The sequence below is a fragment of the Mauremys reevesii genome, linkage group 6 (assembly GCF_016161935.1).
Source record: "Mauremys reevesii isolate NIE-2019 linkage group 6, ASM1616193v1, whole genome shotgun sequence".
Classification (NCBI taxonomy): domain Eukaryota; kingdom Metazoa; phylum Chordata; order Testudines; family Geoemydidae; genus Mauremys; species Mauremys reevesii.
The window spans coordinates 15,757,448-16,033,392 of NC_052628.1; the positions used below are offsets into that span (position 1 = coordinate 15,757,448).

At 44.3% G+C, this 275,945-nt stretch overlaps 3 protein-coding genes and 2 long non-coding RNA genes across 15 annotated transcripts; 3 read left to right on the plus strand and 2 right to left on the minus strand.

Moving 5' to 3' along the window:
- The first annotated feature begins 20,881 nt into the window (after positions 1-20,881).
- Positions 20,882-166,392, plus strand: MAPK4 (mitogen-activated protein kinase 4). Of its 7 annotated transcripts, XM_039545833.1 has the most exons (7): positions 20,906-20,997; positions 21,686-21,718; positions 96,756-98,265; positions 132,185-132,329; positions 152,074-152,235; positions 156,620-156,821; positions 162,460-166,392. In XM_039545833.1, the coding sequence occupies exons 3-7, from the start codon at positions 97,720-97,722 to the stop codon at positions 163,145-163,147; spliced, it is 1,743 nt and encodes a 580-aa protein (XP_039401767.1). In that variant the 5' UTR covers positions 20,906-20,997; positions 21,686-21,718; positions 96,756-97,719; the 3' UTR covers positions 163,148-166,392. The 7 variants fall into 7 exon arrangements, with proteins under 7 accessions (XP_039401773.1, XP_039401769.1, XP_039401774.1 ...); XM_039545839.1 differs by lacking the exon at positions 96,756-98,265 and having other exon boundaries at positions 20,882-20,997; XM_039545835.1 differs by lacking the exon at positions 21,686-21,718 and having other exon boundaries at positions 20,905-20,997.
- On the minus strand, positions 68,536-75,879 carry LOC120408665. The gene is made up of 3 exons (XR_005600853.1): positions 75,763-75,879; positions 73,114-73,265; positions 68,536-68,642 (listed from the first exon to the last, which is right to left on the minus strand). It is a non-coding gene; the product is annotated as an uncharacterized LOC120408665 (long non-coding RNA).
- Positions 166,393-197,268: 30,876 nt separating the features above from the next.
- Positions 197,269-235,960, plus strand: ME2 (malic enzyme 2). Of its 3 annotated transcripts, none has more exons than XM_039543657.1 (16): positions 197,269-197,549; positions 206,821-206,942; positions 216,133-216,266; positions 218,009-218,158; positions 218,951-219,026; positions 219,928-220,089; positions 221,423-221,526; positions 222,721-222,830; positions 222,943-223,040; positions 224,411-224,524; positions 224,618-224,732; positions 226,051-226,193; positions 230,739-230,841; positions 231,686-231,756; positions 233,158-233,256; positions 235,416-235,960. In XM_039543657.1, the coding sequence occupies exons 2-16, from the start codon at positions 206,835-206,837 to the stop codon at positions 235,578-235,580; spliced, it is 1,752 nt and encodes a 583-aa protein (XP_039399591.1). In that variant the 5' UTR covers positions 197,269-197,549; positions 206,821-206,834; the 3' UTR covers positions 235,581-235,960. The 3 variants fall into 3 exon arrangements, with proteins under 3 accessions (XP_039399591.1, XP_039399592.1, XP_039399593.1); XM_039543658.1 differs by lacking the exon at positions 197,269-197,549 and adding an exon at positions 198,392-198,404; XM_039543659.1 differs by lacking the exon at positions 197,269-197,549 and adding an exon at positions 198,518-198,551.
- A 4,201-nt stretch (positions 235,961-240,161) lies between these two features.
- Positions 240,162-247,841, minus strand: LOC120407727. Its single transcript, XR_005600212.1, has 3 exons — positions 247,667-247,841; positions 247,106-247,352; positions 240,162-242,019 (listed from the first exon to the last, which is right to left on the minus strand). It is a non-coding gene; the product is annotated as an uncharacterized LOC120407727 (long non-coding RNA).
- On the plus strand, positions 247,671-260,480 carry ELAC1 (elaC ribonuclease Z 1). 3 transcript variants are annotated; one of them, XM_039543660.1, is made up of 4 exons: positions 247,671-247,814; positions 252,161-252,382; positions 257,065-257,532; positions 259,185-260,480. In XM_039543660.1, exons 2-4 carry the CDS (start codon positions 252,226-252,228, stop codon positions 259,652-259,654), a joined length of 1,095 nt encoding a protein of 364 aa, XP_039399594.1. In that variant the 5' UTR covers positions 247,671-247,814; positions 252,161-252,225; the 3' UTR covers positions 259,655-260,480. The 3 variants fall into 3 exon arrangements, with proteins under 3 accessions (XP_039399594.1, XP_039399595.1, XP_039399596.1); XM_039543661.1 differs by lacking the exon at positions 247,671-247,814 and adding an exon at positions 247,915-248,092; XM_039543662.1 differs by lacking the exon at positions 247,671-247,814 and adding an exon at positions 247,915-248,092 and having other exon boundaries at positions 252,257-252,382.
- The last annotated feature ends 15,465 nt before the right edge of the window (positions 260,481-275,945 follow it).

A 275,945-nucleotide genomic window follows, 5' to 3' on the forward strand; every position in this document is an offset into this window, starting at 1 on the left:
GGGAGCCCCGAACCCTTTCAATAGCCACCAGAGCCCTGCTGCCACTACCCCAGGGTCTGGCAGCGGGACTCTGACATCAATTTAAAGGGCCCTGGGCTCCAGCCCTTTAAATTGCTGCCTCAAGAAGCCGGTCCACCATGGTATGGCGCACCAGCTCTTGCTGGCAGGGGTGGCAGGTTTGTAGAAATTTTGGTGGTGCCCAGAACCTGCCCCTGCCCAAACTCTGCCCCCCCCAACTCCACCCCCCACTTGCCCAAGGCTCTGGGAGGAGGTCTGGGGTGCAGGCCCTGGGCTGGGGCAGGGGACTGGGGTGAAGGCGGGGTGCAGGCTCTGGGAGGGGTTTGGGGATGGGAGGGGGTGCGGAGGGAGAGGGTGCAGGGGTGAGGCTGGGGATGAGGAGTTTGGGGTGTGGCTGGGGACTCAGGGCTGAAGCAGAGGGTTAGGGTGCATGGGGATGAGGCTCTGGCTAGGGCTGGAGATAAGGGGTTTGGGGTGTGGGAGGGGCTCAGGGCTAGAACAGAGGGTTGGGGTGTGGGGGGATGAGGGCTCTGGCTGGGGGTGTGGGCTCTGGGGTGGGGCAGGGCTGGGGATGAGTTTGGGGTGCAGGCAAGCTGCCCTGGGACTGATGCCAGAGAGTGATCAGGGTTTAACTGATTGCCATATTTGGGGTCGGGAAGGAATTTTCCTCCAGGGCAGATTGGCAGAGGCCCTGGAGGTTTTTTGCCTTCCTCTGCAGCATGGGGCACGGGTCATTTGCTGGAGGATTCTCTGCAGCTTGAGGTCTTCAAACTGCAATTTGGGGACTTCAATAACTCAGACATAGGCTAGGGGTTTGTTATAGAAGTGGATGGGTGAGATTCTGTGGCCTGCGTTGTGCAGGAGGTCAGACTAGATGATCATAATGGTCCCTTCTGACCTTAAAGTCTATGAGTCTATGAGACTCCCCCCTCCCCCAGCCCTCTCCCTGCCAGCAGCAGCAGCGACCTCTGGGATAGGGACCCCCTTCTTCCCCCTGGCAGCACACTCACCCCCCCCCACTGTCACTGCACGTACTCCTAGGGCCCCTCTCAGGTCCAGGAATACCCCTCGCCTCCCCCATGGTGGGTGCCATGCCAGGGGGAGGGGCTGCCAGCACATGTGTGCCTCCTCCCCTGCTGCTGCCCCTCACTGTAGCCTCACTGGGGGTGGGGAGTGGGGCTGCCCCTTGCCCAGCATGGGGCAAGAGTGGTGACTTTGGGCAGAAGGTGCAGCTGTACTGGTGGAGGGTCCCACCGGAAAATGAAAAGGTCTGAGGGGGAAGGGCAGCCTGCCCTGGCAGTAGTGGCGGGGCGGGGGGTCTAGGACCCTGCAATGGCAGTTAATGCAGGCAGGCAGCGTGGAGCTTCAGGGGAGAGACACGGAAGGGAGGTGCAAGGGGGCAGCAAAGGGGGGCCAGCCCACACTCAGGGGAGGTGCGTGGGGGGGCAGGGGGGAGATCCAGCACCAAACATTTGTGAAACTGAGCCCCCGGACCCTCAATGTTGCTGGAGCCAGGAGGAGGAGGAGGAGTCAGAGAGGGAGAGAATGCTCCATTTTCTTGCCAGTACGCTACTGCACCTGTTCTTACCGGTCCTCCGTACTGGCCCGTACCGGCTTACTTTCCCTCTGTTCCCAGCCCTATATAAGCCTAAGGGGCGCTCCAGGAAGTGTCCAGTTAACAGTGCAGACTTCCTATAGCTGCAATGACTGCCTCTTGCCTAGGGTGACCAGACAGCAAATGTGAAAAATCGGGACGGAGGATGGGGGGTAATAGGAGCCTATATAAGGAAAAGATCCAAAAATCGGGACTGTCCCTATAAAATCGAGACATCTGGTCACCCTACTCTAGCCCTGACTTGATTTGGACTTTGCCTCCTGAAACCTGACTCAGACTCTGGCCCTTGGTATTGCCCTTAGCCTGGAACCTGACTACGCACTCCTCTGCTACTCCCAGCGTCAGGTTTGCCCCTGCTCTGACCCTTGGTCCAGACTGCCCGGGTTGGGATCCTGACACTCAAAGCCATCCAAGGGAGGATTCCTCCAGGTGGGCACTACGGAGGGTAGCCATAAGGCTGCCTTCTGAGGACCCTGTAAACCTTGACATGTGCTAAGGGCAGGGCTTAGGGTGGAAGGGGAGTGTCAGGCAGGGCTGTAGCTTGATGGAGATTCCAGGCAGCTCTGTGGCCTGTATGGCAACCCAGAGAGGCTCCCATAACTTAGATTGGACCCGCTGTCTAAGTTACACCGGGGTCCTCTCTAGCTCTTAGAGCGGCCCAGGACCAGGGGAGCACAAAGGTGGCTTAAAGCCACCATAGCCCCTTCATGGCCTGGTCTGGAAGTTCTGTACTTCGTTCACGAGTAACATGAAAGGATGCTCTGCTTCTATAACCCAACTGCCTCTTTGTTAAGAGAACTATTTACAGAGATGCTGCAACTGCAGCTGGCATTGTAACCGCGTGCACACAGACTTCCTGGTGCTTCCTCCAAACTCTTCTATCCTGCCACCTTTGCTGCTCCCTCTACATTGCAATGGTACATGAAGCTGCACCTCTGGGAAGCACAGGACAGCATCTCAGCCTGTGGTGTGTGTCCACTTGCTCCGTGCATAGGGGGTCACTGACCAATAGCCATGGTGGAGTGGCTGCACGGTTGTTCCAAGCCCCCTCCATGTGGGCTGGGGAAGAAGGATTATTAGGCCTTCTGTGCAAAGCTCACATGCTCAGGCTTTGTTTAGGGACTGAGTATGTGCCGCTTTATTTGCAATGGTAGCATACAGAAAAATAAATTGGCTGCTGACACCAATTTCATTGCATTTAGTCATCCCCGTGAGCTTGATTTCCAGGTGCCACCTCTATTTAGAGCCTCAATTATTCTTTGAAACAATTGCACCTAGTTGTCCGCTATCACATTATCTAGTCCTGGATTTACTATAGCTCCTAGATATCTCAGACCCTTCTTTATCCATTTAATGTTCCATTCTTTAAAGAGCACTGAGGGATATAGCATAGATGGTGGTAATAGATTTTAATATCTTAACACTTTTCACCTGGCATCATTTAAATTCAGAAGAGACATGGCATGCTTTGGATCTGTAGGTAAGAACAGGAAATTGTTTCCATATAGTTATATTTGGTCTTGCTCACCTATTCTTCTTCCGATGTCCTCCCTTACAGAATTGTAGTGCTATAGGGGACAGAAGTTATACTACAATTGGGATGGATAAATGTGCTAAATGCACTCTGGCAACTTTGTACAGCTCTAATTACACTAATACCAGCATGTGAGTAAAGCTAGAAAGATTCTGAGAGTGAATCACATCATACAGGGGGACTGAATTCACTCAACTCTGAAACACAGCTGTGCTTGCTCTTTTCCCCCCAGCACCCCAAACTACAAAAGAAATAGACACGGTCCCTGCTCCAAGCAGTTTACATTGTAAATTTTAGACGTGATACTATGAATGTAGTAGGAAGCGGCTAGGCTGGGAAGAACAAGGGTTAGAGCAATGTGATCCTGTGGTGGTTTAAACAATTGTGTTGTCTGTGTGAAACAATCATGACAAGCATGTGCCTAAACTGAACAAAGACACAATTTGCACATCATGATGATGATGTAGCATCAGAGCAGTTTCTTCCATTCATGCTCAAAACCTTTGAAAAGTAACTATTCACTTGGTAAACTAACAGGGCTGGAGAGGAGTAGAAAGTAGGGAGGGATAGCCCAGTGGTTTGAGCAGTGGCCTGTTAAACCCAGGGTTGTAAGATCAATCCTTGAGGGACAGTACTTGGTCCTGCTGTGAAGGCAGGGGACTCAACTCAATAACTTTTCAAGATCCCTTCCAGCTCTATGAGATAGGTATATCCCCATGTTACCTGATAAGATCACATCCTTTGAAAGACTTCTCTTTAGTAGATGCGAGTTGCTGTTGATTATTTAGGGCCAAGAACGTGCTCAGCTCTGTAAAAGACACGAAATACCAATCTCCGGCCAGATTAGCTTGCAATCTAAAACACAAATACATAGGCTGGGCTGGGAATCCTCCTACCTGTGTGAGTCTTTTCTTGGTAACGCCAGTGCAAACTGAAAGCAACTCCAGTGACATCAGAGGTTTAATTCCAGTGTGAATGCAATTAGATTGAGGCCTTGAGTGGTGAGTTATATCATTATTTATGTCACTGCTGAATTTGATCCAGAGAATGGCCTGGGAGTTACACCCTCTTACATTTGGCTGGAGTTTGGCCTATATTATCTACAATAAACCTTAATTAATCAAACAAGAATTAAATGGATACTGTCTATTCTGTGCTATATACAGGGCCGGCTCCAGGCCCCAGCACACCAAGCGTGTGCTTGGGGCGGCATGCCGCAGGGGGCGCTCTGCCGGTCGCCGGGAGGGCGGCAGGCGGCTCCGGTGGACCTCCCGCAGGCATACCTGCGGATGCTCCACCGGAGCCACGGGACCAGCGGACCCTCCGCAGGCACGTCTGTAGGCGGTTCACCGGAGCCGCGGGACTGGCGACCACCAGAGCGCCCCCTGCGGCGTGCCGCCGTGCTTGGGGCGGCGAAATTGCTAGAGCCGCCCCTGGCTATATACCATCGCACAGAACCTGGCACGTTCCTGTGCTTAGCTGCATCCCATTCAAAATCCATCTCTTAGTCTAGGGCACCCCAGTAACAGATGCTAAACATTTCAAGTTTTTCTACAGTTGTCTTGCTGAACTTTCATTCTTTGCAGAAAATATTGCATCTAATATTGCTTTGTCTCACGTTTCACTTCCCTTAGGTGAAAGTCTTTAATAAATGAGTCTCCTAGGCAGTGCACTTTTCAATAATAAAAAAGCATATGCTTTATTAAACAGCATGATTTTGTTCCCCAGGCCAAACCAATGTGTGCTGTGCTGTGTCTAGAAATATAAACGAACCTTAACAGTGGCACATTTAGTTCGAATAGGAAGCATGGACTTGGGGAATAGTCCTGGATTAAGAGCAATCAGTTTTATTGGTTTAAAAAAAGTATTTCTTTTCCTTGAATAAAGATTAGGAACTCCAGGTGATCTTTAAATATTGAATGCTATTTCTTTCTTTCCAAGCCTTGATTTAGATAACCAGTTATTTGGCAAATTAAAAGCGAATGTCAGACTTGTTTTAAGTAGAATAGTTAAGGCCAGTACAGTAGAGTGATCTCTGTGCAACTCTCTGTATAGTAGGATGTCAGCAGGGTATGAGCCTACTGGGTGGTTAGAGAACAGGCTCTCCAGTTCTATGTGCTTGATTGCACCATGCCCCTTTACTCAGGTTTTGTGAGCCATTCATGTGTGCAAACATCACCCTTGCAAAGCTGATCAAGAATTACTAAAATATCAAGAAGCTAGCCTATGGCCTCAGTCTAGTTACCCTGTGGGGCTGGCACTGCTCCCCATTGAAGGCAATGGAAATATTGTCACTTATGTCTATGGAACAGGAGCAAGACCGTGGTGGCAAAGCTTAATTCTCAAAATCCTGAGACTGGCCAGCAGCCTAACCCTGGTCTCAAACACGCATCCACGGAAGGCAGTATTTTCTCCTGGGACAGCTAGTCCATTTGAACGTAACTTCCATTAAATGTCAAGGAGGGGGCGGAATTGTGAAGGGTAGTGAAAGGGGTATATCTAGGAGTGACAGATGAAACTAACAAGGAAAACTGCAGGTATTATCAGGGCAATTGTCCTGATGGTTCCATCCATTGGGCACTAGAATAGTCTCCAAAGGGAAGCTCCATAGTTTGGAACAGCCAAACCCAGACTTTATGACACACTCTGAAACATACGTTAGGGACCCAACCTTCACTGGCAGGAGAATGGAACCCTAGATCAAGGGTTCTCAGCCTTCTGTGGGCTACAGCTTAATGAATGGTTGTACGGGCCACTTCTCCTTCCACTTTTGATCACATGGACCAAATCCTTTCCACCCCCATTTTGATCACATAATACCCCTGTGGCAGCTGTAGTGGTTATGTCTATGGAAAAGCCATGCTGGGAAGGTAAGTAGGTATTGTTAGCTGTCTGCAATGGGACAAGTGTTGTATCCTTTCTGTAAAAAGTTAATTGCACTGCATCCTTTTGCTCGTCTCCTTTAATCTCTCTCCCTCCCAACTCTTGTTTCCCTCTCCCTTTTTCTGTCCCATGGTTCTCTTCTCTCCCTCTGCACATATTCCTTTGTCGCTTGAACCCCTTCTGGCCCTGTATGTGTACTTTACCATTAGAGTCTCTTCTCCACTTAACTGCTGGCCATTCTACGTAACCAACTAGTCGTCTTCTCTATCTCCTGCTCAGGCAGGGTTCTGTCCATGCTTTGTTCACCCCAAGATCAAGGCCTAAGTTTTATCAGGTGAGGTTTTCACAAGTGACTAGTGAGTTTGTGCCTACCTTGAGACTCCTTAAGTTTTTAGGGTGGTTAGTGTTTTCAGGGGGTTTCACTTCCTGAAAATTGGGCCTCTTCTTATGCGCAGAAAACTGAAGCCCCCCTATCACTAGTCACTCCTATAAAAACGTGCATATGGATCCTTTTCCTTGGACAGGAGAAGATTCAAATTCATATCTGGCATGTGTTGTTCTTGACCAACCCTCGCAAAACTCCAAGGCCAAAAGTTGCAGATTGATCATAATATTTTTGATGCTGATTCCTGTCATTTTTTTCTGAGCAAAATGTATTGTGCTGCTTTTTTATGAATACATATTTACTTAATTTCCAGAGTCTGTAATCTACGTCTGTGGCAAATCAATGTTTCAGGAGTCTGTGATTAAACTGGAGGGAACTGCCACTACTTCCATCTCAAAGTCTAACACAAAGCTAAAGTTGACCAGAGGGGCGGGATTAACCTCTCACATCTTGGTGATAGTCTTGGATATTCTCAGAGATTCTCTTTCTCACAAAGGTCCTGAGTCCCCAAAGCACTTCAGTACATGTTAAAACCCCATGTTTAAGTGCTTTACTGAATGGGGCCTAAAAAATCATGCAGACAGCTGAAGGGGAAGCTAAATCAAATTATTGCAAGAAATCCAGGGGTTTTAGATTTGTTACAGACTATGTAGCAGAGGCCTTTTCCATCTCTGATTTATAGGATTCTATGATCCATTGAGGAGTCGTAATGGAAAAGTGCACAATGGAGTATATTTACAATGTGAAAGAATAATTAAAGGGAGCTACTTTTTCCAACAGTCTAAGTGAAAGAAGCATCATTGTTCAATAGTTATTGATCCCTCTCCACCAATTGTACGGCTTTTTTAGAGGTTAAACAGAATCGGTCTAGTCTTCTGCATGGAAAGCAGTGAGGGGAAAAAAGGGAAATGGTCCAATAAATTGAAACCCATGGTGAATTACACAGAGGAAATGAAGGAATTTAAACTACTTTTTGAGGTACAGTAATGCATGAGGAACTACTCTTGTGTTTCACTGGGCTGAGACTAAAAATATTGTCCCCAGCTTGTTCATCTAAGAGCAGGAAGTTATTAAAATGGTGCTTAAGCCCCCGCACATAATCACTTTGCAGGCAGGTGTAAAAATAATCGGAGGTAATATCGTGTAATGGGAGCATTAAAAATGATGAATTAAAAAACCTAAGACAATATTTTGTACACACCGAGTCACAGTGGGTACAGGCAGGGACTTCTGGGAATCCCAGTCAAATCTGTAGAATGTTCTGACTTTCCCTGCCCTGTGCTGATGGGCTGCTTACTCCAACCGTCCCCCTCCCTCCTGAGTCTCTTCACCTCAGGTTCATTCCACACTTATTATATTATTATAATTGGAGATATACCTATCTCCTAGAACTGGAAGGGACCCCAAAAGGTCATTGAGTCCAGCCCCCTGCCTTCACTAGCAGGACCAAGTACTGATTTTCACCCAAGATCCCTATGTGGTCCTCTCAAGGACTGAACTCACAATCCTGGGTTTGGCAGGCCAATGATCAAACCATTGAGTTATCCCTCCCACACTGAGGACTTGCCTCATCCCCATCCCTCTCACCTCCTTTCCCTCCCCTTTCTTTCCATTTAACTGATCCCTTCCTAAGTAACCCCACAAACTACATGCCATTTGCTGCCATCATATTGTTCACTCTGCTGGTACGTTATAGCCCTTCCCCCTGTCTGTTCTGTCTATTCAGACAATATTGTCTCATTGTTTCCTTGTAATGCCCCATCTATCTGTATCTATCTGTTGTCTCTCATAGTTAGCGCTGGGTCTACATTACGGGGGGCCGTCAATCTAAGTTATGCAACTTCAGCTACGTGAATAACATAGCTGAAGTCGACGTACTTACAACTACTTACCGCAAAGTCTTCACTGCAGTGTGTGGACGGGAGACGCTCTCCCGTCAATTCCTCTTGCGTTTCTCGTTAAGGTGGAGTACCGGAGTTGACGCTGGAGTGATCAGTGGTCGGTTTATAGTGTCTATACTAGACAAGATAAATGGACCCTGATCGATCACTGCCTGTCAATCCGGCAGGTAGAGTAGACAAGCCCTTAGATTGCAAGCTCATGGGGGCAGGGACTGTCTTTTTGTTCTGTATTTGTATAGCCCCTAGCACAATGGGGTCCCGGTGCATGACTGGAACTCCTAGGTGCTATGGTAACACAAATAATAAATAATAATGGCTTAAGTAGTGCTGTGACCATAGAAAGTAAAAATATTTTTGGCCCAGGACCCTCTCAGGCTGCTGAGCCTACAGCAGATTACCTAGTCTATTGGTGACAAGGTTAACAAACGGAGAAAATTGCAGGTGTATGTAAGACTCTGTCCAAAGGAGCAGAGTAGAATAAAAAATGGAATTAATATAAAATATTTGATCAAAACTGTTTTCCAACCTGGATCTTGTCCCTTGATTACTGTTTCACTGAACATGAGGACACTAGGCTCATGGTGAAGATATCCCTGCCTTATCTGTAGCTGGTATGGAGAGCTTTTGCTTACCCTGGACAAAAGTTAATCCTTAGTATAATTCTGTTGACATCAGTGGAGTTACATGAAGGATAAATGTGACCCCATATTGCTAGTTCTGCATAATCTTCCCATCAGGAATATATTTTTCAAGGTGGATATTAAAACACAAATGAAGATTCGAGATGAGACTGGGAAATAGGCTGTCCTATGTTTCAAGAGTGAGTCTGCCCCTCTCTGGTCAAGACTGAAAGTTGTAACCGTGGGGCTTAGTGTCTTACCTATGTGGAATGGCTTGGTGGTCTCAGGCCACTACAATTATCACCAGTTGCACTCTTCGCTGAAATGCCAAGGATTGAACAGGCACTGAAAATAAATTTACGCGTTTGGCCCTATAGGTTGTACTTCTATCTTGACCAAGGTTGAAACATGTTAGCAGACTGGCTTGAGGAAGTCTGCTTTGCCGTTGTAGCTGCTTTGTTTCTGGGTGGTTAGAGGACTTTGGGCATTTAGCATATCTTTCACAAGTCAAGAAATGTTTACGCTTGTCCCTATTTTTGTATCGATTCCTTCTATAAAACCTTTTGATTAAAAAAATAAGTACAATGAATTTTCTCCTTAGAATAACCTTGATTTAGATTCAGAATTCAGAATTTGTTTAACTCTTAAAACAAGCTATTTGATGAAAAATGAGTCTGAATTATTTTTATTGGTTTGTTAAGAATTGGAGCTTGGTTTTTTTTAAATCTGAAAGATCTTCAAGGGCATCTCTCTGGATAGAGATGGAGAAAGGCAAAGTCGCAGAGAAACAAACAAGCCACTTTGGCAATGGAGGGTGGGAAAGGCGGTTGGGTGGCTGATTTGCACTAACTTGGGCCCCATTTACACTGGCAAGTTTGTGTGCAGTAAAGCAGCTTTGAGCGCTGTAACTCTGGAAGTTTACACACTACCAAGCCACTTAGTGCGCAGAAACTGCGCAGGTGCACCGCTCTAAAAAACCACCTCAGCGAGAGGCATAGAGCTTTCTGCGCCGGTGCTACAGCACTGCAGTGCCAGTGTAGACACCGTGGTGATTACAGCGCTGCGATTGGCCTCCGTGAGGTGTCCCACAATGCCTGTTCTCGCCTCTCTGGCCATTGGTTTGAACTCTACTGCCCTGCCCTCAGGTGACCAACCGTCAGCCCCACCCTGTACATTCCTTTGCAAATTTGAAAGTCCCCTTTCTGTTTGCTCGGTGATCCATGCAGTGGTCTCAGCACATCTTTCCAGTTGGCCATGCCTTCTCCACGCACCAGGCAATCCCCTGCTTGGAGCAATGCCGAGCTGCTGGACCTCATTGGTATTTGGGGAGAGGAGGCAAGGCAGTGCAGTCACAGCTGCACTCCAGCTGTCGGAATTATGGTACCTATGGACAGATTTCTAGATGCATGATAGAAAAGAGCCATGACCGGGACACATTGCAGTGCAGGGTCAAAGTGAAGGAGCTGCGGATCGCCTACCACAAGCCGCAGGAGGCAAACCGCCGTTCCAGTGCTGCACCCATGAGCTGATAGTTTTACAAAGAGCTGGACACGATACTTGGTTGTGACCTCCACCTCCACTGTGAAGGCCCCTGTGGTTACACGTGCCAGTTGAGAGTGGACCGAGCCAGGAGGAGGCAATCTTGGATGAAGAGAGAGGGGGACCCAGAGGCAGAGGATGGCAGGCTCTTTTCTACCCCAGAGGAGCTTAGCCAGTCACAGCAGTCAGATCTTGGTGAAGCACAAACAGGAGAGGAGGCCCCTGGTAAGTGGATCTGATTTTGGTAACTGCTGAAGCGAGTTGTTGGGGGCAGGAGGGTTGCAGAAAGCAGGCTTGTCTCCCAACTCATGCCTAGTTTGAGCGGCAGAACAGGCTGTTGATACAGTCCCTCACTTCACGGGAATCTCCCTGAGATCTCCAGGAAACTCTCGTGGAGATACTGGGCAATCCGCTGCCGCAGGTTCCTCAGCAGAGCTGCTTTGTTTCTTGCCCCATTAACGGTAACTTTCCCATGCCACTGTGCCATCACGGCAGGGGGGAGGGTGGACACCATTGCTGCACACAGGCTAGCCACATAGGGGCCAGGACGGAAGCTGCAGGCATGGAGAAGACCCTCTCTTGATTCCCTGCTCACCCTCAGCAGCAAGATATCTTCCATAATGATCACCTCCTGTGGAAAGTGTGGGGACAGGAATGATTATCAGGCCCACCTTACAGTGCTGGCTCTCCCCAAGTGCCCAAGAGCCACATGCCCAGTGTACAGCAAGGTCCAGGAACAGTGATTTACCTGCCCCTGCAGCTACTCACCATTTCGGGGGGGTCTTGTGGCTTATGTGTGCTTGCTTGGGGTCAGCCAGTTAGTGATAGGGGTGTGAGTACTGGCTGAGTTTTAAAGCAGTGAAACAGTGTTGTCTGTGTTGCAAACAATACTTCTTCTGTAAAGTGTTGCATTTAAACTTCACGGAGATGACCTTGGGAGCACAGCCTCCCTCTTTGTTATCGGCAGCAGAACGGTTGCGAAGAATTAGGAAGCGGCCAAGAACTAAGGAGGACTTTATGCATGAGGTTATGATGCACTCTGCTGCCTAGAAACAGGAACTGAAGGAGTGGCGGAACAGCGAGAAGAGGGAATGAAAGGAGAATGCGGCACACCAGAAACTAGCCATGGAGCGACTCTTAACAGTTATGGAGTGCCAGGCAGACACGCTCCAGGTGATACTAGCTCTTCAAACCAAGCAGCTCTGCGCCCGCCCTCCCCTGCAGCCACTGTTGCAAAACTCGTTGCCATGTGCCTCCCTCGCCCCGCCAACACACTGTTATCAACCTCCTGGTTCCACTCTCACCCGCAGCATTCCACTCCTCCCTCCTCACAGTCCAGCAGTGTGGACTCCCAATACCCACTGCACTCAACACCCATCCATCTGCAGTTTGGCCCTGCTGGAGTACGGCAGGTGCTGCATCATACTTCAAAGGAGAAGGCTGGGTATGATCCCTGGACATACACAAATCTGTAGCCGTCCCAGGACCCCTCTTCCTCTTGAGACCTTCCATTCCCCCATCCTCCTCCCTGATGATGGGGGCAGAATTGTGTTTGTTTGAAAGCAGTCTTTATTCTATTAAGTGAAAGCAAAAAGAGCCCTGCAAAGCAACATACAATTATGTTAAGGCCCCTTCTTGCATTATGTGCACCAATCACCTCCTAGCATTACAAGCACTGCATTCCCAAGCACAGCAACAAATATTACTGGCTTTCAGCTTCAAATTGCTGCCTCAAAGCATCCCTGATCCTTACGGCCCTGCGCTGTGCCACTCTAATAGCCCTGGTCTCCAGCTTTTCAAACTCAGCCTCCAGGCGTTAAGCCTCTTCAGTCCAGCCCTGAGTGAAGCTTTCACCCTTCTCTTCACAAATATTATCAAGCGTACAGCATGCGGCTATGAGCATAGGAGCTATGAACATACAGGCATCGCCAGCGAGCTTTAAAACAGCCAAATGCACACTCCACAGTGATTCTGAACTTGCTCAGCCTGTTGTTGAACTGCTCCTTGCTGCTGTCAAGTTGCCCCATGTCTGGCTTCATGAGCCACGGCATTAAGGGGTAGGCAGGGTCTCCCAGGATCACAATGGACATTTTGACTTCCCCTACGGTGATCTTATGGTCCAGGAAGAAAGTCCCTGCTTACAGCTTCTTGCATAGTCCAGTGTTCCGAGAGATGTGTGTGTCATGCACCTTTTCGGACTAGCCTGTGTTAATGTCTGTGAAATGCCCACCATGATCCACAAGCGCCTGGAGAACCATTGAGAAATACCCCTTGCGATTAATGTACTAGGTGGCTAGGTGGTCTGGTGCCAGAATTGGAATGTGTATGCCATCTACCTCCCCTCTGCAGTTAGGGAAGCCCATTTGTGCAAAGCCATCCACAATCTCACGCACGTTGCCCAGAGTCGGAGCAGGATGCAATTAATGGCCCTGCACACGTCCATCAACATGACTCCAGTGGTCGACTTTCTCACTCCGAACTGGTTAGTGACCGATCGGTAGCAGTCTGGAGTAGCCAGCTTCCACAGTGCCATCACCACATGCTTCTCTAGCGACAGGACAGCTCTCATTCTTATGTGCTTGCACTGCAGGGCTGGGACGAGCTCATCACACAGTCCCATGAATGTGGCTTTCCTCATGCGAAAGTTCTGCAGCCACCGCTCATCATCCCAGATGTGCATGACGATGTGATCCCACCACTCAGTGCTTGTTTCCCGAGCCCAAAAGCAGCGATCCACTGTGGTTAGCACCTCCGTGAATGCAACAAGCATTCTCATGTCATAGCTACTGTGCTTGACAAGATCAACGTCACACTTCTCTTGCCTTTGTAGTTTAAGGAATAACTCCATTGCCACTCGTGACGTGTTGGTCAGTACGAGCAGCATTCTGGTCAACAGCTCGGGATCCATTCCTGCAGCCAGAAAGAGGCAGGGCAGGGCACGCAGTACACAAACTGTTGAAAGATGGCGCCAAATGCGGATGAAAGCACAAGAAGTGCTGGAATGCGAAGCAATACTTCACGGGGCATTGGGACAGGACCCAGGATGCCCCGTGATCCCTTCCGCCTTTCCACAAGTCTTAGCAGCAAAAGAGAAAGAGGTGCTCTGTGGGATAGCTGTCCAGAGTGCACTGCTCCGAATAGCGCCGCAAGTGTGAACACGCTATTGCGCAGGCAGCTGTCAGTGTGAACACACAACAGCGGTTTTCCTTCTGCGCTCTCTGAGCGGTGCTGTAACTTTGCAAGTGTGGACGTGCCCTCATTAACTTCTGAGATCACAGTTTAGGGCCCACCTGAGCCATCAATTGATAGGTGAGTTGGTTATCTTGATTCGGTCAAGAACTGCTTATTTACAAACTGCTGTAGGGAAATGAAGCAGTGAATCTATTCCTGCACAATGCTGATTGCTCTCAGCTCCCCTGGAGCTGAAGGAGATGCTCACAGGAACCAAGCTATTATTACCAGTTACCACTCAGGAGGTGCTGCGTAAGGGCAGATATTTATTGCCACACAGAAGGCTTAGAGAGCGGTCCCATGGGTTCTCACAGTAGCAAGTGCTACACATGACAGTGTTTGCAGGCTTGAGTCCTGATGTTATCAAAATAAAGAGGCTTCCTTTTGAACAGCATGGTTAAATGGCAGTAACTCAAAACAACTGTAATTAGTTCACTAATCATTAAACAAGCAGATGTAATTAATGAATATACAGTATTTACAGTACAGTCTGCTGATGAATCTCAAACTGACAGCTGAGACTGCTGCATATCCAGACTTTGGCACCTGCAGCAATTAGTGGTATCATTACACATACACATACTGCTTCTATATACTTCATGTGGCAAGCTGAGAACCCCAGTGGGACCTACAGCAAATACTGCAGGGAAGAGGACCTCACTGGGGATCTGCAGCCTACAGAGTGTCACAGGCTGGAAGCAGAATACCGCTGGAGCATATTTCAATAACAAGATAGGGAGAGGAGAGGTGATGGCACCATAAGTGACTTAATTAAATACTATCTAGCCTGAATTGATAATGGCTGATTTGTGCTGCATATTAATGTCGGAGGAATTGTGCCTCTTTTAAACCAGAGAAAATCGAAGCTCTTGAAAGGTGCTTGACTGTTTACATAGGATTTGTGGTGACTGGTGAGAAAGGAGCCAGGCTACTTGATCAAAGCACCGACATTAACATCATTTCCTGAAGCATATGCCAATAATGGAGGCTCTAACAAACCATTTTTCCCCATCCTGCCACAAACGTGTCTCGTCATCTACTCGTCATTTTTCCAGGGAGCTGAAAGCAGCAGAGAATAGGTAAGTCAAAGACAAAAGGACTTGCCATAGCCTTGTCTCAACGCCCACAAATGAACCCTTTAAAGAAATAAGCACTGAAACCGAGGCTACAGATGTGGAACAATTACAGAAAGAGAGACTGTTTCTTCTGTGTGTCCTTCAGTTTTGTTCCCACTTCTCTGCCAGTGCCAAGGTTTATTGGCTTTTATTTGGGTCCTAAATTTGTTTTGTTGGCTCTAACAGTTGTGCCTACAGTATTTTATTCAGAGGATGAAACTTCACCCTTGTGCCAAGGGACAACACAAGTTTCAGTGGGACTTAAGTGTACAGAGCTGGTCCTTGGTGCAGGAACAAATTTCATCCCAATTGCATAATGTCAGTGCTACTGCTACACCTACTACAAATTATATGTAGTGGACCATATTCTGTCTTCAGTTACACCCATATGACTTCAGTGATGTGGCACAAGTGTGCTATGCACACGCATTTTCCATTGACTATGTCAGGTAGCATTTGGCCCATTGTGTGTGTAGGAGTAATTATAGTACCTTCTTTATGCAGAAGGATTCCAGAGTACTTTACCTGCCATTGTAACTGTGGCGTATTGCAAACAATATTGAACTTGTAAGCTGCCACTTAAAATGCTCAGAGGTTTTTCCGGTGCCTATTTGCAGGCTGGGGGCTCTGTATGTGAACTGGGCCTAGCAGCAGCCAGTCTGCAGCCAACCTGCCTAAAGTAAGATGGGTGAGTTGTGCCTCTCTGTTTCAGGGAGGAGTCTGCTTTGTTTTTCTCTGTTTTGAGGTTTGTGCACATTATCATTCTGCATTACAAATGTACCCTTCTGCCAGGTGTTATTGGCAGCAGAAAGGGGTGGGTTCTATTTTCTAGGGGTTTCCTTAAAGTCTACATCAGGGGTCGGCAACCTTTCAGAAGTGGTGTGCCGAGTCTTCATTTATTCACTCTAATTTAAGGTTTCATGTGCCAGTAATACATTTTAACGTTTTCAGAAGGTCTCTTTCTATAAGACTATAATATATAACTAAACTATTGTTGTATGTAAAGTAAATAATGCTTTTAAAATGTTTAAGAAGCTTCATTTAAAATTAAATTAAAATGCAGAGCCCTCCGGACTGGTGGCCAGGACCCGGGCAATGAGAGTGCCACTGAAAAATCAGTTTGCGTGCTGCCTTCAGCACCCGCCATAGGTTGCCTACCCCAGTCTACATTAACACCAGCTCAAGCCCCCACCCAGAAACCTGGGAAACTGTACCTACTAGCCTGGGTGCCCCTGATGGGCAAAACATCCCCACTTGCAAGCATGGAGGCCAGTGCTTAAAACAGAGAGAACTTGACTAAGGGGGGGAAACTGCGTGGGGGAAGACAACAGAATAAATGTAAATAAATATATGGAGATATACCTATCTCAGAGAACTAGAAGGGACCCTGAAAGGTCATTGAGTCCACCCCCTGCCTTCACTAGCAGGACTAAGTACTGATTTTGCTCCAGATCCCTAAGTGGCCCCTCAAGGATTGAGCTCACAATGCTGGGTTTAGGAGGCCAATGCTCAAACTACTGAGCTATCCCTCCCCTCAAGAAAACCAGAAATTAATAAAGCAACAAATTCTGTGAGGTCAGACTCCTGCCCCCTGGATTCCTTAAACATCATTCCAACCTCAGGCCTTCTGGTAACTGTCTGCTGGTGCATGCTAGCTAGTTCCACCTCACCAACTCAGTGCTGCTTGGGGGACTCCACGCTCTGACCCACCTGAGGTGGGTTTAGCTTTAACTGGTCGGTAGGCAGGCCCACACCACAGTCCCTATGGCTTTCTTTGTGGCATCTGCTCAAGCTGTCCTAGCTCTGCTCCAGCTATCGCTGTTCTGTGCTGTCACCTCAAAACTGCCACCACCACTCTGCACTGTCCATTGCCTCAAATCTGCCACCTGTGCTATCTATTTTCCCCAAACCACCCTTAGCTCTGCCCATCTACTCTTCTGTGGCAATCTCAGTGCTTTATAGATGAATCAGGACTATCCTTCAGGGGCCTCATTGCCAGACAGCCAGTCAGACTGGACAATAAAACGCTTTTACTCTCTCTGCTCTGTCCAGGCTCCCTTGCCCAACTGTGCCTGATCACAGTCTCTGCCAAGTTCTAGGCACATTTGATGTCAATGTCTTGTCCGTGTATTTTCCAACAAGGTCAAAAGCACTTTATTTCCCCCAAACTCAAATTAACTGTATTGTAACCAAAATGTCCCCAAACTGTCTCCTAACTGGAAATGCAAATGAAGCCTGGCTCATTCAGTCCATTCCCCTTGCTCTCCAACAGACACCAGCAGAGAGCTTCCTCCCCACTGGAGCCCCTGCTCATCTGCACTTCTTAAGAAACTCTGGGCTGTTCTTCTCCTATTTCACCAACAGATGAGAATAAAGAGCTCTTTACTCTCTAAGGCTTTGGGCCACAGGGCTTACATAAGAAATAACAGTGTCAGAGGAAACTAAAGAACTCTTTTGAACTTCTCTGTGTGTCTGCTGTGAACATAACAGTTACAAGTCTCCTGTCTTTTCTCTCTACTGAAATGCAGCCAAGGTTGGGGGTGACTCATCAGCTGGTTTACAGACCCCCACAAACACTACATGACCGGCAAGGAGCAAAGACTTCCCTTCCACATTAAGGACACTTGGAAAAAAATCCAAACTAGATTGCTGGAAGTGAGGCACCTAAATGGAAGTGTCCTGATTTTCAGAGATGATAACTTGTGGCACTCACGTTTGAAATTCTAAGCCACTATTTCAACTGTGAACTCCTGCTAGGTTCCAGAGACTTGTCTTCTGCGTAAATGTAACATATTGTTAACCACTTGGGGACAAAAAGTCCCCAAGCAGATCCCCATGGGCAAATTCCTCAGCTAGTGTGGAGTCATAGGAAGGTTTTGACTACAGGGACCTAACAGCAGGATGGGGGTTTAAGTGCTTGGTAGGTGGAGGGGGAAATGGATTCTTTCCTAGACTTCCCTATTCCACACATGTACCAACCACATGCTACTCATAAAATGTTAGTCCTCACTCAGTATTTTTAGCTTGTGACCCAATGTTTAATTCATCAAATGTCCTATTTATCTGCAGATTAAAAATTACATGACTATAATCCATACTTCATAAAAACTAAAAATAAAACAAACTGAACCACATTAAGAGGATCTCAGGAAATATCTCCCCTGCCTGAGGCTGATCCCCTGAGTTCTCTGTGCATGGACTTCCCATTGAGGCGAAGGGAGAGTTTCATGTGAAGTGTTTGCAGGATTTGAGCCGTAGTAACTACAAACTAATAAATTGCAGCCAGTTTATACTCCGTGGCTGAAACTGTGCTGCAGTTCTGAGATTTTTATCATGAGCCTTGCAATATTTATTTTTTTTAAAGGCCCAGATGCTGGAATCAAGAGGTTGCATCAGAAAGTCAGCTTTCATTTAACCAAACAAATGTCACCTTCAGAGAAAAGCTTGAACATGACCCATGAGCACCCTAAAGGAACAAAACTCCGGGGCAAATAAAGATCCTCAAATGTATTTATTGATTTTTTTAAATCTCATGATTTTTCTGGGGCCTAGTTCATGGTGTTTCAACATTTGGGGTTGGCAATAGTGTGTATGTGAGAGAGAGAAGATCCCAGTCCCCTGACCACACGCAGAAGGGGTAGAGAAAAGCTGGTCTTAGTGCTGCTACCTGATCATCTAAAAGCGGCTGGATTTCTAATTAGATCATCAATCTGTGCAAGCAAGGGCACATGCCCTCAGTCAAAGGGGCTGATATAGACTTTGCCATGTCCTTTGGTCGTTTCCTCTGACCTTGAGTATTGTCACCACCTCACTCTTGAGCTTTAACCACCATAATTTAACCACCTCCATGTGCTAAGGATGGTTCAATAGGGCACTAGTCTAGGAAATGGGAGGTGTGGATTCAAGTCCCTGCTCTACTGTAGCCTTCCTGTATGACCTTGGGCAAGTCATTTAACCTCTCTGTGCTTCAGCTCCCAGCTCTGAAAGGGGGTAATAGCACTTCTCTTCCTCATAGAGGTGGTATGAAGATAAATACATAAAATATTGTGAAATGCTTTGAGACTTACTGATGGAAAAAGTACTATATAAGCCTAGGTATTATCTCATAACCCTGCTGAGACATCATCAACTACAGTTCCTGGACTGGAAATGTGGGGATATGAAGATGGGTATCATCAGCATAGCAGAGGTGTTCAACTGCAATCTCCTTACTGATCTTCCTCCCAGCTCATACCTTGTGCACAGCATTGCCAAGCCCAGCCATTCAAGAAACCATGAGATTACCTTAAGAATAATGAGATTTTTAAAAATAATAAATGTGAGGTCTTTTTTTGTTTTTCTCCTGGTTTCTGAGCCTTTATGGCTCATAATTCAAGCTTTACTCCATAACCACAAGGCCTAGAAACTTACTCTAAAACAAAAGTTATGTTCTCATAATCATATGATTCCAGGAGCTGGGGCTTTAAGGGAAGCACCAACCATTGTGAGACTAGTACTAAAGTCAGGAGATGTAGTGATACTGGGGATGTGTTGAACAGAAGGAATATTGGAACTGGATCCTGCTGTGCCTACATAAGGGAGCTTGCTTGGGTTGCTTCTCCGAGAGAGAACAAAGCTACCAGAGGGCAACTGCTTTGTCTTACCCCACCTCCCACATCATCTGCCAGTGAGTCGGCATCACCTTGTGATCCCTGGACTCAAAGGTGGCTGATAGATCTAATAAATTAAGCCTGGGTCTTTATCCATCACCAGGAGAGGATCCTGGACCAGTGCAGCAATGGCTGTCTCTGTTACATAACCAGGTTAGACTCCAGATCGACAGGTGACGGAGATGCGTGGCACTATAAGAACATGACAGTTTTCTTGCCGCAACCTTTCCTATGATCTGAACCAGCACTGGCCCTTCTCACCCTGCCCCTCCCCTTGAAGCTAATCCATGCCCGTGTTTCATTGCTATATTGTAGCTGGCCTCTGAGCAAAGCAGAGAAACATCTTTATACATGGCCATTGTTCCACCACTCCCATGTGCCTGTTCATCGTGAAGGGCTGGCCAGGGTCAGATTCAATAAAAGGAGAAGGGGAAAGTACACTACCAGGGGCTGAGACAGCTACTGATCAGCTAGGGCCAGGGAACAGAGAGAGAGTTTAGGGACTGGGATGTGGGAATTCCTTACTTCCCCAGTCCCACCCCAAAAGGGGAGGAGGATCTTGTGGTTAAAGGACAGGACTGGGAGTCAGGACAGCTGGGACCTTCCTAACTATGCCAGAGACTTCCTGTGAGACTCTGGCAAATCACCTACTCTCTCTGCTTCGTTCCCCCTAATCTAACATAAAATCTCTCCAGCTGGCTAGTGGGATCTATATACTAATAGCATCAAAGCACCTTACACCTCCAACATGGGACTGAGGCTACCTCCCTGTGTCCACTCATGGCCAAGTGTCTCAAGGCCCTTGACTGGAAGACTCGGTAGAGAGCAAAACCAGCTCCTGCCACCGGGTCCCTTTGGCCATTCACACTGGTGGAATCAACACCCAATCTGGCTGAGTTGTTTGTTACCCGGGCTGCGAGTTTTTGGGCTTTTCTTCTTCCCTGCAACCGCTGGACAGGGTGACCAGATGTCCCGATTTTATAGGGCCAGTCCCGATTTTGGGGTCTTTTTCTTGTATAGGCTCCTATTACCCCCCATCCCCTGTCCTGATTTTTCACGTTTGCTGTCTGGTCACCCTACCGCTGGCTGGGTTATTTCCCCGGGGGCGGGGGCTGGCTGGTGCCAGGGAAGTCCCAGGAGCTGGTGTAAATGGGAGCGGAACCCGGCCCCTCCCATCCCGAGGCGGTGGGGGGCTCTGGTGGCCGCCCTGGGAAGACAGAGCCGCGCGGCCCGGCGAGGCGAAGGCTCCGCTTGCAGGGCGCCCTGCAGCGCGCGGCGCGGCTCGCGGGGGGGGATAGGGGGCAGCGCGAGCGCAGGTGGCCGCCCCGTGACGGACAGGCCTGCCCTGACGTCAGGCGGTGGGCGGGGCCCCGGGAGGCGTTCTCCCGGGGCAGATGTGCCGGGCTGCCGGGGCTCGGGTTTGGGCTCGCGCTGCGGACGGAGCCAGGCGAGCCCCGTCCGAGGAGGCGCGCTCCCTGCTGGGCTCGCTGCGGGTCTCGCCCCACGGGTAAGTGCCTGTGCCCGGGATGCGCTTCCCCAGCCCAGGTAGCGGGCGGGCTCGGGCTGGGGGGCTGCCCCCACCCGCCTGCCCGCGGGAATGAGCGAGGCGAACCCAGGCAGCCCCTCCAGCCGCGGGAGGGGGGAATCCGCAGGAGCTCGCGCTGTTCCCCAGCACCTGAGGCTCGCTCGCTCGCTCGCTCGCTCGCCTGCTCCTGGAGCCCTTTGGTTCTTGTCCTCGTCGGGTTCGCTGCGAGGTGGGCAGCGGGGGTGGGTCCCCCCGGGACAGGCGTGGAGATGGGGAGAGAGCTAAGCAGGGATGGTGACCCGGGTTTCCCCCCAATACAGCGCTGTAGTCCCTTCCCGGCCCCAATGCAACGGTGGGGTTAGGGGGCTGCTGTATTTATCCCCTGTGCTGCACTGGAGATGGGCTGCTGTCCTGTACTAGGTCTGGCTGTGCGGACAGTGGTCTCCATGGAGAGGTGGACAATAGTCTCCCATTCCCCAGGGAGAAAGGAGTCGCTGCCCACTCCTTAGCCTATGGGGTGCAGTGCAGGAGAGGCTGGACGGGGATGGATGGGGGGAAGTGTGTGATGGGGGCATGGCCTGGCACGTTAGGGGAGAAGGGCACCATCATTTTCACGAGCTCTGTTTGTTCCATGGAAATCCTAAATCTGTTTCTCCTGTCTCTGCTCTAGTTACAAATGCTGCTGCTAACGGAAGGCAGACAGGTAAATGAGGCACCTGTACAATGTTCTGTGGTGGCTAAGGGAGGTGATAAGTGGTGTCTTTAAGCATGTTATCTTGTGAGAGGCATTGTCTTGAGGATGGTTTTTAAAAGGCTTGGCGAGGGATGAGGATGATGAGTCTATTGGCACCACATCCCTGTATTATAACATTTCTTATATTCTGCTTCCAATACTTCTGTGGGCTGTCATCACTTTAAGAGCTCGATTCCTCTCTTCTGTACCTCAGTTAACTCCACTGAAATCAGTGGAGTTACTCCTGACTTTCACTGCTGTAAGTGTGTAGAGAATCAGGCTTTATGTGTTTCCTCGCATACACCAAAGAGCATGAATACTCCTGTTTGCTTCATCGGCAAATGTCTAAATGGTATTTGCATGAATGAACTGTGACTTTGTGAGTGTAGCATCACCTCAGACACTTCATTTGCAGGCAGTTTAATACTTCTCTGGCTGTGTGGGAAAGGCACATTTTAGAGAAACAGATGCTGAACTATGATGTGGTGTAAGTGATCCACCAGCTCGTAGCTGTACACGGTTACTAATACGGCTCTTAATTGCCCCAGTGAAGGAATCAAACTGTCAGTCTTCTGCACCTGAAAGCTGTTGGGTGTCAAGTATTTTCTGTACTCCTGGGAACAGCCTTGCACCGATGGGATGGACTAGATGACCTACTATGATTTATCTATCGCTAATAAAGTCCAGTAGTGGTTCTGGGCTGTGGAGCAAAACATGATTATACCTGTGGCATAATTTTGGCCAATTTGGGTGCTTAAAATTAGATCTCGAAATAAATTGTGTGATTTGTTTTTTATGGGGAGTTACAGGTCCTGACAGTCAGATAAGTGACCTAACTGTAGTGTTGTTTGATAATACTAGGCTTAGTCTTTTACACCTCCTCCTCTTTGCCGTGTCTCTGGATGTGTAAAACTAATCATCGGATCCTCTTAAATAAATCCTCATCAGTGACTTACAACATGCAGCTGATTTCTGCTGCTGCCCTTCATGAAAGAGCCTGGCTGCTTATTAATTATTAGCAGCACTTCACGCTTTCAAAGCAATGTATGAATATCCGTTAGATAACAAGACCCAATGACAGGTCAGTATGACAAACCTCGTTTATGAGGCAGGGACGCTGTGGCTTTGGGGAGACGACGAAGCTTGTTCGAGGCTACATGGCAAGTCGTTGGCAGGGTTGGTCCTGTTTTCCGAGGAGCAGGAGATGGTGGAGACAGTGCCCCTGCCTGTGGGGATGCAGTGTCAGCAGCCAGCATGCAAGTGGAGGTCCCAGGGGGAAGGGGTTGGAGAGCAAGCCCACCCCTTTGCAGTGCCTGTTACCGGCCTGGTGTGGAGGGAAGGCCCTGGGGGGGAGGGATTGGAGAGTGAGGCCACCCCCTCCCAGAGCCTGTTACGGCCCTACCCCTCCCACTTCACACCCTGCCCCACCTGAGCCCCAGATACTGGGCTGGTGGTACCAGGCAGTAGGATCTGGGCAGCAGCAGCAGAGTGGAGGAAGCAGCTGGAGCCAGCAAGCAGAGTCAGCAGGCATGCCCTGGTAGGCATCGTGGCCCACCATGGGGAGGGAGGGGATGCAGGAGGCTGGGTATAACCCCCATAACCCACATGTTGGTTATAAGGGAAAAGAATAAGAATGCAGAAATGCAAGATACCTATAGGTCCAGGCATATAAGAACTAGTTTAAGTGTTTAGCATAAGAGTAAGCCCCCGCAGCCTTACTAGAAGTAAGCCGCTCTTTAGCATTAGCATAAGTAAGTAAACTAGCAGTGACCTTAAATCACAAGATGACAGACTTTGTTTTGCTTGTTTTGCCATATTAGAGAATGCTGAAACTAAGCATAAAACTACTGACAGGTAACCGCAAGAAGGTAGTTTGTACCAGTTTTAGGGTAATGTACCAGTTTTAGGGTACTGCTACAGACTAGGGACCAAATGGCTAGGCAGCAGTTCTGCAGAAAAGGACCTAGGGGTTACAGTGGACGAGAAGCTGGATATGAGTCGACAGTGTGCCCCTGTTGCCAAGAAGGCTAACGGCATTTTGGGCTGTATAAATGGGGACATTGCCAGCAGATCGAGGGATGTGATCATTCCCCTCTATTTGGCATTGGTGAGGCCTCATCTGAAGTACCGTGTCCAGTTTTGGGCCCCTCACTACAATGAGGAGGTGGAAAAATTGGAAAGAGTCCAGCAGAGGGCAACAAAAATAAGTCATGTACTCCAGCCCCGTAATCATGAGGAGAGGCTGAGGGAACTGGGATTGTTTAGTCTGCAGAAGAGAAGAATGAGGGGGGATTTGATAGCTGCTTTCAACTACCTGAAGGGGGGTTCCAAAGAGGATGGTTCTAGACTGTTCGCAGTGGTGGCAGATGACAGAACAAGGAGTAATGGTCTGAAGTTGCAGTGTGGGAGGTTTAGGTTGGATATTAGGAAAAACTTTTTCACTGGGAGGGTGGTGAAGTACTGGAATGGGTTACCTAGGGAGGTGGTGGAATCTTCTTCCTCAGACCAGGGTTTCTCAAACAGGGGTCATCGCTTGTGTAGGAAAAGCTCCTGGCGGGCTGGGCCGATGTGTTTACTTGCCCTGTCTGCAGGTCTGGCCAATCGCTGCTCGCACTGGCCGCGGATCGCTGCTCTGGGCCAATGGGAGCTGCTGGAAGCGGCGGCCAGGCTCCCATTGGCCCAGAGCAGCAATCTGCGGGAAGTGGGAGCCGCAATCGGCCGGACCTGCGGACAGGGCAGGTAAACACACCGGCCTGCCCCGCCAGGGGCTTTCCCTACACAAGTGACGACCACTGTTTGAGAAACCCTGCCTTAGAGGTTTTTACGGTCAGGCTTGACAAAGCCCTGGCTGGGATGATTTAGTTGGGAATTGGTCCTGCTTTGAGCAGGGGGTTGGACTAGATGACGACCTGAGGTCCCTTCCAACCCTGATATTCTATGATTCTATGATATGATTCTATTTTGTGGGTAAATATCAGCAGATGCCTAACCGCAGGTAGCTATGGTAACTAACTTTTATGTATATGCTAATGAGTTTGAACTAATTAATATACTAATCTAAAGGATAAGGGCACCGAAATATTATGAGGGTGAGGAAGTTAAAATATGGTGAAGAAAGGAGGAGCCACTCATGAATTTTCATGATGGTCTATAAAGGATCTGTCTCAACCCTTCTAGTCCTTCCCAAGGATAGAGTGAGCATACACATGTAATAGTGCTGGATATAACTACAGGATTGTATTACTTTGCCTTACTTGTTTGGATTGTTTATTTATAGGACTAATCATAATAATAATACAAATTCTGCAACTTCAAATGTTTTTTCCTGAGTGTGAGTGTTATGGTCACTACTGTGTACATTGGGGCTCCACCTGAACAGTAATTTTGATAATACTGGGCCCAATCTTGGGACAAAAACCTACCACATTTTGGAGTGTTAATTGGGAATTTTAAATATTTTAAATGGCCAACGTAATCGATACCTAATCAATAGATCAGGCAACATGGGAGAGTGGGAGCAAGAGAGTTTGGGGGAAGCAGAGCAGGATGTTTCCAGAGGATGTTGTGAAGGCCAAGACCATAACAGGATTCAGAAAAGAACTAGCTAAATTCATGGAGGATAGGTCCATCAATGGCTATTAGCCAGGATGGGAAGGGATGGTGTCCCTAGCCTCTGTTTGCCAGAAGCTGGGAATGGGTGACAGGGGATGGATCACTTGATGATTACCTGTTCTGTTCATTCCCTCTGGGGCACCTGGCATTGGCCACTGTTGGAAGACAGGATACTGGGCTTTGGTCTGACCCAGTATGTCTGTTCTTATGAGGATTGTTGACAAGTTAGAGAGAGCCTGGTGAACATGGCCTGCCTGTTCTGTTTGTAATAAACCCAGGTAAATTTTGTCTGGTTTCAGGTTTTGGAAAGTTTCGTTACGAGCCTATGTCCCTCTGCACCTAAACACCTGCAGACACGATTCACTGCAATAATATAGAGTCCTAAGCCAGAAGGGCCCATTGTGAGCATGCCTGATCTCCTATATAACACAGGCCATAGAACTTCCCCAAAATATTTCCTAGCGCAGATCTTTTAGAAAAACATCCAATCTTGATTAAACCATTGCCAGTGATGGAGAATCCACCACAACCCTTGGTAAACTGTTCCAATGGTTAATTATTCTCACCATTAAAAATTTGCATCTTATTTCCAATCTGCATTTGTCTAGCTTCAACTTCCAGTCACTGGACTGTGTTCTAGCTTTCTCTGTTTGATCGAAGAGCCCATTATTAGATATTTGTTCCTCTTGTAGATACTTATAGACTGTAATCAAATCACCCCTTAACCTTCTCTTTCTCATTAGGCTTGGAAGGATTCTAAATTGTTAGTCATTGGTAAGCGTCAATTTCACCTGACACGCAGCAGTTGACCAAAAAAAAACAAACAAACCCCCTCATGGATAGTAGTAAGTAAGCACAGCCTCCCCCTTATCTAGTGCCTGCAGGAATTTGGTATCCTGGCCCCTCAGCTGTGCAAGGAGCCCCCTGCAGCCCAGCTGCCATGACCCCACTCACTCACTCATCAGCCAGGCCTACAGGTGTCCATCTGCTGCTCTGAGGCCAGAGCTGTTCAGCAGCAGTGTGGCCTCCCGCGCAGCCAGGGACTCATCCTCCTTGTTGTCCTAGCAGGCACCTTCCTTGCCAGGATAGGAGCACTTAGCGGGACTGGAACAGTGGCAATCATGTAACAAAGGGCAACAGTGGCTGCCAAACAGTATTGGAGCTGCAGATCCGATTGATGAACACAACAGTGCTCTGGGATTGAAGTTCAGAAAGAGTATGAATGCAGTTACATTTGTGGTGTGGCCTCAGTTGCGCTAGTACAGTAGGGGAGGCCAAGTTTGTTGTTTTATGTTAGTAATGGGTCTCAAGAGGAAAACCCTAGAGGGGTATTCCAGTGAATAGCCTGAACTCCAATTTAAAACAGTGAATAAGTCTGGAAAGGGAGACAAGGACATTTTGTGCTGCAAAGTTGGTAAAACAGAAATCTAAAGGTAAATAGTATTGCTGATCATCTGAACAGTAAATCTCATTTGACAAGAAAAGAGTCAAGCGAAGATAACTCGGGCTTTGATAGAAGCCTGTTTAGGAAGAATGAGAGAAGGAAGAAGCTGCAGATTTTCCACACGATCTGGTACGCGTGTTGTGCTTTGAGCCAATTCCGATGAATACTGTCCATGGGGTTGAAGGTTTTTATTAGCTCTGCTTCACAAGTATGCACCAACAATGTGCACTTCCCAGAACATCATTAGCTGGAAGAAAAATACCCGCCTGAAGTTTTTGCTCACCACCAAGCTACAATAAAGGATCTTTTGAATGGTCGGAAATTCTCTTTAGTAATTGATTAAACCCCAGAGTTTTCCGGACGGCCAGCAATTAACATCCTTGCAGTGTTCTACAGTGACAAAAATAAATCAATGAATACTATTCTATTGCAGGGGTCGTGTCAATTTGGTTTCAAGTTGTGTTGTGAGAATACAGCCAAAGGTGGGAATACTGTATGTCAATCAACAGTGACTCCACAATAAACATGCCATGCTTAGTAAAGGACTTGAAAGAAGTGTATCCACATCCGCTGCACATTCCATGCATTGCTTATCTTTTGTGTATAGCCATTGATCATGCATTCTACAACATGAACAAATTTGTGGTACATTTTCTAGCGATATTTAAACATGCCAACAGGCAAAGGCTCTTTTAAAGTTATCTTTGAAAGTCTGCGTGAGCAACAATGTGAGCGTGTGCTCTCTCATGTTGTGCTGTCGTGTTAGTTTTCCTGGCTTAAGGCAACAAAATTAATTCATGTGCATTGGGACAGTCTGATGGACTTTCTTATTAAAGAAGAGGTAGCATAGCATTCATCTCAAAGAAGGCAATGAAACTATATCAGGTGGTCAAGGATGATGGAAATCAGCAAGAATTGTATTGCAAGTTACCTTTTCTTTGTGTATTTTTTGGGGAAAATCTACAGTGTTCATTTGCAAATGGAAACAAATACACCCTTCATACATTGCCTTGATATGCTGCTTACCTGTGACTTACAAGTTCATGCTGATGTACATTAATGCCTAAAAGAGTGGAACTCAGGTCAGTGGGTTCCAAAAGGCAATTCCTTTAATCTGCAATGCATGCTTTCTCATCAGAATTTCAAAGCAAACTGAAGGCATCCATAACTGGAATATACCAGACAGACTCTGTGGAGCTGGATCTCTTTTTGCCAACTGTCCAGTGTTTGATCCATTTGACACCTGTCAGATTTCTCACAATTTTAGCGACTATGAAAATATTCTGCATATTTTCCCTTGCAAGGCAGAAGAGTTCAAGCACAATTTTGATTTGTACATAGAGTATGAAGTGCCTTGTGATGGCAGCCTAACTGGAGAAGTTGTAACTCAGTCATTGCCTGTCATATCCAGTGTGGTATTACATGCACTTGCAGTGCCAGTAACTTCAGTGCCTATCATTCAGTTTGTTCGGAAAAGTTCAAGACAAGTATCGCAAAGACCAACTTTGGCAGCTCAACATTTTTTACTACAAAAAGGATATAAGCTTAAATTTGGAGAGTTGCATGGGCAGTGGGTATAATAGACCAGGGGAGGCTGAGCCTCCCCTGGCACTGTTGTGGCCATTGGACCCCTCATTGCAGGGTTTTGGGGGGAAGTTTTTTATTTATTATGCCCCATGCAGATTCCGGAGTGGCTAATGAGGCGGTATGTGCTACCACCTCCTCAGCTGCCCCGGAATCTGCATGAGGCATAATAAATAAAAAACTTCTCCCCAAAAACTCTGGCTGAGGGGGGTCTTGGTGCGCCTCCGGCCGAGGGGGGTGTGGGCAGAAGGGACGGAGCTGGGACTAGCCTCCCCGAAAGGGGGCTCCACCTGCCGCCCATGGAGAGCTTTTGAAATCTGAAATCATCTGCTGGTTCTAGAAAATAATTACTAATTCCAGTACATGTAATAAAAAGCCTGAGATATTTTATTTATTTATTAGTTCTGATCTCCTAGCTGTGGGAACTGAAGATGTTATGCGCAAAATTATGTGATTTAGGCATGTTACGAATAACACTTTTTACCTTTTTGAATCTCAGTATCTACTGTCATTAAATAATTGTCTGACACCTGCCCCTTAATTTCCTGCAGTTGTGAAAATTCTAATTGATAAAAATACAAGAAGCTTAAAACTAAGGCTGTCAAGTAATCGCAGTAAACTCATTGCAATTAACTAAAAAATTAATCTCACTGTTAAACAGTAGAATACCAATTGAAATGTATTAAATATTTTTGGATGTTTTTCTGCATTTTCAAATATATTGATTTCTATTACAACAGAGAATACAAAGTGTACACTGCTCACTTTATATTATTATTTTTTATTACAACTATTTTCACTGTAAAACGATAAACAAAAGAAACAGTATTTTTCAATTCACCTCATACAGTCTCTTTATCACAAAAGTGTAACTTACAAATGTAGAATTTTTTTTGTTACATAACTGCACTCAAAAACAAAACAATATAAAACTTTAGAGCTTACAAGTCCATTCAGTCCTACTTATTGTTCAGCCAATCGCTGATACTGCTATATGCTTCCTATTAACATCACCTGAAAGTGAGAACAGGCATTTTCATGGCACTTTTGTAGCCAGCGTTGCAAGGTACTTACATGCCAGATATGCTAAACATTTGTATGTCCCTTCAAGCTTCAGCCACTATTCCAAAGGCCATGCTTCCATGCTGATGATGCTCATTAAAAAAATGTGTTAATTAAATTTGTGACTGAACTCCTTGGGGGGAGAATTGTATGTCTTCTGTTCTGTTTTACCCACCTTCTGTCATATATTTCATGTTACAGCAGTCTTGGATGATGACCCAGCACATGTTTGTTTTAAGAACACTTTCACTACAGATTTGACAAAAAAAAAAAAGAAGGTACCAATGTGAGATTTCTAAAGATAGCTATAGCACTCGACCCAAGATTTAAGAATCTCAAGTGCCATCCAAAATCTGAGAGGGATGAGGTGTGGAGCATGCTTTCAGAAGTCTTAAAAAAGCAACAGTCAGATGCAGAAACTACAGAACCCAAACCTCTGAAAAATAAAATCAACCTTCTGCTGGTGGCATCTGACTCAGATGATGAAAATGAACATGTGTTGGTCCGCTCTGCTTTGGATCGTTATCGAGCAGAACCTGTCATCAACATGGACGCTTGTCTTCCGGAATGGTGGTTGAAGCATGAAGGGACATGTGCAAAAGATTCATATCTGGCACATAATATCTTGTGATGCCAGCTACAACAGTGCCATGTGAATGCCTGTTCTCACTTTCAGGTCACACTGTAAACAAGAAGCGGGTGGCATTATCTCCTGCAAATGTAAGCAAACTTGTTTGTCTGAGCAATTGGCTGAAGTAGGACTGAGTGGACTTGTAGGCTCTAAAGTTTTACATTGTTTTATTTTTGAATGCAGTTTTTTGTACATAATTCTACATCTGTAAGTTCAACTTTCATGATAGAGATCGCACTCCAGTACTTGTATTAGGTGAATTGAAAAATACTATTTATTTTGTTTTTTACAGTGCAAATATTTGTAATAAAAAATAAATATAAAGTGATCACTATACACTTTGTGTTCTGTGTTGTAATTGAAATCAATATATTTGAAAATGTAGAAAACATCCAAAAATAAACAGTAAAAGAATACCATTTATTTAAATGAGTGATTAATTTTTTAATCGCTTGACAGTCTTACTTAAAACCCATAATGTTGTGTAATTGAGGACATTTAAAATAAAGAAAAATGCCTACAATAAAATTTGATCTGATCTGAAATTATGAAGGAAAAAAAGAAAAATCTAATTCTACCAAGCATAACACAGAACTTAGTGTGCCTGTGTCTAGATAACCTCTGTCCATTTGTCATTAGAGAGACAAGGTGGATGAGGTAATCTCTCTTATTGGACCAACTTCTGAGAGAAGGTAAAAGATGTTACCTCACCTGCCTTGTCTCCTGAATCCTGGGACCCACATTGTTACAACTGCAAACAACAGTGGAAGATCTCCGTTCGTTGTCTGTTCCTGTTTTGGTGGCAGATTGTTCAGTACCATGATACTATCCCTGCCATCTTTCTCTTTTCTCCCGGGGCTATATACAGTTTCCCCCATTGCTTTTTGGTTCAATCTCTTTTATCAGCTCTGATCATTCTGAAAAAATGTCATTCCTGCACTCTCTGATTTTGAGTACAAGCAGAAACTGTCTGAGGAGGTGGGGGAACCATTTCTAATGATAAAATTCTAATGAGCCATGGAGTCATAAGCATCACACACCTTTCACACGGAAAATTGGGCTGTTGATTTTTTTTTTTTTTTTTTTTTTTTTGCTTTCTGCCCTCCCACCATATAGCAGCAAACAACATATTGTTTCAGGGCCAATCCATTGACCCTGTAAGCATGTCTCTCTAATCTATCTGAAAAAAACGTTCCTCACTATTGGTAAAGAATTTATCCTCAAAACACCACTGTGAGACATGGAGGTAGCATCATCTTCATTTTGCGGGCATGGAACTGAGCCACAGAATGAATTGTCCAGGGGAGTTTATGGACAAATTGGGAACTGAACTCAGCTCTCCAGAGTCCCATTTTAGAGCCTTAATCACAAGACAATCTTCCTTCTAGGATGCTAGCTAATGGGAGTTCCTATGGAATGTCATGTTTTAATCATGCCACATTTATATTCTAATGACATGCATATGATCCCTCAAAGATGCAGATGGAAATTACGACATGAGCAATGATCCCACCCTGATTCTGCTAGCCCCCAGTGCCGAAGTGATAGGTACACCTGACTATGGACGTTATAGGTAGAGGCTGAGGTCAGAGGACGTGCACAAAATCTACAGATGAAAATGAAATAAGCTTCTCTGTATATGGGACTGTGACGTTCAAGGCTGGGTATTGTTCAGGGCTTTTTTCATTAAGGCAGTCACTGCTTCATTGCACTGCCATATGAAGTGGCAGCATATGGGACAATGTGACATCAATCACTCTCCAGCTGTTCTTTGGATTCCTCACTCCCTCAGCATCTAATCTTTTGCCAATTTCTCATTTATTTTAAAGATTTGCTTGGGGGACATGGTACATTTCCAAGGATGCTGTGAAGCTGCATGTTTACCAGACAAAAGAGAACACGTTTTTGTCAGGCTGTTTTTGGAAGGGTTCTTCCAAATTGCTCCTCCTTCCCTATTCATTTCCAATTCGGAATTGGAGCTCCCCATTTTAAAAAATTTAAAAATCCAGATTTCCAGCTAAAACTGACAAAATCCACTGTTCCAGGCATAGGCACCGACTCCGTGGGTGCTCCGGGGCTGAAGTACCTTTGGGAGGAAAAATATGGGGGGCCACTGGTCAGCTGTTTGGCTGGTGGGATGCACTCAGGGGAGGGCAGAGAGGAGCCTTGTGGGAGGGAGCTGAGAGAAGCGAGCGAAGGGCGGGTGTGGGGGCTGGAGGAGGGGACACAGCAGGGGTGGGAAGAGGCAGAGCAAGGGCGGGGCCTCGGGGGAAGGGGTGGGAGGAGGCAGAGCAAGGGCAGGGCCTTGGGGAAGGGGCAGAGTGGAGATGTGGCCTCGGGGTGGGACGCCCACCTGGAAAAATAAAAGTCAGTGCCTATAGTTCCAGGTGAAGGTCACTAATGTTATAGGGATGAGCTGACCCAGTAACTTTCATCCCACAGATCTTTTCAATACTATCTCCAGAGAAATCAGAGATAAATCCTATTAGGTCATCTAGAAGAATTGTTCCCTACAGTCTGTATTCTACAGTGCTTTGTCCAGCGTAGCTTTTAAGGAATCAAACGATGGGGTTTCCACTTCTTTCCCAGGAAAACGGCTGCAAAGACTACTAAGAATTGTTTTCTGATATTGACCCTTTGCCATATTCCTTCAAATTGCTCCTGGTTATGTCCATTGGTACCAGCTAAAATTATTCCTCTTCCCCTGCTGCCTTCTTGGTGCTTTTGCCCTTCAGAATGTCCTATATCTATTGCTTAATCCATGGTATTTTTATAGTTTGGATGGCTGACCTAGTATCCGGGCAGAGCACTATGTCTTCACAGGTACTGCTGAGCCAAGATGGGCTAGATCTAGTATTGGTTCATGCTGGTTGCTGGTGCTGTAAGGCCATGTGTAGCCAGGGCCTTGAGATGGAAAAGCCACCAGTGAGGGTTTGTGGAGGTGCCCACATAGTTAGGAAAGGAGGGATGGGCAGTGATTGGAAAGGGCACGGATCCAGTGCATTCCCTCAACGGACAGAGCTCTTATGGTGTTCCAGATGCAAACTAAAGCGTCCACTCTGTCAAAAAGCCTGAGTGAGATCAGATGTATCAACTCTACTTGCCTTACCCTTGGGTAACTCCCTAGCCACACACAGTGGCACCATTGTCCTGGTCCTTTCCTAAGGGATTACAATCTAGATTACAATTGGGTCCTGTAGGAGTACATGAGTTTCAGGTTTGGACTCCAATATAATTGTCTATGGTGTGTGGTTTATTTATTTATGTATTTATTCTTGCTCTCTTTCAACCCTAGGGGTTTGTCCAGAGCAGTTTCTCTGTTTTATTTCATGTTGTCTTACCCAGGTATTTTGCTATCTTCACCCTTCCAGGAATGCTGCTAAACTCATCTGTGGGGGTTTTGTTGTTTGTTTGTCTTTTTGGTGGGGGGTGGGGGGGGGGGGAAGAGGTGACTGTACTGGCAGTGGGTTTGTAGGCCTAAGGAAGGCACAGCTGGAGACTTGAGCTTTGATTATCTTGTGGGCAGTTTAGTAACTGCAGAATGGTGTAGGTGGGTACCTGAAAGTCTGAATTACTTTTACTGGAGACTATAATTTTTGTCACTGTGTGGGTATTTTTTAAAAAATATGAGTGGGCTTGGAAGGATTAGATTTTTTTATTGGTAAATGTCAGTTGAAATCAATTTCACAATACACACACAAACAGATGGCAACATATTTCCATTGATAAGAATTGAAATTTACAGCTAGGCAAAGTAAGAAAAATGCTGCTTGATAACTTATTAGAATTTGATTTAAGGCTACTTACTTCGTATATTTTGGATGTGATGTTAACAATTTGTATCTTAATGGTTTTAGGACTTTAACTTTTTGAATCTCAACGACCACTCATTAAATAAATTGTTTGATTTCCCTCACCCCTATAAAATTGAATGAAAATGTAAATAATTTAAAAAATGCTTAAAGCCCATAAGTTTGCTCAACTGTGAACATTTAAATAGATAAGAACATAAGAAAGGCCGTACTGGGTCAGACCAAAGGTCCATCTAGCCCAGTATCTGTCTACCGACAGTGGCCAATGCCAGGTGCCCCTGAGGGAGTGAACCTAACAGGCAATGATCAAGTGATCTCTCTCCTGCCATCCATCTCCATTCTCTGACGAACAGAGGCTAGGGACACCATTCTTACCCATCCTGGCTAATAGCCATTTATGGACTTAGCCACCATGAATTTATCCAGTCCCCTTTTAAACATTGTTATAGTCCTAGCCTTCACAACCTCCTCAGGTAAGGAGTTCCACAAGTTGACTGTGCGCTGCGTGAAGAAGAACTTCCTTTTATTTGTTTTAAACCTGCTGCCTATTAATTTCATTTGGTGACCCCTAGTTCTTGTATCAGAACTTTTAAAAAAATTAGAACTTTAAAAGAAAAAACCATTGATATTCTTTGAAACTATTAAAAAAAAAAAAACTTGAATTTTGCCAAGCCTAGATATGAGGTGCCTACAGCTTGGGATTGGTGCCAGAGAAGCCACGATAAACAAACATTCTCTGTCATTGTATCTCTCTGGTTTTGTAAATAGCTTTGACATATAAGGCCAAGTCCATGTAGAACCAAATCGAGTTCAGTTTGCCTCACTCCATGACCCCTCTTCTTGTTCCTGTTCTGTCTGTCAGTTTTTCTCTCTCAGACAGTATTCTCAATGCCATGAAACAGTGTCATCCAGCTCAGTCTGGTACAAAGGGTGATATTTTAAAAAATTCATACACCACCATATTGTGGGTTGCTATTACCTTTTTATTGTGATATTTCCTGTAACTAGAATGGGAAATATTACCAATAGCTCTGTAAGTCAACTGCTACTACATGAGGCATATGCAGCTACGTGATTGCATGGGAGGTATTATGATTCTGTTTCTTATGTACTGTACCTTTCCATATGATTCTTTCTGTCTCCTGAGGGAGTTGAGAAGGCTGTTTTATAGAGGGAGGTCTCTCTTTCTCTCGGAAACAGTTATATTAGTTCTCGGTTTTATTTATTTTGTTTTTAGTCATAAATCATTCTGACTTGAGAGTATGTTTTTTGCTCCGTTTAATGCTGCATGTGGCAAATGCCCAGATTTTACTGGCATCCACTGAAGTGAATATGATGTAAGCACATGATGTAGTTTAAGTCAGCACATAGGCACCTACCAGTGTATTATCTATCTTAGATTTAAGTTAGACAGATGTAGCTTGAATAAATAGACATGTTAAAAATCACAGTTTTTCTGTCTGTCTATCTAGGTACTATATGGCCCTCCTCCCCAGAGTATCTGGGTGACTGACCCTTTAGCTGTCTGGATCTTCCCATAGTGAATGTTTTGGCAATATCATATTATGTCTTTCACTTACCTTTTGTGGGCCTTTGTTTGCTCCTGTCTATCCAGCACTACCTACACTCTTCAGGTATGTCTCCCACTGCAGTTAAAAACCCACAGCTGGCCTGCTGTCTGACTCGTGCTTGTGGAGCTTGGGCTAAGGGGCTGTTTCATTGCAGTGTAGACATTTGAGTTTAGAAGGAGCCCAGGCTCTGCGAAGTGGGAGGGTCCCAGAGCTCAGGCTGCAGCCCGAACTGGAACATCTACACTGCAGTTAAACAGCCCCTTAGCCTGAGCCCCGTGAGCCCAAGTCAGCTGGCACGGGCCAGCCATGGGTGTCTAATTGCAGCGTAGACACACCTTTCAAGTCTTCACACCAGGTATTATGCTCCCATTGCCACTGGCATTTGACTACACTCGTAACAGTGGCTCAGATCCTGAAAGATATTTAGGTTCCTAATTCCCATCTTGAGTTAGGTGCCTAAATACCTTTCAGGATCTGGGCCGATGTCCTTGAAGTCAGTAACCCTAGAGCTGGATAAACCAGTTCTAACCCCTCCCATCCCCCCCAGCCTTCTCTTAATTGGAGCCACAGTCCATTTGTAGAACCAAACCTTTTTTTGAGGCTCCGAAACGCTTGGGTATCTCTCTCATATAGCCATTTAGTTATTCATAGGTCTGTGCTATTCAGAGTTCCAGCAGGATAAGTAGCCAGATATACCAGGCGTCTCATGAGAAAGCCTTTTCTTATGAGGTCTCCAGCTTGTTTTGGAGACAACCGATATGGATATGTCTGAGAAGGATCCAGACTCAAATTCTCAACTCTTTGTGGTTTACTCATCACGACTAACAATGACCTAGTCCTACATGGCATTGAGAGCCTTCTAAGAGATGCTGAACACGCTCCACTCCTGTTATCCTCAGGGGGAACTCAGCCTCTTGAAGATTGGGCCCGATGTTCTTGTTTCTGAAAACAGCCTTTTGTGACATTTCATCCCTGTATGTCCTTCCCTTGTCCTGATATTCAGCCTGGCTGTGAGTGAGACCTTAGATGGAGACTGAACACCCAGTCAGACAGGAAACTGAGTAATGAGCATATCAACCAACTTCAAACTGTTCAGTTCCCTTGGGGTATTGAAGTGCCCCTGACTGTGAGGCAGAGATCTCGTCCCACAATGCATTCCTAATCAAAAATGTCTTTATGCAGAGGAACCTTTATGCTTAAGGAGAATATTTAAATCATTACACCATACAAGCCACTTTACCTTATTTAATGTATAAAAATAAATCACATATTGAACCAGAGAGGTATACTGTAAGAACATAAGAACGGCCGTACCGGGTCAGACCAAAGGTCCATCTAGCCCAGTATCTGTCTACTGACAGTGGCCAGTGCCAGGTGCCCCAGAGGGAGTGAACCTAACAGGCAATGATCAAGTGATCTCTCTCCTGCCATCCATCTCCATCCTCTGACAAACAGAGGCTAGGGACACCATTCTTACCCATCCTAGCTAATAGCCATTTATGGACTTAGCCACCATGAATTTATCCAGTTCCCTTTTAAACATTGTAGAATGGTATAAATCCTGTGCAAATGGCCAGAGACTCTGTGTTAAAAATACAACTGTGATCTCATTTTATCATTTAAAAAAAATATTTAAAGCAAACAAAGAAAAGGAATTGTGACCTTGTTAAAGCAAGGAGCTAGGATTTCGGAGTTAGGATTATGGTTCTGTGGGCAATTTACATAAGGCAAAACTGCCAAACTTGGGTGCCCCAGATGAGGAACTGAAATCCATATTTAGACACCTAAATAAAATTGCCCTGACTTTCAGAGGGGCTGAAACACCTTCCATTAACATTTGCAATTCAGAGTACTTCTGTTTAGGCATCTACAGTGTACCAACTTTGGCCTTATCCTCCGTTTGTCTTAATCTGTTTTTGAAATGAGCATGCTATTTTCCTACTGCACAGGGCTGTTGTGAGGATCAGTTAATGTTTGTAAAGTGTTTTGAGATCTCTGGAGGGAAGGTGTTATAGATAAACAACTCACTGTGTGTATTTGCCTGATTAAGAGTATGTTTCTGTCTTGGGGTGAAATTCACCCCATGCAAAGGGCCATGCTCCATTTAAGTCCTCTAAGTGTAGGGTTAAGTGGAATTTAAGTAGGCAGGGGCGGCTCTAGGCACCAGCAAATCAAGCTGTTGCCTGGGGCGGCCAAATCTAGGGGGCGGCAGGCTGGGTCGGTGGACCTGCCGCAGTCATGCCTGCGGGAGGTCCACCGGAGCCGCGGACGACCGGACCTGCCGCAGGCATGACTGCGGAGGGGGTTCGTCCCGCGGCTCGGCTGGACCTCCCGCAGGCATGACTGCGGCAGCTCAAGTGGAGCCGCCGGACCCGCGAACCGTCCGCAGCCGTGCCCGCGGGAGGTTCGCTGTTCCCGCGGCTCCGGTGGAGCTCCCGCAGTCATGCCTGCGGCAGGTCCGCTCGTCCCGGGGCTCCGGTGGACCTGCCGCGGGAGCTCAACCGGAGCCGCGGGAAGAGGGGACCCGCCGCGGGACCGAGGAAGGGCGGCGCAGCACACCGCGCTGCCTGGGGCAGCGTCATTTCTAGAGCCGCCCCTGTAAGTAGGGCATTGACCTGCATGAGGCTTGAGCAGAGAAATAAATCAGGGTTCTCAGCTGATGGGTTGGGAGCCAAAATTGGGTTGCTCAGATGTTTCAAAGGGTCGTGTGGCTCCTGTGGTTCCTGTCCCACAGGACTGGCTGGGCTTGCCTCCCTGCTCCAGACACTGCAAACTCTGAGGTCCCAGCACCACTCAGGTTTAGCACTGCCGTTATGATGACAGGAGCCAGGTAAGTCGAATTTGAGTGAGTGGCATGGCAACCCCATGAGCCAGGTCACAACTCCACTCACACAAATTTGGTCCAGTCAGGTGGGTGGGGCCAAACCTGAGGGGCACTGCAACCCCAGAGGTTGAAATGCCTGGAGCCAAGCTCAGCCAGCCCCACAGTACAAGAGCTGCAGGAGCCACCACTCTTGGATGAGTGCCAGGCAGGACCCAATCCTTCAGGGGGTAGGATCTGACCGAAACCACCCCCAGACTATTTAGTGGGTCGTGACAGGCCATAAACATTTACAAATGGTTCCTAAGCCCCAAAAGGTTGAGAACCACTGGAATAAATTACCCTTTTGAAGAGGCTCAACTTGGCTTTGACATTTACTCCACTTGCACTAGGACATTGCAGACCACCTGGGAATGGCCAGACTAGGAACTAGATTATTTTGGGTGCTTGTTTGTACAGCTAGTATAGGAAGGGGAGAACCCCAGTAATTGTTCTCACTGAATGTGGGACCAGTCCTATAATGCTGGATTTTACATCATGCTGAAAGTAGTACTGAAACATTAGACACTCTATAGCCCCTCCAGAAATATAAAATTTTTGTAATTGCCATTGGTTTTTCTGCTGAAAGATTTATCAGCTGGTTTATTAGTTTCTTTATTGATGATTCATTATTTATTATCATTGTAGTATTTATTTGCCTCTCATGGTTTGCAGACACGGCAAATATTGCTACTTTGTATATTAGATTGTAATTTAATATTATAAAGTAGAGTGAAACCCCATGGTTATGGCCTAAGAGCATATAGCTGATATTGTTGCAATTAACAGTACCACTGCTGGGGAAAATCGGATGCTTTTTTAAAATTATTATTATTTCTGTTCATGTAAGCATGGGATCTTTCTTTCTGTCTATTATATCTTCACACATCACAGCTTCAAAACTCATCAAGTGAATTCTCTAGACACGTAGAATGCAAACTGACATAGTCTAAAAGTATGCCATTGTAGCCCTCAACTGTGCTGACTATGTTAACGAGGCCAATTCTCCAATACACCCTACTATAAAGAACTCAAAAGACCCCATTGCTCCACAACACACCTTTCAAGATCCCTGGAGCCTACACAGAGAAGTTCCACCCCTTGGGGGGAACATACTGGTTCAGCCTGCCCTTGCTGAGGGTCCTTCATTCTGATCCAAATACTGTAATCAGATTGTAAACAAGAGGTCAGACCCTGCTGGAAGGGTTTGAAAACCTGAAATCTCCCAGATTCCCCAGGTGAAAGATGGCTGACTTCTGGTAAGCCTAGCACACATGTAGACTTTGTTTTCTGGTGTGTTTTCTCTGACATGCTTTTGTCCTACAATAAATGTACAGTGCTCTGTGAAAGCTGTTGGGTCATTGATAGATACTGTCAGAGCTCTTTGAGCAAGAGAGTAAAACTTCAGGGTTTAGACTAAGGTCAGACCTGCAGGGATGAACACAGTGAAGTACAGGGGAACTGTGAGCATAAATCCCTGGTTTGGAGGGAAAGGGACGTGGGCCCTAGCCCCATCAGTGGTGATGGCTGAGAAAATGCAGATTAAGTGTATAAAGTTGATACAATAGTCGCAAAGAGATGCATGTGTCCGTAATATCTGCCTCAGTGCCATTCAGATGATGGCTTAGGCTATTAGGAAGAATTTCCTAATAGTTACATTCATCAGGCAGTAAAATAGTTTCCTAATACAGATGTTCGAAGCCTATCACTCAAGGCATTTAGGCCTGAGAATATATTGCATAATGATGTAATTATTTGTATAGCCTCAGCGGTGGGGTAGGTGCCTTATAGACAGGTAAGAAGTCACAGGGTGAAATCCTGTCTCCATTGAAGTCCATGGCAAAACTTCTATTGGCTCTCGTGGAGCCAAGATTTCACCCAAGATCTCCAAGGAAGCTTCAAGCAACATACCATAGAGGACAATCCTCCACTGGTCCCCTGGGGGATGGATTAGATGGTTAAATTATTTTTTCCCACCTCTAACATGTATTAATTTTAAAATGCTGTTATCTTCGGAAAGGGGAAGGTGTATTCATAACCCCCCAACTGCTCGTGAGCCTCCAGCAGTTCTTGTCATTTAGAATATCCATGTGCTTCATCTTTCGTCTTCCATATCAAAAGGGGGTGGGAAACCAAAGCACAAGTCAGATCATGCTTGCAAGCCCTGTGAAAATCCAGGTCATTGCTCCAGCTTAAGCTCTACTGATTCAAGGAGGAGTATATTAGTTCTGCTCATTGGTGCTGTTTCGGGAAGATCTTACGAGCTGCAGGAAAGGCGGGTTCATTGCGAGGTGAGACAACGGAAGCGGAGTTCCAGTAATAGCTTTTAACAATTAATCTCTGCTTCAGGAGTCTTTCTGGAATTGGCAAGTGCAAAGTGCCAGGCTTAGCACAGTCTGTGTCACAGTAAGACTGTGGGTAGAGGGAATTAGGAGTGCAAGATTCATACACTGCTCTTTCATTTGGTCAGTTATTCTGGTTTGCTGCTCCGAAGATGCCAGAGAAAAAATGTTCTGCTGTTCCCATGAAATTCACAATCAAGCTGCTCGTGGTGGAAATTCCTGCTGCTGCTTGTCTGAACACATCAGTTATGGGCTCCACCACTAAATCAGCTCTTTCACTGCCTGAAGAGAAATATCATGCTCCAGCTTTTGGGACTAGCACTAGGCTCTTCTTCCTATGGTGCAAGTGAATTTAATGTTGGTGAGAGGCGCTGGCTCAACAAAAAGACACAGCATGGGTAGCAGCAGCATACGCTATCTGTATCCTAGCCAGTTGCCTGACTTGCAGCAAATGCTTCTAGGTGTGATTTGGCAGTTCAGTCTCTCCGTGTCTGGTCAGGCCCAGGCATCTCTCTAATGCAACTGCCAACTGGGGCCAATTAGTGACAACTGGGGTGGTGTTCTTGTGTGATGTATCCATGGGGAACTAGTCTTAGACCACCGAGCCCACCTCGCATGGGCCAGTCGACAGCCATCCCCGGGTAAGGACTTTCACTTATCGCTGAGCTGGACTGGACTGGAGCCAGTGGTCTGCAGATGAAAGGCCATGTAGTCCATTAACTCACCCCTTGAGCCATCCAGGCCAGTGGAAGATGGAAAGTTTGAAATGTTGGATAGTATGTTCCAAGTAAAGGCTTCAATAAAACCCTTCCATGCTGCAAGAAGGCAAGAGCTAAAATGCCAATGCAAAACTCAGCCCAGTCTAAAATGAGAATGTATTCCTAGGGGGACATTAAGGATGGAGGTCAGAATCTCCACTTCCACCCAGGGACTGGGAGTACTGCTTTCTCATTGTCCAAGCCAAACTCCTCTGGACCTGCCTCAAGTGAGGCTGCATCCCAATATACAAGTGAGAGCAATGGGCAGGGAGGAAGTGATCCGTGACAGGCCTATCCCCCTTCCTGGAGGCAGTGAAGCGCAGTTCTCTGTCTTACACAGACTAGCGCTCAAGGGCCGTATGGTCCCATGTAGAATAAAATGCATGACCCTGTCACAGATGTCTGTGCAAGTGCTGAAAGTGGCCCTAACTGCCCTTCAGGGAGTTTCTGTGACAGATATTGCAGCCACATGCAGTATCTGTGAGAACCATGTTGTATTACAATTTATGTATTATCTCTGTATCGTTGTGGGTTTGGGATTGAGTTCAGCTCCATCGGGGAGGGTTACAGGTCCTCCAGGAACTAAAAATTGTGTCTGTGTCTGTCCGTCTCGCTGGGACCAGTCCATAAACAGCTCCAGAAAAGTACCACCTTTGCGATAGCTTGTGTATACTGGTTCAAACAGGTACGTGACTTCTGGCATAAACAGACTGAGTTTAATCTGACACTTTTTTTGATTCAATAAACAGACACGATCTTTTTCCTGGGGGCACCCCACCCTGCTGAACTATTGGAACCTACCAGGTCCCCCATAGGTCTGAGGGGCGGCTTCTGGTATGTTTAGACTCTGTTATTGTTTTCTGTGTGGGCCTTTGTCCTTAAATGAAGGTGCTCTGCTTCTGAAGAGCTGTTTGGGTCACTTGTAGCTGCTGAGACACATTGGCCATAGCCCTTGGAGAAGAAGCAGAGAGGTTGGATGTTAGTCAGACCTGCTCAAAGAGAATCACAGTGAGTGCAAGGGACTGCCACCTAAATCCCAGGTCTGCAGGGAGAGGAACACGGATCCTTTCCCAGGGAAAGTTGGCAGCTAACAGCCTGAGACCTTGAGCAGGCATTCCTGAAGCAGACCACAGGGGTGGGTGAGTGGCGGGAGGGGGTTTAAAGGTGCAGTTACCCTGAAACTTCGACTGTTTCTTTAATGCTTATGACGCTGCTGCCACCCTTCCTGCTTCCTGCCATTCAGGGAAGAGGAACGCCCCGATCTCTGTGGCTTTGATTTTGTGATTCCAAAGTGTACCAGCCTTAGAAAACATTTCCCCTTTTATATCATTTGCTAATATTGTAATGAATTGGTGTGTGCATGTGCACACCTGTCCTCTGCTACATGAGGTGAGAAGTACTCAACTGTACATTGTAGATCATATACTGCTAATAATTTGGGAGATGTGCCAAAAGGTGGAGGCCTATATTGATGGAGCAGGAGGATCTCAGTTCTAATGCTGATGGTTCTGTTCAGTTCTGAGTGGTCATGGTGTGTAGCATAGTGAAAACCATGAAGCTGTGGGTGGTTATGGATTTGTTACAATAGGTAATGTTCCAACAGAGATGGGTGAAAGAAAAGTTGGATTTGTTTGCACACAACAGCAATAACATAAAAAACCAGGAATGTGATTAAAATAAGCAAGAACAATAGGTACAGGAAACATAAAGCCAGCATCAGATAATCTAAAATATAGGCTATATCTTAATACTAACTGCAGGAGAGAACAAACTCTTTTCCCCAAAGCTTCCCCACTTACAGAGAACAATGTTATGTCAAAGCAATTTGATCCTACTGGCTATTACTTGATTCACAGACCATCCCTACGAGTCTACTCTAAGGTGAATGTCACCTCACTGTGATTCTGCAAGATTTATGGATTACAAAATTTCCACTTTCACCCAGGCACTGGGAGTGCTGCTTTCTCCTTGTTCAAGCCAGTCTGGGAGATGGGGAGTGGGCCTAGGCTATGCTGGGCTGTTACAAGATCACTCGGGTGGTTGGAAAAATACTTTCTTAATGACAGCCCTGGGTTCTGAAGCTCAGCCCACCTGGTGGGAAGAGATTGCACAGCTCCATGCTAAATATGCCTGCCTGTGCAGGTGACAAAAGGCTCTGGGAACAGCGAATGAGCAAGGGCAGGAATGGAACAGATGGGAGTGGGAGAGGAATTACAGGGGAAAAAGCCAACAGCATGATCAATCTTTTATCACATTACCATTTTTTTACCCATCTTTAATCAGAATGACAGAACTTCAAAGCAGAAGTGTCACCTAATTAAACTGCTGCTCCCAGTACTGTATTTGCTGCTGTTGGGTGTGAATTACATAAAACTTTTCATTAGTTTGAATACTTTTCCCTTGCTGCGAATCCCTCTTCCAACAGAGCCTAAGAGGCCAATCAAGTCGTAGACTGCTGTTAACCCAAGAAAAAACCTTTCCTGTTTCAATATTTATGGGGAGCTACAACTGCCCAGTGAAGAAAATATCAAGTGTAGGATGGAAGATAAAAGAACTCTGATGTTTTCTCCTCTGAACTAACTTTGCCCGTGTAGCTCCTAGCAATCCTGGAAACCTGAACTGCCTGTGATAGCAGCAGCAGCCTGGGACTGAAGCAACCAAGGGACAAATATGAATTTTGTTTTGTTAATTAGTACATTTCAATAGTTTATCAGGCAAGAATAACAAATTGCAGGGGGCAGGAGAGGGGAGTTGAAGGGAGAAATCCTGTGATGACTTTGGAGACACTTATGCTTTGGAGTCCAGTGTTTCATGACTTGCCAGAGCAGTGAAACATCTTGTCCATACAATATTTTACCGGTTCTAAGTATCAGAGGGGTAGCTGTGTTAGTCTGTATCCACAGAAACAAGGAGGAGTTAATTTGGGTTTGAATAGGGACTGGGAGTGGCTGGCTCACTACAAAAGCAATTTTCCCTCTCTTGGTATTGACACCTCCTCATCAATTATTGGGAGTGGACCACATCCACCCTGACTGAATTGGCCTTGTCAGCAGTGGTTCTCCACTTGTAAGGTAACTCCCTTCTCTTCATGTGCCAGTATATTTATGCCTGTATCTGTATTTTCACTCCATGCATCTGAAGAAGTGTTTTTTTTCCCCATGAAAGCTTATGCCCTCCTCGTTGTTTTTACTGGTTCTGAAACTCTTCTAAATGCTGATTCTTCACAAACCATCAGAGAAGGGAGCTTTTGATATGTGAGTGCCAGTTCACATATCCCCAGCAAATTCCCCAGCACTCAACCACTACCACCACCCACACACTTGCTGCAGCCTCAACCTCCAGCAGTGCATCGCAGGACCGCTCACCAGCATCCAGGGACAACTCTCAAAGCAGGTGTTTGACTGCACTGGGGAGGAGTTATGTGCACTAGACTGTGCTTGTAGCATATATTGGTTTAGGAATTTGATATTGTCTCCGTCTAGTGGGTGGCCTGAGCAACTATAACAGCCTACTACTTCCTCCACACTAAAGGAGCTCTCTTGACGCGGAGTCTAAAGGCTTGTGGGTTTGGTAGTTAAGATCTGGGTACTATCTCTGCTGATGACTGTGATGTCTGTGCATATACAGCTGTGGTTCATCACAGTAGCGTTCTGCCCCAAACACATGCAATCCAGTGGATATCAGACATAGCAATTCACTGTTCAAGCATTCTCTTGTGTCTTTGCTCTCTACACAACATTAATAATATGAGGAAATCACATGAGCCCAGTTGAATTCCAAATACCCCTACCATATGCTAGGCCTAGCTATGTACATATACTGCTGATTTAAAAGCATTTTGGTGGCTACGACAGCAGAAGACAGGGAGACCCACTAGAAGGCTACTAACTATTTAAAGGGCTATTACCCAATTCCTATACACTACACACCTCTAATTTATATTACAGCATCGCCGTCCCAACCTGAAGAGAAGGCTGAGGAACAGAGAGATGGTGACAGGTTAAGTGACATAGAATCTGTGTTTGCAGTATTGTTGTAGCCATGTTGGTCCCAACATGTGAGAGAGAGAAGGTGGGTGAGGTAATATCTTTTATTGGATCAACTTCTGGTGGTGAAAAAGACACGCTTCTGAGCTACACAGAGCTCTTCTTCAGGTCTGGGGAAGGAAGCAGAGCGTCTGAGCTAAAATACAAGTGGGGACAGAATGTTAAGCAGAAGGGGTAATGTGTGTTAGAGAGGTCATTTGAAATGAAGTGGGCAACTGGAGGTTCAATTGTTAGGTGGGGTTTGAAGTGGGTAATCAAGGGTAGCAGGCAGTGTGGTGTGTTACAAATTGTTGTAATGAACTATACAGTCAGTGTCCTGGTTAAGCCAATGGTTTTTGGTGTCTAGCAGAGTTATGAATTTAAGTTCCCTAGTTCTCACCTTGCACCCCACATTGGACCCCATCTGAGGTATCATCAAACAATTATAGCCCATATTGGGGGGGAGGGGGCACATCCTGAAAGAAATCTTTCCCAAATGCCCATTTCTGGCCTTCAAACACCCCCGCCCCACCTCACCAAACTCATCCTCAGAAGCAAGACCAGAACATACTAACTCAAAACAGCACCAGGCCCTGTCAGAACAACAGAGATGCAAAACCTGCAGATATATCTCCACTGCTAGGATGATCAATATGCCCTACAACACACCTTTCAAGTTCCATGAGTCTACACCTGCTTATCAGGCATGTGGTGTACTTCATCCATTGCATCTAATGCCTCAATAACAACTATCTGGGTGAAACCAGACAATCACTACACTCTTGAATGAACGCGCACAAAGAAATGATAGACAAAAACATCATATCACCTGTGGGTGAAACTTCTCATAAAACGATCACGCCATTATCCATATCTGGTCTTTCAGTACTTGTCGTCAAAGGAAACCTTCACACCTTCCAAAGGTGAGCCTGGGAACTTGAACCCTTTATGTGTAACAAATCTAACCCCCAGTTGTCCACTTCATATCAACTGAGTGCCTCAAACATGCATTACTCCTTCTGCTTAACAATCTGTCTCAATTTGCATTGAGCTCAGATATTCTGCTTCCTTCACCAGAGCTGAAGAAGAGCTCTGTGTGGTTTGAAAGCCTTCCACCACCAGAAGTTGGTCCAATAAAAGATACTTCCTCACTTTCCTTGTCTCTACTGTATGATAAATGCTAGCTCACTCGCAAAATGCAAATACTTCAAAGACCACTCTGCTAAACTTTGTCACGATAGCAGAAATGAATGTGCATCAGTGGTGTTAATCAAATTGGTAGAAATGATCACAGTGCTTGAAAGTCCTCATTATATATGTATCAATAAAGTGCAAAGATGATTCCACACTCAGGAAAGGCTTAAGGTCTTTGTCTCATTAAATCATTAGAAATGCCATGACGCTTATGTGAAAAAGAGGTTCTAATGATTAAAAACCACAAACTTGGACGTTAATCAACAGTCTGCTCTTCAAATGAAGTGGAGTGGGCTGAACCCAATTTAAAAAGAGGGAAGAAGTTTAAAGTAAATGACACTTTGTAATGCTTGCAACATCTTTTTATTATACAAAAATGTCATATGTTTTTTCAAATTTCAGAAGCGGTGCAGAGATTCATGCAGCAAAAGAGCAACCGGGAGGGAAAAATCTGAGCTTGAAGTTTGGAAAATTTGGCTTGTTTTCCCTTTTGAATAATCTGGGCTATTTTAGCTTATTTTATCTAAACTAAGTGTTTAACAGACTGAAGGGGGAAAAGCAGCCCGTAAACTAAAATCAAGGACAACTGTCTATGCATTATTGCATAGAGCACCAATCCCCATGTATTAAGGCTGTTTGCTCACTAAAGAGATTGGCAGGTGGTCTATTGGAGTGCTTAGGGTTTGAGCCTGGAAGTCTGGATTTCCCATCCCTGGGTTCTGCTTCTGGCTCTGTTGCTCCTTCACTGTGATGTTGAACAGTGCTTATATGTACTGATCTATGCAAAGAGGATGCAATCAAACTCCTCCAGGGCCACCCGGGGGGCAAGTGGGGCAATTTGCCCCAGGCCCTGCAGGGGCCCCCACGAGAATATAGTATTCTGTAGTATTGAAACTTTTTTTTATGGAAGGCCCCCCCCAAAATTGCTTTGCCCCAGCCCCCCTGAATCCTTTGGGTGGCCCTGAACTCTTCCTAGCTAAACCCCACAGTATCTGAATTTAGGGTTATGTACTGTAATGTGCCGGGATGTTGGAACAATTTGTTTAGTGGGTGTGGTGAGAGCCGTTGAACCAAATTGTAAACCCTGTATATGATGGAAACCACTTCAAGCCAAGGGGTGTGGCAGCATCCCCAGAACCCCTAGTTCCAGCACCTATGGTAATGTGCATTGATTACATGGCAAAATGTATCCTCTGTTTGAGCCTCTTTATCACAATAAATTCTATGTATTTGTTACTATTAAGAAAAGCAGGTTTCCCTTTCCATAATATCTACTCTGCAGCCTTCCTTGATCCCTGTAATGTACTGTGAGATCTACAGATGAAAGGTGCTGTGGAAATCCAAGGTATCCATCTAAAATAATAATAAAGACACAGACACACAGACAGAGAGAGAGAGAGAATCTTCAACTTGGATTTTATAAGGCAAACAACTTAGCTAGGTTTTCTTGGCAAGATTCCTCTGCCAGCTATGGATATGCCACCCCCCACTGGGGCCAGAGGTTGAGTGAGATTATGCCTGCCTTAATTGCTCCTTTCAGATCACCATGTTATTACTGTACATTGAGGCAGCAGGGATACTATTAAGCTGTATTCAGCTAAATATAAAACATTGGCAGGCCAGATCCTCCTATATTGGGCTCCTATAAATAGGGAAAAACTCCACTGATGTCAGTGGAGTTGCTGCTCTTTACACCAGCTGAGGAGCTGGTCCGGTATCGGCAGAGTCTAATAAAATTTTTAAAGCAATTAAAAACAACACAGAAACTCAGACCACACCAGAATTCTGACTTCAGGTTGTTGTGTCATTCCCTACCCTGCTCTGGTGTGCCCGGCTTACAAAGGGATCAGGGTTGCTCGCTGTTCAGAGGATCCCCTTAGAGAGGACCATATCCGCTGCAATAACCAGGGCTCTGGTGACACACCAGTGAATTGCCATCTGGCCCTTAATTGAGGTATATGCTCTTCCCCTGTTTGTGTCCTTTGCAGTGAGACCAACCCTTTGTGGTGAGCTATTGTGCTCTCTGTTATCAGAGAACTTTCTGCAGAAGATGGGCCATGGTGCAACTTGCTGAGGGCCTTTGGAGAACAACAGCCCCTTTGTGGGATGAGTTTGTCTGCAGGGGTGGGAAGGAGCCATTGTGCTAGAGGCAGGTATAGTTACTCCCAGGGCTCCTGGGCAGCTATGGCTCACACTCCCATTGCTATCACCTCTCCCAGGGTGCAGCATATGCTTCTCTACTCAATGAGTTGGGTCTGCGGCTTGAGCTGTGTCCACCCTGCAAAATGACAGGACTTGGACCTGAGTCTCAGCTGGACTCAGGCTCTGATCCAACCCGCTAGCAGAGTCCTAGGACCTGGCTCCCAAGTGCTTGCTGAACTGAGACTGATTTTCTGTGTGGACAGAATGGGAGCTGTGGTTCAAACATGACTCAGAGCCCAGGTTTAGCATGCAGTGTAGACATACTCCGAGGGGAGGAGGAATGCTCCTTCTACACTCATTGCCCCCTTCACACCCAGACACAGTCTAGCCCTGTGACAGTTCATGCTCCCTACATATGGCTCTTGAGGCCCATTGTGATAAGGTCCCTTCAGGATGGGGCAGGCTGAGGTCCATTTCGAGTGTATAAAATAAGAGTTAGCTCAGGAAACCTGGGGCAGGATCTGGTGAAGGTCATTCAGGCAGGCCCTTCAGTAGTGACCCTAGTAAAGGAACACAGATCAGCGGTATGGATTGGGCCTGATTAGCCCTCAGCTGGAGTATTGTGTCTGGTTCTGGGCTCCACATTTCAGGAAGGATGTAGACAAATTAGAGAAAGTCCAGAGAAGAGCAACAAAAATGATTAAATATCTGGAGAACATGACCTATAAGGGAAGATTGAAAAAATTGAGTTTGTTTAGTCTGGAGAAGACAAGACTGAGAGGGGACATGATAACAGTTTTGAAGTACATAATAGGTTGTTAAAAGGCGGAGGGGGAAATTATTCTCCTTAACCTCTGAGGATAGGACAAGACGCAATGGGCTTAAATTGCAGCAAGGGCCGTTTAGGTTGGACATTTTGCACGTTTTTCATACTGTCAGGGTGGTTAAGCACTGGAATAAATTGCCTAGTGAGGTTGTGGAGATTTCCACATTGGAGATTTTTAAGAGCAGGTTAGACAAACACCTGTCAGGGATGGTGTAGATAATACTTACTCCTGCCAGGAGTGCAGGGGACTGGAGTAGATGACCTCTTGAGGTCCCTTCCAGTCCTATGAGTCTGATTGTGTCTGATTTTCTTGGTCCTTGTTTCTCTCTTGTGGCCAGTAACCTGAGAGTTGACCTTGTATCCTTTGAGTCTTTGCAATAGTTAAACTCTGGGATCCAGATGAACGTGAGTCTCTCTCACTCCTGTGTCCAAGGCTGAGCCCTGACCTATTCTCTCTGACCCTGCAGCCCACTCTTAATGTCACAATTACCTCAAAGAAGCACAGTCCTTTCCCTCCCTCTCCTCATGGCGGGATTACCCCAGAATAATACCCAGTGGCATTTGGGTCATTCATATTCTCTAGCAATCTAGTGGCACTGAGGGTGGTGCTCCCCATTTTGGGTGCACAGGGGACTGGTCCCTCTGCTTAGCTCTTACTAAGATTAATGGGAGTTACAAACATGCATCGAGGGCAGAATGAGTATACCTCTCAATATTATGTTAATGCATCTATTTTTGCTATTAGATACCTTTGTATGTTTAATGACCTTTTATTGGTACAACGATGTCAACCTTTTCTGTGAAACACAAGCTGTGTTTTCTCCACTATTCAGTATTCAGCAAATGCAGTAACCTCAGGGTCACACAAACTAGTACCCTGTGTTCCTTTAAGGCAAAAAGTAGCCTCTGCAGCACCAACCCTCTGCAGTACCAAAGCCTCACTTAAGTCTTTAATGCAAAAACTGAGCGGAATCTCAGCCCAAAGAAACCCTTTTGGCCCAGCTCAAAAGAAGATCCTTTGATGTCAATATGCAGCCGTCTCTTATTTATTATTTTTTATTATTCTGTTAACAGCTGAAATGAAGCAAGACTATTCATAAATTAAATATTTAATGTAAAGTTCTATAAGGCACCCCTTATAGAAAAGTCCTGTGAAATTAATAGAAAATAAGAATTTGATTATACTGTTTGGCCAATGTATGGAAGTTAACAGAGAATTGTATCCCTGCTTTAAAATTAGGTAGAGTGATTAAAACACCTATAGAATTTAATATTTAATGAGATCTTAGCTCTTGTGTTTTAACGTTATTCGTGTAGAATCCTAACACATTTCTACAGAATCCTGTTACATTCTAAAGGAATTTTTCAATAAGGGACCTGATTGACATACTCTCTCTATGTGTATCCCCAGAACAGGTTCACAGAAGGCAGCAGTTACTTAGATTGTAAGCCAGGGGTCGGCAGCCTTTCAGAAGTGGTGTGCTGAGTCTTCATTTATTCACTCTAATTTAAGGTTTCGCGTGCCAGTAATACATTTTAATGTTTTTAGAAGGTCTCTTTCCATAAGTCTATAATAGATAACTAAACGATTGTTGTATGTAAAATAAATAAGGTTTTAAAAATGTTTAAGAAACTTCATTTAAAATTAAATTAAAATGCAGAGCCCCCCGGACCGGTGGCCAGGACCTGGGCAGTGTGAGTGGCACTGAAAACCAGCTCGCATGCTGCCTTAGGCACCCATGCCATAGGTTGCCTACCTCTGTTGTAAGCTGTTTAGGGCATGGAATATCTTTTTGCTCTGTGTTTGTCCTGCACCTAGCACACTGGGGTTCTGGTCCATGACGGATGCTCCTAGACACTACAGTGATACAAATAATAATAATAATATATAAGCTTCCCACCTCGCCATGCCAGCATGTCTCAGTCCTGACCTGGAGGGACAACCTGTCAGTCTATTTCAATGTACATGTCCATTTAATCCATTTATCAGCTGACACACATAGGTGCCAGTTTGTGCTGTTTTTTTGTAATATTTTGTAAACAGTCATCAGCTAGTGGTAACCTGTCATCACTATTGATTTGAGCTGGATTAGAACTGGTAACCTAGAGGTAAAAGGCTATCCGTTCCCTCAAGTTTAAAATTTCTTTTTGGTTTGACTCTTTATTGCTGGTTGTCTCTTATTTATTTGGCTTTTTAGCTTAGTTTCTGGGTGCAGCTGCCCACCCTGGTTTCCTAAAGGACTACTTTGAGAAAATGCAGCCAGAAATATAGGGTAGTGCAATGACAATATTAAATGTCAAATGACCGCTGTCTATCCTGCTGATCAATATTGTCTCTTTGTTTACTTGTAGTCCCCAGTCTGTAATCATCTGTTGTCTCTAGCCCAGTGGTTACCAAACTTGTTCCGCCGCTTGTGCAGGGAAAGCCCCTGGGGGGCCGGGCCAGTTTGTTTTCCTGCTGCGTCTGCAGGTTCGGCTGATGGCAGCTCTCAGTGGCTGCGGTTCGCTGCTCCAGGCCAATGGGAGCTGATGGAAATGGCGGCTAGTATGCAGGAGCGCTGCCAGCTTTTTTGCTGCCCTAGGCGGCAGAAGGTCCCGCCCCCAAAATGCTGCCCCCGACAGAGGGGGCGGAAGGTCCCGCCGCCGCGGTCGCCGCCCCCCAAATGTTAGCGCCCTAGGTGACTGCCTAGGTTGCCTAATGGGTTGCGCTGGCCCTGCCAGTAAGTCCCTCAGCCCACGCCACTTCCAGCAGTTCCCATTGGCCTGGAGCAGCGAACCGTGGCCACTGGGAGCCGCGATGGGCCGAACCTGCGGACACGGCAGGTAAACAAACTGGCCTGGCCCACCAGGGGCTTTCACTGCACAAGCGGTGGAATAAGTCTGGGAACCACTGCTCTAGGCACTGTACTAATACAAATAATAAATTGTAATAGTCGATGCAGTGGACCAGTTTACTGCTCATGTGGTTCCTGTTCTGCAGCTAAACGGAGAACCTCTGTCTAGGGCTGTTGATCTAGCACTTTTCACAATCTCGTTCTCTATGTGTCTGTATAAAAGAGAGAGAGCTGGGCAAACTTTTCCAGTGAATAGTAAATTAGCATTTTTCAGGGCACCCAAACTTTTTAGGAATTTGAGCCAAATTAGGCAAATAGTTTAGCTGAAAAAAGTTAATTTTCCACCTTCCAAAATGTCAGAAGATTATTGTGTGAAAAACTGGAAAAATAAATAGTTTTGGTTCAGAATGAACCAATTTATTTTTTATTTTTGGTTCAGCCACCAAACTGAAAAATCAATAACTTGACATATAAAACAAACTAACTTTCTTAATTGCATCCAGCCAACTACTTTTATGTAAATCTCAGCACAGTCTGGATAGTAGGGTGATGGGGATAACAGACTAAAGAGAATTTGACTCTAAAGGAGCCAATTATAAAGGCTGGAAAACTGGTTTTATCATAACAATACAGGCAGATCCCGTAGCTGTAGAGTCCCTGCCAGATCCCACTCAAAAACAAGAGCCCCCAGAATGTATCACTGTCTTCATTTAAGCCCCAGTGTCACAAGTTTTTTGCCCTTTTCTACAACATTGCAAATGTGTCAGAATTAATATGTGATGCCGTACCACTGAGTAGAACTCAGAAAAGGATTTTTTTCTTAAAACTTCTTTCAGCAGCATTTCAAATGTCACTTTTTTTTCCACTTAAAATGTAAGACTAGAAGGGGGAGAACAGATGGGAATTCACTACTTAAGGCTTTAATTCATTTTGACCTCCCAAATGTCTTGTGCAAAGCACTGACTGGGCATCTGAACTCCTATTTGAATGGGTTATTTTAGTCATTGGACGTGTGTGACAGTTGTAGAATCTAGGCTGTGAGCTTCTGCGGGCAGTGACTGTCCTTTTGCTGTATGTCTGTATGGCGCCATGCACAATGGGGCCCTGATGCCTGCTTAAGGCCTCAAGGTGCAATACAACTGAATAACAACATGGAAATGTCCCCCCACAGAGGTGAAGTTGAGCTAAACACAGGACACCAAAACATCTGAACACTCAAAATCCAAATAAAATTTTCACAGATTGAACCTCTCTTCAGTGAAAAAGTCAAAGACAACCGACTGTGTGCAAAGCACTTAGGTTCTGGGGGGTAGGAGTGTGTGCCTGATCCCACTTACAATTAAATCCGTGGGAGTTTTGCTTGATGGGGCTCCAGGAACATAACAAATAGGCAATGAAAGAACTGTTGTTTTGGCAGTTCTTGTTAGACCCTGAAACCAGCTGAGCTACAAAAAAAAAAAAAAAAAAAAAAAAAAAAAAGAGAGCTAAATTGATTTCCTAACCAAAATGGCAACAGATGCCTAAATGTCACTGCCCCTTTAAACTCTGAACAAACTGAACCTTCTGTTCTGTTCTTTCCCAGTACAGTTTGCAAGGACAACCCCTTAAATGACTCCGTCTCTGCTTTGCAAATAGCTGCCCCGTTTCAGAACTCAAGGTATGTTTCCATGTGGCAAGATCTAATTCCAGACCTACTGAGTTATCTAGTTGCCTCTTTAAATCCTCTATGCCAATCTCTACCCAGTAAACGGAAACAAGCAATAATAAGATGGTTAAGGGGGCAAGGAAGGGAAGAGGCTGAATTCTAGCTTTTGTGAGGAGCAGGCTTCATTATTACTAGCTGAATAGAAAGGGAAAGAGGCCCACGTCACTCCTGGTGTAACTCCATGGAAGCCAGTGTAATAAGACCGGAGATGAATTTGGGCCAAGAATTTCGGTGACTCCTGCCCACCTTCTTGGTGTGTTCACAGCGTGTATATCATCAGGGAGAGATTCAAGGTAACCCTGGCCTGGGTCAAATGAAAATACGGGGCCCCAAGCCCATTTTTGTGCTTTGGTGGACCAGAGGCAGGAGTGGAAATAATCTCCAGAGAATGCTGGCCCCTTCTTAGTGGCTGGATTGGCTGATCTGTTTGATCCTGCTTTGATCCACCTTGGGGGTACCTCAGACCACAGGACAAGCTTAGTAATTGGGAATGAATGATCAACCCAACACACTTACACAGAGATCAGCACCAGTCTAATCTTTGGTCTGAGCTATTTAAATCTTTCCAGCCAGCTCTGCTGAACAGCCTGTGCTTTCAGGGTGTTCAGAATCTAAAATCAGATGGGCCTGTTGCAGACACCCCTTATCTTCCATAATGGGCACCCTACCCTGGAAAAAAACCCCACTGTAAATTAGCACTATCTTATGGGTCTCCCAGTGCATTCTGGTGTGATCCTCCTACCTAGGCCTTTTTTCTGCAATGGGATTTGTGTGGGTGTGAACATGCCTGTGTGGCATCCCATCGAACATTGAACTCAGTGGGATGTTGCTAAGGGTAAAGGTTTGACAGTGCAGGTCACAAGGCAGGATTGGGCCTTAGACTGTAATCTCCCCAGAGCAGGGCTTGTGTCTTGCTGTTATGGCATGCTTAGAGCTCTGCTTCCCAAATACCAATAATCATATCCCCAAACACCCCTGAACTTCGGGGTGTTTAACATTTGGATCCGACTGTTGCAGCTTTCTCTCTTACTAGAACATCACCCAGATTTTTAATTTCCCCAAAAGCAAACTTCTTGCATCTGTTTCACATCAAAACAGTAAAGAACTGCAGGTTAGATGCATCCCTAGTGCATTCCACTGACTTCAGACAAGAGACACCAGGGATGAATTTGGCCCAGTATTTCTGTGCAATGCTCTGGCTGCTGTGGCTCTTACAGTACACTCCTATTTCCTTGCCATACCTCTGCATTGTAGGTTATTTACAGAAGTGCTTCCTAAAAATAGCCAGCTGGTTTGAGCTCTGTCGTCTCTATCACCCCACATAGCAGCCAGACTCTGCACAGATGGGCTGCTCCTTCAGTGATGCTCTTTTACAGAAGGTTATTCCACATAATCTCATTATTCCTGTAGCAGGTGATTGTGCTGAGCTGCTGCTGAAGCTTGTTCCCAGCATAACTTTTTATTCTCCACGTGTAATGTCGAAAGTTAAGTCTCTCGGTACGTGCTTTGTTCTGGTTCATGCTATTTTGGGATCTGGACTTGTAATACTTTTATTTTGAATTCTCTTTAGAAAATTCTCCCACATTATTTCTGATAGTGACAAGCTGTTATTTTCATTGCCCTTGGCATTCAGCATTGCCAGCCCCACACATTCAAAAATCGTGTGCCAGGCTTAAAAGTCGTGAGAATTTAAAAAAATAATAATATGGTCATTGTTTTCTTGGTTTTGAACCTTTAGTTTAGGGTTCATGTTTTCCAGTGTCTCTCTCTCTAACCATGAGGTCTAGAAATGTACTTTCATTTTTTTTAAATGAAAGCTCAGATTCTCACATATTCCTCTGACTCTGAGAGCTGAAGCTCTAGGAAAAGCACCAAATAGTGCCAGTAAAATTGCACAAGTCAGCAAAACTACTGATTTGTGTTTAATTCTCATATAAGACCAGACTGCCACCTTTATTCATATTGAGTAGTACCAGACTCCTCAGATAAATCCCATTTAAAATGCATGGAACTACTTGTGGAGTAAGATCTTACTTGTGCTGAATAGCAGTAGCACAGTCTGGCCCACAATGCCTTTGCAAGTTTTAATATGGAGGGCAGCCTGGAGCTGCAACGCTCTGAGGAGCTGGTGTGCCCAGCCAACAGGTAAAGCTGACTCGGAAGCTGGAGCAGGCTGCTGAAGTGCCAATTTATGCCAGGTCTCCTAAGTGACGTCAGCGTTCCCCAAAGCTGTTGTATGGAAAGCCCTGGAAGCCTTAGTCCTCTGTTTATACAGCACAGGTGACATGTCAGTACAAACCTCCCAGTTCTACCCAGCTAGTGTTCCTCACCTGTGCCACAGATCTAAGGATGAGAAGCTTGTTCATGGAAGGAAGTCTCCAGGGTCATTCGTTCCTTGACCTCTCTCCTGAGCCCACAGGCAATGGTATCAAATGAATGTTATCTATAAACCCACCCCAGAGAAGTATTTTCTTTCTATAGCCCTTAAGTGGTATGTGGTACTGGACAGACACATTAAAAAGACAGGTCCTTGCATCCAGAATGGAAGTCAGAGAAGGGACGGCAAGGAATGCCAAGCAAAGCTGGAGGAGTAGGGGACTGATATGGGAAGTAAGAAACCATACACATCTCATTGCTTCCTATTCTTTCTTTTATTTTTTGTCATCATGTTTGCTTGTTGACATGTATTTGTATAGAGGGAGGCAAGTCAGACAAGTGGGTGGCAGTATGGGCTAGCAGATGGAGCACTTGGACTGAGAATCAGATAACCTGGCTTCTGTTCCTGGCTCCATCACTGACCTGTTATGTGACCTTGAGCAAGTCACTTCGCCTCTCTGGGATTCTGTTTCCCCTCCCACCTGTTTCTCGTCTATTTAGATGTAAATTCTTTCGGGCAACAAGTGTCTCTTGCTCTGTTTGTACAGCACCTAGCACAAAGAGGCCCCATTCTTGGTTGGGCCTCTAGGCAATACTGCGATACTGCTAAGGAAGGCGAGGAGTTGAAGAGTGAAGGTATTGGCATTTTGTGAAATGGATTGTGCAGACAAATGAACTTCCTTCTCTTTTTTTTTTTTTAAGGCATATCTTTATTGTGGTGTTTATAAGCTGAGCATGCGGATCTGCAAGCCATAAAGTGCAGCGCCTCAAAATATAATGCAATACAGCATGAGATTTGTCAGTGAATAGCAGGATAAAGGGTGTGATTACAGACATTGCTTTCGGAGACACAAATGCAAGCACTTGTGAGATGATAGCTTAGTGTTTCTAATGATCTCAGGAGCTCATCTTGCAGAGATTGCTTGTGGTTTATTACAGCCTTCTGTTTGTCGGTAGGTTGGAGTCAGTAGACAGAATTGCTGTATTCCATTTCTCTACCTGCTGGAGCTTTTAAATGCTGCTTTTATTTCCCTTGGCATTAGTTCCCTGTCACAGGCTGCATAGTCACTGTGAAAAGCCTCTGGGACTGTTTCTACATTACACTTTACCTCCCTAAGTAGAAGACAGAGAGAGTTTCTAAGTAAGGTCCTGGGGAGTATTCAGGCTTTTAGGCTACCGCACCTGAGGTTACGAAATTGTCCTTGTATGTTCCTGAGATGCTTAGGATGGATATTTGGATTGGTATTGTCACCATTTTAACAATAATCTTCCTATTCTGTATCTAGTGATAAGTCTGTTCTATTGGAGGAACGTTTCCCCAGTTTGGTAACCTAGAAGGAGTGCATAGGAAAAGAGATCTAGATGGCACAGTAGTTTCACAGAGTAGCCTTTCTTCTATGAAGATTTACGTCGTGTTCCTTCAATGTGTTGTATATGGGTTACAAGTAAAATGAACTATGTAGTCTCAGTTCTAGTATGGATGGTTTTAGCCTATGTTAAAGGGCCAGATCCTGATACTGTTGCTCATATTGAGTAGTATCTTATTCTGGGAGTAGTCCCATTGAAATCCATGCTTGTGGGACTCCTCGTTCCGAGTAAAGCTATGAAATTCTGGCCCTAAGGGAGCCCAATGTGTTAGTCACTGCCTAGGAGTGCTCTAGGAGGGGTGGTCTGGCAGTAGTTGGCTGGCAGAGCTGTGTCTTTGGAGAAGCTTATGGAGCCCACATGCTTGCATGGCAGCATTTAGTGGTGCAAAGAAGGGAAGAAACAGTGGGGCGAATACTTAGTCCCTTCTTTTGGGTGGCTCGGCATGCCTGCAGACTTGCCAGAGTCACGCAGGATAACTCTGTTGGATGGGCCTGAATTATCCAGACTTAGTGATTAGCATAGTGCTTTCCTCAAGCCTGTTACACTTACACGTGGCCTGCCTACTTAGCGCCTGGCTCTCAATTTCCCATTATCACATGTTCCTAAAATGTTATATTAATTCCTGAAAAAAATAATTTGAAAGGACTTGCATCCTCCATTTCTGTATTTAGAAGAGAATGTTGCTCTGAAAAGAGGAGGAACGTCTCTTCTTGGCACATTTGAGCTTCGTGGTGTTTGGTGTTAATGCATATATAGGACAGAATAAAGCTCTCCAGTGTTAACCTATTTAAATATGTAATTTTTCTATTTTTTCTATATTAAGCACATTTAAACGAGTGATGGGTGAACGAGTTCCAGATATCATAAAAACCATCTGGAACTCGTGCCCCTAGAGGTGAGGCCTAAACTAAAATTTTAGATCTGACCACTTTCAACATTGGGAAAGTTCAGATCCAAACTGCATCATAAGAGCATCGAATCGGAACCCCTGAATTTTATCATTTGCAACCTTTACATGCAGCACCTTTCATATTCTGGAATTTGAATTTGTGCAAATTCTTGTTGGTATTTCAGTGGAGTAGCAGTAACAGTGCCTGATCCTCCTCTTAATGTACACCAGGAAACTCAGGGAGAACTTAAAGAAGTCATCTGAGTTGCACTGGTGTGAGATCAGAAGTAAGCCCACAGTATCTTTTATGTTAGTCTGCTCCTTTTTCAGTGTGCACAGTATACAAATACACACACATACTCTCTCTCTCTCTGTTGGTGGCACATTTATTTTTTGTAATAAAAGGCTGTAGTTACAAATCCAAGATAGCAAAGTGATTTGCCATGATTAGGCATCATGTTTTCACTCATACTAATTCATAAGGAGGAGAGTCCCAAAAGATCCACTAGTTAATAAAATAATTCCACCACTTCAATAAGTTTAGTTATTTTTTTCTAAAAAGAGTGGTGTATCAAACTGAAAAACTTAAGGTTTGTAGAATTAAACCAGGCTGAAAATGGAGAATTGTTGTAACACATGTAACAAATGATTGTAGCTATAATACCAGTCTGCTTAGGGATAAATCATGTCTATTTTTCTGTGAAGTACTTGGGAATGCAATAAAATAATAAAAGTGAGGACTATGAGAGTAAGAATTAGCTTGCTAAAATGATCAGGTAAGAGAAATGTATGGATCTCAATGGATAATTCTTAATACATCACTAGGTTAGGAACTGGGGTTTCCCAGTGTAACATTCCATGCAAATATTGTATTTGGGCTGATTGCAGAAGGCACATTGGCTAGCAAGGTCATGTAATGAATAATTATTTTTTCAATTTATTATCTGGTTATCCTTTTGGACCAGCATTTCATCTTCTTACATTATCTCCCAGTGGAAAAGTGATCCTTTCCCATTTCTGCTCTGTATTCGGGTGATCTGACACTTCACACCATGGTTGAATTGCTAAGATTGTCTGTCTGACTGTGGGTCTGCTGCTGAGTGAATATCACTTCTGCAGTATTTCAGGTCTATTTAAATCTCTGCATTGCTTTCCATTCATTTCATGATCAAATGAGTGTTGTCTAATTCCCTCAGTGTAATTTGGCCTGACCATAAGCACAGTAATTTAAAAAGAAAAGTCTTTCCCCCATAAGCAGGTGTTGGGAGAATATCCAGTTGGACCATACTGAGTGGTACTGCTGTGCTTTATGTTGGAGTTTTGTTTTGTGTATGTGTGCTTAAATCCAAATAATTGTAAATATTCCACCTCCATTCAGACCATGATACTGGCTTGATATGCAAGCATCCACTTTTAGGGTGGAGGGTATCTTGTCTTGCAGACATTAGCGTGTGGGGCATTTTGACCCCAGATACCTGGGGAAAAAATCCTCCTACAGATTAGTCCATGGCATCTTTTACATTTCACACAGAGCAAATAGGACTGCTTATTTTTAAGATCTCACTTAAAAGAACTACAAACATTAAACTGCATAGAATTCAATTTCCCTGTCACAGAAGGGTAAAAGTCTGGATTGACCTTGTGGGCAACTATCTGTTACAACCCAACTTTTAGGCTGTAAACCCCTATCCAAGATTATCTTGCCCCTGAATGCTTTGTGATCTTTGGGGACTGCCAGTTACAATGATTAAAAACATAAGACCTCACACCTGGTGATGCTGACCAGAATAGCTGTTGCTTCTCCCAGGAATCCTAGTATGAGAGAATGAGGAAAACCTCCATGCTGGCAAAATTTATATGATCTGGTCCTAGGTAGCTTACATGTTACTGAAGATACGGCTCCTGCTTACACTGCATCCTGCAAAGTAGAATTGTCAAGGCATGAAGGATCCCAGAGATACAAACTGTTTTGGCACCTAAGAACATAAAATAACATAAGAACAGCCATATTGGATCAGATCAAAGGTCCATTTAGCCAGTATCCTGTCTTCTGACAGTGACCAAAGCCAGGTGCCCAGAGGGAATGAACAGAACAGGTAATCATCAAGTGATTCATCTCCTGTCGCCCATTCCCAGCTTCTGGCAAACAGAGGCTAATCATTGATGGACCCAGGGCTGGCTTTAGGCCGATTCCCCCAATTCCTGTGAAGCGGGCCCCGCAAGGTAAGGAAGACAGCTGCTGCCGATGAAGGGCCCTCCGCTGAAGTGCCGCCGGAAACAGCGGCAACCGATTGGGCTGCTGCCCAATTGCTACCACTATCTTCAGTGGCAGCTCAATCACTGCCCGTCTTCGGCGGCCTTTTGGTGGCAGCTCTTTTGAATCGGGCCCCGCACGTCCTAAAGCCAGGCCTGGATGGACCTACCCTCCATGAACTTATCTAGTTCTTTTTTGAACCCAAGTGTATTTTGAACCTGGTGTATTGTGCTTTGCTAGGCCCAACAATACTCAGAAAAAAATTGAAGCAGAATTGTTCCCTGTGCTGCCACGTCTCTGCCTGTTTAGGAAGATGAAAGTTAAAAACCAAACCAAAACCCAATCCTGCAAAACTCTGTGGGAGCTCATTGATTTGAACCAGTAATAAAAACACTTCATCACTGCCTGGATGTAGTTTAATAACAGAACCCTGTTGTTATATCTGGTAATTTCTCTAGGGTCTCCTACCCTTTCCATAAAGGTGATCCACATTAGAACAGGTGGGGCAGAAGCAGCCGAAGCATTATGCTGGTGTCAGTATCTATAGCCTTTGATTGTTCTGCTTTAAACAATCGCTGCATAATAGGAGATGATTCTGAATGGGGGTGGTGGTGGCGGCTTTGCTTGTCACGATAAGAAGGAATTTAACTCAGTGAGGAGTTCAGCACAATAACCCTCTAATTATGTAACTTCCTTTTATATGGATCCAAGTGCCATTCATTGCCAGTGCCTCAGCGCACAATCTTGTGATCCTTTCAGGGGCCTCGGGACAGGACATCTGTGATGGGAGACACTGGTGCAGAGGTAAATGAGGACAAGCTGCACAAGAACATTGCTTGTTTTTCAGCAACATTTGGAAAACTAAGTTGTCTGCATCACTGATTGCATTCATGGTATGATGTGGGGAGGCGCTACCTTTCCCCTGAAACTGGACCCAGTCCCGGGGAGTGGATGGTTGTCTGGGGCTCAGTTTTCCCCTTCTACTGAAATCCAGTCCTTCTGCTGGTCTCTCAGCATGCCCTCCTCTGTAGCCCAGCTGCACGCTCCCAGAGTGTTCTGCAGAGCAGGAGTAAGTGCTGGGCTGATGCAGCTCTTCCTCCTCACCTGGAGGTGGCATAATTTAGGTGGTGGAATCTCCATCTTTAGAGGTTTTTAAAGTCAGGCTTGACAAAGCCCTGGCTGGGATGATTTAGTTGGGATTGGTCCTGCTTTGAGCAGGGGGTTGGACTAGATGACCTCCTGAGGTCCCTTCCAACCCTGATATTCTATGATTCTTTGATAATGTGCAGCTTATCTACCGTAACGCTGTGTGAGGAGATGGGAGATGCTAAGGTGCATGGCAGAGTAAATGCAGACAGGCTACTCTGGCTGGAAGGGTGGCAGAGGAGGGTAGTGGAGTTAGAAAAGAGAAGCAGCTGCATTTAAGTAGTGCTAGATTAAGGCCAAGGCCCTGAGCTCCTTGAGCCATATGAATGTCACAGGCTTGGCTACACTTACAAATTTGCAGCGCTGCAGCAGGGTGTGAAAACACACCCTCTCCAGCGCTGCAAATTGCGGCGCTGCAAAGCACCAGTGTGGTCAAAGCCCCAGCGCTGGGAGCGCGGCTCCCAGCGCTGTCCGTTATTCCCCACAGGGAGGTGGAGTACGGACAGCGCTGGGAGAGCTCTCTCCCAGCGCTGGCGCTTTGACTACACTTAGCGCTTCAAAGCGCTGCCGTGGCAGTACTTTGAAGCGCTAAGTGTAGCCACAGCCTAGGATTTCATTTGAATAAGGGGAATTCTCTAGTCCTCCTGCTTGTGGGGAAAAGCTTTAAAATGTGACTCAAGTGCAAACCGATGCTCTGACATCTGCCTACTCTGCATACAGCCTGATAACTGTGAGATAGGGAAGTTGCTCCATTCTTCTCAATGGGGCATTGGGGAAGCCAATCCAGGCCTCGGTAGGGGACAGAGATTGAGTCACTCCTGTAGTGGGAGTTCCACAGGAAAACATTCTGCTGGTTCCTACTAGTTCCTGTTGGTAAGTCGGTTTTGGAACAGAGAATCAGGCACATTACGCGACAATTCCTGGAACTGCTGGATTTACTGTTTGCTCCTACGGAGCCATCCTGTAGGGAACAGGAAAAAGGAAAAGCTGCTGGGAATTTGCCCACCTCTCATCTGCCACCAGCACCCGCACCATCAGGAACAGAAAACTGTCCAAATCTCTGAATCATGCACACGGCCAGTCTGCACGAGAACTCCTCTTCATTATTACTTCATTCATCTTCCCTCACGCTGCTCGTCTCTCTCACCTGTTCTGTCTTTTCTAGTCAGACTGCAAGCTGTTTGGGGCAGGGAAAGTCATCTACTGTGTTTGTACAGCCCCTAGCACAACGGGGCCCGAGCTTGTTGAGGCTACCACAATACAACTAAGCAGCTAATAATGAGATGGGGCAGGAAGGAAGGCTGTTCTAAAGGCTTTGGTTAGGGGAGGGAGAGGACAATTAAGTGCTGCTGGGGAAGTGGAGAAAAGGGGGAATTAAGTCTTGTTGCGCTCTTGCCCAACTCAACCCTTGCGTTTTTTTTAGTATAGCAGTTTATAAAGGAGCTAATAAGCTGAGCGCATACAATGAGCATACTTCATGGTCTTTCCCAGAATGCCCTCTTTGCTGCCTCAGCTCCATTTTGCAGTGCACTGTTTAATTTAGGGCCCAGTCTTCTTGTCTATTCTTGAGTAAGGGTTTGCAGGATCAGGACTTCTTAGAATACAAGGTCCTCAGGCAAGGGATATGTCTGTCTGCTTTTGTTCTTTAATTGGTTCCTGTGGTGCTGTGTTAATAATAACCATCATGTTGCAAACCTTACAGTTTAATTATCCATCCAGCTAGGGAGAACTCCAGACTTTCAATAAATCCAGCAAAAATAAAAGGCTTATTTGTTAAATAGTATTTATCTGAGAGTGCCTTTGGATCCTGTACATTATATAGGAAGGAACCCTAGCAATTCACCACGCATAAATAAACCACATGGAAATTTTAGCTGAAGGCTGTCTAACAGCATAGAAAAAACCTATATCAAAGAAGAAAAAAATAGAAAACATCAAAGACTCCCTAAATACCGTAGACTGGCACAAGAATCTAAGTAAGCCGGAGAAACTAGCGTCACTAAAGAAAACAGCAGGGTGAATTTAAAGTGATTCTGTAAAAGAGTCTGAACAGCAACATGAGTGCTTTGCTTGCACACTGTACTCAGTGGGATTGTGTGTGTCTATAAAATGAGCAGGATCTGGCCAGCTTTCATGACAATATTCATGGATATTTTATTTTAAACAAAAATCGAAAGTCATTTCCATGCACTGTTGAAACCCAGATATAATTGCTCATGCATGAGATCCATAAAGTGAAACCAACCAGGATATTTTAACCATCCAAACAGAGTGAAGGGCATGAAGTAAATCGACAGAATAAGTAGCTGCTAGTATTCTTTATTAGTGGTAATATGGTAGGACAAGTGGCCCCAGTTGTAGGCTTTCACCATGCTAAGTTCTGTTTAAACAGAGTTACATGTAGCCCCTGCTCTTAACAGCACTTATCTACAGGAAGTATCAGAGGGGTAGCCGTGTTAGTCTGGTTCTGTAAAAGCAGCAAAGAATCCTGTGGCACCTTATAGACTAACAGACGTTTTGCAGCATGAGCTTTCGTGGGTGAATACAGACCATGTGGACTCCTCCTGAGGGTCGAAATGACAGTCTGGACCTATACATTGAATGCTTCTGCCGACGTGCACAGGCAGAAATTGTGGAAAAACAACATTGCTTGCCTCACAACCTAAGTCGTGCAGAACGCAATGCCATCCACAGCCTCAGAAACCATCCTGACATTATAATCAAAGAGGCTGATAAAGGAGGTGCTGTTGTCATCATGAACAGGACTGACTACCAAAAGGAGGCTGCCAGACAACTCTCCAATACCAAATTTTACAGGCTACTTCCCTCAGATCCCACTGAGGAATACACTAAGAAACTGCACCATCTACTCAGGACACTCCCTACACTAACACCAGAACAAATCAACATACCCTTAGAGCCCCGACCAGGGTTATTCTATCTACTACCCAAGATCCACAAACCCGGAAATCCTGGATGCCCCATCATCTCAGGCATTGGAACTCTCACTGAAGGACTGTCTGGATATGTGGACTCTCTACTCAGACCCTATGTTACCAGCACTCCCAGCTATCTCCGTGACACCACTGATTTCCTGAGGAAACTACAATGCATTGGTGACCTTCCAGAAAACACCATCCTAGCCACCATGGATGTAGAGGCTCTCTACACAAACATCCCACACACTGATGGAATACAAGCTGTCAGGAACAGTATCCCTGATGATGCCACAGCACAACTGGTTGCTGAGCTCTGTGCCTTTATCCTCACACACAACTATTTCAAATTTTAATGACAATATATATCTCCAGATCAGTGGCACCGCTATGGGCACCCGCATGGCCCCACAATATGCCAATATTTTTATGGCCGACCTGGAACAACGCTTCCTTGTTGACTTGCACAGATAATCTAGGAAGTTTCTGGAAAGTGTAGGGGACAATTTCCTGGTGCAAGTGCTGGAGGAACCAACTAGGGGAAAAGCTCTTCTTGACCTGCTGCTCACAAACAGGGAAGAAATAGTAGAGGAAGCAATAGTGGATGGGAACCTGGGAGGCAGTGACCATGAGATGGTCGAGTTCAGGATCCTGACACAAGGAAAAAGGGAAAGCAGTAGAACAGAGACCCTGGACTTCAGAAAAGCAGACTTCGACTCCCTCAGGGAACTGATGGGCAAGGTCCCCTGGGAGAATAACATGACGGGGAAAGGAGTCGAGGAAAGCTGGCTGTATTTCAAAGAATCCTTATTGAGGTTGCAGGAACAAACCATCCCGATGTGTAGGAAGAAAAGTAAACATGGCAGGCGACCAGCTTGGCTTAACAGTGAAATCCTTGCTCGTCTTAAACACAAAAGAACAGCTTACAAGAAGTGGAAGATTGGACAAATAACCAGGGAGGAGTATAAAAGTATTGTTCAGGCATGCAGGTGTGAAATCAGGAAGGCCAAATCACACTTGGAGTTGCAGCTAGCCGGAGATGTTAGGAGTAACAAGAAGGGTTTCTTTAGGTATGTTAGCAACAGGAAGAAAGTCAAGGAAAGTGTGGGCCCCTTGCTGAATGAGGGAGGGAACCTAGTGACAGAGGATGTGGAGAAAGCTAGTGTACTCAATGCTTTTTTTTGCCTCTGTCTTCACAGACAAGGTCAGCTCCCAGACAGCTGCACTCTGCAGCACGGTATGGGGAGGAGGTGACCAGCTCTCTGTGGAGAAAGAAGTAGTTCGGGGCTATTTAGGAAAGCTGGACGAGCACAAGTCCATGGGGCTGGATACGCTGCATCCGAGGGTGCTAAAGGAGTTGGCCGATGAGATTGCAGAGCTATTGGCCATTATCTTTGAAAAATCATGGCGATCGGGGGAGATCCCGGATGACTGGAAAAAAGCTAATGTAGTGCCCATCTTTAAAAAAGGGAAGAAGGAAGATCCAGGGAACTACAGGCCAGTCAGTCTCACCTCAGTCCCTGGAAAAATCATGGAACAGGTCCTCAAGGAATCAATCCTGAACCACTTAAAGGAAGGGAAAGTGATCAGGAACAGTCAGCATGGATTCACCAAGGGCAAGTCATGCCTGACTAACCTAATTGCCTTCTATGATGAGATAACTGGCTCTGTGGATGAGAGGAAAGCAGTGGACATGTTATTCCTTCTCTTTAGCAAAGCTTTTAATACGGTCTCCCACAGTATTCTTGCCAGCAAGTTAAAGAAGTATGGATTGGATGAATGGACTATAATGTGGATAGATAACTGGCTAGATCATCAGGCTCAACGGCTGGGATGATTTAGTTGGGTTTGGTCCTGCTTTGAGCAGGGGGTTGGACTAGATGACCTCCTGAGGTCCCTTCCAACCCTGAGATTCTATGATTCTGTGATTCCTCAGCTCCCGTCCACTCATAACCCTTCTCTACCTACGCTACATTGATGACATCTTCATCATCTGGACCCATGGGAAGGAGACTCTGGAAAAATTCCACCACGATTTCAACAGCTTCCACCCCTCCATCAACCTCAGCCTGGACCAATCTACACGGGAGGTCCACTTCCTAGACACCACGGTGCAAATAAGTGATGGTCACATTAACACCACCCTATACCGAAAACCTACCGACCGCTATGCCTACCTTCATGCCTCCAGCTTTCATCCCGGACACACCACAAGATCCATTGTCTACAGCCAAGCACTGAGGTACAACCGTATCTGCTCTAACCCCGCAGACAGAGACCAACACCTAGAAAATCTCCACCAAGCATTCTCAAGACTACAGTACCCAGATGAGGAAATAAGGAAACAGATCAGCAGAGCCAGACGTGTACCCAGAAGCCTCCTACTGCAAGACAAACCCAAGAAAGAAACCAACAGGACTCCACTGGCCATCACATACAGTCCCCAGCTAAAACCCCTCCAACACATCATCAGGGATCTACAACCCATCCTGGACAATGATCCTTCACTTTCACAGGCCTTGGGTGGCAGGCCAGTCCTTGCCCACAGACAACCTGCCAACCTGAAACATATTCTCACCAGCAACTGCACACCACATCATAGTAATTCTAGCTCAGGAACCAATCCATGCAACAAACCTCGATGCCAACTCTGCCCACATATCTACACCAGCAACACCATCACAGGACCTAACCAGATCAGCCACACCATCACCGGTTCATTCACCTGCACATCCACCAATGTAATATATGCCATCATATGCCAGCAATGCCCCTCTGCTATGTACATCAGCCAAACTGGACAGTCTCTAAGGAAAAGGATAAATGGACACAAATCAGACATTAGGAATGGCAATATACAAAAACCTGTAGGAGAACACTTCAACCTCCCTGGCCACACAATAGCAGATCTTAAGGTGGCCATCCTGCAGCAAAAAAACTTTAGAACCAGACTTCAAAGAGAAACTGCTGAGCTCCAGTTCATCTGCAAATTTGACACCATCAGCTCAGGATTAAACAAAGACTGTGAATGGCTTGCCAATTACAGAACCAGTTTCTCCTCGCTTGGTTTTCACACCTCAACTGCTAGAACAGGGCATCATCCTCCCTGATTGATCTAACCTCGTTATCTCTAGCTTGCTTCTTGCTTGCATATATATACCTGCCCCTGGAAATTTCCACTACTTGCATCTGAAGAAGTGGGTATTCACCCACGAAAGCTCATGCTGCAAAACGTCTGTTAGTCTATAAGGTGCCACAGGATTCTTATCTACAGGAAGTTAGTGAAAAGTGTGTTAAAATGTTAACATCTTTTCAGTTTTGATAATGTGATTAAACCCATGCAAAGAAATTTCTTAGGTTATTTTTGTCTTCACAGTGCTTCTTTAAATATTCCTGGGGAATTTGACTGTATAGTTCCCAATGTCATTTTCTTCTTCTTTTTATTGAAAAAGATGTGGTGCCTTCTTCTAATGGACTGAACACTGGATTGAGAGCCAGGTGTGCCACAAAATTGATGCGTGTCCTTGGGCAGGTAAAAGACCAGGATTCTCCAAATCAGATGTCTAAATCCACACGTGGGCACCCAAGTAAAAATGGCCTGATTTTCATAGCTACTAAGCACTCACCACTCCTACTGACTTCAGTGGGAGCTGTGGGTACACAGCAGCTCTGTCAGCAAGCCTTATGTTTAGATGCCTACATTGAAGCATCATGTTTTGAAAACTGCTTATGGCCTTAACTCCTCTGCACATCCATTTTCCCCATTTGCAAAGACGGTATAACGATTGCCCTCGTGATGAGTGTCGTGCTGCTGAATTAGTTCGTGTCTGTACAGTGCTTTGAAGGTGACAAGTGCTTTATCAATGCTCATTATTATCCAGTGTGTATTGTTTTTGTTGTGGGGTCTTTTTTTCCACCCCCACTTAAGATTCCCAAAGGCTGTTGCAAGGCAACAAGACTACTTGTGACAGCCAATGATCAGACACTGGATGTCTCACGTAGCAATTTAAAATCAACCCATTGCCCAAACAATAAAGGAAGAACCAATTGGGGGGAGTGTTGTTAAGTAGGGTGTGGGACAAGCCTGCCCTCTTTTCAGCTATGACAATTAGGACATTATGCAGCTAAATCCCATGCTATTCCACAGATGCAAGAGATTGAACTATAACTACGTTACTGGGTGACAAAATACACTTAGAATCTATGACTCCTGCACTGTTTTTACAAGTCCTGGAGAAGGTTACAGGGAACCATGCTGCACTAGCACTGGCAATGAACTAACAGATCCAGTAGGCCTCTTCTATCTCTAATTTCTGATTCGGTGATCATGCTGGGAGCCTGAAGCTGAGCTGGGAACTACAGTGCTGCCAGTGATGTTCTGTAGGTCATGTGTATTTATAATTTATATAATAGTTAAGATTTATCGTCTGCAGATATCAAAGCTCTTTCTAAAGGAGGGTATCCTTATCCTTATTTTATAGCTATGGAAACGGAGGGATAGGCAGATTACGTGACTTGCCCAAGGTTCCCCCTCATGTCAGTAGCAGATTTAGGAGTAGAACCCATGTGTCCTGCCTCTGAAACCTTTGCCCTACCCTAAGCCCTGTTCTCTTCTGAATTTCTGCTCTCCCCTTGTCTGCGTTCAGAGCAGTGGAGAATGCTTTGTAAAGCATCACCTGCTTAAATGGGAGGTTGCCTCGTGTTCATCAGTCAGTAATCTCTCCTGGTGCCATTTATCATAGGAGCCTTTCCTGTGCACACTGCGGAAGGAAACCAGCTCTCAGCACCGATCCCACTAATCTGGAAGATGACAAGACCTTTTCATGTGGACTTGTAACCAGTCAGAATAATGACAGAATCACTGTCCTGGCTGGTTAGGTGGTTCTCCTACCGCCAGGGCTGGTTATATCCCCTTCATCCTCTTTGTGGTGCTTCTCCTGCATGTGATCTCTGTCATATCTGGAATTTTATGAAGTCTGAATGCAGCAAAATATGGATGGGTGACGTCTTCCCAGCAAAGGGCCATACTGACAACTGGCCACATGTCCTCCTGAATCTAAGGGGCCTTTCAGTAGGACTGAGAGGGAGCATGGCATCTTGCAGCCTGTGCTCTCTGCAGCTTCATCTCTAGGTATTATAAATAAGAATAGCCACAAGCTGGGCTGGATCAACAAAGGGAGTATTCATATACCCTACAACTGGTGTCCCTCTCTATTCTTACCCCTTCTAGCCTCGATGTTCCACTAATGTACCATGTTGGGAACAGCTCTGGGAGCTAAAGATTTCAGTGATTCCATTGCTCTACCCAGAACAAAATCTCTGCTGCACTCCCCGCTCACTAGCCACAAGTTTGCACCCTCATCATGCCCATCTGCTGGATAGATTGACTTATTCTGAAATCCGTTCAAAACAGACAGCCATACTGTGCCACTGCATTTTCCCTAACACTCCCCCAGAGTGCTTTGAAATGGGTGGCAGATGTATGGCCTGGTCAGTTTTTAATATCTAATCATAATCTCACATCAGTTGGATTCCAATTCCTGGTCCAATTTAAATGGACTAAGTATTCCATCATCCACAGCTAAATGGCATCACTGCTGCTTTGATGATCATTGTAGGTTTGCTTACAGCTATTTTCATAAGATCACTGAAATGATGCTTTTTTTGTTACAATGTGTTTTGGGAATCGAGAGAAAGTAGATGTGCCATTACTGTTCTGCTCATTGACCCTGACAGAGCTGGCCTCCCAAAACTCCCATTGTATTAGGCTCAGTACCTCCTAGGATCTGGCCCTTCATTCATTATTGGACTGGGTAGGCAGAATGAGATGGTTGTTGCCTGCTGTGGTAGCCGTGCCTTAACCTTCTGGGTGGAATTGTCATGTCTTTTATTGCCTGGTCCTGGACTTCCTCACCTCTGGGGTTTCCTCCTGTACTTAAGGGCAGTCACATGAAAATCACAGATGGACACATCCCTCGGTCCGCTGGTGTTGCTGAGATAGAGAACCTGTTGCGTGTTTGCCTTGCTGCTGTGGTGCAGCATTCTGTCAGCTGTTGGAGCTCTGCCCTAAGGGCCAAATCCTGATCTCAATAGGCCAGGGAAAGGGGACGTGTCATGGCAGCGAGGAGGGGAGCATAGGATGCCGCCCTCCCCCTCCAACGCACAAGGCTGCTCTGCGGGTGTCACTGCTTCCTCAGGGTTGCAATAGCCTCTGCCGCTGCTGCAGCCCCATCACCATCCATAGGATTGAAAAATAGAGCCAAATAAGCAGGGATCCATCAAGCATGTCCTGGCCTGCCATAGTGCAATGTTATCCTCTGTCATGGCAGAAGGCGCTTCCATGCACTCTCTGCCCAGGCTGTCCTATTCCAATTCCACTGTGCAGTGGAACCACAGTATTTCCACTACCAACCTGGCATTCTTTTACTGTGGTGGGCAGGGTAGGATTTCCCCCTATGTCCATGGTGTTAGCCTCATAGTAGATTCTCCTTGTTCGATCTATAGATTAAAAAGTGCTACATAATACTACCACCTAGCTCTTATTACTCTTTACCATTTTCCTTACCAAGCCTGCTTCCTGAAGGAGTAGAGTTTTATTTATACGGCCCTTTCTGAACCAAAACCTTGCTCAAAACCCAGCCAGCTGCTAAATGGTTCTGTTCACATCAAACCCAACAGTTCCACGGTACCCAATAGTACCTGACAGTTCCAATATTTAAACTTTCAGAACACATGTACACACTGAATCTTTGTGCATTGTTCTCACAGACATTACCAGCTTGATGCATCTGGGGCAGATGTATAACTACTGCAGTATATCCATGGACTGAAATAAAACGGTTTCTTTTTTCATAATGCACACTGCATTTTCCCTTTCCCTGCTCCAAGGACTGTGCCAATTATTAACAATTACACTGACGGGGAAAATGTTGATCTCCTTCCATTTTACATAAAATATTCTGATGGGCACAGGATGGTGACGCTCTCTTCTGATCACACTTCTGACCTTCCCCCCCTTGATTTATTTGGTGGTGGTTCTCTTAGCACCGTGTCTCATCCACTCACACCTGGCCACAGCTTCCTTGCTTTAGTTAGCGTCCTTCACCATGGGTTCAACGCTCAAAAGTGGCCTCAAACATGAGTGGCATGAACCCTACCCATGGAGTGTGAGGGAAATACAGAGAAGAGAATCTAAACTCTAACTTGTCTTATTGGGTAGTTACTGCAAATTATGGGTCCAAATTCTGGCTTTAGATTTGTACACAATTCCCCCTGAAATCCGGAGTTGTCTAGCTCACATTCAATTCCCATGCCTCTTCACTGAAATTGCCAACGAAGGTACATACAAGTTTGGACGACTGTTTTTGTTATGCAGGCACCTGAGCATAGGACACTAGACTAAGGCCTTGTCTACATTTACCGGGGGTTCGACGTGCAGCGATCAATGCATCCCGTCGACTCCTGTACTCTACCTGAATGAGAAGCGCAAGGGGAGTCTATGTCACAGCAAGTAGATCAAAGTACATCGACTTCAGCTACGTTATTCACATAGCTGAAGTTGCGTAACTTAGATCGATCTCCCCCCATAGTGTAGACGAGGCCTTAGACTAGGAATTCACTGTTTTTCGTAGGTCACCGGCCCTTCTCTGGGGCTAAGTCAGCTGGCTTGGATTTGAACCATAAGCCTAGGCTTCATGTCTTTTTGCCAATCCTGTGAACCACCAAATCTTTTCCCCCAGGTTTTAAGCTACCGAAGCCTCCTTTTTGCAACCTTCACAGCTAAAACTGTGATGCATGTGTAATTTCTTTTGCCACAGAGACTTGTGAATTGTCCTCTACCTTGTTAACCTTCAGCATCAAGGTGCCATTTTTTCAGGACCTTGGGACTTGATTTTTTTTCTCCCCCTTTTCCTTTTTGTTCAGGTTTTCTCCATGTGACTTTACCATGCAAGTTTGCAGTGTTATATATAGTGTTGAGATATTACATCACCCACCTTGTCTTTCTCTTTACTGTGCAAAGCATCCTATGTGCTTTGGATTGTCCATGTAGTTGCAATATTTGATTTCCATGCTGAGGGATTGACATTAAAAAGTCCACATTTACTAGTAGCCACACTGTGGCATCTGAGATGCTGCATTTTGTACTCTAAATAAAGAGAAAAGAAGTGGTAGCCAAATTACCAGTCTGGTGACTGTTGGAGAATGTTTTTAGTGGCTACCAGGATCCTGCTTGCACCTGTCTGCAACTTGCATCCTAACTTTGGTTTGTTTCTAGAGCTGTGTATTTTTCTTTATCCGTTCACTAAATGTCTATTTAAATACTGACTCCACAGTGTCCTGGCTTGGTACAATTCTCTTCTTGCATGAGGTCTGTGCTGACTATTCATTGTAGTAATTTAAAACAAAGCTTAAAGTTTTGTATTTTTCTTATTATTACTTTTTAATTTCTGCTAAAGGACAGAAAACAAAAACAGTATCATGTATGATGCCCTGGTGCTTGCAGAAAACCCACTGTTAAATCCACAATAAAGTAAAAGGGTATGTTCCTGCTGTTAAATTAATGGGACAGTTCCTGTGATTAAGGGCTGTGAGACTAGACCTAAAACTTGCATACAGAGTGTAACAGGAGCATATCCCATGATGCTAAAGCCTCTTCTAAACTTCACCCCATTTAATTTTTCTCTCTCCTTTTAGAGTCATTATAAACACTGGATGAAATCTAGTCAGTCACAGCTCATGATCACAACTTTCTCACTGTGATTTCATTCCTGCATGTACTGCTTAACTTCAAACAGCCTGTGAAAACTCAAAACATTATAATATAACTTGGCAGTTCATTAAGGGACTAGATACTACTGGTACATACAGCACTATCCAGCTGAAGAGAGAGTCAGTGCAGGGTTTGTTAGACAAACCTGCATGTTGCTTTCAGGACATGTGTTGCCGGTTTGTTGTAAACAGAGTGTGGCCGAAAACCGGTTTTTCTGACCCATAAGAATTTTCTGAGATTTTGAAAATTTTTCCCATCACAAATGGGTTGAAAAGTCAAAAATCTCAAAAAGTTTCACAAACTGATTATCCAAATTAAAAAAAAAATCGGATCTGGTCATTTTATTTTGATAATTTAGAAACTTTTAAAATTTTTTAACCTTTTTAATGTTTACCTTTAAAAATAACTAAAATTTCAAAACAAGTTTCAAACCAAAAACCCCAAAACATTCTGGGTTAAAAAAAAGAAAAGTGGAAATGGGAGGTTGTGTCAATTTTGACACCTTTTTTTCCAAATTTTTTTTCTAATTGGAAGATCCCTTTCCCATGAACAGTTTCTGTTTTGACAAACTGGCATTTTCCAATCCGAAAGCGGTTTGTGGAAAATTCCCAAGCTGCTCTAGTTGTCACTGTACACTTACATGGCAGTCTCTAGCTGTTCATCTCAAAGTGCTTTACAGATGCTGATCATATCCATGATGGAAGCAGCTGATGATTATTACATAGAAGAAAATAATCCTAGTTAATAACTGACTCAGTAAAAGAGCCATGTGATGAGTTAGCAAGTGCTCATCCGCAATCCCCTAATAACCCACCATGTTGTTGTTGGGGGAAGGGAGGGGTTTATGGTTTTAGCACTGTTGGCGTATAGTTGGCCAAATGTAGACAGTACTTAACCCTATTTTAAGCAAACTAAAACCTTGGACAGAGCCAGGCTACAAAACTGTTTGAGAAGTTGGGTATTTCGTATAGATGACTGGTGGCCTAGTGGGGGAGGCATGAAAGTAGGAAGCAGGGGTGCTGGATTCAATTTCCCAGCTCTTCCCACGTGATCTTGAGGCCTTCACCTCTGCACCTTAGCTTCCCCATCTGTAAAATATGGATGATAATACTCACCATTGTAAAGCATTGTAATGCTACAATATATAGAGAGTGCATGCTGAAGCTGTGCGTCTCCCTACACAGACTCTACACTGAATAAGACTATTGGTGTTTTGCTTGGGCTGTATTATTTGTCTATGGGGCTGGTGCCACTTTCTTCCTGTTGCATGGATCTGTACTGGGACCTGTGCTGTTCAACATATTCAGATATTATCTGGAAAACGGGTGAACAGCGAAGTGGCAAAATTTGCAGACGATACAAAATTACTCAAGATAGTTAAGGCCAAAGCAGACTCTGAAGAGTTACAAAGGGATCTCACAAAACTGGGTGACCAGGTGACAAAATGGCAGATGAAATTCAACGCTGATAAATGCAAAGTAATGCAAAATGTAAAGAATATTCCCAACTATGCATACAAAGTGATGGGGTCTAAATTAGCTTGTATCACTCAAGAAAGATCTTGAAGTCATTGTGGGTAGTTCTCTGAAAACATGAACTCAGTGTGTAGCAGCAGTCCAAAAAAGCTAACAGAGGTTGATAATCCTACAGTGTAATGGGGCTGCCACTTACTGAGTGCCCCACATTTCCAGAGGTCCCTGTGGCATCCACCTGTTTTCCCTCTTTCAGGGCCTCTTCTGAGCTCTACTCAGTCTCTCGTATGAGTGGACCCTTTCTCCACTTGCAGCTGGTTTGACGACCACCAACTGTCCTGCATCGTCCTTAATATCTCAAAAATCAAGTGCAGCAAGGCAATGCAAGAGTTCACACTTACCTTGGCTCTTCTGCCACCCACATGGAGCTCTTTTTCTGCTAGCACCTGTTCTTCACGGGGTCACCACTCCTAGCCATTTCTAAGTGGCACTCGGCCTTCTAGCTCCGGCTTCCTTCTCCTCCCAGCAGCTCCCCTGTTCTGAGGAAGAAAGCAGTTTATATACTGCTCTCCACCAGAGAGCTCTCTGGACTGGCTGGAAGAGAAGGGAGCACTGCCTCCGTCCTACACTACAGGGCTTCTGGTTCCAGGCCCTTAAAAGGATAGTGTCCTGGGTTTTTTCCCCTCCATCCAACTACTAATTCCCCAACACCACTTTCTCTCTTCTGCTGCAAGGCCCTTTCCTTGGCCTTTGTTCGTTCTAGCTTGCTGGAATGGGATCTTCTGGCCCCATCTGCTCTTAAAGGGCCAGTGTACTCCATTACATGCAGTATGGAACAGTGCTGATCAATCTGATTATACCTGTGCATTCACTGGCTCAGCACAGGTGGGGAGTGTTATCTTCCTCCCCCCCCCCCCAACTTCACCTTCTGCTTGAGAATATTAGTTTGAAAGCCCTGGAGGTAGTTTCTGCAGTTAGATGGAACCCTAGCCTTGTCTAAAAGACTGCTGCACTCATTTGGTGTTCCAGTCCATGGGATCTTAACTCCTTTCAGTGGATTTCAAGACTTTATTGTGCCTCCAGGTAAATCTGCATCTCCGTCTCCAATAGAAGCCAATATTTAGTCACACTTCTTATAGTTACAGCTGCAGGAATTGGAGTCCCATAGTACCAAAAAATGACCTACCTAAGTTCACAGAGCATCCCAGATGGTGGTTTGTAATAAGAAGACCGAAGGAACCATACTACCTGCTCCATGCTGTAACCACTAGTTCATCCTGCTTCTCTGGAGTATAATTTCTAGAAGGAACTACTGCACTGACATGTAATTCTTAGGGTAGAACTGTTCCACTTGAGATCCTCCTCCAGCTGAACATGGCCAACAAGCTGCTTATCATTTCAGCAGATGTTTCTCTGTTTTTCCTTTTAAAGGTCAATGGAAGTTATTAACATACACTCCCCACCTCTCCTGGGAATGTATGTTAGCACAGCTGAAACCCAGAAGCTCAAGTAGGCTTTGAAATGCAATTTTATGCTCCTGAGACCCCACATTAAGCTGTCTTTGCTCAACTTATTTGCACTGGATTCTGGCAATGAGATGGGAGCTCTCTACTAAGTGAGACAACGGAACAACTGGGATGGTTCGTAGGAGCCTCCACCTAATGAGAGCAGTAACATATTCTGTGCCTGTCAGGAATATATGAACAGGACTGGAGGGCCGTCAGGTAACCTTTTGTCATGTGTTAAGAGGGCTTGAGTCAAGGGAGTTTGAACGTCCCCGCAATGTAAAGCTGCATCTGTGTAACAAGGATTCTAAATACCACATCTGAGAGATTCTCTGATTGTCTGCAGCCCCAGAGAGGACCATGCAGACATCTGAGAGGATTCGAAGAGGACACCTGGACTTGTCCTGCCTTGGGGCGGGTGGGTCTGTTGGCTTTTAATAAAACCAGCACCCACAGGTCAGAAAATAACAAAAAGTCTTATCATAAGGTACCACTGATCCAGTGAACTATTTTAATAGTAGACACACCTGCAAAAGATATAGGGCTGACCTGCTTTAGAGTCATTCTCTGGGCCCACGTCAAACCATAAGATTTTATTTCACATACTGGCTCTTTAGCTAGTGCTGTTATAAAAATATTCTTTGGTATCGGGGGAGGGGAGATGGGGATGTTATATACTTTCATCTAGTATCCAAGTTTTCAGAGAGAGCAAAACCATTTTATTATGAGAAAAATAAATGAGCCAGACACTGACAATACAAGAAACTAATTGGCCTCTCTGCAAGAAAATGGAACGAGAAAAAGCAATTCCAGCAGCACTGCAGAAATGACACCTGTCTTGTCAGTTCTGTTTGCCTGTATGTCAGAGGCTTTGCATGCTTTTCCTTTTGCATTGAAGCAGAATGAGTCTGAGTTCTCACTAAACATAGAAGGAAATGCCACAAACATCTGAAGTCTCTTGTCCACGTTATAGGGGAACCTGCTCTGGTTGGTTTTGAAAGGTGCATCAGGTGACCAGGGGTGGAGGGTGGGATCTATTTTCTTGGAATAAGGCAAAAGCTAGATTTTATTGTTACATCTATTGTGCTAGATGGTCTGTTTTTAATGTGGCTGGCTGACAGCTGCTGGCTTCAGGCAGCTTATTTTATTATCTAATGCTGTAATTGATAATGCTGTAACTGATGCAATCACTCTCATTAGTTGGTGGTAATATTGCTTGTAGTGGCCTCACAAAGGAAGGGTAGATGCATTGGTTTGGTATTCCTAGCCTCAAAAAAGTTTGGGGTTTCCCATCCCCCCCACCTTGTTTTGAAGTTTGCAATTCTCTGGTAGTTGCTTCTTGATGTTTTCCTTAGATTCCAAATCTCATTTGTCACAGATGCATAATTCTGGGTTGTATCTCTCAGTTTGTATTATGTTAAGGAATGTGGAAGGATGTATTCCATCACTGCTGCTATATAAACATGGGAGAATTTTGATTCTAGAGTCTAGAACTGAGACCTGACTTTGGACATCGTGTCAAGAAGGGCGGTTTGAAAGCGTTGGCATGCAGGAAATTCCCATAAGTGAGTTATTGATTAGCTCTCCCTTTCTTAAGGTCACTACATAACTAAGTGATCTTACCCTATCAATGCAAAACTCGCACAGTTACCTTATGGAATTCCTGCTACTTTTAAGGTTTTTTACATTGTCATTTATGACATTAATAATAATACATTGCATTTACATCATGCTTTTCATTCTAAAATGTTTTATATCAGACCTGACTCTTACCCTCCTGAATAGCACTACTCACATGAGTAAGTCTGCAGTATCAGTCTCTTATTTAGGACCTTTTCTCATATTGAGTAGTACCTTAGTCCATGACTGATTCTACTGAATTCAGTGACACTACTTGTGAAGTAAGGTATTGTACAATGTAAGTAAAAGTTTCAGAATCTGGCCAATAGTATATATCATCTTGGGCAGTTTAGGGAACATTTCACCCACCTCTAAAATACATCCATTCTGGGGTGAAACATGGCAGCTGTTTAAGGGCACACAGCAAGACTGCACTATCTGTCTAGGTATTTTTATGAGCCGCATTGCTGTAATATCTGAACACCTACACAAGAGTCTGTGACACGAAAAGAGGAATACCTTATCCATTTGAAACTGAAAGGGAGGATTTTAGATTTGGGTTACCTGAGTTTAACTGGGCCAGGACACCTAGATTAAGACTCTTGATTTATAAAAATGGTGCCAGGGGATCCTAAAAGACCTGATGTTTGGCTTCAATAAAAATTAGTAATAAAGATTTCTCAAATATGCAAGACCATTCTTGATTTGCTGTGGGTTCGGACTAATCACTGAGGAACTTGTGAGGAGAGAGAAATTCTGCAGTACACTTGCTAAACTGAACTTTCTCAAACAGAATATTAGAAAGGAAAATGCTAATTATTCTGTAGGTATTGCAAAAGAAACGTACAGCTACACGATAAGTGCTTTTGTACTTAGTTTAATGGTGGAAAGTACTTTAGAAGAATCAAAGCAGTTTTCAGAAGGTCTATTTTGGGAAATCTAATTATTTGAAATTAAATCCGCGATGCTAATATTTCAAAGGTCAGCTAAACATGCCTCTGAAATTTACATCAGTACAATGGATTTAAAACTAACAACTTATTATTTTTCTGCCTTTAACAGAGGAAATTCTAGAGCTTCTTGAACCATCATTTCTCCAGGTAAATTGTGTGGGGTAAATTGTCTGAAGAGTCAGTCACCATACCATGTTATATAGGCAGAAAGGGGAAGTGCATATGTAACCCATGTGCCTATTAGGGAGATGTCTCTTTGAGACCCACTGTGGGGAGGTAGGAGTGAGTTGTGTCTGGGTCATTGTTGCTAGGCAGATTAAGCACTCCACATCCAGAAGCTTCTGGAACTCGGTGTGGTAGTTTTGGGTCTGCTCCAGTAGGTTCCCTGTTGCTGGGGTCAGAATCCATGAGGCAAGCAGTCAGGTCAGCTGCTTTGCAGAAGGCCAGGTGCCCTGTGTGTGCTGGGAGAAGCTGAGCCCAGGAGCAGGAAGCAGGCTGTCGTCCCTAACTCAGAAGCATTTTGCAGCAGGGTTTTCTTTAAATCTATACACTAAACTGAGTGGTTGGTTATTCAGTTAGCTGCTAGCAGTGATTTCAGCAGAGAAAGAGTCTGCATGGATTTTGACTGAAGATTCCTACAAGCAAGTGGAGGGAAGATGTTGTTTTAGACTCCGAAGACTGTTAGAGTCTTTGATCACCAAATCTAGAGTCTAGATTTGGTGATCAAAATTCTGAGACCAGGAACGGCGCCAGGATTTCTGGCGCCCTAGGCAGAATTCGGGGGGGGGGGCATTTTGTGCGCTCCCCACGGGGCACGCGGGAGCTTCCGGTTCCGCTCCCATCGCACTGCCGAAGAAGGACCCTCCGCCGAAATGCCGCAGGCGACAGCAGCAGTCATCGTGCTGCTCAATTGCCTGCCACTGTTTTCCGCAGCACGTCGGCAGAAGGTCCTTCTTCGGCGGTGCAACGGGAGCGGAACCGGAAGCTTCCGTGCGCCCCGTGGGGAACACCCAAAATGCCGCCCCCCGAATCCTGGCACCCTAGGCGACCGCCTAGGGTTGCCTAATGGAAGCGCCGGCCCTGACTGAGACTTAGATGAACAAAACCTAAGCTTTTGGGAACTTTCACTTTCTTCTCACTGCATTTCTGTGGGGACTGAAATGTTCAGATTTTAATTTGTTTTCTTTATTTGTGTTTATGTATAACTGTGAAGGTAATGTCTGGATTATAAAATAGCCATGTCATGCTGTCGAAATTAGATTATTTGTTTATTTATCATAAGATTTTATAGTTATTTAATTAAATTAATTTCTTTAGTTCCTTTTGGGACTTGAATGGGAGGAGGTTGCAAGCCTTGCTGAAAATCCTTGGAGACTGTACTCTGGGTCTCCAGCTACGTTCTATGGGAGGTGTGTGTGTGTGTGTGTGTGTGTGTGTGTGTGTGTTTGGGTTTTTTTTAAGGCACTGGAGATGGGAAATGAAGTGACCTCTAGCCCACCCAAAGGTTACACATACAGGACAAAAGGGTGCTTGATGATTCTTATTAGAGATGGGCCCCCAACAAAGCCCCACATCCATATAATCCCTAAAAAAGGAGGATGTTCCTAGATGGATCCAGAGCTAAACATTTGGCACCTATCTCTAATTATTAAAGTCCAGAATGAACCATAGACTGTCCCGTAGGACATAGACTAATTCCCTGGGGTTTAATGCTGGTCCGTTTAAGGATGTTGTGGACCTTGTGGGCATGCTGTGCCGGGGAGAAGGGGACATTTCAGACTTGGAGGAAGAACAGATAAATCATTGGAAGAACCAGGCCTGCCCTGTTGGGAATAGCACCATCTGTGGCCTGTTGAACCTGAGTCACTGCTTCTTGCAATTGGTTTCCAATCTTCTCCTTGTGCCAGGAACCTGCAGTGGGAAGATGGGCTACACTGGGAGATTGGGATGGGTAAGAATTAGCGAGGAGGCAGAGGCGGCAGCACAAAGGGAGCATGGTCAGAGTCAGAGAGGTTGGGTACATGGGTTCCTAGGAGACAGAAGAGATGGGAGGGAGGGAGGCAGAGATCCTTCTGTCTAGGAATGAGAAGATGAGTTTATTGGGGCAGAACAGAACATGGAGGGTGAACACTGTCAGTGCCTTAAGGGATAAATTACTACTAAGCTAAGCAGCAATGGGCCTGAATCAAAAACCCAGATCCGAACACTGGCACACGAATCTCTGAACTGGCCCATGTCTATGAGCCCAACTCTGAAGTCCTTACTGAGTAGTGACATAGCTGTTATTCACGTAAGGTCATAGCCCCAACACCCAGGAGATGTAGGTGTGTAAGTAGTAGTATCCCCATTTTACAGAAGCACATAGAAGTTAAGCATCTTGTCCAAGGTTATACACCCAACCAAATCTGTGGGAGACTTGGAAAGAGAACTCCAGAGTTCCTGGCTCTGTCTGTGCTGTGACAAGCAGATCATGCCTCTCCCGTTAACTTCTGCCTTCCATGCTTGTGTGAATGTTCTGAGTGTTTTGTTCCATGTTGCAGTATGAGATTCCAGTTGAGAAAAAGATTTGGGGGTTTTGGAAGTTAATCAGCTGAACATAAACTCCCTGTGCAGGGCTGTGGCCAAAAGAGTTAATGCAATCCTTGGATGCATAACCAGGAGTCTAGAGTGGGAGTAGAGAGAGATTTTATTTTCTCTGTTGCACTGGTGTGTGTGACTGCTGTGTGTGTCCAGTTCTGTGTCTGTGTCCCACCAAGAAGGATGTTGATGGAATGGAGAGTAAGCTCAGAGAAGTGAGAATGAGTTGTGAGTTAGGAAAAGAAACATACATAGAGAATCAAGAATCTCATCAATCTCAGGGTGAGGAGGACCAGGTCATCTACCTCAGGACTCAACCCCAGGAAAAACCCAAACAAAAGCAACTAAATCATCCCAGCCAGGGCTTGCCTGACCAAAAAAAAAAAAGGAAGGAGAGGAGATTCTCTACCTCCCTAGGTATTCCATTCTCAGTTCTTCACCACCCCTACTAGTGAAAAAGTTTTCCCTAATGTCCAACCTAAACCTCCCCAACTTGAGACCATTACCTGTTGTCTCTCTCTCTCATCTCTTACTGAGAGAGATCTCAATCCATCACTCCTCTTTGGAACCCCCTCAGGTTTAGTCAAATCCCCTCATCATTCTTCCCTCTCTCTTCTCTTCTCCCCCAAAATCCTCAGCCTCAGCTCATAAAGTCATGTGCTCCAGCCCCTAATCATTTTGTGTGGCCACTGGAGTTAATGCAATCCTTCTTGGATGGGGCCCATAACACAGTAGTCTAAATGAGGCCTCACCAGTGCTGAGTAGGGAATGATTTTATCTCTCGATCTGCTGGAAATGTGACTTATACAACCCAAAATGCCATTAGCCTTCTGGTGTCAACAGGGCACACTGCTGACTCATATTCAGCTTTGATAAAATGGAGTAAGCTCAGAGAAGGGCCATGAGAATGAGTTAGGGATTAGAAAACATACATGCCTTAGAGCAATAAACTAAGGAACTTAATCTATTTAGTTTAACAAAGAGAAGGTTAAGGGGTGACTTGTTTACAGTCTACAAGCACCTACATGAGGAACAAATATTTAATAATTGGCTCTTCAGTCTAGCAGAGAAAGGTAGAACATGATCCAGAGGCTGGAAGTTGAAGCTAGATTAATTCAGACTGGAAATAAGGCATGAATTTTTAACAGTGAGAGAAATTAACCACTGGAACAACTTACTGAAGGTGGAGATGGAGTCTCCATCACTGACAATTTTAAAATCCAAATTGGATGTTTTTCTAAAAGATTCACTCTAGGAATTATTTGGGGAAGGTCTATGGCCTGTGTTATCCAGGAGCTCAGACTAGATGATCATAATGGTCCTTTCTGGCCTTGGAATCTAGGAGTATTGAAAGGATGGCCACTGACACCTCATTTCCAAGGAGGCTAAAGGACTTTATTCAGGATATGTCATCCAAACGACATCTATTAAATCAGAAGGTTCATTTAACATATAAATAAGCATACACATATAAACAGTCCGATTTCTGTCTCAGTTTATTTTCAGTATAGATCCCTGTCTGGGTGCCGTAGGGCAGTGGTTCTCAATTAGGGCTGCCGCTTGTTCAGGGAAAGCCCCTGGCGGGCTGGGCTGGTTTGTTTACCTGCCGCATCCTCAGGTTTGGCCGATCACGGCTCCCACTAGCCGCGGTTCACCGCTCCAGGCCAATGGGGGCTGCAGAAAGGGCGGCCAGCACATCCCTCGGCCTGCATCGCTTCCCACACTTCCCACAGCCCCCATTGGCCCGGAGCGGTGAACCCTGCGATCGGCCGAACCTGCGGACGTGGCAGGTAAACAAACTGGCCCGGTCCGCCAGGGGCTTTCCCTGAACGAGCAGCGGCCCTACTTTGAGAACCACTGCCCTAGGGTCTCAGGGGTGGGTGTTTTTGTGCTTTTATTATGTTTTCTTATTTGAAGATTTTTTAAAGGGCTAGATGATCTTCATGCAACACACTGGCAGCAGGGAAAATTTCTTGGCTCTGTCAGAAAGCTTCATTAAGAGAAGCCTTGTGAGCAGCAATGTGATGATTAGCAGACTGTTAGGCCCCATCGACTTAAATCCCATAACTGACCTTGATCCTGATGCGGGGGGGTGGAGGGAAGAGAGATGAGACTGTTGGTTGGGTTCAGTTATTTTATTATTGATTGTTTTCTCTGAACTTTTTTCCAATTGATGTTATACCAAAGTATGAGATAGGAAGATAAAACAGAGGTATGTAGGAAAAAGAATATATCAGAACAGCTTAAGTAGGTATCGGACACATTCTAGCCATTCACTAACATTGGGGATTTTCCTCCCTCCCTGGGCCTTTTCTCCCTCCCTGGACAGAGTCCTGTTCCCCTTGCCCTATTTTAAGTACGTAAGTGTCAATTATTTTAAGTACGTAAATGTCAATGGAAGGCAGGGATCAGATGTAGTGTGAGTGCATGATGGTAACTGCTGTCTCTCGTTTTGTGTCTAGCTAACAAACACCAAGGCGGGGAATGAGGTTGGGGGGCGGTGTTCCTCTCAAAAAACTATGAGAAATAAGTTAAAAAGAAAAGCACTTAAAAAAAAAAACAACACACAGACATTATAAGTCTTGTAGAAGTCAAAAGTGTCCCTCAACTAAGGGTATGGCTACACTATGCAGCTTTTAGCGACATGGCTGTGCCGCTACACCCTTGCTGCTAAACGCTGTGCAGTGTAGCTGCTGTTTGTTGGCAGGAGAGAGGTCTCCTGCCGACAAAAAACTTACACTCCACCTTCCCCCCACACCCCCAAGCGGCTGTGGCTTTGTCAGCAGGAGAGAGTGCCTGCCAACAAAGCGCTGTTCGCACCTGCGCTTTTCATCAGTAAAACTTCTGTCATTCGGGGAGGTGTTTTTAAAGAGTCTGTTAACCCCTATATCATATTGCTTGTGGTGTAGTGTATGAAAGGGTTAATTATAAAGCCAACTGCTATTAGAAGTTACTTCTTAAGTCTCCTGCCCTCAGAATAAGTTCAGACGATAGGACTTGCTCTGATCATGGGATCGGACTGAAGCTTTTTTCAGGTCAGTGGAGTTACTCCCGATTTATACTGGGGTCAGGAGAATCAGGCCAGTGTGTCTGTGCATTTTACTTGCTGTATGTTAACACTATGTATCATGCAGTCAGAGTGGTGAAGGAGCAGCCCTGTGATAATTCTCTGTTCCATTTTACTTTTGGAGGCAGTGTGGTGTAGTGGACTGACTGACTTGGAAACCAAGAACTCTCCTGAATTTGATGACATGTGTGCCATAGACTCACTGTGCAGCCTTGAACAAACCCCTTGAGACACCCAGGGCCTGGCTTTCACAGGTGCTGAGCACTTACAGCTCCCGTTGCCTTCAGTTACCTTTGAAATTCAGGCTGCAGGTGTGTCACGTTGGCGCCTAAAAAACGGAAGCACCTGAAAATAGGTGAAGCTCTTTTGAAAACTGACCTCTAATCTCTCTGTGCTTGAGTTCCCCATGTGTACAATATGGGATATGTCCTAACCTACAAACACAGGGCACTATATATTATACAGAATTGGCAAGGAGACCTTTTACCTTTAAGTTTTGCTATGATGGTTTGAACAACCCCAGTATTTAGTTGCCATGGAAACATGTCCCTGAGCAGTGATAGGGAATAGCTTGTGGGAGGTGGGAAAGGGACGAGGCAGAAGAAATGGAATAAGCAAACAGGCACATTGGCAGTTGGGAATTGTGGAGGATTTGAATGCATAGAGAGATCACCAGATTGGAACCACACAGGGACAGGATGGGTTTGGAAAGGAGGAACCTCCTGCCTTGCATGGGATTGGCAGGAGTGATGCCCCCAACTTTTGTATGGGGCAGTGGCTGCTCAGGCTATGATTTGTAACAAAGGAGCCGATCGTGAAGCTCAGCTACTGAGGGAGGGTGGAGGGGGAGTTACGCAGAGGCAGCTGAAGCTGTGATGTGCCTGGAATTCCTGCTGAACCACTAAGAATGCAGGAGCTGAAGTGATGGAAACATTCGGAGTGTCACACGCACTGCTTCAGGAGATTGGCAGATTTCTCCGGGTTTCAGCAGTTGGGGCTAACAATCGCCTGCATCAGAGCAGAGAGGCACTGGTATGTAGGAATCCAAGAGGGATTCGACTGTTGAGAGTATTTTATGCTTATATGCAGGGTATTTGGCTAGACAGTTGCAGGAGAGAGAGAGAGTTCATGTGTGGATCTGAATTTATACAATTAGCTAAGCCATTTCAGAAGAACTGGGGTGAGATGCTGATGTGTATTGTTGACTTGCCAAATAAATGACTCACACATAGTGTATTGCACTTAAAGTTTACAGTATTGAAAGGTTCTGCTGTCTTCAGAGACCCCTTACAGTGGGTAGAGTGTTTTTTTTTTCCAGAAGTACTCTGCACTGGCCTAACTCTGCTCTCATCAAAGTCAGTGGTGGCAAAAGTCCCACTGACATCAGTGTGAGGAGGTTTCGCCCAATTCCAAGTGCTTTTGAAAAAATCCCATCCTTAGGCACTGTGGTGACAAGGACCATACAAATCCGTGGGTAGAGACAGAGAGCTCTATAATGGGGAATTATTCTAGAAATGACAGAGTCAGTTTTTAAGGGTACCCAATGTATGGTAGACAGTCCATGATATAGCTGGAGAAGGTAACCAGTTCACTGAACTGTCTGCTTTTGCAGTATTGATGGTGAATTGGTGATGCTGCTGCTCAGCAGTTACATGTGAAAAGTGCTTTTCACCCATAGATTTCAAAATGCTTAGATGTTGGTAATGGTTTGGGAGTCCAACAAGTCTGTATCTTGTCATCCACCATGCTTAGCGCTGGCACTGACCAGCTCATGCACAAAGGAAAAGAGCCTGTTTTCCAGACGTAGGACTGGCATCATAACAATTCGTGAGCTGGGCATCATGGGAGGGAAGACGAGAGCCAGACTTATACTAAAGCAAAGGTGTGTCTCTTTCAGCCCTATATAAAATGCACTAATAATTTATCCATGTCAAATCCTGCTGGCCTTTAACTCTTGTGAATACCCCTATTGACTCTACTGCACAGAAGATTGTGTTGGCATCTTGCCAGGAGCCGAAGGGCCCCGCCTAATTTGTGTATGCATTTACTTATTCTAAATCAGAAATAAATGTGCATGGTCATAAAAACTATAACTTCCTTGGCAGAAGAACTGAAATGGCTCCTGATCAGCATTCACCTGTGATAATTGCCTGTTAGTTCTCCTTCCCTTGCTCTCTCAGCCTGTGGTTTTGAATGGAGCAGCACTCCCACTAAATTAACAGAGACATCAGGAACTTTGTTCAATGAAGGGCTGCAAAATTTGACTCTGTGAAGGGGCAGTCACCTCTTGAGCGTCTCTGAGTGGCTTGGTGCGGTGCCACAGTCCTCTTCTCACACCTAGTGTCCCCTGCAGGCTGCCAGCTGATCTTGGCAGGTCTTCAGTGGCTTGGCCCTCCGGCTAAGTCAAAGTTCTAATGAACCCCTTCTGGAATATTAAAGACTCCCACAAATTTGCCCTCACTAGGGTCTCCAGCTCTTTCTCTGGGCCCTTTAAATTCAGCCTGGTGCTCGGTCTTTCATATAAGCCCTGCCCCTTCCTTTGGTGGTAGGGGAACCAGGGCCACCCATTACTTCGGTTTCAACCCAGGGACTCTACATGTAACAGCCGTGTACTGCTTGATTCACTCTGCCACAGCTGTTTCTCTGGGCCTCTTCCTACTGGACCCTTTTATTTCCAGCCCTATATCAGGGCCAACATCCCCAGGTCCTGCTCCCTCTGCAATCACAGCTGTGTAAGTTCAGCCAGCCATAAACTCTCTGTGATTCCTTTTATCTGGGCCAGCAGGGCCCTGATTGGCTGCGGCTAGCTCCTCTAGCCCTTGGAGGACCAGGTCTCTATGGTTTCCAAAATGGCTGCTTTGGAGACTTCTCCTTAGGCAAGCTTGGAGGACCCACCTTCCCTATTTCTCTCTTCCCAGCTTGCTGCTTCTTGGGGTGGGGTGCAGTAGGACCAAAGGGCCCTCAGCAGGGAGCTGCAATGGCTGAATACACCCCATCACAGGCTCTTAATTTACACACAAAAATGGTACTGTCCACACTTCTTGTCAGAAGTTTAATATCAGATGCTGTAGCCTATCTCATGTTACTGAGGCTTCATTATCTTTTTAACAAAGAATATTTGTAAATAGAGCTAAACTGCAATTGCAAAGTAAATCGAGAGAGAACAGTGTAATGCATTAGCCTTGCTTTGTTAGTATTTGGGCATTCATGTAACCCACAGTGGGTTACTCAGGCATCTGTGTGATTAGCAAGATTCTGCTTCATTCCCTCTGTACGGATAGGGAAACCGAGATACAGAGTTGGCGACTTTGCCAAGCAAAGCTGTGACAAAACCAGGATTTGGGAAAAATAGTGGAGCAGTTGTGTGTTAAAGCAGTGGCTCTCAACCTTCCCAGACTACTGTACCCCTTTTAGGAATCTGATTTGTCTTACATAACCCCAAGTTTCACCTAAGTTAAAAACTACTTGCTTGCAAAATCAGACATAAAAATACAAATGTGTCACAGCACACTACTACTGAGAAGTAGTTTGCTTTCTCATTTTTACCATATAATTATAAAATAAATCAATTGGAATATAAATATTTTACTTACATTTCAGTGTATAGTATAGAAAGCAGTGTAAACAAGTCATTGTCTGTATGAAATTTTAGTTTTGTACTGTTTTTGTTAGTGCTTTTTATGTAGCCTGTTGTAAAACTAGGCAAGTATCTAGATGAGTTGATGTACCCTCTGGAAGACCTCTGCGTATCTTCAGGGGTACACGGAGCCCTGACTGAGAACCACTGTGTTAAAGTGTGTAAGGTGTGAGAGGGGGTGGAGCAGTTACTTAAACATGCTTTTCTTTTACACCTTTGGTCTCCTTGGTGTGTAAACTGCACCAATTTAGACTCACTTATGCATCTGTTGAGCGGGAATCAGGAGGTCTAAGAGAATGTGAGTGGACAGGGAATTAAAATCAGTGTGAGATATTCTAAGTTGCATCTCCTCTAAATTTGGTTTGATATCTATGGGCCTATCTAGACAAACAGTTAGTGTGCGGCAAGCTGGGGTGTAAATCTATAGCGCAGTAGCTGTCACTCAATATATGTCCATGTGGATCCTGATACCAGGCAGTAACAGTTCCTGGTGCATATTGGCCTACTCCTGTTTCAAAGTGGGGTAGCTCAAAGTGCACTAGAGGACTTTTAGTGTGTGGCAGCAGGTTTCACATGGAGTCTATGGGTATGTCTACACTTCTCACTAAGGCCGGGCTCTGACTCATGTTTGAGCCAAAGCCCTCCTTCCATCTATACATAATTCATTCAGACTCAGGTCAGCAGGACCTGCTAGAGAAGTGGGTCAGAGCCCACTGAGTCTGCTCCCAACCCTGTCATTGTGCTGTGTGGACATAGGTCAAGTCAGAAGGTCTTCATAATGCAGCATGGACAAGTTAACAGGGCTGCAAGACCTGGGTCAAGCAATTGTAAATCCAGATTTACAATGCAGTGTGGACACTCAAGCACAGGCTTGGAAACCTCAGGCCCACAAGCCTGGGTCCCACGAATCTGGGCTTAGTGTGCAGTGCAGATAAACCCTTACCCCTGGTCTACACTGGGGCGGGGCGGGGGAGGAATCGATCTAAGATACGCAACTTCAGCTATGAGAATAGCGTAGCTGAAGTTGATGTATCTTAGCTTGACTTAGATTGACTTACTTCGCATCCTCGCGGTGCGGGATCGACGGCTGCCGCTCCCCCGTCGATTCCGCTTCCGCCTCTCGCCGTGGTGGAGTTCAGGAGTCGACGGGGAGCACGTTCGGGGATCGATGTTTCGCGTCTAGATGAGACGCGATACATCAATCTCCAGTAGATCAATCACTACCCGCCGATGTGTATTTAATTACAACAAATAATATACACGTGGAATAGTGACAAGGCTCTGGCGGAAGACAGCACAGTGCATGTCTGTGGCACATTCACTTTGCAAAGCTGACCTAAATTCTGAAGAGCTATTCTAACGAAAAATGTAACCCTACAAAACCACATTGCATTTACAGCTCTATTCTCTGTCAAATATTGAATATTTTTTTCATAAACTGAAAACCACACAGACCATAGCTAGCTGCCACCCCAGCTTGGGAACCAAATCTGTGTTTTCCAGGTCATATGGAAGAGAATGAAATCTGTTGTTGCTGTGCACGCTGTACCTCAAAGATCTTCTGGGGTCTCGGATGCGTGTAGAATTATACTTTACTAGACTGACAAATGTATTCTTTTTTCCAACTGCGGCTGTTGCTACCAGATATAGCACTTCCTCAAGCTGCACGCTCTCTCTGGTGTGTGGGTGTTGTATACACACACCCCACTAAGGCTACGTCTACACTACCCGCCGTATCGGCGGGTAGCGATCGATTTTTCAGGGATCGATATATCATCCTCATCTAGACGCGCGCATATATCCCGAACGCCGCGCTTCTTCTATCGATTCTCGACTCCACGCGGGCGGGCGCGCGCGGCGTGGAGGAGCCCCCCCGGACATCGATCCGATCGGAGAGGAGGTAGGAGGAAGATATTATAATAAGATTCTCACTTCAGCCACGCTATTCACGTAGCTCTTATCGATCTTTTATATTTTTTTTTGACCACTAACTGTGCCAAACCTCAAACAAAATTGTTAAATAGAAACAAACAGGTTTGTTCCCTGTTCAAGAAAAACTTTGCTTCTCTCTCTTGAGACCTGATCTAGAAAAGATGCATCCCATTTCTGTGAAATTCCCCTGCAAGTGACATGACAGAGAGAGAACAACAATATTTCCTTGTTCGGGGGTTTATTCATTTTCTTTGCTACATGTGAAAGGGGAGTAGACTTACTTTGGCCACGCATCTGTGTGATGCCTGAAAAGGAAGCCTTCTCACCTAAGGATGTGCAGCTACCCACAGCAAATAGAACAAAATATATTTTCCATGTAGGTGCTTATGTTATGGAGCCAAACAGCTGTGGTAGCAAACACACAAGAAGAATCCCATGTATTTTGCTTGCCTTTAACGCTGTGTATTTAATTACAACAAATAATATACACGTGGAATAGTGACAAGGCTCTGGCGGAAGACAGCACAGTGCATTTCAGAAGTGGGCAGGGAATTCTAATCTAATTCTGCCTTCCTATGACCCAGTGCAGAGAGAAACATGGCCATGTCCCTTCTGTCATAGCCCATACACTAGCTGCAAGGAAAAAAGGTGGAGTAGGAGCTAGAGTGCTGTTGCTATGCTATCTGAACTTTCCTAATTGGCATGAAGTATAATGCTATTTTAAATGTGTTATTCAGACTGAACATCATATGTGTTTCTTATACTGCTGGCTCGGTAATAATATGAAAGGACTCCAAACTAAATTTGTTTCTAACATGCAATTGGCTTTTTATCAAGAGAGCCATCTACAAAGATGCTGTAACTACAGCTAGCATTCAAGCCACGTGCACACAGATTAACTTTCTGGTCCCATCTCCAAACTCTTCCCTCCTGCCATCTGTAGTACTCCTTCCAAGTTCCATGCAGGTTACCACAGTATGAAGAGCAAACCATTTGAGGTGGATTTTTTTTTAATAGAAGGAAAACAATCTGATGTATATGACACATTTTGATTGCAAACCTACAGTTCAGATCTTTTAGGGCAGTCTTGTATAAACATGGATTTCAAAAGATGTTAGTGTCTCATTCACTGCTGACTGGTGCTGGGGTTAACAGCATGTATGTAACTGTGTAAGTAAACTAGCAAAAGGTGCTATATGCAGCCACACAAAATGAGAGTCTGGCTAGAGGAAACACTAATTCAAGAGAGGCAGTGTGGTATAATTGTTAGAACAAGGCACTAGGAGTCATGGCTTCTGGGAACTATTCCCAATCCTGCCAAGTCCTTCTGTGGCTCGTGCAAGTCATGTAATGTCTGTCTCTCTTTACCCACCTGTAAAGCAGAAATAAAACATACCTACATATGGGAGAGTTGTGTTTATAAGTGATTTGATTTGATACTCTGGGATAAAGAGCCCCATATAGAGCAAAGTATTAATGTGGATGATTCTTGAGGCAGAGAAAGAAGCAAGTATTCCCTATTACCTCCCCAAAATAGATTTATACGGGTTGCTACATGAGCTCTGTAGAGATGGACAGACTCAGTAGCAGTGGCTGCAAGGGACCAGAGAATGGGCAAGTCCAGGCTTACTTTCAGTTTCTGGAATCAGAAATTGGCCTTTTTCAGTTCCCAAAGCCCAAATATAGATCCAGATCCAGACCTCTAGACCTGAAGCCCTTCCAGTCTGGGTGTGTGTGGTAGCAGAATGTTACTATTAAGCATAGCTTCATGAGAGAGACCATGAAAAGTAAAGCCAACTTTTATTTTCATTTTCCACTCACATATTTGTCACTCACGGAGTTGACCAAGGAATGAAGGAATTCCTGCTATTCTTACCCTTACAGATTGGTAGCTAAATACAAATGAACACGTTACCCTTCCATCTCAGATTCTGCCAATCAATGACACATCCCCTATTTTGGAATGACGCAAAGCGTGGGTCTTAATAAAGATGTTCTCCTCCTCCCTCTGGAACACCCGGACTATTCGCAGTTCTGGAGGAGAAATGAGCTGCATTGTTAGCTGACTATCCTACTCCACTCTTGATAATACTCTTGTTCTCCTTGGTAAAGGTCTCAGATCCTGTCTGTCTTTATAAGTGTACTAAATCTAATGGTTTGTCATGATGTAAGATTTTGGCAGCCACCAAAGTGCACAGGCATGTGGCCAACAACCTACCAAGTCTAATGTTTAGAATATTTACCACTGGACCTTGAATTCAAAGGCAGTTGCACCTGCTTATGCCAGATTTGAATTTAGCCTCATGTCTTTAAGATCTGGAGGAAAGCAACCCAGCCTATAGAAACCATGCTCTCAAACCCTGAAGGAGCAATTTGTTTAGGTAACAAAGGTTCCAGGCTGTGTGGGACCGCTCTTTCACAACAATAGCATGTGGCAGGGCTGGAGTTATAATAAAAAAAAGTATATGTTCTTCTCGCTGAACAATTCATATATTTAATGTAGCCCTCTTTTTGTTTGCAAACACTAAGGGTAGGTCTACACTGCAATTACAAACCCATGGATGGCCCATGTCAGCTGACTTGGACTCATGGGGCTCTGGCCGCAGGACAGTAGAACTACAGTGTAGATGTCTGGGCAGGGGGCTTGGGCTGGATCCCAGGCTCTGGGACCTTCCCCCATTGCAGGGTCCCAGAGCCCAGGTTGCAGCTTGAGCCTGGATGTTTAACACTGTAGTTTTATAGCCATGCAGCCCAAGCACCATGAGCCCGAGTCAGGTGACATGGGTCAGCTGCCCGTGTTTTATTGCAGTGTAGAACATACCTTTGGAGGTCTCTGGGAAAACCCTAGGTGCTGAGAACTCAGTAGGTGTCACTCTCTTCTCCAGCACAAAGTTAAGCTGTGCTGTATGGTTACTGTTGCCCCACTACCGCAGCATCTGAGCACCTGACCACGCAGTCATTAATGTATTTATCCTCACGGCACCCCTGTGTCTTACAGAAGTCCTATTATCCTTTTTCCAGATGGGGAACAGAGGCACAGAGAAAAACGGGTAGATTCACAACAGAACTTGGGCACGTACCTGCTACTTCAGGCACCAAAATCAGGACCCTCTGGGATCCACAAAGCCCCTGCTCAATTGCCTCTGAGCCTATAGGTGCCTAAACTCACTTGGCATCTAAATTTTTGCAGTAAAAAATTCCTGTGTTTCTGCCTCTGAGCATATGCACTGCAGTCCCATGCCAGACATCTAAGTCTCAGAGGGATGCACCAACCAGGGGAATATAGGTGTTCCTCTGCTTCACTCACCCATGGGGCCTGAGCCTGTAAGCGTGCTCAGACCTCACCATGTGGATTGGGCCCCACTGGTGAGCTTGCTTGCGGTGTGGGGAGGGAAGAGGAGGTGCTCTCTCATAACGGTTAGCCCAGTGGTTAGGGTGCTCACTTGGGACACCCCCAGTTCAAGCCCCCCCCTCTGGTAAAGGGATTTGAACCTGCATCTGCTGCCTCTCAGGTGAGTGCCCTAACCCCTGGGTTGTGGCACACGCTGCTGTGGGTGCTCTCAGTCCCTCCTGTTGAAGCAGTTCCACCGTGGATAAATAATTGTGAAAAGATCCCTGGAGGAGGGGAGCAGAACCTGGGTCTCCTGTGTCTGGGCTCTAACCACCAGGCTACAGAGTCATTCTCATGCTTGCCTTTTCTCTCTCTCTGGCCCAACGATTCTTTCATTATTAAGCCACAGTGGAACAACTTCAGCAGGAGAGACAGTTAGCACACTCACCTGAGAGGTGGCAGGTCCCTGTACAAATCCCTGAACCCCCTCAGGTGGGGGAAACCTGAACTGAGGGTTCCCCCATCCCAAATGAGTACCCCAACCACTTGGGCTAAAAGTTATGAGGGAGCTGCTGCTGCTGTTCCTCTGCCCCTTGGGCTTCTTGACAAAACAGCATAGGCGCCTAACCCCAAGGGAGGGTTTACAGCTGAGGGTCCCAGGCGGGGGCAAGTGCCTCCCTGCAGCCTGGACTCTAGGCACTTATCTCTGACAGAGGGGTGGGTCTTATAGGGTTGCCAACTTTCTACTCAGACAAAACCAAACACCCTTGTCCTGCCTCTCCTCCGAGGCCCTGCCCCCGCTCACTCCATCCTCCCTCCCTCTGTTGCTTGCTCTCCCCACCCTCAGTCACTCGCTCATTTTCACCAGGCTGGCTCGGGGGCTGGGGTGCGGAAGGGGGTGAGGGCTCCAGGGTGGGGCCAGAAATGAGGGGCTTGGGGTGCAGGAGGAGCTCCGGGCTGGGATCGAGCGGTTTGGAGGGCAGGAGGGGAATCAGGACTGGGGCAGGGGGTTGGGACATGGTGGGTGGGGTCAGAGGTGCAGGCTCTGGGTGGCGCTTACCTCAGGCAGCTCCTTGAAGCACTGGCATGTCCCCTCTCCAGCTCCCAGAAGCAATGGCATATCCCCTCTCCAGCTCCTTTGCAGAGGCGCGGCCAGGCAGCTCTGCGCATTGACCCGTCCGCAGGCATTGCTCCCGCAGCTCCCATTGGCTGCGGTTCCGGGCCAATGGGAGCTGCAGACCTGGCATTTGGGGCAGGGGCAGCGCGCGGAGCCCCCTGGCTGCCCCTACACCTAGGAAGCAGAGGGGGGACATACCGTTGCTGCCGGGAACCATGTGGAGCCATGGCAGGCAGGGAGCCTGCCTTAGCCCCGCTGTGCCGCTGACCGGACTTTTAATGGTGGTGCTGATTGGAGCCACCGGGGTCCCTTTTTGACCAGGTGTTCCGGTCGAAAACCGGACACCTGGCAACCCTAGGGTCTGAGCTCACAGCTCTCAGCTTAGCATCACCCATTGGCTTGCTTTGGCGAGGAGTCACTTGGCGTGGTGCTGGCTTTTGTGAATCCCATGCTGAGGTGCCTAACTCTCCCCATGCTCAGGCGCCGAACTCAGGCTTTGTGAATCTTAGTGTTTTTTCTGGGTGCCTAAAAGTTAAGGATGGTGATGCTCAGTGTCACACACCTAAGGGTTTTTTTTGTGAACCTAGTTCTAAGTGACTGGCCCAAGGTCACACAGAGCAGGGACTCTAAACTAGGTCTCCAAAGCCTTAGGGTAGTGGGTTAAGAGCTGAGCCATCCTTCCTGTCTACTGCTGTTAGAAGAACCACCTTCATTTCACATGGATAATACAGCAATACCATGAAAGGCCCAGTCAGGAACCCTGATCCTATTGGGCTGAGCCCTGTTCAAACACATATAAAGTCAGTCCTTACCTTGAAGAATTTAGTCTAAGAATGGCATAAGGCATGCCTATTACTTGAGGCTGCTTTATAAAGTTAAAGGGTAGTTCGATTCCATCCTAGAGGTGGCTCCTCTTCAGCGGCAGGTGAAGATATTCCTGTGCATAGTTTGCATGTCAGTTGGTAAAGTTTATAAAGCATATTAAAGTCCTTCTGAATGAAAGGCACTACTGAAATGTAAGATCATTATCATAGCTTGGGCTGAGGCAGCTTTTCAATTACCTTGGCTTGTGCAGAGCACGAATGCAAGCCAGGTATTTGTGTACCGGTGGGAGTGCCTCCTCTCCCTCAGTGCAGCATTTACGTACAAAAGAGGAAAAAAACCCAAACTGACCAGCTTTTAAACAAAAAGAACCTAAATTACAAACCGAAGAAAAACATGACAAATTCTTTACTCTGGGCTGCTTAGCACATAATGCCTTGTGCGTGTCATGCACCGCTAATACAGTTTTCTTGCAATTCAGTTAAGCATGCTTGTGCTGTCTAACTGGACAGTTGGAGACACAAGTATTATTCAATCTTAAACGTTAACCTCATAAAATATTCAAACATTAAAAAAGAAAACCCAGCAAAACACAAAGTATGTATTATTGGCCCTTTTTGTTTTCAGTTTAAGAAGACAGAATTAAGCATGTGAAAAAAGCTGCTAATGATGTGTGCGTTTGGAGAGCATAACTAATTAATTTCCTAAAGGTCATAACTGCTATTTCCCACCTATTGCTTTGCTCATGTTTAACCTTCAAGGAGAAAGAATTTACATAAGAGGGGCATATTTGATGTTCTTATCAAATCAATCAATCTCTTCTTTTTTTCCAGGAGGAGGGCTGAGAACCACTGAGGGATAACCAGGTGGTATGATGCAGGCAACTCCACCAGCAATAAACGTTACAACCGGCTATAAAGATCAAATGACACTTGGGTTGGTTAACGAAAGCGATACAAGGGGAAAGTGTTGGAATACTGAGCATGGAAATTTACTGTGCTGAGCTCAGCTGATGGAAAAACAAGTTTCAATCAGAAAAGCGGTTTACTTCTGTCACCCCTTCTGCCTATCAAATGGAAAAAGGGGCCTGTATATAGAGAGAGGGTGGCAGAAAGAATAACAAAGTCTCGCTGAACGACTGGCTTCAGAGAAAGAAAACTGGCATTCAAATTCACCTCTGGAAAGTGTGGCTCTCCAGTTTGAAGGTTGTTTGAAGAATTTGGGGGCTGAAGGTCATGGTTGGAAGCTAGCAGGATCTGAAGCAATTCTAGGTTCCCACATTAAATGCTGAAAACTGCTAGCTTGATTCTACTGTGAAGCAACACCTGAAGTAAGTGAGAACACAGAGACCTAGGGGAAAGGCTAATTACAACCCCAGCTAGCCTATTATTTCAGCAATATATTGTAGACTTCAGAGAGAGAAAAGCAAGAGGGGCTGAAGAACTTAGCAGAGTGGATCTTTTAATAGCCTCAAGAAAAATAAACTAACTGTGTTTTGATAGGAAGAACTATTTTTTCATTGTTTTTTCTGCATTCCAAATTTCAAAGCTCTTTGGAACCTCTCCCTCCTCCCCTCCCCCCATCTATTTTGAAATATATCATTTTGCTCAGACGTCTATTTTCACCGTTTCTACGTATCTGGAAGTCTCTTGTTTTGAAACTATGGGCTCAGAACGAGCAACCCCCCAGGTATCTGTGGGTAATAATGACTTGCTTTATTTCAAGATACATTTATGATCGGGAAGTTCTTTGCCTTGCTCAGTTTTTCAAGTGGTAAAGAAAGATCGGAGCCCAACGATGGCAGAGAAGTGCGACTGTATTGCCAGCATGTATGGCTATGATCTGGGTTGCCGCTTTGTTGATTTCAGGCCCCTGGGCGTTGGTGCAAATGGACTGGTTCTGTCTGCGGTTGACAGCAAAAGCTGCCGCAAAGTGGCTGTGAAGAAGATCACCATCAGCGATGCGCGGAGCATGAAGCATGCCTTCCGAGAGATCAAGATCATCCGCCGGCTGGACCACGACAACGTTGTGAAAGTGTATGAGGTGTTGGGGCCTAAGGGAGCTGATCTGCAAGGGGAGTTTTTCAAGTTTAACACGGTGTACATAGTCCAGGAGTACATGGAGACTGACTTGGCTCGACTGCTGGAGCAAGGAACGTTGACTGAGGAACATGCCAAACTCTTCATGTACCAGTTGCTGAGAGGGCTGAAGTACATCCACTCAGCTAATATACTGCACAGAGACCTCAAGCCTGCCAACATTTTCATCAGCACAGAGGACCTGGTGTTGAAGATTGGTGACTTTGGGCTGGCAAGGATTGTAGATCAACATTACTCTCATAAGGTATGTGAAACGAAACCACTACTTTTTCTGCGTCAATCAGACTGCTGTCCCAAGGAGAGATGGGCTCAAACAAAATCCCCAGAACTGATCAGCCCCCACAAATTTTGAAGAGCTCAGCTCTGGATTTGTGTGCAGTTCTGGGCAGTGGACCTGATTCTGACTTTGATTACACTAGTTTTGCATCCATAGAATTCTATAGACTTCATTCGAGTTATTCCTGACTTAACACTGGTGTTAGAGAAAAGCCTGCATCTTAAGCCCACTCTTCCATTGCTGCTTCTTCAGCCTCTTGGCATCTACATATTTGTGACTGCAAACAATAGGACCACAGCACTTCTCCTAAGGGGAAACTACTTATTGTTCCTATTCTGGGCACCTGTTGCAGCCTTCTGTTAGTATTATGCTCTGTTTCTAGGAGATATTTCTGGGTGTCAGTGCATAGAACTTCCTCAACCCCCTGCACACTGCAGAATCATAGCAATCCATTTCTAGTGCATCATTTCTCAGATGCAGTCACCGTGGTCGTATGCAGCCACCACAGGCTTTTTTTTTCAGCTACAGCCCCCTGGGCAGTGACTGTGGGGGAAGGGGCTGCCTGCTGTATTTTGCTGTTGTAATTAGGGCACCTCAAACTTTCTGAGGTTTGTCCTATGTCAGGTTCTAATTCTGTCTTCCTATTCCAGGGTGAATGGCTGCTGTAGCTATGCCATGGAATCTTCTCTCTCATGCACTGTTTAGTACAGGGGTCGGCAACTTTTCAGAAGTGGTGTGCCGAGTCTTCATTTATTCACTCTAATTTAAGGTTTCGTGTGCCAGTAATACTTTTTAATGTTTTTAGAAGGTCTCTTTCTATAAGTCTATAATATATAACTAAACTATTGTTGTATGTAAAGTAAATAAGGTTTTAAAAATGTTTAAGAAGCTTCATTTAAAATTAAATGAAAATGCAGAGCCCCCTGGACCGGTGGCCAGGACCGGGGCAGCGTGAGTGCCACTGAAAATCAGCTCGCGTGCTGCAGGTTGCCTAACCCTAGTTTAGTGGCTGTTCAACAGATATTTGAACAGTGATTAGCGTGAGCCCAAAGTAATCCCAGACCTAACTACTCTTGGAGTACTTGAAATCTGGGGATGGATCTGAGTGCTTCAGGCTGCATACCAAGGAGCTGATTCTCCACTCTCTTCTGTTCCTTACCAGCTCATCAGCCAGGTTTGAATTTGGGCACTTCAGCACCAAAGCACATGTGAGCTGGAGGAGGTAGCAGCTAGCAGTAGCAGGCTGTTAAATTCTATGTGGCCTAGCTACTCTGGGGATGGGGACTATAACACACATTTCACAGTTGTGTCGTGCTTTCACCTTTCACCCCTAGGCAAAAGTGTGGCCACATCTGACTTTTCAATTCATGCTCACCGGTGGTAGAATTTTACACCCACTTTGCCTAGTGTAAGTGGCTTTGCAGGGCGCAAACTGGAGAAACAGGCCTTGGCTTTCTAGTCAGCAGGACACATTTGTATCACTTTTCATTCTTTAAGGTCAAATCCTGCAGGCCTGTTTCAGGCTGTGCTCTCCTTGGTTTCCTCTGTGTTACTCTTGGCCTGCCACAGCCCTACTCCTCTAGTCTGTCCTCTAGTCTGTGCCATCTTGCCAGAAAGGATTGTATCTGAGCATCCACTAGGACTTAGCTGAAACCACCAAACACATTTCTCTAACGCACTCAGCCTAGACTTTAGAGGTGAAATGGTGATAAGAACATAAGAATGGCCAAAATGGGTCAGACTAAAGGTCCATCTAGCCCAGTATCCTGTCTTCTGACAGTGGCCAATGCCAGGTTCTTCAGAGGGAATGAACAGAGCAGGTAATCATCAAGTGATTCATCGCCCGTTCCCAGCTTCTGCCAAACAGAGGCTAGCGACACTTCATAGCATGTTTTTGCATCTCTGCCTATCCTGGTTAATAGCCATTGATGGACCTGTCCTCCATGAATTTATCCAGTTCTTTTTTGAACCCTAGAAACACATACTGCACTTGGTCACTATGCAGTTCTCTAGCTCAGTGGTTCTCAGGGTATTCAGAGGCCTTCTAGGGGGTACATCAACTCAGCCAGGTGTTTTCCTAGTTTTACAACAGGCTACATAGAAAGCACTAGTAAAGTCAGTACAAACTAAAAGTTTCATATAAACAATTACTTGTTTATACTATACACTGAAATGTAAGTAAAATATTTATATTCCAATTGATTTATTTTATAATTATATGGTGAAAATAAGCAATTTTTCAGTAACAGTGGGCTGTGACACTTTCATTTTTATGTCAGATTTTGTAAGCAAGTAGTTTTTAATTGAGGTGAAACTTGGGGGTACCCAAGACAAATCAGACTCCTGAAAGGGGTACAGTAGTCTGGAAAGGTTGAGAGCCACTGGTCTAGCTGACCTCATTTGGGGATTTTTGTATGTGGAACAAGTATAGAATATATCATAAACTGATGTATCTAACCACTCTGCAATGCAGCCCCTTTTCTGCTTTATCTGAATCACTGACCAATGCACCGTGCATATTCTGGTGCTGTTAGTAAACTAGGTCTATCTCCCTTAGTTTTTCTTATGTCAAAAACATCCCATCCATCATTCATTATATATTTTATATTCAACTAAAGATACATATTTGCCAATCTGTTTGCCCCTTATCACAAAATCAGTCAGAACTTGATTCTTGTTGTATGTATGTTCTGCTCTGGTTAGCCTGGCAGTCCGACTAATTAATTCCTCTCACTTGTTTCTGAGATGAGACATCTAAATAATAAGACTTGGTTCTCTTTAGACTCCAGCCTATTAGGAAACAGAAAATCTGTCATTTAAGGCTTTACAAAGCACTATGTAAACTCAAGAAAACATCACAAATCCAACCAAGTAGATTGTAGTACCTGACTTGCATTTTAAGTGCCCGATTAATGGCATATAACAGTTTAAGATTCTTACATAACTCTCTAAGCAGGAGAAGCTGCAGCTATATAAAACACACCATCACCAAGTGTGAGGTCCAGACAACAAGCTCCTATCTTTTGATCTGGTGCAGCATGATCAATGTGCACCATTCATTCTGTAATCATATGACTAGTGTGTGTATGTGCCCCACTGCTCTCTACTGGAAGGACTCAGCTGTGTGTCATAGACCTTATACGAATTATAGCTAATGGAGATTCTTCTTTAGCCCAGTTGGAGCTCAGCAATCTGTCTGTCACTGTGAAGTTCAGCTGTACTGTGGTGTTCAGCACATTGACAAGTATGAAGTCCTAGGTGGCCACAGATTTACAATATCTGATGTTTACTGGAAAAGTATTTTGAATGGAGCTTAGGCAGAGATACCTTCATATAGTTAAACCTGGATTAGACTGTAAGATGTGTTGCTGCAGTATTTTCGCAATCCCTTCATGTCTGCTATTGAAGGTTGGTTGGGTTTTTTTGGGTCGGGGGGCTTCTTTTTTTTTTTGGTACCAGACTGGACCAGTTCAAACCACTCCACTGTTGAGAGCAGGATAAATGATCAACTTGTCTTAACACCGCAAATTGCAGTGCAATGCTTGTGCAAAGGGAATATCCTGTTACTGAGAACTGTGCCCATGGTACCTTGTTAAATGGCACTTTGTGCCCTTGCTGTACACTTTTACTGCTCCGCAGGAGCTGATCATAACTGCCTGACTAATCCAGATGAAAGAGAGAGATGCACAGAATGAGGAATGTAAAATATGTTCTGTGGGGGAGGGGGGAATGCAGGTAGTGATTTCCATGGGGGTTTATCTAACATCCCTTGCCTTCAGCAATGAATAATAAAAGCAAATCCCTCCGGACATTGCGTGATGCAACCCTCTGCTTGGGTAAGACAACGAGGAAGCAATATGCAGCCTAGGACTTGAAAAAGCTTGATGTTTAAGGCAGAGCTAGGACTTAATGCATCAAAGAACTGTCACTAGGGAGATTATTTCTCATGCTGTGGAGGGTTGTGATCTGCCATAGAATGAAGCCAATAGTAATGACATGTCGCTCTTACGGAGTGGATTTTATCTCTAGATCGCAAAGTGCTTTATGAAGGAGATCAGTATCATTATCCCCATTTTACAGGTGGGGAAATTGAGGCTCAGAGATGGGACTTGACCATGGTCACCCAGCATACCAGTGGCAGAACCAGGAACAGATTTTCTGAGTCGTTGTCTAATCCTCCCTTCACTCATCCACACTGCCTCCCCCCTCTCTCCCCCAATGAAGGCAATGTGTCCTATGTAGTCTGTTCAGCTTACACAGTAATGGCTTCTTATGTCTCTCCCACCAGGGATCGGTTCTGCCATTTTCATTCCCATCGGGCTGGATTGGCACCTTTCAGTTCAGGAAGTAAGTAATGCAAATAAGGGGCATTGTATAGCTGTGCTGACCCTTGAGCAGGCCTGGGATGGGTTATCACTTCTGATTGAACCCACTGAGTGACACTGCACTCTGTGAGTCATCCCACTGAAATCAACGGGGCTACTCATGAAGTCTGTTGTCAGTGAACCCAAGGGTAGCAGGATCAGCCTCTCTAAGGTAGCAGAGCCTGGCCTCTGGCTTTGTAGATACTTATCAAAACTCCATCCTTCTGCCATTGAGAAATTAAAAAATATTGCAAAAAATGCAAAGGCTGCTGTTTACACAGGGCCTATCTGCGCACAATGGGTGAAATCCTGACGTCAGTGGGAGTTTTGCCATTGACTTAAATGGGGCTAGGATTTCACCCCATCGTGCACTCCTTTTGGCTCTGCAGTGAGGGTTTGACAAGTAATATTTTACACAGAGTTGAGCTGAAAGGGTAGTTTCACAGAAATGTAGCTATGAAAGGGGTCCCCCTGCCCCCCGTGCTAAGGCATGATTAAGTATGCCTGTATGATCAGAGCAGTTGGTGCAAAAGGAAACAAGTGAAAAAGGGTTCAAGGCGCTAAATGTGGCTGTGGATCAGGGTTTGAATTTTAAATACCTTCGGGGTGTTGGGGGAGGTGGGTGTTCAGATCTTGTATTTCAGTTTGGATCCCTCTTTCAAAAAGCCACGGTAATTTCAATCTCTATTAGAAACATATGGTGAAAAATACACTGCCTGCTCTATTGAGGGTAAAACTGAGAGGGAAAGAAATGTAATTGTCTAACTTCAGAATGTGCCAAAAGGGGGGAGTGATGCCTGACACTGTACCTTATAAGGGAGAAAGCAGCAAAGATTAGAATGGAGCTCACTGTTTAAAAAACATTATTTTTAACCTACCACATCTATCTGGATTATACTTATTCCTTCTTACGTAACCAGGAGCAAACCTTTGAGATGCAATTATCTTCTTTCATTGAGGTCAAGGACCAAATAACGTATAAAGTCTCCCACTCCTTGGCACCTTGCATAGTGCATTATAATGCAAATACTGTACATTCCCTATTGGGAGACTCAGATAACAGCACAAAGGTGAACTACACAAATCTGGCATTAAAAAGGTTTCATGAGAAATCCTGTTCTGTAGGGTTTATAGGCTAGCGAGGTAGGAGACTGGCTGTATGAACGGAACCTATCCTCATTGCACAGATTTCTATTGTACTGTGCTGTACATACCCAAACTATCTGCCCTCTTATAATTAGCTTAAGGTTGAGTTAAACCAGGAGAACCTAGTTCAAACCGGCATGGTCTGTGCTGTGATCAAGGCTGAGAGGTTGAAGGTCAAATGCCCTTTTCGTTCCAGCCGGTGGAGTTAACCACTCATAGTAATAGAATAGAACTGTACGTCCATTAAATATTACTTAGGAGGACAAAGGGCAAGTATTATGCCATGGCCAGCTGAGGCCACACCCAGAAGTCCTTACTCAGAGCAACCTCTTATTTCCATCATTGTGGGTATTGCCGAAGTCAGGACAGTTTAAATTGGAGGTTGGGCAGAGTCTGTCACCTTTACTTCCATTGAGTAAGCGCCTTACTCCGCCTGATCAAAGACACTGCTCGGGGCATGAGGTACTAAGACATTGTTACAAGGGAGGCAGGTTCCGGGACTAGGAAAGAGCTCAGGAGTTGGACTTGGATATTTTAGGCCCTGCTTACCTGGGAAGCTATGCTGGTTATACAGGTATATTTATACCCGTTTAGTCCCATGTAGGGACTCTTCTACCAGAGTGTCCACACAATGGTTAAACTATTGTAACTATATCTGTTTAAATTCACAGCTTAGCTTAGACCAAGAAAATGTCCCTGTACAGAAAAGGCCTTAGCAGCAGAAAGCAAGGGAGGATGGGGGGTGGAGGGGTCTTCCCCTTAGAATCTATACATGGTTCTCGCCATACACTGGCAGAAAATGTGGTTCACAACCAGAGGTGAAAGTAAGCCGGTACGACCCGGTATGGTGGACCGGCAAGAGCTGGTACTCTGTACCGGACCGGCTTCCTCAGGTGGCAATTTAAAGGGCCTGGGGCTCCCACCAGTGGCTGGAGCCCCGGGCCCTTTAAATTGCCGCCCGAGCCCCGCTGCCGGAGCCGGCGGAGATTTAAAGGGCCCGGGGCGGTAGTGGCGGCTGGGACCCCTGGGGCTCCGTTGGCAATTTAAAGGGCCCAGGGCTCCACTGCGGTAGCGGTGGCTGGGAGCCCCTGGCCCTTTAAATCACTGCCGGAGCCTTCGGCCGCCGCTGCTACCCCAGGGCTCCAGCAGCAGGGCTCAGCTGGTGATTTAAAGGGCCCGGGACGCCACTGTGGTAGCGGGCGGCCGGAGCCCCGGGCCCTTTAAATGGCCCCCGAGCTCCAGGGCTCCCAGCCACCTCTGCAACTGGTAGTTCCGGCAGTGATTTAAAAGCCCCAGGGCTCCCAGCTGCCACTACGTCAGCTGGAGCCTGGGGCCCTTTAAATCTGGATTTAAAGGGTCCAGGGTTCTAAAGGCCCCACCTCTTCAGGTTGAGGCCCCGCCCCTTCTGGTTGAGGCCCCACCCCCTGCTCAGGACTCCAGCATATCAGTAAGTCCTTTAAGTTACTTTCACCCCTGTCCACAACTGCCTCTGTAGCACCATCTGTCCTATCCCTGGAGAGCTCACTGTGTTGTGTTAGATCCGTATACAGGAATGGGGTGTTCTGGGGGCAGGACTGAAGAGCTGGTAGGAAGAGTTTACCACACAGACCTTCCTTCCTAGAGCTGAGCCCAATGACAAGAATCTGAACCTTTGCTAACTTTTCTGGGAAAACCTTCTGTGGTTTGAATCTTCCCTGACTTTATAGGATGGAAGGTCCCAAAATGGTGGCAGATGGATAGTCCTTGGGAGCAGGGCTGATGGTAGGGTATCATTATTGTGGGGGCAAGTGGGTATTTTGGGGTCCCTGGATGTTGCTGTTTTAAAAAACAAACAACCTTCCAGGTGTTCAGGAACTAGTCAGAACCCTGGAAAATCTTGGAGTTTAAGAGCTTAAAAAAGTAAAATGTGGCTACTGTGTTACTATTTTGCTGTGATTTATAATTTTGGTCTTTCTGACCAGAATCAGAGTCACCTTGAAGATTGTTTGGTGGTACAAATGTCCCGCCGGTGGCACCAGGCCTGCTTGGGAGCAGTGTGAATGTGCAGGGAGGGGAGCCCCGGGGTCCATGGAGGGTAAGCAGCGTCTTACGTGCAGAATGCTGTGTCCTTCAGCTAATCCGAGAGATCTGAGGTCTAATGCCTGAACCTGTTGGTTTCATCAGGGGTGGGGGAACAAAGCCACCCCCCCCCCCGATGGAATAATCTGGGAAGCTCAATAAGGGCTACATTACAGTTTCCCTTTCCCACTCTCGCAGACCCTGGGTTTGCATGGGAGGAGTGACCCAGCTCCAAAAGTGGAACCTTCTCTAAAGCAATTACTGAGTTATATACTGTAGCCTCCTCTGTGCAGCAATATATTCACAGACAGCTACAGCATCCCACAAAGTAATCTATTTAAGGTACTGAAGTCAATTCCACCCTCAGTTATTAAAACAACACATGCTGTATTTTTGCTGCAAACATACTTAATTCAGCATGGCAGTGTCTTGGCAGTTAAGCCATCCCAATGGGTAGTAATCCTATATGCTGCTCTCTGTTCATGATATCATGTTTTATCTATGCTACTGATCACCCATCTTTCAAGGCACTGCTGTTTTCTGGCAGCCTCTCTTGCTAAGTTTTCTATGGGAAGCGGTAGGAGAGAAGGAGCTGTATCAAATTCATCTGTGATGACCACTTGCTAGATTTCCTGTGGCTCTTGCAGCATCGTCTGCAGTAGAGCTGATGGAATTTTTCATTGAAACCTTTTTTTTTAAATACCAATTTGCCGAAACTGAATATTTTCATGGGTGCTGATGAACCTTTCACTGTGAGAGGATCTCAGGACAGGATGGAATTTTTGGTCAAAACTAGAGTGAGCGAGACGAGTGGGTCAGGTATCCAGCTGGGATTTAGGAGAGTTCACATCTTTGCTGCTGCCTGATTTAGAGCAGGGGCTCACACCCATGTGTCCCTCATCCCAGGTGAGTTCCCTAATCATCACACTATTCTGGGATCTTTCTGGTTTTTCATGGAAAATGGTTCTGTTTTTGTCCTGATGCAGGAAAAAAAAATTAAATCTGAAAAATTTTCACAGAATGGGAAAATAGCTTCCCACCCAGCTGTTGTCAGCTGTCCCTTGCAAGACTTCTGAATCCAGGCCAGGCCAGTGGTCACAGTAGCAGCACAGGCTGGGTTTAGTTAGACTGGCAGCGATTGAGCCAGAGAGAACTAAGGATCCTGTCTGTGTCCAACAGCCTCAGTAAAGAATCCCTTTTCTGTACATTACAACAGAGTCCTCTCTCTTCTCTACCACTACATTGGCAACAAGGATGGTGTGCTGGACAGCTGGCTGCTCTGCAGTAAGTTAGAGATACTATAGGTTGACCTGCTTATGGGGATGTTTACTGTATGAATATGTTGGTTTAGCTTAATAGTAAGTTGTTGGGCAAAACAGCAACAAGTGAAACAATAGCTTGAGATAAGCTACCTCCTGATAACACTTCAGGGTGGTTAAGAGACAATGCCTGAGCTATTAACAGTGAAGATCCTTTATCTGGGCTCCAGCTATGTTACAAAGCTTGCTTTGCCAATGCTGGGAACCAACAGATCAAAGAAACTATAAACAATTAAAGACACACTCTGTCCAGAAGTCTTACTTTGTTTGAAGAGTTAATGCTTCCCCCAGAGTAATGGAAACACAAGAGAGTTAAGATCTTGCTGAATTAAGGGTCTGATACTAACTGATTTCAATGGGAGCTAGGGATGCTTAATGCCTCATGGCCTCAGTCTGTGGCTTTGCAGTATTAGTGAAGCCTGGTTGAAATTTAATGAACATTCTCTATCGGACGCTGCAAAACTTCGTTATCTGTGCTGCTGGGATATTGCAAACCCTACAGCACATGCTCCTTGCTCTAGCTGTCGTGCTGCTAGGTCCTGCTGTTTCCTTCCATATTTATCCTTCCATTATCTGACCTGCCAAAACATGCAGTTCTTCTCCATATGATCACAGATTTCTGTGATCAAACTGAGAGCAAAAATATCACCTCTGCTGACAAGAAAATACCCCCAACTAGTTTCTGGTACAATTACTAGTTAATTGTGCAGTAGGTCAATAGAGTAGGATGTTGTTTGTTGCTCTTTAACTGGGTCCTTCTGAGCATGAGAGTTGGTCTCTTTCTTTGCAGCTGCTGAATTTATCCCTGTGGCAAGGTGTAAATGCGCTCCGGCATGCATGGGATTACTCCATTCCAGCCCATCACACGGCTGATCTGGGTGGGGTTCTGAAAGGAAAAGGGGAAATGATGTAAGGTGGCTATTGCAGAGGAAGGCTGTGCCTTCTCCTCTGCTGCTGGCTGTACCTGGAAAGACCTTGGGTGGTTATTTACCCAGTGGTTTGAGTTTTGAGTCTTGGTTTTGAAGTAAAACAAGCCCAGAAGAAAGGGATGTGCAGTGACCTGTAGTTGGGACTCTTCTTTTTCCTTCCCCAGCTGGCCAGTCTGTACGCTGCCCTACAGCCCCTTCCTCAGATAGCATGTTATTGGCAGAATAGGGAATAGAAGCCAAGAATGCACACTACCAATCCCTTGGTTCAATCATTGTACAATACCACCTCCCAGTCCAACAAGAGGCTCCTACCTTTAGAAATAGGTGTTTTGGCCAGACATGTACAAAGCAAATGCCTTTCCTCTGGAAGGGTAACTTCTAAAAAAAATCAAATATCAGAGGGGTAGCCGTGTTAGTCTGGATCTGTAAAAGCAGCAAAGAGTTCTGTGGCACCTTTTAGACTAACAGACATATTGGAGCATGAGCATCCGATGAAGTGGGTATTCACCCACGAAAGCTCATGCTCCAATACGTCTGTTAGTCTATAAGGTGCCACAGGACTCTTTGCTGCTTCTAAAAAAATGTATTCCAAATAACACTGTGCTGCGTGAATATGGAAAATAACTGACTTAAAGAATATCATCTTCCTGTCAGAGTACAAGATAATGATGGTTGTCTAACCACTTCTGTAGCAGAATTACTGTTATTCGCACGCAGTTGTGCGTTGGATTAATAACAGCCAGTGCTGGCGGAAAGAGAGACGCCGGGGGTCAGTGCCTCCTCGTGGGATATTCCTTTGGAAAATGCCATCAGGTTAACACCTTCTGATTCCCTCCTGGTGTCAAGAGATTGTGATGTTGAATTAAAAACACCCTGCTCTGCAACAGGAAAACAAAGCACATAAAATTCAAAGAGTTAGGATTCCCATGGTAGGGCAAAATCTGTATTGAACATGTGAAGGGAAAAAAGAAAGGAGCCACAGGTATTACCAGCAATATGGGGCTATTGCAAGGGGATTCTCCATCACTGACAGTTTTAAAATCAAGATTAGCTGTTTTTCTAAAAGAGATGCTCTTGTGCAAACAGGAATTAATTCAGGGAAATCCTATGGCCTGTGTTATACAGGAGGTCAGACTAGATCATCACAGTAGTCCCTTCTGGCTTCATAATCTGTGAATCTAGGACAGGGTCTGGCATAGGAACAGAGGCCTGTGTGCTATAGATTAACTGTTGTGTTATGAGCTTCCAGCACAGATACACTCTGGAATATGTTAGTTATTTGTACAGTCAGGTGATGGGGAGGGCTGTATTTGCCAATCAGAGGAGAGGATCGTAAGCGTAAAGCTAGTCATAGCGATATGACTCTGCTACTTATGTTATATAACATTTTCTATATGCCAAGGGAATTCCCATCTGAACCTTACCTCCATCCCTCCTACAGGCAGTTGCGTAGCACTAGTGGGTGTGTTTCATGGTTGCTATGTCTAATCTGAGGCTGAGTAGTGTTGTGTCATCAACAACAACATTCACAGCCTCCGTTCTTTTAGTGCTCTGTCCCATTTCTAAGGGTCACTCCCTGTGGAAATACTGAATGAAGCAGCAACTTTCCCTGAGCATCCCCGGTTAGTCTGAATTGCTACAAGGACCAGGATGCAAGTGGTAGGCACAGCACTGTCTGACATGAAGAGGGTCTGTAGTCCAGTGGATAGGCCCCCTAGACTAGGCTGGAGAAAACCTTTTGTTCTAGTCCCAGTTTTGCCTCTGACCTTCTGGGTGGCCCTTAGACAAGTCCCTTTGTTGGTCTTGTCCATTTAGACTGTAAGTTGTTTGGGGCAAAGACTGTCTCATACTATGTGCCCATGTTGATTGGGTCCATTAGGCTCTACTGTAATATATAATAATAATAATAAATGCAACCCACAGCTGCTATATCTGTAGGCAGTGAACTGCTATAAAAGATCTGTCAGGTCCAACCCCTTAGAGGCTAGTGCAGAATTGTTTCCCTTAAAGAACATTTCACTTACAAGACTCCATGACAAGAAAATTTCACCCTTTAGTGCTTGTTTTCTGGTGATTTGTCATCGCTGGAATGTGCTTAGATTGATGTCTAGGATCTGAGAACTTGCACGTTGTATATCAATCACTTACCCTAAAAGACTGCAGCTGTTCCGACCAAATGTGTCTCCGGTCCAACCCCTCCCTCCCTTGTAGCCCTCCAGCTGAGTAACAAAATGGCAGATAATAGCTACTGCATATTGTGACTGATGCTGTAAATACAGTTTTTAAAAAATCAGGCTTAATAATAGTCTTTTCCTGGCAGTGTATCTTGTTTATATGAATTACAGCAAGCAGGCATTAATTAGGATAATTCTATATGGAAAGGGAGCGCGCTCCACTACTGGAAGATGCCGGTGGAAAAAGCTGGTCGCGTTCATCATTGAGAATGATCAATGACAAAGAAACTCATCTATGTGTCCCTCTAAGCATTTGTACAGTGCTTATCACTGAGGTATTCTTCTGATTCTTTTCAAAGGTACTCACGCATCAGATAATTAGATGTTTCAATTAACCAGAGAGATGAGCTCAGGATGCAGAATTCAGACTCATGTCCGGGTCTCCAAATTCTGAGGCTGTTCAGATCTGGAGTCTTAAATCTCAGCTCAAGTTACTAAATTTCCCCCCCTGGATGTTGAGATATTTGCAAATGCTTCTGCCAGAGAGAGAATATCAAATCTAGTAATGGTGAATAATTAACTCTGAGTTCATCATCTTGATCTCGGGCCCTCTCCCTTCCCACTGCTCTCACTGATACTACCTCTTCAGTCTGGTCATCTGAGCTCCTTCTGTCTTATATCCCAGCAGTCACTACATCCTCCTGCTGCTCCTCCCACTAAAAACATCAAATTTATCCTCCCCACTGGTGCCTACGCCAAGCCTTTTCCATCTATCCAAAACACAGCCAAGACCACTTTTTCCCTTTCTTAAATCACCAGCTTCCCTTCTGTATTCCCATTCAGTTCAAGCTTCTCATCTTCAGAGTACTCCACAGTACCACTCCTACATCTCTGATCTCATTGCTTCCTACATCCCTCCTGCACTCAGCACTCTGCTCAAGTCTCCTTAGCATTTCTCTTTGTTTCCCTTATTCATTCCTGATTCTGTGCTTTCTTGCAGGCTGCCTTTGTATTGGCATTTATCAAACAGCCTCCCTCACTTTCAGATCACCTTGAAATGCTACAGATGAGTCACAATCAAAATCCAGCATCCAGACACCCCCCCAGACTCAGAGGAAGAGGAGAGTCTGAAATGGAGGGAGGGATAGCTCAGTGGTTTGAGCATTGGCCTGCTAAATCCAGGATTGTGAGTTCAATCCTTGAGGGGGCCACTTAGGGATCTGGGGCAAAAATTGGTCCTGCTAGTGAAGGCAGGAGGCTGGACTTGATGACCTTTCAAGGTCCCTTCCAGTTCTAGGAAATTGGTATATCTCCAATTATTACCTAGATCTGGATTTCAGAGTCAGGGCACCTTTTCTATAATGAGCAGAAACAAACAGCTCTCAACTCCACCATCCCATTGTCCATGGGATCAAAATCTGGATTTGAATTTTACAGTTTAGGCCAATTTCTACTAAAAATCACAGAGCAGAGTTGGGAAAGAACCCAAGGGTCTTGACTCCAATCTCCATCCATTATATCACACTCCCTCCCTCTCATGCTACATCAGTTGCTTAACCTTAAAGACTGATTTATTCTAACACGAGAACATCTAAGGCTCAAATTTTCCAAAGAGTTTAGCACCCGCAATCAGGGCCAGATTTGAACCAGAGCTCAGCTCCCATTAGGGTACTTAAATTAATGGCTGGGTCTTCCAAAAGAGCTCATCCTGTTGGGGCCTCAACTCTTTCCAAAGTCAGGTCATAAGTGTCCCCCTGGGGGCTACTGGGTACCAAGCACTGTAGGAAATCTGGCCCCAATTATAAGAGCTGAGCACTTGATCATCTGGCCCTGAGCTCATTTGAACATCTGGCCCTACAATTCCAGATAAAATCAGTAGAGGCTGGAGTTGCTCAGAACCACTACAAGCCAAGCCCAATGAGTTGAAGTCAATGGGAAGTGCACATGCATCCAGAGGTGAATTTCAGGCAAAGATCCAAAAAGATGAATCCAAAGATCCAAAAAGTTGGCAAGTTGCTGCAAAAACATTCGATTCTTCCCTTCTCTCCTCTTTTCTTTATTTTATTTATTTTAATATTTTATGATGGGTTGAATTAAAACTTTAAACTTTTAAGCCCATGAGTTGGTGTGTGAAGGCTCTATCCCTGCCATTTGCTACAGCTGAAATTGTCTTTGTTTTGACATCTCCACTGATGCTTGTAAAATGTCCTGGTATGGCTCGTCCTTTAGAAATACCAGTTTTCATGATTTAAAGGGGCAATGTCAAGTTCGTTAGGCCTCAAAATTAACACACTTGGTCAGGTAGCAAGTTAGTAGCAGTTCAATGGAATTACTTTTTAAAAAGCAAAATATATTTTAAAAACATTGAGATACCAAATAATTAACAGAAAATTGTGTGGACTTTACATTGCCCGCTCTGCCCTCTTCTCTCTTTGAATCTATTGGCACTTTATCCAGTGATCTCAGAATGCTGCCAAATTTCTAGAAATCTGCCAACCGCTCCTAATGACTTGGGTGTGGTAGTGGGAAAAGGGCTTGTAATGCTTGTTCTGTGTCCATTTAAGATTATGAAAGAGAGGGAGAATAATGGTGTATTTATTTATTCATTGACCCATTCATCTCGCAAGCTGGAGTTGGCTTTGTGGTCGTTGTCGTCTTCTTAGCGTATGCACAACATGTCTCCGATGGCACACGACTAGGATACATCACCAGATTTGATCCCCTGGTTGGATCATTAGCTTGCCCGGCCCGGGTCGCGTACTGACGGGGAGTGCGACGTAAATGCTGATTTGTCCCCCTGGCTTTGTGGTTAGTGCTGTGCTTGGAGTAATAGGCCTTCAAGGAGAAATACTGCGTCTTCTCTACTCCGCGTGTGCAAGGCCTGGACTATAAGGAGGCTTGGAAGGATAATTTTTGTTATCAGTAAATGTCAGTAGACATCGGTTTCACCATATACACAAGCTGACAAAAAATATTTCCATCAATAAAAATTGAAGTGTGCAGATAGGCAAAGTAAGGAAAATGCTGCTTGAGAACTTACCAGAGTTCGATATAAGTATATTTAAATGATTATAAAGCTTCACCTTTGTGAATCTCAATGTCTACTGTCATTAAATAATTATTGTCTGAACCCCTCCCAATTGCCCACAACTGTGTAAATTTAAATCAATAAAAATTTAAAAAATGCTTAAAAATAAACTTTGATATTATTAGTTGACATTATAAAAAAAAATGGAATTCTGCCACTATAGCGGAACTGTCAGGGTTTCCCTGTGAGTTCCAGAGATGCTATACAAAAAGACTGCATCCAGAGCAGTGCTTAAGGGTAGCGTACTCTGCAGTAGCATGGAGCAGTGTGGCCGTTGGCCAACCAGGCCGTGACCTACACAGCTCCTGTGCCCAGAAACCTCAGGTAAGACAAATGTATCCCTGACCATTACCAGAGTAGCAGTTGTTGGATGATAGCAGAGGTGCTCTGCAGGCCAAGAAGAGAATTTCATTCCCACTTCCTTTTTGTATGTCGCCGCCACAATGCCTGTGTACTGAAGTTTCATGTTGGGTGGTAAGGATTCCATCCGAGGAGCTCAGAGGTGAGAGAGGGAAAAAATAACATCAAGTTCATTAAGAGTGAATGATTAATTCAACTTAGTTTCATTGGCACTGCACAAGCAACCTGGGGAGAGGAAAATCTAGTTCTGTTTGATTCTGTAGAACCTCCACATGCCTCTCTCCTGACAGCAGTGTATCAGGTTAAAAATACTACAGGCAAGTCTCATCTTATGCGGGGGTTTTGTTCCGTGGTTAGCGCGTAAAGCGAAAACCACGTATAGTGAAACGCTCATTGAGTTGAATGGCGGGCGGATTCACTCGCACTACAGATGCAGTTTTTATATTGTTGTTTTTCTTTTTTTCCCCTGTTTTTGCTGACCGCGCAAAGCTGAATTTGCACATGTTAAATGCGCCTAAGATGTGACTTGCCTGTACACACTGTGCTAGAATGATCACACCTTCAGGGTCTCACGTGGCTGTTAGATGTTGTGTGGAATCAGTAGATTTATACAAATAAATATTTTTTAAATGTCAAAGATATCATGAGTTAGTGGCTCCATGGACCTGAGTTTAAACATGTAAATCTGGATGTTGGCTCAGTTTTGCAGCTGTTTTGATCTGGGGGACTTGGTTATATGGACCAGCAGTGAAATCTGGACTTTTCCATAACTGGGGGTGGAGGGTGGGGAGGAGGGCCCTTTCAGACGTGGTTTTAGTTCAGGCCCATTTCTGCTAATTAGCTGACCAATTGCTGCAGCCTCTTTAGCCTAGCTGGAAAATTGCTGTTTTGGAACTTGTGAACATTTGGTTTATTTTCAGACCCTTGGGCAGTCTCATCCTGTTAACCTCTATGGGTCATTTAGTTCCAATAAAATCCCTGCACCAAGGTCCCTGTTGGTTTTATCATTTGAGAAGGATAAATCACAGGTTGCGTGGAGTTGTTTTTTATGAGTGATACGATTTCGGTTGGTTTGTCCTGGCCATCTCTACCACATTCTGTATGGTAAGGAAACCAATTAGAATAGAACAAGAGTACTTGTGGCACCTTAGAGACTAACAAATTTATTTGAGCATAAGCTTTCGTGGGCTACAGCCCACTTCATTGGATGCATGCAGTGGAAAATACAGTAGGAAGATATTTATATATACACAGAGAACATGAAACAATGGGTGTTACCATACACACTCTAAGGAGAGTGATCAGTTAAGGTGAGCTATTACCAGCAGGAGAGAAAAAAAACTTGTTGTAGTGGTGAGTCCCTGTAAATGATATGACAGGGTACTACACTTTCAGTCTCTTTTGCAAGTTCCTTACTCCTAATACTTGCGAATTTAATTATGACTTTTATTAGCATGAATTTGCATTTAGCAGGGACGTAATTACCCTTGTTAAGGGAGACCTTTTGGTAACTTATTTCCAAAATGTCTTTAAATCTTGCAAGTTAAAGCCTCTCATTTGTTGTGCACTTGCTAATGGGTCCAATATAATTGTTCTCCGCTCAATCAAAACAAAATCTCAGTTGGTTAATCATGAGGAAATCTTTAAAATAGGAAAAAATGGGACCTCTCCCAGTTACAGGGGTGGAACCCAGTGCCCTCACAGGTAAATAAATGTGAGCAGATGGCTTTATTAAGAAGGGGGAAATAACTGGAAAGAACATGCATTTTTTTTCATCCCTTTCGTGTGTTGTTCTAATGATTTTATATGCCTGTGTTGTCTTCTGAGGTAACTTAGCCAGCACGGCTGAACAATCTCTGCAGAACAAATATCTACTAAATAGCTAACATTTGGTATTCTGGTGGTCCCACTGGTGCTGTCTTCAAGTACTGCCTATGCCCTACATTCAGACAATGCCAAGCCTTGATTGCATGTTTGCACTTGATGGATGAGCCAGCCCTTGGCTGCGCTTGCTCCTCTGGAACATGGTGCTCTCAAGAGCACAGACTTTGTTTATTTTTTATTTTTTCCCCTTGCCCTTGTTGTTCCTTCTTTTGACGAAGCTTATAATAGGCCGGGATAATTAAATAAACTGATTCCGTAAGCCAAAGAAAATGAGAATACATGTCACGTTTTTTAAGAGTCATGCAAAATGACATTTTTATTGTGCTTTGCTCTAAGCCAGGAACAGTGTTCGGCCTGTAAACCAGACAAATTCAATTTATCACCCACTCTTTTTTAAAAAATGCTTTAAAAAAAAAAAAAGCTGCCGTGGAATCAATCTGCTGTTGTATCAGCATTATTCCAAAAGCTTTTATTTGTTTTTATTTCAGATTCCCTCCCCCTCCCTTTGCAGTTCTTAGAACCAGGAACCATTCCAGCTTTTATTGAAGTCAATGGCAGAAATCCCACTGATTGCAGGAGCTACAAGCTGTCATATGAGATTGGTACCTTGTACCCATCCTTTGCTCTTTACATACTCCTCAGAAGGCTAGGGTCCAATGTCAGGTACACTATAACTCTGGAGTAAGTCCAATGAAGCAGAGTTGGCTTTGGGTCATGTGCTTGCAGGGCTGCCTGATTTGTGAGAGCTAGAAAAGTAAAGGAGAATCTCAAATTTAAAAAACTTCTCACCATTTCTCAGCAAAGTGTTTAGTGAGGTCTCACGCTGGTATGATTTTTCCATTATTCCAGGGATATTAACTAGTAAACTATGACGTGATCAGAACAAAACTACACCCTAGGGCAGGGCGGGACAGGGGGAGAGAGAACAAAGTACATTTGTAATTCAGTAACCTTGATTGCGTGTGTGTATCTGTTCACTTACTACATCACAAAATTTCATTATGTGCCATGTGCCTCCCAGTCAGTGTGTGAATTAAAGGGATACGGGGGAAAAACACACTTTTCTCTCTCTAATGTGTTTTACCTTCTGTTGTTGTTACAAGAAACACCTAAAATTACTGGTTTCAGAGTAGCAGCCGTGTTAGTCTGTATCCGCAAAAAAAAAAAAAAAAAAAAAAAAAAAATTAATTTAGAAGAACTTATTTAAGCATTAGCATGAAGCTTTAAGCTAAAGATCAAGAGAAGAGAAAAGCTCATGTAAAAGCTCATGCTTAAATAAATTTGTTAGTCTTTTTTAAGTGACAACATACCTAAAATTACTGTAGCTGAAAGATTAGAAAGAACAACTGATATTTCAGTTTTTCTTCTATTGTTTGACCCTACTTTGTGTGTAGTCATGTCAGAGGGTAACTTGCCCTCTGAGTTAATTGGGAGCTCAGCCAGGCTCCACAAGGAGGAATGAGGCAGCTCAGATTCACCTGGGACTAATTAATTTGCTGAGTAATTGGGAAGAAGTTAATTAGGCAGAGAAGCATCTGGGCCTGATGAAAGGAATGTTCCACTCCCTCCTCCCCTCCAAAAAAACCCAACAAAAACAAAAACCTAGCCCTGTGGCTGGACTTTGCCACGGAGCAGCAGAAGCCCCAGATGAGAGGAATGATATGCTGTTCTGAAAAAGGGTTGTTGTGGTTTGACCACTGGGGGTTAATTCAGCCCTCGTCCCTCTTGAGCTAGAGATGCTGAGGTGGAGGCCTATTTGTATGATGATCTACCTTTGGGTTAAATAAACTAGACAGACCCCTGATGGAGTTCTGTTCAATACACATAAGCTTCATGGGACTTACTGAAAGCTCACTAGAGGAAACTGAGTCAGATATTATGGTGATGCTGCACTGGGCTGCCCGGGGGTGCTGCAGGGGTGAGGGCCCCCACCACAAGTCAGTTTCACTATTTTCCTGTAGCTAATTAGTCAGTTTCCCATGTTGTTTGTGTGGATCTTGACCCAAATCCTCAGTTATTTAAGTGCTTAACTCCCATTGAAATCAATGGGAGTCTTGCGTCTAAATACCTTTGAGGATCTGGGCCTTCAGGCATAATAGTGGCCTAGAAGGGAAAAAATAGGAAAATGACACTGTAAAATTACATAATAATAATAATAAAAATATGGGGACACCTGAAACTACTTTTAAATAATCTATTTTTAAATTATCTAGATTTCAAGTTGACAGTGTATCTTAATGATACTCCATGGTATATTTCAGCTCCAAAATGTGAAAGTTTGAGAAAGTTATGATGTATTCAAAGCGTGGGGTTATTGTGGAAACACATATGCCATCTTACTGTAGAGTTTGCTATTGCTCCGCCATGGTTGTGTGTGCATATTTATATTTCATGTGGTAGGGCTCATACTAAACCGCATTTGTCTTGCATCTTTGCCAGTCTCATCTGAACTCTCCCCACTGATCTACTTCTCCTGAACCTACTTCTAATGCAGTATTCCAAGCCTCTGAGTACATTTAGACCACTGGACCTTGGAGCTGTGGCTGACTGTGAACACCAGAAAACCTTAGGGTCAGGATTTGCCCCACGAAAGCCAAATGGTAGAGGCAGCTACACTGTGAGATGGAAGCACAAGTAACTGAAAATGACTGAATGGCTGAACATTTAAATGCAGTATCTGCTTTCCAGAAACATAAAGACTAGTCACTCTCGAAAGATGTATTTATTGCATAATATATTTTAACAGCTCCACAGCAGTTTTATAAGAGCAGCAAAGAGTCCTGTGGTACCTTATAGAGTAACCGATGTATTGGAGCTTTCGTGGGTGAATACCCACTTTGTCGGATGCATGAGACGAAGTGGGTATTCACCCACGAAAACTCATGCTCCAATACATCTGTTAGTCTATAAGGTGCCACAGGACTCTTTGCTGCTTTTATAGATCCAGACTAATACGGCTACCCCTCTGATACTTAGCAGTTTTATAGTCCATTATGAGAGATTAGCCAGTGTGTTGCATGATAGGTTGCTCTCTTCTCTCTGAGCAAAGGCTGCCACTTTGAAATGCCACTGCCTAGAGGGTACAGTGATGAGCGAGTGATTTCATGTACATCAGGGGTGAAATCCTGGCCATGCTGGAGCCAAAGGGAGTTTTGTCACTGACATCAGTGAGGCTAGGATCATGGTCCTCCCTAAAGTGTTTTAGGTATTGTTACATTCATAGCTACTTCTTGTGGATAGTATCCCACCTAAAAATGTATCTTCTGAGCCTCTTCACTCTGTGCCTTCTCTGTCTGCACATCCGTCCTCCTGGGGTGGCGAAGAGAGTCTAAGTGACGTCTGTTTTTCGGAAGAGGAGGTTAGATGGTAATATCAGAAAAAAAGGCAGACAAGGAAGAGGCAAGCATTAGCAGCAAGTAACCTGGGGCAATTTTGCAACCCCCTATTAAGCAAGTAGTTCTTGTTCACAAATTGCATTAAAATAAATGAGACTCAGAAAGGGTTTGTAGGATCCAGGCACTTTGGCTGTGTGCCCATGCAAAGATAGAGAAAACTTAAGTACACCAAAAACTACAGAGGATTAAAAACCTTTCTACCTTGTCAGTTTTGCTATAACTATCTAAACTCTGACACAGTACATCTAAAATCTAGCATAATTATCTAAGGCCAGATTATTTAAACCCTTATATAATCTTCCTACAACTGAGCAAATGTATTGCCTTGGGAACAGAGGTTAAGCTATGATAACATTTCTCCATCTGCAGAGCTGCATGTAGTTCTGGAAAAATACAGGGGAGCGGGGAGTTCATCACGTTTTTCAAGGGTATGTACTGTATCATATAGCAACTGTCACATTGAATCACCATGGGAATGTTGTGGCTACACATGCCAACCCAACTTCAGCCCTGTCTGTGAACACAGAGCAATCCATGCATATGTCTTTGGTTGGTGATATTCTATATGAGAATGGATGCTTGTGCCTTTTTTGGACAGGAGGCTTTTAGTGCAGTGCAAGAATCTAGCCAGTGGCCTTAACCATCAGATCCCTATAGGTGGGTGGTTCATAGATTGGATGGCCAGGAACGACTGTTCTGATCTTCTAGTCTATCCTCCTGCATAAGACAGGCCACGGGACTTCCTGAATTAATTCCTTCTTCCAGCCCAGATTTCATGTACATCGGGGTTGAACTAGAACATCTCTGACAGAAAACCATCCAGTTTTGATTTAAAAACTGCCAGGGATGGAGAATCCACCACAAGCCTTGGTAACTTGTCCCCATGGTTAATTACCCTCCCCGTGAATAATGTGTGACTTATTTGTAGTTAGAATGTTTCTAGCTTCAGCTTCCAGTCAGTGGATCTTGTCATAACTTTATCTGCTACATTAAAGAACCCTCTATTATCAAATTTCTATTCCCCATGTTGGTTTTATAGATTGTGATCAAGTCACCCCTGACCATTCTCTTTGTTGGCGGGATGTGTTTCCTGTACAGATGGGGAAGGAAGTGAGGCGACTTTGTCGTTCAATATCTGAAATATTTGAATGTTAGAAAACGGTTTGTAAGGAACAACTTTGAACAAAGGCTTAATTTATATAAGTGTTAACGGAGTGAGGTTGCATTTTCTTTTCTTGTATGGAATCCCACAATGCGGCCGTTCACTTGCGTGATGCACCAAAACCTCAGGCTGAGATCTGCTGCCATAGAAAAACTGTTCTGCATCTGTTCTTGTCACTTGGGGAAAACACTCAGTGAAAGGACAAAAAGCGAGACGCTCAGTGAAGGGAGTAACTGGGCGGGGGACATAAAACCAGAGTGAAGGAAGCAGTAAAAGCAAAGATCACGTGCAAAATACGCATCACAAAAAAATATGTGAGGTGGGGGAAGCAAACATTGAACAGAGTTCCATTTTCAGTATTAGTTTATTATTTGTGGTGCTTGGGAACCCCAGTCATGGGCCAGGACCCTGTTGTGCTAGGTGCTGTACAAACACAAAAGGACTATCCTGGCCTCAAAGCAGGTGGAGACTGATCAGGGAGGACAAGGAAGCCATTAAGGACTCTAATGCTTAACTGAAGAGCCTGTTTGTTAGAAGCATTGAGCCCATTGATGAGTTTAGGTGCTCAGCACCTCTCAGGATCATTATTGTATGGTAGTGACTAGTGCCCCCAATCACAGACTGGGTCTCCATTGTGTTAGCCACTCTATATACATTTCAACACATTCAAATTTGGTATAAAACACACAAAAAATTAACAGTGAGAACAGGCTACCAAGGGAAGTGGTGTGCTAAAGACTGTTGCCTATGACAGATCATTGAGATGGCCTAATAGTCCCTTCTGGTATTAAACTCTCTGAAAACAGATATCAGGACTCCATTGTGCTAGGCTCTATACCAGAGGTTCTCAAACTTCATTGTACCTCGACCCCCTTCTGACAACAAAAATTATTACATGACCCCAGGAGGGGGGACCGAAGCCTGAGCCAAAGCTGTGGGTAGTGTAACGGAGTACACTGAGGCAGTTACAGCTTGAGTGGCACCTTTGCGACTTCCTGTTTCTGAGAGGCGGGCATTTGTAGGAGATCAAGCTGGGTGGTTTCTCAGTCAGGCAATGTCTCACCTGAATCATTACCACTCATGGGAATTAGAGATGGCTGCGACTCATCCAGTCCCTCTGCCTGCCTACGCAAGCTTGTTCTTCAGTGGCCTCACCCAGTCCTTTGTCCAATCTAGTTTGAAGTGCTCCAAGAGACTGTTCTTCCGGAACTTCCTTTGGGAGGCTGCACCATAAATTAGTAGCTTTTGCTGTCGCAAGGTTTCCAATGATATTTAGCCCAAGTTATCCCTTTACTCCTAGCTCTCCCCTGTGGTACTGCCCTCAATAATTCCTCTCCATTCTTTGCGTTAGCAACCTACAAATATTTTTAAACTGTCATGTCCAGCGTAGTCACTGCTTAGCTGAGCTCTTTGAGCTCTGATTTAATCTTTGCTCATCACTTCAGCCCCCTATTATTTTTTTTGTCTCCCCTCTGACTTTCCTCCAGTTTGTCATTCTCATTCTAGTAATGTGGTGCCCAGGACTGAATGCCATATTCCAGGTATGACTGCACTGAAGCCATTATTGGCTTTGTCTACACTGCATGTGGAGGTGTGATTGTAGCACAGATAGACATCTCTAATCTAGGTCATTGATAACCAGTATCCTGCTGGGGAGCCTGGGTAAGTACCCTGATTGCTAGCCTGTGCCACCACGTCTACACTACTATTGTTACCTGTACTAGGTAGACTAAAGCTAGCAAGGTATGCTTCTCTATGCTACAAGCAGACCTTCACTTGCAGTGTAGACATACCCATAGAAGGGACAACAGTCACTTCCCTGCTCTTGATGTCTCTGCATCTGCAGCCCAAATCTGCATTGGCCATTTTGCTGCTCTCTTTCTTCTGGATAGATTATACCCATCTATGATGGTCTAGTGTCCATCATTCTCACTAGATGATTAGCTCTGTCAGAGTCACTCCTTCAGGGTTGTGGATCAGGCCCATCTCTAGTTAATAACTTTAGTAACAGAGACTCAAGGGTGAAATTCATCCATGCAGTGGGCCAGCACAGTGAATGGGATCAATTTCATCCTTTATAGACTAGTTTACTGAGAGTATACGATTGTTGTATACTTACCAGTTTCTAATAGTGTACAGAGCTGTGGTTCATGGCACTTGCTCATAGGAATGTTCATTCTGCTTTGGCTTCTTGTAATGAAGTGTTGGGTCTCTTTGTTCTTGTTGCTTGTATTACAATAGCACCTAAGGGACCTTATTAGAGACCAGGGCCCCATTGTGCTAGTCTATATACTAAGACCTAACAAAAAGATAGTCTTGCCTGGAAGAGTGCACAGCCTAATTAGAAGGCAAGAGACAATGGGTGTATGTACAAGAAAAGTGCAGATGGTTATATGTGCTGCTGTTTTATGATTTTCCCATTTGTGTTTTTCCTTGAATTGTTATACATATAAGGATCAATATCGGCCCGATCAATATTGGATTTGTTATTCTGTTGACTTGGTTTGTTTATAATATTTATTACTTCTGAGCATTTATTACTTCTGGAAACTAGAAAAACAAATTGCCCCAAATTGTCCATTTCCATATGTTACTCAACAAGCATTTGTTGATTTTCTTGTATAGCTTCCAATAAAGGAGAGTGTCTCCGTTGAAGTGAATAATAGCAGTGTCTGAAAACCAATAGTCTGATCTGATAACACTTCAGGGCTTGTGTGCTATATCTGATACAGCAACAAATGCTCGGCTAATCAGTCTCAATTAATTTGTACCTTAGGGAGAGAGAGAAATTACAGCATTCTTTTAATAGCAAATGCTGTTGATTAAAGTATTGACTCATGCATTTAGAAATCAGAACAAAAACCTGCATTTATGGGAAGACAGGAAAAATATAAACTCTCTTATCATTTGTTGTATTTAGCTGTCCTTGCTTTTATGCAGAAAAAATGGATCATAATGTGCCCCTTGATCACAAGCCGTATAATCCAGAGTTACCCTAATAAGTGACAATACTGTTGGGCTTTTTAATAGTTTAATCCATTTCATGATCATTTTTAAGGGCAGTGTTAGTATTTCTCTTGATAAACAAGCACACCTCCCATTGATAGTAATGGAGACTGGACACACACATCAATGGGGAGCTAGTGGGGTTAGTTGAAAATTTTCCAGATAAAAAAAATTTTTTATGGAAAAGTGGGGTTTTGACTCAATAAAACTTTTTGCTACAAGTGTCTGCTTGCTGCAGAAAATGTAGACATTCTGATGAAACACAAAATACCCACAAATGGAAGTTTTCAGCAAAATATCGAAAACTGAAATAGTGGGGCCACGATGCCTCATGAGCATTGTTGTTCAAGGGTCTTATTTCCAAGATGGACACATGGAGATATATACAAGTGAAATGAACTGACTTCTCCAAGATCACACTATTAGTTAGTGATTAGGACAGGAATAGAACCTAGGTCTTCTGATTCCCACTCCAGTGCCATTCACCCTGATAAAGTGTACTGCCCTCAGAGTTGACAGTTCCTGCTCATTTCTTTCTCAGCTATCCTAAGACTCTGGGTTGGTATCTCGATTTCATGGGAGGCTTAACAAGGGGTAGCATTGATCAGCTCTTCCTCCCTAGCGTTCTGTGCCAGCTAATGCCTATCTAAGGTCCTTCATGGCCATCTAAGGTACTTACATGGCTATAGTATCTGAGCACCTCACAGTCTTTAATGTATTTATCCTCAGAGCAGCCTGGTGATGGAAGGAAATACTATTATCCACATTTTACAGCTGAGGAACTGAGGCACAGAGAGACTAGGTCACTTACCGAGAGTTACACGAGAAGCCTGTAACAGAACAGAAAATTGAATCCGGGTCTCCCAAGTTCTGAGCTAGCATCTAACTATGGAGCCATTATTCCTCTTCTACCTTCCCCTTGCAGTAAGTGTGTGAGAAGCGCTCCCAGTACCTTTTCCCCATTAATGCCCTCACACAGGAACACACATAAATACCACTCTTAACATGTACAAAAATAGTGTCACCAAGGCTAATCCCAAATGTAAATGAACCAGTTGAACAACACACAGTTGGAGGTGACTGGTTCCTTGCCTAGACAGGGAGAGGAACAAAGCTGTGGTTATGCTTTGCTCAGCCATTTAAATGGCTAAATTGTTCTTATCTTGGCTTTTTAGGAGGTATCATGTATTTATACAGCTGACCTTTTCTTTCCTTGGCTGACCAAGTAATAAACATTTAAATAATAAACATTTAAACAAGTGTGTTCTCAATTGCTGACCCTGACACACCCCGCTGGTGACCTTTGCCCAGCTAGAGATCTTTTTGTTGAAGGAGTAAACACATACTGAACAAATAGATTTTCTAAGGTTTTGGATTGCTTTGCACGTTCTGAATACAACTCTGTGTTTCCTGGCATGTTGCAAGAACATGTCACCTCGCACGTTTTCTTCCTAGATTTTGGGTAGCTTAATGGTATGATTAATCTGCTGATCTCAAAGTGCTTTACAAATGAAGCCTCCCCACACTCCTATGAGGCAGGGAAGTATCAGGCCCATTTTACAGAAGGGGTTGTTGAGGCACAGAAAGGTTGAGTGATTTGCTCAGAGTCCCACAAGGAATCAATGACTGAGTGTAACACGTGTCAAAATGCAGATTCTGTCTTCTGAAAACACAGGATTCTTTTTGATTTCAGTCAGTACAAACACACAGCACACACCTGTAACACAGAGCAAAGACTCAGGGGTCTGTGCAAAAACAGGGCTCCAAAACAATATATCATCCTCAGCAAACCGCCAGCAAGCACAGGGAGTGTCTGCAGATTACTACCGCAGGGGAATACAGTGTGGAGGTTGTTCAAAAGGTTCCACCACCATGCATTCTCTTTTGTGTCACTGTGCACTCCCTTTTGTGCATACCTTACAGGAGCTGGGCAAAGAACCCAAGAGATCCCGTTCCCAGTCTCCTTCTCTCACCACTGGACACCAGGCTCACCTTTCTCGCAAATAAATGGGTTCCCACCCCACACCGGCTTAACACAATGGTGCATACAGCCCAAAAGCACAAGTGGCAAATTCTCTTTCTTTTGCTTCTCAAAGACAATCTCCTGTGCGCGTTTAACCTAGCGATGACACTTTGCGTCTACGCTGCCCACAGCAACCCAAGATCATGCCACGCAAACTTGCTGTCGCACCTGCTGCAGGGAATCACATTGGTTCTAATGTGCCTCAGTGTAGCTTTGTATCACTTCACAAGCACGTGCATAAAAGTATTATCTGCTCTTTGCTCCCCTCTAGTAACCAGTCCCCATAAGAGGTTATTGAGGCTGCTACAGCTGCCGGGGAGAGGACTTAGTTCAAGTGGCAGAGGCCCATGTGGTTAGTACTGTAGGTCTGCTGTTCAGACCCTGGTGCACAGCAGGTTGCCTGCGGCGCAGGGCTCTTGTTAGAGGAGGCTCCACACAGGTGCAGCCATGGTTGAATGCTAGGCATTGTCCCCCACACTAGGAAGGGATCTCCGGGCCACAGCTCGCCAGCTCCTTTACTTGCAGGATCACAGAACAAAAAATGGGCAGGGCGTGGAGAACAAATGGGTGTGTCTGAAGAGAGAGTGACATAATCACTGTTCCGATCATGGGGCACTGAGTTCCAGTGTTCCCTTTTGGATATGACTAGGCAGGGGTAACTCCGTGCTCTCACTTGGCTAGGGTCAGGCCTCCCATGCTCTGTCCTGCTGGTACTTTGCTGAGTCACACTCTGTGTCTGTATTGGACCGCAAGAGAATCTGACTCGTTTCTACAGAGCAGATGGCTGAACCAAGCGAATTAGCTCCACTAAGGAGTATTAAAAATAACCAACGCCTAAAGTCCAAGATCCTGCTTTTCAGGAGTGCTGAGCACCAGGTCTGGCTTTAGCAAGTGCGGGGCCCGATTCCTGGGTCTTGTACTCACCGGGCAGCGGTCCCAGTCTTCGGCGGCACTTTGGATTGCTGGCCAGGGGAAGGGGGCTGTGGGGCTTGCCGCGCTCCGGCTGGGGTCGTGGGGCTGGGACAGTTCAGATCCAAAGTTCAGTGCGTTCACATCTAGGCCTTTGACGTGACCTGTTACAGAGCTGCGAAGGTGGAATCCACATCTGATTTTCCCAAAAGTTTGGGGGGTGAAGGGTCAGCACCTATCTCTACAAAAAGCCTGTCTTAAATCGTCTTATGTACTTATGTTCCTCAGGAGAAGAGAGGGTGCTGCTGTTCTTCTTACATGGTTGGTATTCCCCCGCCATATCTTCATTTGATGCAGGTTCTCTGTGCTCACCCACTTCCATCTTCCCCTGGGTTAATGGAGTTGTTTGTTTTGCTGCACTTTTTGCCAGACTCCAGTCTCATAATTAGCTGCTGCTTCTTGTGGCTTCTGCTTTCGCTCTTCCCAGCATCCCTCTGAACAGTCACTAGAAATGCTTCCTTGCCTGGTAATGAGGGACTCTCCTACATCCCAGGGACCTCAGCGGACAAAGCAGCCTGTAGCCCAGTCTCCTCTTTCATCAGTTAATCGCTTCCACACTGCTTTCCTTTCAGAGTCTCCTTGAGCCTCTGCCAGAGATGTTGTTTTGAAGGAATTAGATAAGAGACAGGCAAAATGTGGCCTGTGGAATAAATTCAGCCGCACAGAGTCACATAGGGTAACCTGTGGCTGCCATCCTTTAATATGCAGTTACAGCCTGAAGTCTGCAAGCAATGCTCAGCCTTAATGATGCTAAAAGGAAGATGGAGCACTGCATTCTGGGACATGCTGAACTTCCATATTAAAGGTAAGGGCAGCAGGTGAACCTAACACAGAATCTAGCCTGCTGCCATGAGAGATGCAGGTCCAGTCTGATCACTGGGAATGATGGGTAGTTTAATGGCTACAAATCACTGTCTGGCACTGCCAGTCTGGTGATGTATACCCGCTAGGGTTGCCAGGCATCTGGTTTTCGACTGGAACACCCAGTCGAAAAGGAACCCTGGCAGCTCTGGTCAGCACAGCTGACTGGGCCGCTAAAAGTCTGGTTGGCTGCAGCACCCGGCTCCGAGCGGCTCCAGGAAGCAGCCAGCATGTCCCTCTGGCTCCTAGGCACAGGGGCAGCCAGGGGTCTCTGCGCGCTGCCCGTACCCCCAGCGCAGGTGCCACCCCGAACCAGCTCCGCAGTGCCCGTTGGCCAGGAAACGCAGCATGCAGAGCTCCCATTGCTGCCCCTGCGCCTAGGAGCCAGAGGGACATGTCGCTGCTTTCCAGGAGCTGCCTGAGGTCAGCGCCACCCAGAGCACACACCCCTCATTCCTTCCCACACCCCAACCCCCTGTCCCAGCCCCTCACCCCCTCCTGCACTCCAAACCCCCTAGCCCCAGCCCAGAGCCCCATTCAGCACCCCAAACCCCTCAGCCCTCGCCCCACCCCAGAGCCCACACCCCCAGATGGGGCCCTTAACCTCCCACCAGACCCCAACCCTCTGCCCCATCCCGGAGCCCCCTCCTGCATCCCAAACCCCTCATCCCAGAGCCCACACCCCCAGCTGGAGCCCTTACCCCGCACCCCATCCTGGTGAAAATGAGCAAATGAGTGAGGGTGGGGGAGAGCAAGTGACAGAGGGAGGGGGGACAGAGTGAGAAGGGGCAGGGCCTCAGGGCAGAGGGTGGGCCAAGGGTGTTTGGTTTTCTGCAATCAGAAAGTTGGCAACCCTAATACCCATCCTTCCATAGATGTTGAGTTGTCTGGGGCGGGGACAGTCTGTGGTTCATTGTTATTCCATGACTATTACCATGAGGCCCTGATCACGTTAAGAACGCCACCTAAAGAGAGATGCTATTTGCAGTGCACAATAACAACAATTTATATGGATCCTACCCAGTGGTGAGCTGGAGCAGGTTCCCACAGGTTCTCAAGAACCGGTTGCTAAAATTAGACCTCCATGGAGAACCGGTTGTTAAAGGGCCAGGAGGTGGGCAAAGAACTCTGGTCTGTGGGCTGGACCATCCTGTTGCTCCCAGGATTCCCAGCTGGGGAGGCTGAGGCTCCCCCAGCCCTTCCCCCGCTTCCCACCAGCTGCAGCATGGCCAGCCGCCGGCACCAGCTGGGCAGCTCATCTGAGCTCTGGAGTCGTCCTGCTGCCACTTTTTGAATGGCCCAGCAAGGTATATGTGGGGGGGGGAGAGGGGGCTGCTGCAAGCTCCAGGACTGGCCAGAGGGGAGGGGAGGGAGCAAGTGGGGCAATTGGCCCAGGCCCTGCAGGGGCCCCCGGCCCCACGAGGATGTCTCCCCTCCAGCCCCTCCCCCGCTCCCCCCCTTAAATCAGAACTTTTTATAGGGAACCGGTTGTTAAGATTTTGGCAGCTCATCACTGATCCTACCAAACCCGGGAACTATGCTTCGTATTCTTGAGCACCATCTAGTGGCACCTACCAAGGACTATTTACATCTATACAGACATCACTGGTTTATAGAGCACGTTTGTAACAATTGAGTTCCCTAGGTTCTGCTGCATAACTTCTTGTCCTTCCCGGCTGAGCACCGCTAACCTTCTGTAATGTCTGCCAACAGTGGCTCTCTGGGAAAGCTATGCCTTAGCTTGGAATTAAAGTGTAATGGTCACGTTAGCCTTGGGTTCTGTCCACAAAGCAATAAGTAATTATGAAATCAGTATCAGCATTGCTATTACAAAATGAACCATCAGCTTGTAATCTAGAACAGAGTGGATGTGCACCAGGGTTAAATTTGGTGAGAGTAAATTAAGGAACCTGGAAAATACTATTGGAGGATAAGAGGGGCAATTCTCAAAACCTGGGGTGGGTCCAGGCACCAGCGCAGCAAGCGCATGACTGGGGCAGCAAGCTGGGGAGAGGTGGCCTGCCGGTCGTCGTGAGGGCAGCAGCCAGGGAGCCTTCGGCGGTGTTTCTGCGGGAGGTCCACCGGTCCCACGACTTCGGCGGCAATTTGGCGGCGGGTACGCCGAAGGCTCGGGACCGGTAGATCATCTGCAGAACCGCCGCCATATCCACGTGACCGGCAGTCCTCCTGCAGAACTGCCGCCGAAGGCTGCCTGACTGCCGTGCTTGGGGCAGCAAAAAACATAGAGGCGCCCCTGCTCAAAGCAGTACCTTTTATTTAATATCAAGGACTGTGCTCCAGCTAGGTACTGTTAATAATGTGACAAGCCCTATTGGCTTCAATGGACTTCTGTATGCTCAGCATTTTTTAAACCCACATTACTTATTCTGGTGCCTGAATAAAGATTTAGGAGCCGAATGATAGTTCCCCCAGGTAAAAGTTTTTAAAAGGCATAAGTGACTTAGGAGCCTAAGCCCTATTTTCGAAGCCTATGTCTCTAGCTCCTACATGCCTCAGTCACTTTTGAAAATAGAACATAAGCTCCTAAATCATAGGTGGTTTTGAAAATTTTAGACCCAGGTTTGACAATCTTGGCCCTAGAAGTTAAAGCACTGGCCTGGGTGTAAATAAATCTGGACTTTATTACCAGCTGAAAGCCTGTCTCCCTGTATGGCCCTGGTTAAGTTAAGTGCTAACTTTCCTGTACCTCAGTTTCCATATCTGTAAGCTGCAATAATATCAGTCTTACAAGAGTGTTTTGAGGTGTAGGTTATTCAAGGTTGGATGTTTTGCTAAAAAATCTGCTCTAGGAATTATTTCAGGGAAGTTCTTTGGCCTTTGTTATCCAGTAGGTCAGACTGCATGATCACAGTGGTCCCTTCTGCCTTCGAATCTGTGAATGTTTGCAAAGTGTTCTGAAATTCTTCATGGAAGGTGCTATTGAAGAGCGAAGTAGTAGTAGTAGTAGTAGTATAATAAAAGGGCAATCTCCTTAAAATGGAAACCCAGGCCCAGAAAGCACATGGTTTAATGGTCCAAATTCAGTTCTCAGATACTGTACACCAGTTGCAGCTCTGTGTGTGATGCTGATGTCACTTACGCTGGTGTAAATCAGATGTTACTCCGTTGAGGTCTGTGGAGTTACACAGGTCAATAACAACTGTGAAATTAGATTTGTCCTGGTGAAACTCGGAGCAAAATTTGGCCCATTGATCCTAAAGTAGAGGAGAGCAGAATCAGGGCCTCCTTCCCATGCAAGACTTTATTTTGATATTAATGACACTGAGGAGTGATTAGCAGATTGTCATGTGCTGGTCCGACGAATCATTCATGTAAACTTCAGAATAAATTGTAAGCCCATTGCCCCTGCATAAAAATGATGAATACATGCAAAATTCAACAGTGAATTGTATTTAAAAAAAACCTGCAAGTTCATCAGAGTTAATGTTCTCTCAGGTACCAGTTCAGGTGGGATACAGGATCACACATGGAGCTTTCAGGGTTTCTGCCTCCACAGCTAGTTATTATGCGGTGTCAGCTATTTAACACCTTCAGCATTATAATTTAGGCTGCAGTTTCATCTACGCTTTTAAGGTGTTGATGTCTGTGTGTATACAAACACAGTCACTAACAAATGAGCTTAGTAAATTTACGGTGTGTCTTTCTGTGAATTACTGATTATTTTTAATTTGGGAATATTTCTAAATACCTGTACAATAAAATAACATAAAACAAAAACCAGAACAGTTAAGTTTTTTTAACACTCGGGCTTCCCACCCAAAACCAGATCAATAGTAAAATGTTAGACCTGCTCCGTCACATCATCAGTCAGTCCACTCTCGTGTTGTGGTGCTTTGCATAGAAACAATAGGTCCACTGTACAGATTTCAGAGACACAGAAAAATTATAACTAGCTCCAATTCAATAAAGCACATGTTTAACTTTAAGCATGTGCTTAAGTGCTTTGCTGAATTGGGTTTAATACAGTACATTTCTGAATCCTTTAACAAGTATCTAAAATAGCGTTTGCATGCAAAATAATGTTGCGATTTTAAGTTCACTTATCTTTCATTACTGATGTTCTGTGGAAGGTGCTCAGACACTACGGTGATGGGCAGCTGTATAAAACCCCAAGACGGATCGTCCTGGGTTAGAAGCGAGTTCTGGAGAGTTGATCGTTTCCCTCTCTACCTCCTGTGCGATATCAATCAACCTGTCATTTGTCCAGGATTCTATATTGCTTGTCCTGCATCTCAGACCCGTGCACTGTGCGGGGGGAATTTCCACCTTTGATGGGAGCAGTATGGGGATAGAAGAAAACATTGTTTTATAGTCCAGCATTGGGGTTGGGCCCCCACTGTGCTAGGCACTGTACAAATGTGTCAGGCCTGATTTTCAAGAGCTCAGCAACCACTGTACTGGCTGTTCTGACAGCCTGGCCCCAGGTGTGGGTGCTGAGCACTTTTGAAAATGTTGGCACATAGTAAATGACTGTCCCTATCCTGAAGAACTTGCAGTCTAAAAGAGAAGATGAAACGAGCACACAGTCTGGAGGCAGGGAGGGAGAATAGGGTAACAAAAGTTATAGGATGCTTTCATTTAAATTAGCCATGGGTACAATCAGTAGGCAGTCAGTAGCAGTAAATGCAGCTCTCCAGCCATCTAGCCATCATTAAAACAAGCTATCAGTAACTTGCAAAGGCACTGGTATTTTCAGTAGGGAGGGATTATGGTCAGAGTGCAGGGGAGGTGGTGAAAGGTGCATGACAAATGCAACCGTGTGGCTCTGCAGTTTGGTACCCGGAGATCACCACTGTGTGGCTATGTGTGTTTATATAAACGCTCGCACCGTTTGATTGAATTTACCGCTCACCCGTCAGGCGCAGTGAGGACGTCAGTCTTGCAGTTTCCCACAGTACTGATGGTCTGGCTCAGCATTCCTCTTTTTCATGACATTTTGAAAGAAAAAAAATGCTGCCTGCTTCTTTGTGATGTAACTGGGACGAGTTAAAGCAAAATCTTTCCAAGCTGGAATTACGAGCGTGAAACTCATCCCTTCACCCGGCGATTAGACAGCAAAAGGCAGGAATGGATGAAGTGTGTTTTCCAAAGTTATGTATATAGACATGTATATTTTTAATCTTTCAGGGTTATCTTTCTGAAGGCCTAGTAACAAAATGGTATCGATCTCCACGCCTGCTCCTCTCACCTAACGCCTACACCAAAGCCATTGACATGTGGGCAGCAGGGTGCATCCTGGCGGAAATGCTCACGGGAAGGATGTTGTTTGCTGGTAGGTTTCTAATTCCTGTTTGCTACTCCCCTCCCCACTTCTGCGCCTCAAGTGAATGTTTAAAGCTGTTTCGAATGTTTAGCTGTTTAATTGAATCCCTGCCTACTTGCAGTCAGGAACAGCACAGGCAGCAGCAATGCGAGTATCCTATAATACCTCGTGCTAGAGGTAACGCCTCTGACCAGAGCAAGTTGCACCTCCCCAAACCCCATTTTACACTGGTGCAGCATTAGAGTTGCCCCGGGTGCAACTGTATTAGTGCAAATTCCCCTACTGTAGATAGGCCCGAAGAGTAAGAAGATAGTTCACTGTCTTCATTTCCGTTCAGTCCTAGTAACCCTGCCTACAACTCTGCTGCTTGTACGGTGGCTTTTGTTACATCTGTATCCCCTGGGAACTGAACTGGCCACAGAACACGTAATTATCATTAAACATTTTTATTACTGCAGTGCATAGAGACTGCATTTAGGATCAGGGTCTCGCTGTTCAGGATCTGCACAAACTAGAGCTGCTCAGGAAATGGATTTTATTTTCCACAAAAACAATTAAATGAAAATGAAAGTTTTCAATTTTGTAATGGGTATGTATCTAGCTATAGATTTAGATTTATCAGAATTTTTCAGATTTTTGATCAAACACTAAAAACTGAAAACTTTTTAGGTTTGGGTTTTCAGCAAAAATGGAAATTTCTTGCAAAAATTTCTAGTTTGGTTGGAAAAAAAATTATGAAAAGGTTTGGACAACTCTAGTACAGACGCATAAGTCGACATGGCCCTATCCAAGAGGTCTATGCTCTGTGGTGGATTTGAATTGTGGTCAGTATCTTAAAGATCTTTTCCTTTGCCGTGAAAGAGAACATCCTAACGTATGCTACAAAATTTCCACCAATAACATTTCACTTTGGAAAGGACATGAAGTTTGCTGTATGATGATTGGTGCCTGCTGCTCTTCTGCCAGAATCCTGTCACCCTGCAATAACTGTTTCTACAATATTCTTGAAAGCCAGCTGTAAAAACCCCTACATCTAAAAACTGTCTCTTATAAAATATCTTAGATCAGTCCTGCAGAGACTTATACACCTGCTTCACCTTCTGCACTGTGAGTAGTTCCATTTAAGTCAAAGGGTAATACTGCCCTTGTGTAAACACATGCATGCACCTTTGCAGAATTGGGTTCTACTGGTCACTGGGAAAATCCACTTTAGTGTTCAGCAGATATGAAGTGTGATTCGCGTTCATATTGCCGTACCTCCATTAGCTCCAATGGTGTTACCTTCTGATTAACACCTGTGAAAGAGAGCTCAGAAACAGGCCCGCTGTGTTGACTATAGTGAAAGGCAAGATGGAAAAACTGACATCATTTTGGTTTTTTGCTACACATTGTGGAGGTGACCGCTACTCCTCAGGGGTCACACTTCTGGAAATGCACTAAAAGGGCACCTGCGTGACATGTATCAATGGAGGCTTATAAATGAACATGCCCCCAAATCTTGCAGACATGATTTTGGTTGCCTTTCACAGCTTTGGCCCAAGCTGTTTTGGGAGTTTGACAAGTTATATCAGCAAGTAATAGAGAAAGAAGCATGAAATAAAAAATGCAACAATAAAAACATAGCAAAAGAGAGTGTAGTTACTGAGAAGCTGGGCAAAAAATAAAAGTGTGATCAGAAAACAAGTCTGAAATTGTTCTAAGCTGCATAGAAGAGAATACAGGCTACTAGTGAGCACATCAGAAGTTCAGGATAGAGTTTGCTTCCTTTCAGACTCTGGCATTTGCCGTATTTATGCTAGCGAGAGTTCTGTTTCCGTACACTAACTTCAAAACATGCATGTCTGCTCTAAAATGAGTTCTTGTTCATTAAGGAAAACAAAAAACAAAGAATAAGGTGTGAGGCTAGTCTCTGTGGAAGTGGATCAGGTTTAGAAAAGGTTAGAAATGGCCAAGATTTTTACAAGCGACTAAAGATTTTGGGTGCTTACCTTGACACACCTTAAGGAGGCCTGATTTTTAGAAAGCGTTAAGCCTAAGCAAGCTCCTTTAAAGTAATTTAAGTTGGGCACTCACAGATAGAGGCACCGAAAAACACTAATCACTATGGAAAGTCTTGGTCGATGCCCCTGTCACAGAGCAGGGCTTGGTATCCACTGACTTCAGTGGCTACTGTGCAATATGCATGTTTCTCTGCTAGTACAGGCTAGAAACAGACCTGAGAACAAAATGGCTGCTGAACTCTGCATGGAAGGGGTAGTTACTAGAAATCTAAAGGTGCATTTGATTTGATCATATGACATGACTGGATTTGTTGACCCTGGAAGTCCCTTCCACTCCTATGTTCCTATAATAAAAAATTTTGTAGCTCCACATAGAAATGTACAACATTTTAGCAGTAAAAGCCTGGAAGGTATCCTGATGTTCTCAAGAAAATCTTTATCCAATGTATTTGCTAAACTATTACTGTAAGAAGCAGGGGCCCTTAAGCACTATATGAAGCTGGGACATTAAGTAATTTTTTCAAGAATGAAGTGGATACTCTGAAGTGATCAAAAATACCCATCTTCCTTCTTGGGGTATTTAATAGTCTTCCTTCTCTATTATCATTATCAGTGCCTATTATTATTTTGAAAGACAGGAGGAGTTTAATGCATTCATAAGCAGCCAAGCGTAGATTTTTCTAAATAAATCATCAGATCCATTAATAATGTAAAGCAACCTTTCTTTAAAAATATTTCAGTGCACTGCATTGTGCTGCAGCCATGTAACTCTTGGTCTGCAGCCACTCCCTGGATCTCTTCATCCCTTTTATTTTATTTCAGCCAAGGACCAAAGCTTTCTACTTCCATATTTCTCTTGTAAAAGCTACAATTAAGCATTCAGTGTTGCTTAGAAAAGATTGTTAAAATTGCCCTTGTCTTCGTGTATGTGTGTCTCTCTCTGTTTCTTTCTCTCTCTCCCCCCTGTAAGTTCTCTAGATAGCAGTGTGGCCATGGTGGCACAGGTGACAGCTAAGGATAGTTGCCTGAGTAACCCTCCCAATCATCTGGGTACGTCCTTGGGTGGCTATCCCGAGTCGCTCCCTGTGTCGCCATTTAGGCACTAGTTCAAGCAGAGCTAGCGCATCTCTGATTACCTGTGCTGGGAAGTACCCTCCAACCCCTGTGTAGACGTACCCTCAGAAATACTGCTCCGCAAAACCTGAAACCTACTTTGTTTGCTTTTTTAGAACCCAAACCAGATTATAGTCCAAGACAGCAGGATTTGGCATAAACCAGATTAGACAAAAGTTTAAAACAGTGTTTGGCTCCTTGTTTTTCTGATTTCCAACATTTTATGACTCCTTAGTAGACCCCATAATGCTAATATACTTAGTTTACAGGTGAAGATCAAAATTAAAATGGCAAAAAACACCTGTCCCTTTGTTTTGTTTTTTCCTAAGAGTAGTATTGTACTTAGCATCTCTATACACCTTCTATCAGGGGATCTCAAAGTATTTTCAAAACATGAATGAATTAAGCCCTATAGCACCCTGTAAGGTAAGTATTACTCTTCCTGTTTTACAGGAGGGGAAGCTGAAGCATAGAGAGGTGTGTAGTGACCTGTACAACATCGGTGGTAGACATAGACACAAACACAACCTATCAGATCTGTAGGTTAACCACTAGTCTGTGCTTCATCTCCTGTAAGGCTTTTCTACTAGCTAGTGGTAATAGGATGACATCTTAAAAAGTTAAAATTTAGGCTACGTAAGAAGAAAATTTTCCCGACTGTGTCTGTGTCTGTCTACACACAAAAGTTGTACCATGTTAACTGTACGAGGCTAGTTAATATAGTACAACCCCTGTAGTATGGATACAGTTATATCAGTATAAGTGTGCTTACTGGTGTACCTATTCTTGTATGGGAAGAGGCATAAACTATACCAGTATCAGGCACATTTTTACTAGGATTGTACCAGTATTACTATATCGAGTAAAAAATTGCACCCTTACTCAACATAGTTATGCTGGTACAAAAGCTGTGTGCAGGCCAGGTCTGAGACACATGATACTGTGCAACAGCATCCCGGGGGGAGGACTGATGAAAACCCAATTGTCTGACTCACTCAAACCTGACCAAGCATAGTGTGTGTGCACATATCGGTAATACTCCTGCTCTGACAGCAGTGGGGACCAGGCAACCTAAGACCACTAGCTCTTCCTGATCTTCAGTTTCTGCCACTCTAAAAATGTTTCTGTGGCTGTGGACATGGCATCTCTCTCTGCTTCCCTGATTACAGAGCCACGGTATGGCACAGAGATCCCACCTACCCAGGCCTTCGTGCTCGGCACTTACGGACCGCTTCAGGAGAGGGATCCTCTCTACATGGACACACAACTCTCAGTGTCAAGAGAAGGGCAGGTTTCTGTCTACAGTTGAGGATCTCTCCCGGCTCTCTCTTTACAAGTCTGTTTTTAAATCAGGGATTTGACCGGCAGTCTGGTTTACAGCTGTTTGCAGGTCAGGTTGTGTGCGTACGCAGGCAGCACAGCAGCTCAGGTTAGCTGCTCCATCCCTGCTGCACAAATACAGTGCCTATATGGTCCCTGACCTTGTCACTCTGAGCTTACATAGCATGGTTCTGCAATTGTCTCTGACCATAAAAGACAATTGCGTGATTTTGCTCACAGAGACCATTGTAAACCTCTTTATAATTGCATTCTACTGGGTTAATTGGTTCTTGTACATGCTTCAGTGATATAGTTTAATTTGGGTGCTTACCACAAATCAATAGACTGTCTGGAATGCTTAAACAATTTAGATGAATGATGATGATCAATTATTGGAAACAACAGCTCTTAAACTAGGGTCTGTTGTTAGACCTTTGTCCTCTGTGCCTGTCTGTACAGTAGATGGGGGGAGGGGAGGGAGAGACAGAGGGTGAAAATAAATGAGAAGGCTACAGATGCATCAAAGGGCACTGAGTATACCAAAATAGCTCCGAAAATTGAAGCTTTGGTAATCTGTAATACCACCAGAATCAGATTTATTGTTTTTATCTTGAGAACAGAATTCACAGCCAAGCAACTAACATGAATCCTGTTCTCTCCAGTCCTCTTAAGAGAAAATGCTTGAAATGCAAAAGCATATCATGAATCATTCTATCTATACTGTAATACAGACACAGGGCTTTTCATCAGTAGAACTCCAAGTGCTTTGCAAAGGAAGTCAGTATCATTATCCCCATTTTTCAGGTGGGGAAACAGAGCGGGGAAATGACTTGCCCAGAGTCACCCAGCAGGCCAGTGGCACAACCAGGTATAGAACCAAGGTCGCCTGATTGCTCTGGCCACTAGGTCACACTGCCTCCCTGAACGTGGTGGTACAATAAAAAAAATTCTGCCTGGCCACTTGCGATTGCATTCAGTAACTTTACTTCAACTTTTCCATGTCTTTGTGTAATGATCAGACAACGGGCCCCTCTTTTTGGAACATCTTTTCCACGCTTTGCCTACCTTGCCCCCTGTTTGTAACAGACTCTTGCATGTTTATTTGCTTCCTTTACCCTCAACATTTGCCAAACCCGTGATTTTCAGTTAAACCATATTACGGGTCTGATCCAGGGCTCACTGAAGTCAATGGGGATCTTTTCATAGATTCTCAGGCCCTTAGTCAATAAGCAGATTGTGAAAGGTGCCAGATTAATAGCCGTGGAGAGTCTGATCCTCTGTTTACACACAAAGGAGGTATAGCACAAGAAATAGCACTGCAGGGTTCCCCCTCTGCCACATGCTGCCGACACGCCTCCATCAGTATTCTGCCTCTTGGGGCACTGCCGACAAGTATGCCCTTTGTGAGGGGAGGTATTATGGTCCACTAAGGGTACATCTGTACTACCCGCCGGATCGGTGAGTAGTGTTCGATGTATCACGTCTCGTCTGGACGCAATAAATCAATCCGCTAATTGACCTCCGTACTCCACCTCGGCAGGAGGAGTAAGCAGAGTTGACGGGGGAACCGCGGCAGTCGACTCATCACCGTGAGGACGGCCAGGTAAGTCGAACTAAGATACTTTGACTTCAGCTACGCGAATAGCATAGCTGAAGTTGCGTATCTTAGTTCGAACCCCTCCACCCCCAGCTAGCGTAGCCCAGGCCTAAGAATAGGACTGAGACCCACCAGCGTGTGCTTCACAGAAGCCACAGAACGCCTATCACTAGTGACCTTTTCTGGATTTGAACTGGTAGCCTTCTGACAAAGGCTCTAAAGGCCTTCACTAACTCCCGAGCCATCCACTCACTGAGGTTAGCTGTTTACAACAATAGCTTAGTCCATTTTTGGTGAGAAGGATGGTTTGGACTCAGAGGTGCAAACAAATTGACACATTCTCAGCTCATTCTCAGCCAACCCAGCACAGCAAACTTACAGTAAATTCGATATTTAAAAAAACAGAGCAGTGTGTTAGGTCAAGATGAGGCGGTGCTGCTCCACCCAGCGAAGCTCCAGGGAAGCTCCAGTGGGGATGCAGAATGTGTTTCATCGCTTTGCTGGTACAAACATATTTTTGGACGTGAGATTGGTTCCCTCCTGTGAACAAGAGGAGGAATCTGTGATTGAATTGCAGGATCCAACAATGCAGCATGCTTTATGTGCCAGCATTCTAGGGCCAAAGTCAGAGCTGGGATCATTGAGTGCAATTCCATTGAAGTCGAAAGAGCTGCACCCACTTATGCCAGGGCTGAATTTGGCCCGTTGGACCTGTCCTTCATATAGATATATGAATTTACAAGTAAAAGCTACATGAAATTGGGAGTGAAAAATTAGAGGAGGAAGTACTGTGACTGTATAATATCAGGTGGCAAAAAGTATCGCCACCTCCCACTCCACTCCTGTTTCTCTGCTTCATGATATCTCCGATGTCATGAGTATTTTGTCTCTTTTTAATTTTTCTGTGTGTTATGGTCTGTGGATTCACTTTATAATAGCAAGGGCCGCATTGCAGAACTGGTTGTAGAAGACAACCTTGGTTCAAATGATCATGAGCTAATTCAGTTTAAACTAAATGGAAGGATAAACAAAAACAGATCTGCAACTAGGGTCCTTGATTTCAAAAGAGCTAACTCTAAAAAATTAAGAGAATTAGTTAGGGAAGTGGACTAGACTGAAGAACTGAAGGGTCTGAATGTGGAGGAGGCTTGGAATTACTTTAACTCGAAGTTGCAGAAGCTAGCTCAAGCCTGCATCCCGAGCAAGGGGAAAAATTCATAGGGAAGGGTTGCATACCAATCTGGGTGAAAAAGTATCTCAAACAGGTGATTAAGAGAAAGCAGAAAGCTTTCCTTGCTGATCCCTCCCTTTTTCCATTCCTTGTAGGCTATCTCTTGGAAGTCAGAAAGTGCCAGGATAAAGTGAGAACTGCCAAAAACCAAGCAGAGTTGGACCTTGCAAAGGGAATTAAAACCAATAGTAAAATGTTTTATAGCCATATAAATAAGAAGAAAACAAGAAGTGGGACCGCTAAGCACTGAGGATGGGGTGGAGATTAAAGATAATCTAGGCATGGCACAACACCTAAGCTAATAATTGCCTTACTTTTTAATGAGGCTAATGAAGAGTTTAGGGGTAGTGGCAGAGTGGCTAATGGCAATGAGGGTATGGAGGTAGAAATTACCACATCCGAGGTGGAAGTCAAACAGATCAATGGGATTAAATCGGGGGGCCTGGATAATCTCCATCCTAGACTGCTAAAGGAACTGGCACATAAAATTGCAAACCCAATAGCAAGGGTTTTTAATGAATCTGTAAATTCGGGGGTTGTACCCTAAGACTGGAGAATTGCTAAGTTAGTTCCTATTTTTAAGAAGTGGGGGGCAGGGATGATCTGGGAAATGATCGGCCTGTTAGTTTGACTTCAATTGTATGCAAGGTCTTGGAACTAATTTTGAAAGAGAAAGTAGTTAAGGAAATAGAGATTAACGGTAATTGGGATAAAATACAACATGGTTTTACAAAAGGTAGATCATGCCAGATGATCTCTTCCTTTGAAGAGAGAACTGATTTTTTAGACAAAGGAAATACAGGAGATCTTATCCACCTGGATTTCAGTAAGATATTTGATACAGTTCTACATGAGAAATTATTGGTTAAGATTGAGATTAATATGAGAATTGCAAGGTGAATAAGGAACTCGTTAAAGGGGAGACTACAACAGGTCATGCTGAAAGGTGAAGTTCCTCAGGGATCAGTCTTGGGGCCAATCTTATTTAACATTTTTATTATTGACTTTGGCACAAAAAGTGGGAGTGTGCTAATAACTTTTGTAGATGAAACATGGTAGGGAGGTATTGCCAATACGGAGGAGGACCGGAATATCATACAAGGAGATCTAGACAATCTTGTAAACTGGAGTAATAGAACTGGGATGGAATTCAATAGTGCAAAGTTCTAGGTCATGTATTTATGAACTAATAACAAGAATTTTTGCTATATGCTGGGGATGTATCAGTTGGAAGTGACAAGAGGAGAAAGACCTGGGTGTATTGATTGATCACAGGATGACTATGAGCTGTCAGTGTGATGTGGCTCAGAAAAAGGCTAATACCATCCTAGAATGCATCAGGTGAGGTATTTCCATAGAGAGAGGGGAGTGTTAGTCCATTATACAAGGCACTGGTGAGACCTCATCTGGTACACTGTGTGCAATTCTGGTCCCCCATGTTTAAGAAAGATGAATTCAAATGGAAACAGGTGCAGAGAAGGACTACTGGGATGATCAGAGGAACGGAGAGCTTATTTTATGAGAGGAGACTCAAAGACTTGTTTAGCCTGACCAAAAGAAGGCTGAGGGGAGATGTGATTGCTCGCTATAAAAAATATCAGAGGGATAAATACCCAGAAGGGAGAGTAGTTATTTAAATTAAGCACCAAAGTGGACACAAGAAAAATGGATATAAACTGGCCATAAACAAGTTTAGGCTTGAAATCAGGCAAAGGTTTCTAACTATCATAGACTTTAAGGTCAGAAGGGACCATTATGATCGTCTAGTCTGACCTCCTGCACAACGCAGGCCACAGAATCTCACCCACCCACTCCTGTATCAAACCCCTAACCTATGTCTGAGCTATTGAAGTCCTCAAATTGTGATTTGAAGACTTCAAGGTGCAGAGAATCCTCCAGCAAGTGACCCATGCCCCACACTGCATAGGAAGGTGAAAAACCCTCAGGGCCTCTGCCAATCTGCCCTGGAAGAAAATTCCTTCCCGACCCCAGATATGGTGATCAGCTAAACCCTGAGAATGTGGGCAAGACTCACCAGCCAAACAGCCAGGAAAGAATTCTCTGTAGTAACTCAGATCCCACCCCATCTAACATCCCATCACAGGCCATTGGGCATATTTACCGCTAATAGTGAAAGATCAATTAATTGCCAAAATTAGGCTATCCCATCATACCATCCCCTCCATAAACTTATCAAGCTTAGTCTTGAAGCCAGATATGTCTTTTGCCCCCACTGCTCCCCTTGGAAGGCTGTTCCAGAACTTCACTCCTCTAATGGTTAGAAACCTTCTTCTAATTTCAAGTCTAAACTTCCTGATGGCCAGTTTATATCCATTTGTTCTTGTGTCCACATTGGTACTGAGCTTAAATAATTCCTCTCTCTCCCTGGTATTTATCCCTCTGATATATTTATAGAGAACAATCATATCTCCCCTCAGCCTTCTTTTGGTTAGGCTAAACAAGCCAAGCTCTTTGAGTCTCCTTTCATAAGACAGGTTTTCCATTCCTTGGATCATCATAGTAGCCCTTCTCTGTACCTATTCCAGTTTGAATTCATCCTTCTTAAACATGGGAGACCAGAACTGCACACAGTATTCCAGATGAGGTCTCACCAGTGCCTTGTATAAGGGTACTAACGCCTCCTTATCTCTCAAAAGAGGAGTGAAGTTCTGAACAGCCTTCCAAGGGGAGCAGTGGAGGCAAAAAACCTAGCTGGCTTCAAGATTGAGCTTGGTAGATTTATGGAGGGATTGGTATGATGAGATTGCCTACACAGGCATGTGGTCCATCTGCGAACGCTAGTAGCAAATATCTCCATTGGCCGGAGATGGGGCACTAGATGGGGAGGGCTCTGAGTTACTACAGAGGATTCTTTCCCAGGTGTCTGGCTGGTGGGTCTTGCCCAGGTGCTCAGGGTCATCCTTGCCATCTGATGATTCACTCACCGTTCACCCACTCTTTACTTCTGGCTCAGTTCACATGCCCTCTGTGCTCCCCTTCTTCTTGTAACACCCAATGTAATGCCCCTCTACATTCCTTGTCTCTTTTCACCTAATACCCGCCTCCTCTTTTTTTAAAAAAAAAAGAAACAAAGTAATAACAAGAAAAATCAAGGACCTAGCATGCTGTTTGCAAATCATCCCAGTGCTCTTTCTGCTTGTACGTTCTATCCCTTTCTCCCCAAGACCTTGTCTCTCTTGTCTATTGATATTGTGAGCTCTTCGGGGCAGGAGTTAGCTTTTATCCTCTGTCTGTACAGGACTTAGCACAGTGTGGTCCCGATCTTAGTTGGGGTCCTGAGATGCTGATGTAATACAAATAATAACAATTCTGACTGAAAGCATATTATTGTATTGTCTCTTCTCCTGTCACCAGGGTCCCCATTCTCACATCAGCATTGCCCCTCCCCTGAGTCGTAGCAGACTTTCCCAGGCTTTGCAAGTTGGCTTCCTAGTGGTGGAGAAATCAGTGAAGAAGATTCTGGGTATATGCCAAGTAGAACTTGTTTTATTTACACAGGTGCATCGGCCCTGAAACGAGATGGTCAAAGAGCATTCAGGGCAATTCCTTCTCCTAGGAACCTCAGCCCAACACCAAAGCCCTCTTCCAATCAGAGCCCAGTGCAGACAGTAAATTCTCCTGCTGCTTGCACAGCTCACTCCACATATCAGCTTGCATACCCCAAAACTAACAGCGCAGCATGTCTTCCATGACTAAAAACTTGCTTGCACATTAAGAAAAAGAACTTGGAAAGACCTTGCGATGCCTAACGTAATGTATCATGACATGCATCCTTGGCTAAGTGGTTTATTTAATGAAGTAATTGTTTAAGCTTGTGTTCTGTGCATTGTTCTTCCTGCCTTGCTGATGTCAATGGAAACAAGACCAGAACCCTGTGTGCATAGAAGAACAAAACAAGCTGCGTAACGTTTGGATTCTAACCTTAATCTTGCTGTTCTCCTCTCTTCTCCTCTCAGCTCCTTCCCTGCACTCCTCCTAGCGTTCACAAAGATACATTGCATGTATCCGTTTCTGCTTTATGATGTTTGAAATACATGTAACAGAAAGAGCTAAATCGATGGGAATTTTACCATTGATTTCAATGGGAGCAGATTAGTCCCAGGGTCTCTAGTGAAGGAGAAATGCCCCATTGCAGAAGAGACCAGCTGCACGGTGTATGGAAAGGGCCTGCGGTTTTCCATGGGCCCCTGGCAGACCAAAGTTCTTAGATTTTGACATATTTATAAAAATTAAAGCTAGGAGTCAGCTCACCTGTCAGTCACTGTCATAGAAATTTGCAACAAACCAACGATTTAAATTTGGTAGCTTAGTTATTGGGGAGAATAAGATAGCTCTGTGGTGGCTTTTAATGCTGGTTTGGACAATTTCGGGATGCTTAGCCTAAACAATTCATAGGCGTCACATTGACTGATTTTGATATCACACTGTTGTATCCGAAGAAGTGAGCTTTAGCTCACGAAAGCTCATGCTACAATAAATTTGTTAGTCTTTAAGGTGCCACAAGTACTCCTGTTTTTTTTGTGATAGCTGTGTTTGTCCTAGGCTATTAGAGAGACATGGTGGGTGAGGTAATATCTTTTATAAGATATATGTCCATTGGTGAGAGAGACAAGCTTTGAGCCTACAGTCCTTACACACACCTGAAGAAGCGCTCTTGTCTTTCTCACCAGCAGAAGTTTGTTCAATAAAATATATTACCTCACCCACCTTGTCTCTCTAATATCCTGGGACCAACACGGCTACAACAACACTGCCAACGGGGAATTTCTCTGACACATTTCTCTCATTTTTAACATAGTGCAGGGATCCGTTTGAAAAGTTTAATTATCCCGAGGCTGAAGTCCTGACTCCAAATCCTAGACCTGTTTGCAAGTCTAAGGGGAAGTCAGCTTTCCAAAGAGATATGGCATGATGTTCAACTCCTAATACTCTAGATAACAATATTTATATAGTATCTTTAGTTCCTCTCTTGTCTTTCATAAATTAATGCACTCACAACTGTCATACCAGTTGTATAAATACAGGATAAACAGATCGAGAGACCTGTCTTCCTAAGAGCATTAGCTATTTTGGGTTTCAGTGAGCAGTTTTTGTGTGGATGGATATATGCCTTTCCCTCATGTTGAACACATTCAGCAATCAGGGGCCGGATCTGCGGTGAAATAAGAATAACCATTAAGACCTTTTGATTTTTAACGACTTGTAATTTGCATCCCACTTAGGGATTTAGCCTAACAACAAACCGTTTCTTTCCTGTTATTCTCCTTTAGCTTCAGCTGGAGTCACTATGCAAATCTCTAAATGTCCCAAACATGGCTTTTCTATAGGAGAAAGTATTCATTAGCCGCTGGGTGGAGATTAGGGGAGCATCACTGTAGCAGAGCGCTGCAGGAGGGCCTAAGAATAGGTCTCTCTGTCATTTAAATTAGGCTGTTTCTTTCTCTTCTCACCCCCAAATCTGAAATATCTTTATATGAGCCCCTACTGATGGTGTGTACTGGGGGGATGATGACCATCAGCACTAATTTAATCACTGCCTTTTGGAATGTCCATTTAAACCCATTGTCACATGCTGGATAAGGGCGATATCAGGCCAGTAGGCAGAACTCTGGGCTGGGGGTGGGGGGACATGATGATGCATTGCTCCAGGGAGAGCCGTGGCAGGTATTATACACTAGGGAGAAAAAAGACCTCCTTGAACTCCCCAGCACACAGAGGGAGCCCATCCACTGCCATACCCATTTCTAGGCCACAGCGTATCCTCCCACCTGCATGCCATTTGCACTGCACCTGCTGGTTCCTGGGGGTGGAGGCATGGTCCTATCTACCCACTGGTCCTCCTCCCTGCCCCTTTCGCACTCTGTGTGCCCCGTCCCCTGCAAAGAAGGTCCAGAAGAATCACTGCTCTCCCCTAAACCCAGGGATTATAATTCTGCCAGGCCCTGTCCCCTCCTTCCCCAAGCACCCACAGAAGGGGCAGGCGCCATGTGCACTGAGTGTGTATTGCCCTCTTCCAGATGGATTGTCTGGCATGTTTAAGTGTTTGTGACAGTGGGCCAGAATCTGCTGTAAATCTGCACTGATTTCACTGACTGGGAGTGGGAGTTACTCTGGATTTACACAGGGTAACAGCAGAATCTGACCCTGTGTTTTCCTCTAGATTGCTCACAGGGTGAGCACTGATGCTACTGTAACTGATAGACTTTCTCCTGTGACTGAAGTGGAAGGTGCCAGTTTGTTTTGGAGCTGCAAGTCCTATTTTCTGTCACTGAGGCTGCAGTTTGGTAGTTCAGCTGGCGATTATGGTGTCTGTTGTTTGTTGTCGTGGGTTCCTTACGTTCTTTCTCTGAGAGGTGATTGCCCCCTGTAAATGATGTCTCTGTCTAGCATCCCTGGTTAATAAAGGCAGGTAATTTCAGCTACTAAAATAATAATGCAGGTAGATGTGAGTTTGACTTTGATAGCAGTGTGAATAATTTAGAACCACACTGATGAGATTCCAGCAAACTCTTCTGCAGTAGCCACATTCTGGGCTGGATTGCTCTATCTCGCTTGGCCATCGCTAGCAGCATGCTCAGAACTGCTGGCCTGTAAATATTTCACAGATAAGTGCTCGTTACTCTTGCTGTAGCTCTGCAGCCCACTGTTTACTGGCAAAGCAGGTTGAAAAAAAATCATTCATCTGTCAAGGAACTTTGTGGTACAAAAGTCCCCTCTTGATCAGCTATAGACATGCAGCTGATCTTAGTTGATAGGCTTAGCACTAGTGACGGGATGTTTATAATCAGAGATTCAGGCAGACAGAAGGCTGATAGTGCAGCTCAGTATTTATGCAGTGCTGCTTCTCGGTACACATAAGAAAGTGAAAACCATCATGGGAACTCTTGATCCAAATTCAATATTCGATAAAGAATAGAATTAACAGTTAAAATATTGACTTCGCCCCAGACTTGCTCTATTAAGAGCTGATGACACAGTGAACTCTGGATCCATTCTAACTCCTCCACCATTTACTTGCCACTGATTGATAATCACCCCTGAATGGAAATTTAGTAATATCTGGAAAAATACATCTTTTGCTAACTCTCAGGATTTTAAGCAATGGAGAAACTTACCAGTATTAAAAGAGGTATCTTTGACAGTTCTATTGATGCATGGCAACCATTTAATTTAGGTCCTAATCCTGCAAAATTTTGCACATGTCCTTAACTTTATGCGGTGAGTAGTCTAAGGGCAAGTCTACAGTACAAAATTAAGTCGGCCTAAATTACGTCAACTTACAGCCACCGCAGTAATTAAATCGCTTTTGCATCTCCACACTATGCTCCTTGTATCGGCGGGGTGCATTCTCCCCAGAAGTGCTTGCACCAATTTAACTGTCAGTATGGGGCTCTGTGGGCAGCAACAGTCAATGTCAGCAATGCAGTGTCTACACCAGGGATCGGCAGTCTTTGGCACGTGACCCGTCAGGGAAATCCGCTGGCGGGCCGGGATGGTTTATTTACCTGCAGCATCCGCAGGTTCAGCCGATCACAGCTCCCACGGGCTGCGGTTCACCGTTCCGGGCCAATGGGGGTTGCGGGAAGCAGCCTGGGCTGAGAGATGTGCTGGCTGCCACTTCCCGCAGCCCCCATTGGCCTGGAACGGTGAACCGCAGCCAGTGGGAGCTGTGATCGGCCGAACCTGCGGATGCTGCAGGTAAATAAACCATCCCGGCCCGCCAGCGGATTTCCCTGACGGGCCGTGTGCCAAAGGTTGCCGATTCCTGGTTTACACTGACGCTGTGTTGACCTAACTACATTGGCCTAAGCGCTATGCCTCTCGCGGAGGTGAAGTTATTAAGTCAGTGTAGTGTTAGAGTGACATCACTACATTTTAGCGTAGACACTTAGAGAGTTAGATTGATGTAAGCTGCCTTTTGTCAACCTAACTCTTTAGAGTAGACCGGGGCTGAGTGAGTAAATTTTCTTTATAGAAATTCTCACTGTGTCAATCTTTTCTTATATCAGCTGGTGCATGCTTCAAGAAAAAGAATATTTTAGTACAGTCTCCAAGCACCAATCTCCAAGCACCAAAACTGGCCTTTATTTGCTCTTAATAGATAGATTGCTAGATAGATTGCCGTTAGAAAACTGCAATTGTTGAGCTCATCTGCGAAGGAATGGTGGAACCAGATCTGAATGTTTGTCTCTAGAGCCAGGTCATTTGTAATGAAGACTTGTTTGAAAAATTCAGCCTCTTTTTCTGGTCACAGACTATCATGAGCCAATCTTGGTTCCTTTGAATTTGTTATGTGATGGCATTTTTTTGAACATTGCTGATTGTTTGAAAACAGTTCACTTCTCTCTGTTGTTCCAGCTGTGTTGCTTTACTGCGAATTGTCAGCTAAGTCACATGATAGCGTTTGTGGTCCCTGCTCGGATGAGTGCTCAAGTATTTCTAGAGCAAATACTGATGCACGGAAAATTCCCTTTCATGTGTATCAGAGCTGTAACTAGCTATTTTTGCGCCCGAGGCAAGAATATAAAATTGCACCCGCCACCTCCATATACTTTCATAGTAGTTACTTTGTAAAAAAAAAACAAAAAACGGAAAAAGTGTCATATCTGAAGCACTTAGGGCTGGGCTCTGCCCGTGTGTGATCCACCAACCTCAGCGGTCCGGCTGCTCTGCCCGGGGGCTCTCAGTGCCCTCGCTGTGAAGGCAAGGAGGGGCAGCCTGGCCTCTGCCTCGCCGGACTGAGGCTGGCGCTGTCCCAAGGAGACCCTGCCTGGGAGATCAGGTTGGAGACCCGAGGCGCTCTCTATCCATCACCCGTACCACTTGTCAGCCTGCAGCCGGGCGGCTTAGCTGTTGGAAAAGGGGCCCGGACATGTGGGGGGCACCTTGTGGCCAGCGACACAAAGCCCGGCCCCCCACCCCAGACTGGGACAGCTTGACCCTGGAGCCTCAGGCCACCCGCTTAGGCTCCTGCTTGGAGGGGCCTGAACTCCCCAGGCTCTGGGGGAGAGGCTGGAGGGCTCCTGGCCCTTGTGCCTCCCAACCCTGCACGGCCCCCTCCCTACACAGCAGGAATAGGAGCCCCGGCTGCTGCTATTTTCACTTTCCAGGGCAGCCCGGTGGGAGAGGCCCCGGTCCTGGCTGGGCGAGCCCCACACCTGCCCCCGACTTGGGCAGATGAAGACGGCGGCACTCAGCTGCCGAGTTGAGGGGGGCAGGAATTGGACCCCTTCTCACTGCCAGGCTGTGGTCCGGGCCAGCGCCAGGGGCAGTAGACAGGAACCCCGGGAGCGGCACCCCGGGAGGAGCGCTCCGGCCACAGGGGTCCCACCTGCAGGAGAAGCCATCTGTGTGGCGCTCGCCCATGGTGCTAGCCGGGCGGCGCAGGGCTCAGGTTTCCGCCCCGTGGCACTTGCCGGTCACCTGGAGTGCGGGACCCCCCTGCAACGGGGCAAAGAGCAGCAGCACTGGAGGGGGGAGCGGGGGAGGGCCTGAAGAGGCCTCGGGTGCAGTCAGCGGGGGGGCCCAGCCCAGCCGAGTGCTCGGGGCTGCCGCGCCCAGCACCTGTTCCCTGTTAATTAAAACTTCATTCGTCTTTTTCTGCCCCCCTCAGATTTGTGTGCCCGAGGCAAGTGCCTCACTCGCCTCGCCCTTGTTACGGCACTGATGTGTCTGAATATTCTTGGCCTCTGAAATGCGCTTTCACAAACATTTATGCCAGGAAAACTCTGCTGCACTGAATGTTTGTGAGAAATGAACACAAAGGGAGTGTGAACATGGACAAAGCAAAAATGTGATTTTATAGTGACTGGATTTTTCCCCACCATTATCCTATTAAATATTATTTGTATTGTGTTAGCGTCTAGGGGACACCAGTACTAGACCATTGTGCTAGGCACTGTACAAACACACAACAAAAAGATAGGCCCTGCTCAGAGGAGCTTATACTCTAAGCATAACACAAGAGACAACAAATGGATATAACAGATGGGGGAACACAGAGACAAATATCCTAGCTGTCATAGTGGTCATATGTGGACTGGGCTAGTCATTTCAGATAATGCACCAGCACTGGGATAGTGTAAAGAGAACAGTCACATGGAGGTAAACCAGACATTCTTCAGATTGTAATACTGTAGCGGTCACCCATCTATTGCAGAGGATCATTAAAGATTTCACAGCACTTTTTGCAAGAGTAGGAGCGTTGGCCCCCGGCCTTACCGAAATCCCACGGTAGCGGCTAAGACACTGCCCGAGTTTCAGTTGATTCTTTATCGCCCACTCTAAACTATCATGTAGTCGAGCTGTGCCCTGCTGAATGGAACAGATTGTTCCCTGGTGGGGGGTGTGATTTGTCCAGTATATCTGTTTAAATAAGAGGCCTGTGTCCTTCGGCGCACCCAGAAAACCCACTGAGGACCTTTGGAATTCGGGCCTCTTTTATTTAAGTTCCTAAGTACGGAGTTAGGAGCCTAACCTTAGGCAGTGCCTGGTGTCTTGCAGCTATTAAGTGCTACTGCTATAGAAATAAATAATCATAGGATGTCACCTTTAACTGTACTCAGGAAAACACTGGCCTGAAAAAGCCCACGTGAGGCCAAAATGTTGGCTAAAAGCCCAGGTCTGCAAATGCTAAGAGGATTTTTTAATATCTGGCTGTTTGAGTGATTTCTGGAAAAGACAGATGGGGAGTTCAGGCAGAGCGATAGGTTCACCGGGCGTTCTCATTGCTCGTTTCTGAGCAGCTACCAGCCTGCAGCTGACAGTTAGCCACACTGTGAAGGAGTGCGTCAGGAGTACGTTTGTTCCTTTGCATGAGAATTTAAAATGAGGCAAGGGGGACATTTAATTAGCAAAGATTCTGCAAGGCTGCCAAATCAGAGACATAACATGGCAACTGGGTACAGTCTAATGGGACAGCAAAGGCCACTTGTCTGGTTGGTAGTGTGGACCAGTCTCCCCCTCGCCCCTGCCTTGGTTTCTATGAGGCATTGCGGGGCTCTGCTCTAGATACGGTGTGCCAGTGATAGAGGTTACATCAGGGTATAAAATCAGCCCAGCCTCATTTCCTTTCTCTCCTGATGTCATAGCTGAGTCACTGCGAGAGCTCCGGAACCGCCCCCTCAGCCCATGCACTCACCGTACTCTTTGGGGTGACCTGGGGTGCGAGGAGGGAGCAGTCCTTACCCTTGGGGAAGCACAGGACTGCAGCAGGTACAGTGTGGGAGCACAAGGGCTGGAGCTTCTTGCCTCTTGTCCTGCCTGGGCACTGAGTAATCTGGCCCCGTGTTTGTAAATCACGGGGTAAAGTCACACTGCCCGTATACATATTTCTTATCAAGAATCAGTTTCCTGTCCACCGATCTCCAGAACTGAAGCTTTAAATCAGGAGTTTTTCCAAACAACTCAGCCCTGCTCCCCAGTTCCAAACCTGCACATAGAAAGAGGAAGCACGGGGGGGGGGTGGGCTCCCTAGGCATCCCAGTGTGAAACCCCACAGGTCATTATGCTGCCTCCTCTAGGGATTTTCCTAAGGCCAGGTCCACACTAGTAACTTTTGCTGGCATAGCAATGTGATATGGGGTGTGATTTTTGTGTGTGTGTGATGTTTCTGTGTCGTCCAGAAGCCCTAGCGTAGACACATATCTGCACTACTGTGCTTTTATTGGTATCGTTTATTTCTGATATAAGCTATACTGGCAAAAGGACTTTTTTGCCCATATAAACTGCATCTCTACTAGTAGGGTTTGCTGGCAGCCTTTTCCAGAGTACACCTGGCCTGCGTCATAGGCCCATCCTCTTTAAGAACAAAAGGGAGGTGCCAAAGCCAAGTTTGACCACTCTTGTTTTGTTTAGTGGATACAGAGCTTATGGAAGGTGCCGAGTCAATGGGTCAGGGGAGTGAAGTTCTCCTCTATTTAACTATTTAACAGACACAGCACAGACAGTCGCAGTGTAAGCTTCTCTTGCAATGCCCACTAGTTGCTATAACCCTGACCTGGAGAGCTCCCATCTCTAAGGGCGAAATTCCATCTCTGTGTCCATTCAGTCTGGGCCATCGGACTGAAACTCCCAATTAGTTCGCCAGTAACAACATCACAAGTATCAAGGAAGTGAAACCTCAGCAACTGAATGGGGAAGGGATATTTATTCCAGCTGATTAGAATTAGTGGTAATAAAAACAAGCCGTTGGGAGGAAAGCTTTAGTTAAAGGTTCAACATCCCAATCCCTTTAACTAAGGTCTGTGAAAGCTCTCCTCCCGCATTTCTTATCTGACAAGGAGACTTTTAGGGGGGGAATACTCAATGAATTCAAGACTTTATATTCTTGATTTCCCTAAGGTTAAAAAAAGAAGTGGAAAAAATCCTCTGTCTTCAGAAACTCCAAACCAAAACCACAACAACATAGTGGCACCCAACGATGAAAAAAAAATCTCACCGGCACTGACAGCCTGTTGTTTGCTCATACAGGGAACCATGAGCTGGAACAGATGCAGCTCATTCTGGAGACGATCCCCGTTGTCCATGAAGAGGACAAAGAGGAGCTGCTCAAAGTGATGCCAACTTTCATCAACAGCACCTGGGAAGTGAAGAAACCTTTACGCAAGCTGCTCTCGGAAGTGAACGGCGAAGGTACCGTAGCTTTAAGTCACATTTTGATCAGGTTTCTCTCATCCTCCTGATTTTAAGACCAGATCTCCCACAGTGGCCTATACAAGAGGAACCATCCCCCAAGCTCAAACACAACACCACTGGAGAGCTGCTGGAGACTTGCTCTCTCCAAGAAGAATTCCCTCCATGATTCATCTTGCCCCTTCTACCCCGTCAGAAGCTAAGCCCTGAGGTGTCCCCCAGGCTACTAGGCTCCCAGCCCCATCATAAGGAAGGAATCACATCAGGACATGGGGAAATGTCTTAAGTTAATGCTACCCAGATCATATTACGCTGGGAAATTGCTCCAGGTTTGTGGGCAATGATACTGAGGAGGACGGCTGGCCTGCATCATGTCACACTTCCCCCACCTCCTCGTGGATCACACACAGAGACTTCCCAGAGCCCAAGGGAGATGGGGATCATCTCACAGAACTGGCACTCTCTCACCTTTCCTTTGTGCCTCAGCCCAAATCACTTGGTTCCTCCCTACTCCTGCTCGGGGGAAGGGAGAGGTGTGTTAGGTCCTAAAGGAGACATTTTCCTTAATAGTCTGGCTACAAGGCAGCAGTGCAGTACTGTTAGAGTGGGCACCTTGCTTTTCAGAGGTGTAACACTAGCAAAGTATGACGTGTTGCCCTCTATAGCCCAGTGAACGCTGTTTTGGCTGCATTCACATGTGTCTGTTCTGGAGTTGTTATTAATGTATTGACCCAGAATTTATCCCCAAGTTGGGATAATTTTCTTGTTTCCCTTCTTCTTGGACAAATACATATGTGCACAGTGAGAGAATAATTCCTTTCTTCCATGTAGATCTGAGATCCCTGACACCCCTCTACAGTATCCCAAGCCAGGACTTTTTGCAAACTCCTGGCTGTTTTTGTTGTTGTTGTTGTTGGATTGGGGCAGAAGGTATATTTACCTTCAAGACTTTCCCACCTGAAATGACTGGTAGCACTTCAATCACTTCCAGCACAATCGTTTCCTGCTGTGGTCAAGGGGCCAGGTAAAACTGACTTCTGTCTCTGTGCCTGAGTGCTGCAAGCAATGAGCCTCACTGGTACTCTGCAGCAGCTTTTTAATTGGTCAGGGGTGGCAGGGCAATTTCAAGAGCATTGCAGGGAGCAGATGCCAAGGCTGCCTCTGTGCCTCTTGCCGAATGCCAAGTCACGGGCTCTGCATTCGTATTTGTGCTGTTCCCTTGCATGGTGAAAAAGAAGGGAACTCCCTAGGCTCTTATTTGAAATCCATGGTTGGCCAAGCCTGCTCAGGTGCTGCCATGCAGGGCCGGCTCCAGGCACCAGCTGAGCAAGCTGGTGCTTGGGGCGGCAGATTCTAGGGGGCGGCATCCGCCCAATCCTAGGGCGGCACTGACGCTTTTTTTTGCTGCCTGCAGCAAGCGAGGTGGTGAGCGCCCCTGAAGCCCTGGCTGCCCCCTTCTCTCTCCCCGCCTGCAGCACAGGAGTTGTAGGGTTTTTGTTTTGTTCTCCTCTGCTTTGCCGGCCATGCCGCAGCCCACCCTGCGTTTGTGCTGCAGGGTTTTTTTTTCTTCCCTGCTTTGCCATTCCAGCTGCACTGTTTTTTTGTTCCCCCCACCCTGCCTTGCCGCTCTGGCTGCACCGTGTTTTCTTTTTCTTTTCTTTTTTTCTTCACCTGCTTTGCCGCTCCAGCTCCCTGTTCCCCACCCCCTCCTTTAAGAACATAAGAACGGCCGTACCGGGTCAGACCAAAGGTCCATCTAGCCCAGTATCTGTCTACCAACAGTGGCCAATGCCAGGTGCCCCTGAGGGAGTGAACCTAACAGGCAATGATCAAGTGATCTCTCTCCTGCCATCCATCTCCATCCTCTGACGAACAGAGGCTAGGGACACCATTCCTTAAACATCCTAGCTAATAGCCATTTATGGACTTAGCCACCATGAATTTATCCAGTCCCCTTTTAAACATTGTTATAGTCCTAGCCTTCACAACCTCCTCAGGCAAGGAGTTCCACAAGTTGACTGTGCGCTGCGTGAAGAAGAACTTCCTTTTATTTGTTTTAAACCTGCTGCCTATTAATTTCATTTGGTGACCCCTTGTATTATGGGAATAAGTAAATAACTTTTCCTTATCCACTTTCTCAACATCACTCATGATTTTATATACCTCTATCATATCCCCCCTTAGTCTTCTCTTTTCCAAGCTGAAGAGTCCTAGCCTCTTTAATCTTTCCTCGTATGGGACCCTCTCTAAACCCCTAATCATTTTAGTTGCCCTTTTCTGAACCTTTTCTAGTGCTAGAATATCTTTTTTGAGGTGAGGAGACCACATCTGTACACAGTATTCGAGATGTGGGTGTACCATGGATTTATATAAGGGCAATAATATATTCTCAGTCTTATTTTCTATCCCCTTTTTAATGATTCCTAACATCCTGTTTGCTTTTTTGACCGCCTCTGTACACTGCGTGGACATCTTTAGAGAACTATCCACGATGACGCCAAGATCTTTTTCCTGACTCGTTGTAGCTTTACCGCTCCAGCCCCACCGTGTTTTATGTTGTTGTTTTGTTTTTTTTCCCCCGCTTTGCTGCTCCGGCTGTGCTGCAGTTTCCCCCCCTCCCCCTTTGCCATTCCAGCCCGCCGTTTTTTTGTCTCCACCCCCACCCTGCTTTGCCGCTCTGGCCCCGCTGTGGTTTTGTTTTTTCTGCTTTGAAAGCCAGAGCCAGCCCTGCTGCCATGTGGCAGTGTATTTTCTCTGTTCTCTTTGCTCTGAATCCTGGGCTGTCAGTGTGGCTGGCATTCCATACATAAGATCTGCAAGGAAAAAATTGCTTGTATGTGGGTAAAGAGTCAAAACAGAGACCTGGGCATGTAGATCAGTGTGACTTTTAATTAGAATAGGCCATTATTGGTCCTTATCAACAGTGATACCCATCAGCCCTCAGTATCTCAAGTCTGAGTCAGATTCCAAACATTAAGTACTGAAGGGATTTATTCTCTCTGATGATTTGTGGGAAGGAATGTCACTTGCCATGCTTACATAATCTACTGAAGTTTTCTTGCCCAAATGACTTGAACTATGAGTGAATTGTTTCACCATGATCCTTGTCGCAACCCAATGACCTTATAAAACTGTTGATTCCGTCATAATTAATTAATGCAAACAGTAAAATCATCCAGTGAGAGACAACCAGGTACTGGTTAATATTTATGCACAGGTATAACAGGTATCACCCTTCCTTCCTCTTTGTGATTAACTGTTAACTCTTCTTGTGAGCACACAAAGAAGCCCCCAGATCAGTTTCTTTCCAGATGAATTGGGATATTTACCGGCATTGTTACAGGTACAGTAAGTTAATATTTCCAGGATTTAGGGTTAAAAACATGATCTGAGAGAAAAAATAACACACACCTCTATTTTTATTATCTGAATTTAAGGCCATGGCCTGAGAAGCATCCCAGTAAACCAAATGTCCTTAACAACAAGAGCTGATGTTTTCACATACCCTATGCAAAGGAAGCATAAACAGATAGAAAAATCATAAATGTTTAAATAGTATTTCTTATGCACTTTAATTGCACTATAGCTGCTCTTATATCACATGTGTTTGTGTACATTGAAAGCGTCACACTGTACTGTATTTTCTGAAAAAAAATTATGCACATAGAATTATTTAAATGCTAATAGGCAGAATTATTTCATAGTCTTGATTACGCCAGGCACTTTAAAAATAGAACTTTTAATTTATTTCCACCTCAAATGCACATAAACATTTAACAGTTTACAGCTGTCCCTGTTTCCGGCTATGAGGTGAGTCCATAAAATGGATTTGAAAGCATGAAAGTACTGGTCACACATCCAAATTAAGCAGATTTCAGAGTATTAGCCATGTCTCTACTCTGAGACACTGAATGATTTATAGAATTAACCATAAAGAGTCCCACTGATTTCTGTGGGAGCTGGGCTGGGACGTTAGTATTCCACAATAACATTTTAGCCCCTTATCCTTAAATTGGATTAGTGCTCAGGTACAAGGACCTGCCTGCTGGATCAAAGCCTTGACTCTGCAATTCTCTCTTGGAGATGTAGCTCTATCTCTGCCATATTCTCTGTTTTGTTAAAAGAACTAAAAACTGTAGGCTACAGTCCCGTTCCAATGCATGCCCATAACTCCCAATAAGGGTAAGATCAGTACATAAGCATCCAGAACAAATATGCCTCTGTGTTAGATGTACATAGGCCGTAACCTTTAATTCTGTTCTTATTTTAATGATGATGAACATCAAACAGATGGGTCTCTATGGATTCAGGAGCCTGTTTCTCTGTTAATAAAATCAGTTTTGCTTTTGGGGAATTAATGAACCTGTTTCTCTGTGGTACACAGCTATTGATTTTCTGGAGAAGATCCTGACATTTAACCCCAGGGATCGATTGACTGCAGAGATGGGTTTGCAGCATCCTTACATGAGCCCATACTCCTGCCCTGAAGATGAACCAATTTCTCAGCATCCATTTCGGATTGAGGATGAGATTGATGATATTTTACTGATGGAAGCCAACCAGAGCCAGATGTCCAACTGGGACAGGTGCAGTATCCATGGCTTAACAGGCTAGGCAGTCATGAATTCCTTACTCAGGCAAAACCCATTGACTTCATTTGGAATTTCTCTGATCCATTGTTATACGAATCAGCAATACATGCTTTAAAACCAGGCAGGACACTGATCTTTTATTATGCAGCTGATCATTCTAACTCAAATCTGGTCCCACTAAAGTCAATGAGAGTTTTGTCATTGATTTCCAGTGGGACCAAGTTTTCACTGTGCATGTAAATTACTGGGCTGTATTCTGCTCTCAGTTATATGAGTGGAATTACATTGACTTTAGCTGAGTTGCATCTGTTTAAATGAGAAGAATTTGGCTCTTTTTCTCTATTTTCTATTTCTCGATCCAAATGCTATAATACTCATTCTGGTACCCCTTGGGACCATTAAAGGTCTGATTAAGAACACTATATCTGCCACCTTTCAAGCTGCATAAGGCCACAGATCCTGGGTCTGTTGTAGCCTGACCTAGCCAATGGAGAAGCTGAAAGGCTGGTTTGCTGCAGAACTCCTAAAATGGCAACAAGCCCCCAGTTTTGCAGGTATGAAATGTGGTGCTCTCCCCATCTGTGCTTTGCATCTCACCGTGTTTGGGACACTCCATCCCCCCTCCTAGGGCTGGGCTGTGAGTCTGACTGAGTTACTGTAGCTCTGTGGCTAGGAGAAACCTCCCTCGTTGCCACAGATGGGTGGAAGGGAGGGGTGGAGAGGTCTGAGCCTAGTATAGGGACCATGGTTTTAAGAAACTAAAAAAGTTCCTGGGAATAAGGTGTCTCCCAAATCATTTGCCAAAGCACAGAGGACCATGTATATTAAGGGCACATGGATGATGGCTGAACATTTCCTCTCTTTAGAGCACACCTAGAATGGGGCTGCCTGCCAGGGAGAGCTGTGGCCAATTAAAACTCCTTCCCTATACATTTGACTTTTTTTCATCTGGCAATTAACTTGCCCTCGTTGAGCACAGCAGGAGATTTACTGGGCATACTCCCAAAGAGTTCAGTTTCACGCTCCACTCCTTGGAAAGGAGCAGATACTGAGCACCATCTAGCACTCTGGAGGCACTAGGAGTGGCTGGGTGGGATATCTCCTTAAAAAAAAACAGGTTGCCTCTGTGATTATGGAGCTTTCAAGGATCTTTCAGCCTTATTGGCTTGTATGTCCAGATCAGTAAATGCATGTAAATATCCATTTTGTCTAATTGCTCCAAAACATGATCTGTACACATCTATTTACTTCACACAGTTGCAGAGAGGACCTACACTGCTCTTATGATTGGCTCATAGAACGATAAGGCTAAAAGGGTCATCTAGTCTAACCCCCTGCCAAGATACAGGGTTTGTTGTGTGTGAACCATCCGAGACAGATGGCTATCCAGCCTCCTTCTGGAAACCTCCAGTGAAGGAGCTTCCATGACTTCCCTAGACAGAAACAGGCTCTCTAAGAACATACCAGATGCAAGTCAATCCAAGGCAAACTAAGGGAATGACTGATATGGGACTGGATTAATAAAGAATGAAAGGAGGGTTAAGATAGGATACTATAAGATAGATGGAGGCATCCAGCTGCTGACCTGACATGATGTCCCGGGAGGTGTGCTGCCTGCTTGGAGCCTACATCCAGACATCACAGAAAGGTTGCCAAATCTCCTCTCTCCTTCTGAGCACTACCCCATGCTGCTCAGCCACAAGGGCGCTAATGATACTGCCTGAGCAGATCAGCAGTGGCTACAGAGAAAAGGTGAAGGAATCGGGCGTGCAGCTTGTATTCTCATCCATGCTGCCAGCTGAGGGTAAAGTCAATCAGATTGAAGAAAACAAAATTATTACTTGTGACATTTTCAGGTGACCCAAAAACTGGGTGAGTGGTAAATAACAAAGAGGACAGGCCACTAATACACAGTGTTACAGATTGCTTGGTAATCTAGGCACAAACAAACACTTGTTTGTTTTAATGTGGCCAAATTGAAAGTGCTACATCCAGGAATAAAGAATGTAGGCCATACTTATAGTATGGGAGCCTCTGTGCTGAAAAGCAGTGACTCTGAAAATGACTGGGAGTCATGGTAGCCAATCTGCTGAACATGATTTCCCACTGCGATGCTGTGGCCAAAAGGGCTAATGTGATCCGTGGATGTAAAAACAGGAGAATATCAAGTAGGTTATTTAACCTCTGCATTTGGCACTGGAATACTGTGTCCAGTTCTGGTGTCCACAATTCAGGAAGGATGTTGATAAATTGAAGACAGTTCAGAGAAGAGCCACAGGAATGATTAGAGGGTTAGAAAACCTGCCTTATAGTGAAAGACTCCAGGAGCTCAATCTGTCTAGTTTAACAAAGACAAGGCTAATGTGTGACTCAATCACAGCCAGTAAGTTCCTTATATGGGCAACAGAAATTTGCTAATAGCTCTTCAGTCCAAAAGATATAAAAGATCGAATGGCTTGAGCTGAGCTAGACAAATGAAGGTGCACATTTTTAACCGTGCATGTAATGAAACACTGCAACAATTTACCAAGGGTTGTGGTGGATTCTCCATCACTGGAAATCTTTAAATCAAAATGGGATGTTTTTTTTAAAAGACATGCTTTTAATGAAACAGAAATGAATTCAGGTAAGTCCACTGGCCTGTGTTATGCAGAGGGTCAGACTAGATGTTGCAATGGTCTCTCCTAGGCTTGTAATCCATAAATTTATGAATGCCCATCAGCCACAAAATCATCTTTATCAGTTACTTTCCTGCAGAACACACAGACTTAAGATAGCTGCTGCCATCCCATTTTAATGTAGATTGTTCAGGTGAATCAGTCGCTGTTTGGAAAACCATACAAACTACGAAGACATCATAATAATATGCAAAATAACTTAGATCTTTTGACCTGCATAGTGAAAGTATCTATTCTGTTTGTAGTGTACAATTATAACTTTATCATCTCAGCTTTCGGCTGATAAGTGCACTCAGCATTGTCATAGCCACGTTGGGAATGGGATTATGGTCTGTGTTTTACATTATTTTATTTCTTCATTATATTTTAACATAGTTATAGCTAACACGGTTTGAGCGGGGCTTCTTCTAACCATAAGGTGAGGGATATTTCATTCTGAGAACCATGCCTGCAGATGATCCTCCTAGGCAGTCATTAGCATAGCTTTGTCACGGTTCTGACATGGTTCTCAGACAAATCAACCCTGTTGACAAAGGTCAGAACCCTGCCAGCAATAACCATGTTTAAACAATTCTGCTGCTGAGCATCTTTCTGTTTCTCTAGATATCCGCCAACATATTTTCTTTGAACCAACAAGTTGTGAAACTCTGTCCCTATTGGATATTCTGTATACAGCCTGTATTTCCAAGGAGGAACCCTACAGCTTGGAGAAGATTCACCTTGTGTAACCCACAACCCTGTTGGGTGTGGTGTTCTGTCCCATCTAGTGGCACTGAGACCACTTAGAGAGAGAGATAAAATGAGTTTGCTCTACAGCCTTAGCTAACAGCCAGTTGGCTTTTAGCTCATGCAGTAGAGGCTCAGGCACTAAACTCCAGAGGCCCCACGTTTGATCCCGTCCGCCGACGACCAGGGTCTGTAGGCCTTCCATTAGCAGTTCCTGATACAGTGACTGCAGCTTTGCAAAGTAGTGCTGCTAAGCTGCTGAGTGTCTCAAAGATTAATGATCTCTTCATGGAGTTTCATAGACACTCTTTCTCCCGGAGTAAAAGTTTGTCAAGGCCAATGATGTCTCAATCCTTTGGCTATTATTAACACTTTTATATTTTGAAACTCTGAAAGCTATCTAAGTGGGGCTCAGACTTGTAAGCCATCACTGATGTGATTTCCTCCCGAGACATAATTTCCCTTCCATTCCTGTCTTGAGGGAAATAAAAGTAGATGAGATGAACAAGACAATTGAATGAATTACAAGGATCTTTTGAAATGTCATCTTTTCTAAAAAAGGCATTTGCTTATGAGACAGCAGCTGATTCATACCCTCTTTCATTGTTTCTGCTGTTTAAAAAATGCTGCTAGTTTTGACTTACAATGCTTTAGACTGTCGAAGAAAAATAAATAAGATGTATTTGTTTTAAAAATATGGATAAGTGACGCATCAGGATGATAGTTTTATTGTGCCCAGGAAGCTGGTCTTTTAATACATCAGTGATTTTTAGTTAGTAACCGTGTAATTTAAAAGTTGCCATTAAAAGGTCAACCTTTGCCTAGAGTTTCCACGCAGTGCTATCCGAGACACTGCAGGTTCTCAATATACATTGAGTAGGAAATAACTGCAGTATATCAGCTACTACTTTGTGGCAATTCTTGGCAAATGATGACTTTTAATGACAGAGGCTATGAATTGTGAGGAGGTGTGAGAACGTAAATGTGTGTATGTTTTTTTTTTACTCCCTTCTCCTTGGGGGCTGGGGGTGTCTCAGAGTTTTTTTTTGCTGCTCCATGGAACCTTTGAAATCCAGGCTGCACATTCAAATCCACAGCAGGTGGATAGTGGCTAAGAACGCCCTACTCTACAGTAGAGTATGAGGATGTGAAATGAATTTGGATGTTGGGTTGTCTTCCCAGTGAACCAGTGAACAGGTGTCAAAAAAAAAAAAAACACTAACTGGCAAACAGTTTGGCACAGAGAAACACAGAACAGAGTGAGCCAGAGACCTAACTCAGACTCCAGCTGCTCACTCCATCCCCACTCCTCATCCCAGGAGGTGTCATATCAGGTTGGGCATCAAGTCTCCATCTCACACTATTTCAAAATTTTCACAAAAAATAAAATAATAAATCCATTTTTTCAATTTTTATTTCAACTGCAGCAGGTGAAAGCAATCAACAAGCACAAGCTAAACTAAGCAAAAGTAAGAAAACAAATTCACTAATCTAATCATCAGTATGAAACCTGCATATACTAGCATCATATCAGTGATCCTCATCATTGGGTCAGTTTGAAAAATCAAATCAAGTTTTGCTTTTATTCTGGTATGACACATTAAAGCAGTGGCCTTGACTGTTCTCCTAGTTGCCTGGAGATCTTTGGTATAGGGAAGAATATTTCAGAACACAAGGCAAGATTTTAAAAAGTCATTAGTGATATTTGGGCCCAACAGGGGACACCTTAAAGGAATCTGATTTTCAGAAAGTACACCTGCCCTCTGAAAAACAAGTCTTTTTAAGGTGTTTCTAGGTAGATCCCCAAAGCTCACTAATTTTGGCCCAAGAGTCTAATGTTCTAGGGAGAGAGAATATGTCTAGTGGTCAGATGAATTACTGGATGTTTGGTCTACTAGTTTCTATTCCCATCTTTGCCCCTGTTTGCATGTATAACCTTGGGCAAATCACTTAAACCCTCTGCCTTTAACACATACGTAAAATGTATTTATTTCACAATAGCTTTTGAAGGTATAATTAATTCCACTTTGTAAAACACATTGCAATCAATGGGAGTTAGATGCCTAAATATCTTTGAGGATCTGGACCCCTGAAATTTTTGGATAAAAGGTACTTTAGCATAGGAAAGGTAAATGCCGCAGCAGTAGTGGGAACATCTATTTAAACACTACTCCTACTTACAAACAAAGCCAACAATTGTTCATCTAATCGCAGAATGTCTTTCCCAGGTATCAAGTAAGTCTCTCTTCTGATTTGGAGTGGCGACATGACAAATACCATGATATAGATGAGGTACAACGGGACCCACGTGCAGGATCCGACTCCATTGCTGAAGAAGCACAAGTTGATCCACGCAAATATTCTCAAAGCAGCTCAGAGAGATTCTTGGAGCAATCGCATTCCTCAATGGATCGAATGTTTGATGCTGATTATGGGAAATCATGTGATTACAAAGTGGGGTCACCTTCTTACTTGGACAAACTGCTCTGGAGAGACAATAAACCCCATCATTACTCAGAGCCCAAACTTATCTTAGACTTGTCGCACTGGAAAACAGCAACTATAGCACCCACTGCAGAGTTATCACTGGAAGAAGAACCATCCAACCTCTTTCTAGAGATAGCTCAATGGGTAAAGAGCACACAGTCGGGGCTTGAATGCCCTAGTCCTCTTCCAGAGCTTCAAGAACAGAGTCTGCTCTCTTCTCCTCACCATCATCGTAAAGAATCCAAGGATGTAAACAGTGAAACAGACCCTCAGTTTGACTTGGATGTCTTCATCTCCAGGGCGCTGAAACTTTGCACGAAACCCGAGGATCTCCCAGACAATAAGCTCAATGATATCAATGGGGCTTGTATTTCAGAACACCCTAATGAGATTGTACAAACAGAGGTGTTTCAGAAAGAGAGGTGGTAAAGAAACAATGTCTGATATTCACTGCTAATCTCTTTGTAAGTCTTTGATAATGCATCAATTACCCTACGGTGAACAGTAATTAAGGTTTGATCTGTCATTGAACATGTCAGTTTCTTACGGTATAATGAATGCCTTTTTATTAAAAGGTGAGCACAAACCAGGAACCCCTTTTGATGCCTTAGAAATACACTTAAAGGAATCAAGAGGTGTGAATGAAATATTGAGTTTCTTATGCTGCCTTAACAATCTTGCCTTGTAACTTCTGGGACCTATTTGGTACTTCAATGTACAATGGAGAGATGACTGTACAAGTTTACAAACAGAAGTTGAATCAACTTCCTTTTTTATATATAATATCTTAAAGGAATAAGGATGAAGGGGAGTCCCTTCATTATGGTCAGACACTCCCCTGGTTTGACAGGTTCAAAACACGTTGAACCAGAGAGCTTCTTTGATGAACTCATCTGAGTATTGTCTATACAGAAAGGAGTAATGTAAGGGCATCTCTTTCAGTAATTAGTCCTATATACACCTTTGACCAAATTTTGCCTTTAATCAGGAAATAGGGGTTGGAAGAATGTAACTAAGGGCAGAATTTGGCCATCGGGACAGAAAATGAGGCTGCAATATTAATGGGGAAAGAATTTGACCCACAGTGTATGGGTCATTTTGTTTGTCTCATTGGGAGAGAGAATTTTCACTAATAAGCACATTCTTCTAATCTGGTTCCTCACATAAACAAGTCTTTCCTTCTGCAGTCTAGATGTGGATCTGAAGTCTGCCATTTTTAGAAGATCCAGCACCATAACTATGGGTGGATGAATGAAAAAAACATAATGCAGCGAAACCTGTCTTAAGCAACTGCTGAAAGGACCAGCAAATACTGGCAGTGTGGTCTGCAAGAGAGGAGAGAATTGGAAATTTGGGAGTACTGAGTTATGCTCTTGGCTCTTCCACTTACTTGCTATGTAGCCTTAAGCAAATCACTTAATGTCTCCATTACAAATTTCCCATCTGCAAAATAGGTATAATACCTTGCTCAAATAGATGTTGGGCAGGTAAATTAGCCAAAGCTTGTACAGTGCTTTGAATAGCCACAGTACTATATAAGTGCTAAGTATTGTTGTATCATTTTTCTAACAGAAATTGGTGGTCTTTGGCTAAAATTTGAACAAAATCGTACTGGAAACTTTCAAGATGCGTTCAAGTGGTCACTTAAACCAATGGTTTGGCTGTTGGAGGTGGTCCTCTGTGCAGGCTGCACAACAGGGACCGACCAGCAAGGAAAGGTGATCCCCTTACTGGTGGCATTAGATTCTTACACTATATATATGTATATATACAGTGTGTATATATGAAGTATATACACTTCAGATATGAAGAAATATTCAGATCTTTCCAAGGCCCTTTGCTTTCAGCTTCCTTGGACGGTAACTAAGTCAGTAGAAAAACAACGCTACTTTGTAAATAAGTATAACCACAACTGATCTATTGTAGGTTCTGTTTTCATCCACACTTCTGAGCACCTTAATAACTAATCAGCTAACTAGAATTTGTATATTGAATAAATGTTATATACGTATATTTAATCAGCCACATCAAATTTTAAAAAATGGAAAACATGTAAATAGTAAGTGTTTTAAAAAATATATGTATTATTCTTGTCATCCTGCCATTTTGTTTTCCAGCATGACAGCATTACTTTTATTTGTGAAAAGATAAACTACTGAAGGTTCATATGTCACTACTGTCACATTACAAATTATTTTTACCCTTTTGAAAAATGATCTATTAAATATTGTGAGATGTGAAGGAAAATCTTATGAGGATTGGATGAAAGACTAACTAATGCAGAATTTAATATTACTAACCAACATTTCTAGTATTGGTGGAATCAGGATTTAGGGACAGGTTCAGCTTTATGACAACTTGTGCTAGGTGTTTAAGAGCTGAATAACTTGCTTGTTCTTACTGTTAAGAATTTACTGTACTTAAGCTGCTTTAAATATTGTTACTCCAGTTGCTTAGTAGCCCAGTTCAGGCTGCCAGCTGAACAGATTGTGGGGCAGGGGAAACCTAGTTCGGAGGTAAAAGGAACCTGGAATGCAAAGAAAGTGACCACTCAAACGTCCAGCAGCGAGAAGGGTATGTCCTGGTTCTTGGAGTTGAACGTTTGGGTGTCCTACTTTTAAATGTCAGCCCATTGTCCTGGAAGGACAAATAAGGGAGGGACAGGAAGAGATCACTTAAAGTGTGTAAAAAATTATTTATATACCTCAACGGAAGCTCAGCGCATTTACTCATGATGAGCCAAATTCAGACTGAGACAGTGGATGTGTCTCCAGTCGAGCTGCTCCTGTTTATGCCAGGTGAATTTGGCCCGGTGAGCGTATGACTTGTCACCCTTGTGCAGTTTATTAGTATACCCTTCAGCAAGCCATGCGGTCCTGAAACATTATTCATAGCACCACAACATTTGTGGTATCCATATCCCACCTCCTTAGCCGCCAGGAAAGAGTATATAATATGTGTGAATATAAACCCTGCCTGGGTTCAGTCCTTGCCACTGAAGTCAGGAGTTGAGTGTGCCCAGTATCTAGCAGGAGATGCACAAACCTTGCAGCTGGAGGCCCAAATGAGAGGAAAACTTTTGGGACACAACAGAGCGAGTAAGATTGTAGGATCAAACAAGTAGTGTGGGAAGCGACTCAACACTGTATATTGATAGAACAAGCAAATATTTACTTCAGTTCTGTTAAACCTCCATATTTACTGACCTGAGAAGTTAATATTGATCAAACAATGTCAGTATTTTCCCCGAGGGACAATAAATCTTCAAGTTCACTGAAACAAGAAGCCATTTTATATTTGTTGCTACATACAATCTGAATGTCTTCATCAGAAATATCTGGGACTCTTTTCACTGTGGTGATGAATGTCAAAAGTTTATCAGTTTTTCCTTTGGAACTAGCATTTTAATGGGGAGGTGAAGTTTGAGGGTCAGAAATAGAAGCCTCAAAGAAGTAAATAATAGATTTTCATGGAACTCATTGCAGCTACTCAGGATTTTCCATTTTGATTTGTGATCTGACCAGTTAACATTGTTCCAAATGTCAGTATTATCGACCTGTAAGGAGGTAAACAATGGAAATGTCTCTAACTTGTCACATAATTGTTTCAGCCAATGACACACCAGGTTTTTTCTCATGTATGTAACTATAATAAAATTTAAGGTCTGATTCTTCCCTGCTTGACAATGTTCCGTCATTTTTCTTTTTGTGATACGGAGTGAGATATCATTGAAAACAGAACTTGGTTCTAAATTCATTCAGTAAATTATCATGAATACTTCTTGAAGTTTTATAAGGAGGCAACTTGGTTATTTTCTACTGGATAGGATCTAACCAAACTTCTCGTTTTAGTTAAGGTTGCGTTTCATCCATAGTTTAATGTCACTGAGCTGTGACATTCATCCCGCTCTTGATATTATCATTGGTGCTTCTGACTTTTTATTTGCTGGGGTTTTCTTGGTCATTCATGCTACTTAGTCTAATGAAAGAGGTCAGAGTTGTTCTGATTCACAGACATTTGCACTTAGGTTATTTTGTGTTCCATAGAGCAGTTGTTGCAATAGAATACAATGTATCAGCTTAATAGTCAGACCCATGGCAAAGTGACCTATTTGGAAGAATAGTTTATCTGACTATTCTAGACCTTTTTTCTATTCACAACTATGCTCCTTTCATAATTGTTTGAATCATTTTAGTGCATGCATTTTATGATATGGGTTATTGGCACAATAAGCATCACCATTATTAATGATTCATAATGTGTGATTGGCCACTTAAATCACATGGTATTGGTTCAGTCCCCCGACTGGATGACATAGACTTTATAATTTATAAATTACTTCTACATCTATGATATTTATGGTGAAAATCATTTTGTGAACAACATTTAGTTTTTTATTTAAAAGAATAAGTAGCATCGCTACTCCCTGGATGTCCAACAGCCAAAACCTGTGGCCTAACTCAGTTCTGATCTCCTGTACATTACAGCCTTCTGTATCCAAAAGTTGCAGGGAATATCTGAAATCTTTAGAAAAAAATACTTTTCACTGTAGGAGGATAACTCGCTACCCAGCTAAAGAATGGTTGTTCATCAGGTCCTTACCTCCAGAATGGATGCTGACAATCTCAGATCTCTGTAAATACTGTGTAGAGGAATTCTGCAGTCATCCCTAGTACTGTTCATGATCTACTTTCAAATATTTAACCTGTAGAAATTCCATTTTTGTTGCAATTCTGTTTAAAGAGTCTTGGCCCCATCGCAGAACTGCATTAAATGGGCTATTCTAGTGCTAGCATTGAAGTTATGCAAAAGATGTACTTAAACCCTACTTTTTAATATGATTGTGTGGGCACCCTAATAACTATTTCCTATACAAGCCACTATGGAGCCCTTGAACAGAGCTATGGTGAGTGGTATTATAAACAGGGTTGTTGTAGATCACACTATTGGTGATGATGTTTTCATCTAAGACAAATCTATATTTGAGCAACTTCAAAGCCACAGAACCTTTTGGAATCTACAATAGGAATACTGTACAATGCTGCTTACAAGCAGTATCACAGGGTGACTGGGCCCTTGGAGAAGGAATGAGGGGCCAGGGGGTCCAGTGCAGCTGGGATTGATTACCTGCTGCCTAGCTGAGCTCAAGGGAAGGCACCTGGGCCTTATAAAAGAGGAAATGGTGGCAAAGCAAAGTGACTGAGGAGTGAGTTTGAGATACCAAGAAGAAAAGACTTCAAACAGGTAGGGCTGAGAGTGGCCTGCCAAAATCAGGGAAGAACCAGAAAGGGGAGAAGCCCCAGCAGTGAGTTTGTTTTAAAATTCTATAAATAAATTTGATCTAGAAGGGGAATGTTTTAAGGACTCTGCACTGGTTGAGTTTATTTAAGGAGTCCTAAAGAGGGTAAACTGAGGCAGGATGCCTACAGAGCAAGCTCTGGCCATGAGGGAGTGCTCAGGAAGTGGCTGCCCTGTTACTATAATCAATGACTTGATCCAGGTTTCTCTGATTGTAATGGGAGCTCAAGAGGGCACCAATATACCATGTGGTGTTTTCATGTAAAATTCTCTCCCATTTTCAAAGAGACCCTTTGATTTTTTTTTTTAAGACAATACAAAATTCTGGTGAATCTAGTAATCTCAAACTGCAGGCATTTTAGATTTTTGTGAAGACAGTGACCACAAAATTACATTAATTACCGTGATAAATGAGAGTGGGGGTTGCTCCCTTTTGTGGACACCCAGCCAGCCAATTAGCTGTAGAATCCCTCTTGATAGTAGTTCTCTACCTGCTTTACCTGCAAAGGGTTAAAAAGACTCCCTGCATAGGTAAAAGGAAGGGAGTGGCACCTGACCAAAAGAGCCAATGGGAAGGCTAGAACTTTTAAAATTTGGGGGGAAACTTTCCCTTTGTCTGTCTGTCTCTGTTGCTCTCTGGAGAGAGGGAACAGAGCAGAGACAGGGCTAAAACTATGCTGTAAAAAGCTTTGCGCCAGGTATGGGAAAATCATCAAATCATACCTAGAAACTACTCATTTGGAACCCCAGATATGTAAATAGATCAGGAAATGTCTAAGAAGATGCAATTAGGTTTCTCTCTTTTTTTTATTTCTTTATGGCTTGTGGACTCCTCTGTGCTAACCCCAAATGCTTTTGTTTTGTTTGTAACCTTTAAGCTGGACCTCAAGAAGCTATCTTGATGCTTAATCCTTGTAATTTTTTTTTAAACCTAGCAAAAAGCCCAAGTTCCAGATGTATTTTCTTTTTGTTTTTATTAAAATGTACCTTTTTAAAGAACAGGATTAGATTTTTGTGTCCCTAAGAGGTTTGTGCACATGTTGTTTAATTAGCTGGTGGCAACAGCTGATTTCTTTTGTTTTCTTTCTCCCCTCTTCCCCAGAGGAGGGGTGAAAGGGCTTGAGGGTACCTCACTGGAAGAAATTCCCAAGTGTGCCTTCCTGGGTTCCAAAAATGGGGTTTTTGTACTTGGGTGGTGGCAGCATCTACCCATCCAAGGTCAGAAAAAAGCTGTAACCTTGGGAGTTTAATACAAGCCTGGAGTGGCCAGTATTAATTTTTAAAATCCTTGCAGGCCGCCACCTTCTGCACTCGAAGTGCCAGAGTGGGGAATCAGCCGGGACAATTACATGCTGGAAACTGTGGATGGTGGAATCACTATTTATAATCACCTTGTTAAACTGAAAGGCTAGAATTTTATTATTCAAATAAGCAAAATTTGTCTGAAAAGCCCCTTTCTTGCTAGAGCTTATCCGTTATGGCAGGACAGGCTGGTCTAAAGGGATCCGTGAATGGTTGAGTGTGACTCTGGTTAAGCCTGCATTGAAAATAAGGCCGACTTTTTAGTAAATCTGCATAAATTATTTATGCTTTGGACAGATTCCCTGTAAGAACAGCTTCGAGAGATGTCACTTTAATACCTCATTGTTGCACCAATGAAGAGCTGCACCCAGAAGATTTCAGGGTGAACACCGTGGTTCAAAGCATGCTTTGAAGAGTCTGCTTACTGGTTTCTACACTGCCTCAGAAGTTACTAAATGACCCCATCGCATAGTGTCTGAATAGTCTGACTCTAGACAGAAAAGGGCAGGATTACCTACAAATCTGATAATATGAGGATTGGTGGAGCTTAGTGCTTTATAAAATAAAAGGGGAAGATGGTCCAGTTTCCAAGACGCTCATGTTCTAAACGTCAATAGTTTCTTATATCTATACTGTGCTACCACAGAAGTGTGTGTGGGGGGACTCTCTAAGATGCTGACCTTTTTTTTTATTATTCATTTGGTTTAAGCATCCAAAAGTTACCCAGGAGCCAGGTTTCTGGCACAACTGGCTCCGTACTGTGGAACTGACTTCTGGAAGAGGTCAGAATGAACAAGGAGTTCAGTGCCTTCACAATGAAATGTAAAGTCTGTGATTTTAACTTCACTTACTGTTCTCTTAAGTACTGTTCACCGTTCACAGCATGATTCAGGCAAAAAAAATAATAATGGGGAAATGAAAAACATAACACTGTCTGTGTGTGTTCACTTGAATACCACTGTGATGGATGTGGTATGAGAACCTAGCCAGAAGATTTGGATGGTTATATGAATCATATCTGAACTGCTCCAGCCTTCAGAATTAGGCTTATGAGAATGAACTTCCATGTAAGATTTCTTTTGGTACTTACCGGTTCTGGAGGTGGAACAGGGTGGCCCGGCCCTTTGAGGGCTGGGGGCTGTCAACCCTGTTTGTTCATCACAACCAGCTGGGATGGGGTCAGGTGTCTTCCATAAAGGGTGGAGGAAGTGCAGTAGGAGGGAGGTGGGCTTCTGCAGTACCTACTGATTCAGGAGGACTGATGGGAAGAGTCTGTCCTCCTTTCCAGTACTGAGTGAGCCTCTGGGAACTGGAGCCAGGGTGGGCAGAGCAGCTGGTTTTGTCTAATGTTTTTCCTAAGTTTTGTGTTTGAAGGCTAAAATTAGGCCTGGAAAGAGACACGGGCGTGGCAGAGAGTCCTTCCTAGGAAGGTTGGGAAAGCTAGCCTGAGTGAGGGGAAACTGAGGCAGCAGCCTGCCTGAAACCAGATGGGGTAAGGTGGCCCTGCCACAGGAGGGAAATAGAATGTTTTAATCATGCAGCTGATGATGAGATCTCTGATTAAAATTATCTGAAACAGGAGGATTTTTCTGTACGAAACAAGCTTTTAACAGCCTGTGCTAAGTGTAATGAAAATGGCTTACGGCTCATATGAGTACAGACTGTGCTTTACAGCTGTGCTAAAAGCATCTTGTGAAACAATTCCTGAAAGCATCAAATCTTTGAGAAGCAAAGATCCTTCATTCTCGTCTTGTACATTTTGGCATGGACCAGCATAGCAGCTGACACTGTGCCCAGCCTGCCTATAAAGCTATAAATGGCCAATTAACACATGCCAGCTTGCTGCCTTGAAAACAGTGTGCAGCAGAAAGGGCATGGAGGTGAAACGCTGGAGTTGAGTTGCAGTGACTGCTCTCCACGCTCCCTAAAGCTCAGCCCTTGCCATTTCATGCTGGATGCAGTGCCGGTTTATTAAATAATCACATCTTAAAAACATTAGGCCACATATGGCCAATTACCAGAGATATTTTAAGTTGTATGTGGTCTTAGCCTACCCTCTAGCTTTCATAGTGGCCAAAAGGTACATTTACCAACCAGCCATCTTTCTCACTTGTGAAGCTGGACCGGAGGTGAAAACATTTCATTGTAACGAACAGCATGGTACATTGGCAAACACACAGAGCAGGGCTGCGATTCATCAATATTGATGCCATGTACATCCTTGTGATGGAATAGGCAGCTCTGTTATATTGTTTTCACTGTGGTTATTGCTCTTTTAACAATCTAGCTCAGCACTCTCTCAAAACATGAACTGACAATAAATGTAACACATTTAAAAAAAAAATGAAAATTGTCAGCCTGGTCTAACAGTAGAATTGAGGCTGCTGGGAGTTGAAACCAGCTAGGACTAATCTTCAGCTGAGTGCAGAGAGGAATAGGTGACGGGAGGACAGAACACTTTACACCTCATTCCACCAGCTCCAAACAGTCACTCAACCCAACTGGCTCCATTGTGGGACAACTGACACCAGGTGCATGATGTGAAATAGGCTTTTGAATGACACTTAATATAACAAGAATTCCTTAATTTTTTTTTTTTTTACACTTTGAAAGATTCCATACTCACAACCACTGTTAACTGCTTTGGTGCTATCTAGCTTAACAGGCACACATGAAGGAAAAAAAATGTATTTATAAGTTATGTGGTACTGTCCCAACAAAACATTACTGCTGAGTTCCACTGCAGTATAATGCTATGGAGGAGAATCATTGAATATCAGTTAGAAAGGACCTCAGGAGGTCATCTAGTCCAACCCCCTGCTCAAAGCAGGGCCAATCCCCAGACAGATTTTTGTCCCAGCTCCCTAAATGACTCCTTCAAGGATTGAACTCACAATGCAGGATTTATCAGGCCGATGCTCCAACCACTGAGTTAACTCTCCCACCTTATACTGCTCATGGTGAGCATAAACAAACTACTGGCTTGAAGGGGTGAAAGGAGACAGCTCAGCCCACATGAAGAATGTAATTCCCATACAAAACATTGCTGTATGGAGAAGAGTCTGCCAGCCAGAGACAAGCTATTCTGACCACACTTCTGCTCAGCCAGGTCACTGATGCTAGGAGAGGGCTCTTAAGAAAGGAGCACAGTTAGGTGTTGTCTGTAGCTGGCTAGTATAAAGTGTGCCATCTACTGACAAACAAAACTATGTAGCATTGTTTGTAAGTCTGCTAGACAACTACAGCAGAACCCCATTTACCTGAGCCAAGTGGGACCAGGGCCAGATCCGATCATCAAAGATTCAGATACGCTAGAGCAGCGGTTCTCGCCCCAGAGTGGGTCTGGACCCTTGTTTTTAACAGGGTTGCCAGGGCCGGCGTTAGACTTGCTGGGGCTCAGGGCTGAAGCCAGAGCCCCAAAGCCGAAGCCTGAGGGATGCAGCCCTGGGCAGTGGGGCTCAGTTTACAGGCCCCCTGCCTGGGACTGAAGCCCTTGGGCTTTGGCTTTGACTCTTTCCCCACCCAGGACAATGGGGCTTGGGCTGTGGCGCCCCCACCTGGGGCAGTGGAACTCAGGCTGGCTCAGGCTTGAGTCCCCCCTCCTGGGGTCACTAGTAATTTTTGTTGTCAGAGGGGGGTCGCAGTGCAATGAAGTTTGAGAACCGCTGAGCTAGAGCATGGGAAAGTGTGAGGCTGCAGCGCCATCTGGTGGCTACAGAGGAGATCTCCCACTTCTGCACCTGTGTGCACTGGTTGTTCGGTTAATACGGAGAGCCGGATAATGGAGGGTCGGATAAATGGGGTTTGACTATAGTAATGCTCTGCAGAATGCTTCCTGCCTGGGGGCTGTGGAGTGTCATTTAAAGTGTCTGTAGGGAGAGGTTCACCTGACCACCACCCCCAGCCAAGAAGCCCCTACACCTGCTCCTTGCCAGAAGCCTCCTCCCTGGAGGGAGCCCCTCCCACCAGCCCCTGCCTTACCCCACCCCGCTCCTTACCTTACCCCTTGCTGCTGATGAGCCTCCCCCTTGGGTGACAGGTCCTGGTTCCTGGCGCTAGGGGCTGCTGTGGTTTTGGCAGCCGGCAGGTGAGGGCCCGGCTCCCTGAACATGCAGAGGGGGACCCATGTGCCGGCTGCGATGTGCATGGCTGCTAGTTACAAGCTGGGCGTATGTGAAGTTGTACGTGCCTCCCAAAAAAGAAGAACATAGGGCTGCCACTGGCCTGGTTTTTGACTGGCTGGGCAGGTTTTACTACGCTTGTGCCGGTCAAGAGATGTAATCTGCCTATCTAACTGCGTGAAAGTGGTCAGGACACTGGGTGCCCCTCCCCAGCTCCAAGCTGTGCTGATTACCCTTCTTCACAGCTTACACACTGTCCTGTGCTGTGAGCAGCATGGAGCCTGACCACCCCAGGGGAAACTGATTGTTAGCAAACATCATCTCTCCCACAGCAGCTGTCACGCAAGAGGGAGTGCATGTGCTGTTCGGTTCTTTAGGTTCAGTTCATGTGCTGCATGACCCTGGCTCAGCCAGGGCACCACCTCCCTTCTTACTTTGGGGTGACTTGTGCCTCCAGGAGCACCAGAAGGGAACAGCCCCTGTGCATCCCTAAATGCAGGGGGATGCAATCATGTGGTGCAGGGGGGAGAGGAAGACTCCTTGTGCCCTTATCCCCTCACCCCATACAATGAGCAGACCTAATTGGTAGCTGCGACTGGGGTCATCTGCCCCGGAAGTGTAGTGATGCCTTGGAGTCAGTCCACCTTTCACATGGGTGTGTGTGTGTGTGTGTGTGTGTGTGTGTGTGTGTGTGTGTAAAAGTAAGGACTTAGAAGATAATAATAGAGAGGACGTGACCATGGGAATAAGTGGTGTTTGGGGAAGAAATCCTGTAACTTTCTTTAAGGGCCCAGGGCCAGGAGCCTTGCAGAGAGGGTGGTGCAAGGCTCCCCTCTCACCCAACCAGTTGGGGTGAGCTTTAAGGAAGAGGATCAGTCTATATGCTGCCTCTCCTCCTCCCTCACCGCCGGGCAGCCACAAGCAGGAAAAGGCCAGCCTGGGAACTCTGACTGGGGAACAGGGGCCAGCTGAGGGTGATGCTGGCTAAAGCCCTACTGCTCGCTAACTTACAGCCCAGCTCCAAGGAGGAGGGCATGACCCTTTGAGGGCCAACCCCAGCTCGAAGAAAGGGACTGGGGGGGTCTCCTGAACAGGGGTGAGGGCTCATCAGGCCTCTTCCATGATCCCAAAGCTGTGTGACCTGGGACCACTAACAAAGTGACAGGGTACGTCTACACTACGGGACTATTCCGAATTTGCATAAACCGGTTTTGTAAAACAGATTTTATAAAATCGAGTGCGCACGGCCACACTAAACACATTAAATCGGTGGTGTGCATCCATGGTCGAGCTAGCTTTATTTCTGGGCGTGGTTGCACTGTGGGTAGCTCCTATCCTATCATAGTTCCCAGTCCCGCCCCCCCCCCCTTGCCATTTCTTGAGATCCCAGTGCCTGATGGGGCAAAAAATGGGGTAAAAATCGGGTGGTGGGTGGTGGTGTCTCAAGTCACAGCACCCAAGCAAAAGCAAGAGCAAGCAGCAATGGATTTCCTTTTTTTTTTTCCCTGGCTGGCATGGCAGATGCCATAGCATGTGGAGCCTGTTTTGCCTTTTGTGTTTTGTCACCGTGATGTTGTACTAGATGTAGCTGAGCGATTCAGCAGCAGCAGCAGCGCATGTGCAGCATGCTTGCATGAGCAGCATGATCAGCCATACATAACCATCTACATATCACCAATCCATAAATTGGTAAAAATGGGTAAAGATTTGTCACTGCTCCATCTGTTGCTGTCATTGCTCGCCCCCTTGTGTGCCTAGCCCTCCCCTAAAAGCAAAAATGACTAAAATTGGGAATCATCTCCTTTTTTTCCTCTAAAAAGAATCTAAATCTAGGTCTAGAATTGTAGAGAATTACTAAGAGAATGAGTGTATACTAGAGACAGAGAGCACAGCTGCTCTGTGTCAGGTCCAGCAGGTCCAGCAGAGGTCCAGCAGAAATTATGCTCTGCCAACAACTTCCCTCCTGTTTGATCCCCACCTTCCCCCTCCCCCCTACCTCTTCCCAGCCCCCCCCCCACGTGTGTGATGAAAGTAATAAAGAATGCAGAAATAAGACACAGTGACTTGAGAAATCTGTGAGAGTTGAGAGTGAGGCAGCTGCTATGAGCCAGCCAGGAGGTGCAGTAAGGTGGAGGAGAGGAGGGGAGCATCCTCTCCCAGGCCAGGGGGGGGCAGGGGCTTCTTTTTTTTTTTTGGGGGGTGGGGGGGCTGAAGGCTCAGCCCCTGTTGCTATAGCGACGATGGATATCAGCCATCTGCCACCATCTGCCAGAAAAAAACCCAAGCCGCCCCCTTGATTGACCCAACTGATGCTAGTCGCATGTTTACCAGTCCTTTGCACTGCCCCATGTGCCCAGGGGCCTGATGCCTGCGGGTACCACAGGCATTGTACCATCAGCCCACACCCATGGGGGGAGCTTGATGGAGCAGCATCGTGCTGCAGCATCGCGTCTATCTTGCAGCATTCAGCAAAATTCAGACATGTGTCAAAGAGTCAAGAGGATGTTTTGTTTCCTTTCTGGGGTGGGTGTGGGTTGGGAATCTGCCGTGGGGTGGGTGATGCCTGACCTGACGCGGAGTTTGACCCTGACTCCACCGCTTCAGCCAAGAATTGGCATGCAAATGCTTTTCTGAGACTGTAGGAACTGTGGGATAGCTCTCTTCCTCTGCCATTCCATTTGATTTTGGCTTTCCGTGTTATTTGTCATGCTTCTGTTGGCTGAGCCCCTGCTATGGCGTTTCTGCTGTAGATTTTTAAAAAAATGTTTGAATTTTTTGTCTTCTGTACGGAGCTGATAGATAGAAGATTTTTGCCTGCCCTGAGATTTGAGTATTTGCCGGTCCATCTTTGCTGCTTCTTTTTTTTTTTTTTTTTTTTTTTTTTTGTGCATGTCGATCTCGGTTGCTGAGCTATGCTAAACGATCAAGTTCAGTGGGCACGCTTTTTCCTTCTCCCTGTGCCCACCAGTTCATCCTCACTACCTGGCTACCGCGAGGCAGTGGTGCGCGGCAATGGGCGCCGAGCCGGACCCACTCCGATCGGCCCCACCGATCACTAATCCGATATGGTAATACCGATACTAACCTAGACATACCTCCTCGTTAAGGAGATCCCTAGGTTTAGGGTTAAAAGGCCATAAAAAAGTAAATAAGCCTTTTATGGTTGTGGGGTTAAAAATCTTTTTATGCTAACAGTTTGTAGATGTCCTGGTCACACGTTGAAAGCACACAGTGAAAAGGGGTTTGAAATACTATATATCCCCTTGCTAGTACCTCTGCAGATCCAGCTATTAAAAATTGTTTTCTAGCTCTTGAAACTGATTCGGGGCTCAGCAATACATTCACAATAATTAGCAGCAGGTTATTGAATGAGGCAGTTAGGGTTGCGGTTAGATTGTAGCAACAAAATGTGGTGGTATATCTATGTTCTTTAGCCAGTGAGGGCTAACGAATGGCCTGCAGTTCTCACAACTTTATACTTTGATTTTTCTCCCCCTGGTGCAAAGCCAACAGGCCCGGTTGTCAGCAGGTAGGATCAAACCTGGGCTCTACTGAAGCTTAGTGTAGAAGCTGCTACTGCCTACCAAGGCTTTAGCAGACTCAGTCTCTAAATGTTTTAGGTGCCATTAGTGGACAGAGCACCACACCGAGCAGCCCTGGGTTACACTGGCACCAGTGATCCTATACAGAGCTACATGTTAGGTAAGATGCCCAACCAAATAAGCTTTATCTCCAAGGTCAATCTCTCTTGGTGCCGTTCTACAATCACATCGCCTTATCTGAAGCAATCCATAGCTGACCACCAGGTTGGAGTGGGCCTCGCATTTTGGTGGGATTACCATCGCCAGGTGCTGGGGGAAGCTGCATGCTCAGAAAGAGGAACAATAGAAACATTTATAGGGGATGCACGTACTCCAGTCGGCCAGTCCGCACAGGCACCATTTCTTCAGGGACAAAACACAATCACTATTTTGCACCACTTGTTCCCTTTCCCCTTCACCCTCCTACTTAAAGTTTATGGCAAATTCAGTTTTGATCACTAACCTTTGGAGGATTTTTTTTTCTTTTTGCATCCACTCTGCACAAACAACCAAGGCACTGACTGCTGCAGACAAGACAAAGTTGGTTAAAATGATTCTCCATTTCCAGCCCTCTCCTGCATAGTACACAGCACGGGCTACTATCATGGGGCAGTGTCCCCAGCATCCCTCACGCCCTACGGGGGACCCTGTAGGTGCATTGCACTCAGCCCCCCCTCCTGTTCTTTGAATCACTTACACAGACTAAATTGGTTGAAAATACACAGCTCCTCTGTGGGGTCTGATTGATTAACGCTGGGGGAGGGGCCTGATAGCTCAGTCTATATCTCTTGAGCTTGTGCTCTCTTCCTCCTTCCTTAAGCCTAAGGGCACTGGATACTCAGAGAATTGGGTAGTGGGGTGCTAAGCTTTCCATCGTTAAGTCACCTGATCCAGATCTAGTACACATTGGAGCCGAAGAATGCTATCAACATCTGATGAGTAGTCCATATAAAACGAGTTGAATGGTCTCAGACAAGTTCTGGTGGCCTAGTGTTCACTGCCGAATTGGGAAAGCCCCAGCAGCCTATGAGTTGGTGCCTATGTTAGCAATCGTAGCCTGGTGATCAATACTGAACAGGCCAGGGAACATTAATGACGCTTTCATCCCTAAACGCCTGGGGCTTTTAAGCAGGGTTGGGGCAGTGCAAGGGCACTTGTGCCATACCTGGGGTGTGGATAAATTAGTCTCCAGAAATGTCTAAGAAACTTGGGACAACACCCATGGGAAAAAGCATAAAGCAATTCAGAGATGCTACATGGTTCACTTGTTCAATTACCTGCATCTGTCCTTGCTGGGAGGACAGGGAAGTAGGAATAGATCTTTTTTGTGTGTGTGTGATAGCAGCAAACCTAAGGAAAACAATCCTGTGCTATTTATCCACACTGGACTGTAAAGGCTGCAGCTGTAGCAAAACAAGGCAATTACTGCACTAACTTGGGTGCTTCCACCTTTCATACTTAGGCTATGTCTTCACTACCCGCCGTATCGGCGGGTGTAGCGTCGATTCAGATCGATATATTATCGCGTCTCATAGACGCGATATCCGATCCCGAACCCGCCTCCCGATTCATCGACTCTCCACCACACCACGGTGGCGGCGGAGGCGGGACAGAGAGAGAGCCATCGATCCCCGATCATCGACGTGAGTGATGTAAGTATATATCGACTTCAGCTCGCTTCAGCTCGTTGCTGAAGTTGCGATGATTCATCGATTTTTTCCCGAGTTTCCCCCCCAGCCTGAGTACGTCCCATCTGAAAATCTCAGTGGGTTACAGAGGTTGAGGTAGTTTCATTTCCTACTTTCTCCAGAGGAAGTAACTGAATGGCAGAGGGAGATGACTTGCTCAAGATCATACAGCAAATCAGCGGGCGAATGAGGCATGGAACTGGGGTGACCAGACAGCAAATGTGAAAAATTGGGATGGAGGTGGGGGTAATAGAAGCCTATATATATTAAAAAAAAAGACCCCAAAATCGGGACTGTCCCTATAAAATCGAGACATTTGGTCAACCTTCATGGAACCCAAGTCTAACTGACTTGCAGTCCCTGGCCACTGGCCAATGCTGTCTCCGTGCTCCAACCACCCCCACCTCAGTCTAGTGGGGCTCTTATTTAAAACATTTGCTTTGAGCGTGCACGGCTACATTCTGACCCTGCATTCCTCACTCCTGCTGGAGTGAAAGGCGGTTGTGCCTGAGGATGGAGCGCAGGGGCCGGGGTCTCTGCAGAGCACTGGCAATGACAGCGTATTTGCATGACATCACTGCTGGGCCAAAGCAAACTTGTGCTTCGGTCTGAGACAATGCGGAAATGTCGTTCTGTGAGTCCCTGAGCAACTAAGCCGTATCATCACAGAGCGACACGCATTGAACATATGGAGGGGACAGCAGAGAGCATTTATTTAAATTACTCCTCGCCTGTGGCTTTTCAGAGTTCGGATAGAGTGCAAATCTTAACCACGGCCCATACGGAACAGCTCTCATAAAGCAGAGCTGGGAAAGACCAGCTGGCTCCCCGCAGCATGTACTTCATTGCTTTTACGTGAGGTTTCCATTGGGAGTGTGCCCCTCTCACAGCATGGCGGTTTCCAGTGACGGTCAGTCAAAATTCTCCCGTCCTTAATTTCATCCCATGACTGGGAATTGTTTCCCCATGGACGACACTAAATAATTCCTCTTTCCAGAGGCGCCGACTTCCCGTTTTCTGTGGGTGCTCAACACCCTCTTTGCACCGCCCCCACCCTCATGCCACCTCTTCCATGAGGCCCTGCCCTGCATCTTCCCGCCCCTGCCCCGCCCCATTCCAACCCCTTCCCCAAAGTCCCTGACCCAACTCTGCCCCCTCCCTGCCCCTATTCCAACCCCTTCCCCAAATCCTCGCCCTTCCCCGCCTCCTCCCTCTCCGCTCCTCTCCCCCCTTCCCGGAGCGTGCAAACAGTGCTGGGCGGGAAGTGCTGGGAGGTAGGCAGAGTGGCTGGGACATGGCACACTTTGGAAGGGGGGGAGGGGAGCTTGGCTGCCAGTGGGTGCAGAGCATCCACTAATTTTTTCCCTGTGGGTACTCCAGCCCCGGAGCACCCACGGAGTCGGCACCTATGCCTCTTTCCTTGGTGTTTGCATCTTTCAGGTACCCTGTTACCGTGTCCCTCCCTGCTCACATACATACTGCACACATACATCATGCCCTTAATCTTCCCTTCTGACTCATGTTTTCTAGCCCTCTGGATTCCTTTGTTGCCTTTTTCTGAACTCCCTCCGGGTTTCAGTATCTTTACAATAAGGAGGTGCCCAGACTTTCCTTTCACCTATAATTTTGCTCTTTCAGCCCCCAACCATACTATAAATCAACCACTAACTTTCCTATCTGGCAATAACTATTTTTCTATTTCAAAATATTCCAGGAGAGGTCACACTAAGGCCCTAGTGAAGAACTGCTGGATAACATGTCTGGCCAAGAGCTGGTTTTGGTGCATGAGAGAAAATGACACCTGCCAATATCGTCATGCTGGACCGGGACATTACAGTGGATAAAGGATTGAATGGGCATATTTTAGCAAAACCATTTGAACAAGCATTTTGAAAGCCTGATCCTGCACCGTTTGCACCTGGGCAACACCCACTGTTCTCAGTAGGTTTGTATGTAGAAAGACTGTAGCCAAGATTTTCAGAATTATGGAGCCCCCCTCAGCAGCACACATTGTAAATCAGCTCACTTATTTGGGTCCCTAAATATGGACTTAGGAGCCTAGGCTGAAAATCTTGGCTGGTCATATTGCAGCTGTGGGAATGTTTTGTTACCAGCCTGAAACTATCATAAGGTTCTTGGGGAGCCCAGGTGGGGCCTCCGGGAGTCTGCACCCCTCTATGGCAAAGACAAGTATTGTCTCCCCCACCCTACCCAGCCAGGTGGAATGTGGCAGGTTCTACTCCCTTTGTGCTTTGAACTTCGCAGTTTGCACATGATAATCTGGGAAATGAGCCCAACGCAAACTGAAACGACGCATGGGCTCAGGCAGCAAAACGCAGGCCCAGGTTTGAACCCCTCACATTTCAGGAGTGTCTGGATCTGGAGCCTTGGTTCATCTCATAACTTGCAACATTTGTATCTGGATTCGGATTTCAAACACCCTCCAGGTTTAGGGGCACTCGGCTCTGGAGGCTTGGTTGGAGTCAGTTTGTTAGTAGCTGTAGTACTTAGTTGCAGTCTGGTACATGCTAGAGGCTTCCCACATTCCTGTGGATACCTAGTCCCTGTCCCAGATAGATTCTAGTCTAAGCAAGACCCTCCAGGCTAAGAAAGACCCAAAGCAGCAAATTTGCCTGCACAACAGAGCTGGATGAATCTCAAAAACCATCTTGATACAGTATCGGCTCTAATCCTATTTCAAAGCACTTGACAGTCTTTAAAGTAGTTATCCTCACAACACCTGGGATGTGGGAAGTACTGTTATCCCCACTCGTACAGATGGGGCAGAGAAAGGCTAAGTGACTTGCCCAAGGTCACATAAAAAGTCTGTGGCAGAGCAGGAGATTGGCGCCAGGTCTCCTAATTCCTAGAGTAGGGCCCTAGCCACTGGACAATCTTTCCAGCTTCAACAGGAGTTTTCATATTGGGGCTTAGCCCAAGCATTGCAAGACAGGTTAGTATTTGACAAGTGACACTGCATTTACTGTGCATATTATTCTTTTAGCACACAGCAGCCAGGTAATGATATGCTTCAACAATTATGCTAAGTGTCAATTGAAAATTTGCTGAGAATGGGAAAATGCTGTATCTGTGGTCTGTTACTGTAAGCTGCTCAAAATGCGACCCTTACTTATGAAGCAACAGGATTGTCCCTGGGCCGGATGCACACATAGGCAATTAGGATGCACGTACTGCAGTATCGGCTTGAAACAAGAATGTCTGAAGGCCTGAGTGCTAGAGGCCGGTTGAATCAGAAAGGTGTCTGGGAGGCTGGATGTGCAGGAACACATGATTCTAGAGCATGCTTGTCTTAGTGAGCTACAAGAAATATTACTGTCAGCACTAGAGGGCAATTTTCTTCCACTCACTGAACAGGTGGGAAGAGGAACCGTGCGTCTCAGTTGAGATTATGAGTGGCGAATCTTAGGGCAGGTCGACTTCTCGGAGTTCGAACTATCGATAGTTCGAACTCCGAACGCGCTCCCGTCGACTCCGGAACTCCACCACCGCGAACGGCGGTGGCGGAGTCGACGGGGGAGCCGCGGACTTCGATCCCACGGCGTCTGGACGGGTGAGTACTTCGAACTAAGGTAGTTCGACTTCAGCTACGCTATTCGCGTAGCTGAAGTCGCGTACCTTAGTTCGACCCCCCCCCACCCTAGTGTAGACCAGGCCTTAAGGCTGCTTAACTTTTCCATCAGTAAATAATGCAGCTGCTGATGTGCGGTGGGGAATGATTGCCCTCTGCTGGTGATCTGGTGTAAGTTATGACTTTTACTCCGCTGCCCTGACTGAAAACCAAAGGCCAAACCCACATGGAAGACTTCTTAAACTGATGCTTAGGAACACTCCCTATCAAGGGGAAAGGCCTGCACATGCACGTATTTTTCTTCCTTTTATTTGTTTATCACTTGTGATGTGCAGAAGAACTGAAGGGTGAGAATGTGGCTGGTGTTGGGGCATTGGGGCTCACCTGGGGAGGTGAGAAATACAACTGAGGCAGACCTGTGTATGGTGAGCAGAAACCACAGCTCTGACCCTGTGAGGTGCTCTACTCCTGCTCAATGAAGTCAAAGGGCACACAGTGTCTTGCAGATTTGGACCCCAAGCGTCCAATCCAACAATGCGCTTTAGCACGTCTGTATTACTCTAAGCATGTCGGCAGACCTTCTGAGGCACGGGAGTAATTCCATTTATTTTAATTTGTACATGTGAGTGCTTTGATGCATTGGGGGACATGGGATCAGTATCTGAGTCCTCTGAAGTTGGAACAGGAAGGGAAATGTAGCTTCTAATGGCTTGATCTTGCATATAGCAGAAGCCTGCATCTATTAACACTAGAGTTTATAACTGCTGTATTTCACAAAACCTAAATGCCTGGTCCCAGCTCTGTGAGGGTGTCTCAAAGCTTTCTGATAATAAAAGGTAGTGAAAAAGCTCTTCCTGTGTGAAACTCAGCTGTTAGACTATTCACTGGCTCCAGTCCTGCTTAAAATCTAGGAAAGCTGTGTGATCCCTGCCACAGTAACTCTGTTTGAAACATCCCCTGCTGTTAAGTGCCTTATTTATGGAGAGAAACATGTGCTGTATTGGTCTGAGCCTCCAGCAAGGAGTGAAGACCCTCTGAATTTTAACCCAGCTCTGTCACTGATTCCCTCTGTAGCTCTTGATAAACCCCTTAGCTCTCTGTTGCAGTTTCCCCATAGAGCTAAAACACGTAACTAGCTCACAGGGACATTGTGAGAATTCATCAATGGTAGAAAAGAGCTAAGTATCATTGTAAGTGTTCCTTGGGCCTTTTGTATGCAGTAGCTAACAAAAGGGGAGTGTCCCCATGGAGCGCTGACAGCTGCTCCGAGGTAGAGGCTATAGCAGGGATGTACTCACTCAGTGCATCCCCTGACTCCCACCAAGTCGGTGTCACACTCTTCAGGCTGCACTAGGCTGTGAATCACCCAGAGCTGAGATGAGATTGTGGCTTCTGCTGCTCCAGCAACCCCACCCCCCAGCCTTGTCAACTTTCTGATCTTAAAAAGAACAGGAGTACTTGTGGCACCTTAGAGACTAACACATTTATTTGAGCATAAGCTTTCGTGGGCTACAGCCCACTTCATCGGATGCATGTAGTGGAAAATACAGTAGGAAGATATATATATGCACAGAGAACATGAAACGATGGGTGTTACCATACACACTCTAAGGAGAGTGATCAGTTAAGGTGAGCTGTTATCAGCAGGAGAGAAAAAGAACTGTTTGTAGCGGTAATGAAAATGGCCCATTTCCAGCAATTGACAAGATGATGTGAGGAACTGCGGGGGGGGGCGGGTTGTGTGGAAAGCATGGGGAAATAGTTTTACTTTGTGTAACACCCATTGTTTCATGTTCTCTGTGTGTGTGTGTGTGTGTGTGATTATCTATCTATCTATCTATATATATATATATATATGATATAATTTTCCTACTGTATTTTCCCCTGCATGCATCCAATGAAGTGGGCTGTAGCCCATGAAAGCTTATGCTCAAATAAATTTGTTAGTCTCTAAGGTGCCACAAGTACTCCTGTTCTTTTTGTGGATACAGACTAACACGGCTGCTACTCTGAAACCTTTCTGATCTTAGGTACCTTTCAGTCTACTGCAGACAGAAACCAGCATAGACCTTAGCTTTATTCAACCCCAGGATATGTGAGCTCAGGATACGTAAGCAGGGCAATGGTCCCGCTATTGTGGGGAACTTTCCTGGCTTATGCACTACCCTGAGTCCTCACTCCCACTTCCTTTACCCAGAGGCCTCCCTGCCCTTGAGGGCTCCCCTTCCACTCTCCTGTGTGGCAGAGTCTTTGTAACCCCAACAAGGCTGGGCCCAACAGTCCCCTTACACATAGATGGATGGAAATTAATTTTAAATGGAAAACGTCTGCTAGTTGAACATGTCTCTGAATTTCCAGGAAAACCAAAGAGCCTTGCTTCCAGAAAATGACAGGAGCTGCTCAGAAACTGCTTCTTCTTCCAATCGCAGCTCCTAGTTAAGGGACCTCCACAATTTGGAGCACAGATTGGCCTCCATGGATAAACTACCTTTGTTTTGGAAGGTTTCTTACTGACCATTGAGCTTTGTTTCCTCACTCTCAACTTGCTACTGGGCTTAATCTCCGCTTTAATCAAGTGGAGTAAAAGAATGAAAATCATAAGCTACTGTATACCAAATGAACAGGAGAGGGCAGTCATCCCCCTCTCTACCATCTGCATTTTTTAATGCTGTAAAAATTAATGGTCTAAGAATCACATATACTTAACTTGTTTCTGAGTTTTCTTTCCATTGCTTCAGTGGATTGGAAAAAGGCCCTCCAGCGCAGGTGTTACTACCTACAGATCATCAAATTATTAATAGTATTAATTTTATTGCAGCAGTTTCCACTGGCTTCTAGGTGCTTTTCCAGAAGCGGATGAGGAGACTGGGCCTGATCTTTAAGAGGTGCTGGGCCCCAAAAATTCCATGCAAAGTGATCAAAGTTACGTTTGTTCTTTTTTTATGGCAAGAGATGTTATATTAAGCACACCAAGGGCTGGATTCACAAGGGGCATTTAATTGTCTAACTGCCCCGTTAGGTGCCTAAGGCCTACATTTAGGCACCAGCGGCATTCACAGAACCACCACTCAGCTGCTGCCTGAAGTCCATTGGCACCTCTTTCCACTCAAAATCCCCCAAGTTTCTGCCAATGGCTCTGTGCAGAGCTGCCGAAGTCTTGACACCACCAACCTGCTAGGCACCTACAATCATAGAATGGTAGGACTGGAGGGGACCTCAGGAGGTCATCTAATCCAGTCCCCTGCACTCATGGCCTAACACACCTATGCCCCAGTGGAATTCTCAAGCGAGGCACTTCCCTGCCTATCTTGCCTGCAGGTGTGTGCTGAGCATGCCTGCCTGCACAAAAGACAGCTAGCAGCAGGGCTTCCCCCTTATACCAAATAGTCGAGGCATTGATCTAGCATAGGTGAGAAACCTGGGTTCAAATTCTCCGTCTAACTCATTTACAGCAGCGACTTGAATGCCGGTCTCCCACCTCCCCAACGAGTGCCCTAACTGCTGGCCTATCATAACATTCCCATTCTCTTGCTGGCCCAGTGGATATTTATGTATTTCATACAGCATGGAACATCTTCAAGCAACATCCCCCAACAGGCTGGTGGGTAGAGCATTTATGTGGGGTGAAGTTGCTGCTCTGAATCAGGCAAAGTGTCAATTTGAACCTGCAGCTGGAACCTCCCAGGGAGTGCCCTAACCACTGGGCTATTGGCGGAGGGCATCAGCACTCCTTCCAATAGTAATCATTCAAACTTGTAAACCAAACAGGTTCTGAGATGTGACAGGCCAAAACAGTTTAGGAGACTTGCACCAAAGTGAAACATACCTCTGATTTTTGTTAAAACACTCATCTGTCAAGAACTCCATGTCAAATTCCCATCAAATTTAACGCCCCAAATCCTCCTGTGGCAGAAGATCACACATGATCCATTTTAAGCAAAATAATTTTGTTTTGGCAATGTTACAGGGCAGAGGGCAGTCAAACTCAGGCACATAATGAAAAGGCAGTTACCACCTTTACCATGCAGTTTCTGCTGCAGCTCCACAATATACATGAGGAGGGAAATTAGCGTCATCTCTAGCTATCATGATTAGGCTGGTTTTAAAATCTATGAGGAAGGGGCTAACCAGGGGACTGCTTAAACCTCAACCCATTTGGCTGAGCAGGGACAGTGAAAGATGTGACTGTTACCAAAGGATGGTAACTTTTGCCATTTGGTGTTTGTTCTTTGCTCAGAGATAAAATGGCTCGTTTGTCCTTTCACCTGCCTATATCTAAACAGTAAGACTTCTTCCTTAGATTTGGATGTAGATAAAAGTTCATGTATCTGTGCTAAAAACAGTCTCTTGTTCACGTCTATATTTTTACTGCAGCTTTTCAATAATTGTAAAGAAGTAGCAGTAGTTTAAAATTTTCTCTGGTTTGTCCTTTGTGTTCTGAGCGAAGCCTGGCTGTAATACCATGGGGCGAGAGATTGTGAGCCAGATTCTGCTCTTCAGGGTACTGATATGAAATTCAGTGTAACACATTAAATGTAGGTGGTACGTACAAATCATCAGGCTCTCTGTTATGAGGGATATTTATGATTGTGGCTATTGTGCCAGCGCAGCCTAGTGGAAAGAGCACGGGGCTGGGAGTCAGGAGGCCTGGATTCTATCCCTGGCCCTCAAGTGAACAGTAGGGAGATGGCTTTTACCTCTGTATATTGCAGTATGAGACTGATGCTGGAACACTGCATCTGGTTCGGGGATCCATATTTTTAAAAGGATGTTGGAAAATGGGAGCGGATACAGAAAAGAGCCACAAAAATGATTCAAGAGCTAGAGAAAATGTGTGCACACTTCTAACAGTGAGGTGATTAAGCACTGGAATGGATAACCAAGGGAAGAGGTGGATTCTTCATCTCTGGATGTTTTCATATCAAGACTGGGATGCCTTTTTTGAAGATATGCTTTAGTCAAACATTAGTTATTGGGTTCAACGCAGAGGTACTTCAATGAAATTCTGGAGTTTCTGATATAGAGGAGGTCAGACGAGATAATCTAATGCAGTGGTTCTCAACCAGGGGTGTGTGTACCCCTGGGGTGACACAGAGGTCTTCCAGGGGTACATCAACTCATCTAGATATTTGCCTAGTTTTAGAACAGGCTACATAAAAAGCACTAGTGAAATCATAGAATATCAGGGTTGGAAGGGACCTCAGGAGGTCATCTAGTCCAACCCCCTGCTCAAAGCAGGACCAAACCCAACTAAATCATCCCAGTGCAAACTAAAATTTCACACAGACAATGACTTGTTTATACTGCTCTAAATACTATACACTGAAATGTATGTACAATATTTATATTCCAATTGATTTATTTGATAATTACATGGTAAACATGAGAAAGTCAGCAATTTTTCAGTAATAGTGTGTGTGAGACACTTTTGTATTTTTATGTCTGATTTTGTAAGCAAGTCATTTTTAAGTGAGGTGAAACTTGGGGGTATGCAAGACAACTCAGACTCCTGAAAGGGGTACAATAGTCTGGAAAGGTTGAAAGCCACTGATCTAATGGTCCCTTCTGGCTTTAAACTGTCAGCATGGATCTATGAGCTGTGAAATTGAATGGGGCTAGTCCACTGAAGACCAAATGGGTTTGAGAAGTCTGGTCAGCTGGGATGAAAGAGTCCAGAATGTATTGATGCCTAAGGGGCCAGTAAGTCTTCTGGCAATAATAAAGCTAATGCCACCACCATCACAGAAGCCAAAATAAGCTGCTGGGTTGAGCACAAAAAGTGAGCTCAAAAGCGATAGAGGGGGACTATTTCTTTCATTATATACAATTTAGAAAATCACATAAAGATAGCAATGATTTAATGAGTTATGTGGGGCATCACCAGTGCAGCCTGCGTTCGGTATATGAATGAAACAGTACCCCTTACTCCTCTCTTCTTTGCTGTGAGTTTTAGACTCCGGACCTGCCACATCTCACTAACTGGAGATGAATGCCTGGCTGTGAGGACAGTGTTGCCAGGAAGACTTTGGCTTCCTTGACCACAGGATGCTGTTCCAGGAAGAAGGGCTGCTAAGCGGAGATGGACTATACCTATGGAGGAAGGAAGGGAAAGAGCATATTTGGCTACAGACTGGCTAACCTAGTGAGAAGGGCTTTAAACTAGGTTTGACAGGGGCAGGTGACAGGTAAGTCAAGCCCACTGGTAAGTCAAGAACATGGAGACCTGAGAGAAGGGTTGGAATCTGGGGGGGAGCATGGGCTGTTATAGCAGGGATGAGGGAGAGACAAGAGAGAACGCAGGGGGGAAATCAAATCAGTATCTTAGTTGTCTGTATACTAACGTATGGGGAATAAGCAGGAAGAACTTGAAATGCTATTAATAAACACAACTATGACACTTGGTGGGATAATACACATGACTAGAATATTGGTATAGAAGAGTACAGTTTCCTCAGGAAGGACAGGCAGGGGAAAAAGGGAGGAGGTTTGTCTTATATATTACAAATGTATATACTTGGACTGAGATTGAGATGGAAATAGGAGACAGACTTGTTGAAAGTCTCTGGGTAAGGATAAAAGGGGTAAAAAACAAATGTGATGTCATGGTAGGGGTCTACTACAGACCACTTAACCAGGAAGAAGACAAGGTTGAGGCTTTTTTTAAACAACTAACAAAGTCATCCAAAACACAGGACTTGATGGTGAAGGGGGACTTCAACTACCCAGACATCTGCTGGGAAAATAATAGTATAGCAGGGCATAGATTATCCAACAAGTTCTCGGAATGCACCAGAGACAATTTTTTAGTTCAGAAGGTGGAGAAAGCTACTAGGGGAGAGGGTGTTTTAATTTGGACAAACAGGAAGGAACTGGTTGAGAATTTGAAAGTGGAAGGCAGCTTAGATGAACATGATGATGAAATAGTAGAGTTCATGATTCTAAAGAATGGTAGGAGGGAAAACAGCACACTAAAGATAATGGATTTCAAGAAGGCAGACTTTAGCAAACTCCAGGAGTGGGTAGATAAGATAACATGTGATGAGGTTCAACAAGGACAAGTGCAGAGTCCTGCACTTAGGAAGAAAGAATCCCATGCACTGCTACAGGCTGGGGATCGACTGGCTACGCAGCAGTTCTGCAGAAAAGGACCTGGAGATTACAGTGGATGAGAAGCTGGACATGAGTCAGTAGTGTGCCCTTGTTGCCAAGAAGGCCAACGGCATATTTGGCTGTATTAGTAAGAGCATTGCCAGCAGATCGAGGGAAGTGATTATTCCCCTCTATTCAACACTGGTGAGGCCATGCCTGGAGTATTGCTTCCACATCCCCCCACTACAGAAGGGATGTGGACAAATTGGAGAGAGTCCAGCGGAGGGCAACAAAAATTATTAGGGGGCTGGGACTTACGAGGAGAGGCTGAGGGAACTGGGGTTATTTAGTCTGCAGAAGAGAAGAATGAGGGGGGATTTGATAGCAGCCTTCAACTACCTGAAGGGGGGATTCCAAAGAGGATGGCATAGGAAACTAGGCTGTTTTCAGTGGTGGCAGATGACAGAACAAGAAGCAATGGTCTCAAGTTGCAGTGGGGGAGGTCTAGGTTGGATATTAGGAAACACTATTTCAATAGGAGGGTGGTGAAGCACTGGAATGGGTTACCTAGGGAGGTGGTAGAATCTCCATCCTTAGAGGTTTTTAAGGCCCGGCTTGACAGAGCCCTGGCTGGGATGATTTAGTTGGTGTTGGCCCTGCTTTTAGCAGTTGATTGGACTAGATGACCTCCTGAGGTCTCTTCCAACCCTAATATTCTATGATCCCAAGAGAAGCAAGTCTAAAGGGAAAAAACAGTTCAAGAGAGTTGGCAGTTTTTCAGAGACATTATTAAGGGCACAAGAACAAACTATCCCATTGTGTAGGAAAGATAGGAAGTATGGCAAGAGACCACCCTTGCTTAATGGTCTGAAACTTCAAAAAGAGTCATACAAAAAGTGGAAACCAGGCCAAATCACAAAGAATGACTATAAACAAATAACAGAAGAATGTAGGGATAACATTAGAAAGACCAAAGCACGAAACAAGATTAAACTAGCTAGAGACATAAAGGGCAACAAGAAAACATTCTACAAATGCATTAGAAGCAAGAGGAAGACCAAGGACAGGGTAGACCCATTACTCAATTGGGGTGGGGGGACGGAAACAATAACAGAAAATGTGGAAATGGCAGAAAAGTGCTAAATGACTTTTTTTTTTCAGTTTTCACCAAAAAGGACAGTAGTGATTGGATGTCTAACACAGTGAATGCCAATGAAAATGAGGTGATTAGAGGCTAAAATAGGGAAAGAACAAGTTAAAAATTACTTAGACAAGTTAGATGTCTTCAGGTCACCAGGGCCTGATAAAATACAGCCTAGAATACTCAAAGAGCTGGCTGAGGAAATATCTGAGCCATTACCAATTATATTTGAAAAATCATGGAAGATGGGAGAGATTCCAGAGGACTGGAAAAGGGCAAATATAGTGCCAATCTATAAAAGGGGAAATAAGGACAACCTGGAATTACAGACCAGTCAGCTTAACTTCAGTACCCAGAAAGATAATGTTTGCATATTGATTGCTTAATTATTTGCTCCACCTGGAAGATAATAAAGTCATAAGTAACAGTCCGCATGGAGTTGTCAAGAACAAATCATGTCAAACCAACATAATAGCTTTCTTTGACAGGGTAACAAGCATTGTGGATAGGGGGGAAGTGACAGATGTTTATATCTTGACTTTAGTAAGGCTTTTGATACTGTCTCATATGACCTTCTCATAAACCAACTAGGGAAATATGACCTAAATGAAACTACTAGAAGGTGGGTGCGTAACTGGTTGGAAAACTGTTCCCAGAAAGTAGTGATCAGTGATTCACAGTAAGCTGGAAGGGCATATCGAGTGGGGTCCCACAGGGATCAATTCTGTGTCTGGTTCTGTTCAATATCTTCATCAATGATTTAGATAATGGCATAGAGAGTACACTTATAAAGTTTGTAGACAATACCAAGTCGGGAGGGGTTGCAAGTGCATGATCAAATGTTCCTCACTTATATTGGGCCAGATCCTCAACTGGTGTACATTGACATGGCACCACTGAAATGAATAGAGCTACATTGATTTATGCCCATTGAGGATAAATGTTTTTAAATCTCTCTCCTTCAAGCTGTCTTAGCCTGACACACAGCCTTGAACTTTCATGTTACTATAACAAGTTTTTTTGGTTTACATCTTCCATACTGTGCTTATCTGAAATGTTTCAGGGTCATCAAAGCCATATTGATAAATGGAGGGGAGAGAAGGAGGAAGCAGCTGGGTATGTAATTCACAACAGGGCTCAAAATCATGATTAGGAGAAGAGGGAGCTTTGATTAAACAGGGTTGTAGTATATATATTTATTACAGTTGTTACTATAGCAACTCTGCCTCACTGAACTACACAGTGTTCATTCGCATGCCTACCCCTCTGAGTCATCACAGCTACCATGACAATAATAATAGCTTTGCATCTTTTAACATTAACAAAACTGCACAGCATCAGACTGGAGAGGTAAAGGTCCCCAGGAAAAGGAGAAGCAAGTGGCTCCACGTGGTCTGAGCAGTGGTGGCTCATACTGTGTCTGGCCCTCAAGCCAATCACCACCCCTGTGGCATAGAGGAAAGTATATTTTCTCTTCTGTGAAAGGGGCTGGAAGAACTGCTGTGCAGTTTTGTGTTGCAATTCTCCAGTGGGCCCTGCTACCACAGTGTCTGGCCTGCCACAGGTGCTGCCCTTCTGTCCAGAGCCGTAACGAAACATTTTAGAGCCTGGGGCAAGCAATCATATTTGTGCCCCCCAGAGGCAATGCACGGGGTTTCACATAGGGTCATGTGACCCCTCCTAGATTTCTGCCTCATATTTAGCACAGATGTTTTCAAAGCTGTGGGGCATGCCTTCCTAGGGGGATGCACCCCACAGTTTGAAAACCATCGCTTCCTGCCAAGAGCTGGCAGATCAGAAGCTGGTGGGAGCCGCCCGGCCCGCTCAGGCCCCTGGTTCTTTGTGCTGTGGCAGCCGGGGTGCTGGCTGGCTGCCTGGCAGCCCTCCCTGCCCTGCTCCCCGACCCGGCTGCCTCTGCATGGGGGTGCTCTGCAGGCAGGGTGGGCGACACAGCTCTGAGCTGTCTCCCAGATACGCTCTTGTCTCGCCTCCGAAGGAACCCTGGAGCTGTCCCCTGCCATGCAGCCTAGCTGCCATGAGATGCTCCCCAAAGCGCTCCCTGCAATACTCATTCCCCTTGGGCACCTGCCTCTCAGCAGTGCGGTCACACCCCAGTCACCACCTGGGGACTTGCCCATTGCAGCCAGGTCAGTCTCCCCACACTCCTTGCTCCCCTTAGCTGCTCTGCTGCAGCCCCAGGGCTGCCGGGCTCGCAGTCACACAGCCCACGTTCTGAGCTCAGCCTTGCGAGCCAGTGCCCAGCCCAGGCCTTGGGAGCAGGTGGCTGCTGGCAGAGTAGACTCGCTCCTGCCAGCTCCAGAAACCAAGGCTGTGAGAAAAGAGCGACCCCATATTTCAAGTTCCTAAATAGAGGACACGGCACAGGGAGGGGGAGGAGGAGCAGCAGGGGGTATTTGAGGGGGTATTTGGATGGCACCAGAGGGGGTACCTCCGGCAGGGGTACCCACTGGAGGTGAGCTGCTATTTGGAGGGTGCTAGAGGGGGTACCTCACTGGAGGTGAGCTGCCAGTGCTGGGGGCGGAATGGGTCGGTTTAAAGGGGGAGCCCCAGCTGCTGCTGCTCTGAGGTAACGCTGCCTGCAGCTCCCTCTTCCCTCCCCCAATTCCCCATCCCTTCTCTTTCCCACTCCCCGTTCCCCACTGTCCTCTGCCTGTATCCCCCCTCTCCCACATCCCTCCCCTTGCCCCATTCCCCTATCCCCTTATTTCCCCCCCACCACACCTCTCTTCCCCCAAATCCCTCATCCCTTGCCCCCTGGGCCCCCACGGGCACTCACTGCTAGGATGGTGGCCATACAGAGCACCCAGCACACACAGAAGGGGAAGCCGACCAGCTTCACTAGGATTCAGGAGGTGGTGTCCTGGCAGGAGAAGTAGTTCTGTGCCACACCCTCCCTTCTTGGGCTGGGTTTCTGTTTTGGGGGGGCAAGGCCCTCCCCCCTGCCTCTGGCCCAAACTATGCCCATGGACTCCAGCTGATGCTGCTGGACCCAGTGCAGGGGGTACTGACGTGCTGGGCCCGATCCTGCGCTGCCCCCTTTATTGCATTCCCGCTGGCTCTGCCCGCTGGGCAGCAGCCCCTCTCGCCCCGCCTTAGTTACAGCTGCTTCTGTCATTTGCCAACCCTTGTGTTTTTTATGTAGCTCACTACTGAGCTATGCATTGTGATGTGTCCCATCTCATTCATGCGTAATACAGTAACATGCTAAATTCAAACAGAAGCAAGCAACACAGAACAGCCCCCAACTGAATCCCCAACTTCTGTGATTTCTGGTCCCATTCTTCTCCACACCCCTTCTTCCTCCATGCCCTGGGATAGGTCTAATTTTGTTGGGCCATGGGACCCCGGCCTGCCATGATTAAGATTCACTTAACAATAGGCTGTATTTAATATGCTGTTTCTTGGAGGAACGTCTTCTGCCCTGGAGCACCCATGGAGGTGGCACCTGTGCCCCCAAACCATTGCTTACGTCTAATGCTATGATTTAGGCATGGGTATTTTTAGTAAAAGTCATGGAGAGATCACAGGTAATAAACAAAAATTCATGGCCCGTAACCTGTCCATGACCTTTACTATAAATACCCCTGACTAAAACTTAGCTGGGGGGCCCCCTGGGAGCTGCTGCTCTGGGGGGCCCCTGGAGCCAGCCCCACTGGCTGCTGCTCAGGCTGTCCATGGGGCCCGCAGCACCAGCTGTTGCTCAGGTGGTCTCTGGGGCCGGGGCTGCCCGAGCAGTGGCTGGTGGGGCTGGCCCCCGAGCTGCTCCAGCAGCAGCCAGTGCGGCTAACTGAAGGGCTGCCCGAGTGTCACTCCAGCAGTGGCCGGTGTTGCTGTCCCGGGGCCACACGAGCAGCTGGTCCTGGGGTCAACCACACTGGCTGCTGCAGAAGTCATGGAGGTCATGGAAAGTCACGGAATCTGTGACTTCGGCGACCTCCGTGACAGACATGCAGCCTACGGTTACCATATTTGAACATTCAAAAAAGAGGACACTCCCCAGGGGGGTGTTGGCCCCGCCCACAGTCCACCCCTGCTCCCCCCATGCTCCACCCCCACTCTGCCCCAGGTCCCGCCCCTCCCCACTCGGCCCCACCACTGCACCCCTCCTCACCCCCTGGCCCGCTGCTGGCTTGCTGCATCCCTCTTCAGTTCCCCACCCACCGCTCGCCTCCTCCCACCTATCACTCACCTCCTCACTCCCATGCCCGCCCCAAGAACCCCCGCCTGTCTCTGGCTCGCCATTTCTTGCCACCTCACCCCCGCCCGCCGCTGGCTCACATCTTCAACCCCCGCTGCCCGCCGCTGGCCTTTTCACCCCCTCCCCCCACTCACCTGCTTACCCCCGCTGCCCACCGCTCGCCTCTTCACCCCACCCCACTCGCCTACTCACCCCTCCTGCCACAGGTTCCTCTGGCTCCTAGGATCAGGGGCAGCTGAGGGGTAATTCATTCATGCGTAATACAGTAACATGCTAAATTCATTCATGCTGCACCTGCCACAAGTGCGAGCTCCGTGGCTCCCATTGGCCAGGAAAAGCGCCAATGGGAGCTGCTGGAGCCGCGGAGCGAGGCTTGCAGGCGCCAGCAGCGCGCAGAGAACCCTCCGCCCCCCAACCCAACCCTAAGAGCCAGAGGGACCTGCTGGGGGGCAAGGTGGGGAGCCCCAGTGGTGCTTACCTGGGGCGGCTCCCAGGAAGCATCCGGCAGGGCAGGTCCCTCTGGCTCCTAGGGTCAGGTTGGGTCGGGGGGGCGCGGAGGGCTCTCTGCCCGCTGCCGGCACCTGCAAGCTCTGCCCCTAGGCAGCAGGTTATATACATTTGCAGTGCCCGGGCTCCAGGAATATTCAGGGCCGGGTGCCCTGCTCCAGCAATATTTGGAGCTGGGTCTCTCCCCTGGCCCTGCCTGGATTGGGCTCCGGCCCCCGCGGACCTCCCTCCCCCCCGCCCGCTGCGTCCCTGCCTAGAGCATGTCCCAGCCCCCGCCGGCCACCCCTCCCCCTGCGTGTCCCCCTCCACCGCACCGCGTCCCTGCCTGACAAAAAGCAGCACGGCGCCTCTCCCCTGCCTGCTCGTGCTGCCGGAGTAGAGCGGCTCCCGGCAGAACTGCTGTCTGCTGCCCCAGGGCCCTAGTACCTGCCTGCCACTAATGGCAAGGCAGGCTGCCCTTACCCTGCCCTTCCGCCTCGCCCTGAGCCTCCCCAATGCCCCAAACCCCTCATCCCCAGCCAGAGCCCTCATCCCCCCACACCCTAATCCTCAACCCCAGCCCTGAGCCCCCCCGCAGCATGAACCCCTCATCTTCAGCCCCACAGCCCTCACCCCACCCCTCTGCCCTAGCCCTGAGCCCCCTCCGGCATCAAGAACCCCTCATCCCCAGCCCCAGCCAGAACCCTCCTATCCCCAAACTCCCTCCCAGAGGGTGCACCCCCTCCCCCGTCCCACACACCCCTTCCCACCTCAAAACTCCCTCCCAGGGCCTGCACCCCTCACCCCTTCCTATGCCCCCACCCCCAGCCCAGAGCCTGCACCCAAACTCCATCCCAAAGCCTGCACCCTTCACCCCCTCCTGCACACCCACCCCCTGCCCCAGGCCGGAGCCTGCACCCAGCACCCAAACTCCATCCCAAAGCTTGCACCCTGCACCCCACCTGCCCCCCAGACCTCCACCCCAGCCCCCTCCCAGAGCCTTAGGCAGGTGGAGGTGGAGTTTGGGGGGGCAGAGTTGGGGGGCGGGTTCTGGGCACCACCAAAATTTCTACAAACTTGCCACCCATGCCTGCAGCTCTGATTGGGCAGGAGGGAGCCGGTGCAGCATGCGGAGACCCCCTCCACCTCTGTGCCTAGGGGCCGCCCACAGTGCAGGCTCCTGCCGGCAGGCAGGCGCTGCGGGCTGCCCCAGGAAGTGCCCCCAGCCCCGGGACTTTGGACTTAGAGTTATCACATGTCCATATTTTCCCGGACGTTTTTAGATATTTAAAAATTCCTCCCGGACGACGATTTAAGAACTAAAAAGCCGGACATGTCCAGGAAAATATGGACGTACGGTAACCCTAATGCAGCCTTACTTATGTCTAAAGCTGGCTTGGTTTGAATGAACCCAGAGAGGCTTCACACTCCTGCCTCACAAATGCCCCTTGTTTTAGTCCTGAAGTTCCCTACATTCCATGCACTGTGGTGTTCTCTCTCTTGTATCATCAAAAATTATTTACGTCAGAGCCAAAACCCCTGAAACCAAGAAAGCGTTGTGTTTCCTGACGGTGGGAATCCCACCGCGCTTTAAGTTCCCTGTGTGAATCATGCAACTGTGCATGATTCCCCACTCTCTGCACCCTGCATCTGGCCTTGTGCAGCTTGAGGGCAATGCACGTGAGCCACCCCACCCCGTCCACTTGGCGCCTGGCCCCTCCACACTACTGCCCCAGTGTCACACCTCCTGCACCCCTTCAGGCCCCAGATCCCCCCACCCACCGCCCCATTTCCACCTGCCACCCCCTTAGTCCCCCAGCCACCCCATAATCACCCCTGCCCTCCTCCCCCCTTTTCCATCTCTCTGCAACCAGCCCCACCAGCCTTCCCCCACCCTTGGTCTGTGCTTCATCGAGCCGGGGCTAAAACATCCCGCCCCCCGCGTGTCCCTGCTCAATTCGCACGCTGATTGGCTGTCCCTATTGGCCTTATTAGCATCTTCAGCAGCTGCTCCCTCCCTCCCTCTCTCAGCCCCACCTCCCTGCCGGTGGCGTCGGGAGCCCAGGAGCGGAGCGTCATCCATCCGCCACCTCTCACTAGTTGAGTTGAATTGTCAGTCAGAAGGAACGCCCCGCCCTCTGGAGTGTCCCTCCCAGGCTCTGCCCTGTCTGCTTCAGTCCGTGCACGGCACCGAGGGGGAAGGATCTCTGGCGGAGGAGAACTGCTGGCTGGTGCAGGGACCGAGGTCGGTTCAAGTCCTGGGCCAGCATCACACAGAGGGCAGCAGCAGGAGGAAGAGGTAGCAGCTCCTGCCCTGGTAATTATTTTCCATTTCAATATTAAGAGCATTATAAGCCTCATTTTGGGGCATTTTGTACAAGACTTTGTTTCTTGATCATTTCCTTCCTGAATCTCTTCTTCCTTAGAAGCCTTGTTCCGGGGCGCTCTGTCTGCTCCCTGATGTGTGTGTGGCATCAGTGAGAGCCACAGTGTTTGTTTCAGGCTGTGGTCAAGATTATAATTAAACTGAAGCCTGGGCTGCTGTTATTTACTATTGCAGTCACAGCCTTCACAAATACCAGCATTATAGGCAGCACTTCTGAGGGAGCAGTTCTGTTATAATAAATCCTGCTTGCTCAGTCCTGTTATAACAGGAGCATTGCTGCTACACCTATAATCATGTTCACAATGATGTAGGATGATGTGGGTTCTGTGTGTCTTGCTACTGCTAAACCATCCCTGCCTAATGATGGCTTACTCACAAGATGCCTCTGGAGAGCAAATTGGTTTTGCAGTTAGATTGCACTGAAAATTATTTCCCCTTTAGAGAGAGTACGGTTCCTTCTGCTCACAAAGTCTTTGTTCTCGCTCCACTTCCTGCAAACTACTCCATTCAAATGCCGCCTCTTGAGATTAAACTGTTTGAGTTACTATGGGAGCTGCTTGCAGTCTTCTGTATCTCTTGCGGGTATCTAATATTCCCTCTGCTCAGCCAGGAAAGGAGTGTGTCCCCCAGACAGGCGGTTTCCTTGTCATCAACTTAATCTTTTTATGAAAGGAAGCAAGAAGTATGTTGTTAACACAGTAAAATGGGTTGGTTATTCATGTCTTCTTTTTCCAGCGAAAGTGAGGATGAAAACGACAAATTAATCAGTTGCAAGACTTTGCTGATGTAAATAGAAACCTCTTGAGTCAGGCCAGTGTGAAAAGACACTTAGATACTGTTGAAATATCTGAAGCCCTGTCCCTGAGCTGACAGTTTGTGTGCTGACATTGAACCTGGAATGAATTTTTATGGCAGAGCCATAAAGCCCTGAAAGTAAAAGTTCATAATTAGTGGAAATGCTGATGCATTATTTTAGTAGGAAATGTTAGGCTGGTTGGTATTTTTAGAATTAGCTTATGCAAGCCTTGATTTGACCTTGTCTTGGTTTGATTTTGTCTATCTGGTAAACTAAATGACAGTGATGATTTGAAATGCCATTGTTGCATTCTTGTTAGATTTCATCTTATTATTACACTGTTCGCTTAGATGCTTGTGTTCTGTATGAGAAAAACTCAGAAAGTGAAGTAATAGCATTAACCAGTAGTCAGTTAAAAGAAATTCTACTGCATTTATGATCTGGATGAAGCTATGGTAGAAAAACGATTCTTTGTTCCAGAAAAATGTTACCATTGTGACAATTGAATATCTGCTTTGTTGATGTGTGTATATACATATGTGTGATCATGAGCTTGGTATGCTCAGTTTTTAATATATAAGGGCCTTCTACGCTCATCATGACTCCTTGGAAATAACATATGTTGGTGTCATATGACTCCGCTGGGTGATACCTGACAAGAAACTAGAAGCTTGTCTCATATAAACCGAGAATGTGGTGAGACTACAAATTGTAAGCTCTTTGGGACAGGGGCTGTCCTTTTTTGTTCTGCGTTTGTACAGCACCAAACACAATGGGGCCTTAGTCTATGACTAGGGCTCCTAGGCTCTAAAAGCCATTGTCGTTGCATATATAGCGTGCTGTGCTTCGGTGGATGCTCATTAAATGTTCTATTAGATTGCAACAGAAGTTTCCGTTTCAACAGTAACAATGGAGGGAACCATTTCCAACTGTTGCATGAACTGGTATCTAATTTAGGTATGTGTTTTCACAGTCTTTGTTGTTCAGGAGGGAACACATTTTAAAAAGAAGTATTTGGCTCTGTAGTATGTTTGGAATGACTGAGCCTTGCTTAGAACAGTGAATTATTCCCATGTTGCTGCTATTTAGGCTACATCTAATTTTAGCATGCAACCTAAATAGTTAGGCTCTGTTCTGGGCTTTTCTGCAGAAAAGTATCTTCTCTTCCAAGCGTAGGGTAGCAATGGAACTGCTACTGGAACAGGACGGAGCAATGACCATGGATCCTCTGGTTTTGTTCCATTCCTCCCCCACTGTGTCCCCTGTCCGTTGCAGTGCTGGGAGTCCCAGGGAATAACTCAGAATATTGTTCTGAAATTTACTGTCTCTCCCCAACCAGCTTTTCGCAGTGAAACCATGCTGGTTCTGCTGGGTTAAGGCCCTTCATGCTTGAAGGAAGCCTCATGAGCAGTTCACTATCCACAGTCCTTATGAGAATTCTTCAAACTAGGGCACCAATCCTTCACACGCTTATGCCAGTGCTTAACTTTCCTACCACGAGACTTCCCATTGAAATCAGTGGAACTACTTGTGGTAGTAGAGTTAAGCACATGCCTTTGCAGGGCTGAGCCCTAAAACAGTACAGCACCTTCCACAAAATAGTACAGTTGACACAAGGCAAGGCTGTTTTAGAACCCAAGAAGATCATTGTATTAAGAACTGCAGAAGAGTAACTGCCAGATCAGTTACTCTATTAAAGACTTTTCTCACATTGTGTGGTGAGATAAGAGCTTTTATGAGCCTCTTGATATCACTAGACATAGGCTTTCTCTACACTAGCACTTTTGTCAGTAAAACTTTTGTCGGTCAGGAGTGTGAAAAAACCCACCCCCTTGACCCCAACGTAAGTTTCAACGACAAAAGCACTGGTGTGGACAGCACTGTGTTGGCGGGAGACGCTCTCCCGCTGACATAGCTACCGCTATATGTGCCATTTCCGTGGGTGCTCCGGGGCTGGAGCACCCACAGAAATAAATAGTGGGTGCTTAGCACCCACCAGCTACAGCTGTTTGGTGCCCCCACTGAGCTAATCTGGGAGGGGCTTGGGGGAGGGCGGAGAGCAATGAGCGGCGGGGGGGTGCAGGAAGAGGCGGAGCGAGAGCAGGGCCTTGGGGGGGAGTGGGGAGTGGGGGCGGGGCTTCATGGCAGAGCAGGGGTGGAGCACCCTCAGGGAAAACTAGAAGTCGACACGTACGACTACTGCCTCTCCTTGTGGATGGGTTAGTTATGCCAGTGGGAGAGCTCTCTCTGGTCGGCATAGAGCAGCTATATGGGAGACATTACAATGGTGCAGCTGCATCGGGATAGCTGTGCCGCTGTAAGGTCTGTAGTGTAGTCATAGTCTTGTGATCTAGTACTTCTTTCTGTCTGGACTGCGAGAACTCTAGCTTATATCTAATGTCACAAGTAGTTAAGTCTTCATGTATCCTGCAATCTTTTTTTTTTCTTTTTTTTTAATTGACCTGGTGGTATTTCCTGTGCTGGATGTCAGAGGTATGTTCCCCACATAAATACTTTAGAAATAAGGTTTCTCCTCCCTTGTTGGAGGTTACAGCACCAGTGTTGGATTGATTTGGTCATGCAGTGATAAGGGAAAAAGAGGTCTAAAATTTGCCCGTGTCTCAGATGGCCTTCTTACTATTGTTGTTTGAGACAGTCAGCATCTGCAAATGCATTATATAATATTTTCTAATTCTCTAGCACCTTCTGTCATGGGAGAATCTCAAGGCACTTTAAAGATGTCAATTAAAATTGTGTAGTAACTCCTGCAGCAGGTACCAAAATATCCCCATTCTGTAGTTGGGGAAACTGAGGCACACAGCATTGACATGACTAGCCCAGTGTCAGAGTGAATCAGTGGCAGGATCCAGAACACTTGACATCCAAATATAAACTCTCGGCTCTCTCATACATACACGTATGTAATTTAAGGCCACCCTTAAGTCAAATGGAAATTGCCCCATATCTCATACTCAGCAAAGCACTGTCCTCCAAGTGAAGTAGCCCTGATGGAATCTGCTAGCTGGAGGGAAGCTGTTTTGTTTTTTTTAATAGACCTCTAAAGGGAAGTGCATTCAGACCTGGAACTGGCCCAATTTCGTAATTGTAGTCTGCTTTATGTCTGCTAAAATTATGTGTGTGTGTGTGTGTGTGTGTGTGCGCACACACGCAAACCTCCATACTTGAGTCATGATTCGTTTTCAGTTTTTATTTTATTTAATTTCTCCTGGGAATTTATCAGTTTGTTACCACAACAACAAAAATGGATGGAAATCAGTGCAAAAAAAAGATTAATACTTTTCTGGGTAAATATCGGAGTTTATTTTGGAGGATAGAAAGACAGGGGAAAGGTATCCAGTAGATTAATGCTTTGAATTCCATTCATCAATGTGGTTCGCTGCAGAACTGAAACAGAACTCAAAACACAGTGCCACCTCTGAGTTTAAGAAAACAATCCATCTCTAATCCCCAAATAAAACTTTTCATTTGCATAAACAGTTTACAGTTGTAGACTTGAAACTATTGGCCTATAAATATTTACATTTAATAATTGGGCCACACCATTTGCAGCGCATACACTCAACTTCATCCTTTTCTCCTGTTTTTTTGAAACTTTCGAATACTTCCTTTTGCTCTGAAACGTAGTCTGATACAGATTTTCATTTTCTTCCCATTTGAGTGTGTCAAATCTTTAAACCGTTATCTGCTGACAGCTTGAAATGTGTACGTGGTGGGTGTGAGATTCATCAGTACGGTCAGATGCACACGCACTTCAGAGCTTGCGTGCGTGCCTGTTTGTCTATTGTGTGTATCTTCTAGACTAATACACAGCCTTATTTCAACAGGCAGCTTTGCATATACCCACAGATTAATGTATTATCGTAATACATATATCTCATGCAATGTATTGAATTTTCCTAATAAAACAAGTTATTTTTTTGTATATTTGAATGATACAAAAGTAGGGTGAAAATCAGAAAAAAACTGAATAATACTTTTTGTAAAACCCAAGAATTTTTCAGTAAAAATTGGTTTCAACTGAAAGTGAAGGGGCTTAGCCATGATGCAGGACTGTACAGATTCACAAAACAATTGCTCCTGCTGTATGGGACTATGCTGGCTGGGCCAAAGATGGTACTATGTAATAAATATTATGTTTTCCTAAAGCTTAGCGAGGCCTGTTCAATCCTTTAAATTAAGAGTTTCACCCTATATTTAAAATGTCTGATTCTAGTTATTGATAAGGGCATTCTGTATATTAAAGGAAAATTGTACTAATTTGCTCATCCCAGCACTCTGAAATTTTGTATAGGAAGAAATACTTGAAATATTATTTTTATGATCAATTGTCATTGAAACTGAGGGATGGCTGCAAAGCCTTTGAACATGAATTGCAACTCTGCTGAAATTATTAGAAGTATTAAAGCTGTAATTCGTGACCCAGATAGCTTCAATGTTAATTGAAGCAGACTTTGCTTTAATTGGCTCTGTGAACTACATGATTCAATTGGGAATGTAATTGTACCTTTAAAAGTATAATGAATATTTTTCCCTAAAAGCAGCCTTTGAAACTTAACAAATCCATAATTGTGCTAACAAAAACATTTGCTTCTAGATAAGTGCACTTGTATAATACTAATAATTAGTTTGAACTGGCCAGATGCCTCCTGATAAGATACTCCACTGCAGAAAACGGTCATCCAATATGCTGAAGAATGTAGACTCAGTTAAACAGTGACACAGAATGTAAACAATATTGTGCTAAAAATTACTGGGTATATTGAATCAAATCTGGTTGTATAACACAGTTCTGCTTAGGGCTGTTGCTTACTATACTATCAGTTACTGAAAGTAAAAAGGGGAAAAAAAGTCTAGTTTTGATTATGCTGACAGGTTTTAGATGATTCCTGTGTTCTCTCTTCTTATCCCTGTTCACAACTGCATCTCTGCTTACATCTCTGTTTTCGCTTCCTTTTATATATTTCCCCCCCTCACAATTGACTTCCCTCCTTCTGGTTCTCTTATGTACCAAAACATGCCACCTCAACTCAGACCCCTCTTTTAAAACACACTCTTCTACAAAACCTTCCAGCACCCACTTACAAACTGTTTAAAAGGTATTAGCACTGCCTTGTGATTGTTCTGCATCTGAACAGCTATTGTGCTGCAAATCCAAATTGTAATTTTATAGCGGCTCAATCCGTCAGTTTCTCAGTTGGAGGGACTGCCCCCACGGGCCTGTTTGTCTTACTAAGCTTTTATAAAGAAATAAATAACTGTGGCTCTCATTTATATTTAAAAAAAAATAAGGTTAAGTTTTGCCTTTGAATATGTCTGTAACTCCCACTGAAGCCAAAGAGTTTTGTGGAGCAAGATTTAGCCCTTATGAGCTGGAAATGAGGAAGTGAATTGAAGAGAATGGAACAAGGGATGTCAGTTCAGGGGAATGATAAGAGAGATGGGATGAAATAGAAACGAATAAGTGATAGACCTGGGGAAGGAGAGTTCAGGGCAAAAAAAATGACTAATCCATTTTATTGGGATATACAGTACCTGGAATTAAATCTCCTGCATTCAAAAGAGGAAAGGGAGTACTGTTGTGTTCATAACTGCTCATTCGTTACAGTTAGGTGATTGAATTCAGTTACAGGATTGGGTGTTTTGTTTGACTTAATTACAGTTCCTTGTTTACAATATTTAGTACTGAGAAAATGAAAGCAGTCTCAGACAGAGCTGATGTATATTAAGTGTTACTTTTGCATTGCAATCTCAAGTAATTTTTGGCTTCATATGTACAGAGCATTGATTTGAAATTGCATAATAATGGCAAACAAGTGGCTAGAATTTAAACTCTACTCAAAACTGAATTTGCCATGCCCAAACGATGACAGTTTTGTAGCATGAATTTAATTTTGTTTTTATCAGACCCTGTTCTTTACAAAGTTATTTTTGTCAGCACTGCTGATTACCGGTAATTCTGACAGGCCAGCTGTGTTTAGTCGTCCACTACCACCTAGTGAGGAATTACTCTGTTAAAAGCAGCATTTGTTTTTAATGCTAACAAGACTTCCATTACTCTGTCTACAAACACTAAACTAATATACTTTACAACAAACCCACTGCACGTATGTGCTTCAAATCACTCTTCCTTAAAGTGAAAGGCATATAGATACAAACAAAGGAGCAGTGACTGAGAAACAGAGTACAGTTGCTGTGTAAATAGGGGTAGTGTTCTGCTACAGTAGAACCTCAAAGTTATTGGGAATGGAGGTTGTTCGTAACTCTGAACAAAACATTATGGTTCTTTCAAAAGTTTACAGCTGAGCATTAACTTCATACAGCTTTACTATGCAGAAGAAAAATGCTGCTTTTAACCATCTTATTTAAATGAAACAAGCACAGCAATGGTTTCCTTACCTTGTCAAATCTTTTTTTTTTTTAAACTTTCCCTTTATTTTGTTAGTAGTTTACATTTAAAACAGCACTGTACTGTATTTGCCTTTTTTTGGGTGTGTGTCTCTGCTGCTGCCTGATTTGTGTACTTCCGGTTCCAAGTGAGGTGTGGGGTTGACCCCAGTCAGTTACTCTGTGGGCAATGCAGAAATGCAAATATGTGGGGGGCAGAGAGGGAGATAATTTTCCTAGGCATTTTGTTAGATATTTTTTAACGGTTTTCAAGGAAGTTGTTATCATCAGATTATACTTTATGGTATCTCCCTTACATCATATAGTATTTAACAGCTGATTAGGTAATTTAAAAGACATTATAACTTCTGCTGCAAATATTCAAGTTATGTTTGATTAAGATAGTGTTGTTCCCTAATATAATTTGTGGTCCACCTATAAATCATTTTAAAAAACCAAACCAGGTAGCATTTCACTATTCAAAAATGGCTTACACTCCTTTTGATAGTCTTGAATTTGTTACTAGGTAGTGGCTCCCTGTGCAACTTATTATTCAGTTAGTTTTGATCTCGTGAGCATATTATTGCTCACTTTAACAAATGTGTGTGCCTTATGAAAGCAAATGTGTGTGCATGTGAAAGCTAACCCAGCTCTGTATTTGACTGGGAAAGCCTGGCGTTGATGTGTAACACAGGAGCAAAGTATTAAAATATAACAAAAATCTGCTACCCCTGGCCCCGTACTGTGAAGTTCTGAGGATTATCAACACTGCATCCTTCATCTGCTGTCTTTTTAGACAGTAAGCTCTTTAGACTGTTCCTGACACAATGGGCCACAACCCTATTGGGGCCTCTGGGGTTGCAATTATTATTAAACATTTATATTATGGTGGTACTTAGAAGCCTATCAGGCCAGCACCTCACAGTGCTAGGTGCTGTACAAATGTGTAAGTGGTAGTTCCTGCCCCAAAGATCTTGCAATCTAACCACAATCCAAATAATAATTGAACCGAATGGGATCTGAGGACATGCAGCACTTCACAGGATTAGGTTCAGGGTTTGTAAGGTAACACGAACAGGATCTTTCAAGGAGGCTCTGGAAAATTACAGCCTGCAGAAATGCATACCCAGTAGAGCTCCATGTTTTAAGAACTGAAATAAAGGAGTCTAGAGGTGGAAGAGACCTGTTAGTTTATCTTGTTCTTTGCCTATTTTACATTTACTACTTTTTCTCTAGTCTAGTTTTAAATGTGCTAAGTAACAGGGTTTCCATTACTTCCCTTAGGAGACTATAGCACAGGCCAATATATTTTCTCTGTCAGGAAGTTTTTCCTGACATGCAACCTACATTGTCCTTTTCTGTACTATCCTATATAATTCTCTCCTCCTTGGTGTTTACAGTGGTGGCAAGTTCATTGGTCGTCATTAAAAGGTCAATATTGGCCAGCAGCAGTTTTCTATTCTAAGTACAGGGTGCAAATATCAGGTAATTCGTGGCACGTGCTGACTGAATACAGTCCCCTGTATAATAATCAATGCACCAGTTTTCCAACATTCTGTCGACTCACGGTCTGTCTACATTGCTCAGTAAGCCCGGGCTCTCACTCAAGTCTGAGCCCAACCACAACTTCTGTCCACATGCAAATCAGTCTGACATGGGTCAGCAAGCACTCGGGACCTGGGTCTTAGGATCCCAGTAGGGGATAGAGCCCGAGTCCCACTGAGACTCAGGTCCAAGCCCTGTCATTTTGCCGTGTGCATGCAGCTCAAGCCACAAATCCAAGTCAGAAGGTGAGGACCCTCTTCCCCCCCTTCTACAGAGATACTCTCCACTTTCTTCTTACTGGCTGCCACAAAATATTATTGGTTATAGGCCTAAGCCTCCCCAGGCTAGCACTATCTGATGTGTATCGGTTTCTCTCTCTCATGTTAGCCGGCATGGAAATATGAACACATGGTTAAATGTTTTTGTATTTGATTTATTTCATTTCCTGTTTCTCAGGTGAACCATAAGAAATGCTCTCCCGATTAAGAGTAGTTGCCACTCCCTGTGCACTGGCATGTCGCACTGTGCACACGAAAGAAAAAGGCAAGCCGCTGATGTTAAACCCAAGAACAAACAAGGTTAGTAGCGTGCATTTATCAAACATCTTATCTCCAACTAGTAACAGTCCTGTGGACCTTGTTCTGGGATTGAAATTTATACTGATGTGAAGTCAGGGACTTGTTCTGTTCGGTGCTGGATCAATGCCACAAAAGGTATACAAGACTGAGGATTCAGTGGTGATATAAAGTCTAATGTCTTAGAGCTATGATATCAGGGCTAGCAACAAAGACTTTCTGCCATTTTCACTTCTACAAATCCCTGATTTCCAATGGCATAACTAGGACCCTACCAAATTCATGGTTATTAAAAACACATCACTGACTGTGAAATCTGCTCTCCCCCATGAAATCTGGTCTTCTGTGTGCTTTTACCCTCTATTATATAGATTTCACAGGGGAGACCAGCATTTCTCAAATTGGGGGGCCTGACCCAAAAGGGAGTTACAGGGGGTCACAAGGTTTTTTTAGGGGGGTTGCAGTATTGTCACAAACAATTGCCTTCTGCGCTGCCTTCAGATCTGGGTGGCTGGAGGGTGGCGGCTGTTAGCCGGGCACCCAGCTCTGAAGGCAGAGTCACCACCAGCATTAGCCCAAAAGTAAGCATGGTATGGTATTGCCACGATTACTTCTGTGCTGCTGCTGGCGGTGACTCTGACTTCAGAGCCCGGTGCCCGGCTAACAGCCGCCGCTCTCCAGTTGCCCAGCTCTGAAGGCAGCGCCGTGCCCAGGAGCAGTGCAGAAGTAAGGGTAGCAGTACTGCAACCTCCCTAACAATAACCTTGTGAACCCTCCCTACACACACAACTCCTTTGTGCCCTAAAATTGCAACACTGTGAAATTTCAGATTTAAATAGTTGAACTCATGAAATTTACAATTTTTAAAATCCGATGATTGTGAAATTGACCAAAATGGACCATGAATTTATATTTCCATCCCCCATCATGAATTAAAAATCCCATCTTTCTGATTATCTTCTTGCTTTTGTCAAGTTTAATTCCAACTTGGCTTTAGTATTTCAAGAAACATTAAAGCTCAAGACCAATATTTTATATTTGTGAGACCAGCTTTGAATCCCACCTTTCAAGTGGTAGAAAGTATTAACCTCTAACTCTAAGTCCTCTTAGCTGTCCGAGGGCTAGAACTAAGCCATCTCAGTGTGAAACACCCCCATGAAGGGGGCCAGCAAAAGGTCTTCACGCAACTTAGAAACAGGGTTTAAGTGGGACTTAAGTTGTACGTGGACATTGTGTTGGCCCCCTGCATTGGGGAGGACTTTCACCCTAAGAAAACAGCCTCTTAACTGCAGAAGGAGATTTTCAAGGGCAGCTGCAATCTGTGGGGACAATGAAACTCTCAAGAGGTAAGATGGGGGTAATGGGAGCTGAAGACAGCCTTTTTTGGCAGCTGGCCCAAGGCTGGGAACTCCCTTCTGTAAGAAATGAGGACGATCACAAACTTGGTTGGCTTGGAAGAAAATATAACACCTGGCTCTTTGTTGCATCCTACCCATAATAGGAGAAAAAAATTCATTACTCTGCTGCTCCTGAAATGGTGGAGAAAAGAATAGTGAGATATAACGAGTGACTCCTAACTAACCCTGAAAGGAGAGGGAGAAGACAAAACATATGTCTTTGTTCACACCACTTACGTGGATTTGTATAATTTGATAGGGTGCTCAGATACCACCGGGATGAGTGCTGTATAAACACCTAGACAGATAGAGATCTCTAGTGCTTTGAAACTGAGCGCCTGCTAAAATCATGTCGAGAGTGAAGTGTGAGGAGAATTATGTGATTTTTCAAAGTACAAAGTCTTGTGACTTCTCCGAGCTAAAAGCTCTTGGCAGACCAGTGAAAATTATTTCAAAGCCCTCAAGCTTTTCCAAGCACTGGTTGTGCACCAGTGGTCAGAAAGGAAAACAATACATGATTGTTTGTGGCAGTAGCTTCTACATTTTGTTTTTGAAGGATCTAGTTTTGTGATAAATGGAGCAAAATGCAGTATTTGAAGGGAAGAAATTTGTTGTCACACTTAGTTCACAGTATCAATTTTAACTCAGACAAATGACAATGAAATAAAGAGCTTTCTGGTCTATGAGGAGTTTGTTATCCTCTGGCACTTGTTTGATTGGTTCTATGAAACGACTAGGTGATACCACTTGTCTGTTAGGGAACAAGTAGCAATACTAAATGGGGTCCCTTGTTCAGCAGCTCAGCAGAGAAATTAAAGTCTGATGAGGGATGGAAATTGATTTACCCTTCCAGCTGTAGACTGTCTTGCTGTATTGGAGATGAGACCAGTGACTGGGGTGGTGTGAGGAAAAATTGCACTGATGCACGGATAAATAACAGACTTCAGTATCCATTATTGTGAACCTGCTGAGATTGTCATCTCATTGTAGGATCTTTTGTTGGCAGGTCTAGTTGTGTTGCAGTCTCATTCACTTACGTTACTTAATATTTTATCTCCCTTACCACTTGGGACTTGGAACCCATAATAATGGGGACTAAATGCCATATTAAAAGCTGTAAGATGCCAACTGATGAAATTTGCAGACCCAGATCCCAACCCCCCACCTTTTGTGACAATTACCCCAGAACTCCTCTACCTGCTTCACTGCTTGGCAAACACAAGAATTTAATTGCTCTTACCTTTTTGCCCATGAACTGGTTCCCACAGGTGCCGAATGCATAAATTAACTGAATTTGTTTGTTTCAAAAGTCCAGCTTTCAACTTCTATTGTTGTTAGGGCAGCCCAGGAAAGGTCAAAAGCGATATTGGTAATGTCCTTGTCACTTCAGCCAAACAATTGCAGAACATACTGTAACTGCATGAACCTATCTTTACATTCTTCCATGATGTTTGACATTGCAAAGCTGCTCTATGACAAGGACTCCAGTTACAATGATTTAACTTTAAAGGCCTCTTGTTATGTCAGCGTTAACTGCTGTGTACAAATAAGTAAGCTTGTTTGCTGCTTGGAATATAGTTAACCAAATACATTTGTTTACTACAGTCAACTATAAATGTTGTTACAGTATTCACTATTTGTATTGTGGTAGTGCCTAGCAGTATCAGTCATGGACCAGGGCCTCATTATGCTAGGCAAGGTACAAAGGCAGTACAAAAAGATGCTCTCTGCCCCAAAGAGCTTACAATCTAAGCATAAGCGAAGAGACAACAGATAGATACAGACCAAGAGATCAGGGAGGACAAGGAAAATAATTGTTTAGCAGGTGATTTGACGATTCCTGAGATTAAAAACATGCTGTAGGTCTAACTTTTAAAGATGGCCTCACTTGTGTTGAAGGTTTATTATCCGTTCTTGAAGGGACCTAAATGCGAAGAGGAGTTAAACTATAAAATCGGCAACTTGTTCTCCTTTTCTATTTGAGAAGGTGTTAGACATGTCAAAAATGTACGGAGGCTTTAGACTTACAGTTCATTTACCTTAGTTCAGTCACCCACTTCAAAGCTGCTGAATTTTTTGTAGACGTGATGCCTTTGAGTGTTTCAAGGGAAAATAAAACCAACCTAGATTGTTCAATTAGAAGACCAACAGTTTAACAGAATATCTCCAATTGAGTAATTAGTGACAGTGCACACTCTAGATCAGGGGTTCTCACAAGAAATTTTTTTGGTGGTCACAGAATGCAGCCACCAACTCTTGCTGGTGGCCTTACTGATACTTTTTCCTAAAATATTTGATTAACTTAAGGAAAAACAAATAAAAAGCACATCCACATCATTGTTTTTTGTAGACTCTGTAATAAAAATATTACTGTGAAAAAAGAATGTTTGTTAATATCAATCACTTTTCACAGGTCACTGAGTAGCTATCTGGAAGGCTGTGAAAAGTGATACTTGGATGGTTGTTAATGTCACCCTTCTCAACAAGTCCCAGGACAAATTAAGCCCTGGATGGGGGAGGACGGGTCGGAGGCAGAGGCAATGGGGGACATGGTAGAATGGATGTAGGCCGGGAGAGACAGTGGGGGCCTGGGGCAATGCAGAGGTGGGTGTGGAGCAAGGAAGGCAGTGGGGTCCAGGACGATGGAGAGGGGGGGCACGGATGTGGGGCCAAGAGAGAGGAGGGTGGGTGGTGAGCCCCGCAGCTGTGTGGTTGGAGCTGGGGGTTGGTGCCCACTGCCGTGTGGCTGGGGGATCAGTGCTTGTGGCCAGAGCCCAGAGCTGGGGGCAGGAGCTGCACGGCCGGGGAGGGGGTCAGTGCCCGTGCCTGGATCAAGGAGCTGGAGCCCAGGGCCCGTGCCCGCCACCATGCGGCTGGAGCTAGGTGCTGGAGCCCAGGTCCATGTGGTCGGATCTGCAGGTCAGTGCCTGCCACCACGGAGCTGAAGCCAGCACCTGCTGCCGCATGCCCGGGGGTCGGTGCACACCTGGGGCTGGGGATGAGCGCCTGCTGCCACGTACCTGGGGCCGGTGCCTGCTGCCACATGCCCAGAGCCAGCGGGCAGGACTGAGAGTCAGAGCACGCAGCTAGGGGTTGGGGCCCAGGGCCAGCAGCTGCTGCCAGGGTCAGGGGGCAGTGCCCAGGGCCAGCGGCTGCCACAGAGGTCAGAGCCTGGGGCCAGCAGTTGCCACTAGGGTCAGGGGCTGGTGCTGCGAGGCCGGCACTGTGTGGCCAGAGACGGGGATTGGAGCCTGCCACTGCATGGCCAGGGGTTGGAGCCTGAACTGAAGCCACATGGCCAAAGGCCAGGGCTGCGTGGCCAGAGCTGGGGGTCAGCGCCTGAAACCTTGCAGCTGGAGGCGGGTGCTGGTGCCTGAAGACCCATGGCTGGAGCCCTGGTCCGCACAGCCAGGTTCCCTAAGTCCTGCTGCTGGAGCCCGCCTCCCAACCACAGCAGGGCTGAAGCCCAAGCCTCATCCCCCCCTACCCCCAGGTAGAGAACTCACTGGGCTCCTGCAGCGTTGTGCCCCACCTGTCTCCAAGGGCCATGCAGGGCTGCACATCCAGGAGGAACGGGGAGGGGGCAATGCTTTGCCTCTGCCCCTCCTCTCCCCATCACTGCTCAGGAAGCTGTCACGGCTGCAGGGAAACCCCCTGGTGGCGACATTTGAGAAACGTTGATCTAGATGAAATGGTAGGTGAACAATTACAATCCATCATGCCGGTGACTTCAGCTTTGCCAAATCAGCGTGTGATTGGAAATAAGTTCTAAAGGATGCGAACAGCTCAGGTGATCAGTGATGGTATGCAGAGAATTCAGCATGTAAGTGACTGGTTCGTATTCAGCCTAGATCATGAATGGGTGAGAGTTACTGCCTGCTATCTGATGGCTGTTCTGTGGCCTATGTGAAGTATATCTGTGATTTCAAACAAACAGAGGCTTAACTATAACAGTTGGCATCCTTGCTGCAGGTCTCACCAGAGAGGTTAAGCATTGGGCACAGAGGCAAAATTAACTAGTAGCTTTCAGGGTGTGAGATATGTTGATGGGAAATTCTGGAAAGCTTACGCTAATGTTGTCTGCGTTTGATATCTTCTGTGACATCAGTGTTGTCAATCCATCACCTTCCACAAGCACTACATTAAGTGAAAAATATGGGGAAAGGAAGGAAACGCCAGGAAAAACATATTTCCTATGATGTATTTAAGCAACCAGTCAACTATGATTATAACGGTTATGTGAGACATAAAATAGACATTTCATTCATGTGGGTGAACCTTGTTAATTTGCACTGATGACTGAAGACTTGTTGTAGAACAGTGAACTTTGTGAATTAGCAAGTAAACAACGAAGCACAATCAAAACAAATACATAGCTCTTCTATAGCTCTTCACATCAGTAGATCTCAAAACACTTCATAATCTTTAATGGATTTATCCTTCTAGCATCCCTGTAAGGTTGGGAAATGCTATTACCTGCATTTTATAGATGGGGAACTGGGAACAGATCACACACACAAATACGTCATCCATCGCAAAATGTACTTTATATATCTGCTTTGACAAGTGTAGCTGAGTTTTATTTTTAATGAGACTACTTTACAATATATTAATGTGCTGTAAAATTTTATGGAAGTGGTTTAATATTAAAATGAGAACTCACTGTTGTATTCGGCTATTAAATCTAAGGGGGCTTTTTTTTTTTTTTTAAGAAATACAAGGTTTGGAAAATGAGAGTTAACGAAGCTCTAGTGCATACTGTATTTGTATACTGCATCTGTATTACAGAAACTTTGAATGAATTCTAATTAAGAATAATCATTTATATTAGCTTTGCAAAATGGTCATGAGAATTTATCAGCTCTGATACAAAATACATTCACCCACCCCCTACCACTGGTAATAATGTTAAAAGCCATCAATATATTCTCACATATCAATTTCCTCCATTTCCCCCCTCAAAAAACGCCAAGCCTTCTTACCTAATGGTGTTAGAACAATCAGTCCTGCAGAATTCTGCTCACCTGGTCACCTTCCCGTAAGTGGATGAATGCAGTGTTATAAGGCTGATTTGTATAGCACCATACAGTTAGCGGAGTAGTTGTCAACTAGGAGGGCCTGAGTAAGAACAGGTCCCTGTGCCAAAGAGTTTATGGATGAAGGCACAGTACAGAAAGCACAGACATGCCTATGGCTTCACTAGAAGGGTGTCCGCAAGAGAACAACGTGCTGCTTTTGATTCTGAAGCAGTATGTTGTAATGATCGGTAGAAGCGTAGTTAATATTTGTCGAGTGCTCTTCAGGCTGTGGTATCCTACACTGTGCGGGGTGATTTCCAGTACACGGGAAGAGAGAGTCTCTGTATACAGTCTGAAAAGGACACCTCTCTTTTCTTGGATCTCTGAATTGGAAAGAGGATTAGGACGCTAATCTAGGTGAAAGTCAGGACAGCAAGCAGTGGAGGTGGACATCAGGAGAAGAGAGGCTGGGGTCAAGTAAAGAAAGTGACCACTGGGGACCTAGTGCTGCATCATGCTGAGCACCTTTTCCGAGCTGCTTAGGCTCCTCGGCTCCTATTGAAGTCATTGCGAAGGGAGGGTGATCATCACCTTTGAGGAGGTAAGCAGCGTGCTGCCGGATCGGCAGGGAGGAGAGGGTGAGAACAGGAAAAGAAGAGGAAGGGTAGTTAAAAAGCATACTGTATGAGAGAAAACAAGTGAAGGCAGGTCTCTGGAGGATCTTGATAGTGCTGTCCTAGACTGGATATGGTCACATCCTCATTTTTGTGGGTGAGGGAAAAGGAGGAGGAGTGAATAGAGTGGACATAAGTGCAGTAGGAGAAATAGCCAAAATATTGCATTGTTGGCTTCAGGGGTTGACCAGTAATTAAGATGCATCTCTGAATGTGAAGACTTGAGTTGTCCAGATATACAGCGTGGGAAACTGTAGTGTCGTTTCAAAAAAAAATCCAACATGTTAACACTGCAGCCACTCAAGCAACACTAAACTTCTAGGATGTCTGTAGACTGGGGGAGGAGGGGAGGAAGCAAGTACGTCACATAAACAAGGGCGAGTAGCTATTAATAAAATGTATCAAACAAGGCTTGAGATTTTTATTAAGGAACCAGAAGACTTGTGGTCACAAGGGGGAATTAAGAGAATGTCATGCCTAAGTATTTATGGTTTCAGTGGTAATTGAGTAAATTGTTTTAAGGGACCTAACCAAGAACTTTGACTGAGATAATGTACTTTTCACTGGTGGGATAGTCCCATATGGTTATGGATAGAATGTTAGCTTGGACTACCATGGTACACAGCTAAAGGTACTCTAGGGTTACAGTGTATTTTAAAAATTGGATAGATGTTCAAGGTGTTATTGATCCATGTTTTAGATTGTGCTCTGTTCCTTCACATCAAGAATCTTCATGATGCTTTTACTTTTGTAGTGCCTAAAATATGGTGAAAATATTGTTACTGTTTTCCAGTTGTTAATTTCAGATTCAGCACCTGTTTCATTGATGATAAATGTGGAGTATGAGGGATGGTCATGTAATAGGGCATGAATTGCTGCACAGCAATGAATTAATGGGACAGTTCAAAAACTCAGGAGTTATTTTATATATATGCTGGCAAAGTTCATTTTCACATAACTTTCCAGGATACATTTACCTCTATGGGATGCACTAAAAGTGTTACATAGGGAGTAAAAATGAAAAAAAAGATGAATTTAGTTTAAAAAAATGATGACTGTTGAAAGTGAACAATTCACATGTAAACTATAGGTTGACATTTGTTTTCATAAAGTATTGGATTATAACTAGTACACTTTCAGACATCAGGATCTGTTTGCAGATGACTCAAACAGAAAAAGGGATAAATTCGTTAGATAATTTATTATCAATAAATCTACCAGCCTGAAGGTTAGGTCTTACCAAACAACAACAACCAACCATCTATACTGCTGGTTAGATACTTGAAATTCACCAGTAAAGGTTTTCTCAACAAAATATCAGGAAGATCAGTTATTTGTAAAGAAGTAAAATATATTAGGACTCCTAGATATTTGTATTCATCTGAGATTAGTACAACTAAAGATATTTGGAATTTTTTTTTTTTACCCTTCATAAACTTAATTTGTTACAACTGATGGAGGAGGCTAAAGCTTTTTTTGTAGTAGGAGATTACAGTTGAAGAGATTAAGAGATCAGTTTTATCCTTAACTAAAAGGAAGGCTTCAGGTTCTGATGCTATCTATCCCAACAGAGATCTGAGGGCACTGCAAATAACCTTTTTGGCTGGATAGATTATCAGAAGTGTGTAGGGAAATGTTCCAAACAGGGATATTCAAAAGGAACATTTCCAGAAGCAAATATCACCTGAGTGTTAAAACCCAGCATATCCCCAAAGGAATCTCCATCTGGATATAATCCAATTTTAAAGGTAGAAATGTGCTCTGGAGGAAGATATATGTGCTGATGATTAAAGCACAGGAAGTCATGAGATCTGGGTTCTGTCTGTTTGTGCCACTGATTTAAATGATTTGCCCAAGAACTCTTCTACTGCTCTATGCCTCAGTTTCCCCAACTGTAAAGTAGGAATACGAATTTCTTCTTCCCAGTGTCATGAGGCTTAATTCATTAATATGTGTGAGGTGCTTAGAAATGGTAGTGATGGACATCAGAGAAATGGATAGTCATAAATATAGATACGTGTACATTTTAAACAAAATAACTATTTTAGCTGACAAAAAAGTAAATAGTAAAATAAACTAACCTTTTTCCCCCTTTTGTTTTCAGGGCATGGCCTTTACATTACAGGAAAGACAAATGCTTGGGCTCCAAGGACTTTTACCTCCTAAAATAGAGACGCAAGACATTCAAGCCTTACGCTTCCATAAGAATTTGGCAAAAATGAGTGACCCCTTGGAAAAGTAAGAATTAATCAGTATTTTTCTTACCTATGTGTAGTGCAAGCTTAAAAGACTCTGAGAAACTCTGATTTATTATAATATCAAGGCAGATCTTTTGCATCCAGAGGGTTTTATAATTGGCAGATATATTTTTTTTAAATTAACGCAAACTGTATTTATCACCTGGACTTGTGCAGCTAACTAGGTTTTGTATTGATTTAAAGGAGGACATTTGTGTTACTCCACAGTTGTGATGTGATGTGAAAAAGAATATACATAAATGAAAGGTCTAGTCTTTGCTCAGGCAAAACTTCTGTTAACTTATATAGGAGTTTTGTCTGAGCTAGGACTGCAGGATCGGGCCGTAGCATTATAGCATATTGGTAAAAACATTACTGTTATGCTTCTGGCAGCCTTTCTGTTGTACCTTAGGAGTTTATAATATGGATGAGTTGAGTATCAGGTTCTCCAAATCTAGGTATATATAATTTTTCAGATTTTTGTAGAGATCTCCAGAAAAAAATGTGGAGAAAAAAAATCAATTTAGGACTTAAAAATCAGACAGGAACACCACAAAAGTATTTAATTTTATCTTGTGTATATTAACTTATGACTAGAGGGAAACAAAAGATGTTTTAACGTTTATGGGGCACTTAATGATTAATCCTCTGGTGTGTTTTTTCTTATTTTGAACTCTCTAGCCTAGACAATCCTTTTTTTTTTTTTTTTTTTTTTTAAAGGATGCTCCTGTTGGCTGCAATAGCTTGATGTTTTTATCATATTATTGTTGACTTATGTTAGAATGTAATGTCCTAAAAGCCAGTGAGTGGAAAGCTAGAATGATTTGGGGTTTATCACTGATTTACATTAGGACCACATCAAGATTCCTACTGCAGTCTACTGATATAGAACTTGAGTCAGTATCACATAGCCTGTTAGAATGGAGCAATGAAATAGTTTCCATTAGGAATGCTTCTGGGACTGCTCTACTGTAAACCAATGGCCCAAAATGAACCCTTAATGAATCTCTTTTGAATTTGCATTGTAATAGAGAAAACAAAGATTCAAGAGTTTATTTTTTAATATTTAAAATCTATGGTGTTTTCAGAATCAGACCCCTAATTAACTGCATTAATTTTATATTTTTGTATTCCAACTTCTGTTTTGACATCAGAAGGTTATAGAAAGACATCTGGAGAATGCTACTTTATTTCTATTCTAAACTATGGACATTACAATTTATATCTTAAAACCAAAATGCATTTTCAGTCATTATATTAGAAAAAAATTAAATGTTTCTTTTGCACAATTAAATGTCCATCCACTCATTTGTTTATTGTAGGACCCAGATGAGATTCTGGTTAGTGTTCAAAAATTCTCAGTGTGGGAACTTTTCATTTTGAAAAGAACGAGGTTAGGAAATCTTAACATTAAAAACCTCGTGTAAAGTAACCAACCTTTGTGGCAGGGGACGGAGGGAGGTGGGAATGATCTCCTATCATAGTGTACATTCATAGGTTGGTGTGCTACCATACACAGTACAGTACACCCGGTATTTTTATTTAGACTTCATCGTTGTTTAATTCTATATTCTCCAGCTTCCTTCAGTTTCTCAAGGCCAGGGTTGAGTCGGGGAAGGAAATGCAAAATCTAAAGCAAATTGGTTTATGCCTTGGCATTTCACACTGTATGTTTCTAGATAGATAGATGCAAACCATTTTAACCTAATTCTTCTTTTGCCGTGTTTTCCTGTTTGATTACAGGTATATCTACATAATGGGAATCCAAGAGAGAAATGAAAAGTTATTCTACAGGATATTACAAGATGATATCGAGAGATTAATGCCAATAGTGTATACACCAACAGTAGGTCTGGCCTGTACCCAATATGGACATATCTTTAGGAGACCAAAGTAAGGACAGTAATTTTATTTTTTAAATGAGTGCAAGTAATTTTCTTAAGTATGATTTTTATTTCTGCTGTAATTCAAACTTTATATGGAACACTTCCACTTGCAGATTTTGGCACATTGAAAGTAAAAGGCTCGATCCTTGGCTGTGGCTAAGGAGTGCACAGCTCAGCAAAGGCAGCATAAAGCTCACCTTTCCATTCCTCTGATCCTGGGCCAGATGTTTGCTAGGCTGGTCCAGTCCCCTGGTGTAACTTAGAGCAGCCTAAAAGCAGCTCTGAGTTATGCCAGTGGTTGATATGGCAACCAGAGATCAGTGGGACATAAAGACATTCTGGCCATGCCCCTTCCTTCCAGCCACACCCCTGCACTGACAGCAGGGAAGGAGGTGGCATAAGAACTGTTGCAGGAGTTCTGTACTGATCTGTCATCCCTCGGGGTACAGGGGGGGTGATCCTGCCATGGTTGCTGACATTAGCTTTAGGGCCGCTTTGCCCCGGTGGTGTGACTCAAACTGACTCATGGCAGTGCAGAATCCAGGTCTTCTTGTGAACAACTGTATGACTCTACATTTATCTTTCTCATCTAGTATGTTATCTTGGTTGCATAGACTTAGTTATAACTGTCATTCATTGTCTCTTTTATATTCTTTTGTGTAAGCAACTGCAAAATTTGTAATTAATTAGCACCAGAAATCTAGCCTTTAAAATCTTGTTTTGCAAAGCAGAGTTGAAGTTTTAATTATCGAGTATATTTCCATTCTGATTTTGTATTTCCGTTCTGATTTTGTTTCAGAGGATTATTTATTTCTCTCTCAGACAGAGGTCATATCAGGTCAATTGTGGACAACTGGCCAGAAACAGATGTCAAGGTATTACCACCACAATAATCCTTTTTCTAGTTGTCTTTTCTTTTTGAATCCCAACTCATCTTTTAAAAAAGTGGATAGTTTTATTGAGAGACCTGCTGATGCTAAATAATGCATGCATGGCAATTGTATGAGAATGACGGCTGTATATAATTTATAATAGTTCTGCACATAAAGATGTGTGGGGTTGTGCCCTATATCCAAGCTTATAGTTTGACCTACACCATGAAAGCTGCAGATTGACCATGTTTCTTTCCTTTGCCAGTTGTGATCATCACAATATAGAATAAAAGTTACAAAACACTTTTTTCTTAACAGTTCTAGCTGGAGAGGATTTTGAGGTTTGTTTCTTAACATGCCTGTCTCTCTGAATTACCTACTGTTGCTGTTTTAGGGTTAAGACAGAACTGGGAGTTGGGAGACCTCGGTTCTATTCCCAGCTCTGCCACAAACTTCCTGTATGACCTTGGTTTCCCTGTCTCTAACACTGAGATAAAAACACCACATTTGAAGAAATGTTCTGAGGTTAAATTCATTAAAGGTACTGGAACGTATTTTGAGATCCTCCAGTGGAAGTGCAAAGTCTATTTACAAAGGTGGCACTTAAAAACTTGTCAGCTGCTTTAGATAACCAAGTAATTATTTGCAACAAGATAGGCGATTCCTGTGGTCACTTTAGGCAAGGACAGGGAACACTGCAGATACTAACAGGAACCTTGTTTATTTCCTCTTAGGTAAAATTAGCTAGTCCTTAAGTATTGCTACTAGAGACAATACATTCTTTGCAAGCTATTCTTAATTTGTTTTAATGGTTAATTTTGCCAAGAAAAATGTATGCGATATTGCTTTATCCTTTATGTCCATGACTACCAAAGTTTACCTTTAATCTTTGTGTAATTTTAAGGCTGTTGTAGTAACTGATGGAGAGAGAATATTAGGTCTTGGAGATCTGGGTGTCTATGGAATGGGAATTCCTGTAGGAAAACTGTGTTTGTATACAGCATGTGCTGGAATACGGCCAGATAAATGCCTGCCTGTATGTATCGACGTTGGAACTGACAATCTAGTAAGTTAAACTGTATTTTGCCTGCCATAAAGAAAATACTTTTTGATGGTGGTTTGTAGTAAAAATTAGTACTATAAGAAGGTGTATGTATCTGAGTGAGTACTCTGTGTTAAGATTGAATCATCTTGTGTAATATTAAGTAGTTTGGAATGAATTTAAAGCTGAATATTAATATCTGAGAATCCCCAGCTATGTATATAAGGATAAGTGGTGCATTTGGACTGTTACTTGAATGCTGGTCTCAGCTGCAAAGCAATGGGAAAAGGTAACCTGATTTTTAAGCCGCTGGAAGAGCGAGCCAGATTTGTTAAAGCATTATTACTCTGAATGTTGATTCGTCCCATTGTAAGGACAGTGATGTAGTGTTTTCAGGGAACAGTTGATATTTGCCTAACCCCATAACTTGTTCCTTTATGTCTGTGGCTATGTGGCATAGTGTTCCCAGTGTAGTATTGTTGTCTATTTTATTTATATTGCAGAAATACTCGAGCAGGAACAAGACTTCCTTGTTGCTAACCATTGTGCAAACATATAGGAAGACACAGTCCCTGCCCTGAAGAGTTTCCAGTTAGATCCTGTTAGACCCTTTTTGTTTCAGGAGGATGGATTCACTGTAGGCAAAATCAAACAATACTCCAATGCCTTAGCAAATAATTTGTATTTAACTACTAACAAAACTATGAAAAGAGATAACTTAATATCTCTCCCAATTAAGCATCTGGAGGGAGACTGACAAAGGCACAAGTAGGAGCTAACTAACCTTTGTGCCTTTGAAAATGTACCCCCTTTTTCTTTTCAGCTTATTCTACTTCCCGATTGTATTTTTAAAAGAAAATTTCTCCTCTGTTCCTGTGTATTTCATTTTAACCACTTTCCCAAGATTCCTAATTCCAGCCCCACCCCCAAGTTTCTTTTCACAAACACTTTAGACCCACACATGTCCAGTTAAGTTGCAAGCTCAATTAGACATGAAGCATTCTCATCCAAGGCAGCTAGAACTCAAGTTTGTGAAAGTGATGGAGTTGGGGGAGAAATAGAAAGGGAGCAAAAAAATGGTGGGTGACTGCTAGAAAATTCAGAGAATTGCCACCAAAACCTAGGATTTCTGCAGTATTTGCTCCAGTGGCTGCAGAATCAAAGAATACCTGGCTCTCTGATTATGGCTAGCTAGAAATTCAACTGGGAAAATATTCACGGAAGGCAAGATAGCTGAAATCCTTCTCAGTATCTTATCTCTGCGTAGTGACTGAAATATGTCACTTAGAACTTTGGAAGGTGTATATTGAGTGAATGAGTGATTTCATTCTGCTGCTATCTTTGGTTTATTTTATAGACCCTATTAAAAGATCCTTTTTACATGGGCCTGTACCAAAAAAGAGACCGCTCACAGCTTTATGATGACCTGATTGATGAGTTTATGGAAGCCATTACAGACAGGTATGGTATTGAATTGGTTACTCATAAATTTGTCAAGAAGTAGTGGGCCATGGGAAGCATCACACAACTTCTTTTTCAAATGTCATGTAGGGAAAGAATATAGTTGAGTGACTAGAGTTTGGGCTATGAATCAGGAGACCTGGATTTTAGTCCTGGCTCTGCCCGTGACATTATGTTTGACTTTGGGCATGTCTCCTGTCCTCTGTGCAGAGGTGGAAGTAAGCCAGTACAGTCCAGTACGGTGTACTGGCAAGAGCTGGTACGCCATGCCGGACTGCACCGGCTTCTCTGGCGGTGATTTAAAGGGCCCAGGACTCCTGCCGCTGCTGGGAGCCCCGGGCCCTTTAAATCACTGCTGGAGCTTTGGCAGCCAGGCTCACGTAGAGATTTAAAGTTCCGGAGCTCTGGCCCCTGCGAGGAGCCCCGAGCCCTTTAAAGTGCTGCCTGAGCCATGCTGCTGGAGCTCTGGTGGCACTTTAAAGGGCCCAGGGCTCCCTGCAGCAGCTGGAGCCTCTGACCCTTCAAATCACTGCTGGAGCCCCGGGGCTCCTGCTGCCGGGCTCGGGCGGGGACTAGTGCTCCTGCAACTCCAGGGAGCGCTGGGCCCTTTAAATCACAGCTGGAGCCCTACCACCACTACCCCGGGACAGCGGCGGCAGGGCTCCGGCGGTGATTTAAGGGACCTGGGACTCCCAGCAGCAGCCGGAGCCCCAGGCCATTTAAATCCCCGCCCGAGCCCTGCCACCTCGGGATAGTGACAGCAGGGCTTCCGCGGTGATTTAAAGGGCTCGGAGCTCTGCGGCGGCCGGAGCCCCGGGCCCTTTAATTCGCCCTTGAGCCCCGGGGCTCCCAGCTGCCTCTGCAGCTGGTAACTACGGGGTGATTTAAGGCCCTGGGGCTCACAGCCAGAGCCCCAGGGCCTTTAAATCATGAAAGGCCCCGCCTCTTCTGGTTGAGGCCACACCTCCTCTGGTTGAGACCATGCCCCTGCTCAGGACTCCGGCGTACCAGTAAGTCCTTTAAGTTACTCTCACCCCTGCCTCTGTGTTAAACATATATAAGACAGAAATGGCATTTAACTGTTTCCAGGAAGAGCCCAAGGACTGCTTCTGGCCCTAAACAACTCTGTGTATATATAGGAATTATTGATTTACTAATGTGTCAATTGATAAAATATCATGCTGTATTCTTTAGGTACGGCCATAACACGCTTATTCAGTTTGAAGACTTTGGGAATCATAACGCTTTCCGTTTTTTGAGGAAGTACAGAGAGAAATACTGCACCTTCAATGATGACATTCAGGGTAAAATGTTCACTTCTGACTCTTGCTACATATGTGAAAACCTTCCCCAAAAAATATGTTCGGTCACGTCAATCTATTCAGCTCTCCTGAGACAGTTTTATTTCCTTCGTAGGGACAGCCGCAGTGGCCTTAGCGGGAATGCTGGCAGCACAGAAGGTTGTTGGGAAAGCAATCACAGAACATAAAGTTTTGTTTCTTGGAGCAGGAGAGGTGAGTTTTGCAATGGTCTCTAGTGCAATGAAAGTTAAATCCCATAGAACTGGGGGTGTTCTTTGTGTTTTCCTTCAGAACTCTGTATGCGGGAGGCCTACTGAACTATATTTAAAGGAAATGCTTCTTTACAGAAGATTATTATTTATATTGAAGTTTGGGTTTAACATTTACAAAAGGATAATTTTCAAGGGCCAGATTCTCAGTTCACCCATACAGACATCATAAAGCAGATGAACCCATGCATATAATGGCAGGGTTTAGCCCCAAAAATTATGATTCCATGCGTGCAAGAGAGAAAGTAATTGTTAGTTCTTACCATATTGGAAGGAAATGTACAGTAACTCCCCACTTAACATCCTCTCGCTTAACGTTTCGATCTTACGTCCCTGCTCCATTACAGAACATGCTCCCTTTAAAGTTGTGCAGTGCTTCGCTATAACGTCGTTTGGCTGCCTGCTTTGTCCACAGCTGGCAGCCCCCCACCAGATCCCCTACGCCTCCCCACTCCCCCAACAGCACCTCTTGCCCACCGGCAGACTGCATGGATCAACACCTTCCCCTCTCTCCCCCGCCTCCTGCCCGTGGCATTTAGCTGGCTTGCGGCATTCAGGAGGGAGAAGGGAGGACTCGGCATGAAGGCTCCCCCTCCCCTGCCTCCCGAATGCTGCAAACCAGCTGATTGCTGCGGGCAGGAGGGAAGGGGGAGCCTGCATGCCAAGTCCTCGTTCCTGCCCCCTGAACATCGCAAGCCAGCTGATTGCCGTGGGCAGAAGGGAGTGGGAAGAAGCAAGGACGAGGCGCACCTCCCCCCTCCCTCTCCTGCCCGCAGCGATCAGCTGGCTTGCGGTGTTCAGGAGGCAGGGGAGGGAGAGGGAGCCTGCGTGCTGTGTCCTCACTCCTCCCCCCTCCCCCCTCCCTTCTGCCTCCTGAACGCTGCAAGCCAGCTGATTGCTGCGGGCAGGAGGCAGGAGAGGGAGTCGGGAGGAGCGAGGACACAGCGTGCAGAGTAAAGGGGGAGGGGGAGAAAAGGCAAGTTAAGGGTGGGGGGGTTGGGAGAAGAGGTGGCTTGGGTGGGCCAAGGGTTGAACCCGCCGCCGCTGGTGCTTGCGTCCTTGCTGGCCTCATTGTCTCCAGTGCCAGTGGGCTGTGCCTGTGTGGGGTAAGGCGGGGGCACCTCCCAACTATAGTACTGTACTGTGTGGCAAAAAATTTACATTAATTCTTATGGGGAAATTGGATTCGCTTAACATCGTTTCACTTAAGTCGCATTTTTCAGGAACAGAACTAGAACATTAAGCTGTACCTTGATTTTCTTAGTAAGTTAAATGGATGGATTTATTTTCAAATGCTTGTTCTTTATCTGTCAGGCTGCTCTTGGAATTGCAAACCTCATCATTATGGCTATGATGGAAAGCGGTATTTCTGCAGAGGAAGCGCATAAGAAAATATGGATGTTTGATAAATATGGCCTATTGGTTGAGGTGAGGGTCTGCCAGGCCTTTTGAATAACACAGTACACGTTGCCATTTCTTTTTCCTTTCCTTCTCACAATCGGAATCAACTTAAATCTTTAGGGCCGAGAACAAAAGGTAGACGCCAATCAAGAACCATTTACGCACCAACCCCCAGACCAGGTGCCAAAGACATTTGTAGATGCGGTGAATGTACTTCAGCCGTCAGCTATTATTGGTCAGTAAGCTTATTTCAGATGCCTTAGATAATATGTGTTGTTAATTTTATCTTGCTGTCAGTGGGCCAGTTGCTGCTTTCACTTTTACCAGTGTACATATAGCATAACCTCGCATATGTCGATGGGGCTACTCTGCATTTCCACTGGGGTAAATGACAGCAGAATTTGGTCCACTGTTTTAAACTACGTGTAAAATGCTTTTGGGGCTCAGCGTATTATGTCTATAATACATACAGGCTCAGCTCTTTAGCTATGGCTGAGGAGCTCAAAGAGCAACTCGGGGGCATGACCTTTTTTGCTCCCCACTTCAATCCTGGGCTGGTCAGTCTGCTGTGTAGCTTAGAACAGCCTACAGACTGGGCTGAATTCCACTGACTGCCAGGGGTCCAAAAGAATGATACTGCAACTGTCGATCAGTGAGAAATAGAGAAGACCCTGCTACTCCCGTTTCTCATGTCACATTCCTACTCCAGCAGCTGGGAGAGAGATGGTGTAGGAGCTGCTTTGCATACTTTGTGTCACCACGATACCCCCATGCTGAAGTAATTTTTCCCGTGGCTGGCTACACTGACTTTTGAGCTAGTATCTGCCAGCAATTTGGTGCAAAGCAGATGTTCTGCACCCCAGTCCCTGATCCCCAGTGTTCATTGTGTCAGTGGATGCGTGTGAGGTATGTATGTATGTGTTAATTATAACAACCCCTAGTAGCCACCGCTATAGTTAAGGCTGCAAAATGGCTTCTATTATAATACCATATTTTTTCTTTGCATGTAACTTTTTGAAAAAATATGGTTTTGGGCTGAGTCTTTGCCCCTAAGTGTGTGCGCGTATGTGTGTGTCTGAGTGTGCATATTCATTTTTATGTATTTGTGCATACGTATGTCAAGTGTGTTAAACTGTTTGAGGAGGAATACCTTATTCTTAAGGCCCCTTCCTGCCTCATAAATAACTAAAAATATCTGAACTTTGAAAATTCAAGCGTACTGATTTGTAGTGTCTTCGCTGGGTTTGAATAGTGTAGGGTTTAAGTTTACAAAGCATTTCAAATTAGAGATGGAAAAAACCTTTTTGGTCATCTTTTGCATCTCCTGACAGTGCAAGATTGTTTCCCACAGCTCGTTTTCTAGATATAGCTTGTTTTAATGACCAATGAATATTTATTCAAAGCCTTTTATTGGTTTTCCTGAGTGTGACTGACCTTAACAGTGATAATCTTGAGTCACATCAGAAATAACTATATACAGTATAAACGTCTTGCGATCATTGTCCCATTTTACATGTATAACTGTAATTTTTCTATCTTTCAATTTATTTCAGGAGTTGCAGGGGCTGGCCGGCTTTTTTCACATGATGTGATCAAAGCCATGGGTTCCATCAATGAAAGACCTATAATATTTGCACTTAGTAACCCTACAGTGAAAGCTGAATGCACTGCTGAGGAAGCTTATACATTAACAGAGGTACATAATGATGAAAAATGTCAATGCACGTATATTGTTTTTCTGTCTGTAATGTAAGAGTGCAAAACCCCAAGCATTTAAACTTGGAATTTCTCCATGTAAAGAATTTAACTGCTCATTACCTTCCAGATTCAAATGCATATTTGTCTTAGTATAAATTAAAAAGCAGCTCTGATTTTAAATTATTACATTTGGCAGGCGATTACTTCATAATGAGGTCTAAATCTTTCTGTTTTGACAACAATATTGAACTGTAATCATTGGTTACTGAGAGTAACTTGTGTTTCTAACTTTGACTGACATTGTTTGAGACTATTTTTAGCTTTTGTTTTTAAAGAAACAGTTATTTTATGTAATAGTCATGACAGAAGCCTGGAAATAGTTAATTAACAACCTGGAAATAGTTAATTTTTAAAGCAGTCTTTATTTAACGTTGAATTAGGTCCTCAGAACACGGAATGTCTTTGCTTGTCTTGTACAGCCCAAGGATCATACTTGGCACTTAATTTCCTAATATTTGAATTGGTCAGAACATTTAAAATTAAGCATAGCGGACTGATTCTGATTTCTCTCACTCTGGATTTACACCCCAGTGTAATTCCACTGATTTCAGGGCTGTTACAGCTAACTTAGCCCAATGTGAGTGAGTTTTTAAACAGTGTGCCCATAAGACTGGTTTTTGGTTTGAGGAGATGGGCAAAGGGGGAAGAGATGGGGAGGAAAAAGCAGAGGCAGAGTTGGCTGTAGTAGTTTTGAGCTGGCCTGCAAAACAGTTTTTTGTCATGCCTCCCACTTAAACCTTTTTGGCTCCTGTCCTGTAGGATCTCACCACTATCCACAGGGCTAGCATGGGGACTTTAGAAGCAGGGTGGTTAGTGAAATGGTTCTTTGGGATATATCCCAACCTTAAGTGACTCATTTATGTAGAAGTGTGTGGGCAGGGATCTTTAGGTGCTTCCTGCTGCAGAAATGTGTATTTGTGGTTTGTTCCTTTCAGCATTGGTGATCATCACATTGGTCAACAGCGCTGTACATTTTAAGGCTAAAGGACTTGAAACTTACCTCTCTTCCTTGCCTCCCCAGTGAAAGCTGAAATTCTCGTATAGCTTTCTAGTTCTCCCCCAGATCAGTGGGTCTGTAGTGGAGTCTTTGCAAGGGCAAAGGCCCACTCTAGTAAAAGACAAAAGCCTCTGGACCAAATCTGGATTTTTGACTACTGTATTCCAGATTTCTTCGACACAAGGGAACTCATATGCAAAGTGTTTAGTCCCTCAGGGCAATTAATTCTTTGTATACTGGCTATTCCCCCAGATGTTTATTAGGCAATATTTTGGTGAATAAAATATAATACTCAAATTCACAGTTCAGATTGAAGGTAAACAGAAACAGATGATAGGGCCAGATCTTCTGCTGCTATAAATCAGTGTAGCTCCATTGATGTCTATAGGGGGTACTTACCCACATGTGATATATGAATGAGGTTCTGTTTTTCACTTTAGAGAAGGTCTACACAACAACAGCTGTCTTCACGGAAACCCCCATGTGTGTATGTAGAGTGCTGAAGTGCACTCTCTGGAACATTTTATCACTGTCAGTTTCCAACACAAGCTAGTGCTGGGTAGATCCAGGTGCAGTAGATCAGTTTAAAGTGTTTTCACTTAGCTAAACACCATTAAAAGCAAGTCAGGCTAGTACTCAAAACAATTAGTCCTTGGTAGGTGGGGAGGGAATCTTTATTTTTCTCCTGGAGCTGCCTTCTATGGGAGCTGCCTTAATTTCTCTCCATGATTTCCCATAATCTGCCATTCACATGCATGTGTTAAATTGTTGTGTTGTAATGTTAAGGCTGTGAAATATTACAGGTTAATGGAAAAAGGATTTTAATTTTTACAGTCCTCCAAATTTTATTTTTTCTAATACTTTTGACAGTTTATATTTTCCCGCCCAATATTATGTCCATTTTCAGAATAATTATTTCTCTAAAGTGAAGTTAGTACAGCCTCGGTTATCCAGAATTCACCATTATCTTAAACAGGGTTGTGTTCTCTGACACTAAATAATTACATAGAGAATTCCCTTTATTATCCAAAACCTTGATTATCCAAAATTACTCAGTGTTCCCCTTGACCTTTGACTAATAGTTTGTCTTGTAATTACCAGTCCTCCACTCCCAGCCCTTTAGGTTTCTTGACTTCAGAAATGGCGTAACCATTATAAATGGGAAACTTTAAAATAACACTTAATGAGAGAGTCCATAGACAAACCGCTTAAGAGCATGAAGAAACGATCAATAAACTCTTACTGCTTATTCTTGCATTTCCTACAAGAGTATGGTGATGCTTTGGTGCCCTCTGCTGCTTTGCAAGAAGTATTTTTTGTTTTTTGTTTACATGATCTTTTGACTCTGACTTCAAATGTACTTTGCTACCTACTCAAAAAGTCCATTACTGTGTGTATGCCCACACGCTCAAACACAGTACCAGAACTTTTTGCATACATGGTGATGTGTTCTCATGTGTGAGATATGGAGCTGTACACTTTTAAATTTTATTATTTTCACGATTTTCTGTCGGACGTTTAGTTTTCAGGTTTGAACTGGAAGAGGGAGAGATTGCTCGACCATAGGGCAAGCAGATTTCACTCTCAAACCTCTAGGCTACTTTTAATATTTCTTAGTCATTAAAACCATCTTCATAGCAAGAGAGGATCAACTGCATAACACATTCCTTCTAGAGGCCCTGATTCAGCAGAGCACTTAAGCACATATTGAGACCACAGCCTGTCATGCTGACCAATATTCTGTCTGTCTATCAGCCTGTTGTCTCTTATCTTATATTTTACACTGTAAGTTCCTTGTGGTAACGACCATCTTTTTGTCCTATGTTTGTGTAGCATCTAGCACAGTGGGGCCTTGGCCAAGTCATTGATGAAAATATTGACTAGTATCTGTCCTGGGTCAGAACTGTTCAATATTTTCCTTAATTACTTGGATAATGGAGTGGAGAGTATGCCTATAAAATTTGCGGGTGACTCCAAGCTGGGAGGGACTTTGAAGGACAGGATTCAAATTCAAAATGATCTTGGCAAATTGGTCTGAAATCAGCAAGATGAAATTCTGGGCTGTATTAACAGGAGTGTTGTATGTAAGACACTGGAGGTAATTGTCCCACTCTGCTCTGCAGTGGTGAGGCCTCAGCTGGAGTGCTGTGTAAATGGGAGAAAGTCCAAAGGAGAGCAACAAAAATGATAAAAAGTTTAGAAACCTTGACCTGTGAGGAAAGGTTAATAAAAACTGGGCATGTTTAGTCTTGAGAAAATAAAAATGAGAGGGGAACTGATCAGTGTTAACATATATTCAGGGATGTTATCAAGAGGACTGTGTGCAATTGTTCTCCACCTCCACTGACGGTAGGCCAAGAGGTAACAGGCTTAATCTGCAGCAAGGAAAATTTAGGTTAGATCCTTTTTAACTATAAGGGTAGTTAAGCACTGGAATAGGCTTCCAATGGAGATTATGGAATCCTCGTCATCCAGTGTATCTCAAACTGGGGTCCCATCCCAAAAGGGAGTCGCAAGCCTATTGTGGGGAGGTTGCGGTATTGCCACCCTTACTTCTGCGCTGTTGCTGGTGGCAGCGCTGCCTTGAGAGCTAGGTGGCATGGTGGTGGTGGGGGGTCATCACAGCCTGAAATATTTTCAAAGAGGGTCCCAACAAAAAAAAAATTTGAGAACCCCTGACAAACACTTGTTGGGCATGGTCTAGGTTTACCTGGTCCTGCCTCAGGGCAAAGGGATGGACTAGATGAGCTCTCAAGATCCCTTCCAGCCCTGGGTGCTGCCACAGTATAAATAATAATTAATCCTAATAACTTACTTTAATCATGTGATTAGTCCCAACGGAAGGCTTTACTTACCTAGAGAACTGTGTGCTATTAAGAGTAATTAAACAATTTAAACAAATAGAAATCTTCCATTCCTTAGAAGCCTGCATAGTTTGACGTGTATGCTTTCCACTTTTAGTTTCCTGATGTTTGTAACTCTGAAGGAAATCTTGCTAATATTTTTGTCTCTTCCAGGCTGTTGTTTGGTGGGAGTTTTGGTTTTTGTGGGGATGCACCGTAGAGCTTTGATTCAGCAAGGCACTTGCCTGGCCCTGACTTAAAGCATGTGAAAAAATTAGGCCCATGCTTAAGTACAGGAGCGGAGGCAGCTCCCTAAAAGTGTGTGGGTGCCACCGGTGCCTGAATCCCCCTGCGTCTTCTCTTCTCCCTGAGCCCCTGCCCCAGTGCTGCCTCTTCGCCACCAAGACCCTGCCTCCCACTCGCCCTTCTCTGCCCCTTCTCCCCCTTCCCCCGTTGCTCGCCCCTATGGCTGGTAAAAGGTGATGGGGCCATGGTCCTCTGGCAACCCCTGTTCCGGCATCCCTGCTTCAATACCTTTACTGAATTGGGGCCTCGCTGACTGTGAGTGTGGTGTGGTAAGCCTCTCATTCACGGTGACTTTGTGTAACGCAGACTCTGTGAATTACTCCCTCTTGTTTAACAGGGGCGGTGTTTGTTTGCCAGTGGCAGTCCGTTCGAGCATGTGGTTTTGAAAGATGGACGATCCTTCAGACCAGGCCAGGGAAACAATGCCTATATTTTTCCAGGTAGTATCAAGAATTCTGTTCTTCCACTTTAAGATTAGATTCTTTCAGAGTTATTACTAATACTGCAGCATTGCCTAGAGACTCCAGTCAGGACTGGGGCTCCATTGTACAGGCACACAGTAAGATACCTTCCTAGCCCTGAAGACCTTAGTCTAGTTTAAGACAAGACTTAAGTGAGTACAATAAATAAATGGAGGCTGTTAAGGATATGTGATATGACAAGGATGAGTGATCAGAATATATGGTGACATAGGCTGTCTGTGTGCACAATTAGCAGGTTTCAGTTTGATTACTTTTTAGAAATATAAATAACCAAGGCATATTATTGAAGATATTGCTTCCTTATGGCCACCAGCCAAAGTGTTTATTGTTTCTTGGTGGGGAGGGGGAGGCTTTCATAAAGATGCTGTTCTTCTAATTACTTTTGCACAGATAATAGTGCAAAAGAGGCATCATCGGATTTTTTTTTAAAACAAAACCTGTATTCCCCCTCAAAGTTGCACATTCTGGTATGTTCCTAGGACACCAGTAACTAGTTTTAAGAACTTGTGTTTTAACATTCAACTAAAGTGAACGTATGAACCAAGAGTTTTGCTCATTAACCAGAAAAAATCCAGCGCAGCACTTGAGTGTTCCACCGTCTGTCTCTGCTTATGTAGCAAAATTAGCACTTCTCTCTCCTTTGCTGTGACTCTATTGACACTTGACAGAGGAGGTTAAAAAAATCATATCCATAAATCTGAAACACTTTTTTATGGTTGTCTGCATTTCTTGCACCCTGTCAATGATGGGGCTGCACATTAAAAATGATTTTATCATAATATTATCAATAATTGTATTATAGGTGTGGCTCTGGCTGTAATCCTCAGTGGTGTTCGGCATATTAGTGATAAGGTCTTCCTTGAGGCTGCAAAGGTATGTGTTCAAACATAGATTATGGCTGTTGAAAGGCGAAGTCAGTCCCTTTGACATGATGGGCTGAGTTGTACTGATCAAAAATTTTCCACTGAAATGGTTTTTCAGTAGAAAATTGGGTTTTGATTATCAATATTTTTTGTGGGAAATGTCTGCTCATGACAAAAATGTTATTTTTTTGTCCAAAAATAGAGTACCTGAAATATGAAATATTTCAATTTGTAAATGCAGCTGCAGTGCCTCATGGGAATTGTAGTTTGGTTACCTTGTGTTCCCATTCTCCTCTATGGACTGTGCTCTCTGGCTGGACTACGTCTCTTGTGATGCACCATAGCCAGGGATTCTGATGCACCACCTCCCTTCTCCAAAGGGGGAGACCGTGGTGCATCATGGGAGTTCAATGAGGGAGCTTGGCCTATGGAGGAGAATGGACACATGGGGCACTGCAGCAGCATTTCCAGATCAAAATATTTAACATTTTTGGCCAAAATATTTTGGTTCTCAAATTTCCAACAAAAAAATTAAATTTTCCACAAAGGTAGGGAAGAACCCCATTTATTGACCAGCTCTAGGGCTGATGTTCTTTTATCTCCCTACGTTGCCATGTGTAGTCCAACTTTATGGACTTGATTCGCCAGCAGGAGCCTCTGCACTTTAGGGGGAAAAAATGATCCATAAGATGATTGGATGATATTACTAGGAGAATTTGTGGCCAGGGCTTTTTAGGGTTGCCCGAGGGGAGAGTAGCTACAAGACAGAACAAAGGTAGAAAGGAAAAAAGTCTTAAACCCTGAAATACAGTGTGTGTGGTTTTTATTGTGTGTGTGTGTTTTTTTTTTATTGCAAACATAGGAACAAAGGGGCTCTGTCCAATCTTTGTTGTCATTTCTATTTCGTTCTTTCATTACCTTCTGCAGCTTCTTTTGTCTGTTTGTTTTTCCATCTCCCCCTCTCCTTTTTATATTTACTTATTTATGTTGTTTTATTTGGATGTGAGTGGAATGATGGGATCCATCATTTTGTGTGTCCATGTTAAATGGGCCAACCCTGCAGGGCAGTGGCTCCCTTGTAATTTACCTATTTACCAATGTTACTGTCATCAACATTGAGATGTTGACACTTCAGCAAAGAAACATCTGACTTCAGCTGAGATGCTAAAAAAATCTTAATAAAATAATAATAATTAATAAGGGAGAGGCTTGTTGCTTTGGACACAGATTGCAGCATGCATCTTTATAGTAATTTTTTGGGCTTTGACTGACTTATACCAAGCACTCTTATAGGTATTTCAGGTAAACTGTACCAGTAAGAACTCTCAAACACATTCCTCTGTTTGCAGCTTAGTGATGCATTGCCTCCTGAGAGGGATCAATAAATTGCTAATATTTGTCTTTTACACAGGCATTGACAGATCAGTTGACTAATGAGGAACTTGCCCAAGGAAGGCTTTATCCACCACTGTCCAACATCAAAGAAGTTTCTATTTGCATTGCTGTTAAAGTAAGTCGATAGTATGCTAAAAGATACACTGTATATTATATAAACTTCCCAAGCTCTATAGCATGATATTTGGGACAAAAAAGAACAGACTAGCATTCAGGCTGTTGATAAAACTGCAAAGTACTACACTTAGGAAGGAAAAATCAACTGCATAAATATAAAATGGGGAATAGGTGACTAGGCAGCAGTATTGCTGAAAAGGATCTGGGGGTTATAGAGAATCTCAAATTGAATATGAGCCAACAATGTGATGCTGTTGCAAAAAATGTCATTCTGGAATATAGTAACAAGAGTGTTGTATGTGAGACATAGGAGGTAGTTGTCCCACTCTGCTCTGCACTGGTGAGGCCTCAGCTGGAGTTTTATGCCAGTTTTGGGCATGGCACTTTTAAAAAGATGTTAACAAATTAGATTCCAGAAGAGAGCAACAGAATAAGAGGTTAAGAAAACCTGACCTATGAGGAAAGGTCGAAAGAAGTGAGAAGGCCGAGCGGGGGCCTAATAAGTCTTCAAATATGTAACAGATTGTTATAACGAGGACAGCGATCAATGGTTCTCCACATCCATCGAGGATAGGACAAAAAGCAGTCAGCTTAGTTTGCAGCACATGAGAGTTAGTTTAGGTTGCATATTAGCAAGAACTTCTAATTATAAGGACAGTAAAGCAATGGAACAGGTTATCTAAGGAGGTTGTGGAATCCCCATCAATACTGGTTTTTAACACAGGTTAGACAAACACTTCTCAGGGGTGGCTTAAGTATACTTAATCCTGCCCAGAGCGGTGTGATGAGAAAAGACCTCTTGAGGTCCCTGCTAGCCCTACATTTTTATGATTCTGCTATAAGAAGGGAGATTTGTAAAATATTAGTTTATTTATATGCTGGTAATGATCACTAGTCAAAACTTTGTTCCTTTGATTTCTTTGATATCATTCCAGTTCTAGGTCCCTTAAAAGGTTCTGGTCCACATTCTAGTCCTTTTAGGACTTTAGAAATGTTTCTTCCTCTCGCCTAAGCTATTGTAGTTCTGCCCATAAGGGATTCTCTAGCTTTTGAAGCCCAGATTTGAACTCATGGGAACAGAGTAGTCTCAGTCAAGGGCCACCAGCTATGAAAGTCATTGACACCAGAAGTCAAAATGAGCCCTAGCCATACACCCTTTAGGTCATGTTGCAAGATTTTCTTTCAGCATGCCTTTGCCTAACTTATGAGTTGCAGAATGGTCCCATAAGTAACTGGCTTTAATTTGAGACAAGGACGATAGTTTGTCATTCTCCTAGATGGTGTTGATGCTTTATGTAGCTTGTGGCTTCATGGGTGCCCCAGAAGTGTGCATAATGATACTTTATCTGAACGTTAGATTTTGCTGTATGGCTGCATTCAAAGTGTGTGTTCCTACCTCAGCTGAAAGGATGCATAGGAAAAATACTTGATTATTGTGTATCAAACATTCTTTAGAACAGTTAATTCCACTGCATAAGATGTCAAAAGTATCGTAGTAATCTTTTTAATATATAAGATCTTCTGGAATCGCTAATATGAGAGAGAGAATAAAAGTGCCACTTCTTGTATTAAAAAAACAAATGTATTCTCCACTTTGAAAAGAACAGAGGTACAAAGGGCCAAATCCTTCCCTTGTCTGCACTTCCCTAGAGAGCAGGGATAGTGGCATATGTATCTTGTGCTCCTCAAATTTTCCTCACCAGGCCACGCGCTCAAGGGAGGGATCCAAGATGGGTGAGCATTCTGCTGCCTTCCAGAAGTAGAGTGCACCCCAGACCTGCACATTGCACATCCTGTAGGTCCGTAGCATATACACAAACAATCTGGGGAGCTGGCCATTACCTTTTGACTGCCAACCATGCATTCTTAGGGACTTCGAGCACCAGCCAATACCTAAGCCAGGTCCCCTTTTACACTCTCTTGTGAGCACTAGAGTGAGATCCTGCCCTTTTCCTTGCATGGGGATACTTGTAATAATGAGAGGTAAAAAAACAATCAGGAGTGTGGTTTTTATTTGACACTATCTACTACCCTCGACTAATCGTTTTTTAATACATCTAATTTCACTAGCTTAGCTGAAGATCTCTTCTGTTTTCCTAGTATATCATCCAAAAAAGTATTAACGGGCACAAACTGTACATTGATTTAACTTTTCAGGTTATGGAATTTATGTACGCAAACAACATGGCTTTCCATTACCCTGAACCTGCAGACAAGAACCAATATATACTATCAAAGGTTTGGAGCTACGAATACGAATCCTTCATGCCAGACGTGTATGACTGGCCTGTGTCTACGGCAAAGCCATCTGAAATGCACTGACATACAAAAGATCACACTCCTCGGGTGCTGTCTTCTACTCTGCAGGGAATCCTTTTCAGACCAATTTACGATAATGACTTTTGCAACTTGTAACTTATTTTCCCTCATTTTGTCGTCTCCTCTCCACCCCCTCATTTTTCTGCGTGACTGATTTTTCCCATAAGAATCTGATCAACTATACTGGTGATGGCTCACATCACATTAATGGTATAGCTGTCCAAAATTAATTTAAATGACAGTAATGTTGTAACTCAAGTTTAGAGCCCTCCTCACATCAGAGAATTTTTAAATGGTATTTTAGCCATAGACAAATGATAATGAACTGTATTCTCCGTCTCATCATTGCTGATTGCCAAGATATATGCTTTGCTTTTTAATAATAAGTCTTCTGTCTAGTTTCTTCATTGTCATCACAAACAATGAATTGTGGCATCACAGAAAGAATCTGTCAGGAAAAAAGGCCAGATGTATCCAAATGGCAGATTCTGTTCCATCTGCAGAACAAAGCTACATGTGTCCAGGTTTCCATGCTTCATTCAGCCACTCTGTTCTGTGGTCTTGCTTTGGAAATTCTTGGCTGTGGGGAGGCCAGTGTTGTGTGCACATTTGAAATTTGCAACAATATTTGTACTCTACGGTTTAATCGTTGTATAGAATTTATTATTAGAAACAATTGTGAATTAGTTTGAAAAAAGTTATTCTTGAAAAGTCTGAAAATAATCACATTATAGTAGGAGGGGTTATGTAAGCAAAAGAAAGTAAACTATTGCCGATTATTCTACTTTTTGAGATGCAGTTTATAAAGCAGTCTACAGAATCCTTCATAGTGAGTTGTGGAAGCTACGGGTGGTTCATTTTAGCTGCAGAACTCAGAAATTATCTGCCAAAAGATTTTGGTTTGATTTGTTTTCATTTCAAGGTTCTGTTACTTTTAAGCAAACCTCTCAGCATTGTGTTCTTCCTAGACCTTACATCCTTTGTTTTCACATGAGGAGTGTGTAGAGCCAGGTGACCCATCACTGACCAGAAGTGACCAAAACAGACCTACTTGGTGCTTTGAACAAAGGTTATTTTCCCTCTTTTTTTCTGTTGCTGATAAAGCTGGAACAGTGGGTGCTGCAAGCAGCTGTTTATATGTGCACTTCCAGTGGTTTGATTGCATGTTTCCTACAGTCATCACTTGATAGACTCCCAGTAGTTCAGTGTGAATAGAAGACTCGAAAAGTCTGACTTTCAAAAGTTTTCCGTCGATCCCTTGTTCCTCTTCACGCCACAGAATGTGACTTTAATTTAATTTCTATCAAGTTACTCCATATGAAATCAGAAGTTGTGGCCAGATCTTTGCTAGGTTAGTTCTTTTTTTTTTCTCATTGGGTCATTCAGGCTTAGCCTCCTGTTGCATTGAAGGCCCTGAATTTGACGTGGATATTATTGTTTGGGTTCCTTCTCATTTCCCTCCCATCTACTGTCTGAGTGAAATCCAGTTCTCTACATTAGTAGACACAGAATGTGGTTATTGCTGGTTGTCTGTGACTTTGTTAAAACCATCCCCTAAGAGCAGGGGTAACATAAGACTAGACAAAGGGAACCACATGCTTTACTGGAGTTTTGCTGTGTCAAGAACCAATGGCAGAAATAAATAGCTCTTCTGGCTGAACTGACAGGCTAGAAGCCAAGATCCAGATACATGAATAAGTTTATCCATGGCAAATGTATGCACAGCAGGAAGCGCAGGCACCATGCCTCCTTGAAGAGGGTGCAGAGCCCTCCGTCCTTTTATTGCTTACTCTGTTGTGATTTTTAAAACATGGATTGATTGTTTTAATCTTTTTAAGAGCAAAAGGTGAGAGGAAGAAAAGTAGAGTTTGCAGTAGATTTTCAATAGGCGAGGAGAGAAGACTGCTTTTTCCAAATATCTCAGTGATGGAAAAATTACTTGACAATATACTGAGGTTTTGGTAAAACACAGAGCGTGGAGGTGGCTCTAAATTCTACATCACTGTGTTTTGTGAATTATGAGGTTTGCAATTTATATATCTATAAAAAAGACCAACACGGTGTTTTTACAAATAATTCCTTTTCATCTATTTTTGCGATGCTTGGTTTCTAGTGTATTTATAAGTTAATTTAAACTTGAATCTTATTCTGGGATCATTATTTATTTAGTACAGAAAATAACTACCAGGTCTTTTGAAAACTCAAATCTCACCAAAGCATGAATTGAGAATTAGTTATTTGTGTGTAACTGTATTAAAGTAAACTAGCAACAAACATTTCCCCACTCCTTCCAGTGAAAATGTGAATTTAACAAAGAACAAAATAAGCACTCCTTATGTTGCCCTCATGGCATGTGTTGAAGATGAGTCTTCTGTATCCTGGGTCAGCAATGACTGCTGAGACTGTGTGCTCAACCATTGGGGGAAGGTTGTACCTTGTGACTAAATAGAAACATACATATTTCCATTTAGGGTCTTATTTCTCAGAAGAGCTGAGCAGCCACAATTCAAAGTCAATGGGAACTGTGCGTACTCTGCACTTCTGAAAATTAGGCCCTTCAAGAGTGGCATTGACTGACCTGCTGCCCTAGGCTGTAAGGATAGCAGTTGATACTGTCAGCCAAAACACAGAAAAAAAATTGGCAGGCACTTCCAATAAAGGTATGGACCAGGTTTCCTGTTTTCGCAAAACATACTCCGTTATTTTCTTGCTGTCCTCCATCTATGGGAGCCAAGAGCATTACATTGCTCAAAAGTGACTTGTAGTGGCATTGACCAGTTGTGAATGTTTTTGAAACTTTGTTTGAGATACAAGAAGCCACTGAAAAGGAGAGGAGGGAGCATAGTTCTCCTGTCTGAGCCTGTCCCTGTCTATACTACATCTATAACTGAAACAGAAGACATATTTAAAATACGGTTGTTCCCTGATCTGGGTACAGAATGCTTCAAAGTTCTAATGTATGTAGGATCTGACTATGTCTCTGCAACTGGGTAAAGATCATAGAAGTCCAGGGTTTTAACTTAGTTACGAGTACACAGATCTCATCTAACTTGCAACTTGTGACTAGATTTTGTTGTTCAGTTATCACTGGATCATAACTAGGGCCTAAGAGTATACATGTAATTTACCACTGCTGTGTTTTCTATTTGTGACAGAGGTACCAGCTCAGGTAATCCTACTTTGGATGCATTTCACTTTTCCTTTTTATTATTTTTAAATACATGCTGAAAAGGATGAGATAGATTCCATGCATTATCGTATTTAATAAGTTCATTCATACTACCTAAGAGCATTAATTAAACTATTGAAAATTCACTGATATGTCATCCGGAAAGTAAACCCCATAGAGTTCAGCTTCATATTTTAACATAATTCTGATTTTGCTTTACAGCCATTATCAAAGGTAGTTATACACATTTATCAATAAAGGAAATGATCTTAATCCAAAGAAAATAAAATTCTATTGCTGGTGTTGCATTCTGTAGCACTGAATGGTGCAGAATAGGCATATGGGTGTCTTTAAAAATCATTTGCTAAGGGCCTGATCCTGTCCTCAATCTGCACATGCTCCCAGTGACTTGTGCACATAGAACAAATGCTTTAACTCTCCTCCACTCCCTGTCCTATATAGTGCTGAGCACTTCTGACAAGGGGCTGAGATGAAGCTGAGGGTGCTGAGCCTCTTCCAGGATTGGTCCCTGTTGTGTTCCCATTCACATCAGTGGGACCAGGGTCAGTCCTTTAGAGAACAAAGGAGGGAAACATCTGTTACAAGTGAAAGGAATGTGCACACACACACACAAAGTAACTAAGGGAACATGGCCTAACTATACAAAATATACATGTTGTTTGCGGTGGTGTTTGTAGCTGAGTTGGTCCCAAGATATTAGAGACAAGGTAGATGAGGTAATATCTTTTATTGAACCAACTTCTGCTGGTGAAAGAGACATGCTTTCGAAGTTACACAGAGTGCTTCAGACCTGAAGAGCTCTGTGTAGCTTGAAAGATTGTTGCTTTCACCAACAGAAGTTGGTCCAATAAAGTATATATTCAATATATTACCTCACCCATTTTGTCTCCTGAAAATATACTTGCTCAATAAAAAGCATTTGAAAGCTTTGTATAGCCTATACTACTTTTGGCTAACAACTGTGTGTTAAAGCCAAATGTTGTATCCAGTTAATACAAAAGTGTAACTTGCCACATACATTTGTTTAGACATATAATGATGTTCCATGCATTTTACAAGCTTTAATGGGAAAATGTTGTAAGTGAAGTATCGTTTCACCTGCATCAGTATTTAATTTGTTTGCCCCAAGCAGATGAATTTGTTCTTTGTACTTTTTCCAGTGTGTTTTTTCTGTAGGAGGGGGTGAAGTGATTCTTAATCACTAACTCTTTTAGTGTGAAAATGTAATGAAGGGATAAAGGACAAGTGCTCCTTTTTTACTAAACAGTAGTCTTGTTCTTTAAGGAATATTACTGTGAGAGAATTGGATTATTGCCAAGTTAACAGTGGCATCATTGCTGTCATACAGATACAGCCATGTATCTCAGCTCAGACTGGATTTTAAGTAGGCACAAAGAAGCAACTATCTCCTTTCATTTAGGGCCTGGTCCTGCTCCCATTACTTTATTGGTGCAGGATCACGCTCTTAATATCATTTCATTTTGTCATCTAGCAGTCTTTTCAGTATGAAATGTGAGAATAAAAAAATTCAGACTTTAATAGTCTCATGATTCTAAATGATACACCAAAGTTTACAAATCATATTGCTCTCTGTTTTTTATATAATGCCCACAACTGCCACAAACGCTGTATTAGAACTTTCACAACATCAATCCTGTCCATTACATCTATTTATTGTATGATGAATGCTGGAGAAAGGGAAAACATCTAACTAGTGAATAATTATTGATTGAACATACAAAAACAGATCTGGACTTTAATGCCAAACCAGTAGCATCTCCAGCTGAATGCTGTTGTAACATGCCTCTGGTAGAAGAGTCATCTGTCTATAGCTATGTATGTGTCCATCTTGACCTATCTAGGTACTTCTAACATTCATGTCTCCATAATATCTCAGTGCCTACAAATGGGCAGGGTGGCACATATGGGACCACCCCAGCACGCTATAGGCCGCCTCTTGCTGCTGTTACCTTCTGAAGCACAGTGTTTGGTGCTGATGGAGCCTAGTAGTGCTTATTCTGGAGGGATATGTTTTAGTATCTTCTGATGCAGTGGATCAGAGCTGGAACTCATTTAAAACCTCTGTTCATGGAAGCGTTTTTGACTTGCTAGCAGTCCAAAGCCTATGCACCTATATAAGCACTGGAGGGAATTTAGCATACTGTGTACAGATATTTTTACATGCAGTTCTGTTCTGAAAAATGACTAAGAATGGCCTCATGAGGTTCCATATTTATCTCTCTGACACCAGACCAAATGTGCGCAGTGTACAGGTAGAAAGTTGTTTTTTCTAACTACCACCCCTTGCACACACAGCCTGGAAGCTGTGAACTCACATTGCCTTCAACAGGCTTGTATAGGTGTGGCTGACTGGAACTTTTGTACCAGTTATATTGCTGATACATAAGATGGAATAGAATCCAGCTCATTTTCTCCTAGCTCCACAACAGAAGTCAGTAGGAGTTTTATCATTGCCTTCAATGGGAGCAGGGATCAAGGCCTCTCATGGGGCACAACTCATTGTGTTATATAGGCACTCAATCGTTTTTTCAGAATTTGGCTCATCTGTCCTTAAAGAAATTACTCTATAACAAAAATGGAAATCAAAATTACTCTCCAGACTAGGGTTCCCATAGATTCGAGTTTTCCCACACATGACCTTTTTTTTGGTCCACTGATCTCCATCCGGGCAGATTTTTGAAATATGAACAAATGTCCTGTGATTTTTTCCTTGCTCGTCCTTTTTTCAACATAAATTCTGGTAGAACTGCAATTGCTGGTGTGCCCTAAAACTGGCATGCATGTTTACTGGTTTGCCACCCTTCTGTGCTGCTGCTGGTGGCAACGCTACCTTCAGGGCTGGGCAGCCGGAGAGCGGTGACTGCTGTTGGGTGCCTCGCTCTGAAGGCAGTGCTGCCACCAACAATAGCATAGAAGTAAGGGTGGCATGGTATTGACTGTTGAGTCGCTGAAAGGGATCCTGCTTGTACAGTACAACTTCAGGCACACATCTTGCAAAGACTTTCATGGCACAACAGGAAGAAGACAGTAGAAAAGGACTGACTGCATGTAAAAAGGTGCATTTAAATTTGATTTACATTTATTTTTGAGGCTATTACACTTGTTTATAAATGTTAGAGATTCAAAGTAAAAAGAAACTGTACTTTCCTTCCCCTGGCAGTGTCCTCTATTTGGGAACTTAAAATATGGTAACCCTGCTCCAGACTACACACAATAGATCAGCCTGCTTTTCTGGAACAAAATAAATGGCAAAATTAATGGTTGTTTATTTCAAACATGCTGTAAAGATATTGCTCTATATTGGGAATGCTTGTGTGAACAATTCTAGTCTAGACAAAGGGACTCTTTAGGATGTCAAATTCAATCTAGGATTTGATTTATTTCAGGAGGGTCAGGGGTCAGCTGAAACAAAAATTGTGTTGAAATGTGTGAATTGTTTCTTTTTTCTCCTTTTATAATATTGTACCTGTCCTGGGATGTGTGTTCTGGTCTTCTATTTTCTTAGTAAAACGCATTTTCCTTTGCCCAAATTATGCTTGATTCTGTTTTATTCTTAAAATAATGTATCTGCTCAATATAGAGCACTTTCCAAAAGTGATACTAAATTGCTTGAGAGAATCTTGCATTTTTACTCTGTTCTAATGGATTTCAGTGCCAATGTAAGTGAGCGACAACTAATGTCCTACAGCAGGTCCTGTGCAAGTATCCCCCATACAGCTGTGTCAATGCCCCTCAGTCCTGACCTACAATATTTTTTATTCCAGGCCTTAAAGTAAGCGGTTAACGTTTGACCTCAAATATATTCCTGCAGGCATACCCGATCTTCTATACACTTTCTAGTTGTAGATCTAAAAGAACATTATAAAGGAAGTCAGTATCATTATGCCCACTTTGCAGATGGGGAAACTGAGGCACAAGAGGTGACTTGCCCATGGTCATCCAGCAGGTCAGTGGCAGAGCCAGGAATAGACTCAAAGTCTCTTGAATCTGGTCCAGGGCTCTGATTGCTAGGCCAGGATTAATTTATTATTACAACCCCTGGCTGCTCAAAAGTTCTGGTGACAGTTACAGTTATGTTGCTATACCTACAGCTGCAGAATTCTGCAACATCTGAATCCTAAGATTAGGAGAAAGGACTTCCCTGGGGAATTAAATTCAATAAAAGTTAAAAGCTATAAGATCTTCACAGTTTAAAAACAGTTTACAGAGGTAAAAGCCTTTGTGAGCTTTCCTCAGAAAAGAACATAAAATTCCAGACTCTGTAGATATGTACAATCAATACTATTTGCTTTCAATATACAGTAACAAAAATGTCATCAAGATTCACACAACTGAAAGGTCAGATCTGCAGCAGACTCTGCAGGATAACCATATGTAAGAAGGAATCCTTTTAAACATGGGAAGAGACCCTAATGAAAATTGAGGCAGCTTAAAATTTTATGGACCAACTTCTGTAGTTCTGTTCCACTAAAGCAAATAAGGGGACAGAGTTCTATTAGGGCCAACTCCTGATCCCCTGTGCAAAGCCTAAGTAACCAGATGAGGCACCCAATAAGTAGAGGGGCATGGAATGGGGTGGTAGGATGCTCAACTTGTAGCCGGTCTTAAAGGGCCAATATACAGAATCTTATTAGCCATCAGCTGTGGAATCATTCAGGCCTCCTTTCACATGAGGCTCCATGTAGTCCAAATGTGCCATCGTGGAACTCCACTGTGTGGTAGTTTTGAGGGGTAGAGTCCAGTGTGGCCTCTCTGCAGCCTTAGTTTTCTTTCTCCTTGTATCCCCAGACTTGCAGTAGACTTACTGTGCTTCTATTTCTTTCTGGGCTTTCTTACTTCCAGAAGTAGTATGGGGCAGGATGACCTTATAATTTATTTTTTTTACAATTGCTTACTAATAGGTCATTGTCCTTTCCTTCCTTGCATCTCAGAGAATCACTTTCCATACAGTGGTTATAGTATAAAAACAGAGTTTGAGTTTTTGACACTTCCCCAATTCTGTAATCTTTTTATTATTATTGATTGATATGCCTGATGCTTTTCTCACAGACTACACAGTCCCTACCCCAATAAGCTTTAGTATAACCAACATAGAGGGATTCAGACACAAAAGGCACACAGGTTGAGTGTCCAGTAATTTTAAAATATTGTCTATTTGGGTTATCATAGAAAGACTGAACAGCAGAAATGTATTTTATGGGGAATTTGGAATAAAAAACAGGAGTGTACAAAGACACAATGAGGGTAAGAAACAACATAGATGAAGGCATAAATATCCAAGGGGAAGGAGAAGCTAGATTAATACTTTGTACCTTCTATAATGCCTTCCAACAAAGTGTTTTCAAGGGATTTATAAGGATTAGATCCTGATAGTCAGAGGTGCTGAACATGCACAGTTAACTTAAGCTGGAGCTGCAGGTGTCTTGTACCTCTGAAAATCCTGTGAATTATAGAACTATTAACCTTATTGTACAACCAGGGTGTAATAAGATGAGGCCCTGAGACATAAACCCTTGATATCAGAGGCCTGAGGCCTGAACTGAAGTAATGGTCAAGATATTGCTAACATAAAGCAAAGTTAGGCTGTGAGCCAGAGGCAAGAGCATATACACATGTAAGTACTAATAAGATGAATGTATGCCAGGACGGCACCCACATGGATAACAAGGAACAGGCAGACCCAGTCTAAAGACAGTATAAAAAGACAATATGATGAACAGATAATATGAAAGGACAATACAATGAATAGACAGTATGATGGATAGACTTATTTGTTCAAACCAATCTGCATCATGAGAAAGGCAACACCATAATGCATAGAGGGCCTGTATCTCAGTGCGTTCAATGATGCAAAACCTGTCTGTACCTGTGTATAAGAATGCATCCCTGAGTGGATGGCTTTGGCCTAGGGGGCAGTGGCAAATCCCGCCACTGACTGAGCCGGTCCGTTGTCAGGGGGCACATATTTGTAGTATGTCCCGTAGAGTCTGCGGGAAACTATTACTGGGCTTCGTTTGACAATAAACCTGGCTGGGTGCCTTCGTACCTTATTAGAGTCTGTGGTTATTGGGTGGTTTGCTTGAGATCTGCTGTGCCAGCTATTTGCGCAGAGCTGGGAACACACACACACACACACTCACACTGTCTCTCTCTCTCTCTCTCTCATCTTCATTGAATAGAGATGAGCATTATACCGGTGGCATCTGACAACACAGGGAAACAAGCAGAGAGAGTTAAAGAGGCTTGTCCCAGGATACTTAGTAAGTTTGTGGTGCAGCTGAGAATAGAATGTTGATCTTGTTGTGTGCTTTAACTACATAACAATTCTTCCCTCAGAAACAGACGGGATCAGTTACAGGATGGAGGCATTTGCTCCACTCAGGTTCCTCTGGATCAAATTTGGTGCTAACTTCTATCGTTTCCCCTTAGTTGACCAATGCTTATCCTGGGACCAATTCAGGGCACCCAGCAATGAGCTGTGCAACTCAATATGTAAAAATTTTTAGAACATTTAAAGTACATAATCATAAATGTCAACTACTGCAGTCATATCAGCACAGCTAAGCATTATGTAATGATTGCTGATTATCCATCCAAATACTACATAGGTCCAAACCTGCTCAGCTTTGAAAAATTAGATAGCAGCAAGCTTGCTCAAATTAGTAACATTGTTCTTCAGATATCCAGCTGCTACCCATCTTGCTTTGATCCCTCTAATGTATTCATCTCAAGATGTAATTGTACATAAACAGTATCAAAAATGTTTTGAAGCAGTGTTCACCCTGACTTTAGTGTCAGGGATCTTTACTGCTTTTATAAAATAGCTGTATTTAAAATCCTAATGAGTTGGAAGTCAGTATCTTTGAGAAACCTCATTTAAAAACTCTCCATTGAACAGTTTATATATAAAGCAAGAAAAATACTTGGAAAATGTTAAAGTAGACTCTTCCGGCATGCTGTTACAATTGGTGAGCCTAAAGCATAGCATAAGTAGCTTTCTTAGTTGTATTTTTGTCTGGAGTTATCTCAATTAAAATTTAACAAAACAGAAATGATGTATAGAAATTGCCATCACCAATGCAGAACATATACACAGCCAAAGTTTCCAGAACTATGCAATGAACTGACTAGTATATATGTTTATCACTGCCCAATAGTGGATGAAATCAGAATGGCTTGTTAACATAATGCAGCCTAAGAGTAAAGGTCCTGCATTTTTGGAGCAACAAGCATTTTAGCAATGTCGCCATGAAGTTCTGGTAGATAGCATAACAGGCACTGTCATCATTGCTAAAACAAAACAAAACAAAAAGTGTTTTTATCATGGGCTATTAGGGTTACCAACTTTGGTTGGATGAATTCTTGGAGGTTTCATAACACGACATTATCCGTAATTAAAGATTAACATTTAATTCCTTGAGATTCCATGACAATTCTGGAGGGTTGGCAACTCTATGGGCTATCCTGCTGTAAAATCCTAGAGGAGACAATGCACCTATAGTTTTGCCCTAAACTAAACCACAATAACTAGATTGTAAACTCTTTGAGGGCAGGGACTTTCTTTTTCTTCTGTGTTTATACAGTGCCTTGCACAACCATGTCTTGGTCCATGAGTGGGGCTCCTACCTGCTATGATAATAAACTAGTGAGGTCAATCGCAGGTGGGGGAAGATAGCACTGAATTCACCTAGCTACCTGGTGGTTAAAACCTACCGGTGTCTTGTTTCACATGCGTCTGATGAAGTGGGTATTCACCCAGGAAAGCTTATGCTCCAGTACCTCTTAGTCTATAAGGTGCCACAGAACTCATAGAATCATAGAACTTAAGATCAGAAAGGACCATTATGATCATCTAGTCTGACCTCCCGCAAGATGCAGGCCACAAAAGCTGACCCACCCACTCCTGAAATAATTCTCTCCCTTGACTCAGCTGTTGAAGTCCCCAAATCCTGATTTAAAGACTTCAAGAAGCAGATAATCCTCCAGCAAGCGACCCCTGCCCCATGCTGCGGAGGAAGGCGAAAAACCTCCAGGGCCACTGCCAATCTACCATGGAGGAAAATTCCTTCCCGACCCCAAATAGGGCGATCAGCTGAACCCCGAGCATGCGGGCAAGACTCTCCAGCCAGACACTCAGGAAAAAGACTTTCAATATCCCAGCATTGACCCTCGGTACTAATTACCAGTGGTGGCACGTTATTGACCTATTGACTAAATCACGTTATCCTATCAAACCATTCCCTCTTTCTTGCTTGTTTCACCTAGGTTTTTTACAGCAAAATAACTAACTGGTTAGTTGTATGATGGTAAACTCCACCTTTCTAGCAGTAAAGACAAGTCTGGCTGTCCCAGCAGTCCTACGGTACCAGCTATTTCTGCGGCTCTCAGGAGGCTCTCCACGCAGCGCTAAGCGGCACTGCTGTTCTCATTAGGGCGGGCTGCCTGCTCCCAGCCCTTCCCACGGGTCATTACAGATCCCCATGGATTTCAGTGGCGGCACCATGAGGCCTGGTGTTCACAGCCAACACTGCGGGGGCTGCAGCTCAGCCCTCGGGTTTTTGTATCTGAGGAAGGCGGAGAGAGAATCAAATCCTACGGCGGGGAAGTTTATTTCGGCGTCAGAACCCACCCTTGCCCCAGCCGCCACCCACCTACCTCAGTCACTGACCCTCTGTGCCACTCCCCACCCCTGCGCCCCACTCGCTGCCTCTCACCCGCCCTCTCCATCACCCCATCCCAGCCGCTGAGCCCCTCCGCCACCCCGCTCCCTGACCGGCTCTGTCAGACACCTCCCCGCCCCAGTCACTGACCCACTCCATTGGCTGACGCCCCCACGACCCCCTCCGCCGCTGGCCCCTTTCACCTCCCCGCGCCTCACCCATTGGCTGACTGGGACCCTGCGGCACAAAGCCGGGCGGTACGGCCGCTGCCCGCCCGAGGGCGCCGCAGTCCGAGCGCGGCCCGCCCCCAGCCCCGCCTCCTCGGTGGCGGCGGCGCTTGCTCTTGGCGCCCGGCGGGGCATGAAGGTAGGAGGTCCGGCGTGCGGCGCTGCGTTCCCGGCTCCCTTCGCCCCGTCACGAGGCGCGCGCGCGGCCCCCCCCCCGGGCAGCAGGGGCGGCTCGGCCCAGTTGCGTGAGGAGGCTGGGAGCCGCTGGGGCTCTGCGGCCGCGAGAGGGGCCCGGGCTGCTGGAGAGAGCAGGTCCCCTCCCGCGCGGGAACTCCTGGGGCAGCCCCGCTGAGGCGTGAGGGAGGCCGGGCCTGGCCCATGATAGACTCATATCAGGGTTGGAAGGGCCCTCAGGAGGTATCTAGTCTAACCCCCTGCTCAAAGCAGGACCAAGCGGCAGACAGATTGTTGCCCCAGATCCCTAAGTGGCCTCCTCAAGGCTTGAGCTCACAACCCTGGGTTTAGCAGGCCAGTGCTCAAACCACTGGGCAAAGAAGGCTGGGCCCACTAGGGTGGGGTCCTCTCGGGCAGGGGTTCTCAAACTGGGGGTTGCGAGGGTATTACACAGGGGGTTGCCAGCTGTCAACTGCCATCCCAAACCCAGCTTTGCATCCAGCATTTATGATGCTGTTAAATATATAAACAAGTATTTTTAATTTACAAGGGGGGGTTGCACTCAGAGGCTTGCTATATGAAAAGGATCACCAGTACAGTCATTTGAAGACCACTGCTCTAGGGCAACTCATTCATCAAAGTGTGTGTGAGAGACCGGAGCCACTCAGCAGCCCAGGTGTCAGGGGGTACAAAGAAGGCTGGGCCTACTGGGGCTTCCTCTTGGGCTGGCCCTTCATCACAACACGTGAAGAAGGTTGGGTCCACTATTGCTTTCTCTGGGGTTGGTCCTTCATCTCGGAGTGCGAAGGGGACTGGTGCTGGTAAGGCTGATCCTAGCAAACCTTCCTCATTACAAGGCACAAGAAAATCTGGGTCCACTTGCATTAAAGGATGCTAACAAGTAATCTTTTTCTTCTAATGGTCAGTGTTTGTGATACTTTTTGTAGAAACCAGTACACACTCCACTACCTCACCCTTCCCTTTTTAATTTGTCAGATATATTTTTCGTTACTGTCCTGTCTATTTTAGAAAGGGGCTGAAATTATGTAAAGATTTTAATGACTTCACTTTGTTCTGCCAGTTAGCATTGGGTGTCTGGTCTCTGCACAGATTGGGATGTAAGGTTATATTACAGGGACACCATGTAGTAGATCAGACCCAAAATTTAGGTTGTAATTATTTTTTTTAAAAGGAGTATATTGTTGTATCTGGGTCAATTTAAATATTTATTTTGTGTGTTTGCAAAAACTAATGTGATGGCATTGTGAAACTAGTATGATCCTTTCCCTATGGATGGAAAGTCTGTTGTGTTAGGACTCTTCCTACCCACACAATGGTGTACATATAGGTACAGCTAAGAGCCATGTGCTCCCCTTAAAGCATTTAAACCCCATGGAAGGAGCAGGTTAGTCGCTATAATTGCAATAGTATCTTCAGAAGTCATGCAGTCTCCTCTCACAACTGTGTAGATCAAAAGAGGAGCAGGTTAAGCTGCAACTCTTAGGTTTGTGCTATCCCTGGGATAGCAGGGTTCTCACAAGTAGAATGCTGCCATTAGCTGGTATGGGGCACAGTCAAACTTGCTCCATTTTCAGAAGGACTCAGCATTGTGCCTGTAAACATGTGAGGGAGAAAGGTTTGTACTTATAGTATGGGTCTCTCCTCTCTCTTTGGTTTTCCAGGTAAATGATATAAGCTTCTATATTGTTTCACTCTGAAGGATCTGAAATCTGTTTTATAAGCAAGTACACAGTATATAGGGATCCCTTCCCCACTACTGAAATGCAGCCGCCTCTGAAAAAGGTTCTGTGATCCCCAGAACCTCCTTAATATAGGAAGTGAAGAATTGAATTTTATAGGAACCTGCAGTTTCAATTCGTCAGCCTCAAGGGCCTCTCTTTCCCTCAGCACAGAGTTCCCGGGGCAAGGGTACCTCTTCCCACCAGTAGCGGTGAGCTCCAGGGCTGGGTGAGAGGTCTGTAGCAGCCCTGCAAGCCCCAACTTGTTTCCCTCCCCAGTTCCTGCCCATCTGCTACCTCTCTCTTCTCCAGGCCCTTGCTGCACAGCAACAATCGTTATAATTTGAATCTGCAAGGTGACCCAGTGCCTGACATTCCATGACCTGGTACTGGGTTGTGACCTGTACTTTGAAAAACACTCTTATAAGTCATAGGAGCATAAGATTGGAAGGGACCTCCTGGGTCATTGGGTCCAGTCACAAGTTACTCCATTGTGTATTCCCATTCATAAACTTATCAAGCTTCATCTTAAAATTAATTAGAGTATTTGCCTCTCTATGCCTATTGGAAGGTTGTTCCAGAACCTCAGTCCTCTGATGGCTGGAAACCTTCTCATTTCCAGCCTAAAGTTATTCATGGTCAGTTTATGGTCCAGGTAGTTAATTTAACATCCACTTTCCCAAAAGTGACATGCGATCTCTAATGAATACAGGTTGCTAGAACTCTGATTTTATATCTTACCTGAAAATATGTGCTGTACAATATTGGACTGATTTAAATGCCTAAGCACATAATTACTGGACATGTTACTGGGGTAACCTGGAAGAGGGGTGGGGGATGGTAATTTGTTCCCACTGAAGTCAATGGCAAAAACTCATTTGAACTTCAGCAACTGTATTGGGCTCTTACCTCAACATAGAAGTTACTGATCAATTGGACATGCCTACATTGTTATAAAAGAATGTAGCCCTTTGTGTATTTATAGTTGCTATTATATACAAAGCAAATATTTTATTTCTGACTTCTCTGGAGCTATAGTACTTTTATTTCAACAAGGTAACTGATAATGTAATCAGGTTTAGATTAATAACATGCTATCTTCCACCATCCTGCAGGGAATCCTGTTAATATGGTGAGGTAATGGACTATTGAACCGAAATGAAGAGAATCTTTATAGTCCTTTAGGAAATAATGGTTCATTTCTTTTGATATAACTACATGTGGTTGGCTATGTGGGGTATTTTTATTTTAATACCTTTTGAAGTAGCTTTAATGGTAGTCATTTCTTTTCCTCCCTCACTAAGGCAAAGACTTAATAGTTGAAATACTCAAAAATTGTATTGTTTACAAGGCTGTGGGAATGTCTGAAAATAAATTTTGAAAATTAAGTTTTTAAATTATTAACTTTTTTAAGAGAATGCGAATATGCAACATAAAGCATGAATAGAATTTTCAATATTTTGCTAACAGTCTCTGGACTGCTTTTAATTGAACATACAAACGCACATACATTCAGATCACATAAACATAAGACAACTTCCTTCTGACAGTGTAAAGGAAAAACAAACAAAACTAACTTATGACAACTATTTGTACAAAATACTGCCGCTAAAACAGGTGTGTCAAACTGCTCACCCACTCAGCATTGTCATATGGTGTGCATACCATGTAAAGATTTTGTAGAATATCTGCTTTCATTTTAAAACCCAACATCTACACTAAAAATGCTTCAGCAGCACAGCTCTATCTGTAGCACTTCAATGTAGACATTACCTGTGCTGACAGGAGGGATTCTCCCATTGGCATAGGTAATCCACCTCCCCAAGAGGTGGATAGCTAGGGCCTGGTCTACATTAGAAAATTAGGTCGGTTTAACTGTCAGTCGGGGGTGTGAAAAATCCACACCCCTGAGGGGCATTGTTAAACTGACCTAAATCCCTGTTGACCCTGGCTACTGCCTCTCAAGGAGATGTATTGCCTATGCCGAAGGGAGAATCCCTCCCATCGGCATTGGTAGTGTCTATACTGAAGCACTACACTGGTGCAGCTGTGCTACTGTCATGTTTTAAGTGTAAGCAAGCCTGTTGACCTAATGGTAGGGGTTAGGTCAACTTAACTACACCACACAGAGAAATGGATTTTTCACACCCTTAACTTGACACAAACTTCACTTTCTCACATAGACCAGGCCCAAATAGATTTCTAGCCATCGTTGTTGCTAAGAGAGTCTTCTCTTCCAAATGCAAAGTGAGCATAAACCAATGTAGTGTTGTCTTTCTGACAATGAGAATATCCTTCCAATTGATATTGGAGGGGACAATAAGGTTTGTTACTGAATAAAAGCCATATTCTACCCTTAACCTTTGTGCAAACCTCATTAACATCACTGTGAGATACGTTGTGAATTGGAAAGGGCAGTCCTACATTTATACCCCAGTCCATGGACTACATTTAAAAATTTAATTTGACCCAGGTAGTAGAATGAGTTTGACAACCCTTATTTAAAGTAAAGCTGCAACTAGTTGTGTGGTTTTTTTGTTTTTTTTTTTGTTTTTTTTTTCCCCCTCTGCAGAATAAGCACGTGCAATAGACTTACAGTGATACATTTGTTTTGGGTGATACACTGACTTGGGCATAATGTCCATGGATATAACTTTTCTGGGAACAGGCTCAGCATATCCATCTCCAACAAGAGGAGCTTCAGCTTTAGTCATTCGTAGTGAAGGAGAATGCTGGCTATTTGATTGCGGAGAGGGAACTCAAACACAATTTATGAAAAGCCACCTTAAAGCAGGTCAGTGCAATTGAAAGTTGTTATCTTGAGAGAGAGAAATCTGCATACTGTCCAAATGAAATACCTTTTCTATTCAGGCTCACGTTGTCTGAAGACCTCTGTAAATATGAGTGAACATCTCTAATTACTATATTTTAGGTGGGACCACTTGAACTTGCTATGGAATTCTCCTTTATCACCCTTTGTTGCAGAATTGTTCTCTAGAACAAAAGCTTTAATCTACTAAAGCTTCTAGCTTTAATGATTATAATTTCCAAAAATGAACTAAATTTAAACCTATGCGCTGCCGTATTCTGAGTCTGCAGGCAGCTTAAAACAATAGCTTGACGTGTGAATGGTCCCATTCACTTTAATTGGGTGTTCAGAAAGCTACAGATGTTGATGAACATGTCAACGTTAACATTATTTCATGACTGATTACTTAAAAATCACTTCCGGTACCTGTGCAAGTTCTAAAAATCCTAACTGCTTTCTACCTAGCTGCCAAAATATTCATCTTTCTCTTGTGTCTTTTACAATGCAGTCGTGTTGTCCCTACCAAAAACTAAGGCATATCAAAAACTGCATATGGGAATAGCATGGAACTTAATTTAATATCAAAACAAATAAACACTGAGTGTGCTGCTGATTGTACATTATTTGTTTTCATGTTTGCTTAAGTAAAAACAAAAGAAATCTTAGCAGTTGTATAGGCTCATCACTAAAAATTATTGATGATGCAGAAAAGTGTTTAATAAATATTTCTGTTCTATATTTGGAAGGAAGCAGGATGAGGTATTCCTATCTCCAGTCCATTAGTAGCTAATGAGGATTATATACATTATCTATTAGAGATAAACATTTTTAAATCAGCAGGCCTGGATAACTTGCACCTAAGAGTCGTAAAAGAGTTGGCTGAGGATCTATGTCCTGCTGACATTAATTTTTAATAAATCTTAGAATACTGGGGCAATTACAGAAGGCTTGAAAGTGCTCATGTTGTGCCAGTATTCAAAAAGGACAAGTGGGAAGACCTGAATAACTATAGGTTGATTAGCCCACTATCAATCCCAGGCAAAATAATCAAAAAGTTGATAGAGGATTCAATTAATAAAGGTTTAAGGATGGGAATATAATTAATGCCATTCAGGATGGTTTTTTGGAAGTTAGGTCTTTTCAAATAATCTTAGTTTATTCTTTGAAATTACAAATTTGGTTGACAAAGGTAACTGTATAGATGTAATATTCTTAGGCATTTGACTTAATACCATGGTACTTTCTCATTAAAAATAAGTAGTAATAATAGAATATTAGGGATGGAAGAGACCTCAGGAAGTCATCTAGTCCAATCCACTGCTCAAAGCAGGACCAACATCAACTAAATCATCCCAGCCAAGGCTTTGTCAAGATGGGCCTTAAAGAGCTCTAAGGATAGAAATTCCACCACCTCCCTAGGTAACCCATTCCAGTGCTTCACCACCCTCCTAGTGAAATAATGTTTCCTAATATCCAACCTAGACCTCACCCGCTGCAACTTGAGACCATTGCTTCTTGTTCTGTCATCTGCCACCACTGCGAACAGACTAGCTCCATCCTCTTTGGAACCCCCCTTCAGATAATTGAAGGCTTCTATCAAATTCCCCCTCACTCTTCCTTCTGCAGACTAAATAACCCCAGTTCCCTCAGCCTCTCCTCATAAGTCATGTGCCCCAGCGCCCTAATCATTTTTGTTGCCCTCTGCTGGACTCTCTCCAATTTATCCACATCCCTTCTGTAGTGGAAGGACCAAAACTGGATGCAGTACTCCAGGTGTGGACTCACCAGTGCTGAATAGAGGGGAATAATCACTTCCCTCAATCTGCTCTCAATGCTCCTACTACTACAGCCCAATATGCCATTGGCCTTCCTGGCAACAAGGGTACACTGCTGACTCATATCCAGCTTCTCATCCACTGTAATCCCCAGGTCCTTTTCTGTAGAACTGCTGCTTAGCCAGTTGGTCCCCAGTCTGTAGCAATGCATGGGATTCTTCCTTCCTAAGTGCAGAACTCTGCACTTATCCTTGTTGAACCTCATCAGATTTCCTTTGGCCCAATCCTCCAATTGTCTAGGTCACTCTGGACCTAGCCTCCAGCATATCTACCTCTCTCCCCAGCTTAGTGTCATCTGCGAACTTGCTGAGGGTACAATTAATCCCATCATCCAGATAATTAATAAAGATGTTGAACAAAACCTCTGGGGCACTCCGCTTGATACCGGCCACCAACTAGACATTGAGCCGTTGATCACTACCTGTTGAGCCTGAGCAAACCGGAGCTCTGAGCAATCAGACCACTCGTACATACTATGCAACTCCTCCACCTTTCCTCCCATACCTGTCCTTCCTGAACAGTTTATACCCATCCATGACAGTGCTCCAGGCATGTGAACTGCCCCACCAAGTTTCTGTTGTTCCAATGACGACATAGATCCTTGGTTGTGCCCGGACTTCCAATTCTTCCTGCTTGTTTCCCAGGTTTCTTGCGTTAGTGTACGTGCACCTAAGATAACTAGCCGATTGCCCTACTTTTTCAGTATGAATCAGGAGGCTTCCCATCTTGTACCCTCCTTCTTGTGTTTCCTCCCAGTATCCTACTCCCCTACTTACCTCTTGGCTTAGGTCACCATCCCCCAGCAAACCTAGTTTAAAGCCCTCCTCACTAGGTTAGCAAGCCTGCCTGCAAAGATGCTCTTCCCTCTCTTCGTTAGCTGGATCCCATCTCTTCCTAGCAATTCTTCTTCCTGGAGCAACATCCCATGGTCGAAAAATCCAAAGCCCTCTCTCCGACACACCTGTGTAACCATGCATTCACCTCCACAATTCGACGGTCTCTACCTGGGCCTTTTCCTTCAACAGGGAGGATGGATGAGAACAGGACTTGTGCCTCAAACTCCTTTATCCTTCTTCCCAAAGCCACGTAGTCTGCAGTGATCCACTCAAGGTCATTCTTGACAGTATCATTGGTGCCCACGTGGAGAATATACAATATCAATAGAGCACAAATTAAGTGGATTAAGAACTGCCTAATTGACACATCTCAAAAAGCAGCTGTCAATGGGGAATCATCATCGAATGGGGGTATTTTAGTGGGGTCTCACAGGGATCAGTGCTAGGCCCAATGCTATTCAAGGCTTTCATCAGTGACGTGAAAGTTATATATAAAATCACTGCTGAGAATCTGCAAATTATAACAGAGTGGTCAATGATGAGGACAGGGCAGTCAGAGAGAGCAGTTTGAATTGCTTGGTAAGCTGGGTCCATTCAGACATAATGCATTTTACAGCCAAATGTGAAGTTATACATCTAGGAATGCAGGCCATACCTGCAGAATGGCTGTATCCTGGAAAGCCAGTGACTCTGAAAATTAGTTATTGGTCATAATAGACAAGCAATGCAACATAAGCTCCCAGTTCAATTCTGTGGAAAAAGGGCTAATGCAGTCCTTTCATATATAAATGGGAGTAATGAGTAGGAGTAGGGATGCCATTTATTTAAAAGCTCTGTATATGACATTGGTGAGAGCAATGCTGGAATATTATGTCCAGTTCTGATACTGACACTTAAAAAGAAAAATGAAAAATGGCAGAGGGTGCAGAAAAAGAACACACAACATTATTTGAGGGCTGGAGAAAATGCCTTACAGTGAGATCTAAAGAGCTTGTGTCGTTTTATCTAAAAGATTAGCCTATAGGTACCTTCACAACAGGAAGAAAATACCAGGTAGTAAAGGGCCCTTTTAATCTAGCAAAGAAAGGTATCACAAGAACCAGTGGATGGAAATTGAAGCCAAATTAGAAAGAAGGCACAAATTAACAGCGAGGGTGATTAACCATTTGAACAAATCACCAAGGGAACTGATGAATTCCTCATTTCCTGAAGTCTTCAGATCAAGACTGTAAACCTTTCTGGAACACATGCATTAGTCAAACACAAGTCATTGGGCTCAATTCATGGGTGACTGGGAGTGGCCTGGGATAAGACAGAAGATCAGACTAGATGATCTAATGGTGACTTTTGATATTAAACTATGAATATTTAACTGGTTAAACCTCCTTACATTAAATTAAAATGTTGCAGAAAATCCAGAATCCTGTGCCAGAATGTACTGCCAGCTTGCTGTGGAGTACATGAAATCTTAGTTGTAAATTGCGCTATACAGCTTGTGGGAGGGCCTCTTTGCATGTTTGGAATGAACTAGAAACTAGAACAAAGGCAGAAGTTCACCCACTGGTTCTCACTGTCCCACCATCTTCATGTGGTATGACAAAATTCAGCTCCCATCTAGAACTTGTTTGCATTTTAATGCAGCAAAGGTCACCATATTAGTCAATTTTTCTTAGTTTCTTTGCTCTTAAAATGTATTTTGATCTAAATTTTCAACCACATGAACTTTTGGCAAAAAATGGCTTGTCAACCCAAACAAAAACAATGACAAACGTAATCTTGGTTCAGATTTTTCAAATTTTATTGAAAAAATAAAAAGTGAAAAAAATTTCAATTAAAAACTACACTTCTTGGTTTGGTTTTAAAAAAATTGGGAACTAATTTTTTTGTAAATTTCCCACAAAATAATTGGCATTTTTCAACCAGCTCTAATTTTGCTGCTGTGAGTGTAATTGTCATTCAGCACATTTACTATGGTGTCTCTTTGTTTCAATCATAGGTAGAATTACTAAGATATTCATAACTCATCTTCATGGGGACCATTTTTTTGGTCTTCCTGGTCTCCTGTGCACAATTAGTCTTCAGAGTAGTTCTACTGCAAGCAAACAACCTGTTGATATCTATGGACCATTAGGACTACGAAACTTCATTTGGAGAGCTCTGGAACTCTCCCACTCGCAACTTCTCTTTCCATATGTGGTTCATGAACTGGTACCTACACCAGATCAGTGCCCTGCAGAAGAATTTAAAGAACTATCTTACCTTGACAGAGATGAAGTCTCTTCCAAAGAAGTGCAAGGGAGAACGCTTCAGCTGGATCCTGTAGAAAACTCCTACATGCTGGTCAACAATCAGCAATTTGTTATGAAAGCATTTAGATTATTTCACCGTATTCCTTCCTTTGGATTTTTAGTGGAGGAGAAACAGCGGACTGGTAAACTCAATGCACAGAAGCTAAAAGACCTTGGTAACTAGCTTCATTTATTTTTTCCTTTAATTCTTATGACTTGTGGATATTACTTTTTCTTAAAATCTATTTGTGAATGTCCTTATGATCTAATTGGTGCATATGTCATAGTCATAATAGAACTATACGATTAACTATATTTCTTATATGCTTACATTAACTGCCAAATGCCTTATTAGAATTTCTAAGGCACCTATTCTGATAGTGTGTAAGCAAGAGTGTTACAATGTAACTGTTGAAAATGGATCCATCAATAGGTGATGGATATTCAAGTACACACAGTGTTCAGGCTGACAGCTGATTCACATTTCCAGGAATTGTAACAAAACTATATTCTTCACTAATGGCTATATTGTCTTCTGAAAACTCCTGCAAGGAAACTTACTGAATCAGAACAGTGTGCATTCTGAAATGGGCCACTTTATTCTTCATAAGAAAAGGAAAGATTGATATTCTAGAACTTATTTTTTCCCCTACAAATTCATACTGGTTTGATCATAAGAGAGGTAAAAAATGAGCTTCCCTTTCTAGCACATTTATTAAGGGCTTACATGAGAAAGAGAACATAAAACTGGCCGCAGAGTGTATTTGGGGGATGTATCAGCTTCAAAATACACAACTTAAAAATCTGTTAGAGCCTCTTACTAAAATTAAAAAAAATTGTTCTCTTGGAGTATGAAATAAGTGAAGCATTAGTTTTTGTAAGTCATGGATCTACAGGATTGGTTACTACACCACCAGCTTTTGAACAGGTCTCTCTCTTCCTTCGTCATAGGCCACACAGCCTCACTGATGAACTTCTGGGGCTTCAGCACTCTTGCTTCACACCATTGAGTTCTAATTAGTGAGTCCAACTGAGATAGAGACATGTACGCTCTTCAGGGACTAATGCACCCCAACTGGTATTTGCAGTGACACCCCAACAGTGTTTTCAAAAGCAGAGTAGGCTTTATTAGTCAGCTGGAACACAGCATTGGAAGTCCTTAGGTTAGCATAGAGAAATAAATGTTAACGAATAGTCCATTCTGGTGAAGCCACAATTCACCAGCCATGCTGTAGTGAACTCCATTTTCAGGCACTGTCTCTCTCTGATTTCCTTAGTAAGTTCCCCAGTAGTGAGCTAGCTTCCTCCAAACCCAGAAGTCCACATTTTATTCCCCAATGGACACGTCTGTCTGTTTTTTCTCCAGGCAGGGCCATGCTGAGTTCAGAGCCCCACTGCCAGAGCTTGGGTTCCTCCTCAGCTTCCCTGCTGAGAGGAAGTGATTGTTCAATCTTTGGTACTACTTGTCTCTCTGGACTCTCTGTTGATCTGGATCAATTTCAACCAGTTCTTTAATGACTATTCATTCCACCCAGACAGCAAGGTGATACATGCTTATGTCTCCTGTGTTGGTGCAAGAGCAATGTTTAATCCTTTTGCCCCCACTGGGTAGCAATGCAATGATAAAGAGAAACTGAGGTGCACATAGGAGTCATAAAAATATTAAAGAAAATTCCCACTTTGCCACACTCTAGTACTTAATTTGTAAGAAAACCATGCCTTAAGAATAGGTTAAATGTAAAATTTGTCAGATACTGCATTGAAATGTGAGCAGTGTTTATTTTCAAAACACTAAAACTAACCATACATTTTTGACTTAACTTTCTAGGAGTTCAGCCAGGCCCTATATATGGGAAACTGAAGAATGGTGTTACGGTTGTCTTAGAAAATGGAGTAACCATTTCTCCTTCAGATGTCTTGGATGAGCCTATTCCTGGAAGAAAAATTTGTATTTTAGGTGACTGTTCAGGTGTGGTTGGAGATGGAGCAATGAAACTCTGTTACGAAGCAGATCTGTTAGTTCATGAAGCCACACTGGATGACACCCTAGTGGACAAAGCCAAAGAGCATGGCCATAGCACTCCAAAAATGGCAGCTGAGTTTGCAAAGTTGTGTAAGGTTAAGAAACTGGTTCTGACTCACTTCAGTCAGAGATATAAACCAGCTGGTCAGATTGGAGAAGGAGATATTGATGTCACGGAACTGAAGAGACAAGCAGAATCAGCATTAAATGGTCAAGGAGTAATTTTAGCTGAGGATTTTTTGACGATAGAAATTCCAGGGAAAAAGCAAAAGTAGCATCTAGCTTTATAATACCACACAAATTAGCTTGCTGTTGAACTGTGAGTTTACAGCTAGGTCTTCAGGTATCCAAATTTGTTCCTCAGTTTCCAGATGAAGAAGTTGAATTGCTAAGGTGACATGTTCAGTTGCTAGAGAATGACTAAGGGTTGGATTTACTTGCTATAGAGTTTTAAGGCTCAACTCTGCAATATGCTGAGTGCCTCAGCAACTTTAATGGCAGTTGAACTTGTTCCACACCTCTGAGAAATGAGCCATTGTAGAATGGTATTGCTGTTAACTTGCCCTCCTAGAAAGAAGGGAGATGGAAAAGCAGATTACTAGTCAAACTCACTGCCTTACGTGAAATAGGTGTGCAGCTACCTAAGCAAGGGGGAAAAAAACTCATTGTTTGGTTTATATAAATATACCTATGGAAACATATGGAGACAAAGCAAATTATTTATTGATCATCTAAACACTTAACTGCAAATCTAAATAACTTTTAAAATAAAGTATATGGAATGCCTTTAACTTATCTTTTTGGAATTAAGTGTTTAGGTGATTGATACAGGTATTTAGCCAAACAGTCTGGAAAACTTAACTGTATAGGCAGAAATCTTCCGAACACTAAATACTTTTTATTAGAACTTCAGATTCTCTAGTCTTAAGTCTTAAAATAAAACTTTGCATTTTTTGCATCTTATTTACAATCCTCTGTGAATCTTAGTGGCATACCAAAGTAGATATTATTTTTTAACTTCTCAACCTCTCATGAGCTTTTGTATAAAATATTTTCAATAATTATTTCAATAATTTTATGTAAAAGGAATATTATGCAATAAACTAAAAAAATAAATCAATAAAGTTGATAACTATGCCACATGTTTTGTAAATTACTCTCATCACTAATGTGATAAATTAATTAGTAATGTACAGAAATACTACAAATTAAGATGCTTACTGTATTTCATAGAACCATAAGATTAGAAGAGACTGCAAGGGTCATCTGGTCTAACTCCCTGTAGGATTTATTGTGTCTATACCTGACATCTATTTGCTTGAACAGATCACTAATGTCAGTGACAATTCAGCACACAGATAAATGGTTGACTGTACTCCCTAGCTGTTAAAAGGACATGGTAGATTTAAATTTGGCTCAGAATTAAAATGATGGGTTTTGTAGGAAAAAAAAAAAATGCTGCCTACGGCCACGCAAAGTGTTTGTTTTTTTTCTGGGGTGGTTTTTTGTGTTCAGCATTTTTAAACATTCTTATGTAGTGTCTGAAACACAAGCCGGGGTACACCAAGAACCTGCAAGTGAAACGGACTTTCATTGTACAAGATGAGCAGTACAGTAACTGAAGTGTATAGTAAAAAACTGAACTCAAATTTTCATTAAGATGTTAATAACATAGGTAAAGAAATTACAAAATCATGCCATTTTAACTACACAATATGCAAACTTTTATAAGCCTATTACTTGATATCAATACACGGTCTAATTTAACAAACCACATTTGTGAAAGATTTGGAACAAAATAATTTGTTCCAGGCCATGATTTTAAAACACTTCTTTCTAAAGTATATATAAGAAGAACTGCAGAGAAGAGATAAAACAAATTCTAGTTATGGGCCTGTTCCTTCTCCTACTTAGTCAGTCCTCTAGAGTCAGGCATGGCTTGACAGTTCTTTTTCAGACGTTCTGTGACAAAAAAGAGAATTCCAGGTTTCCCTACCTGTGTAAAAATCTCTATACCAGTAATGTGTTTTGTGCTGTAAACCTAGTTAAAAGTGACATGGTTTTGAAGGGTCCCAGAAAGTATATTATGCAAAATAAGCATTACTCTATCAGTATAGCTGATATAAGTATTACTTTATCAGTATAAGTGCATCTACACAAGAGGAGATACAGTGATTAACTGTATCTTTTTCTAAACTGGAGTGATTAAATCAAAATAAAAAATAAGTTCCATTTTCAAACGTGTCTTAGGCTCAGAAGTATCAATGAGACTAGGAAATTAAGCACCAAGTCACTTTTGAAAATGGGATGTAGGCTCCTAAGTCACTTAAGAACTCTTGAAAATTTTACCCTAGATACGCTTTCTTAACATGGATTATTAAAGGCTAACAATATTGAATGGTTTCTACGGTGCCTAACTTTTTAGAGTATTTATTAAAATACAACAGATACTGTACTTATGATACTGTCTGCTTCCTATTACACAGATGCTAATACAAACAAGAAAAATTAGCATCAAAACTTGTTTTAAATTTAACAGGACTTAAAAACTAAGTATGATATAAACACATTTACAGAAATACTCATATTACCACATCTCTCGAAAAATGGGCCAAATTCAGCCGTAAGCAGGTACACCTCTCTTCGTGAGCAGGCCACCTGTTTATACTAGCTCACTATCCAACAAATGTCCGTCAAATATCTTACAAGATTCAGTGATCTGCACACAGTAGCGATAGTCACTCCTCTGGCATCAGTTGGGTTTGTCTAGAAACAAAGTTGTATCCTGCAAATACTCTTGGTGTGCTCCTCCACACTGGCCGCCTCATTGAAAAGCATGCAATTTTAGTTAACACCACACCCCTGCTGCCAAAACAAATCTGTAGAACCCTGGTATGCATTATGTAACTATAGTGGTGTATGTGAAATACTTGTGCATATTTTGTGCTGAATTTCTCTTAACTGTTATGGGGCCAAAGCCTATTCTCTTTACAAACACATTTCCTACCCTCAAGTCTCTTCCTTTCTTGATTGAAAAAAGCTGGATTCTGAGCTCTTTTGAAAATCTAGCCACTAGTGCAATTAGAATGAAGTTAATGGGACTATGTGTGCCAGTAAGAAAAACAGGATTTGGGCCATAGATTGTTCTTTATCCTCACTATTAGTGGATATATCCTTTTCTCATTGATGATAAATTAATTAGGAGAGGGAGAAATTGCTTAGGATTCAAGTATATCTGCCTGATAATGTTTAACTTGAGAGCTGCTAAATAATGTGGTAATATATTAAGATCTCTGGGTAGATTTGTGAAGTGTGCTTTAGCAACTTCTGTATTTGCAAAGTTTCTAAGATGGAGAGAAACTTGAGATCTTTGACTTCCCTTTTTATTTTTCTCTCCAAGTGCACCCCAAGTTAAAAATACTTCTCCCTGGGAAAAAACTGAGAGACCCAATACAGCTCAAATGTCAGCATTCTAATTTTAAACGTAGTCAGCATGGCAGGTACAAAGGCCGAATTCTCCCATATGCAAGTGAACAGGATATAGCATGGATTAAAATTTCCAGCTGTACAAATTCCCCTTTGAATGCCACAAGCTACCCTCAAAGACTCAGATAACATTTCCTCCCCTTTAAGAATTTTGAGCCAAGTAAAATTTCCTCTAGCGTTCATGTCTGAATTTAGTACCCTCCTTCCCCACTAGTTGGCTGCTATTCTCGTGCTATGTAATGACAGCAAATGGATGTGCTCTCTCAGTAAATGATACCTAATTAGGTCTAATTCTGCAAAATGCTGAGTGCCCTCAATTGCCATATAGCTCGATGGGAATTGAGAAAAGCTCCTGTCAAGTGCTGAGTGTTCAGCACCATACAGGATTGGGCCCAATATATGTGAAGTTGCTCTGGATTGTACCACATGGAAATGTGGACCGACCCAGAGGAACTGAGGTATTTGGAGGGAGAGCAGGAAGGAAACTGCTACTCTGGCTATCTTTTCCTCCCCAACTTCTAGGATTTGGAGATGAGATGGTAAAAATAATAGTGGGGATAACTGAATCCAGAACTTCGCTCAGCTATTCAAGTTCTAGTACAATGGGGGCACTTTTGATGCCGAGTAAAAATAATTAAGCGGATGAGTATTGCTATCACCTGAAGATGACACTATGGATTTGCAGACTAACCCACATGATCAAGACAGTGTTGTGGCAATAGAGGTTTTGTGGAGGTGCTGATTACCAGTATATAGGCCAACGACTTCCAGAATTTTACTATTTCTTTATTTGAAGATTTTTTCTTTTTGGAGGACTCACGTTAGGCTGATATCAACAGAAGAGCATCAGAAATTTAGTAAAGTGCTATGGGAATGGCAAGGGAAATTAATTTTAAAGGGTTGGGTTGTAACATTGCAGGTTTTGTACATACAGTTGATAATTAATAAAAGCAGCAAAGAGTTCTGTGGCACCTTATAGACTAACAAACGTATTGGAGCATGAGCTTTGGTAAGTGAATACCCACTTCGTCGGATGCACCCACACAGGAGTCACTCATAAAAGCTCATGCTCCAATACGTCTGTTGGTCTATAAGGTGCCACAGGCCTCTTTGCTGCTTTTACAGATCCAGACTAACATGTCTACCCCTCTGATACTTGATAAATAATGTTACCTTTTAACCCAGTTCTCCTTTTGTTCTCTTTTTCCTTTTGGGGCTCTATGTCAACTTTGTAAAAGGGTCATGGACAGAAACCCTAACCTAAAGTTCAGAAATGTTTAGCTATTCAATGTCTGGTACAAGCTATCTAGGGGATTAATCTGCCCCCCAGCAAATCTCCATTTACTTCAATGTGTTTGGTTCTAGGTCTGGTGGCTCCGGCCTCCAGAGAATTGAATCTCGAGGAAACAAACTTCTGGACAGTAACCATTACAGTCGCCTGGCATCAGAACTGTTTGTCTGTTTAGGAGTGACTGTAAGTTCTAATACCTCAAGAACCAGCAGAGGTGGCAATGAAAGCTTTTAGTCCTGGTAATCACAAAATGGGAACTTAAATATGAAATGTTGCTTTGTGTAAAAACCTATTTTAGAAACACTTTAGTGGGTTCTAAAATGTATTTGTTATGGCTTTTTTCCCTCCCTTTGTGGCCTTTATGGGGTTCCAAGTTAGCCTAGCTTTACAGCAGGAGAGAGAGAGAAAATAGTAGTAATAACATTTTTAAATACTATAAAATGCCTTGAGAATTTTTTTTCTGTACAATGTGTGGCATAAACAAAATACATGATAGTGCGATGTGGTAAAAAGTTTCTGTAGACATTTTTTGTGATCATCATTCATGAAATCACCATTTGTGAATAATGCAGCTATCTGAAAAAAAGCCTTTATATCTCACTATCATGTATGCTTTCTCTGTGTTTGTGTGTGCACCATCAAACATGAATTACTAGCTTAGCTCTTATCCTTCCCCCCCCCCAGAACAAAGTCCCCCAGCTACAGCAAGGGGATAGTGAATGCTATAGATAGATCAATTTCTGCTGAAGGTTCATAAGTAGTAAATTATCCTTTGGTACTGCTGGAACTTGGCATATGATCTTAGTTTGGGACTGATAATTTTTCTGCCAGATTTGAAAAGAAAATGGTCTTGCCCATTATTGAATTATATGGCTGTTTATAAGGAAAAATATGTTGATTGTTTCATACATTTTTTGTGACTATATAACTCCTATAGCTTCATTTTACTAATTCATTTTGGCAAGCTTATAGGACCAGATCCATCTCTCACTGAAAACAGTGAAAGTTGGATTGGGCCCATAGTCACTAACGCAGACTAAGAGCTTTAAGTGTTTTAAAAAATATATTTAAAAAAATACATCCTTTTGGATCCTGAAGTGGAAGAAACTAGATAAATTCAATCAAAGTAATTGTATTAATTCAAATTTATTTTTTGCATATAAGGTATGAAATTTCTGTCACTAATACTTGAAATTTCAAAATACAGGTGAAGTGTGTAACTTCAAAGGAACTTCTAGGTGGCTTTGGAAAAACCATATTGCACTCTTCTCTCCAAATCAGGCCCCTCTTTGTGCAGGCTGATAAGGAAATATTGTACAACTGGAGATGCAGCCTTTCAGATGAGCCTTAAATACTGAGGTTCTGACTGCTTGTGGTCATTAAAGATCCCACAGAACCTTCCCCAAACGTGAGGTGTGAACTCAGTTTCTTTCCCATTGAAATTTCAATTTAGGTAATTACATTCAGCCTACCCTACTGTTTCCCCTGAAGTTTCGGCTGGATACAATAGTCATATGTTGGCCTAAACTGCTGTGTAGTTTGGCTGTACACTGTTTAACAACTGCTGTGCAAAATACCTCCTATGCTTTATATATTTTAAGGCCCTGAAATAGTCACACTGGAGCAGACTTGTCTGTCTGTGTAGAGTCCCATTGACTTCAGTGGGACTTTACATTAGCATGTCTGTTTTTGCAAGATCAGGGCTTAGGTTTGTAAAGTACTTGAGGATTCCTAATAGAGAGTAAGTGCTACATAAGTTTGTTCTTAATATTAACCATAACAAAAATATTAACTGTAATACTTAAAATGTGACTGAAATATAATTGTTTACAAAGCAGAAGGCTGGGAAATAAACATGATGATTGAAACTAAAGGCAGCAATTTCAGGGCACATCAGAGGAATAAAGTTCAACTGGGAAACTGAACTAAAGTTATATGGGATATAAAAGAATGTATAATATGCTCCCAGGTAACCAAATTAGAGTGGTGAAGAACAAGTCTCCTGAACACTGCATCTACCAATGAATGTGCAGTCTTTAAGCTCAGACCCCCACGATGTGTCTGAATATAAGAAAACTGATTGACTTTTCTTGTTGTGTTTGTAGACCATCCCTCGCAGCTTGCCTGATAAGGTGCAGACTGCAGGGAACAATGTGATGATGGTTATTCCATAATTTATTATTAAAAACCACAATTTACACTTAAAATGACTGCATATTAAAAGCATAATTAAAACACTATGTCAGCAGCAGCAATTTGGTGCACAGCCTCCTCGTTACTCCAGGTGGGGCTTGTTGGCCAGAGAGCCATGAAAACAAACTAATTGTATTGAAAGTATTTAGAGAAATATATTTAGGCTTGTTATTTGCCATTGTACAATCAACTTGAATCTGCAAATTATAATGCATATTTCACAATGCTTGGGGTTTATAACATTAACATTTTGAAGTTTCATCTACCGATTTGAACAAATTATCTGCTTGGATGAGTAGGCTACAGCTGGCTCTCCCAGGGGAAAAAATCAAGGGAAATAGATTGTTTTTACAAACATAAAAATGTTTAATAACTTAATTATTGAAAAATGACTGTTTTCCATACTTGAGAAAAGCACCTGCTTAGGATTAGCATTAAAGCAATCTTTGGACAATACAGAAAATTTTCCTTAGAAATCTGTAATCTGGTTCAATGTAACCAATCAGAACTCATGCAAATTATTTTTATACTGATTGGTTGCATTGCATTTCATCAGTATTATTCAGGCCATTTCCCACTCTACTGAACCTCTTCTCTTATCTCCCCTTTGCAATATTAGTTTCAAAGGAAAAAAACTAAAATTCTGACATTCATGGCTACATTGCCATTCTCAGACAGAGGAACTTTAACTCCTCCTGGACAATTATGAGATGAAGGTGGAATCATTTGTTGTCCCCTATATTTGCCATTCATTTTCAGATTTGACCTCTGTGACAGAATGTACCCCGGTATTCACACCCTACACACTGTTCTAATAATCTTTGAACAAAGTATGCCTTGTAAGATATAATTTGAAAACTCATAATTTGCTGATCAGTATCATCCTGATGAAATATGCTTGAAGTTATAAGATTCCACTGTCTGGTGTTATTAACACATGTTCCAAACTGAGGTTGGCAGATAGGTCTGTCTTAAACAAAGGAATGTGCTCTCTGCTTAATTTGCATTTAAGCAGTAAGCAGGGTCATCAAGCAGCAGGCAAAATAAAGGAGACTCAAACAGTTGAGGAAAAAAGCAGCAGGGAACATCCTTTCCCATAGACTTTTTTGTCTCCTGGTACCCAGCTGGGAAATGTTTTTCAAGAGGGGAACTGAAACTTTAAAAAGGAGAGTCAAACACCCCCAAGGCACCCCTCTCTCTTTCTGCCCAGCAATACACTGCACCTAAAGGGACAAAGTAAGCAGCTGTTGAACTGGGAGAGGGGTCCTGACCTAAGAAGTTTGGTCAGTAAGACTACTGAAAGCATATGGTAAGAAAACTTTGCTTTGAATATAAAAGAATGTGTTAAGTTAGGCACCCATAACGATTTATCTTTGTTTCTTGTAACATCATAACTGCCAGACTGGGTCAGACCAAAGGTCCATCTAACCCAGTATCCTGTCTTCCGACAGTGGCCAATGCCAGGTGCCCCAGATGGAATGAACATGACAGTAATCATCCTGTGATCCATTCCCTGCTTCTGGCAAACAGAGGATAGGGACATCATCCCTCTCCATCCTGGCAAACAGCCATTGATGGACCTATCCTCCATGAACTTATTTAGTTCTTTTTTGAACCCTGTTATAGTCTTGGCCTTCACAACATCCTCTGGCAAGGAGTTCCAAGGTTGACTGTGCGTTGTGTGAAAAAACACTTCATTTTATTTGTTTTAAACCAGCTGCCTATTCATTTAACTTGATGACCCCTAGTTCTTGTGTTATGAGTAAATAACACTTCCTTATTTCCTTTCTGCACACCAGTCATGATTTTATAGACCTCTATCATATCCCCCCTTTGTCGTCTCTTTTCCAAGCTGAAAAGTCCCAGTCTTATTAATCTGTCCTCATATGGCAGCCGTTCCATTTCCCTAATCATTTTTTGTTGCCCTTTTCTGAACCTTTTCCAATATATCTTTTTTGAGATGGGGCTACCACATCTGCACACCGTATTCAAGTTCTGGGTGAACTGTGGATTTATATAGAGGCAATATGCTATTTTCTGTCTTATTATGTATCCTTTTCTTAATGATTCCCAACATTCTGTTCGCTTTTTTGACTGCCGCTGCACATTGACTGCATGTTTTCAGAGGACTATCTACAATGACTCTAAGATCTCTTTCGTGAGTGGTGACAGTTAATTTAGACCCCATCATTGTATATGTATAGTTAGGATTATGTTTTCCAATGTCCATTGCTTTGCATTTATCAACATTGAATTTCATCTGCCATTTTGTTGCCCAGTCACCCAGTTTTGAGAGATCCTTTTGTAGCTCTTCAGAGTCTGCCTGGGACTTAACTATCTTCAGCATTTTGTATTGTCTGCAAATTTTGCCACCCCCCTGTTTACTCCTTTTTCCAGATCATTCATGAATATGTTGAATAGGACTGGTCCCAGTACAGATCCCTGGGGGACCCCACTATTTACCTCTCTTCATTCAGAAAACTGGCCATTTATTCCTACCCTTTGTTTACTATTTTTAAGCAGTTATCAATCCATAAGAGCAGTGGCGAGCTGGAGGCGGTTCCCATTGGTTCGCAAGAACCGGTTGTTAAAATTAGACGCTGGTGTAGAACTGTCTGTTAAGGGGCGGGCAGGCAAATAACTCTTGTCCACGGGCCACATCCAGCCCGCAGGACTGTTCTGGCCCCCACCTGAGCTCCCCGGAGTCCCAGCTCAGAAGGCTGAGGCTCCCACGGCCCTCCCCCCCCGCAGAGCCGCAGCGTGCCATGCTGCCGGCAGCTGGGCAGCTCAGCTCCCGAGTCCTGCCGCTCTGAGCGGCTGCCGGCAAGGTGGGTGTGGGAGGGATTGTGAGTACCGGGGCCGCCTAGGGGGTGGTGGGGAAGTAGGGCAATTTGCCCCAGGCCCTGCAGGGGCCCCTGGCCCCACAAGGATGTCTCCGGGGCTGAGCTCCTCCTGCTCAGAGCCAACAGGTCAAGCGGCAGGAGCTCAGCAACACGCCAACGTTTTGTCGGGTGTAAGAAAAACATCAACAGCTACCTCGCAATTACAGAGGGGTGGAGGAGGGGTTATTCTAATAAACGTAAAAAAATTGTTTTTTATTGTTAACTATGACTCCCAATGACTCAATGCATTGCCATTTCTTATGGAGAAAGGTACAAAAAATACATACTGTGGAACATCCCTTAAATCAGAACTTTTTCTAGGGAACTGGTTGTTAAGATTTTGGCAGCTCATCACTGCATGAGGATCTTCCATCTTATCCCATGACAGCTTACTTTGCTTAAGGACCTTTGGTGAGGGACCTTCTCTAGGTACACTATATCCAAGACTATAACAGGATTCAAATAATAGATAGATAAATTAATGGAGGCTAAGTCCATCAATGGCTGTTAGCCAGGATGGGCAGGGATGGTGTCCCTAGCCTCTGTTTGCCAGAAGCTGGGAATGGGCGACAGGATGGATCACTGGATGATTACCTGTTCTGTTCATTCCGTCTGGGGCACCTGGCACTGGCCACAGTCAGAAGACAGGATACTGGGCTCGCTGGACCTTTGGTCTAACCCAGTATGGCTGTTCTTATGTTCTTACGTGTCAATGCTAAAATTTGTCCCCTGCTGATGTAAGCAGCTCATTACAGTGACACACAGCACCTCCACAAGTGACGTAGAGCCACAATCAGCTTATGTGGGATGATATAATATGTGTGTAGACACTGAATTAGTTGTGTTCAACCTCATACTTCTCTAGCAGCTGTCCACAGTGCCCTTGGCCCCACGTCAGTGACCACTCCGGTCAGAGATTTGAACTCCACTGCCCATAGACTGGAAGCCTGCACCCCCTTTAAAACACCTTGAATGTGTTTGAAATGCCTTTTCCTGACTGCCCATTTTGGTGAGTACACCTAGCAGCTCACCCTTGTGTGCATTTGACTGCTCAAATGACCATGCTGGCTCCACACGCAGAGCGCTACTAGACTCACGCCTGCCTGGATCTCCTTGGCCCATGGGGAATAGAGGCTGTGCAAGCTCAGCTATGGACCAGCTCTAGAAACATTGATGTCTATAAGTAGGTTGCATGGGGAATACTGGCAAAGAGGTATGACAGGGATCAGCAGCAGTGCCTTGTGAAAGCAAAGGAACTATGCCAGGTGTATCACAAAGTGAGGGAGGCAACAAAAAATCTGGTGCTGCCCCAAAGCTTTTCCAATGAACAGCATGGCTTGCTTGGCAGTGACCCCACCAGCACCCCACTGCTGCTAGAGACTGTGGATACCCTGGAGGGTCCTGAGATGGAGGCAACTTCTATGAACAATGAGGGGAGTAGGGGACACATGCGGGGGGGATTCAAACCATGTTGCAAGCCAGGAACTATGTGAAACTCTGCAGGAGTCTAGCCAGTCCCACTGGGAGAGCACAGATAAACCTGCTGATGAAGGGAATTCAGACAAGTGTGTACATGCATTTTTCCTCACAATGTTTATTTTGCTTTTCCTTTCCCTCAAACCTCATCTCCCTCCCTGCCTGCCTTAGTATCCCATATAAAAATGGTGCCTGGCCCATCTACAAGTTAAGACAAAAGTGGTCATTGCTTTACTGGTATAATGTTAGAAAATAAAAGATTAGGGAATAAATTTTAACAAGGATTGTATGACAGTCTGGTTACATAATCCACATCAGATCAGTGTCCTGTGCTCACCAGAGGTAGACCAAACAAAGGTAGAGTCAGCATCTGCAAAATACTTTTCATTCCTTTGGCTTGTTGGGCTAGACGTGGGAGCCATGCAGAGTACTCTGTTTATCAGAATAAAGATGACTTCTTTGTTTTCTTGAGAGTTCTCGATGAAACTTACATGGAGATACTCTGCAATCCTCTCCTGAAGGTTTCTAGGGATGACGACCTTTTTTTTTTCCGACCACAACAGGACACATTCTCATATCACTCTGCAGTGAGTTTGGCTGGTCCCATTGCAGTAAACAGGATATAAACATACAGATCCAAGCAGTTTCGGTCTCTGTGCCTTTATCACCCTCAGGAGTGAGGTATCAGCCAAAATCAACACTGCCTGTGAAAATAGTGCTAATATATTCACTGCCAATTCCCTGTACCCATGCCCAAGGACGGCGGTCTAACATTTTCATAAATTCCAAGGTGAGAAGAGGCCATTATGATTATCTAGTCCGTCCTGAATAACACAGGCCATAGATCTTCCCCAAAATAATTGCTAGAGCAGATCTTTTAGAATAAACATCCAGGTTTGATTTTAAAATTGTCAGTGATGGAGAATCAACCAAAACCCTTGGTAAATTGTTCCAATGGTTAATTACTCTCACTGTTAAAAATGTATGTCTTACTTCTGATCTGCATTTGTCTAGCTTCAACTTCCAGCTATTGCAGGGGTAGGCAACCTATGGCACGGGTGCCGAAGGCGGCACGCGAGCTGATTTTCAGTGGCACTCACACTGCCTGGGTCCTGGCCACCGGTCCGGGCGGTGGGGAGGAGAGAGGGGGGCTCTGCATTTTATTTAATTTTAAATGAAGCTTCTTAAACATTTAAAAAACCTAATTTACTTTACATACAACAAAAGTTTAGTTATATATTGTAGACTTATAGAAAGAGACCTTCTAAGAACGTTGAAATGTATGACTGGCATGCGAAACCTTAAATTAGAGTGAATGAATGAAGACTCAGCATGCCGCTTCTGAAAGGTTGCCGACCCCTGAGCTATTGGATCATGTTCTACCTTTCTCTGCTAGATTGAAGAGTCAATTATTAAATATTTGTTCCTCTGTAATCAAGTCACCCCCCCTTAAACTTCTCTTTGTTAAGCTAAATAGAGGGAGCTCCTTGAGTCTGTCACTATAAGGCATGTTTTCTAATCCTTAATCATTCTCATGGCTCTTCTCCGAACCCTCTCCAATTTATCAACATCCTTTTTGACTTGTGAACACCAAAACTGGACACAGTATTCTAGCAGCATCTTAATTGGTGCCAAATAAAAGGTAAAATAACCTCTCTACTCCTAGTTGAGATTCCTCTGTTTATGCATCCAAGGATTGCATTAGGCCTTTTGGTCACAGTGTTAGCCTAGGAGCTCAGGTTCAGCTGATTATCTGCCATGAAACCCAACTCCTTTTCAGAGTCACTGCTTCCAAGAATAGCATCCCCCCTCATCTACATATGGCCCACATTCTGTCTTCTTAGATTTATACATTTACATTTAACCATATTAAAATGCATGTTTGCTTGCACCCAGTTTACCAAGCAAGCCAGATGATTGCCCATCCTAGAGTTTAAAGCCAGAAGGGACCCACCAGATCATCTAGTGTGACCTCCTGTATATCACAGGCCACCAACATCTGCAAATTAAACCCACTGACATGTCCTGTATCAGCAACACACATGAGCATCGTGCTGAACTTTGCAGAGTCCATGTTTCTGTCAGAGAGATGGCAGAGACCGAAAAGGCCCCTGTGCGAGTTTTAAAAAACAGTGTAAAAATTATGGGATGTGGAAAGTATTATGGGCTGGATAAAGTGGCATGGTGGTAACTTGACCCCTAATACCCAGAAATCCCTGGACAAATCACTACGATCCCACTGTAGTGAGGCAGAGTGGCCTTCCACCAAGCTGGGGGGGGGAGGAGAGGAAGGGGGCTGCTCTCTGCACCTGGGTGGGTGCAGCCAGGCCAAGCCCAGCCCTCACGTTGGAAGTTAAGAGGTAGGACAGGAAGTATAAGAGGTGGGGGCCTCTGGCTCAGTTGGAGAGGAGCCAGGGAAGGAGACAGATGCCTCTTGCTTGCTGCAGGCCTCTGGCCGAACCGGGCTGTGGCCTGCCCCCAGAGAAGATTGAGCCTGGAGAGGAGCATCTGGGATGGCTGAATAGCCTGAGGAGACAGAAGACCCCTGGATGCCGAAGCCCCTCTTTGGATTGTGGTAGGAAGCAGCCCAGGGAAGCCAGACTTTAGTCTGCTTGAGTTGGCATGTTTCACTGGGATCTCTGCTGACCCATTGGTGAAGCCCTCTGTCACTGTCAGGGCCCCGGGCTGGCACCAGGTGCAGTATGTGCGCCTGGGTTCCCCTGCACCCTGCTGCCAACCCCACCTCTGGGCTGGCAGCCTCCCCATCTTAGGCTGAAGGGTCTGTTTGCAGCTCTGCCCTGCTTGAGGGCCAGGGCCCCATACATTGTAGCCCTTGATTTGCTAATTCCCCCCATAACTGGGCTGACCTCCCAGTGAGGCAGAGTGACCTCCCTCCGAGCCAAAGGGGGAGGGAGGACCGCTAACCCACTACACCCGCAAAGCACAGTGAAATGTCCCAAAAGGCACTGCACTGGAGGATGGCAAGGAGCACACTGATACCTACCTACCTATGGCGCATCACACTGTATATTGATGCAAACACTCCTAGTAAGTATGGGCAGTGCCAATGCAAGCAGCCAAGTGTGCGTGCACCCAAGTAATATTAAAAACTTTGGTGGTTGCACACCAACATAACTTGTGTCAACCAAACTTTAAAGTGTGGATATGGCTCAAGTGTTGCAGGATCAAGCACCCAGAAAGTGAGAATGTCTTTGTTAAAAGAAATAAAAGCTTCTAGTATAAGAAGCTTTGTGTGGGAGGGAAGGTTAACACTATTGTCTGCAAACCTTAGCATATTTTTTTTTAATTATCTGTATAGAAACACAGTTCTGGATGTTATTCCTTGCATTATGCATTTGTATGTTCTTTTATTATGCTCATCACCATAGCAACTGGGCACCTTGCATTTTAAAATCAAGTTACGAAATAAGGATTAAACCCGGCCTTGGATAGCACAGAGAGGTGATAGGGAAGTGCTGTTCTGTGTTCTCTGCCAAAAGACTCCTCCTGTCCAACACAGGAGTCCATGCGACAGAGAGGGCTGATGATGTGCTCTCTAGAGCTCACTTTGCTGCTTCTCTGAGCTGGGGTAATGTACAGCAAACAAATTAATAACTGATACTCAGTTCCAGCATGTCTCTGTCTCCCACAGAAATCGTAGAGGCACAACAGGAGTGATGGACTAAAATCTAGAACATTCTGGGGGAAAAGATCTGAGAAAAGACGAAACAAAATCATTGCAAGGACCCTCATTCACCCCATCTACTGTCAGGACCCTCATTCACCCCTCCACTGTCCCAGAGAAAAATAAAAAGCTCCTTATGAGTTTCAGACTGAGGCTGCTGACAGATCTAATAAAATCAATAGGATCACCTTCCCATTATCCATTATCTCCTTTGAGCAATCAATCACAGGTATTTCTGTGCCTGAAACCTAAGTGGCAAGGTGTTGGCAAGTGTGCAAATTTACCAGCAGTGGGTAGAAATATCAAGTCTAAACTACAGAACTCTTCAAAACCCTTTCTTCAGGACTTGCTTTGTTTCCAAAACACATACTCAAAACCACAACAAATGAACTCAAGAGCACTAGATTACAACCACACAGCACTTTCCAGCTAGGAAAGAAAGGGCTACACACCCTTTCCTGAGGGCAGTCCCAGCATCCACCAGCTGAGAGGGAGAGAACAGACACATCCTTCCTCTAGGAGAGTCCTTCCAAACTATTATGGTAAGAACTACTCTAGGGTTTCCCTAAATCTGTGTCTCTGGTGGGCTGTCCCCTCTAAATAGCAGGAGGCCTTAAGAATTCCCATGGACCACATGCTTGCTCCTAGTCATATAAGCTACAGCTATAGCTCCTGGGTATAAAGGTCCCAACAAGGCCTGTATTAGGTATATTTGGACATGCGTATGTGCTGCAAGGCCCCGTGCCTGATACACAGGGACTACAAAAATATAGATGATACAGGCATTTCTCTGTTACTATATATTATAGCTCTGCCCCAGAAAATGAGAGGTTCAAACAGGGATAAGCTGTTGATGGTAAATGATGGCTCTTTGCACACGGGTTTCCCCCATACCTTCCACGCCTCAGGCTTTTGACTGAGTGTCAGGCTTTTGAGAGACTCTTCAGACTCAGGAGTGCTTCCAGAATCTCAGGGCTTTTGACTGTGCAATTGCAAAAAGACAGTGAAAAGATAATAAGAACATGAGAATGGCTGTACTGGGCCAGACCAAAGGTCCATCCAGCCGAGTATCCTGTATTCTGACCGTGACCAATGCCAGGTGCCCCAGAGGGAGTGAACCTAACAGGTAATGATCAAGTGACCTCTCTCCTGCTGTCCATCTCCACCCTCTGACAAACAGAGGCTGGGGACACCATTCCTTACTCATCCTGGACTTAACCTCCATGAGAGGTGTATCCTGTTTGGGCAGACTTCATTGAAGCAGTAAGGTCCCTTACTATGACCTGTCATTACCTACATATCTTTAAGTTAAGTTTCCTTGACTTAAAAACATTAATTTGCTGTAGATTTTATTGAGTCAAATGGCAAAAGCAAGCTTGGATGGGGGATGAGTGGAGAGAGGGAGGGGAGAAAGAGGTTGAAGGATTGCAGCCAAGAGAAGAATTTCAGGATTTTCAATTTCCAGGTGAAGGCGGGTGTATGTAGTTTCACTGCTGCCTTGGACTGAAATCATGCCCTGCTGTGCAGATTGACATTAATGATCCCCAACAACG

What these genes read in the sequence shown, in the direction of transcription:
- ELAC1 (XM_039543660.1), top strand. Translation starts at nt 252,226, where the DNA reads ATGTCCATGGATATAACTTTTCTGGGAACAGGCTCAGCATATCCATCT. An exon ending in GAAAAGCCACCTTAAAGCAG is followed by an intron (nt 252,383 to 257,064) that starts GTCAGTGCAATT and finishes TTTCAATCATAG; the next exon opens with GTAGAATTACTAAGATATTC. An exon ending in ACAGAAGCTAAAAGACCTTG is followed by an intron (nt 257,533 to 259,184) that starts GTAACTAGCTTC and finishes TTAACTTTCTAG; the next exon opens with GAGTTCAGCCAGGCCCTATA.
- MAPK4 (XM_039545835.1), top strand. Translation starts at nt 97,720, where the DNA reads ATGGCAGAGAAGTGCGACTGTATTGCCAGCATGTATGGCTATGATCTG. An exon ending in GGGAAGGATGTTGTTTGCTG is followed by an intron (nt 132,330 to 152,073) that starts GTAGGTTTCTAA and finishes TTGCTCATACAG; the next exon opens with GGAACCATGAGCTGGAACAG. An exon ending in CAGATGTCCAACTGGGACAG is followed by an intron (nt 156,822 to 162,459) that starts GTGCAGTATCCA and finishes TGTCTTTCCCAG; the next exon opens with GTATCAAGTAAGTCTCTCTT.
- ME2 (XM_039543657.1), top strand. Translation starts at nt 206,835, where the DNA reads ATGCTCTCCCGATTAAGAGTAGTTGCCACTCCCTGTGCACTGGCATGT. An exon ending in TCAGCCGTCAGCTATTATTG is followed by an intron (nt 224,733 to 226,050) that starts GTCAGTAAGCTT and finishes AATTTATTTCAG; the next exon opens with GAGTTGCAGGGGCTGGCCGG. An exon ending in AAGCTTATACATTAACAGAG is followed by an intron (nt 226,194 to 230,738) that starts GTACATAATGAT and finishes CTTGTTTAACAG; the next exon opens with GGGCGGTGTTTGTTTGCCAG.